Below are 288,358 nucleotides of genomic sequence, written 5' to 3'. Positions count from 1 at the left end.
CTATATACGGAGCATTCCTTGTTCGACATCCTTCAGCGAACAAAATCAACACTAACGACTCAACGAGCAACAGCGTATGAAGTAATAATATCAAGCCCCAACGTACACGTTGTGAGGTGCAAGACAGTAAACCCCGCAACATTTATTACAGAGCCATTCACGACAGAGGACATACAAGAACACGATTGTGCCAAGTATGAGGGGGAAGGTGACGATATCCCTAAAGCATGTGATAATGCCCTACAGGATGGAGAAATATACTTCATAGATGGGTCAGCATCAATAGACCCCGAGACAGGAGAAAAACACGTCGGAATGGCGGTAGTGCGCAAGGAGGAAGATGAATATGAGACAATTGTGCAAAAGCGCCTTCCATCCCATTATTTAGACCAGGCGACAGAATTAACTGCATTGATTGAAGCACTGCGCACTGCTAAAGGCTGTGCAGTGACAATATACTCAGACTCAGCCTATGCAACTACCACAGTGCACTCAGGACTGTCACGGTGGCGTAGAAGGGGATTCAGAAAGGCAGATGGTTCCCCAGTACAGCATGAAAAATTGTTAAATGAGCTGATAGATGCATTAGCAGTACCATCAGTAGTGGCAGTGGTGAAGTGCCAAGCCCATACCAGCAACACAGAGGCAATCTCATTGGGAAACGCGGCAGCTGACGCAACTGCGAAGGAGGCCTCGTATTTCAATATGACACCAACACTTGAGTGCATCATAAAAGCAACTACAGTAGACCCACGAGAAGAAGCATACACTAATACCCCAATAGTACAGATAATAGAGTTACATAAACGTGCACCCCAAGAGGAGCAAGAGCTGTGGAACAAACGGGGATGCACACAATTAGCCACAGATCTCATTTGGAGACAAGAGACGACAGGGAAGATTGTAATGCCCATAGAGTTACTGGAAATAGCATTCCAGCAGTTGCATTTCCCCGGCCATATAGCAAAACAACACATTGCTGCACATATCCAAGAACACTGGTTCATTCCCAATTTACAAGAGCACCTGTCAAAATTCATTGTAGAATGTATAACATGGCAAACATATAATTCTGGAATGACATTAAGAACACTGCGTGGCACTTTGCCCCGACCAACAGGACCATTTTGAGAGCTCCACATAGATTATGCTGATATGGGAGAGCGGTGTAACGGAGCGAGATATCTGATTGTGGTGGTGTGTCCCTTTTCAAGGTGGGTGGAAGCAGGCCCATGTCCCCACCCAGACGCGAAATGTGTGGCCAAATTCCTCGTGCGGGAGGTGTTTTCACGATGGGGGATATGCGACGTCATTAGATCAGATAATGGGACGCACTTTGTGAATGACCTCTTTAAGGAAGTGACATCACTTTTGGGGATGAAACACAAATTATGCCCTATTTATCACCCAATGGCGAATGGGGTGGTAGAATAGATCCAGGGGTTACTGAAGAGTAAGTTGTCTAAATTGTGTAACACATTGAAGAAGAACTGGGTTTATTGCTTGCCCCTAGCACTGTTCCAACTCAGGACGCAGCCGTGTAAAGACCACCACCTAAGCCCCTACGAAATTGTGACTGGGAGGCGAATACACACACCAGTATCCCCAATTAGAAGAGCTTTGGATGCACACAGGGCTGCCACAGTGCTGGGGGAAGAGTTCAAGGAATACCTTACTCAGTTAACACGTGCAGTACGTAGCATAGCTCGACAAATAGCACCGCCTTTTACTGAAAATGTGATGACTGATACTACTACACTGGCCGCAGACAGTTCAAGTGGGCCACTAATGCCGGGGGCACATGTGTATGTCCGCAGCTTTGTGAGAAGGTGGAATTCACCCAGGTTTCATGGCCCATACAAAGTCATTTATAATACCCCCACAGCAGTGAAAGTGATGGGATTGAAGTATTGGGTGCACTTATCCGATGTGAGGAGGGCACACAGTAGTACAATCCCCCCAGAGGAGCAAGACATCATCACTGGGACCACAAACAAGTTTGTAGGAAAATAACAAAGAGTCAGTAAAAGAACATGCAGAGATATAAATGATGAAATGTATTTTGTTCTGCACAAATTGCGTCCACCTTCCTTTTTTTTCCTGCCTCTTCCCCACACTCCTCTTCAATTGACCAAGTGTCCTATCTAACCTCACCTATCTCTCCCCCTCTATCTCCCACCTTCATTTATTTTTCTATATATGGCTGTCTCTACAGTAAAAGAACATGATCAAAAGAGTAACAGAACAAGCCTGACTGAAAATAATGATTAAATGTGAAGTTGAACAAGACTGTAAATAATTGTATATATTATGATGACTTAACAAATTTATATCGCCCCTCCAGGTGAACAATGGCCCAACGACCCACGATCGGAGAGAGCAAATTAATGTTAGATAGTGATAGGGCTGCCATTAGGGCTAAAAGTTTCAGTGATGTTGAATGCATTTTGAAGTTAGCTGCAATTTTTATGTCGGTAATGGTGTTTTTGCAGCATGGTATTACACCCTTTTATCTTTTGTTGATGACATGCAAAGGACGGGAGCGGGGCTAACTTGATAAGAGAAGGATCACAAATGATATGGACTGGGGTAAGGACAATATGGCAGGAGTCACATGGACTTAATGTTAACCAAACAGATGGAATGCACCCCTCAGAATACATAATTGTGGAATCAACAAGTGTGTCAATGTCACGTTTCAATGTAAATACGAGCGATGCTTATGGATATAACGAATATGATGGAGATTATTATTGGACAAATGATTTAATTAACACTAATATTAATGCACAAACAACTATACACTCTACCTCGCACAAAATTGCTGTTACTTATGATGATACATATGCGATATTGAATAATAATGATAGAACATGGGCTGGGATGTTTCCGATACATTACAAAAGGGTGAAAAACAATGATCAGGAAGGGAGGAGGAGGAGAAAAAGGGGGGCGGGAGGGAAAAGATTCAACATCTATCACGATTTGGGATTAGATGAAATAGAAGATCCCCACCACCCTGATCAATCGAATAAATGGTATTCTGACATGAGTGCCACGGCGAAGCAAGCAGCAAATGAGAGTTGCTACATCTGCTCACTCAACCCGCACGCATCAGGAACACCTAAAATGTTAGTACCACAGGAAGTGCCCTTGTTGGAGGCCCAATGTTTGATTCATCTGGTTCTATGCAGAATAAAGAGCACATTCCAGGCGCACGCTGTCACATTGGAAAAGCTGGAGAACGAGAAAACATGCACAAGCCGACGCCAACGAGTAGTTTGCCTCGAAGAACCATTTCTTGTCATCAAGGGGACACGATTTTCAGACAATAAATGGCTCGAAGAAACAATACAATGCAAAGCAGAAGCGCTCCGAGGCCTACCAAATGACACTTTCCAATGGATAAAAGGGGCATGTAACCACATCTGGTCACAACACGTCGCAAAGCTAACATGGGTCACAGCACTAGAAAAACCTATCAAAATACAAAAAGAAGTGCCACATGAACTGTGTTTCCGCGGGGAAGGAAAGGTAAACATGGGGGAAGCAAGGAAATGTAACAAGACGGTAATAATCCTGGACATGAAGAAAGGCACAGCTGCACTAATGGACATGTATTGGGTTTGCGGCAAACAAGCTTACCTGCACCTCCCCGCATCATGGAAAGGAACTTGTGCTTTAGCGACCCTCCACACAACCCTGATGGTAATACCGGAGAGCCACATCCAAGGGGCAGCAGAGCAATCGGCTGGCATATCGGCAGCAGAGCAATCGGCTGGCATATCGGCAGCAGGGCAATCGGCTGAACCATCGACAGTGCCCCAACTAACGCTAACAGAAGGTCCAGCATAGGAACTATTGTCAGAATATGAACTAAAGAAAAGATTGACACGAAGTAAAAGATTCTCCAATTACATCTCATCCGAATCATCGAAACTTCTTGCTGAGATCCCACAGAAGTACAAGCTCTTTTCATCAGCAGAGACATTCTTTGCCTCACTTCTCGCCCCTGGACTACAAGCAAAATGCCAAATGGTAACAGATCGTGCACTGGGAGCTCATTCAATTGGCTAACGACACTGAAGAGGGGTTCAACGTGATAAAGATAGAACTCTGGGCGCTGCGCCTAATGACAATGAAAAATTGATATGTCCTTGATCTCCTCACGGCAATGGACAGTGGTGTTTGCCGAAAAATTGGGGGGGCGTGTTGCACATTCATGCCAACTGAAGACGCTGATAACGGGACACTCTCCCATGTGATAAGTGCAGTACACAACCTAGGGGAGAGGATGAGAGTGGAAGGAGGAGCAGAGGAAAGTACATGGTTCGACAATTTGTTCAGCTGGATACCATCATGGGTAAATGTGGCAATGAATATACTGATCCCCATCATCATTTTTATGCTCTTGTTCTTTTGTGTGTGCCAACTGGGAATGCAGTGTTGTGAGAAAAGCATGCCAACCTCGGCTATGATGATGGTGACAATGGGCCGACCGACAACGATAACTACCATGATAGATGCACAAATGCAAACAGGGGAGTACACCACACCACAGTACAGGATGACAGCAATTTACAGGCAATATGGGGACATAGTGGATAATTTGCATTACACGACAATAAAGGAGCCAAGAGAGTTGCAATGGTACCAAGAAGTAAGGGTAGATCTAGATGGGGATGGAGGTATTTACTTAATGTGCACCCCAGATGAATATGCCAAAAGAGGGAACAGCCTAAGAAGCATCTGCAGAGCTTGGATGCCCATAAAAGGTACCCCTGCAGAGCTTGGATGCCCATAAAAGGTACCCCTGCGTGGGACGAGGCAGTGGCAGAGGTTGAGTACTACCGAAGGGAAAATGAAAAGAATAAAAAGTAGACAAATGTGTTACTTTAGATGTAACGAAAGGGTGGAATGTGTGGGAGCGAGGGGCCAATGGGCCCCTCTCTACCGTCACTTCTCAGTACCGAACTTGGTCCAAGTGCCTCTAAGTGGTGTGCACACCCCTTGCCCTTATGCGATGCTAACGTTTAGTTATATTCGCATAGATGGGACCACCGAGCAGGATACAGGGTATCCATTTTCTGTACCCCCTTTCGACTCTGTCTTGGTAACTAGGCCTCACTGCGACAGTACAAAACGCATCTCTCCCCTTTGCCGCCGCCACAGCCTGGAGCACATAGCCCCCACCCTCGTCCCCACACCAACTGGAAAACTCTGCGACTCCATTCTCACGCTGAGGCCGGAGCTGCTTGCAACAAATAATGAATGTAACATATCCCTTTTCCTGTGAGAGCACTGTCCTGCATGTGAACCAACATGAGCCAAGCAAAGAGCTCGTCCATCTCCACAAAAGTGTCCTTGCCCTCTTACCCTCGCCAATCGAAACCTATTACCATTCTAACCCTGTGTCCTTGCAAGGCATCCCTTTCATGTGCCAGACTGCCAACCTCCCTATGAAGCCCGCCCAACAGTCCCCCCAGCTAACATTAGACACCGGTGTAGTATATTGTGCCTAGTACTGACAAATGCCACATACCTGAGATTCTTATGAGACTAACCCTATAGTTCAATCACAGTATTGTAGTGGTCAAGGCTCTAAACCTGTGACCTGTGTAACCCAAATGTGTAGCTGGTGTAAGCCCTTGAGTGGTTTGTATAATGACATGATACACTACTGAGAGTCTTTTAATCAACTGTTATTTAGTGCATGCATTATTCAGAATGTATTTTCTTAGCTTAGATAGTGACCACCGTGTTTCACAGCGACCTGACCTTCACCCATCCGGAGCACAGTGTCTGGCATCAATCCTCCCGCCAACCCAGCAACCAACCCGGAGGAAGAGATGATGCCCACAGCTAAGTCACCACCACGGCTGACCAATCCTGGTCCAACGTAGCATCATATGTCAAAAATGCAGATGTACTATATAAATGTGTTGTAACTTTTATGTGGTCAGAGCGCTCTCAGAGATCTAGATAAACCTTCCTTGGAACTCTCGCAGCCTGCGCTTTTGTGCCTTATTCCCTGTCCAAGGAGTGTCTGTCTTATTTATTTTACACGTGTTAGGCCGGGTGGGCACTAACAGTCTCTAACGATGTCAGCAACATTGCTTCTTGGTGTTTAGTCCAGACTGTCAATGGAGGTGTCTTTGATCATGGCCTGTGGCTCTTCATCCACAGGGGGATAGATCTGTACCACACCTGGTCTGTATGGCTGGCTTAGGGGTTATCTTTCGACATACTTATCGATCATGGGTCCATTGGCAATCTGTCCGAAACAGAATGGGTGATTGCAGTGTTTTCTGGCCTTCTTCCTTGCCATGAATTTGGTAGGAGGGGCACGGGGTGGTAACATTCCCCATCCCTCTTCACTCCGAAAATATAATACAGATTCTTTCGGTGTAATCGAGCACCTTTTTCAAGTCTCCATAATTTGTCTGGAGGGGACCGCCTTACCTTTTAACTTATGGGAACACAGTTCCCCTCCATGCACATTTTGTCATTTGCACTGCAAATTACAAAAAGGAGGTGTAAACTGCAGGCAACATCTCCCTTAGCTCTCTCTTTTGCACTCCACAGTACAAGTTGAGTAAATGCCTCCTGACATGTATAACTGGCAGGCGCTGTTTATAATGGATTCCTTTGGAATCTGCCTGCTTTGTGCTGGTGTATAAAGCAGGTAGATTTCATAGGAATCCACAGCACTGATGGTGTACATGCTCTCTCATTTGTATGGCAAAGTGGAAGGGGGAGGCGGAAAAGGACCTCCAGTTCCACGCTCCTTATCCAACATACAAATGCATTAAAATTAGGAGTAAATTAACATTAATGAGCCATATATTTATGCCTGGAATTACACATTAAATTCCCATGAATCCAATTAAAAATGAGCTCCCATGTATCATTACGAAAGTGAACTCGCCTCTAGCCAATGGTGAGTGGTCTCACTCTTGGTGAGTAATAGGTTGTTTTTATTTGCGCATTTGGAGAATTGGCATGATGCCAGGGGGCAAGTGACTGTAATGCCTAGTACTAGCTTGAAACTTATTGTTTTTATCGCTGATGACATGATATGTCACAGCCCACAGTTGAATCCCACACAGCAATATTATTCCCTACAACAGAATGCAATAATTAATACACTATAATGTATCATTATATACTGCTGCTGGATGCTTTGACAAACAATGATAAAGCACAGAGACCAGAACATTATCACAGGGATGACACACGCAAGTGAAAAGGACATTGCCAGACAGGCCCTGTCAATCCAAGTTGATGCCCATGAAAATATTGGCTTAGTTGGGAGGCAGAGGCTCAATGAAAGGAACTCTACACAAGACAGTCGCCGGCTGTTATGACTCGGTGTTATATGCTGTAAGCACACTAACCGTGTCAGCCCTTGACAAATAAAAGGGCCCTTTAATTAAATAGCAATGTACCAGACAGTGTGGAAACAAAAGATTAATGTTGCTCTTAAAAGCAACAATTGAAAACTCTCTTTCAAACCTAGGTGCTTCAGTCGCTGCAATACAATGCCTTCCACTGCAACATCACGTTCACCAGGATGCACGTGTTCGGTTCCATGAACCTTTGCTGCAATTCTTTCACTGAATGCATTTTCGCTGAATGCGTTTTTGCCGCACATAACACTTTTTTTGCAGCAAAATGCAGGTGGAGACCCCGCGCAACCCCACCATCTATTACCACCCCGAGCACCATAAATACCTTACCCCAATTTACCATATGCATTTTGCTAGCAAATCCGGCGAAAATGCATTCAGCGAAAATGCATTCAGTGAAGGAATTGCAGCAAAGTTTCATAGAACCCAACAAGTGCATCCTGGTGAAAGTAATGTTATGGTGGTCTAGACCACTTGTACATTAATTACGGAGAAGCTGATTGACACGTGGCCCCATCTAATGTGTATATCAACGATCTCGGCTAGACAGGCTGAAGCTTTCTCTAGCAAGACCTAACAAGGAAGGGCCCAATCTGGCAGAGCTCATAGTGAACCTATACCGCATGTGGACAGTATTGGCTGAGAGAAACAAGGCCAGCCTTGTCTACTCGGAACATAAATGCCAAAGCTGAAAAAGAAAAAAAGGAGGAAAATAAGCACAGATGGAGGAAAGAATTAGTGAATACCAAAATGCATGAAACGTGGACTAGAGAAAGATAATGCAGAAATCTTTTATCACAATTCCCCAAAACCAAAATAAAAGCAATACAACTACGTCAGGTGTATAGAACATACATTCACACAATTCACAGGAGTCAGTCGAGGAATACAAAAGCACCTAAGAAATGGCATTATTGGAAACACGAACAAGTGCAAGAAGATTGGACCAAACATACAATGCAGTTTGAAGACAGTGGACAAGAAACAGCAGCAATACACATGGAACTGAAGAGGATCAAAAAAGAGCTTTAAAGAAAACCACACACAAAGAAGGCGAGAACAATATGCACAGAAACATATGAGACAAGAAAGGACCCAGAAGTGCTGGAAAAAGCAAGCACAAAGTGAGTGAACAAAGAGAATGCACTTCAACAACTGCGGCGGACACAACCATCAGAGATATCCACAAAGTGGATAACAGAGCACACAATGGTCATGCTATATTCCTTGAAATATATCCTCCACCACAACTGATACAAAGCAATCCACAATAAAAGAAATAATAAAGAAGACTCTTATGCAGGCATGGTCTGTAATAATAAAAATAATAATGTCACGTTTTAATAGCACAGATCCCTTCGACATTTAAACATTGCAGTAATAGACATTAATACCCATTCTTATAGTACGCTATGTAATGTTTGACTGGATAGCTTAGACCATGAGCTCCTTGTCTGCTTCTACATCAATACATTCGAAATTAATTGTTCAATGACATCCGAATGCTTGTAAACGTATGTATTAATGTTCAAAACAACAGTCGACACGTGTTTCGGCCTGTGCAAGGTATTCCTCAAGTCTGATTAAATGTTTCATCACAATCAAAATCCCCCATGAAGTACTGTAAATGCATAAATACACTATTTATAAGCGGGTGGAAAACCCCAAATATCCACGGCATATCCACAATGGAGATCATATGTGTATATGTGTGACAATATATCAAATCAGCATCACAATCACATATAAGATTCAACTGAATAAAACATACATTATGAGAGAAAGAAGGGGTACCAACATGGTAGAATAGCTGACATGTAGAGATGATGACATAAAGGCATTATTCTACCCTACAGGGAGTACCACTAATGCATTCAGGAGCATTGGTAATGCTACAGAAACATTAAGACAGAAATGTTTACACCTAGAAATACTTTTAAAGAAATAAATTAATACATTTGGGAATTAACGACAATGAAACAATATATTGAACAAAACAAAATAGCTAGGGGTTTAAGGATATTAATCTTCCTGGATTTTAACAATCCAGTAGATTTCGATCTTTCAGAAAAGTGGGAATCGAATTTAAATCAAGGCTCCAAGGTCAAGATGGAGTTATTCATTGAACACACCAATAGAGAGCATAACAGAGTGGGGTCATCTATAGAAACATAAAAAACAGAAATCGAACAGATGAAGGCTGCGCCGAACACAGTAGAAAAGAACTACAAAAAGATGTATGAAATTCTGTAATGTCATCAGGATGAAGTTGAAGAGGGAAAATCTGAGAGTCCCTGCCCTCTCGATGGGACCCCCATCCGGAAGAAGCACCACCGGCAAAATAATCATCGACCATACGAGATTGTCCCCGATCCCACCACTCCCAGCATAAGCACATATCACGAACGGTACCCAGCCACTTGACCATACAACCCCGCTATGGTACAACCTCTATCCAGCCTAAGCAATGACAAACAAGACCGAGCTGAAGATGATTACATGGATCGAATCGACTGACACTCTCACAAAACTATGTTGCAGGTCGTTAGAGACTCCAGGACGACATAGCTGCATTAGACAGGAAGAACACGTGCAACATGCAGTCGGGACACTCACACACAAATCCAATTGAAGAACATACGCGTACAGTTCTCTGAGCTAGAGGACAGTGACATGTACATACTGTCTGCACGTTTGTTATTTTGCCATGTAGGTTTGATACCGTACCGCAGAAACGCAAGAAGCCAGAAGAGCTTGTGTATATGCTTGCAGATGCTACATGCCACTCACCCTATGGCTGGACAGGAGCACTCAAGAGACCTGACCAACCATGACAAGCCCTAACCTATGGAAAAACATGTCAAATGAATAACGGGAACTGAAGTAGGCCTCAGAAAAAACCAGCACACGAGAATCATCTTGCAGAGGTCCCAAAGCTGCAAGCTGCTGAGCAAACAAAATAGCCCTGGCAGGGACTGCCACTGCCAAAGCCAGTGAATTGCAAGTGGCATTCCTCACTCACTGTGTCACTATGAGCCTAGCTGCAGGAGAGAGTACCCCAACCAACAATACAAATCAAATCGAAGTAATTTGGCCTCACCAGCGGTTTCCTCAAATGTGATCTGGCCAACCTGACATGATGCCAAGGCCTGGAAGCTGGGAAGCTGCAGCCGTTTCACGCCTGGTGACTTAGCTTGCAACACAATTGCAACAACCCATTGTAAAGTGACTTCAATGCAACACTCCAACTAAGTCAATGCCTAGTGTGGGATGCCCAAGGGAAGCCCTTATTTATATATTTTTATGACAAGTTCATAGATCTGGATGATAAACCCTTGTATAACGCCCCTCTCTTTGAATCCCCCTGACCTCACTGAGCCAAGAAGTAGATTTGTTTTGCAAATTAAAAGATTTATTTGAAAAATTAAATTATATATATATACCACACGTTTATGAATAAATTAATATTTGACAGCACACTTATGAATATAATGTTGATCAACAATGGGTAATGTTACATTTGCACACTCTTTTCAATCAGTGAGGAGTTAGTATAGAAAGGATAAGGTAGCAGAGAATGCTCTTATGGTTTCAAGGAAAAGCAATGATGGAAAGAATGCAGCACATAAATAAACTGATATGGTTTCAACAAGAGATAATATGATCACTTTTCCTTGTGACAATTCACTCCCCCCATGCAATATAATGAGATGGAAGAGGAGCACACAGTTTTCAGGAATCCAATCAAATGCAATACCAATTCCAGTTCCCCCGAGCAAGCTTAGAGCAACCGGTATGCTTTAAAACAGGCAGAAATACTTTTAAATGTGATTTGCAATGAAGTGAGAAATATGCTAAAAATGTTTTTAATTCCCTACAGGAGATTCAGGGCAGGTGACAGCTACTTTAAATTAGTTCAGGTCAACACTAGCAATTAATCAGGAATGATTATCAGATTGAAAACGAATTTCAGCAGTTTCAAGCAAAAGACAGCAATTTTTGACAGGTGGAGAAATTGAGTCAAATTGCAATTCTCTGGCACTTTTTCTGAGTGCGTCGATTGCGATTATGGAAAAACTATAAGGAGTAGTTTGTTGGAAAGCTGAGGTTCTCAGCTATAAAATGAAAAATTAAATCTCGCTCCTAGGACATGCGGTTCAAAAGATACGGATGATTTAGTGGAGGTAGATTCTCAGAAATAAAGTAAGATTCAAATGACAAATGACACTTTCACAGGTTAAAATCACAGAATGGACACACGATTTCTATGCAGTTCTAAAAAGGTGGAAATGGTTTGAATTAGATTATTTTAAACTAAGAGATTGGTTTTGCACAGCTCGAGCTGGATACTCACTCCTAATTTTGGAAGGAATGGGTCTCATCACCGATCTGTCAACAGGTTTCGCTGCGGTTCTCTCAGCTCTGCGGGTCTGGATCTCTGGTTCTGGCAAAAGTTCTTGGCACTCACAGCGGTCTGGTCTGTGGTTCTGGATACAGCACTGCTCTCTGGGTCTGGTTCTGGCAAAAGTTCTTGGCTAGAATCAAACAGCAAAGTCCGGCTGTTTTATTCTGATGTGCCCCTTGGAAGTCTAGGGTAAATCAGTTTGCAAAATTGTAAGGCCAGCTGAGAATACTTTTAGCTTGCAGTAGGCCTTCTGATTCAAAGTTCTGGAGTCTGGAGTCTAGTTTTCTAAGTTCTGGTCCCTGGATAGTGCCTGAATTTGGATGTCGTCCGTCAAAGTGCTTCGCAAGAAAGTGGAAAGTGAATGTCCCTACCTGGGTCTCAGTGGCTCTTTTTATGTCTTTTGAAAGTGGATGGGAAGGCTGACTTTCTATGCCCAACCCTCTGAGGATCCTGATAGGTTAAAGGATTTTCTGTGCTCTCACTGGAGAACAGAGTTGTGAGTCAGAGTGTTGCTACATTTTACAATCTATTGAAGAAACGCCCCTTTGCTTTTACTGAGAACCCAATTTTTCATAGTCAAACATGTTCCCAAGGTACACAAGTTTTTCATAATACATGTACACAAGATAGATGAATTAAGACAGGTCTCTGATCAACCCTGGTCGTTCTAAGAGCTTGGGTTCAGAAATGACAACATTTTGCGCTTTTTAGTGGGTTTCACCATATTGGTTTTTCATCAAATCTTCCCCGGAGGTACACCCCCCCTCTATGCATATTACAGTAAGTTTTCATTTTTCTAGCATAAACCTTGTGTCTGCAATATTGATAAATCCAGGGGTTTAGCCTCAGAACATCCCACAACGTTGAGCTTAGTCTCAAAATGTGGGTACATTTCTCATATTAAGAATCCCCAAATTGTACATTTCTGTCAGCTTAATACAATATTTTATAAGCAATTTAATAAAACATACATTTGCCTCTCCTTCAGTATACCCATTTGCTTGTCCCCGCCCCCGAGAACTTGGCTTGACTCAGAGATCAAATGTCTTTCCTTCCCCCAGAGCAACTGTTCACAATTACACCTCAAATCAGCATATCCTATTCAGTAGTAAGAGTCTATTGTGTTGACTGAGGTCAGCAGACCAGGTTGCCACTCTGCATCTGATTAACATGACCATGTGATCTCCTGTGCTGTTGCTGGTAAGGGCAGGTGTGAATGTTTCCCATGGACAGAGGCCTCTTGGACTTTTAATTAAATCAGGCTGCCTTCTAGTATAGGGCCCGGGAACAGTAGGTGTTAAGAATTCTCATTAACCAGCAAGGCTTTGAAGTTTCCAGTTAACTCTGGTTCCTTCTCAGCCCCTGAAATACCGGTCTCCTGTCAGAGTTTAGATTGCTAGCGCCGGTTAGTGTCAAGCGCCGATACTGCACCCATTTTTGGGAGCTGACTTGAATTAATACATTTCAAAAAGGGGATTTTACTTGCTAGCATATGATCCTTGCTAACATTGTATTAATGGAGATTCTGCAGTAGAGTAATGTAGAACACCCAACCAGAAGATTCTTTGTCTGGTGGTTCCGTGCCCATGATTTTAGCAATTTTTGACATTAATTAAAACAGATTTTGAACAGCACCATATTCCTTTGCACTGATTTCGCTTATGGTGCTTCTGGCCCATCACGCTCACACTGGTGGGTGGCAGGTCAGGCGACCATTTTGATGTGTGTTAAAACTGCACGGTTTTCCTGGATTCTGGTACAAATGTGGGCTTTTCGGCCAACATGGATTTTCTAAGCCCACAGCATTAAAATGTTGTAGCATAATAATTAAAACGTGGATCAAGACACCGGACAAGCCCCCCCGCCCGACTGCACTTTGATTTCGAGTCGAGCGGGAGTCGGGTGCAAATGATGTTTTGATCCACGCGCTAGGATGTCCACATCATCTTCTTCCGATTCCGCAGATGGCACAGTTCAGCATCTTTTCCTCCATCCTCGATCGGTTCGCCTCACCGGTCCTGATGGGAGTTTCGGGCGGTACCTCAGGCCCCTCGGATCTTTGCTCCCGGTCCCCGGGTCGTCCTCCTTGGTCAGGCTCCATGGTTTCATCTCTCCTAGGATGACAAAGCAAAAGCGGCAGAAACACATTCGTAGACTTTTCCCCAACACTATTAATGGTGGGCCGAACATATACATTTTATACATCACGAGACATTTGCATTCATTTTTATAGGCTATATGTGGAATATTTTAGCTTTGGACTTGTATTAATCTGGAGCGGCCCCCTCTGTGATTGTAGAGGACTCCTCCAGTTGCTGCAGAGTGTGCCTCGGATGGCAACACTTTAGCTTATTTATATGGACCCAATTGTCTTCCCTTTCCGCCAAACTGCCTTTGGGGATGCAGATCTTGTAGGCGACTGGGGAGATCTTGTCTACAATTTCAAAAGGTCCCTTCCATGTAGGCAGAAATTTCCGCTGTTTGGCCTGGTTCCTTTGGAAATTGTATAGATAGACCCGGTTTCCCACATTGTATTTTTTCCTAGTAGTCTTCAAATCATAATGAGTCTTCATGCTGAACTTTCTAGGTTTCGCTGAGCATAGGCAAAAGCATGTTGGAGGTAAATTTTCAACATACTCATGAGTTGTGGAGGCATTGATCAATGTTTGCTCTTGGGTCCTGTAAAGCAAATGCTGGGGAAGCGCCATTGTGCGTCCAGTCATCAGCTCAAACAGTGACATTTTAGTTTAAGATGAAGGTGTAGATCTGATGGCCATTAGGACCAGAGGTAATCAGATATCCCAAATTGGCCTAGAATCTGCCACAAACCTTTTTAATATGCTCACAATGGTTCAGTTGTAACGTTCTACTGCACCAGAAGAGGACGGCCGGTAAGCAATATTTAGCTTCCTTTTAACCCCCAGTATCTCCCACATCTTTGTCATTACTTTGCTGGTGAAATGGCTACCTCTGTCTGACTCAATCCTTTGGGGTAGACCAGAATGGGAAAAGATGTGGTTGATCATCAGGGCAGCTGCTGTTTCTGCCTTGCAGTTTGGGGCCGGGAGACATTCCAGCCATTTAGTAAGCATGTCACTGTCAACATGTACTTATTCCCCCTAGAGGAGTGAATCACGGGCCCTATGTAGTCGACTTGCAAATCGGACCATGGGAGTGTCATCCCGCTCTTTTGGAGAGGCGAACGGTGTGTGAGGGATGTTGGCTGAAATAGTGCACACACAAGACACCCCTTCAAGTATTGGTCGAGGTCCTGCCCCATGTATGGCCAGTATGCAACCTCTCTTAAGATTTCAAGTGTTGTATGAAACCCCCTATGACCGGCCGTGGCCGCATCATGCGCGTGACTTAACATCAGGCTTCGGAATGAGGTAGGAACCACCCACTATTGATCATGGCCAGCTTGGGATTTCTTTATCAACAAACCGTCTTGGATCCGGAACATTTTTGGACATTTCATCAACACTCTATGGTCCTCTTTCCCAATGTAATCGGTATCCGTCAGGGGAAAGTTCTCAGGGTCCTCAATGTGTTGGTAAAACTTACCAATTATTGGATCCCCCTTTTGAGCCATGATCAAATCAGCATCTGGGGTCTCCTTACTCCATTGTGCAGTTGAAAAATCATTGTGAGCATTTGTCTGGGACCTAGTGATAGCAGTGATCAGGATTTCCCCCAACAGGGACTCAATCTCTATTAGATCCCCTTGGATGGCCCCGGTTTTGGCCAGCTGATCAGCTAAGTCATTTCCAGTTTTGTCTGGTCCCTCTACTTTGGAATGACCATTGATCTTCCTCCAGTAGATGGTCATCCCATTCACGGTGACCAGATCATCAGTATTTTGGATTAACTTCCCATGTTTCAAGGGTTTGTTATTAGCACATAACATGCCTCTGGTTTTCCAATTAACCAGGTGCTCCATGAACCCGTTCCGTACATAATCTGAATCTGTGATTATGACCAGTTCGTGGAGTTGATGTTGGACAGCAGTGAGGATGGCCTGATGCACAGCCATCAACTCTGCCACCTGACTACTTCTGGGACCAATCTTGTATCCAGCGGAGGGTTCTGGGGACTCATTCACCCATGCATTCCCTACGCCGGACAGCAGTTCTTTCTCCCCGTTGTTGTCAACATGGTAAGAGCATCCATCCACATAGACAGTGGGCATTCCCTCACACTTGTTTTCTTCAAAGACTTTGTGTGGGGAATTAAGGTATGCCTCCATGATATCCTTGATTTTTAGACTTTCGTCCTCGAGAAAGTTTTCTCTGGCACAATCATGCAAGTCAGGCAGACCTTACGCGAGGGGACTCTTCTTGTTTGGGCCATATCTGACCTCCACAGGAAAGCCTTGCATTGACAGAATCCAGGAAGTCATTTGAGAATTACTCACATTTCCGGCCCGGATTCTGTCACTTTGGAGATATTGCAGAGGCTGGTGTGGAGTCTCCACTATGATGTGTTCCCCCTGGATAAACGGGCAGTAATTCTTCAATCCCCACACCATTGACAGGAGTGCCTTCTCACAATCATTGAATTTTTCCTCCACAGAGGATAAAGTTTTGCTCGCATAGGAGATTACTTAATTGACCTTGTCATGCTTTGATATAATACTGCAGTCAAGCATGTATTAGAGAACCCTGTCTCCAAGAAAAACTCCTTGTTTCTGACAGGGTAAGCTAGGCAAGGCGCTTGTGAGAGGCTTCTTTTGAGCTGTCTTACTGCCTCGGATTGTTCTGGAACCCATTCCCACTTGACCCCCCTTTCAAGAGATGAATCAGGGGTCTGGTGATCTCTGCGTAGCCCTCAATGAACTTTCTGCTGTAATTAGGCAGTCCAAGGAGGCTCCTTAGTTCCCGCAGAGTTGTGGGGTCCTTCAGTTTCTGAAGTGCTTCCACTTTCTTTTCCTGGGGACAGAGACCCTGAGGAGTAATCTCATGCCCCAAGAAATTAACACTAGTTCTACACCACTGTGCTTTCTGAAAGGAAAGTTTTTCTCCGGCGGCCCTCAACTGTGTCAGAACATAACGGATATCCGCTATGTGTTCCTCCACAGATGAACTTTTGATGAGGACATCATCTACATAAGCCAGGTTACCCCTGGCACCCAGGTCGGGCATGGCCTTGTGTAGGAAAATGTTGAATTCATTGCCGGAGTTGAGGTATCCGAAGGGAGTCCAGGTCCATGTGTACTGCTGGCCCCAAAAGGTAAAAGCCAGCTTGTAATGGTCCTCCCTACTGACAGGCACAGTCCAGTATCCATTGGTCAGGTCTATTGCAGTGAATACCTGTGACCCCTGGATCTGGGCCAGCCCTTGGTCAATGTAGGGAAGAGGCCATCGGGAAGTATGGACCGGTTTGTTGAGCTTCCTAAGGTCGGTGCAGAGTCTCCACTGGCCGTTTGGCTTCAATATTCCCAACACCGGATTATTGAAGGTGCTGTGTACTAGACGGATTATTCCCCGGGACTCAAGGTTCTTAATTATTTCAGTAAGGGACTCCATGGATGCAAGAGGCAAGCGATATTGCTTCACAAACACTGGAGCCATGCCAGGGTCTGTGGGAATTGTTGTTGTGTGGATGTCGGTGCGACCACAGTCATATGAGTCCACCGCGAAGAGATCTTGGAAATCCAAGAAAACTTGTTTCAATTTTTGCTTCTGTTCCAGAGTCACACAGGCATCAGCTGGGTTGACTCTCTCTTCCACCATCTGCCTGAAGCCTAGAAAAACTTCTGGTTTTGCTATCTCAGCGGCCTCCTCCTGCTGGGTGGAGAAGTCCCGGGTCAGGGTGCTGATTTGGACTGGAGGCTTCTGGTGGGAAAGGCAGCCCTCATGGACCTGGAAAATCACCTCATCCCTTCTGAAGTCACAAGTCACATCTTCCTTACATAAGGGCAGGAAGTGTACACCAGGATGTTCCCCCCATACCGGGTAAAGATGCTGTCTGGTGTTGTATTGTCATCACTGTAAATGTCAAAACAGTCCTTGAGGATTGGTCCTAACAGTTCATTTCCTAAATCAATGGAAAAATGTCGGTCATCAACCGCCATTCCAATAATGGTGCCTGTGGCTAGAGTAATACACTTTAAGTCGCTGTTATCCACCTCTATTGGAATGGTGTCATGTTCTATGTTGACTAATGGTGTTGGGTTTACCCCCAACCCTTGCTGTTGGAGAGCAGCATTTAGATGAATATAAGCATCAGGGTTTTTCAATTGTGTCCTCTTTTAACTTTCACTTCCAGGGAGAATTGTCGGGTCCTTTCTGGGATGATGACTTCCTCTTTAATCTGAATTTCAACTGCATAAGGTAGCAATTGGGGGGGGCGTGGCTAACCGCCATGTAGGAAGGACGTGTTCGGCGCAGCTCCGCTCGATACGATTATGGATCCGCCACCAACTACCGCTTAAACTTGACTGCAGCCACTTGAAAACAGAATATAGGTCGTGTGAAGGAGTGTTCCGCCTGTTGACGAAGTTTGGGAGCCTCACGACCCTCTGAGGGCCCGCACCATCAAAAAGAAACGGAACGTCGTACGAGGACAGAAAATGGCGGCCATGACGATGCCCAGCCTGACGCTGTAGCGGAGCCCTGTGACCGACCGGGAGGAACCCGCAAGGGGCCAGCCTTTATGGAACTCGATCTGAAGTGGCAGAGATTGCCTAAGCTGAGACCTGTGCTCCTGTGTCCCGAAGAAGAGCAGCGAGGAGACGGAGGGGGGAGCGCCTGATGCGGCCTTAACTACACCCTCACCGGGCCCTGCTGAGCGGCCCACTGGCGCAGCCCGGCGGGCGGCCGACGCACAACCCCCCCCATGAAGCATCCCCAGCACGGCGCCATCGGACACAGACTGTGTAGTGCCTGCCGAGGCCTGACGGACCACGAAGATAGGACATGACCACTAAGGGCGCCCGAAGCAGACACCGCCAAACTACCATGGAGTCCTTCGCGGCCGCTGGAGCGATCGGACCCGCGGAGGCTTCTGCCCCTGTGGAGGTGCCGGGCGCCGCGAGACCCGAGCCAGCTAACTCCCAACTGCTAGAGGCCATCAAGACACTCCAGAAAACTATGGAGGACAAGATTGATGCGGTTGCGATCGACCTGAATTTACTGAGGCAGGATGTGCGCTCTATCACCGGCAGAACGGACGCTCTCGAGATCCAAGTCCGAGACAATACCGATGCCAAAACTCAACTTTTAAAGGATGTAGACATTTTGGCGCAGAAAGTGAAGAACCTAGAGGACAGGGCTGAGGAGGCCGAAGGAAGGGCCCGCAGAAACAATATCAGAATTATCGGCCTGCCCGAGGGCATCGAGGGCAACGACCCTACCAACTACGTCGAGAACCTGCTCATACAGGAAATTGGGGCCGGGAAACTGTCGCAGGGCTTCACTATTGAAAGAGCCCATCGCTCCTTAGCCAGGAGGCCCCCACCGGGGACCCCACCAAGACCCATAATAGCCAAAGTCCTCAACTATAGGGACAGGGAATCCATTTTGGCCTTCACCAGGATGGGCGGATCCATACAGAGGGACGTCGCAAAGATAGCAATCTACCCTGACTACACCCTGCAGGTTCAAAGGAGCAGGGCCCAGTTCCACCACACCAAGGCGAGACTCAAGGAAGCAGGCCTGCGCTATCTACTCCTCTACCCGGCTAGACTCAAGGTCCTGCGCAACAACAAGGCCCACTTGTTTGATAACCCAGCAGAGGCCTGCGAATGGATGGACAGAGAACAGATCCCGGACATCGAACGGAAGCAGCGCGGGCCCTAGCCGCCCGCAACATAGGAACTTCTCCACTCATTGACTGCAGTCGCCGATTGTACATTCATATGACAATAGTCGTGGCGACACTGATGGAACCGGAGCCGCGCCGGTCGTGGCGCACCTCCTGACAACACCTTCGGAGGCAGCCCCCTTCCTAACCCCAGGATACTTTGGGTGAGTTCACCCGCCCGTAGGGCACCGGAAGACCCTGGTCTGATGGGGCAGAAACGGGGATGTCAGAGCAAGGGCAACCTCGCTAGACGTGTTATGTTTGAAGTTGTGTTTTTTGTTAAGTTAGACGTTGTTGTTTGTGGGGGTTCGAACCCCAAGTTGGGATTGCAGTTTGAATTGGACACAAACCGGACCGGGACCAAGCGCAGCAGAATTGCAACCAGGACGACCAGGTTCGTCAAACCCCTCAACCTCACGCTTCCCACAGCCGCACGACCACACACAGACCATGGCTGAGAGGATCAGAGTCATGTCCTGGAACGTCAGGGGGCTAAACAGCTATATCAAACAGCGACGCATCCACGCCTACATGAAACGCCACAGGGTCGGAATCGCCCTCCTTCAGGAGACCCACTTATGTGGCCCTAAGCTTGCAGCGTTGGCCAAGGTCTGGCGGGGCACCCTAGTGGGCTCCCCCTACTCCACCTACGCCAGAGGCGTCTTGATATGGATCGCCCCCTCTGTCCCAGTCAAGCTGACCCACACCAAAACGGACAATGAAGGTAGGATGGCCCTGGTTCAGGGCACCATAGAGGGGAGGGACGTCCGCCTGATTTGCACCTATGCCCCGAATCATGATGCCACTGTTTTCTTTCGCTCGCTGTACGCTCGGCTGACCCCGAGTGATGAATGCATAACGATATGGGGAGGTGACAATAACTGTACCCTGAACCCTTGCATAGACAGGTCGGATGGTAAACACGGGGACCCCTCCCCACCCGCCAAGATATTGAACGCCCTCACGCAGCAATATGCCCTGAAAGACCTGTGGAGAGTGCAAAACCCCGAAACCAGAGGCTACTCCTTTTACTCCCCCCCACATAAGGTCCATACCAGGATAGACTGCCTGTTCATTAGCGAAGAGCATGTGGCGGGATTTGAGGACACGCAGTACCTAGCCAGGGTACTTTCAGACCATTCCCCTTTGATGACCTCGTGGGTGACCACGACGCCCAGGCCCCCCATCCCCACGTGGAAATTGAGAAGCGAGGCGCTGTTGGACAAAGCCTTCAGCGAACAAATCAGGGAGGGTTCCACACATTACTGGCAGACCAACATTGATAGCGTCAGATACTTAGGCACAGCCTGGGAAGCCTACAAGGTGGTAACTAGGGGGGAAATGATAGCCGCGGCTGGAGGGGCCCTAAAATCCGTCACGTCCCTGCTAGCGCACGCTGAGACTGAACTCCAAGATCTCGAAGCCACCCCGTCCCCTGATCCCGCCCACTTGCAAAAGATGATTGATCTTAAACAAACATGCCTAACACACTGGGAGACGCTGGGGAAGTTGAGCTATACTAAATTCACGGAGAGGAATCATGCCCTGGGCGATAAACCCGGGAAGCTTCTTGCATGGCTTTATAAACGAGAAACCCCCAGATACCCCATTTGCTCCATTCGTAATACAGACGGCCTGACCCTCCACACGCAAGTGGGTATCAATGCAGCGTTCAAACAATATTACCAAACCCTTTACTCCGATCCAGCCCCGCCCCCTGACCACGCGATCGAGGACGCCCTAGACGCCATCTGGCTCCCATGCCTGGAGGACCACTTGGCAGATCCCCTCGGAGCCCCCGTCACCCCCGACGAGGTCACAGCCACCATTAGGTCATTGCCCTCGGGTAAAACGCCGGGACCGGACGGTCTCCCGAGCGAATTTTATAAGGCCTATGAGGATATACTGGCCCCCCTGTTGTCCAAAGTATATAACGAGGCGTATGACATAGGCCACCTCCCCGACACCATGATTGAAGCCACCATCATCCCCCTACTTAAGCCCGACAAGGACAGCTCTGACTGCGGCTCATACCGCCCACTATCCATGTTGAATGTAGACAACAAAATCCTCACCGCATTACTGGCCAGAAGGCTTCGTGCAGCCGTCCCATACCTCATACACCAGGATCAGACGGGCTACATGCAGGGTCGCTCTATGTCCGAGAACCTGCGAAGGCTGCACCACGTGATACACAGCACAAACGGCATGCCCGGTAAATATGCAGTTGTGTCCCTCGACGCCTCTAAAGCCTTTGATTCGGTCCGATGGACATGGCTTTATGCCACCTTAGCAAAGATGGGGATCGGAACGGCTTTTTTGAACTGGGTAAAACTCATTTACACCAACCCCACCGCCAGAGTGCGTACCAACAACACTTTTTCTGAAAAATGGAGCCTGGCCAGGGGCACTCGACAAGGGTGCCCCCTATCCCCTCTACTTTACATCTTAGCGATTGAACCAGTGGCAGCATACCTTAGGCAGGAATACGGTGACGGGGGAATAACGATAAATGGTGTGAACCACCTTGTCTCCATGTATGCGGATGACATGCTCCTCTACCTGAGGGATCCCGAACACCTTCTCCCCTACATCCTGGAAACCCTAGACGGGTTCCACAGATGTACAGGGGTCCAGATTAACCACAGCAAGTCTTGCTTATTCCCCCTGGCTGCACTTAGTGGAACCAAGGAAGAACACCTCCCCCCTTTGGCCCTTAAATGGGAACCCACTACGTTCAAATATCTGGGCGTCGTGATCCACCGGGACCCTGAGACCGAACATGTTCTGAACACGGGCAGGGCTAAGGAGGGACTGGCTAAATCAATCGACCTATGGTGCAAACTGCCCCTTTCGATGGCTGGTAGGGCGGGACTCCTTAAAATGGTAGCACTCCCCCGTCTCCTACACTTCTTCACCAACGTCCCCTACAACATCCCCCAGCGTTTTTTCAAAGACCTGGCCATGCTATGTAGGAAACTCTTATGGCGGGAGGGGAGGCACAGAGTTGCCCTAGACATTACTCAAAGACCGTACGAGAGGGGAGGCCTGAACACACCTAACTTTGAGCTCTACTACATAGCGGCCCAGCTTAAGCACGTGATCCAGTGGATGGCTGATGATGCCATGACGGACACACGCCTATTGCAGCCCCCAGACGCACCATGGCTGCTCAGGGACCTCCTCTGGATCGGACCAATGCCCAAAACGCTGGACGCGCACCTCATCCGCCTAGGCACTCAAATTTGGAGTCGGGCCTGCAAGTTGGTCAAGCTGTCCGACCCTTACTCCCCACAGATCCCTATAGCCGCCATCATGTTCACTAGGCCGGAAGACCGGAGGGCGATCCGGAATATATGGGAGCCCTCTGGCGTCGCCACTCTGGGCGATCTGGTGGATGACCAGGGCATCCACACATTTCCCGAGCTGCACGAATTGACTGGGGTCCCACTGGGTCAGTTCCTTCTATACGGGGCGGTGCTGGACAGACTTAGGAGGCGATGGCCGGATGCAGAATCCCAATGCGCCGGACACGAGGCCATAGAGAACCTGATAGGTGTGGCAGAAGGGGGACACGAAACCTCTAGGCTTTATGAGATCCTAATTGACAACACCACACATAGCGAACTCACATGCAAGAGCAAATGGGAGGCCGAGCTGAACACACTATTTGGCGACACGGAGTGGGAAACAATAACACACTATCACAAAAAGGTCTCTAGGAATGCCCGATTTCAACTTATCCAATTTTACATCATCCATAGGGCCTACCTTACCCCAGCTGTCATCTCGAGATTCAATGGCGCTGGTGTGGTGCGGTGCCCCAAGTGCCAAGAACCTGCGGCCTCCCTGACCCACATGTTTTGGGCCTGCCCGAACATACGAACCTTCTGGTCGCAAATTCAGACCAAGGTAGCAGAGGAGGACATAACGCTAGACGTGCAATCCCCCAAGGCATGTCTATTGGGCTCGTACCCACGAGGGAAAAAAAACAAATCTCTCAACAGGCTCAAAGATTTGATGTACATCCTCGCTAAAAGGCGCATCGCAATGGCCTGGAAGTGTCCCAGAGCCCCTAAACTTGTAACATGGTGGGAGGACCTTCGCAGATGGACTGTGGCTGAAACCGGGGCCTGGGAGCTGGCGCAAAGACAGCAAAAAATAAATGACTCGGAGGACCTCCTGCAGTGGATTGCCCTCACGACGGCCCTGTTCAGTCCTAAGGAAGCCGGCACCTCAGGTGAGGACCCGGACAGCCCGGGCTCACCCTAATGCCAGCAGCAGACTGCGTAACCCCGGTCCGGGTTCACTTGGGGAGGGAGGGAATGGGAATTATTGCGGATATTTAATTGATTGTCGTGTTGATGATACTGGTTGTATGTTTCTTGAAAAAAACAATAAAAATATATTTAAAAAAAAAAAAGGTAGCAATTGAGCTGACCTAAATGCTTTTTCTGGATCATCAAAGCCAATGGGATTATCCAGTAATTGGGACCATGCTTTGAAGTTTATTGAGTCCAAACTAATGGCAAAGCGATTGAGAATGTGACTGCCTAAGTAAAAGCGGCAGTGACGTCTCGCACGACCCAACAATTATGGACTATGCTCTTGTTGCCAATGGAGATTTTGAGCATACACCTGCTTGGCAGGAGATGTTTGGAATTGGGTGTTTCCAGATCAATTTCCCATTTGTCTATCAGTTTGAATGTGGGAATGGCTGAATCTTTTGGGAGTTGGCGGAACATGGCTTTGCTGATGAAGCTTTTACCGTTGTTCACACACACTCGGGCGAGAACAGAGTCCTTCCCATCATTTAACTGAACAGGGATGAACAACTGCTCTCCAATTTGCTGAATATCAGCCAGGCTCTGAGCTGATTTCACATCTTTCTGGACTATTGGAGTGGGAATGTCTGATTGTGGATTAGTAAAGTATTTCAGAGTGTTTCCTTCCAGTGTGGAATACCATCTTAAACTGGAAGGAAGGTTGATTTTTAGAAATAGAGAGGACCCCCCATCACCAGTCTGTTGTCCTACTGCTATTACTGTCACGTCTGGAATTTGGTTGTTCTGGAAGTGAAATTCTACTTGGTCAGATTTTTGTTCAACCATGTGGCATGTGCCGTTTAAACTAACATGGTTGACACTCTGTTTTAATTTTATTGGTCGGCTAGTCTGGGTCCAGAGGACATTGTTTCCGCAATCTATTAGGGGTGACAACCTTCTCAGGAGGTCATTCCCTAGTAAACAAGGGGTGCCCTCTGGTGTCACTACTATGACCGGGTGTTTCACCTTGTGTTGCACAATTATGATGTCCAAATCTGCAGTCCCCTCGACGGGAATTTCCTTCCCATCAAAGTTCTGAAGTTGTCCAGGAAGAGAGGTGAGAGAAATTCGGTAATTCTCCCCCCTTCCTGCATTTAGTTCATCAAAAGCCCTTTTGGACAGAAGGGTAGCTTGGGATCCAGGGTCCACCAGTGCCAAAATTGTACCCTGCCCCTGCACTTGAACAGGGGCATAGTATCTTCCCTCCTTCTCCTCAAGGGGGCACAGATAATGCACATTTTTGGACAACTGGTGGGCTAATTTTTTACTTTTAGACATTGCGAGCGAAGAGATCTGGGCGGAATTCTGTGGAGAGTCATGGGAATCTGCAAGAAAAAGTTGGCAACTGGAAATCAGAGCTGTTGTGGGTTCCCCTGGTTCTGGGCTGCCCACCCCCACTTTTTGGAGGCAGTCACCAGAATGGGTTTGAACCAGGGGATTTTCATGCTGTTGGTTCTGGGATGAGATGATTGGCAGTGCTAGCTCAGTCCCCACATCTACCCAGTCTGGATTTGGATCCCTTGGTACCAATTTTTCTTTGGGAGGAGTTCCCCCATCTCTGAAGGAGAAGATCCTTTTCCCAGGATCCTCTGAGGATCCCTCTCCCTCAAATTGGAAGATCTGTACCTCCTCCACAAAATGGGTCTGTTTGGGTCCTTTGTTTCTCCTACATCCTCTCTGCTCCTTGTGTGGCAGACTTTCAGGGGTAGGAGATTTTGTTTCCGGTTCCTGGGTTTCCAGGGGCTGTTTATAAGTGGGGAAGGACGCTTCCTCCAAGGCTTTACCCCCCCCCTTCACCTTGTGCCTCCTCCCTGGGAACTGGTGGGTTATCGGGGTGCTGCCCCCGTCATTGTTCTGGAGCACCAGGCCCAGAGGTTGGGGCATTCTGCGCCGGCATGCTCATCTGAGGGTTCTGTTGAGCCCTCAGCATGTGACCCAGATCCCGTGCCATATTTTGGACCTGGTGCTCTAACTGTGAAACCCGCTCAGGCTGATACGGGTTCTGTTTTCTCCCCTGGGCTGATCCCGGGAAGGGTAGCTATCCCTTCTCTGGTAGTACCCCGGGTTGGGAAGATTTGGGTACCCCTCCGCCCTTGGCCTCCCCTCTCCCGGATTAAGTGGTCTGGGCTCAGGGAATTGGAGAAAGAAGGATAGATGATTTTGGGGTTGGAAATTGGGTGGATACCTGGGAAAAAAGTTCTGCCCAGTATTTGGGGAATTTCTGACCTCCTGTGGGAAGTTTGGCTGGATCCCCCCTTGGGCTGGCAGAGTCCACACATAACCCAGGATGGGTCGGTTTCCCTTGTAACGGGGACTTACATAATCAGGGGAATGAGGGATCCCATTTGTGGTACTACCTCCTTGACTCCCTGTTTGTGACTGGCCCGAGGGCCTTCTGGGCTTAGAGTTATTCTGCACAGGCAAGTTTTTAGGCCCCCCCATCTCCAAATCTAAAATGGGGGCAACCTTTACCTCTGCCACCTTAGCAGCAGCAGGGGTGCCTGTTGATTTGGGGCTTTTCTGGACGTTATTTTTATTTTCTATGGGCTTCTGCACCTCATACATCCGGGTCGCCTGTTCAATGACCCAGTCTAGTGACCTTTTCTCATGAAAATCTCTCACTAGCTGGGTCATGATGTATTTGGGCAAGGCATGGAAAAAAGTGTTAACAAATTCTTTGCTGTCCGTGCGCACGCTTCTGGTAGTTTGCTCAAAGGCACACTTCAATTCCTGCACAAATTCTTGTGGGGCCTGATCCTCCCCACATTGCAAATTGTAGGCTGCCTTGCGAGCCCCTTGGGGATTCCGGTGAACAGAAAAATGTTTCAAGATGGCCGCCCTGTAGGTGGACCATCTTGCATGATTTTGGCCCTCCAGCCCCGCAAAGAAACTGGAGTATTCTGGGGAGAATGTGCATTTTACATACTGAATGCAGCTACGGCTGTCTTTCAAATGGAAAGTCTCCATCTGTTGCTCGTAAAAGCTCCAAGTGTTCCCAAACAGAATACTTGGCGTTCTTGTGATAAGGTGTGATGACACTCCTTATTGCCTTAATCTGTTTTAAGGGATCCTTAAGCAAGGCCCTTTTTGCCTTATTGGCCTTTTTAGTTCAGGTAACCCTGGTCCATTCATCTTCTGACTCAGAAGCACTGCTCCCAGAGGTGCCCGTCTGATCTTCCAGGTTTTCCTGGATTCTGCGAGCCTGGGAATGGCTGGCAGAATGTGGGGACCTGGTCTCCTGTGTCCTGTGACATTCAGAGGAGTCTTCAGATTCCTCCTTGCTGCCAGGATTTGATGGGTACCCCCCCACTGACCTAGCTGGGCAGAGGTTTTCAGGATGCCCTTAGTGGGCCTACTCTCCTGGGGTTCCCCACTAAATTGCACTGTACTTAGGTGCCCATACCCGGATGCCCGCCCTTCCATTGATGGGTGGTACTGGCCTATGAGCCCCATACTTTTGGTTGGATAGTAATCTGCCCTCCCTGTGGCCCTGTGCTCATGTGCGCCAGAGGACATGGGGGTGGCAGAGTCCAGGGACTGGGATAGATGAAGGCCTCTGGTACTAGGGCTCCTGAGGTTATGCTTAGGTGTTTCCCTTTCCCAGCGAACCTCATCTCTATCAGCCCCTGCTCCCTGTTGCCATGCAAGAGCCTGTGCTTTCAGTTCCTCAGTTAAGGCCTTACTAGACTCTATCAGTCTCTCCTGCATGGCTACCTGTTGCTGGAGCCTATCATTGTGCTGACAGAGAGCATCATTTTCTCTCTGTGCCTCCTGGTTGGTCCTGGAGTACTGGGCCAGTCTTTGCTGCAGGAGGGTTACCTCCTGAGTTCCATCCCTACTGGCCTGTTCCTTTCTTGCCAGAGCATCTTCCACCCTCCTGGTGTGCTCTAACAAGTTCTTATGCTCTTTTTTGAGGTCACCCAGTCCCTGGAGGGCCAAGTGACTTTCTTCAATTTTTCCTTTTGATTGGCAGACCTCCTGGCCTAAGGTGTCCCTTTCCTGACTAATAGCCTGCATCTGTGCCGCCAGGTCATCCATCTGCCTTTTAAGAGCACCAGTTTTCTGGCGCTCTTCCTCAAATTCTGTCTGGGTATCCAGGTCTTTCAGAATCAGTTTTTTGCTCCCTGCCTTCTCCATATCTAGGTGGCTTTGCAGGATGACTACCTGCTCTGCACATGCCCTATTGAAGTCCAGTTGTTGCTCCAGCTTTTTCTGGCTCTGCAGTAGGGAGTCCAAACCTTCTTGGTACTCCTTCTGTAAGGCCATAAATCTGGTATCCTGGTCAGACGTTTCCTGTTGCAGGATACCCATGTCCTCTTTAATTTTAATGATATACAGCCTACTATCATTTTCTGACTCCTGGCTCCTCTGCAACCTCTGCTCGGAAGAGACCAGGTCCGATTGGGCCTTCTCTAATGCCATCTGTTGCCTATTTGCCAGATCTTGGCCTTCAGCACATTTGTCCTGTATGGCTCCCATATATAAATATAAATATGCCGCTAACCTGGCAATCTTGTTGTGCTCATCCTTGGCCTTAGGGGCCATATATAGTTCACTCAGGGCCACATGTAAGGGACCCTGATCTCTCCATATATCTGACCCAGTTACAGTGACCTGTTGCGCGATTGCCTGTAACCACACCGTCTGGTCCTGTTCCGTCCACTCGCCTCTCACAAATAGCTTATGTAAGAGCTGCTCTCTGGCTATCGTGATGTCTTCCAGTGTCGTCATTCTGGAAATTGATTTCCTTCCTGACTTACAGAAGTTTGTATTTAATTTTGCAAAACAAACCGTCTCCTTAGAGCGTCCTTCTTTTGAGGGGTGCTTTTACAGTGTAACACAGCGTGGTGATCCAACAGGATTTATGTATCCTGTCAGTTAGCACACTGTATTAAGTGGCACAAGTGGTAGACCTAATCCAGACGTCCCGGCTCGAGCCACTACTCTGTAAAGTGACTTCAATTCAGCACGCCAACTAAGTCAATGCCTAGTCTGGGATTCCCAAGGGAAGCCCTCATTTATATATTTTTATGACAAGTTCATAGATCTGGATGATAAACCCTTGTATAACGTCCCTCTCTTTGAATCCCCCTGACCTCACTGAGCCAAGAAGTAGGTTTGTTTTGCAAATTAAAAGATTTATTTGAAAAATTAAACACTATGGCCCTCATTGCGACCCAGGCGGTAAGTGAAAAACGATGCCGGTAAATGATTACCGGCATCGTTTTCCGCTAGGTCCGATCATGACCCGTGACCGTTAACTACGATGCCATTAGCAGCATCGTAGTTAACTCTCCCGCTAACTGCACCAAGCACGCGTGCACGCGACCTGCCACACCGTAAATACCGGCATGGCACAAAGCTACGCGAATGACGACCCAAGTGGACATGCACCTAACGCCATCACCCAGCCTTACCGCCATGGTGCTAGTTACGCCATCGCGAACCATCCGTAAAGGGCCTTGTGCAGTGAATCCAGCTGCCACAGGTGCACAGAATCAGCACAGGTGGAGGCAATACAGACTCAGGAAGTACAAAAAGAGCACACCCCACCCCTTCCCACACCCAGTCACACTCCACAATGATTCCAATAAGACTAGCAATGTTGGGGCTGGAGGACCTGATAGCAATGCAAGTGCTACAACTTCAACTACAACAACAACAACAACAGGCTGCACAGAGGAGACGCAGGAGGAGAAGGAGGGCAAGGCAGGGCCAGCAAGCCCCACCAGCACAGCCAGTGGCACCATGCAGGCAGCCCACAATCCCACGCATCAGAACCAGTCCATTCAACCTCACCGCTGAGCAGATCCACACCCTGTACCGTTTGGACCGGGACACCATCACCGCCATCGTAGACATGGCACACAATGACATCCTCAGCATGATAGAAACACCAACCGCCATCCCACCCCTACTGAAGGTAGTGTCTGTACTCCACTTACTGGCCACAGGCACCTACCAGCACACAGTGGGACACTTGCATGGCATTTCACAACCATTATTCTCACGTACACTGATCCAAGTGCTCGATGCCCTCCTCAAGCACACAGACGACTACATCTCATTACCACGGTCTGCTCAGGAGATTGCAAACACCAAGGTGGGTTTCCATGCACTAGCCGGCATACCTGGTTGCATTGATGCCATCGACTGCACCCATGTGGAATTGGTGGTCCCATATGCCATGGAGGTACCGTACCGCAACCGTAAACTATTTCACTCAATCAACGTGCAAATGGTCTGTGACTCCAACAGGATCATCACACATTGCTGTGCCGTATACCCCGGAGCAACCCATGATTCAATGGTCCTTCGGAACTCCACAATACCACGCTACATGGAGCGACATGCAGGGCCAAGATCCTGGCTACTCAGTGAGTCTCATGTCATGACCATGTAAATGTGAAGTGGGTAGGTGAACGGTGTACCAATGCATACTCCACCTGGCTGAAGGGGGGGGGAATGATGCATACTCCACCTGGCTGAAAGGGGGGGGGGGTGATGCATACTTCACCTGGCTGAAAGGGGGGGGAATGATGCATACTTCACCTGGCTGAAAGGGGGGGGAATGATGCATACTTCACCTGGATGAAATGGGGTGGGGAACGATGCATACTTCACCTGGCTGGAAGGGGGTGGAGGGAATGATGCATACTCCACCTGGCTGAAAGGGGGGGGGGGGGAATGATGCATACTTCACCTGGCTGGAAGGGGGGGGGGAATGATGCATACTTCACCTGGCTGTGAGTAGCAGAGACAACGGAGCCAGATCATACCCTAAACCAGCACAAACTTCAGCTGACACTACTAAACTTAATGCCCGATGTATGCAGCCCTACCACGTGAATTAAGGTGTGTCCCAACCATGACACAACCATCTGCAAGTGCATTGTACCAATTCACACCACATTGACTTCAACAAAATGCACCTACATGCACGTCACCAAACACCATCAACTGAAAGGCCTGTCCCCCATAACTGCGCACGAAGGAGGCACATGACGGACAGAAACATCAACACACCATCACACAGACAGCAAGGCCCACAAAATGTCCCTATCAACATCAGTATTGCTCACTGGGGTCATGATGAGGCTGACAGCAATGTTGCAATGATGTGAGCGTTGACATCACAGGACACGTGCCAGGCCACCAAAACAATCGGCATGAACGAACACAGTGGGCACTCACAAGGCACTTGACCCCCCTGCATACATTGGTTGATTGCATGCACAACAGTCCATAAGAGCCATGAGCATATACCGGTCGCATAGTGTGAATCAATTAGTGCATTTAAAAGAGGTCCAAAGTAACAGTTGGATGCAAGCCATGGTGGCACGTCATGTTTTGAAATAGACGTCATGACTGACACATACATTCTCGCCCACATACAGGTGATCCAGGCGATCCCCTGAAGAGGTGGCTCCTTACACCAGTCCGGAACCCACAGAACCAGCACGAGGAGGACTTCAACCGTGCACATACACGTACCCGTGTGGTGATTGAGCAGGCATTCGGCCTATTGAAGGCACGGTTTCACTGCCTCAGCAGGTCTGGTGGGGCACTCCTGTACCGCCATGAGAAGGTAGCAAAGATCGTCATGGCATGTGTCATGCTACACAATATATGCGTCAGACGAAATGTGCCCCTGCCCCCTGACGCAGAACTGCAACCACCTAACGATGAGGATGATGAGGGTGGGGATGGGGCAGCACCTCATGGAGGCGGCAATGCACAGGAGGGGCGTGAAATGCGTAGTACTCTGATCAACCAATTATTCTAGCACACGCGGATGGGGGTGTCACCTGGAGATGACGATTGTGGCACTGTGTGCGTCTGTTATATGGACACTGGGGACTGTTTACCAATAAATCACACATATGCAATGATCAATGTCCAAACATGTGATTTGTGCAAATAGGAAAAGTGTATTGTAAAAGTGATTTTGTTGAACACACCCACTCCCTCCTCCCACCTCCCCCCTGAACTCCCCAACACACCCACTCCCCCCTCCAACCTCCCCCTGAACTCCCCAACACACCCACTCCCCTCTCCCCCCTGAACTTCCCAACACACCCACTCCCCCCTCACCCCTCTCCCCTGAACTCCCAACATACCCACTCCCCCCTCACCCCTCCCCCCTGAACTCCCCAACATACCCACTCCCCCCTTACCCCTCCCCCTGGAATCCCTACAAAGGTGTGAGAAAGTCTGTGATGCAGTGTCTGATGTTGGATTTCTCCACTGTGCGGCCACTATTGGCAGCCCCTTCCCCCGGCCCCCGGGGCACCCCTGCCTGTGCTACGCAGGTTCCTGTCCGATCGGCGGATGGGGCTGCTTGGTGTCGAACTGGCACCCGAGGAGGTTCCTGCCTGCTCATTTGGACGCATGTCCCGAATTGTCTGAACTAGTTTAGAGATGACGTGCCGCACTGCGGTGAGTTCTGCGCAGATGTCCTTTGTGGAGGACTCTATTGCAGCCTTCACTGTCTCTGCGCATTTCTCCATTGCTGCCCTTGCCCCCCCACACTCGGAAACATGCTCAGTAAGGAGCGAGGAGAGTTGCTGCTGCTGGGTGACGATCTCCTCCAGCGTTTGTTGGTTTCTCTGGCCCATGGATAATGGCAGTGGTATTCCCATTAGGCTGCTCACCTCCTGCACCGAGCATGGAGAGCCTGGCCAATCCTCATCCTCTAACTGCCCCTGTGTGGCATCCGCATGCGGGCTGCTTTGGGACAGGTAGGGGGAATGAGGGTGGGCAGTGGGGCTTCCGACATCAATCTCCTCAATAATCCCTGCATCGCTGTCGGAGGAGGCTGAAATGGCAGCAGTTTCCCCAATAGTGCTGCTTGCAGCAGAGCCTGTCCCTTCTGTGGCCACCATATGGGTAATGTCTGCTGCTGCTGCTGCTACCATGCTGCCTTCTGGGGTGGCTGTCAGTGCCCTGTCCTGTTTCCTTGGCATGGATTTTGGCTGCTGTGGGGTTTTCCTCGGTACGGCAGAGGTGGAGGGTTGTGGTGATGGCACTGTTGTCCTGGCCCTCTTGGCAGGTGTGGAGGCAGTGGTGTCCTCATCCTCAAGGTCGGAATTTGTGCCTGTGGTGGAGCAAAGGACGGAAAGTGTTATTGATGGGTCTACGGACATTGGGCGGGCATTGTGATGACTGACATCTTATCAGTTAGTACATGCGGCACATTTGAGGCAGGGGCATCCAGGTTGTCTCCCTTTTGTGTGGAAGTAGCATGGAGGTATGTGGGTGCCTGCAGTTAGGGTGTGCATACTGCATGTGTACAGGGTGGAGATCGGATGTGTCTGTGGGCAGTCTCCTGCTGATGTGTTGCATTTACACTATAGGGCAACATTGTACTTCACATGAATGGACTTTGGTGACTTTTGCATGGCTTGATTTGAGCCACCTACCTGCATCGCCTGATGTCGGGGCTCCTCTCTCCATTCCTCCTACTCCTTCTATACTCTCCATGCCGATTGTGGAGGCACAGATTTCCTCCCAGGGCTGCAATTTAATTGGGGACTCCGATCCTCCCCCGGTTGCCATGCCCAGGTTCCTGTTTGCCGATAGGATGCTCCTGATGCGGAGCCGGAGATCGTCCCACCGCTTGCGGCACTGTCTCACGTTGCGGGGTACTGTTCCCACAGCACTGACCCACTCAGCTACTAGGGCCCATATGGCCTTCTTCTTTGCTATGGCCGGTCTGGTCATTTGGTTTGAGAATACCACTGCGGCGTTCTCCTGGAGGGGTCTCCACCAGCATGTTAAGCTCCTCCCTGGTGAAACAGTCTTGCCGCTGGCGGTCACAGGCTTTTTTAACAACTTTAGGAATTTTCTTGCAGGAAGAAGGTTGCTGATGGTATTTGCCGGGTCTCAGGCTCGGATGTCCACTGGTTGCGGAGGATGCCAATGGATTGTGTTTTTAAAGATGGCCGCCGTGCTCTTACCGGTTCCGCTGCGATGACGCTACTTCCGGTTCTGCTTATTTACGGTCACCGCTAATTGCGGTGATCGCTAATTCCGGTGACCGCTAACTACGGTCACCGCTATGAACGGTGGTCGGGGTGGCGGTAGTGCACCTAGCGCGGCATACGATGCCGGTAGGTGCCGCTTTGGAGGCATTAACGCCATGGCGCAGTTTACATTACCGGCATGGCGTAATGCTCGTGCACGATGGGTCGTAATGTCCCGCTTTTTACGGCTTTGACCCAGCACGTAAACGTTAGTTACGCCATGCCGGTAATGTCTTATACTTACCGCCTGGGTCGTAATGAGGGCCTATACATATACCACACTTCTATGAATAAATTAATATTTAATAGCACACTTATGAATATAATGTTGATCAACAATGGGTAATGTTACAATTGCAAACTCTTTTCAATCAGTGAGGAGTTAGTACAGAAAGGATAAGCTAGCAGAGAATACTCTTATGGTTTCAAGGAAAAACAATGATGGAAAGAATGCAGCACAGAAATAAACTGATATGGTTTCAACAAGAGATAATATGATCACTTTTCCTTGTGACAATTCACTCCCCCCTATGCAATATAATGAGATGGAAGGAGAGCACACAGTTTTCAGGAATACAATCAAATGCGATACCAATTCCAGTCCCCCCCGAGCAAGCTTAGAGCAACCGGTATGCTATAAAACAGGCAGAAATACTTTTAAATGTGATTTGCAATGAAGTGAAAAATATGCTAAAAATGATTTTAATTCCCTATAGGAGATTCAGTGTATGTGACAGCTGCTTTGAATTAGTTCAGGTCAACACTAGCAATTAATCAGGAATGATTATCAGATTGAAAACGAATTTGAGCAGTTGCAAGCAAAAGACAGCGATTTTTGACAGGTAGAGAAATTGAGGCAAATTGCTGTTCGCGGCACTTTTTCTGAGTGCGTCGATCGCGATTACGGAAAAACTGTTTTGGGCTTGTTGGAAAGCTTAGGTTCTTAGCTTTACAATGAAAGTTAGATCTCTCTCCTAGGACATGCGGTTCAAAAGATACAGACAATTTAGTGGAGGTAGATTCTCAGAAATAAAGTAAGATTCAAATGACAAATGACATTTTCACAGGTTTGAAATCACAGAATGGACACACGATTTCTATGCAGTTCTAAATAGGTGGAAATGGTTTGAATTAGATTATTTTAAACTAAGAGATTGGTTTTGCACAGCTCTGGCCGGATACTCACTCCTAATTTTGGAAGGAATGGGCCTCATCCCCGATCTGGTCAACTGGTTTAGCTGCGGTTCTCTCTGCTCTGCGGGTCTGGATCTCTGGTTCTGGCAAAAGTACTTGGCACTGCACAGCGGTCTGGTCTGCAGTTCTGGATACAGCACTGCTCTCTGGGTCTGGTTCTGGCAAAAGTTCTTGGCTTGAATCAAACAGCACAGTCCGGCTGTTTCATTCTGATGTGCCCCTTGGAAGTCTAGGGTAAATCAGTTTGCAAAATTGTAAGGCCAGCTGAGAATATTTTTAGCTTGCAGTAGGCCTTCTGTTTCAAAGTTCTGGAGTCTGGAGTCTGGTTTTCTAAGTTCTGGTCCCTGGATAGTGCCTGAATATGGATGTCGTCCGTCAAAGTGCTTCACAAGAAAGTGGAAAGTGAATGTCCCTACCTGGGTCTCAGTGGCTCTTTTTATGTCTTTTGAAAGTGGGTGGGAAGGCTGACTTTCTATGCCCAACCCTCTGAGGATCCTGATAGGTTAAAGGATGTTCTGTGCTCTCACTGGAGAACAGAGTTGTGAGTCAGAGTGTTGCTACATTTTACAATCTATTGAAGAAACGCCACTTTGCTTTTACTGAGAACCCAATTTTTCATAATCAAACATGTTTCCAAGATACACAAGTTGTTCATAATACATGTACACATGATAGATGAATTAAGACAGATCTCTGATCAACCCTGGTCTTTCTAAGAGCTTGGGTTCAGAAATGACAACATTTTGTGCTTTTTAGTGGGTTTCGCCATATTGGTTTTTCATCAAATCTTTCCCGGAGGTACACCCCCCCTCTACGCATATTACAGTAAGTTTTCATTGTTCTAGCATAAACCCTGTGTCTGCAATATTGATAAATCCCGGGGTTTAGCCTCAGAACATCCCACAACATTGAGCTTAGTCTCAAAATGTGGGTACATTTCTCATATTAAGAATCCCCAAATTGTACATTTCTGTCAGCTTAAAACAATATTTTATAAGCAATTTAAAACATACATTTGCCTCTCCTTCAGTACACCCAACTGCTTGTCCCCGCCCCCGGGAACTTGGCTTGACTCAGAGATCAAATGTCTTTCCTTCCCCCAGAGCAACTGTTGACAATTACACCTCAAATCAGCATATCCTATTCAGTAGAAAGAGTCTATTGTGTTGACTGAATGTTTCCCATGGACAGAGGCCTCTTGAACTTTTAATTAAATCAGACTGCCTTCTAGTATAGGGCCCGGGAACAGTAGGTGTTAAGAATTCTCATTAACCAGCAAGGCTTTGAAGTTTCCAGCTAACTCAGGTTCCTTCTTTCTCCTGAAATACCGGTCTCCTGTCAGAGCTAGCGCCGGTTAGTGTCAAGCGCCGGTACTGCACCCATTTTTGGGAGCTGTCTTGAATTAATACATTTCAAAAAGGGGATTTTACATGATAGCATATGATCCTTGCTAACATTGTATTAATGGAGATTCTGCAGTAGAGTAATGTTGAACACCCAACTAGAAGTTGGATTCTTTGTCTGGTGGTTCCGTGCCCATGATTTTAGCAATTTTTGACATTAATTAAAACAGATTTTGAACAGCACCATATTCCTTTGCACTGATTTCGCTCATGGCGCTTCTGGCCCATCACGTTCACACTGCTGGGTGGCAGGTCAGGCGACCATTTTGGTGTGCGCAAAAACTGCGTGGTTTTCCTGGATTCTGGTGCAAATGTGGCTTTTTGGCCATCTTGGATTTTCTAAGCCCACAGCACCAAATGTTATAGCATAATAATTCAAACGTGGGTCAAGACACCTGACACCATCTACAATATGCGCTGGGACTGGACCGCTCTCATGGCTTTAGTAAAACCTCCATTGTTACACACTGTCACATAGTCACACCTTGTTGATACACATTGTATGAAAGCAGGTGTCTTGTTGGCTTGGAACAACGGTAGGCTGAGTTTGGGGGCCCGTGGCCTAACCAATGAGGACACTGGGGGATAGGGGTTGGTGGCTGGAATCTCCAGCCAATCATCACAATTTCTAATGTAACATTTCTCAGGTAGCAATAATATTATGCTCTATATGTCCCTATACTGGACCTACCGCATGGGGGCCAACCCGGAGTGGTGTTAAGATCGGGGAGGATTTTTAATAAGTGACACTGATTGTGACGTCACGAGCACACAAAAGTGGCCTGCGAGCCCAGAATTGATGAGATGTGCCTGGACTGGATTTTTGCTCCATGCGTGTTATCCCTGCTCGTTTGTTATAATAAAACAGCAGTAACCTTTTGCTCCTTGTGTGGATCTCGACTTCTTTGGGACATTGGAAGGAGTTAGGGCCTTCCGTGAGCTGGAGGTCCATGGACCCCAGGTACGGCTCTGCCGACCCCAGAAATTACCCTAACAAGTTGACAGCACTGCTGAGATGCGCTCCTTAGACCCCAGTGAGACCGTTTGCCATGTCAGCTCGGCAAGGTGCGGCCCCCTCTGCCATTGGACCTCGAGGACTGCAGGACCCTTGCGGAATTGTGACACCACTGGACACCGCAACCGTAGATTGGCCGTCGTGAGCCGACTTCAAAAATCAACTGGCTGCCAAGCAGGGACGAACAGGCTTACAGACAGATGAGGAGAAAATGTTTTAACATCTAAATTTCCCAGGCTACCAACCATCTATTTTTTACCCACAATCCATATACAGTTTGAATGCTTACCTGAAGGAACACCCATAGTTAGTGGGATGGGTTGGGTTATAGAAAGGTGTTCAAGTTATATATACACCATTTTACAGAAAGAGCTTCTGTTGGTACCCTCTTCTTTACGCAACACCATGCACTTGTTAAAAATATTTGAATCATTTGAATGGAGCGACGAATTAAGATTTGTCACTTTGGATGTAAAGGCATGGTACACGTTGATTAGACCGTTCCATGTGTTAATATCCCTGCAAAAATATCGCCATACAAAAATATCATATTTTTGCGGCAATATTAAGGCATGGAACCTGCGGGGGACACCCCTGCAACCTCGTTATTATTATAAAAGGAGCATGGGGCACCCACGCAACCCCCGCTCCCAAAATAAACTAGTATTATCCCCACTAAAAATATTGCCTATGGCCGTCCCCGAAGACCATATATACAGCAATATTTTTGGTGGGGATAATATTACCTGACACTGATTAGACACGCATTGGCCTTAGAGACCATTGATTATGTATATTGGAAGATGTCTGCATCATATCTAATGCATATGATCATGGTAAAGGAAAAGTTAAACTTCACGATGACCAACAATATGTTTCTCTTCAACATCAACATATATAGACATACCAAAGGGGTGGCTATGGGTGCCAACTATGCCCCAAATCTTTATATCGGTTACTTTGTTAATAGACATGTTCAAATTGATAATGAGTACTCATTGTGCATCAAGCTATGAGAAAGATACATTGATGATGTGTTCATGGTCTGTCATGGTGATGAGGAAGTGTTACAAAAATGTGTAAAGAATTTGAATAACAACCAGTTTGGAATTTCTTTCACGTGTAATAACGATTGTAAGTATATTGACTTTTTGGATGTCTATTTGTGTGTAAGAGATCGGAGAATAATGACCAGAACTTTGAGGAAACTAACAAAAGCCAATTCCACTCTAGCTGCTACTAGTTGCCGCATTTTTACTTTTTTATTTTAATATTCTGCATCCGCCTGAGCAGCAGAAGCGAATAATTGCCCAAACAAAGCCAGGGAAATCCGCTGCCTGCTTACAGCCTTTTGGCTATCCTGTTTGAGAAATCGCCATTGAAGCACATGAGGCACTCCACAGCTTCAAAATGGCCGTCCGTTTCCTGCCATGGTCCTGCATTGCCTATTGAGGCTCGAGCAAGCCTCCTGATTGGCTGCTCCAGCCTACTTGTCCTCCTATTGGGCGCCGGCAGGCGAAGCCGGCCCACTTCACCCAAGGCCCACAGCTACCAAGGCCATCTCCTGTTCCATGCCTGTTACCTGCCTACCCTGCCGTCTGCCAGAACCCCTGCCTCTCCCACACCTGTACACCAAGGTAACTCTGTAATACAGTTTACTGCCCTAGTAAGCTATTGTGATGTCCCCTGTACTAACTCATCATCACATGACAGCCTGCCTAGCCGGTCAATCCTAGTTATAGCCTTTGTGTATACCAGCATGTTGTGCCTGTAGGGTCATTCTCTGACCATTCAAGTACCCTGTTGTGCCTTTAAGATCACTGTCAGACATTCAATAGTGTGTTGTGCCTTAAGGTCGCTTTCTGACCATTTGAATCATGTTGTGCATTTAAGGTCGCTTTCTGACCATTCACATTGTGTTGTGCATTTAAGGTCGCTTTCTGACCATTTGAATCATGTTGTGCATTTAAGGTCGCTTTCTGACCATTTACATTGTGTTGTGCCTTAAGGTCGCTTTCTGACCATTTGAATCATGTTGTGCATTTAAGGTCGCTTTCTGACCATTCACATTGTGTTGTGCCTTAAGGTCGCTTTCTGACCATTTGAATCATGTTGTGCATTTAAGGTCGCTTTCTGACCATTTACATTGTGTTGTGCCTTAAGGTCGCTTTCTGACCATTTGAATCATGTTGTGCATTTAAGGTCGCTTTCTGACCATTTACATTGTGTTGTGCCTTAAGGTCGCTTTCTGAACATTTGAATCATGTTGTGCATTTAAGATCGCTTTCTGACCATTTACATTGTGTTGTGCCTTAAGGTCGCTTTCTGACCATTTGAATCATGTTGTGCATTTAAGGTCGCTTTCTGACCATTTACATTGTGTTGTGCCTTAAGGTCGCTTTCTGACCATTTACATTGTGTTGTGCCTTAAGGTCGCTTTCTGACCATTTGAATCATGTTGTGCATTTAAGATCGCTTTCTGACCATTTACATTGTGTTGTGCCTTAAGGTCGCTTTCTGACCATTTGAATCATGTTGTGCATTTAAGGTCGCTTTCTGACCATTTACATTGTGCTCTGCCTAAGGTCCCTCTCACATACTCCTGCCACTCACCATTATGCCTCCCCTGCCTAGCAACTACCTTGCCAGCCTCATATTTCTCTTAATTACCTTTACACTATCCAACATGCCACCCCAACCCCCCACCACCATGTACACGACCTCAAGCAAGTTAATGCCCACAACAACCGAGATTCCTCTAGCAACTATGATCAATCTCCCGTGCCCCACTGTAGTTAGAAACATAAAACTGAGAGCTAGACTAGCCAAAATACACGAGCCTCTTGCCCGCTCCATGCCTACTAATAAAAGATCTAAATCCACCCTCACTAGCCTCGACAACTATAGACTCAAAGGATCTTTGAGCTATCCCACTAAAGACCTTAACTCGCCCATCATCCAGAAAAACAACAAACCCCCTCAGAAACTATCAGCCCCTACTGCACCTATAGTAAGCCCCCAAATTAAGGGAGCTCTAATTAACGCCAGATCACTAGTAGCCCACGCTACTGAAATCGCAGACCTACTGATCAATGAAGATCTGGACCTCCTCGCCATCACAGAGACTTGGCTCCACCCTGCAGCAGGACCTATGTTGATGCTAGCTATCCCAGAGAATTACACCATCTTGAGACAAGACCGACCTAATTCCAGAGGAGGCGGTGTTGCCATCATTCACAAATGCAGCCTTCCAATAAGATTAGCCACCCCCACCAATGCCCCATCCTGCGAACTACTCTCAGCCAAAATCCCCATCACAAACACTCAAACCCTCAATGTCCATTTGATCTATCGCCCCCCAGGTCCTCTAGGCACCTTCGATGAGGATCTTAACACTATCCTATCCACCAACTTAAAAAACACCACTCAAATGCTCACCCTCGGCGACTTCAACATGGGCTTTAATGACCCCGAAGACCAAGCCGCCATCACCACATTGAACACCCTCACCGAACTAGGATTTACCCAAAGAAGCCTAAAACCAACCCATGACAAAGGCAGAATATTAGATTGGATAGCTGACTATAATTGCCTAGCCAGCGTTACTGACATCTCACCTTTAGCCTGGACTGACCACCACCTGGTTTCATTTGTATTGTCAACTACTAGACCTCCACCCATACTACCGTGTAGGGCACCCCCTACTCTTACCAGAAACAAAAAGAGTATCACAGTGGAGAGACTCATCCCCAACCTACTCCCTACACTGAACTCACTGCATGACAACTTGGACCCTGAAACTTTGGTCGAGGAATATAACAAAATCATGTCTTCCTCCCTGGACTTAATTGCCCCTCTCAAACTCAGGCCAAGCAAGTCCAAAAGCCACCTTAACAATTGGTACACACCTCTCCTTAAAAACTTAAGACAACAAAAAAGACACTGTGAATCTATCTGGAAAAAAAACCCATCAGTAGCCAACAAACTTAAATTCACCAAACTAGCAGCCCTGTACAAAAAAGAAATCTTCCTTGCTAAACGTACCTCCTTTGACTCTCGCATCTCCCAAGCCAGCTCAAATACAAAGGAACTATTCTCGATTCTAAAAGAAATAGAAACCCCCATAGCACCCATTGACACTTGTATAAAAGACAAGAACTGGTGTACCGACATCCAACTTGCCCTAGCTAACAAAATCGCCACGCTACAAAAGAAAATATCATGTAAAAAAGCCTCCTTGAATAATCCCGTCCTGCCTAAGCTTGAGAAACGGTCCACAACTGAACATTTACAATTCAACTTCACTAAAGTGACCATTCTTGAAGTGGAAAAAATCATCTTGTCATTAAAGCCATCTAATTGCCAAGGAGACCTGTGCCCAGCACAGCTCATAAAAGATGCTGCCCGTGACCTCTCCCCTTTTATCACCAAATTAATCAATGCTTCCTTCTCCACCGGTTCCATCCCAACTAATTTAAAACAATCCTGGGTATTACCCCTACTAAAAAAAAACACCCTCGACCCAGCAATACCAACTAACTATAGGCCTATAACAACGGTACCATTCCTTCTGAAAATTTTGGATAAGGTTGCCTATGTACAAATACAGAAGCACCTGGAGGATCACCACTTGCTAGGAGCCAGACAATCAGGCTTCCGACCCCAACACGGGACCGAAACAGCTCTCATCGACCTTAAAACACAGATTGATCTGCTCAAAGACAATGGTCAAGCAGCTCTACTCCTCCTCCTTGACCTATCCGCTGCATTCGATCTGGTCGACCACGCTGTCCTCTGTACCCACCTCCACTCGGCTGCCCATTTTTCCCCCGAGGCTATTACTTGGATCAGATCCTTCCTTGATGGGAGAACTATGAGGGTCTTCTCGCCGACAGACGCGGCAGACCCTATACCCATCACCTGCGGTGTGCCTCAGGGTTCCTGTGTCTCCCCGACACTGTACAACATATTTACCAAGCCCCTTTTCGATGATCTGGATCATCTCGGTATCACCTACACTAACTATGCAGATGATACCCAGATCCTCCTTCCGCTTTCTGGAGATTATGCAAAGGATTTGGCCTTGGTGAATAGGGTCTACATCATCATCCAGGCATGGATGGCCACTCACGGTCTATGCCTGAATGATGATAAAACGGAACTCATCACACTGGGTACTAAAGCTAGCCTAAAGAACCTGAGCCCGGCATACTCATCATTTATAATTGATGGTAATACCATTAGGGTTGGACATGAAGTCAAAACACTGGGTTTTTACTTGGACTCTAACTTCAATCTTAGCAGGCAAGTGAACTCACTAGCCTCCTCTACGTCTTATACTTGTAAACTGATCCGGACAGCTAAACCTTTTTTATCCGAGGCCAGTTGTCTGACACTGGCCAGAGCCCTTATACTCTCCCGCTTGGACTACTGCAACGCCCTCTATCTTGGCTCATCCAAAGCAGTCACTGGCAAGCTACAAACTCTCCAGAACAACGCACTTAGAGCGGCCCTGGGCATCTCAAGAAGAGACCACATTACAACATATAGCAAACAACAAAACTGGATCCCCATCACAGATAAAATCTCCTTAAAAACTGCCTCACTCACCCATAAGGCCATTAACAATGCAGCCCCTACCTATCTGATCAACAGATTTCACAGACTAACATCCACGAGACCGACGAGGATAGCCTACAGAGACTGCTTATCCGTCCCTTCTTACAAACGTGCAACTATAGGTGGGAATAGCTTCCCAGTGAAAGCAGCCAAGCTATGGAACTCCCTACCACCCACTCTTAGAATGGACCTACCCTACCAAAACTTTCGCTTAAAGCTGAAATCTTGGCTGAAGACAGCTATCATCTAGGACCCCTGGCCCACATTCTGGATACACAACTGCTAACTGTACTTATGTTTATATTTCCGTTGATTGTTATTGTTATTATTACTGTGTTCATACCTGTACATATATTACTGTCTGTAACTAAGTCTTGCAAATTCTTGTATCTGCTGCGCCATGTTACCCTTGGGCTTTTCGGCGCATTATAAATAATAAACTAAACTAACTAAACTAAACTAAACTAAACTAAACTAAACTAAACTAAACTAAACTAAACAAGGTGAGTATTATTAAAAACATTCCAACAAGGGAATTTATTAGGGCTGGGAGAAATTGTAGCACAGCCATAGATTATCAGACATTATATACAGGAGGGCCTCAACTTTGTATATACTAGGGTACCTACATTGAAAAAAAGGCATAAAGTCCATTATATCTGAAACCAATGAGCATCCAAAGGACATGGTTGAACAAGGATTGAATTGCATTTTACAAGTGTGTCAGATGCAGTATGTGCCAGCACGCCAACAAAACCAAAATAATTACAATCCATGTGTCATTAAGGACTTCATTAATTGTAGATCGAAATATATTGTATATGGATTTATGAGTATCTAAGTACACACATATTGTTAGCACCCTTCGGGAGCTACGTACATGTATCAGAGAACATTACAGTGCCTTGGGACATGATGACCCCAGATTCCCATTCTCAGTACACTGGCAGAAAAGTCACCAGATGGGAGACAAGAAGGACATACAATGTCTGGGTCTGACACAAGTATGATGTGAAGCCAGGTTAGGTGACAGAGAAAAGATCCTACGGCAAATGGAAGCTGGAGTGATTTGCCAATACCGCACTATTCAAATCGGTCAGATTCTGATCATCATTTCTTTTAATGAAAATACTAGTCGGTGCTGTGGCACATGGTAATAAGAATTTAACATTGATTTGATGCTGACATTGCGTTGGTTGGACGGGCCTGGGAGAAGATTGTACATCCTACAATTATGTAACATTGATTACTGTGATGGTGTTTTTGAAATAGTGCCAAGTAAGCCCCACACTGTTCCTTGTTCTAAGTGTGAGCATGATCCATCAAGAACGGAGGTTCTTCTGCGTCAGCATTAACACTGAGTAACCCAATAGGGAATGATTTGCTTTGTAAATGAGCAGGGATTGCACTGGAATAGCTGGTGCCGACGTGAAGGTAAATAGTTAACACAAACTATGGATCAAGAGATAATACAAACTATAGATAAGATATACATTCAAGGTGATGTATTGTCATTTTTAGGGAGTTGACTAAAAGTATGAAGCATGTGGCAATACATTTTCCCCGTAGTGAGATAACCTGCAATGAGTTCTTAGTGGCATATAGGGAAGTAATTTGTAATATGAATCAGGTAGTTTGAGCATGAGACAACACCTTTTCGCCATTGAATACGACAACTATGTATGCAGGAGACTTAATGTATATATTCCTATGTGCTTTGTTTTGATTGCTTAGTTTCACATGCTAGACAAACAAGGATAGAATAGATTGAAGTGTGAGTGAAGTTATGGGTGGCACTTGCCATTCTGCATGATTAATGAGGAGTGGCCTCAAATATATATTCTCCTGGGGACAGAGCTCCTCTTTCTGGTTCATAACATCACAGATTCCCATTTGTGGTTAAGGGTTAAGAGTAATTTGTAGCATAACATTTGGTTGGGCTTTTTTAAACACCACACCAGTAAGGAACCACAACAGTGTTTTGATATGTTAATTAGCCTGACATCACACATACGACACAAGGTCATGCTTCTATTAATGGCACTTCTAAAATGGTGGCCATTGTGAACACGCCATGTGCAGCAAGGAGTCTCTCACAACAGGGCCCTGTGTGTTTTAAAACACACACAGCATATGTGAGCACATTATATTTGAAGTTATCACAAACTAGGAATGTACAATAAGAAGCAATTAGTCATTTGTGGGATGATTTTTTAGCACTGGAAAAGGAAGAACTTTGGGATAACATAACACTTGATCCGCAAGCATTTAAGTGCTGTGACATAAGGAGTAGTTGACCTTGTCAGGTATGCTTGATAAGCAAGATACAAAAAAAAATCTAATATGTTTGCAAAACCCAACAATTATTGTCCTTTGTTACATTTTGAATTGGTGACACGCAATTTTCCTTTTTAAGAATTATTACAGGAAACCTGAGTTCATAATATTTTGAAGTAATACCACCTGACTTGAGAGAGTCATGACACCAAGATCATACTATTGATGAGGGCATCCCTTATAAAGAATGACCACTTTAGGGTGTGAGATTGGTTTTGTGTCAGTTAGAGGACCCACCTAAGACACTATTTGCATGTTTTTATCAGCCTTGAGGCAGTTTGAGACTAAGTAAATTGTTACTAAGAAAGGGGTATAAGGAATGATAAGAATATATTTCCAAAAGTTTTTTTAGAGGTAACAACTCACATTGAAGTGAGCATTGAGAGTATTTAGGAAGATGTTGGACTTGATTGGCACTACGCCACTAACAATGGATTTAGTAGGAATATGTGATCATTTAACTGAACTTTTGAAGTTGTATTGACACGATTATTTTTCTTTCTCCTATCCCCTGTTTTTTTCGTATCACCTTGCCTGTTCTTTACTCCCTTCTTTCTCTCATGATGTATGTTTTTTTTTTTTCTGTTGAATCTTATATATGATTGTGATGCTGATTTGGCATATTATCACATGTATACGCATATTATCTCCATTGTGGATATATCGCAGATATTTGGATGTTTTCTATCCGCATTATATATGATTTATTCATGCATTTACAATACCTCATGTGGGATTCTGACTGTGTTGTATCATTTAATCAGTCTTGAGGAAGGCCTTGTGCAGGTCAAAACACGTGTCAGCTGTTGATTTGAACATTAAAACCTACATTTACAAGCATTTGGATGTCATTAGACAATTACTTTTGAATGTACCGATGTAGATGGAGACAAGGAATGCAAAGTCTTAGCTATAAAGACAAATAGTACCTTTGTGTGTCCTTTGACTTAGGCCGATTGCTCATTTCTAGACAGTGTTCGCATCCTTCCAGTGTGATCACTTAATTAACAAGTAGTTAGGTCAATCAGAGAGTAGCCCTTTTAACATACTCTATTGACCTCAGAATGATGAAGATCTGAGCTGACCCTGGTCGGAATTTAACCGGCAACTTGTTGACAGCTACTCAATTTAACTCGATGAGCTATCTTACCAGCAACTATTTTCCAGCAATTTTACGATTAACTATTTGCTTTCAGTGCTTTTGGCTACTGAAATATATCTGTCGTAGCAAAAACATGTCACAGTTAATTTCTGATCATCCTTCATTAATAGATAGAGGGATTTAATACATGAAAAATAGACTATAGTCTCATGATACCTAATGGTTGTCTCTTCAGCCCCCTGGAGGAAACACATACAATCTAGCTGTAAACGTATTTTTCCAAGCAATATATTCTCTATTTCCTCCCTCGAACAGTCGATAAACGTCTGTAGTGTGCCTCAAGTGTATTAAATATTTCTGGTATGCAAATGAGTTGCTTTACAATCAATATTTTCGAAACCAACAAACTCTGAAATCTTGTACCTTGAGGGAAATGAAAATAACAAACTAATTGACTGACAACCGCAGAGTGAGCATAGTTCCTGAAATATGGCATAGTATCTCAACCACCATAGGCTACAGAAATGGACACCAAGGGCCTCATTATGAGGCAGGCGCAAAGGGATACCGGGCCCCGATAAGTACACCGGGGCCGGTAATCCCTTTGCGCCCTATTCCGAGGTCCCTTTGCGGGTCCCGCTAAGGCTGGCTGGTTTTACCAGGCAGCTTTAGCAGGACCCGCAAATGGTACAGGCAGCAAATAATGGTAGCGCAAACTGCGGTACCGTTATTTGCACCTTCCCTATTCTCATTGAGCCCTATGGGGGCTCAAATGGGAATGGGGAATGGTATTTTCAATGGGGACTTAGTCCCGCAAAGGTCAGACTAGACTGGTAAATCCCCATTGAATGAGGGCGGGTTCGGTACCGTTATTGGAGGCAGCCATGGCGTTATTAGCGCCATGGCTGCCTCAATCTCGGAATGAGGCCCCAAGAAATATAGTTCTTCCCTCACCCCCAAATCCACAATCAAAAATAAATAAGGAAGTTGTGGACAAAAGTGATCTGGAAGGACAGTCGATTCAGGCAAGAAAAGGCCCAAGCCACACACTGTGTGAATCAAGACATATCAAGTTGTATTTTAACAAAAACATATATGTATAGATGCACATTATGGGAAGAGCGGGCAGTACACATTGTATTCTCGCCCGCACTTCCAGCCACCTGATTGGCTTAGTGACCTTCCCCGGGAGCGAATACCGTATAACTAAGAAACCTCTCAAACCATAAAATCTGAGAGCCTCTTTTTCCAAACTAAGAGAAATATTCTAAAATATGGAAACCCAAACAAAAACAGGTACAGAAACAGGCAATATCCTGATGCTGGGAAGCAAGCTCATCCAAGAGAACAATACTGTTGACCAAAATACCACCAACAGAAAATGAAATACCTAAATACCAAAGCAGTCACAGAAAGAAATAACAACACACATGCAAACCCTGGTACCTGTAAGTTGAAAAAGAAGAACACGAGGAGACTCATTGTATGACTTACCTGCAACTCTGGACGGAGCAGCAGTGTGATCGACTACACGATTGTAGACATGCAATAAAGTATCGACAAAGCAATCACCATTAGCGCACATACCCAGTACTCTCTTCACAACCACACAGTCTTATGCCTGGATAAATCTTCAGCACAAAAAGAAGGTGCAAAGTGCCAAAGAACTGACCCCACTACCTGTAAAGACTGGAGAGGGTGGCCTGTACTTCCACTTTCTATATGGTAGAGGAGAGGCACAGAGGACCCCTGCCAAGATTCTCTATGCGGTAACTATAGCCGAGCAATCAAGGCCTAGCTTCTCAGGAGGTGATGCAGGCTGGTTCTTAAGTACCGTGTAGTCCCCAATAACCCACAAAGGAATGTCCACACACTGTATCAGTTAAAACACAGTCTTTATATAATGAATATTCAAGGTCATATACACTATCACGATAACTCACTTTGTACTCCGAAAATCAACAATGGCAAATATGTACAGTTCTAAAGTGGTACCACTAACGTTATCAGATCTCATTAAAGTGCATACGGTCAGAATGACATACAGATCAAAATAAAGAGGAATCCAGAAGTAGAGAGAGGAAGGAAAGCAAGATGGTTGAACAATCGGCAGAATACTGGTCACTACCGTTAAACATAGCTCTGTGTGGAGATCCCCCCACCTGGGCAACCTGTAGAATAAAGATACAAGCCCAGTCCATATATTGTTCTCACTAGACTTCCCAATAGTTCTGCAACCCCAATGTACCTGGTGTTGTAGCGTTCCTCTTCGGGGAATCGACAGACCTTCTTGAGTGTCCTCCCTTTCAGGCAGGGGTTGTCGAACGTCCGACGGAGAACAGGTCGAGCTATGACGGTAAAGTGGCCGTGACGTTCCTAGTGGTGCTCATTGACGGGGAAGCGTAAACGTCCTGCAAGAAAGAGACGTGCGGGGCACCTTCTGTCGATAGAAGGGAGTCTCTGGGGTAGCCCCTCAGGTCTTCCATGTTAACAGGCTCAAGCCTTTCCACAGGCGAGCCGAAGTCTCATGTCTCCTGCTAGCTTCTGAGCAAGAAGAGCAAGAGAGTGAGCCCCTTCCTGATTTGCTGCATAGCAACCCTCAGGATGGCTGTGTGGAGGGAGTGCATCTCTCTCCCGATCTGATGACAGAGCAGCAGAGGGCCTGCAGGGCTTTGCTCTGGCAGTATGCCTCTCTGTTTTCACTGACGCCAGGCCTTACACCTTGGTGTAGGCACAAAATTGACACTGGTGACAGTGTGCATGTCAAAAGCAGGTGCTACCGTATGTCAGATACCGTTAAGAACCACATCCAGGCTGAGGTAGCCAAGATATTGGATCTGGGTGTTATTGAACCCTCAACCAGTCCCTAGTCCAGTCCAGTGGTCCTTGTCACCAAGGCAAGTTCCCAGGCAGGTAACAAGGATTGGAGGTTCTGTGTGGACTACTGAGGAGTCAATGGGCACCAGTCATTTCAGCATGGAGCTGCCACCAGCCCGTACCCTGCACTGTTGTTCACACACAGGTGCCCAAAAACATACACTAGGGGCACAGGGTCATACCCCCACCCATGGGTGCCATAAGGATATCCCATTGGTCTGTTCACCAAACCAAAACAGAGAGCTGCACTGCCAGGAGTCCCACACAAGCTCCTGCACGGGAAACACGACAGAACACACGATAAAAAGCAGTAAAGGACAAGGATACAGAAGCCCTGTCCCTCCGATGCATTTCCAGCATCACACTACCCATCCAAGTTCAAATGGAATCTCCTTTAAGTAACCAAAAGCGAGCAAAGCCTTAAGTGCTAAAAACATGTGTTTTATTTGATTACTATGTGTATGCATTGTGAAACAATGTATTTTTTGTATGAATTTGTGGAAGGTTTCATGTAAAACACACCATAATAAAGAAAGCAACCCTTCCACCTCAGAACATACAGCCAGATATCAGGTGAGATAAAAGTAAGCCTCCGGGATGCTGCAAACATATTGAAGAATGATGCTTAATTATCAGGAACCAAAGTACACCCACAAGAAACTACAAAGCTCAAGATTTGACTCTAATTGAAAAGCTCCTAATGCTGAATTGTATACATTGTGGTGCCAAAAACACAAGGAATCTCTCAAAGAGACCATAAGATCTGAATACCAAAGCACCCTAAAATATAAAGAAGAACCTATACCAAGACTCCCTCCACAAATCCCCAAATATTTCATACACTGACAACAATAAAGAAACTTCAGGCAACAACAACACTAGAGGATATTGGAACGTAATCTCTTGTTGAACACTTTCTGGAACAAATGGCAAAACATGCACCCACAAGACTAACAGCAGAACTAAACATCACAGCAAATGGAAGCAACTCATCAAAGCCAGGGAAGGGGATCAACTTCCAACAGATCAGATACATCCAGGATGCATAAATGGGAAAGAGAAATGAAAGACGTCATCATCCCTCTTAAACCCCTGATGACAATAACACAAGCGAATGAAACAGATGAATCCAGGTGGAGATCCAGGACCAGAAACAATACTAAACACGATCATCAAAAACAGCACATACCATCTACAATCAACAATGTTGAAGACTTTCTGATTCTCAGTTCAGGTCTGTTCTACAAAACATGCTTGAAGTGGATGATCGCCCCTTAACAGAAGCAAGGGGCATGCTCCCCCACACCCCTTAATTACAGAATGCTATCATGCAAACAGCTGCTTGGTAAATTGTTCTGTGCTATTCAAAACACTGTAATTCCAACATAAAACAATGTCAAAAAGATTGCACGTAGGAGTCAAATAGTGGTTCTCACCAAGCACAGGACAAGTCACAACATGTGTGCCCTACACACCTAAGAATACCATTTTAATTTACTTAAACCTCCTTCTGTGGTTTAAATATTTCATACAAGTAGATTCCAAGTTAAAACAAAATACACAAAGTAATAATACATTTCCAAAGTACTCTTAAGAAAAGAAGAAACAAAAATCTAATTTTGAGAAAATTTATCAAAGTAATAGTAATAATATCTATTACAATGAAACACATATTCGTATCATTATTATTATCTATTCAGACACATGGACTTATTTTAAATAGGTTATGTGTAAGGCTTTGCAAAGAGCCTCCTTGTTTCTAATTCTTATCAATTAAAGTACAAATTGTTAATCCCCAAAGCCTATGTGACTCAAAAACAAATGTCAATACTGAGTACATTATTCAAAGATACCTAATCATTCCGATTTCTCATTGTTAAAGTGCAAAAAGTACTTTTTATAGAAATTCTAACTGCATCTTATTCTGAAATACAATACATAACTTAAATTGGATAAATTAAATCCAACACCTCACCGATTATTACTCACATCCATGTTCCTGCAGGGCTTTCTCAAGTGCTATGCGAAGCTTACACAAGCTTTTGTCATATAAGAATGTAAAGATCAAGCCACAGCCTTATCTAGAACAAATAAAATGTAAAGGTGGGCGGGTCCCTATTGCAGAAAACCCCTGTATTTGAAAAGTGATATTAGGGTTTGAGTTCTCTCCCTATGGCATCGTGGCCAAAAGAGGAGAAAATATCGATCTATCTGTCTATCTATCTATGGGATATTTGCAAAGCGCAACTGTCACCAGCGGCATCCTGGCACTGAAACAGAGGATGCAAGAAGAGAAAAGAATAAGATCAGCGAAACAAATTTGTTTTAAGTTTAGCTTTGAAAAGATTGAAGTCTCGAACAGCCCTCAAGACAGAAGGGATCACATTCCGAAGCTTAGGACCAGCAATAGAAAAAGTCCGGCCTCCAGAGCATACCAGCCTGTAACAGGGAACTTTAAGGAGCTCCAGGTTGGAAGAACGCAGTGCTCGAGGAGGGCAATACAGAGAACTCTTTTCTTGAACGGAGAGACAACCTTGCTTGTAAAAAGCTTGACACATTAAGCACAATGTTGTAAACAGAACTTGTGCCACAACAGGAAACCAGGGAACCAGTGGAGTGTCCTCCTAGCTGAAATAATAGGGTGACTCTAAGGAATTCCTGTGGCCAGGTCAACTTGAGTATTTTGAAGGACTTCAAGCCGATTGAGATGATAAGATGGTTGAGTGAATAATGTAGTGTTACAAGAACCCAAACGACATTAAGAAGCATGGTAACTTCAGGGAATGTAGCAAAGCACCTTCTTAAGTTGTTTCAGCTTATCTTATCTCAATTACTGATACTCGCACTGATTCAGTGCCCATGAGACTGCGAAAACCCAACTGAAAAGGATCTAAAATGCCTGCCAACTCAAGAAAATCTCTGAGTTGGGGCTAACCATTGCCTCAAGAAGCTTCATCAGGAAAGGAAGGAGGGAAATAGGATGGAAATGTTGAGGGATGGAAGCATTGAGGGAGGGTTTTTTAAGGAGAGGAACAACCAGGGCATGTTTTAGAGATTCAGGGATTTGGCCTTTCAACAAAGCGTGATTGACAGCTTTAACGAAAACCTTGTCAAGGTAGGTCACCATCAATTTGGCAAGATGAAGAGGAATTGTGTCCAAAGGTGAAGCCAATTTAAGACTCAGGACAACCCGGATGACAGAAGCACAATCATTAAGCTGGAAGGGGTCAAGACTTAATAGATTAGTATTAAATGAGGGAGTTGAGGGGAAGGGGATAGTCACAATTTCAGAAAGAAATAGAGCAGGAAATGCCATCTCTGATGTTACCAATTTTCTCAAGAATAAAATCAGATAGCTTGTCAGAAAGGCTCTGAGTGGCAGATGCCGAAGGGAGAGTTTTAGAGGCTGTCAAGTCCCTAATAGTTTGAAAAAAGTGCTTGGAAGTATTCTCTGCAGCAGATAACTACTTCACGAAATAAGAGCACTTAGCAGTTCTATGGTATGCTGTAATACAGTAATCCAGTGGGGGAAAGGAGCTAGTGAAGGGGAGTGGGCTGAGGCACCATCTGAAAAACATTACTTTTGTGAGTTAGACAAAATATCAGACATCTGAAGGAGAGGCACAGGTGGTTGAGGGAACGTTGGCAGTTACTGTAGATTCTGCCTGTGTTCCTGTCCACCAAATTGGCCAGACCCTCTCCACAGGGGTAGGAGGGTAATTTTTATTATATGCATGAACATAACAACTCAGAGTAATCACCAGATTACTGCTATAAGGTACAAAGGTTACCTGCCTGCTCTGCGCAGACAACTTGATTCTCCTACCTTAACATAGAAAGCTCCACAAAAAAGACTCAGCATTCGCAAAAAATAAGGTAACCTATAGTGCCTAAAAATAAACAAAAGAACCAACATATCATGCTTCTAGAACGAATCTAGAAGAGCAACCAGCCAGTACCAATTCAAGATAAATTAGAGGCATATCAAACACACACAAAAATACTCAGAGAGGAAAAAGCATTTTGTGCCTCGGAAAGGAAACCTCTGTCCAGGCATGCTATACTGCAGAGAAAGGGCCATGCAAGCATTACATGCTCTAAAAACTAACTTTGAAGACATGAACCTGCCCCTCCCTGTAAACTCTCAATGCAGCTATTTGACTAACTCACAAAAGTAATGTTTTTCTAGGGCAGTGAGAAATGGGGCCATGTACATCATGCATATTGGATTACACGAAATGGGATACTAGCACTGGTTCTTCCGTGAACAAGAGTTGGTAGTGTAAGGGTGTACCTAATCATGCTCACACCAGAATCAATTCACCCCTATAAGGAAATAAGGCAAAAAGGCAATCTTGTAAGGAGAGAAATGTTAATCTTACAAATGAGGATGGTAGGAAACACTCTGCTGCCTGCACAGTCTCCTCCTGTCCCTCGTCCCGTTCCTTCCTGCCAAAGTGGTTTCAAGAAGGGGTTTATATATGTCCTGGCTTGCCATGGTGATGCCAATGGAGCTGGATCAGGACTTCAGCCAAATCTCTCCTTTGTCCATAATAGGGATGTTCCAAAGCCTTCTTTCATCACTGATAGCAGTTTTGTCAGGGCATGCTGCTCTACATTTTGCTAGCCATGCAAAAACTCACTGCAGCTCTGCAGCCTTGTACAAACCTTGAGGCCTAGCCCAAAGAAAACTAAACATTGTTATCTATGTAGAAACATTTTTCATTAATTCTATCCATATTTCATTCATCCTGCTCACGTTATCTGGGTCCTGTAGTTTCCTCAACAATTTAGACTTATCATATTTATCTCTAAATGCACTTTGCCGCACAAAACATGTGAGTCCTATTTTTAACAAGCATGGACCCTTGACAGACAGTGAACATCTGGTGAGTCAGTTCATACTGGCCATAGTGAAGAGCACTGCACACTTAAGCGCCTGTGGTCTAATTTGATCCCACAGGCCGCATTCCTTCTGGTGTGGAGGGGGAGTTTGACTCCTCTACAGCACTAACTAAGCTTTTAAAATGCCTGGGATCTGACATTACACATCTATTAACTAAGAGTTAATTGTGCCTTATACATAGAGAATAACTACCTTTTTCAGTGCTAGCCTATGTCTCTGTGTATTGGATTATGCTTGCATGAGAGAACCTTGCCCCACCTTCCCCCTAGTCCATGAAAGTGCCTTAAACAGATTTTGCCGAACTCTAAAGTGTTTGGGGGTTTGGGAGGACTCTGCTTCCTTCCCAATAGTAGACAGATTTGCTTTCAACATAGCATGCCAAGTACCCCATTGTCACCCAAGAAAGAAAAACAGAAGACAAACAGAAGACAACATTACAGAAAAAACAAAAATGCTTCTTTTTTATTGAAAGCATAACAAAACCACCTAAATGAGACACCAAACCACTGGTAGCTGAATATGGTGTCCATATAATAAGCAAATAGAAAACACACTTCCCAGACGAAGCAGGAAATGGACTGCCTATATCAGAAATTGAAGTAAAGATGCACTTCTCACAATGAAATCCAAACACAAGTACAAAAGAAAACAAAATGCCAACAACTGCTCAACAAGTGGTACACCGTCTAGCAAATACCTGTGTACAGTGACAAAGCCCAATGATAGATACTGTGTGGACCAAGTACGGAGCCGACCGTCACAAGCTCAAGTTTCAAAGAGGATGATACAACAGACCTAGAAAACAAACCAAGACTGGATCTACAATGTTATCCCATGTTATGCTACGTTCATGAAGCTTAGCACAACACAGCACACCATGGAGCTGATGGCTGCCACTGTGACTACAATGATGCTGTGCCTCAGGCAGGTTACCCTCAGAGAAGGTCCCTAGAGGAGATTGAGAGTGTGATGTTTTTGGTTCCTGATGTTCAGGATTTGAGACCTTCTTTGATGTTTGGGTGTAAGTTTCAAAAGGAATGTGTTTGCCTGTGGTTGATTTGTGTTTCTTCTCTTAGCACATGGTTGTCAGGCACTGAGACCGTCCACAACACATGGCTATCAAACCTAGTGTGAGTTTTTCCATCCATACAGTTGGTGAATGTTGTTCTTTGGCATAGTGTGATCAGGCTTTGAGGTTTTATGTGTTGTGTGTGTGTAAATTCATAAGTTGGTCTTGATTGAAGCATCTACGAATCCGGGTGAAAGCTTCTCATTTTGCTGCATCTCTTGGGTGGGCAGGTAGTGTGATCAGGCAGAAACGAAAATGTAAATTTGCTGTGAGGGAAAGTGATTATGAGGGTTCAAAACAAGGGATGGCTAACATAAGATGGTGATGCAGTGTGTGGTGAATATGTGTGAATGTGGGAGGAGAGAGAGGAGAGAGTGAGAGGATGAATGGTATGTAGGTGAAGATGGTTTGAAGAGGTGGGTAGGCCAAGATATGTTGTTGTCAGTCTGCAAAGAGATGTAGTGGTATAGGAAAGATGGCGGGTTAAATGTATGTGTGTTGTGTGTAAGTGTGAGTGTGTGCAAGAGGTAGGGGAGAAAGAGTTCAAGTAAAGAGTATGCCATTGTGAGGTGCAAAGGAGATAAAGGTGGCTTGTGGAATGAAATATGAGACAACGTATTGTTAGTGGCTATGTTGTGGCAGTGAGAGATGGGTAAAGATAAACCCAATTTTAAGGGGGGCATCTGTAAAGCTCATGAAAAAGTCCCCCTATTTGGACTCATTGTATACCACAAAAAAGGGAACAAGACATTCTATGTTATGTTATGTTGATTTATACTGCACACCGCTACCATTTGCATGGTCTCCAGGCACTCACATGGCTCTGTGGCTCTGTGACAGAGTGGTTGGGGTAGTATAGTGTGGGAAGAGAGATAGGATAGATGTTGTACTCATCTGTTTATGCTTGCAGAATCAGGAGAAACTGGTGTCTGGGTGTGTAGGCTTTCTGAGTGTGCTTTGATTGTGTGCACTGGGCTTGTTCGGTCCGTAGGAGTAACGTCCAGTGTGTGGGTTTTTTGGTGTTTGCAGCTGTTTGTTCTTGTGGTAGATGTGTGCCTTATGTGTTTGTGTGTAGTACGGCTGGTCCTTTTGGGTGTGTGTGGTACGTGGGAGGTATGCGGGAGTGGAGCAGGGGGTGATTAGTAGGTTGTGCACAGCAGGATTTAGAGCAGTGGCAAACTGCACAGAATAGTTAGATTCAACACAGTGGTGAACTGGGATGTGTATATAGGCCATATAATAACTCAGCTTCTTACGGCCTGCCAAGATTTGGCCTCTTTATACCTCCCCCCTCTGTCAGATTTATTCTGATATGGGGGGGGGGTGACATAAGCTTCATCAAAATGTTGTGTTGCAGTTTAGCTTTTCTAAACAAATTGATGGCCATGCATGAATTATTTTTATATTATTTATCATTACCAGCTTGTCTTGAGGATAATGCCTTCTTCATTTGTTGATGTGTGTTCTATACGTTCGATTCATGGAGTCATTAGTTGCATTTTACAGAACACAGTTGATGTACATTCTCAAACTTATGATGGTTGTTGCTTTTCCTTAAGAACAAATGTAATGTACACTGCTTATTGGTTATTGCAGTTTTTGATTTTGAATTGTATTTGGAGAAAATTAAATATCCCAAAATCATGTGGGACCTATAGGTCTACAAATAAAAAGAAATTTAAGTTATAATTGCAATACGGTTGTGCACCCTATGTAAGATTAATTTGATTGGTCTTAATTTAGTCCACTATAGCCACCCTTTTCATTGACTGTGCAGTTTACAAAATCATATTTTTAATTGGTTCATTTGGGGACTACCCCTTTTCTGTTTCCAGTATTCAAAGCAGTGGCAAACTTCACAGGGCAGCTAGACTCAACACAGTGGTGAACCTTGAAGGGCAGCAAGGTCCAAAACAGTGGAAACATTCAAAAGGAAGCAGGATTTAAAGAAGTGGTAAACTTCAGAGCTCAGCTAGAATCAACACAGTGGCAAACTTCAGTGCACAGCAGGATTTAAAGCAATGGCAGACTTCACAGGGCAGCTAGATTCAACACAGTGGCAAACTTCAGAGCACAGCTAGATTAAACTCAGTGACAAACCTCCATGTGCAGCAGGACATAAAGCAGTAGAAAACTTAACAGGGCAGCTAGATTCAACACAGTGGCAAGCTCAACAGGGCAACTCTATTCGACACAGTGGCAAACTTCACAGGGCAGCTAGATTTGACACCGTGACAAAAATCAAGTGGTAGTATTAATGTAGTGGCAAGATTTCAGAAGTGCCACACTGGCTGTCCTTTCACTTCTTACCACCAAACCTGATTGTTGTAATAGATGGCTTTGCAGGGCACTCAGGGTGAACAGGCAAACAGGTAATGGAGGCGCTTATGGGTGTGATCCTTGCCTTTTCCCCTTCACTGGCTGCCAAGGCAAGGCTTCCCTAGAGCTTACTGATTTGGCTTTCGGTGTATTTAAGGGTCGGGGGAAGGTTCTGGAGCAGGCGACATTTGGGACGCGTGTCTGACAGGTCGCCTGTGCCAGAGCCTTTCCCTGTGTGGGTTCTATAGTGAGTGGAGGTGAGGGAGGTTAGGGTAGGGTATTTAGGTGGGGGCGCTTGGTTTTAGTTTAAAAAAAATATATATATAGCCGGAGGTGCCGTAGATAAGGAACCTCCCGTTACCTTTGAGTATTGTTTCTTTTGCTCATGCATTGTCCCTTTGGGGTGGGCTGTCCTGGTTTAGGCGGGCGGCCTGCATTGCAGGCTTTTGCCCCTCCTTTTCTGTGTTTTAGTGCAGCCGTGGGGTGGGGTGGGGCTCAGGCCTGGGGGCGCTTCTCATTGAAGCAGCTTTTTTTTTGTATTGGGCTGTGTTTCGTTCTGTGTTGGCCGGCGCTCCATGTGTATTGCGGAGGCATTAGAGAGCCAGAGGTGGCGTCTCTTGACTGTCAAAGGAGCCGCATGCCTTTAATTAATAACAGTGCTTTATAGGAGACTAAGCACCTCATTCTGTGATTTTATATTTTCAATGTTTTAAATTTGTGACAGCCTTGTTTCTTGGGTTAATTTTATCTGGCTTATTAGTCCTTTGAGGCCCTTTCTGTCAGTTGCATTTATTTTGTGGCAAATAAAAAAAAAAAGTTATTTAAATTAGTGCCTGCTACTAGAAATTATTATATAGTTCAGGTTAGTTAGTTTGTTCCTTACAAGTTATTGTTTTCCTTTCCCTGAAGACCTGCCTGGTTAATTCCTTTACTAATTTATATCTCTGGTAGTACATACCACATTTAGGGGGTGTCATTGATTGGATTCTTTCCACAATTGTAAATATAAAAATGTTGGGCCTATCTGGAGGAAGCTATTGTCAGTATAGTTGGCACTGTGTTCCTCTCTTTTCTTTCATTGTAGGGGAAAGGCTCTGTATTAGCCAGGCAGTACAGCAGGGAAGTGCGCAAGTGCCCAGTTACACTGCTTAGGTAGGATGGTGGGTCAGGGTGCTAAGAAGAAGGGCCTGGTGGATGCCAAGGCCCCCAGGGTGGCTTTGGAGATCATTAGTAGGGCATCCAAAGCCCAGCTGGAGACGGCTGTGATTGAGGTTACAGGGGAAGGGGAAGAGAGAGGGGATAGGCCGAAGCGGAGGGCAGCAGCAGATGGGGCTCTCGCAGCAGTAGTGGCTTGTAGAAAAGAGCCACTACTTCGGCTGGTGGAAAAGAGGTGGGTGAATATAGGGGGAGGAAGATGAGTAGGGAGATTGACAGGGGGGCGGCCAGGGGGGGAAATGTACTTGGATGAAGGGCAAGATTTGAGTGGGGGAGAGAATGATCGGGAGGTTTCAGGGGAGGTTAGGAGTTCCCTGGAAGATGTAGGTAGGTCAGAGCATGAAGTTGGCGGGATAGGGGTGCAGAGAAGGGTGTCAGGACAGAGGGGCGGGGGCGGTAAGTACCTGCAGAAGAGTACAAGTGGGAGGAAGAGGGAACGGTCCCCAATAATTAGAGAGGTTAGGGCGGGGCGCAGAACGCCCCCCCAGCTAGGAGGAGTTCGGGTGGAGGGCACGGAGCAGCCCCCGCTCTTTCAGAGGAAGAATATGGAGAGAGTTTAAGAACAGCCCCTCCTCGAATGGCGCGAGAACAGTCTAGAGGGTGCAGCACGGCCCCTAGCGATGAAGACAGCAGGGTGGAGGAGAGTACACCTCGCCCAAGAGAAGAGGACCAGGAAGGGGTTTCTGCGGCCCCGCCGAGAAAACGTCAAAGGAGTGGTGGAGCGGACGCTCCGGGCTCGCAAGAAGAGGATCTACTCAACCCGAGCAGGTGCTCGCACCAGCAATGGTATTTCAGGGGTAATGATATGTGGAGCAGTGGGAGGATGAAGGACATAGGGAGGGAAGAAGGAGGGGGAGAGTGAGAAGGGTTGGTAGAGAGGTTTGTGAAAGACAGGAGCATGGGGGTTGGGGGTAAGTGGTCGGGGGAATATTTGCCTGGGTGAGACTGCTGACATGTTTTGTCCCCGCAGCATAAGCCCGGTAAGGAAGGTGATGAGGAGCATCGGAGTGGAGGTCAGGCCGCAGAGAGGCGATGGCAGGGCGGAAAGAGGTGAGCAGGAAAGGGACTGGTCAACTGCATGGCACACGGGGGACACGAGAATGGGGGCAGGAAATGAAGGGTCTGAATTGCAAGGGGTAAGGAGAGAGATTGGTGTACAGGCTATTAGAGCCTTGGTGGGAGAAATGAAAGGAATAATTGCTCGGTGGAGGTAAAAACGGACAAGGTGAATGAGCCATTGGCGCTCGAGGTTCAGGTTCCAAAAGGAAAACAGATTCAAGTGAAGTGCAAGGAGAAAAAGCTACCATACATGGGCATCACGAAACCTTTGGGAGCGCACTTGATGGCAGTGACGAAGGATAAGATTAAGGCAGGAGAATTTGTGGATGTGTTTAAGCTGCTTCATAGGGAATTGAGAGCAAAGGAGGGTTCTAAGGAGGAGGAGAGAGAACTGGCCTCGCGCCCAAGGGTACCAGTGACAATTGAAATTTGGACGTCAGCATTTATTATCTACGCGAGTGTCTATTGCGAGAAATTTCCGGAGCGATGTGTGGCTCTGCTAAAATACATAGATGTGATCAGAAAAGCATTTACAGGTTTTGGGGGCTTTGCGTGGGTGCGTTATGATGAGGAGTTTAGAGCAAGGTTGGCCGAGGACAGTCAAGCGGTTTTGGGGGAGATAGATATGGATCTCTGGTTTCTATGGATGGCGCCGACGAGGCCAGCTCCAACGGTACACACGGCAAGCGGCTTACCCGTGCCTTACCAGCCCTTTCTTGGTTGCCCTGGCCTGGAAGGGGTGGGGGTAGGAGGCAGGGGTCATCCCTCAACAGCATGTTGGGCTTTCAATAAAGAAGGCTGCACGAGGATGATGTGTAAATTTAAACACGAGTGCAGCAATTGTGTGGGTCGGCATCCGATTTCTTATTGTCTTCAGACAGGGGACAGTGGGACAGGGCAAGGAGCGCGGCAAGGGGGTCAGGTGGTAGGACCGCATTCCATTTAAAGTAGGGGGTTCCTGTAGGTCGGGCATTAGTTTATCGGAAAAGGAGGGTGGGCGCAGAGTTTCGGGAGATGTTTTGGGGGGCGATCCCAAGGGGGTAGGAGAGGCGTGAGGAGGAAGACGCTTAGGTAGGGCAGGGGAGATCAGGGGGGATGTAACTGTGGAAAATGGTAAGGTTTGGTGGCCGTCATTGGAGGGCGGGAAAGGTGGTTCCAAAGTCCTCACGCTTGCCGCACAACAAGGTGAGCAAGCTTTAGGGTAACGTGAGAGGGTTATTAGCGGCACAGAGTAAATACTGAGAGACTGACGGAGGTTAAGAGGATATTGCAACTTCGAGCGTACGGTAGTAGCCCTGGTTCGCAGTAGGGGCAGGAGACAGGGCACAGATTAGGGCAGGAATTTAGGATGCACAGCATGGGAGGAACATGGCTCATTTGAACTTTGGAGCAGCTGGGGGGAAGGAAGAGAGGTGACTGCATGGATGGGGGTGCGGGAGCACCCCTGGTGCGGCAGGGGGAAGTGATGAGAGGGGACTGGATGGACAGGGGTGCACTAGGGCCCCTGGTGCAGGTGGGAAAAATGGGGTAATGGATGCAAGGTGCTGGACGATTAAGTTATATGGATTGGACTGCATGGACGGGGGCGCAGGTTTGGCCCCTGGTGTAGTGGTGGAGAGGAGTAATGAAGAAAAGGGCCTGCACTAGGGCCCCTGGTGCAGGTGGGAAACTTGGGGTAAGGGACGCAAGAAGCTGGAAGAGTACGTTATATGAAGTGGTCTGCATGGACGGGGTGCAGTTTTGGCCCCTGGTGCAGTGGTGGAGGGGGGTAATGAGGAATAGGGGCCTCCATGGACGGGGTGCACGTGGGCCCCCGGTGCAGGGTGGGGAAACATGGGGCCATAGTAGGAAGATGAGGGAGGGTGGGGCAAGGGTGAGCAGGAGGGTATTAGGATAGAGGAAAAAGGGGGTCTAAGTGGGAGTAGGTGCATTGTTTAAAGGAGGGGCTTAAAGGTGCGAAGTACAGCGGGACAGGTAGGAGAGAACCGGGGGTGTGTCTGTAGAGGGGAATAAGGAGAGGGCCAGGTGAGGATGGGTTGCCTTAGGAAGGTGTTAGTAGCGGTGGGGGAAAGGTGGAGGAGTTTGGAACTCATTGAGGTAGGATGGGTAAGGCATCTGAAGGTAGCTGGCGGGCTTATCGGTTGATAAGGTGAAGACTTTAGGAGGGTGGAGGTCTGGGAAGTACAAAGGGTATATTAGGGCTGGAGTAAAGGGGCTGTTTGAAATATGGTCAGGGGTTTAGGGGAGGGTGGAATGTGGTAGGGTGGTTGTGATGGGAAAGTGACATTGTAATTTCTTTTTTAGATGCTCCGCTGAGGTCTGGGGAGATGCCGCAGAGTTGACTTGTGGGCCATTCTATTGTTAAATGGGTGAGGAAGGAAGCAGTGAAAAGGGCTTTTGGTGGGCAATTGTGTTGCAGCTATAAAGAGGCATTGGTAAGATGGTCTGGGTTAGGGGGGCTTCGCTGGGATCAGCTGCTGTCTATTTTGGTGGGGTTGAGGGAACGCTATAGGTCTCCAGAGGAAGTTATCATTCATGCAAGAAAAAAATTACCTGGTAAGAAATATAGGTGTGGCTCTTCTTAGAAAAATGAAAAGGGATTTGGTATGGGTCCGAGAATTTTGGCCTCAAGCATGTGTAGTTTGGACTAAGTTGTAGTTGAGAGTTTGGAGTGGAGCAAGAAGTGAGGGAGCGATAGAACGCACAAGGAAGGGGATAAACAGAGAGATGGAAAAATGTTGTGCCTCGGCGGCAGTAAAGGTTTTTGGATCAAAGAAATAGTTTATGAAGGATTCAACAAAGGTAGCAGGCGCCCCTCTCTCGGAAGAACAAGGCATGATAACCTGTTCAATGGTTGTTAACCACATTGACAGTTTGCAGCCATCTGCTTTTTGCTCACTGTACCTTTCACAGATGGGAAATATCCATTTGCATATCAGTCTTTGTCCCGCCCACATGGGCAGTCCAGCACTGAAATGCTGTGGCAATTCCTCTCTGAACAAGAGTACCAACAGCAACCCCATACACGTGTTTCACCCTTGTTGGGCATCATCAGTGAGGTGAAGATGAGCCTCTCTAAGCACAGTGAGCAGGGAGTCTACGTCTGGTTGCCCCCAGTCAAAGGATCGATTACAAAAGGCTTGAATGCAAAAGGTGAGAGTCAATAGGGTCGAAAACCAAAGGTTCGAATATTTTTTAAATTCATATATTTATTTTTGGGTTTCCGTGTAGGTAAAAAAAGTGGGTTTTACCATAAAAACAGGGGTTAGGGGGGGATCCCCCCCAAAAAAAAATATATATTAAAAAAAAAAAAAAATGTCGAACCTTTTGTTTTCTAGACTATCGAGACTATTGACTCGAACCATTTGTCATTCGACCCTTTGCAGTCGATCCTTTGACCTATAACCGTTAACAACCACTGAACAGGTTATCATGCCTTGTTCTTCCGATAGAGGGGCGCCTGCTACATTTGTTGAATAGTTTATGAAGAATTCGGAATATTGAGAGAGGATGGTCCACTTGTCAGTTTTCGTGAATAGTTATTATCTGACGGATTTGACCTTGCTGGTGGGAGATATCGTAAGGAGTTTTAAGTAGTGAGAGATGGTAGGGGTGGGGCAGAAAGAACACCTCGTGGAGGGTTTTTCTGTTGCCGGTGGCATGGCCCCTTTAGATGTAGGGGGAGGTAAGCACAATGGGGAAATGGTGTGGGAAAGGATGGGGGTGGTGCTGTTTGCACAAATGGGCTACCCCGGAGAACAGGTATTGAACCTGGAGGGGCATGACCCCACAGAGAAAGCGGGACGCCTTGTGAAGTTTAAGGAGACGGTAGGGAACAAGGAATAGTTAGGGAGGAAAGGGAACTATTTAATTATTTATTTGTTGAAGAAAATGTAAGTGTTGAGTTAATAATTGGTTGCCTAAATATTTTGTTAGTCTGTAAGGTCAGGGGAGCCAGGCAAGTGGTTATTTGTAAGCTTTGGCCTGTCACATTAAAACGACCTTTTCCACCATAAGAGAGTCTGGGTGTTTGTGAAATAAGCCAAAAAGGGGACTTGGGGGGAACGCAAAGCATTTCCCTGCAGGGTTATTTTGGCTCTGCACAGGCCAGCGAGCTGGCCTGTGCATAGAGCGCCCCCCCTCCGGTGTATTTAAGGGTCAGGGGAAGGTTCTGGAGCAGGCGACGGTTGGGACGGGTGTCTGACCCCGCCCTCCCACCCCTTTGTTATGGTATGTCAGGATTCCGGTTTGAATTTTTATTTGGGCGGGGTTCTTTTGGGGGGTTCCATTTGCTGGGCTGGTTTCCCGTTTTTCTCATGTGTGGGTTTAGTATCTGTTATGTTCTTATTTGTTTTGGGCAGTTTTTCTGTGACAGGTTAGGGCATTAGTTGGGGAATTTGTGATGTAAAAGTTCTGTTGCTGATGTGGCAGGTCAAACTGCCTGCTGGTCATAGGGAGAGGAGTTGGTGTAGAAGGGAGTTGTCAAGGGTTTGTAGTTGCTTAATTGCCAGGGGCATGGCCCCTTTAGATGTGGGGGGAGGGAAGCACAATGGGGGAATGGCACGGGAAAGGATGGGGTTGGTGCTGTTTGCACAAACGGGCTACCCCGGGAACAGGTATTGAACCTGGAGGGGCAAAGCGGGACACCTTGTGAAGTTTAAGGAGACGCTAGGGAACAAGGGATAGTTAGGGAGGAAGGGGAACTATTTAATTATTTATTTGTTGAAGAAAATGTAAGTGTTGAGTTAATAATTGGTTGCTTAAATATTGTGTTAGTCTGTAAGGCCAGGAGAGCCAGGTAAGCGGTTATTTGGAAGCTTTGACCTGTCACATTAAAGCAACCTTTTCCACTATAAGCGAGTCTGGGTGTTGGTGCAATAAGGCAAAATGTAGAAAGCGTAACACTTGTTATCTTCACAAGTGTCTTTGACAGCGGTGGCGAGCGAACACACATTCAACGTGCGTGCCGTGTTGCAATGAACATAGTGCAAGACGAAAACAGTCTTACAAAAAAGAGCTTCTCACAGAGTTAAGCAATCGTTACGCCACAGCTGTTAACGGGATTCAATGATCGCCACATTACTTGAAAACTGGAACTTACTTCAGAACTAAGGTTACATTGGAGCGTAAATCCTTTTATGTAAGCGCTCGATGTTGTAATGAATTTCTGGTGAGTGCGAACGTTCCACAAGGTTACTGATGAATTCTGCCAGGTTACTGATAACTTCTAGAGGCTTTTCAAGCAGGAGCTTTCGAGATCAGGGATTCTTTCTAACTGGAAACTAGTGCAGCAGTAAACTTCCTGACACGACTCTGAAACTTGTAACTAACTCTAAGCACAGGCTCTCGGCTGGGTGGCATTTATATAGGCCATCTCTGTGCAACACTGCACTGGTTATTAGTGTTTTTCTCCCGAGGACCAGATGAGAGCTACATTGGTGTCTCTTGCATTTAGGTAAGCAGGCAGTCATCTTGGAGTGGTGTCGGTGCATTAGTTTTGTCCATGTTATCAATGGTTTGGATGCTGAAATGCTGCCTGATGTTCCTGACATGATCTTTGATGATGGATTTCTGACAGCACTCCCCACAAGGCCCTCCTACAGTTATGCTGCTGGGATTTTGGCTTGTTTGGATATTCCTTATGAAACTGTTTCACCAGTCTTGCAGTGGGAACGTTAGTAGCGGGTTCCCAGATTCTATCAATAGCTCCATAGCCCTTCCAATCAATGAGATAGTACAGTTTGTTCTCTTATCCACTTGGAATCTAAAATGTGTTTTACTTCATATTCAGGCTCTACTTGATCAATCAAGATTGGAGGTGGGTTTGTCGTAGGACTACGGGTGCCTGGGTGTACAGGTTCCAACAAAGAAAACTGGGTGGATAGGCAGATTGTGAGGTAATTTCAGCTTGACAGCAACATGATTTATGATGGCTGTGATTGAATAGGGCCCATTATATCATGGATGGAACTTCCTGTGCCCTTTCTTGCAAATATGTTTCTGTGGCCAACCATACATGATCTCTGTCTTGATATGTCAGGACTGGCTCTCTATCCTTGTAGGCTTGGTGTTTGTACTATGCCTTAGCCTGCTGTAACTGTTATTTTGCTTGCTGTATTGTATGGTGAATGGTTTCAAGTAGGTGTTCACAGCTGTCATGTCGAAGTTTTCTGGTGGGTCATAAACAGATGTGCAAGGATGCAAACCGAGTAGTAGATAGTAAGGAGTATACCCAGTAGAGTCATGATTGGTATTATGTTAAGCGTATTCTACTACCCAAAGGAGGTCTACACAATTCTGCTCAGTGTAGGCAACAGACATCTGAGGTACTTTTCTAAGGTTTGGTTAGTTTGTTCAGTCTGTCCGTCGGTTTGGGGTGATGGCTCGTGGACAGACGAACACTGATATGGTCTAGTGTGCAACATTATTTCCAGAACCTTCATATAAACTGACTGACTCGACCTGATATTATTACGGATGGCAAACCATGTAACCAAACAATGTGTTGCAGGAATGTTTGAGCAAGTCCCTCGGTTGTTGGTGCACCCTTAAGTGTAATAAGAGGGTCTGTCTTTGATAATAGGTCTACCACTACTAGAACAGTATTGTAATCATGACTGGCTGGAAGATCTGTTATAAAGTTGAGAGAAAAGATATGCCAGGGTGGTGGTGGAGTTGGCATAGGCTGTAAAATACCTTGGGTTTTTCTTTGTGTAGTTTTCTGTTGAGCACATATGCCACAGGTTTTAATATGAGGGATAACATCTCAACACAGAGTCAGCCACCAATAGTACAGCTTGATCTTATTCGTAATTGCAAAGTGAGCTCCCAAACATAGCGTTGGGATAGCTTGTTAATACCTTGCTGTGAGCCATGGTAGTTGGCACTGACAAACGCCCTTGATAATACGGCAGACTTTGTCTTTCCTGTCTGTTGGTGGCGTCTTCTTCCACCCCAGGCTTGTAGTTCATTAGGCGGTAGCGACGTGCGGATGTCATCTTGCAATTGAATGATATCAGGGGTTGCATTTAGGATTCCTATGTTCTTTTGCAGAGGTATTATGGTCATTGGTCTGGAGCAGCATGGTGCAGCATATGCTCGGTCGATGTCTTCCTTTTCACTTCCCAGTCTAGATAATGCATCCGCTTTTCCATTCCGTGGTCAGGCCGGTAGGCTATTACAAAATTGTATTCTGCGAAAAAGAGTGCCCACCACAGTTGTCTGGTTAATGGGGTCCTTGCGGTGTTCAAATATTGAAGGTTCTGAATGGTCTGTATAAACCGTGATCTGATGTCTCATTGCTAAAAGATGATGCATCCATTCCTTGAACGCTGATTTTATGGCTAACAGTTCCTTTTCTGTTATAGCATCATTCTTTTCTGCAGGGGTAAACTTCTTTGTCCAGAAGGCTACTGGGTGTACATGACCTGTTTGTGGATCATTTTGTGATAAGATTGTGCCCATGGCTACACTAGAGACGTCTGTTTCAACAATAAATGGCAATTCCAGGTTTGGATGTTTCAATATGCAAGCGGCCACACATTTTTTCTTTAATACTTGGAAGGCTTGTTCTGCTTCAGGATTCTGTTTAAAGGTGTGGTTCTGTCATAACAATGAGGTGATAGGGTGTACCACTGTGGAAAAGTCTGGAATGAATCACCTATAAAAATTGGCAAAACCAATAACGTTTTGAACATCTTTACTGATGTTGGTGATGACCATTGGAGAAACGCTTCCACTTTCTTGTTATTCATACAACCTCCTTGAGGTATGAGGATAAATACCAAGAATTCCACTTCAGTCACATGGAACAAACACTTTTCTGCTTTCACAAATAAACAATGTTGTCTGAGTCATTCTAGAACCGCCTTGACATGGTTAATATATTCCGCTGGATCGGCTGAATATATCAAGATATCATTGATGTAAACAATGGCACACACATCCTCAATTCCTGCAATGCATCCTTCACAAAATACTTAAAAGCAGCAGGAGCATTACATAAGCTGAATGACATTACTTGATACTTGAAGAGTCCATATTTGGTGCGGAAAGCCGTCTTCCACTCGTCCCCTTCTTTGATGCGCACCAAGTGGTAGGCCCCCCTGAGATCTGTGAGAAACCTGAAGGTGTCTCACTCCCTAGTCCTCAGGGATCTGTTCCTGGGGATGGACCAGAGTGGGATGATCACCTGGATAAGGGGTCTTTGCGGAGTGGAAGTGGGACACCATTGGTTGCGACGTGGTCCCCTTCCTTGTAATACCTTTCCCCATCCTACCCTGTAGGATACTTAGAAGCTCTACACCCCTTATCCAACATCAACACTTTCTTACACCGTACCAGACAACATACTAACACAGGAGCCATTTACATGACATGTCCCAACACACACGTCTGGCAGAGTCAGGCAATTGACAATAACTATGCACATCGGATGGCCCTTTACATTTCCCACAGAGATAAAAAGGCGGAGCACGAAGCATACTACGAACATGGCCGAATGCACGAGGAAACAGCTACACTGAAAAGGCAGCTCAAAAGGAGTAGAAAGGCGGGACAATGAAGGGGGAAATGCCCTTGCCCTTGCCCTTTTCAACTCAGACCTGCAAAGCCTCCATAAAGGGAATTATAAGGACGGGGAGTACAACTGATGTGTCATGTGACCTATGTCAGTGGTGCACCGGGTCCTCCCGCATTGATAACACAGGCAAGGAGCCTTTCTGGCTACCTTGCTACCGTCTTTGACTCCAGAGGCAAGCCAAGCCAGTAGACTCAGTGCAATCAGTGAGTCGGAAGAAGCTAATAACAAATTGAACTGTGTTGAACCAGAGGTTGCAACCTAGCAACATTAGACAAATGCAAGAACCTGAGAACAAAGAATGTGTGTGTATTTGAACTTCTGAGAAAGCTTACAGAAGGGCCAGCTGCAGAGTGGTCAAGTGTGAAAGGAGTCCTCATTCGAAGGACTCCCGCTGACCCCTTTAGTGTTGAACCGAAAAGTACCAGAAGGCCCTGTGAAAAGGACGGCGTGAAGTTTCGGAATGGTCCAAAAAGGCTCACGTCAAATCCCTTGTACACTCAAAAGTCTCTGACCCATTGCGAAGGGAAAACGAAGACAAGTGAATCTCGCATCGTTATAAAGCAAAGTGAACTGTGATATTGGGAAATGTGAACCGTGTGGCAGGATGCCTGCGATTTGGGCTGAAGAGTAATACACCCGTGAATATTGAGTTGACAAGAGTGAACCCAGTCAAGGGTTGTCCACAGTGGGAAGTTGTTTGGAAGGACATTTAAGACTCTTGAATATTGCGAGCTGCATTGTGTGAAAGGCAGTAGTGAAACCGATGGAGGGAGGCCCAAGTTGCAAATAGGATCCAAGCCCAGCAGAGGGAGATCCAAGATGTGAAGAGCAATCGCCCAAGGTGCAAGATTACCGAAGGAACTTTTGTTTGTTTGTTGTTTTGCACCAGAAGGCCTTCAAAGTCAAGAGACTTTGTAGTAAAGAAACTTGCCCCCTGAAGGTCCTGGTATTGTTGAACTTGAATTGTGAACATCGTGCTAGTCCCGCCTAATCCCGTGCTAGAAACGTGGGGAAGGGAAAGCAGCCATACCATCCTGACTTACATTTTGTGAACACTTCTTTCTTTTCTGGTGAACATTACCCCACACTCTTTTTGTAAACCTAGTGGTAAGGATTGGCAATATTTAATTTTTTTAGTATGGGCCCTTTTTTATTTGACAAGACACCACTAGGACAGCCTCATTATTATTTTTATAGTTATAGCTTGCTCCCATCTTAGATTTAGGTTTAGATTAGGCGTTTATCTCACCCATTATGAAGTTCAATAAACACCCTTGAACTGTGACCACTTGTGTTTGTCTTTATTGTATTTTATTGTGTTTTATTTATATAGCACGCCACGCCCTGTGGCATCTGGGCACATTCCTTACAGTTACTGTTACCTCCATGAGTTCCTTACATATGGAATTGTGTATACATGTCAGCCCTCTAACAAGGTTCAGTAATACAGGTATTAATAGCAGAGGATATTGGTTCTTCATGGTGGCGTCATTTAATTTTCTGTAGTCAATACATGTATAAGATCTCCGTCCTTCTTGGGACCGAAGAAGGGATGAAGGAATCCATTTGCCAGGTATTGATCAAGATAACTACGCAGATGGTCATTTTCTTTCCCTGTGAGTGCATTGCTATGACTGCATGGCACCTGAGCCCCGGGTATTAAATCAATTTGACAGTCACACTGCTGATGAGGAGGTAGGGTTTCCACTTGTTCTTTCTTGAATACATCTGCAAATTCTCTGTAGATTCCCGGAATTTCCCCCACCAATGATAATACCTTCTTTACTAAGGGCATATTGGTTGCGGATACAGGACTTCTAAGGACATGTCAAGGGGCATAACAGGTCTGGTAACATTCTTCCGAAAATGACAACTCTCTTTCTGTCCAGTCAACTTGGGGGTCATCTTTTTCCCACCAGGATAAGCCCAATATCACTTGCATCTGTGTGGCATCAATGAGGTTGAAGGCGATTGATTCTCGATGTCCGTCCTGGCACATTAAGCTTCGGGCTTCTGTGGTTTCCAGCACAGGACTGGAAGACAGAGGAGAGCCGTCTACGGCCACCACATTTTCTCCTATCTCCGTTTGTTGGGTAAACACACCAATCTCTGTTGTTAAGGCCTGGTCCCTATAATTACTGATTGCTCCGCAATCCAGATACACATCCAAAGCGTGCATTTTCTGGTGCTCACATGAACTAATTAAGATAATAGGTATAGGAAGAAACAGCGGGTAATCAGGGATAAGAGGCAGCAAACAATCAAAATCTGACCTTCCCTCACAAAATAAGATTTTAAACCCTTTGGAAATGACACTTGGAAATTGACAAATGAATAATGAATGTGCGGTTAAATCTTTGAGACAGATGATTTCTCACGACAACAGGAATGCATACACACTAGCAATCACAAGGTAAAGTATCACCAAAGCACATAATTCACAAATCAGATTGAAATGGAAAACCCAGTGCAGCCAATTCACACATGGAAAAGTTGCATTTTTTTCTAGTTTGCAGTTTTAAATGTAAAAACGGTCTTTGCAAAAAAACAGGTGAAAAACAATGAATTGGAAGGTGGTCTTTGGGTAGGGTGATGGATGCACAGCACAGACAATATGGAAGTGAAAGGAGGACTATAGCTGGTGATTTGAGAGAGATTTGGAAGGTAGAGTGAGGTTCGTTTTTAGGAAAATGGAGCAGTGAAAAAGAGAAAATTGGTTTTAAAATGAAAGTCAACTTTTACATAAACTAGATTTTATGGCTAAGAAAAGAGGAACGCCACCCGTGAATATAAAAGTTATGCTGCAGTTGTAACCCTTCACGCAGTGTACCCCTGTTCTTTAGGGAAAATTAATTAATTTATTCAAAATATCACTAATGACTTATGATCTATGCCAGACAGAAATGATGAGAAAAGTGGCGTTAACGCTTGGAGATCAAGGACAAGATATACAGGGAATTCTGACAGTTAGACACGTTATCCGGATATGGATAGAGTTGCTTAGAGAAGGGAACAAAGACAAAAATCAAGATGGGGAGACTATGGGCCTCAATACGCAGTGGGCAGAATGGGTTTATCGGCACTGGTAATGGTGGCGGTAAACCCATTCCGCCCTATTATGAGGTCTCCTTTCGGGACCCGCTCAGAACATCTGGTCAGACCAGACGTCCTTTACGGCTCCCGCAAGGGGACCAGGGAGCTAATAACAGGCCCATTATTAACGGGCCTGTTATTAGCTTCATCCCCATTCCCACTGAGCCCTGTGGGGGCTCAAATGGGAATGGGCATGGGTTTTTTGAATGAGGAATTACGGGTCCTCCAAGGTTGGAATGACCCAGTAATTCCTCATTCAAGTAAACCAGACCCGAGTTTGGAGGCAGCCATGGTGCTGATAGCACCATGGCTGCCTTCAAACTTGTAATGAGGCCCTATGTGTTTCTCTGGGATGGGAAAATACTCACAGTCCACGCTTGAGTTTTGGGATTTTGGAACAGTCAGGGTTCTGGTCACAAAAGATTCTGGTCACCGGATAGCAGACTCTTCTGGCAAAAGACAGCTGGGCAAAGGTCTAGTCACCAGATGGCAAGTACAGCTGGATGCAGGTAGTGGACAAGCCGGTCTGGTCTCAGGATACTAAAGCTACCACAGCTTTTCCCCTGGTTAATGGGATTTTAGTGGGATTTCCGGATGAAGGCCTTTGCTGAGATGGTTCAGCTATGCTTTGGCCTAGCAGGAGTAGGATCAGCTCTACTTTTGGCCTTTCAGTGGGATCTGGAATCAGCTATGCTTTCGCTTTGGATCTGGAGTCTGGCAGGAGGAATGTGGAAGATCAGGAAAGCGGGTGCAGGAAATTCAGTAAAGAGTGTGTCTAGAGTCCTGTTAGCCATCCTTTATATAAAACATGGTGACATCATAGAACTATATGGTGGGGCAGGATTAGCTGAGCACACATCTAAACAACTGAATTGGTCAGGGGTAATGGTTGACGCCTTGCTCTCAGCTGGTTGGGTTTCAATGGCATGCTGTCAGATTTATGATGTGAGTTTTACAATGTCCAGAACTTCCCACAGTTACTTTAGCTAAAATACAGTTTTGCCATAAATGGCACATTTGTACAGTGGTAGCATTTTAACAAATTACATAAGCAGGTTACATATTTTATGCAGCCCATGCCAGTTCAACTCAGCAGTCTGTAAGACATTGTTTTGCCCTTCTAATATTTTTTTGTCATTTTTAGTGTGAAATTTCCGGCCTAAAATTCTATAACTTTATACATGTGTGTGGGTGATCATTAGGCATGTCAACAGTGAAATTCGAAGTGGCATCAGGTATGTCTTAAATTAAACCCCCCAAAATTACATTAAAACTGTTTTTTTTACATTCCTGCAAAGTCTGGTTACAAAGATAAAAGTCTGAACAGTTTCTTAATAAAATAGCTGTTTAAGCCAAATGGTCAGCATTGTCCTCCAGATAGGGTCATGCCTTTCCAGATCATCCGCTATGTCCAGGGTTGTCCTCGAGTTTTTCTTTGAAGCTTCATGTAGAAGTCACAGGGAGGTGTGACTTTCTTTTTCACATCCTCTTATCCCAGAATGTCTATTGTGAGAGGCCTCTGCCAAGCCTGGAGCACAGACGAATGTCTGACGAGCGTGTGACATTTCTTTGTCTTGGTCCATTAAAAGTTTTTCAAGCTAGCAATTATCACTTTTGTGTCCTGGAAGTTTATGGTGGTTCCTTTAGGGGCAAGCCTTAGCTTAGCCAGCAGGGAACAACCTGTTCTGGAGCTTGCAAAATTCAGACAACCCAGTTTAATTTCTTTTATTTTATTTTATTTTGCCCTGGATCAAAAGAAACCTGTTGGATAAAACATCCTCTATATGTTTCCCACCAACAAACCTCTTTACATTGATAGGCACAAACACGTTTTTTGTTCAACATGGTACTCTTAAAACAGTAATTTTATTTCTGGTTTGCAAAAGCCCATTTTTCCATGTGTAAAGCCAGTTGGCATTTTCCTTGCCAATTCGGTTTGTCTCTTCCAGCAGCACTTCCACAATATAGTTAGCTTCTTGTACACAACAGTATGTCCAAGGCCAAGGTCTCTTGAGATTGACATGTGCGCAGAGCTAGAATTTCTTTTAAAGCAGTGATTTTTGACACTTAGTAGCAAATGTCAAGCGTTTTTCCGTGTAACTGAAGTAAAGCTTTTGTTGATTTTTTCAGAACTGAACAACAGCCTGTCATTCAAAGATACTGCTCTTTTCTGCTGGAGCACAATGTGAATGTGAATGGGCATGGCAGAGGCTCCTTAATAAAATAGTGAGATGAGGAATCAGAGGAAAAAGCATCAGAGCGGCATAATTTTTAATTTTCACTGGGAACTGTGGGTTTGCAAGCAACAGAGCCACGCTGCTTTGATTTGCTTCTCTTGGGTGCACCCCAGAACACACTGGCACCTTTCCTTGGGTGTTCCCTGTTCCAACTCGCCCCTTTTATGTTTGGCAAAATGGTGCAGCCATCCTTTTGTCGCTGCTAGGCACAGTTTTGATGCAATGGTGCCCCAAGGAGCCAGCGCAGCCATTTTGCTGTTGACTGCTAAAGCGCAGTTTGGTTATGGAGAAGAATTCTGTTGACTGGGTCAATGTAGCCCACAATTGGTCAGAAATGAATGTGTGATCTATGGGTCTTCCTTTCTTGCAGACAATGATCTAACTGCACAACAGGTTCAATAAACTCTGAGCAAACGGTTGCCGGATTCATGACTTGTCCTTTAACTTTGCTTGCAGACCTCTATGAAACAACAAAGTTTGTTTCTTCTCTGGCCAATTGGTTTCTGCGATCAATCTGTTAAACATGGTAATATATTCCTAAAGATCTTGCTATCCTTGTTTTAGTGATAAAAACTTGTGTCCAATCTATGGGCTTGTAACTTCCTTGCAAATAATTTTTCGAGTTCTCTTTAAAACCCCTGGAAATTACTAAGCAAAGGATCATCTCGTTCCACTAAGGGTATGGACTAATTTGCAGCATGGCCTCCCAAATAGGACAAAATAAATGCCACCTTGGTCTGGTCATTGGGGAACAAACCTGTTCTGCAAATTAAATGTAATTTAAGCTGATTCATAAAGATTCCGTATTTTGAGGGGTCTGCAGTAAAATGTTCTGGAGGGGGCAGTGAAACAGGGGCTGTGGTGATGACTTGAACAGGACGTGTGTTGGTGGTAGCGGATCAGGGGCCCCATGTGCTGGTAGCGGAACCTGATCTGCTTGTGTTTGGGCTAATTTCCTGGCAAATTCTTAGGTTTTATCCAGATTAACTACCAACTCCCTTCACAAAGCATTTGTTTCATATCTGTACACATGAACTTCTGGGTATCAGACGGCAAGACAGTTTGGTGAGCAAAGCTGGGTGAACGGCTGCCAGCTTGCTGCAGAGCCTAGCAGGGCACACTGTATACTGGCTGGGTACCGGTTCTGGAGCGGCTAGAGGGTCCTCTGGATTCTGCATCTGCATCTCCTTCTGTTCCCCGGGATATGTTTATGGGAGGGATATTCCTTCCCTCTTTGGAGATACTGGCCTTCCTTCACTGATTTAAGATGTAAGGCAGACTGTACCTTCAGCCAAGGTACAATGACGAGTTCTTCTTGCCACTCCTTGCAAAGTCTTCAGATGATCTGCCAAAAGAGGGGCTCAGCCCTCTTTTAAAGACAAATGGGTCAGGGGGATTGGTGCAGGCTAAGCCTACCTTAATGAACCAGTCCTGTGATCCCCACCAACAATATCCTGTGTGCATGAGGTCATAACCAGAGTTCTTTGCAAAAGGAAAGATAAAGGGGGGAAAACATGTGATACTAAGTCCCACCCATCTTCATGACTGTTGTGGATCAAAGGGTCTCTCTGGTTAATGCATCTCTCTGTGGGTCCTGATCAAACCAGCAGGTCCCCCTTGAAGCTGTTGCGAGGCCAGACTCTCTGGCTCCTGCAAACCATATTCTCGTACCTTATGAATGGGGTTTCCTTGAGAATTGGGACACTCTAAAAACACAGTCCCAGACATGAAAGTACACTGTCATCAATACTGAGGGTGGGAACTGGCTTCAGTTTGACACAGTTGCATATGAAAGGTTGTTGGGGTTTCCTGTCTCATTTGTTAACCTCTGCAGCCTGGGCCTGTTTGAAGTTCACTTTATTTGTATGATAATCGCCGCCACCAGCTACAGGGCCCAACAAAAGAGCATGGGGGATCCATGGAGCCTTTTTTGGTTAATCAGCCTGGCCATGGTGGGGAGAAGGTTTGATCCTCCCCCTTCTGCAGATGCATCATGTACTCCTGCTGTCATATCCCCACTAAATATGATGGATGGACTGTACCTGTAGGCTGTGTCCACAGAAAGTACACGGGTCTATGCATTTGTCGTGCTGTGATCATACGAAAATGTGTGTGGATTAGCCTCACACATTTTCCTGAGCACGGTCTACCTTCATTCTGTTTAATTAAAAAAATCAAAAACTCCCAGTTGAGTGCACAGCCACCATGTGGATGGTAGAATTCCTCACAATGCAGATTTCTACCTTTACTCATGTCCCCCTTGTCTGCTCTGGTTCAATCGGCCAACATAACTAAGGCTGAGAAAATAGAGAGGTGCATGTTCCTGTTTGGAAGGCAACAAATCAGACTTTTTGTCTATCCTGGCAAACCTGCATGATGAATTGTGTGGGAATTTAATAATGATGCTCATTGTTCATCCATATTTCAGAATAGGGGTACCTCTGCTTTGTTACAGCATGCCTTTAGATCAAACATTTCATTTATTAGCGGGGTGAATACTGTTGTTGGTCAGTTGCCTATTCATGCAAAAAATAAATGTCTATATACTTATGCTCTTTATTGAATATGGCTATGTTTAGGAAGTTGATTGCTGTTGTGACCTGTTCAAAAAGGCATTTTGCAAACGGAAAAAGGTTGTTTTAACCTGAAGAAATTGCTAACCATGCAACATATGTAAAATAATAATTTCAGGATTGCTTACCTTTGCCTATTCAGTCCTCCTCTTGGTCAACCATAAAAACAGTGACATAGCCTGGTGCAAAGGGTGCTCCCATAGATGCTCCCAGGATTTACAGCTATTGTTGCTTGTGAGAATGAATTTAATAGGCTTCTGATTGTGTTTTCAAGATTTTAGAGACACAGAAACTGATGGATCACCTGACAAACCAGCAAGGCACCCTACCAGGCAATATGCACAGACTGCCTTTGGGGTTTGAGGCTCACTGCCTTTCATAGGAACATCTTGCAAAGCACAAATCTATGTATGGCAATCCGAGTTGGAACGTTGTAACCAAAATAGAGAACTGATACAGAAAAAATAGTACTGCTACTGGTAAAGGCTCATCCTGATTTAGTCATTTAATAAAGCAAGGCTATTTGTTATATCAAGGAACCTTTCTTAATTTTACTAATGGAATCTATCCTAAAGAGAATGGCCCATAGAAAATGACCAGAAGGAAAAACCACATACACACAAGGGGCTGTGGATATAAATAGCTTGTATTAAAGCAAACACTTACGTATATATACAAAACATTTTTTGAATTGTAAACAAAAAACAAATAGTAATATTTTAAACAAACCAATGAAATTTAAAAGTGAGTGCTTTGAAGGAAATTCAAAATAAAACATATAGCATAAATAAAACAAATAGATGTTTTGAATGTGCAGATAAAGTAACACATGTATACATTTATCAACAACTTATGTTCTTTGAAACTACCCAGATTCAAAGTGCCTGGTGCATACATCAGTCTACCTCGCACCCTTATTTATAAAATGTTTTTATGAGATACCTAGGTAGTTCCAGCAGTCTTATATCTGCCTGTTTTAGTGGGTTCTATCAAAGAAGAGTAGTCCCAATGGTTGGATGCCTGTTTTAGTAGGTTCTATAAGGAAAGAATGGTCCCAAATAGTTGAATACCAAAATAGAGAAGACATGCCTTAGTGCCCGAATGTGGGAGTGTCTCTGCTCTCCTCAGGAATCTCCCTTCAACCTACTGCATGCACTTAAGTGGGATTTGGTGACATCCGCTGAGCTACTGATCTAGCACTACTCATCAAAGGTCCCTTGAAAAGGTCCCTGCTGTCTTCCTTCGTTAATTCGTCATCAGCAATATGGAATTGCAAAAATGTGGAAATCAACAGAGCTCTATCAGGAAGAATGGGCCAGCTCAGCAGGAGGGTGATATCACATTTTAAAGGAAGGTCATGCCCACTTCCTTTGTAAAGGGTTAAAGTACATAGAATGTCATCAATAAGTTTCTGTATGCGGAATATGTTCAGAGTGCTCACCACAGTTTTGACCATGTTCAATTCCATAAACATGCTTTGCATGGGGCAAGAACAATGGTGATCAAATAGACTCCATTCTGGAAGATGTCAAAAATCAACCAACTTTGTTTTTGGATGAAATTCTCATGGGGGCCTGGCCAGCAGACCACAAAATGGACACCTGGACCATGACTCCCCTCACTAATGCCCCAATTGTATAAAGAAAGACCAGTCTGGTGACTTTAAACAATTCGAAAAGCGGAGCAAAGGGAAATGACACAGAAACACAGGTGACTGAAGAAGGCACATTCAAGGAGATTTTGAAGGACCGCAACTGAGGCAGCAGGGCAGACAGAACACACAAGCCCTTACAACAAATGTTGCCAGCACTTTAATTGGGCCTAATCGGGACCCATGTCGCACCTGAAGAAAAGGACGGGCACTTAAAATAATCAGGTATGGAGCATGGAGTTCCAGCACAGCACTGCCAGTGAAGAAAATAAAGCTACGCAGACCCACAAGAAGCAAAGAGATATAGAGCACAGCTGTCCTGCACTGATCTGCAGCACTATAGCATCAAAGCAGAGCTGTCACCAAATAGAAAGACGGGCGGTGGAGCCATAGTGGGTAATGACTGCCGTGTAGAGTAGTAGGAGGAGCTGTGATGGGGGAAGAGGCGCCACTGTTACAGCTGAGGAAAAAAGATAAGACTGCAGCTCATTGGTAACAGGAAAATAAAGCAACACATACACCCTGGATGACACTAATTTTCCATACAACGAAAGTAGGAGGGCATAACATGATTTAAGAGAACAAGTAAGGCCCCACGAGGCTTGAGAAAACGGGAGTTATGAAGAAAGGGTAAGGTTTGCCGGACCTCCTCTACTCGCACACACATTGCACAGACCAGACGAGACATAAGGAAGAGGCTCCCATTGAAAGGATCAGCAGATGAGAAACAGGAGTAAGAAGGACCATGAATAAAAAGCAAGTGATACTGACCTACGGCTTTGAAGTCCAGTAGGGAAGTGGAGAACGAATCTTAATGCTCTCGCGACTTCCTGAAGATTAAAGGAGGAGGGCACTCCAGGAAGGGAGCTCTGCAACCAGGATCCATTTGTTGAAGCAATCTAAAGATACTGCAGCAAGAAGTAAATCACACGCGCCCTTGCAACTCCGGGTGACACACATATTCGGGCTCAAACCACAGCAAGCAATTAAGCTGGGGCAAAAAGCTCACACAATGGATAATCAAAGCCCAGTGGAAAGCAACGGAAACCTTGAACTATTAAAATTAGAACTATTTCTTCAGCAATTCTCTAAACTGAGCGGTAATGTTTTTCGCATCGATCTACAAATGAAGGACACACACACAAACACACACGCACACAGATTTTTGCAGTATAGTGGGACATGAATACATTTACAGACAGGATGGCAGAGGTATTCGAAAGAGTTGGTCAAGTCATCTCATCTGCCCAGTAGTGCCTTCCATACCAGGAGTCATGGCTTTCCGATTCCCGCCACCCACTGATGGATCACCCACTGATGGATGCCGCAAGCAAGGTAAGCCCTGACTGGCCTCCGAACATCTATTCTGCAAGCCCTTTAAAAATGGCCGCTCAGGCGGTGACGTTCGCAGCAACATTTGTGTGCTGTGCCTTATGCCCGCCTCTGCAGGTGTTCGATTGGCTATGTGCTCCACATAAGCAGCCTACCGCAGGGAGCCGACAGGCGAAGCCGGCACCCTGTAAAGGCCATCTGTTAAGGCCGATGCCCTCATTCCCTGTCTGGCCCTGTCCGGCAATGGCCATTGAAATACTGGCCCGCCCTTTGCCCTTCTGGCCCAAGCCTCACTGTGATTTCAAGCATTACAGATCCTTCTTGCACAGTCTCTTTGTGTCTCATGCACATTGCGAGAATCCGGAAGGTAACGGTATGCCCCTCCACCCTCTTCTCTGTCGGCCAAAGCTTTCCTTTGATCATTCGTGTACTCAACCGCCACAATGAATCAATATAACTCTCCTGCTCCCCTTACGGCTGATGCAGCCCTCAGCCACCTGGCCACCTTACTCCTACCTATGCGCTACCTGTCTGGAACTTGTTACGCCTTGTAAACCTCACGGAATCTGCAGGACCTTGACTCTTAGCATCATGCTTTTCAGGCAATTTGTATGCAACTTGCTTGATCTGACTCTTAGCACTATGCCACATATGTAATTCTTATGTTAGCTGCCGGATTTGAGCCATAGCTCTGTTCTACACTTGAAACTTGCCTGCAACTCATGATCACACTTTGTCTGCAATTTACCTGATTCGACATGGCAGCCTTGCACTGAATCATTTGCCTAATGATGCCTTATTTGACCTGAATTGACAGGCAGCCCTACGCTGTACCATCTACATAGTTTGTACCACAGCTTGCATATAATTCGAGGATAACACTTATCTGCAACTTACCTGATTTGACATGGTAGCCTTGCACTGCACCATTTGCCTAATGATGCCTTATTTGACCTGAATTGACTTGCACTCTTGCCCTGCACCATCTGCCATATATCTATAACAGCTTGCCTGATTGACTTGACAGCCATGCGCTGTACCACTTTCCTAGGTGATGTATCGTAACCGTTCGTGATTCTATGTAACCGCATCCTTAAGTCTGAGAGTAACATGTATGCATTAGCGCCTTGATGCCTATGGGTATAAAGCGCTCTACAAATGTCAAAATAAATAAATAAATAAATAAATAAATAAATAAATAAATAAATGGCAGCATATAATGAATTGGAAGACCACAGCAGAAGATGCAGTGTTCGCTTCTTCGGCTTCCGTAGAAAATAGAAGGAAGTGACACAACAGATTTGTATGAGAAATGGATCCCAGCCACAATGAAGATCCATATTACAAGACCATGCTGGAAATTTAGAGTCCACCCAGTACGAAGAGGGAACAATCCCAGCTAGGAATCTGCCTGACCACTCAAAGACTTCTTCTGAAAATGTCAGGATGTCTGACAAATACTCTCAATCACCAAAAAGGAAAACGCATAACCCTGGGAAGGACATTAGATCTACATCTCAGCTGATTTCTGTAAGGAGACATTGGTGGTGAGGAAAAGATTCTTAACCATGAAGCCACAGCTAAAAAATAGGATATCTGCTACAGTCTCTTAGACCCTGTTACTATGTTGATCAGGAAGGAAAGAAATTAGATAATTTACAGACCGGGAAGAGCAGTGGGAATTCCTACAACACCAGGTAGTACAATGAATGGACACCACACAACAGAAGTAGGGAGGCAAAGATGGAAAAGGGGAATTTCAATACAGTCCAGGAGGAGGCTGGAAACGTAACAAGGCTACCGTTAGAGCTCAGACATGGCTATAAAAACAGATGGCTGATAAAAAGCCATGATGGAAGGGGCCAGTATGGATAAGCAGGGGCAGAAAGAAAGAAGATACCAAGAAAAAGCTGCCACTTACTGCATACCAGAAATTTATCCGGGTGATCGAGGAACAACCATCACCTTGAGCTAGATACAAGAACACGCAGAGCAGATGCTATTGGCAACTATTAAAGTCATTTAAAACAGCACTGATGAAGAGTATAATAAGATGAACTACATATATAGGAGCCGATAGAGGATAACATGGACAACAAATAGCCTAGCTTGGAGACGCCCACTAACGGATCATGGAGAGAAGGTGGCCGGGAGATTTCGGGCGCGGAAAGGCCAGAAGAAGGTCTTGCCACACTGCCTGAAGAAAGGCAGAAGGGGATTAGATGGGAGAACTTAATCCTTGCTCTGAGGCCTTCCAGCGATTAGTGGGATCAATTGAAACCCAATGAGGTGGGGATGGCTCTCGGGAAAAGGGTTTGTTCTAATTGTTTTTTATATATATGCTCTACCTGTACAAATGTTAGGTTATGAAGAGAGACAAGCATCTGATTGGCGCAATTTCATACTAGGGAGATGGAGTTGGTACTTAATGCATAAAACATGACTGCACATCGAAAGCCCCCCAAAGAAACAATATTCATATGGTGGCCAATGCTGACTAATGACCTGGGAATGATAGGGAAGGGAAGACTATTTGCAATCAAGACACATATACTTGAAGAGAAGATGATCGTACGTTCAATAAATGCACTCAGAGATGCTAAAGAAGCATTGTTCTCTTTCCTAAATAGCTCCCTGTCAGAAAGGCACAGATCCCCAATAATATTCTGGGGAGATTTGAACCTACGAACAGATTCATGCATAGACAAAACAGACAGGCATGCTAATGGGAATACGAAAGACAGAAAAATTCTAGAACAATTAGTAGAATATCAAGGGCTAATGGGCCTTTTACATTTACTTAGCCCAACAATCTGAAGCTCAAGCAGAGAGTGCAACTGAAGAAGCATTTATGGGTTAGGGAACTCTCCAAACCCTAAGATATAAGGATCATCAACTACTAGGAGGCCCAATTATAGGAGAAGAGGTTGTCGCATGATGGGCACAAAATAATCTCCAGGTGAACATGGACTACCTATCGAATTGTACAAAGAGACAGGACACAAAATAGACGAGATTTTGGTGACAATGTTTAAAGAAGCCGAAATGGAAGGCGCAATAGGAGGGATATTCAATAGGGCAGTACTTACCTTTATTCACAAGCCAGGAAGAGGCCCACTTCTGTGCAGTAGCTACCACCCGATTTCTCTAATAAATAATTATACACAAATACTGGCAAAAGACTTAGCCGCACGGCCTAAAAAGGTTAATAACTAAATTGGTATGCAAAACACAAGCCGGAATAATCCCAGGGCTCTCACAGAGAGACAAAGCTTATTGTTTTATGGGATCTGACAAGAGAAGCAGGGAAAGGACACACATATTTTGCACTTTCTTTGAATGTTCAGAAAATATTCGACTGCATGGAATGAGGTTACCTGTTTTTCATCCTAAATAAATTTGGTCTTGGAGACAGTTTTCTGAAGAAAGAAGAAGAGTGAATAATGAAGGCAACCTGTCAGAGCTATTTTCACAAATAAAGGGGAATGAGGCAAGGGTGCACCCTCTCCACTACTTTTCACCTTGGCGCATGAACCCCTTACCACGGCCATTAGACAGAAACCCAAAATAAAAGGAGTAGGGACAGCAACTGAATGCACTATTATATGATGACGACGTAAGGTTAACACTAGCTCACCTGGGCCTATCTGTCAAACAACTAACGGAAGCGATACAAACTTTCTCCTCTTTCCCAGGCTATAAAATTAACTGGGATAAATATGCCCTTAATTTGTAGTATGAGTAAGAACTGCATTACAGAAGTCAAGTTATGGTGGGTGGCAACACATCCAACGTATAACGATGATTTGGGGATGGTCTGGTCCAAGACACAATAGGTAATGAGCAAGTGGACGTAGCGTAATATACCCACCTGGGGTCACACTGAAATCTTCCAAATGGTAGTGGCCGTGCAACAAAATGATATATTCAATATGCTACCCCTAAAAATACCTTCCATCCTTATGAAAGGAATATTGCAGGGAATAAAAACATTCATGTGGGACAGGGTGCGCCCAAGACTCAAATTAGAGAAGCCAGTTGCACCCACATCTGTAGGGAGCCTCAGACTCCCTAATGTAGAGTTATACGACCGAGCCCAACAAATATCCTCAGACCAATGTGGGCCCACCTGGAGCAGAAATTAGGACAGAAATGTGTCAAAGCACTAATATTCAATGAAAATAATAGAGCCAAAGACCACCCCACACTCTGGATCAACAAAGAAACATGGAACCTGGCACACGCGTTACATAAAATAGACCGCCATTGGCATGCTGAGGCACCCATTTGAAACAATAGGTTTGAGAATAGGGACGTATTCTGGTCAAGATGTAATGCACTGTGAGTGACACAAATATAAGATATAATGGGCGAAGACTGGCGTTAGCTTTTGCACAGGGAAAGCTAAGTACAACTTGTTCAATACAATGCTTTGGGGTTCAGGCAATTATCACATCGTTAACAGGTAGTTCGAAGATATGACAACCACCACATAGGCAGCAGCATGGAAAGTTTACAGAAGCCTAGTAAAACTATTATATACCATGTCTGTATATTCATGAGATGCTGAACAAAGTGGGAAAGGGGTTATTGACAGATGTCAGAATCTATTAAGAGAACAATTAGCAGAAGAGTCAATTTATAGTATTCTACTGAAGGGAGCCAGGGAATCGAGGCTAAAGTTACCACACTTCAAACTACTGCGAGGATGGTACTGGACCCCTAAGGACATGCATGCAGCCGGGTTAGTACAGCACGGAACCTACTCGAGGTGCCAAAAATTAACCAGAGATATTGGCCACATCTTATTGTCTTGCCCAAATGTGCAAGGATACTGGTCAAGCATCCTAAAGCAGACCAAAAGCATGCCAGGGAAAATATTACCAAAAGACCCCAAACTTTGCATCCTGCATGACACGTCCAGTTTGTTAGATCTCACAATCCAAGAGGAAAGATGGTTAAGCACAGCCCTGTTGGTGGCCAAGCACATCAAACTGAGGTTGGGGATAACTATTACACCTGGCCACCCTCTGTCTTTTGGGCCCAGGTATCTGCTCATCCTGCCACCCTCCTGCACTGCCTCCGGGCCACCCCTTGCACTGGGGTCTGTATCTGTACCCATACACCCCCCTTTTTTCTTCCTGCACTTATCAGACTTACCCTGTCTGCTGCCGTAAACCTAGCACTCGCAAATTGCTGGCTGCATTACTACTGTTTGTTGCCTTTATTATTTATTTATTGTTATTTATCTGCTTCTCCTCTGCTTCGCACTTTCCACCTCTCCCCCCTTCCATGCACTTTTCCCCTCCCCCCTCTCCCATGCACTTGCGCGCTCTCAATGTCACTGGGCCTAGTAAGATCGCTGTTTTTGTTCTCCCCTGTTCCCCTCCCTTGCCTTGTCGCGCTCTGAAACACTTGTGTACGAGCGCAATAGAAATAAAATATCAATCAATCAAAGCCACAAGTAAATTCATGGGAGAAAGAGATGATAAAAACAGCAACCTATGAGACGTTGATTTACAGGGCACAAGATAAAGAATTGTACTTCATGATGTTCTGGGTTGGTTTTTAGAGGTTGCATCGTGACCACCTCAGATAAAGCTCGTCTTGATTTTGACCCAGGCAATGAACTCACCCCTAACGTGCACCTAGCATGATCCACCTACTGGAGCAGGGGTCTGCAACCTTTGTCTCTCCAGATGTGTGGGACTACTACTCCCATCAGCCCTACCCAGCATATTTAGTGGCGAGTCGTAGTCCAAAACATCTGGATATCCACAGGTTGCAGACCCCTGGACTAGAGAGAAGACTAGTACAAATAGGGAATACATGCCACTCTTTAGTTGTTTTCTTTTCTTTCTTTTGTTCTTCTTTTCTTCTCTTATATATTATGTTCTGTTAGGTTCATGTTTTTTTCTGAATTTTAAGTACAAGGGAACCGGTCAAGAAGGTCTAAATCTTTCTATAAAGGTACAAATGTCTTTCACACCGTCCAAGTTAAGTAAGTCACGGAAAACACAACAAATACCAGGGCAACATGTACAGAAGGACACTATGCAAGAGGAAACCATTTTTGTTTATCTCCCCTTTAAAGACACAGTATGAATCTATTTGAAGTTATTAAAGTCTTTATTTTATATGGGTAGTTTGAAATCTGCCTCTGAAGAATCGCCCTGTAACATTTAAGCTTGTTCACATATCATATATTAAGTGTACTGTTAAAATGAAATAAAAATCATAATGACAAGTACTCTAAACCATAATTTCAAAGTGAGTCCTGAAATATTTCCTGCAATGGTTTTCACTGCAGAAATCATTGGTTGTCCAATTTTCCTGCCGTATGCCTCTTCTCAAATGTTTATGGTTATTGGGTGGATTGTCAAAAACCAAACGCTAAGGTTTTGGATGTTGCAAAATTAGGTTCACCTAAGAACAGGTCGCTCAGTATCTGTATTTTTCTGAGCAGTATTTTGGCAATCTCTTTCGGTATGCTCTGTCGAGCAAATCTGTACATTGTTTTTGTTCAATCTCCCATTTAGATGATTTCCCCATTTAATAAAAATCCTCTTCGACTTTGATGAGCACATTTGTTTTCTCATACTTATACTTGTGTAAGAGGCAACATAACCATGCTGTCTGTTCAGCAACTCCCAAACAATACCATCAGTCACCCATCCCCAACCCATCCCACTAAGAGTAAGCAACAACATACCCCTTTCTGCAGGTCTGGCCTACGTCCATGCACTTATATAGTAGCCCACCGCCAGGTAGGGGATCCAAGCAAACGCTGTAAAGGTATGCATGTGCACAATTAGGCAATTTTACTTTGTGGATTGCATGACATTGGGCACTACATTTCCCGAAATGGCAAAATATTTTAGAAATTTCAAATGCATGTAATCCTATATTGTTACTTTTAAAAATCTACTAAATGTGGTTTTCCTGTGAAACATCACCTGCACCATCAGCCCAGAAACATTCACAACAATTAAGGAGATGCTATGATTGTGTGTGGTGGGGACATCCCTCAAGATATTAGAATGACACAATGTCACCTGTATTCTGCCTAGGGACCTGGCTATCCCTTAGGGTGCTGTGATATCCGTGCAGATGTTATACTGATATTGCTTGTGTCATGAAGATGTGTATTCAGTGAACAAGTAGCCAACCAACACGTATTCAGTTAAAAGGTTCTGGTGAAAATACCTCTGCAGTGAAAAAGTTGCCAAGCAAAAACCAGTCAATATATATATATATATGAAAAGTAGCCAGAAATGTACTGCTGCTAGCTAGGGTTAAGGTTAGGGTTAAGAAGGGTTTAGTGGGCTGGTGATTGCCTGGTCTAGGATTTGGATAGGGGATTGGGCAAGTATAGGAGTTAGATTAAATCATTTGGGTTTGGTTAGTCTTTGGGGTAGATTAAGTGTCAGGGTTAGTGTTAGGGTAGGGGTTATTGTAAGGCTAGGGATAATAGAGTAATTGTTTGGTTACGTGTTAAAGAAAGGGATAGGGAGGTTGGAGAGGGCGGTTGATCTTGGTGTAGGATAACATTTAAGCCTACTGGTTAGAGGAAAGTAAGCATATGGCGTAGGATAACATTTAAGCCTAGTGGTTAGAGGAAAGTAAGCATATGGCGTAGGATAACATTTAAGCCGAGTGGTTAGAGGAAAGTAAGCATATGGCGTAGGATACCATTTAAGCCTAGTGGTTAGAGGAAAGTAAGCATTAGTGTAAGTGTTGAAGTTGCAGATAGGGTAGCACAAGGGTTTGGATTAAGGCAGGGGCTATGTCATTTGTGGCGAACTGGTGATGGAGTTTGATATAGGTTGACTGTTCTTTTTCTATGGAATAACACTCAAAGAAAAATGCTTTGGCGTGCTGAAGGCTTAGAGTTCTGTAAGAGTTCAGGGTAGAATAAGGTTTGTAATTAGAGTTAGTGGAAGGTTTGGGGATGGAGTTAGGTTGCTTGTGGAGGTGTTGGTAGAGGTTTTGGGTCATATTTAAGGTTCGAGGCCTTGCACCTTTGTGTATTCAAAAATAGCTTTGTTGGTGTCCTTATTACTGGCAACATGTTCACACTTTGGATTGCTTGCATTGAATGACTACATTTTTCAGAACGACTTTTTGCTGACTACATTTTCACATGACTACATTTTCCTGGGGACATTGTCACATAAAACCTTATTCTCCACCTCGATCCTGTTTTTGTGTCATTTTACCCATTGCACTTATTGGTATGATGATGTAATTTTCTATATCCATCCTTCTTTAATACAACAAGGATGGAGTAGCTGAATGAATTGACAATCTAATATGAAAATGAAATGTATATTAGATTAATAGAACATTACACTTCATGTCATGTAGTTGATCATGTATCAGGACATGTGTAATCTTGCACCTTTTCTTGTTTGATTATGAGCCAATATTTCTTGATATATACTGTACCTTTCTGTTTGGTAATAGGTCTATATTGCTCTGAACACATTATTTGATTTGTGATCCTTCTAATTGGTTGTTTTTAAGTATGCCACCTTTAAATCTTCCTTACACACCTCCCAACCTTAATGCAATGCAAATATATTGAAACAAATGTTGTGCCTGTTAGTCAGATTTTCTGAAAAATGTATTTGCATAGCACAGGCACGCACACAAAGATTAATGTATGTGTCTTCTGTGCTGAAGATATATTAAGAAAAGATGACATTTTTAATCAAGGATAGAGCTCAGTTTCTGTGACCGCTCTGTATAATACAGGAGCATAGCTCTGTGACAGAAATCTAGTTAACAGAAGAGTGAGAGTGCTGAGTCTTTTCTTTTTTATGAAAATGAGATTTACTGTGAACAAAGGAAATGTTTTCATAGCTTAGATTTTCTCAAAAATATACATTCATTGTATTTTTTTTTCATTTCCTCTTTCACAAAATATGGTATTTAAAGGTTGGAAAATCATATTACTTTGAGTGAAGAAAATGTTGCAATTGGGGCATACTGGGTATGAGCCGCCTCATGTTCGTCAGGGCACAGGTACATTTTTTAAAATGAATTAAAAATAAGGTGTTCAACTCCACAATTTGTAAGCATGCTTAGGTATGATCTACTCGACAGCTATAGGAGCAGGGGGCACATTCAATTGTGGGCCACTAATGATGGTCTCTGGCCTTTTTGACACAGTCCTTCATTGGCCAGTTAGAAATCTCACCGGAATAAGCTTTGTCGCAGAGCATTTCTTTCATCTTGATGGTTTCGAATGCAAGGAGTGCTAACTCAGTATTTCCTCCATTCAAGTTGGGTATGTTGAGGGCCATTCATGTGTGTTACATTAAAAGATAGCTCAAGGACGCCATATAGTTTAAAGATATAATGATGATAAAATAATTGGAATATTTTTCTCTGCCATTTGTTGTTTACATTAGTACCCGGCGAGAGATAATCAGATTGATACATGCAATCTGATTGGCCCTCACTGGGCCTTTACCCAACCGAGAATCCCTCGAATCCTTCGTATCCCCGTGGGGGGTTGTGGCAGCCCCTCAGCCAATGAGGAGGCTCGGAATGGGGTAAACCCCGCTCCGAGCCACCACAGGGCTGTAGGCTGCCATCCTCCCCCGCCAGGGATTCAGGTAACTGTTTTCTCCCTCCCCCCATCCAAACCGTCCCCTCCCTACCCTCCCAACCCCACGTACCTTCTTTTTGGTCCTTTTTCGGTAGCAAATGCGCTGTGAACACTTCTGTCCCCAGCGCGTCCGGTCACGATCCCTGACAGGCCATCATGGAAAGGAAGAAGGGACTATGTGTTGTCCCTTCTTCCTTTCCATGGCAGCCATTTTTTTTGTTTACATTTTTAAAATTTGTGAATGTCCGCCATGGAAAGGGAAAACTGGCTCTGTTTTCCCTTCCCCGGCAGCCATTTTTTGACATTTTTTTTTCTAGTCTTAAGCAATGCCTTTAGTACACAGACTTGCGGGTTGGGGTACTAATAGCAATAAGCCCCTCGCCGCAGGGGTATTATCAAATCTGGTAAAGCCCAGGGGTCTTAACAATGGGCCCAGAGGCTTTACCGAACTTGGTAATGCCCTCAAGGCTCGGGGCGTATTGCTTAAATAATTTCAACATAACACATCTGCAAATCATATGTCCCTCAGATCAAAGTTTTAAGGAAACATGTCTGTTTAAATATATCAATGTTAAGAAATGTATCTAAAACTGCAATTTTCTACTCACAATGCCTTGCTGATGTGGCTCTGAACTGTGGTCCTATGTGATATTTTCAAATTTTAAAGGCCAAACACAAAAAGGCAAATGTATTTGTGTATGTATATATATATATATATATATATATATATATATATATATATATATATATATATATATATTACATGGCCATGTAGTTATGGTTAAGTTGGTGTTTCCCCATAGGAAGAGCACTTTTTGGGTGGCTTATAACTTCGCTCTCCCTGGACGAATCCTCACCAAACTATGGAAAAAAAGTATTTGCAAAGTTTAGTGAGGATTCGTCCGGGGGGGCAAAGTTATAGGGGGGGTCCCAAAACTTTTTTTTTCCCATAGACTGAATGGGAAAATTTTTTTGCTCGCATCTACAGCCCAAACCGCTGGACGGATTTTCAACAAATTTGGACCAGGAGCAGCGGCTTGGTCCCGAAAGCGTGCTTTTGCAAATTTGGTGAAAATCCATCCAGTAGTTTTTTTTAAAATAAATAAAAAAAATAATTAGTGATATCTGTGTTCGGTCCGTGGACACACTTCCCTGTTCGCTTCGCGGACAATGTCCTGATTGGCCAATCGGCTTGCGTGAGGTTTGCAGGACATGCAACGTGTTCGCTGATTGGACGGCGTGGAACGTGAAGCACATCAGATTTCCGGTAGCGCCCGCCATCTTGGATTCGCGGTCGTCTGCGGACAGCGCGTGAAACTTTGTTCAAAATTTGTATTTAGTAGAGTGTGTTGGTGGGTAGGAGTGTTTGGGGAGGGTGGGAGTGTATGAGATAGGATGAAAGTTGTGTTTTTTTATGTGTTAGATGTTATTTTTGTGTTCGATTTGTCTGCGGACAACACAGGTGTTCTGAAATGTTCTAAATAAACTGAATGGGGGGTGTTCTGAGGACTCAATATGTGTCCGTTTTGTTCGCAAGCAAACTGAAACTGTTCTAAGAACACTCGCAGTGTCCTGAAATGTCGCAAATAAACAAAATGGGGGTGTCCTGAGGACGCTGTCTGTATTGTTCGTTGTCAAGTTGAATATGTTCTAAGAACACTCACGGTGTCCTGAAATGTTCGCAAATACACAAAATGGGGGTGTTCTGAAGACGTTGTCGAACACTCGCTGTGTCCTGAAATGTTTGCAAATATGAATGGTGAATGGGGGTTGTGGCTTACAAGTTGAATGTGTTCTAAGAACACTCGCAGCGTCCTGAAATGTTCGCAAATAAACAAGATGGTGGTGTTCTGAAGACGCTTCTAAGAACACTCGCGGTGTCCGGAGAATGTTCGTAGGGGGTGTCCTGAGGACGCTGTCCGTATTGTTCTCTGTCAAGTTGAATGTTTTCTAAGAACACTCGCGGTGTCCTGAAATGTTCGCAAATAAACAAAATGGGGGTGTTCTGAAGACGTTTCTAAGAACACTCGCGGTGTCCTGGAATGTTCATAGGGTGTGTCCTGAAGGCGTAGCCTGTATTGTTCGCCGGCAAGTCGAATGTGTTCTAAGAACACCTGCAGTGTGCTGAAATGTTCGCAAATAAACAAAATGGGGGTGTCCTGAGGACGCTGTCCATATTGTTCTCTGTCAAGTTGAATGTGTTCTAAGAACTCTCGCGTTGTTCTGAAATGTTCGTAGGGGGTGTCCTGAAGATGCTGTTCGTATTGTTCTCTGTCAAGTTGAATGTGTTCTTAGAACACTCATGGTGTCCTGAAATGTTCACAAATAAACGAAATGGGGGTGTTCTGAGGACACTGTCAGCATTGTTCGCTGGCAAGTTGAAAGTGTTCTAAGAACACTCATAATGTCCGCGGACATTAAAAGTTTCCATAGACCATAGTTGAAATGTTTGACTCTATGGATGTGATATGCTGCAGTCGTTGTTGCCAGGGCATAGAGTCTTGGGTGCATGGCCATTTGGCCATGCACCCAAGACTCTATGCCCTGGCAACAACCGCCGTAGCATATCACATTCATATTTGCTTATAACTTTGGGTGAAAAACAAATGTATAAGGAACAAAGGTATTAGATACTATGGATGTGATATGCTGCTATGGTTCTCCTTATTATTGTATACTTACTGTTTGGTCTAGTAACTGGAGTACATGTATTTCTTGTGAATTTCTGTGATAATAGAAAATAGAATGTTAGTATTAGTATTTTGTAATGACTTATTACATTGTATAATCAACATACTTTTTTTTGGACCCTCATATTTAGTAGATTACAAATCAGAGTACTGTGCAATTTGCTCAATTGCTGTATTTGTTGCTAAAATCATTGGGTCTGTGGGAGAAAAAAAAATCCATGTTGGATTAAAAAAAAACTTTTTCTGTTATGCTACAGTTTATTTGTTTGTTTGTTTTCAGTGTTCACTTGTTGTTTCTGGCTAATGCTTTATTCTTTGGCTTGTTGCATTTTTTTGGAGCAGTAACATATTATTTATTTGTTTTGATATTATAAAATTTTGGAGCAGTTAGATACCAATTGGTGTATTCTAACTGTCTATTTTTTTGATATATTTTAATGGTATTGATTTATCTATTTGGATATTGTTACATTTTGGGACAGTTAGATACCAATTGGAGTATTCTAACTGTGTATTTTTTGGTCTAATTTAGTGGTATTCATTTATCTGATTAGTTGTTGTAGAATCTTTGAGCAGTTAGATAGCTTTTGGAGTATTCTAACAGTTTATATTTTATTAACACAAGTTTACTTAGGGTTTAAATACAGTTTAGTTATCAAATTTTGGTTTTAAGAACATCAAATAAGCGTTTGTAAGATTTCCTGGTAATCTCTGCTTTAGAGTAATGGTACTATCATTACATTCAAACCATCCACATTTCTTTTTTATATATGCAGTGTAGTGCCCTGAATTGGTTGTGGCTCCTGCGTGGTAGATTATCCCTATTGTTGTGAAAGTTTTCTTACCAAGTGATATTTGACCATGTGTGAATCCAGTCAGCTTGCAGTTGTTTTTGGTACCATCCACATTGTAACGTAGAAGCATTAGTATTATGTATTTACTATGTGTTTGTATTACTGACGTGGAGCGATTATCTGAATTGCAGGTAGATCATAATCTACCATGGTTTGCATTTTGTACAAGTCGCTGAATTGGAATGGATTCACAATTTGGTATTGACATATATAGGAAGCGTTCATTGGGGATTTCTTCTTGTGTCACATTGTTGCAGAGAGTGCATGTATGTTTCCACATGTATGAAATCTGAAGGATTTCATTTATAGGTATGTTTTTGTTTTCCAGTACTTGTAGTAAGTACATTAGAAATGCTTGTGGATCTTTCTGTGAGTTTATAGTGAATTTCACCATTCCAGCACAGTAGTCCAATTGTTGTCTTATTCCATAAACACTATACGTGTTGTCAGGATTGTTTGCTGCATTTCTGTGAAGTACTAACATTTGCAAACACAATGAGTCTGTACTGTGTAAGTAAATGTTGTCAACAATTGGGGGTAATTGAAATAGAATATTCATTGATACATTTGCGTAGCAACATACACCAACTATATTTGAGAATTTAAATGGTCCAGATAGTTCTGTATCTAACTGCTTTTTTTGGAGTTTGTCTTCCTTCTTTAAAGAAGTACCTGGTTTACTTTCCCGAATTGATTCTTTTTTGCTTGTGGTACTTGATGAAGTATTAGTTTCTTTTACTCTCTTTGGGGGATTTGCAGTAACATCCTGTTGCATTTCTGTTTGATTTATTTTTCTTTTATAACGTTTTACTTTTTGTGGAACAGAATATGTGTTTAGGTGGGGGGTGTATAGTGAGCGAAGTCTATTGTATTCTAAAATGCAAGGAATATCAGTGTTTGTTTTACTTGCATCAAAGTTGATTAGAAATAGACCGTCAAGGGTACGTAAGCGTGATAGTGCTACATAGCTCATGCCTTCTTTAAAGACTGTGTTATCAATATCTAACATTGCTTTGTCTAGGGTAAGACCTTGTGATTTATGAATCGTGACTGCGTATGCAAGAGTTAGAGAAAATTGTTCTCTGCATACATACATATCTTTGAAGAAAAGGAATCTAGCTGTTGAGCGTCCTATCCTTTTTACTTCTGAAAGTTTGTCAAAGAGTATATTGACAAACTAAATTTTGTTGTTGCGTGGGTATGTTTGAAAGCCAACTACTGTACCCAGTGCTCCATTAACTAGTCCTTGGTCGACGTCAAGGTTACGTTTAAGCATTACTCTGCAATTTAAGGATCATTTTAATATCTTTTCTAAGCCTGCTGTGTTTGAGATTGATTTTTCTAAACTATTTAGTCTTGTTGTGGCTTGGTCACACATGGGTAGTGTCATACCATGTACATCTAGTTTGTCTGTGGCGCTAATTTCCATGATTGGTTGCATTTCTTTACTTAGCATGATTTCATTAAATTTGAAACAGCTTGCAAGAGTTGGCATTAAGGCCATACAATTGACATTTTTGTGGGCTAATTGTTCCATAACATCTGTAGCACATGCATTATCGCCATAAAGTGCATTAATGTGCCGGGTTTTCAATATTGCTTCTGCTTCTTTAGAAAGTATACCAACTCTGATACTTTTAAAAATGTTGGCATAAGTGAGATCTGCAGATTGCCGCATGTTTTCTGTTAATTCTCGGTATTGGAAATGTTGCCAAGGGTTGACATTTCCAATGCTGCCAACAGTTTTACGGCAGAGTTTGTGTTCTAATGTTTTAAAAATAGGCTCACCTTTTACTGGTGTTAATTGAAGCAGATCTCAAAAACAATAATGTGTTTTCCTGCAAAGAGCTCTTCATAGTCTGTTTTGAGTACTTCTTGTAATCTGAGGTGAATCAAAGCTAACATCAGGTTGGAGACCATGCTCACTTCATCTATTAGTAGCATTTTCATTTGTTTCAATACTCTGCGTAATTCCATTGCAGTTTCTGCAGAAAGTTTGTAATAGTCTAATTTGTTCTGGTGTTCTACTGATAATAGTAGTAATCGGTGTAATGTAACACCACCTATGTTGTAGGCAGCTAAACCTGTGGGGGCAGTGACAACAGCTGACAGTTTGTTAGTAGTATAGGTTTATAATTATGGCAGGAACATTCTTTTTTTTCCTGTTTTACACCATGTGCAATTTGCTTTGTTACTTCTTGAAAAATGCTTCTTTGCTCATTGTTTAGTTTTGATTGTAGTATAGTTAAGTCTTCTTTATCTTCATACTGACACATGGTGTTTTCTACTTCTATCATAGCTAATTCTGCATCATTTATTATTAGTGGTTCTCCCAGTGGTTCTTGGCTTCCTGTTACAGAAGGTTGACTACTGTCAGGAGTGTCCTTATCTAGTTGGGCTTGGAGTTCTTCTTCGTGTTGCTGTTCATTGTGCAACATTGTTTTGTACTGTGTAAAGTTTACATCAGTTATAGTGCTTTCATTTGCTTTGAAAGCAGCCTCATATAAGTCATAGTTATCTAGTAATTGTTCTTCTTTTCTCCATGGTTTGAAGAGTTGTAGCAGGGACATGTAATATACTTCTTTATGTTGAGGAGTCTTTAATGACAATTTGATATGATTCATTAAATTTGGTTTAGTGAGTTTAACTAAGCTGCCTTCACAGTTTGTCACTCTATATTTACCTTTTTTTTATCAGGTTTCATATTATTTGTGTATGTGTAGTTTTGGGCTATGTGGTATACACACATGTTTTCCAAAGTATTACTTCTGTTTGGGCAGTATGTGTCCAATAAATTGTTTTTTTAAATGTCTTGGCTGTTGGGATCATGTTTGGCTATTCTTTCTATATCTTCATATGATTTTAGAACTCTTTTTCTAGATTTAGCTGGACCAAGACTTAGCCATACTATATTTTCAGATTTACCATACAATGCAGTACCAGGTAAACGATCAGCTGCTTCATATGATCCACATTCTCTATGGGTGAGCATTTTTATGCCCAAGCTGTATCATTTCTGAGATACTGTTTTATCTGATGACAGGTCATTCCAGAGGTCTTGGAGCTCTGTCTTTTCTGCTTTAGCTAATTATGCTGTGACATATCGTGCAACTGCAGTAGAATTGTCTGCAATGTACTGCACATCTATGTTTGCATTCCATAAGTGGGCAATTATTGCATTATAATCATTGATATATTTTTCTTCTTCTTTTCTTTTTATGTAATATGTATTTTTAGGTGACTTACCTTTAACACTATGTCTAACTGGAGACATGAGGTTGTTCACTTGACCTGTATTTGTAACTGGTCTAGGGAAACCAAATCGGCATTTGGTGTAGTATTTCCCTTTGTTTTTGTATTTGCGACGACAATGTTTTCCACATTTGTGTCTTTGAAATTGTAAGATTTGTGGCTTCTGATGGAATTTCACAAGTGACATATTTTTCAATAAACTGTAAAACAGTGGCATCACTGTCTTGACCAAATTTAGGAGCATCTTTAATCCATAAAAGCATGTGGATATGTGGTGCTCCTCTGGCTTGGTATTCTTTTCTCCAAAAGAAGTGTTACACTTCTCCAAGGGGAGGAACAGTTTTATTACAAATAAAACCTAACATAGCAATGAAGCGATGGTGAAAATATCTTGAAACATTAACAGGATCCAAAGAACAAAGTTCTCTAGGTGTTAGTATATCTATGTTAGTTTTGTTTTTATTTGATATGTGTAGGAAATCATGTAAATCTTCCCATGCATATTCTACACAACTTAATGTAACAAACCAAGTGGGTGGGCTAAGGTTTCTGATCATACAACGTACATCTCCATGACCTCGAAACCAGTACTCTTTAGTACCACGCATATTTGCTAATAGATTTGTAATATTTGATTTTAAAACCTCATCCTTTTGTTGCACTTTTTCCAATAATTGTGTAGCTGTCATATTTTGAAAGTTTGATCCTGATTTTAATATGTGTGCAACTCTGCAACATAAAGTTGCTAGTTCACTTTCAAAGAGTAGGTGGAATATGTATTCCACATTTTGTCTAAATCTGGGATCTTCAGAATACATCCTTAATGAGCGGTATTCTGAAGCTGATATTTGAATAGGTCTATCATCATACCTTCCTCCTTTGCCAGTAGGAAAGAGTAGAGGAAAAGCACATGCTTCTATACTTTTTTCCCATATGCTGATTGGCGATCCTTTTGTTTGACGCATTTGGTAAGTTTCCAGTACATCTTCTACTGTGTCATTACAGTGCAAAGGATGAATTGTATAATGGTCTAAAGTATTTGATATTGTAGAAGGATCTAGTAGCTCAAATTGACCAGCTTTTTGTGTTTCTTGAATTATTTCAGTTGTATCTTTCAAGTTTTCTTCAATATTAATTTCTTTGTAATATTCATTATTCTCTTTAAGATATTGGAAGGCTTGTCTAACTTAATATAAATCTACCAGCTGTTGCCATATTTTTTTGTCTTTTGTAGGTACTCCATTTACTAAGATAATTAAAGATTGCTACATTGGACGTTGCACTCCTAGAGTATGCACATTTTCTTTTAGATCTAATGGTAAATAAACTACTTTTCCACGAATGCCTTTTAGCAATTCAGAGGGAGGTAATTTTGCTGTTTTTAATTGAAGGCGTATTATTGCTTTAATTGGGTGTACTGTTTGAATTATGATGCTCTCATATAAATTAAGTTGTTGTAGGGGTTTTGGTACTGGGTATAATTCCAAATTATTTGTGATAGCACGTGAAGGAGTTTGGTTGTTGTCAAGTTTTGTAGTGCAGTAACTGCAAAGTATTAAGGGCTCAGTTATTTCGTATTTGTTTTCTGCTACAAGGTAGAGAGCTAATTCAAACCATTTAGAATCTTCATTGTCTTCTATTTTGTATGATAGGTCTACAGTTTTTGTGTTACTTTTATAAAAAGTTCTACGGCAACATACACATACATGGTTTGGTACTTCAGCTGATGTACTTTTAAATTTTAGTATTTCTTTTTTGTATGAATTTAGCAAAAGGTTGCCATGTGTAGAATTGTTGCTTAATTGGTTTAAAGCTATTTCATTCTGTAAATGGCTTTCACTTCCAAAATATTGTTTCTGGATATAGTGAATTTCCTCAAGTAGGTCTTTTGCTGTACCATGTAGAAGGATGTTATTTAACTTTGCTAGTGCTAAAGCAGGACTTTTAGCATAGTACAGTTTATAGACTAGATTTCTTATAGTTGAATGATGTGTTGATATCCTTTTGATATCATGGAAAGTTGTGCCAGAAGAGAGTTTCTCATATACTGTTTTTGCTGAGAGAACAACAGATAGCTATGTCTGTGTATTTTAGGAAAAAGATTGTATGGATTTTGGGAGATCCATGGATATATTGGTTAAAGGTGCATGCAGAAAGCTGTGGAGTAGCTGTAGATCTTGGATTCCCACATGTGGAAGTACACTGGCATGGAGTACATAGAATTAAGTGGTTGGACTTGCTACCTCTCTGTGCTACTTTGGAGCCAGAGCAACATCCAGACATAATTGTAATTCATTGTGGAGGGAACAGTTTAGGACATGTGACTGGAATTTTTTTGCAATTTGCTATGAAAGAAGGACTTGGGAAGGTTATGGACATGTTTCCTAATTCTCAAGTGATATTTTCACGGATTGCGCAGAGACAAATGTGGCTTTGTTCTTCTTCATTTGGTCCACAAATGGAAAAAGCAAGGCGCAATGTTAATAAAGCTGCTTGTGCCTTTCTAAAAGATTTTGGCATGTCCTCTTTTCACAATGAAAATATTATGTTTCATAGTACATACATTTTTCGCAGAGATGGAGTCCATCTTATTTATGCTGGCAATCAGATTTTTCTGAGAAATGTACAAAATGCATTGCGACCTTTTTTGGAATTACAACATCCATTTTGAAGTAGGTGTTAAGCATTTATAATTTTTGACTTACATACACCTCCCAAAGGCTCTTTTCAGAGCCACCACTTCCTCCCAGAGAAAATTGCAATGTTTGTGATGGGGTAGTAACCCAATTTTTTAAATGTTCTTCTAAAAAATACAAAGGGCCCTGCTTCATTTATTTTCACTTCTATTTTTTAACTGTGAAAGGCGGCTCTGAAAAGAGCCTTATTTTTTTTTGATTTTTGATATTTTGTATTTTTTGGGGTTTTTTATACACGACACACTAGGAGAGGAGGGGAAAGGAAGGTAAAGGGGGGACACCAACCAAAGGGATAAGAAAGGGCGAGCTGAGAGAGGAAGATGTAGAGTGGGTTTTATTTTGGTAGTGAGCAGATTTTCTCGTGCTCTGAGACGATAGTCTCAAAAGCACTACAAAGTCGCTCCCCCTGCAGAGTACTGCATCACAGTACATACATACAACTGTGACCCTCTAAAGGTAAGGGTCATCAGCATTCTGTATGGCCTGTGAGGCAGCTTGAGGAAGACGCTGTCCCACAGAGGTGGTCCTTGTGGTGACAGGATCAGAAACAGAGGATGAAGTAGAGGAAATCAACCTGCTACGTTCTTCGCAATGTACAACCCTGCGAATATCCCCAGAGTGAAATGACCTCAGGTGTCGCTTCATAGTAGTGGTCCCAAAGCTGTACTTACCGTGCTTCCCACAACTGAGTATCATTTTGCACTCATTGCAGGTAACACAGTTCGCACGAGCCTTAGGAACATTCCCATGAATGGTAAATAACCGCCAGACCCAAGACTCACGCCTAGTGCGGGTAGTAGGGTTTTCCTCTACCTCATTCTCATCATCCTCTTCTTCCTCCTCCGCATCCTCACTCCTGTTCCCCTCTTGAGGCCCTTGGGGAGGTGGTGGTGGTGGAGGGGGTGGGGGTAGTGCTGAAGCAGGTGCAGCACCAGGTGGAAGTTCAGCAGCCAGGGATGCCATCAAAGATGCGATGGAAATCTGCAGTTGGCAGCAGAATTCGCTGTGCTTTGTAGAAAAGCCAGAAACACAATAAGAATGAGCTCTAGGGCGTGGTCTTTTATAGGGGTGCTTGAGCGCAGTCCGCGGACATGCGCGCTGTCCGCAGACAGATCGAACACAAAAAAAAGTTTGAAAAGTTTCAAAAGGTATGTAGAAACTCAGGATTACTATGTGGGACTTGTGCCATGTTGAGATTTTATTGAAAAATATTATGGATTAATTGAAAATGTACTTTTCATTTGTTCGGGGACCCGAACAGTGTCCGCATTCAGAACACGCGATCAGCGTGGGCGCGGTCATATGATCCGTTCGCGAACAAGTCCGCGAAGGAAGCGCATGTCTGCAGGACACCAAATGCACAGAGATTGGCTAGCGCATGCGCGTTGAGGTTCTACGGACACTGTTCAGGTCCTGAACTAATTAAAATTGCGTTGCACGTGAAACAAACATTTCAGGACACTGCGTGTGTTCTTAGAACAGTTTAAACTTGCTAGCAAACAGTAAGGACAGATATAGTGCTCTTCAGGACACGTTCAATTTCGTTTATGTACGAACATTTCAGGACACCAATTGTGTTATTAGAACATTTTCAACTTGCTAGCGAACAGTACGGACAGGTATAGTGTTCTTTAAGACACCTCCATTTTCGTTTAATTACAAACAATTCAGGACACCGCGTGTGTTCTTAGAACAGTTTGAACTTGCTAGCGAACACTACAAACAGGTATAGTGTTCTTCAGGACACCTCCATTTTCGTTTACGTACGAACATTTCAGGACACCAATTGTGTTCTTAGAAGAGTTTAAACTTCATAGCGAACACTATGCACAGATATAGTGTTCTTTAGGACACTTTAATTTTTTTTTTTTACGAACATTTCAGGACACTGCATGTGTTCTTAGAATAGTTTCATCTTGCTAGCGAACAGTACGAACAGGTATAGTGTTCTTCAGGACACCTCCATTTTCGTTTATTTACAAACATTTCAGAACACCTGCACTGTACGCGGACACCTACATTGTTTAAAAAAAAACAAAAAAAAACTATTTACAACACAATATAAAAATTAAACTTTATTTAACATATATTAATAATTTATGACTTAGAAGATGAGGCAGAAACAGAAACAAAAACAGGAGAATTAGGGGTTTCAACATGATTGTTATTAGGTGAAGAAGGGATGGAAGTCTCATCAAAACGTTTTGGGTTATGGAGAGGGTTTGGGGATAATTGACTGGGATATGGTGTGGAGGGACAAGTACATGTGGGGCAATGGTACGAGGTTTTTGGTTTAAAATGATCTTCCACAAAAGTTTTCAAATTATTAAAATTAGTCAACAATAAATGCATTTTTTCTTCTATACTGTGAAAAGCGTTATCCATAACAGGTTTTTCTGAAGTATTTTCTATTTTGGTATGCTCTGTACAAAAAAATATATATATATGTTAAATGTATACAAAATAATAATAATTAAATGGTTTATATTATAAAGTGTTTATCATTAGTTTCACTATCTTGTGACATTTCTTCATGTGGGAAATGCTCCTCTAGCCATTCCAGAGTACTAGACATTTCTGTGAGAGGAAAAAAAAAGATAATATATCTTTTTATCTAATACAGAAAGTTTATAAATATATGAATAAAATTAAGTACACTTACTATTTCAGGTAAGATATGTCCTATGTACTCAGTGGGTCTGCTCTTGTTCTCAGTTCTGTTGTGTTTGTGAGGTAATTATGTTGGAAGCCAATTTATCTTCTTGTGGTATATTCCATTTTAAAACATAGTGCATTTAAATTAATGGTTAGTGTGTTGCATATATGGGTTACATTTCTTATGTATTAGTACATATAATGTGTTTGTGTGCTCCTTTTTGAATTTGTTAAATGTTCCTATGTTATGATATAACAATCAAACATACTCCCCAGAGTTATTAGGTAGTGGTACTGTTTTTCGAACATGTCCGCGAACATTAAATGGGTTCGCGGACATCAAATTCAGTAGAAGGGGTTCAGTATGTTCCCTGTTCCCTGTTACATGTACATAAAGTCAAAGTTATTATTGTTAAATTGCGCTACTAAAAACCGATGAAATTCAGTGATAAAGCGTTGTTAAAGGGACGTTATAGTTAAGTTGCGCTACTAAAAACCTATGAAATTCAGTGAAAAATCTTTGTTGAAGGGACATTATGGTTAAGTTGCGCTACTAAAAACCTACGAAATTCAGTGAAAAAACATTGTTAAAGGGACGTTATGGTTTCAAGTAAAACCGAAAAACCGTTGAAATTCACCAGTTATGGTAAGCTAAGCAACCATAACTTGCGCCACCAGCGTGCACTGCTAAGACTAACACCCACGACATCAAAGATGACATCACAAATGTCATTGGTGACATCACTGATGACATCACATGTCTGGCTCACTCTTTTTTCTTTTGCTGACATATCTAGGCCACATGGTTTTCTTCAATAACAGTCAGAAACAAAAAAATGTATTTTATTTGTAGATGTATCCTTCAAGTAGGTTCTTACAGTAATTCCCTTAGAGTCCAGTCACATCATATGAAACATATACATAGGGGAAGACACAAGCTTGAAAGACATCAATCCTTTTTGTGCATAAAGATAATCAATAGACTTATCAGCACTTTCTGATAGTTCTGTTGTTTTTTTTATGGCTGTACTTTCCCTGTATATGGTCATATTTGTATACATTGTACTCACACTACTTTCCTTAGGGTCCAATCACATCAAGTGATACATATACATAGGGTAAATAGCAGCTTAGAAACAGCAATCATTTATTTGCATGAAAATAATCAGTTAGGTTATGAATTGTTTCTGCTACTACTTGTGCTTTTTTGCTAACTTCACTTTCCCTGTATATACCCATATTGTGTTCTTGTCTCGTTGTGTTTTGTCTATAGTAATGCAATTAATTAATACATGGGTTTTATTAGCTACTTATTACATATTTCACAGTACACAAAAATCTATTAAGAAAACAATTATCATTTCATTATTCAACATATTAACATTACGAATATAATACCTTCATCTTATACGCTGCACACAATGCTATGCCTCTGCATGAGTAGCTTAGTATACTAGATAGAACCCCATAATAGAATGCTTTTTATATCAATGCATCGTTCAATGCACTAATTAGGGTATGATATTTATTGCAATGATCCTTGACACTTTTTTCGCAACATTATTATAAGAATCCCTTGTACACATATTTCATGAAAAGTACATACACATGTGATGTCATCAGTGATGTCATCAATGACATTTGGGATGTCATCTTTGATGTCGTGGGTGTTAGTCTTAGCAGTGCACGGTGGTGGCGCGAGTTATGGTTGCTTAGCTTACCATAACTGGTGAATTTCAAGGGTTTTTCGGTTTTACTTGCAACCATAACGTCCCTTTAACAAAGTTTTTTCACTGAATTTCATAGGTTTTTAGTAGCGCAACTTAACCATAATGTCCCTTTAACAAAGTTTTTTCACTGAATATATATATATGTATATATATATATATGTGTGGCCTTCATAATGCCCAAATATGACATTCTGTACTCCCCCTCAGAAAGCAAAGCCCACCCCCAACCCCACCCTCTCCCACGCTGGTGGGATATTTAAATTCTCCTTTAATTTCCTGCCACCCTTTTCCTAGCCCAACACATTACACCTCCTCTCCAACACAGACAGTCACGCAGACAGATCTTCATCTCTCACGCCTATCCCCTCCCTTCTCCACCACAAACCTTCCCCCATTGTGTATTTATGTTTATCTCATCCATTATATATTGTAGTCATGTGAATCCAAAGCTTTTCTTGCTGCGCAAAGCACATTATCAAAACATAGAATAGTCAAATACATTATTTTCTGATAGTTTATCAATCCAAGATGGGCATTCTGGTTCCCACCTTTTTAAAATACCTTGGCCCTCATTTCGAGGTTGGTGCTAGTCATGGCTCTATTAGCGCCATGACTAGCACCAATACCAGTACCGCCACCGACTTGGTGGTATGGAGACTTACCGGTCTATTCCAACCATTGCGGTACCGGTAACTCCCCATTTGAAAAGCCATTCCCTATTCCCATTCGAGCCCCTATAGGGCTCAATGGGAAGGGGGAAGGCAGCAATAACGGTACAGTAAATTACGGTACCGTTATTGACCCCGGTATCTCTTTGCGGGTCCCGTCCGTAACGCCTGCTAAAACCAGGCGTTAAGGAAGGACTCGCAAAGGGACCTCGGAATAGGGCGCAAAGGGATTACCGGCACCGGTGTCATTACCGGTGCCCGGTATCCCTTTGCACCCAGCTTGTAATGAGGGCCCTTTTTTCCTAAATAGTAAGGGGACAAACAGCACTAATGTGGATTTCTGGTTTCTTTGCATAAATAATTTATGTTTGACAAATATGTCTGTGATAAAATGTTTGTATGCTTAAATCACTAAGCACATAATGCACACTATGTTCATGCTCATTTGATTTTTCAAAACACTCACCCGAACTTTAAAGAGTTTGTAATCATGAACTATATATACTCATTTGGACAGCTTCAAGATGTGTATGTGTAGCTAAAATGGCTTTGAGCTTCCCCACATATTTTTAGAAGAGGGGTTCGACCTCCGGATAAGCATGTCTGTGCCTGTGCACATGCTCAGATCGAAATGCACAGACATCCATCCAGACATAGGTACACATAAATAAAATATAGATATTATAGTGCAGCGATCGCCGCACTGTAGTTAAGGTGCGTATCAAGTTCCTTAGGAAACCCACACATTAAATTGCTAATGACGTTTGACTTGCATGATGGATTTTGCTGATATTTTGCAAACAAAAAGTTTGTCAGGTACTGTCCCAGACTGGATATTTTGGGAATGATTTGTTAAAAGATGAATAAAGTCATTAACAACACAAATAAAATGCTTTTTTTCCCTGCTCCCATTCTATTCCCAATAGAGAAAAAATCCACATTTCTATGCATCACACAGCAAAAACTGCTGGGCGGAATGGGACCAGGTATGAAACAACTTGGGCATGAAGCGTTGACTCGATTTCCTGTAGGGATCCAGGGTTATTCCATCCAGTAGTTGTTAAAATGTATAGCTACAGCATCTCCCGAAATTATAGCTACATTTTTCCCATAGTGCTTTGCAGCTGTGACGTTTCAGAAATGAAAAGTCACCTTTTTTTTTGTTCAATGCGAGAGTAGCAGCGTTATAATGGATATAACCCTGTTTAGCCAAAAAACGACAAGTGCAAAAAATGTCATTTGGAGGAGGAAAAAGGATTAAATGGTATCAGGCTGAAGGTGGGGAATGGGGAAAGAGGGCACCATGTGAAATTGTGGAGTCTAGGATGCAGGAGATAATGAAATTGCCATGAAAAAAAGGAACAATTACTGCAACTTGGTACATCGGATTGGGAAATCTGTATCTGTAACAACTTGGGAAATGTGTACATGACATAGAATGGTTTGGAAAGTTGTCGTTTTGGTAGAGGTGTTTAAGTGGGAAGTCCATATCACACTGTTTAACTTATGGCAATTGGCGGAGAGTAGACCGGTGTCAGCCAAATAAAGAAAGTGGAAAAAAGGTAATTTGGAGGAGAAATAAAAGATGAAAAAACATCAGGCTAGAGGTTAAGAGACAAAGAGGACACCATGTGATATTTTGGAGTATAGGATGCAGTATAGAATGAGATTCCCATGCAGGAATTTATGATAACTGTAGAATATTCGCCTCTATGACTGTGGCTATAAAAGCATGGTTATAATGTTATATCCCTAAATATGTGAAATGGAAGTGTGTCATACAAAAGATCGAGTGTATGTGTACAGGATATAGAAGGAGTCCTGGCTACCTTGCAAGGGTATGTTCAGATAAATTGATTTCCATGGTGGTTATGGTGTGTATAGTGCCGATTTTTTATTTCTAGTGTGGATTTATAGTCCTAATGGTGGTCTGCCGACATGTGTTTCGACCTTGTAGGTCTTTATCAAGGCTAATATTAAAATTACACACATTTGCAGCAGTTGTTTGCTATGGGTGACATTTGTGAAATCAGTGTGCAGTGCATGGATCAGTGAATTGTGCAATTTGTGTACATACATTATGCATATATTGTTTCCATTTAAGATTTTTAGATGCACATTTTTTGTATACAGTACATGGTATAAACATTGACATGTTTGCCATGTATTTTGTATTTTTAGCCCCCCCAGCCCCTGTGTGCAGCCTCGTCTCTAAGCCTCATTTTTGCCATGCATTTTGTGTTTTAGGCCCCCCCAGCCCCTGTGTGCTGAATCGTCCCTGAGCCTCGTTTTGCCATGTATTTTGTGTGTTTAGCCCCCATGTGCAGCCTTGTCCCTGAGCCTCGTTTTTGCAATGTATTTTGTGTTTTTAGGCACCCCAGCCCCCATATGTAGCCTTGTCCCTGGGCCTCGTTTGCCATGTATTTTGTGTTTTATGCCCCCCCAAACCCATGTGCAGCCTTGTCCCTGAGCCTCGTTTTTGCCATGTATTTTGTGTTTTTAGGCCTTCCCAGCGCCCGTGTGCAGCCTCATCCCTGAGCCTCATTTTGCCATGTATTTTGTGGTTTTAGGCCCACCCCAGCCCCGGTGTCCAGCCTCGTCCCTGAGCCTCGTTTATTCCATGTATTTTGTGTGTTTAGGCCCTCACCAGCCCCCGTGTGCAGCCTTGTCCTGAGCCTCGTTTTTGCCATGTATTTTGTGTTTTTAGGCCCCCACCAGGCCCTGTGTGCAGCCTTGTCCCTGAGCCTCGTTTTTGCGCAGCCTCATCCCCTTGCTTCCCCCTGCTCCCTCTTCCTGCTTCCCGGCCCTCCCCCCACCCCTGATAGGGCAAATCCATCTTGATTGCCGGTGTAGTCTCTGGCAACTTTCATTTTTTCCTGGTTCCCCCTGAGCCCTCCTCCCAGCCCGCTCACTGTCCCTGATTGGCTAGACCACCAGCCTTAAGAAACCCTCCCTGGGCAGTGCTCTGCCTGGCAGCCCCTTCCTCTAAGGGCCCCAAGGCAAAGGGCTGCTCTTACAGAGGCGGATACAGAAAGTGTCAGCAGGTATCTGCAGGAGACGCCAGGAGAACCCAGTGGCCAGCCGTCAACCAGCACCAACCCAAAAGTAAGTGTGCCATGGGCAGGGAGTAGAGCAATTACTCTACTCCCAAAATCCACGCCACTCTTAGCTTACCTCAGAACTGTGAATGTTAGCAATGCCAATAGATTTGTTAAACACCTAGTTAGATTTGTGAACATTAGCCTGCGTCGCATCTAGAGGTTTGTGAATGTTAGCAATGACACACTAAGTTAGAACTGTGAATATTAACCTGCGTCAACTCTAGATAGGATTGTGAATGTTAGCAATGCCACACTTCATTAGAATTGTGAACATTAGCCTACACCAGATCCAGACAGGATTGTGAATGTTAACAATGCCACACTTCTTCACTTAGTTAGAATTGTGAACATTAGCCTGCCCCAGACCATAATAGACTCTGTATATTAGCAATACTGCACTTAGTTAGAATCATGAACATTAGCCTGCCCAGACCCTTACTAGATTGTGAATGTTAGCAATGTCACACCTAGTTAGATTTGTAAACAGTAGCCTGCATCAATTCTAGATAGGATTGTGAATGTTAGCAATGCCACACTTGGTAGACTTGTTAACATTAGCCTGCACCAGATCCAGACATGATTCTAAATGTTAACAATGCCACAATTCGCATTTTGTAAGAACCGTGAACATTAGCCTGCCCCATACCCATACTAGATTGTGAATGTTGGTCACACTTGGCTGGAATTGTGAACATTAGCCGACGCCGAACCAGGACAGGACTGTGAATGCTGGCAACGCTGCACTCGGTTAGAAGTGTGAACATTAGCCTGCGCCAGACCCTGACAGGATTGTGAACGTTAGCCTGAGTCGCTTCTTGATAGAAATGCAAATGTTGGCATATCCCACACTTGGGTAGAGCTGTGAACATTAGCCTGAATCACAACTGGATGGAAATGGGAATGTAAATGTTAACATGCCTCACACGTGAATAGCTGTGTACCCTTCTTTGCTGCTTCCCATGATGTTGCTATATATCCGTATCCCCCCTCCTGTCACTGTAAGCCCAGCCCCATGTCTCTATGTCTGTTTATCGCCCTGTTCCCTGCGATCCTGTTCATGTGCCTGGTCTCGGGCGATTTAAAGATAACCATCATTTCACATCACTATGCTTACACTCTACTTTACACCATCATTCAACTAGAACACAGCTTTACCCCTGACTAATTCGGCCTAGCTGTTCACATACGAATACGACCCCATGAACACCTCATCACCCTAATAAAACGCTGCTAGCCGAGCACATGCCAGCCTAGTTGCTCACATATGCGTCCTTCAGGCCTAACGCAGCCAGAGCCTAGTCTGGGTGTCCACCCACCAGACTGCACACATCCAACTGATATCTTCAGCACCGCACCTAACGCTAGGATGCAGCTACCATCTGGCAATGACATCAGCTGCACACATATCAGGTAGACACACGCACCCTACAACACCATCTCTCTTTACTGACCAGAACTACGGTTCCCGAGGGCATTCAACCTACCAGTGCTTTGAGGTCATACCAATGATATATAGAGCGCTATATAAATGCCAAGTAACATAACATATCATAACATAACATTGACACAGGACAGTGCCGATGGGAAAGAAAAAGGGGCTGAAGAGAAAGAGAGAACGGGTCCTGAGTTAGATTGGTCTGATGTGGTACATAATGTGGTTTTGTCTAGTTACATATGTGGTGTCTTACCTAAGGTGCAAATGGGTGTGTCTGGCCCCAGCTGTGGTCCCATTTGAGGATTGAGCTGGTTCTGTGTGTTCACAGTCTTGGTCCTTGGTGGGCCTATAGTTGAAGAGGTGACCAATGCTGATTAGAATTGATAAACACATCACTGTGGTCAATATTTTGGCAGTGCCTCTGATACATCTGTGCTTGTTGACTGTTGCTTGGTGTAACCGGGTGCTTTTTGGGTAGTGAACACGGTGTGGCTTCTATTGCCAATTTATTGCTCGAAGGCAGGTGATTCTTTAGGCCTATACCATGCTCTGGTGATCTCTGTTACGGTCAATTTGTGCCCTAACCTTATTGATGTGGCCGCAGCAGTTGTGGGTTCTAGTCATTCGGAGCCCAGGTATTTTCATCTATGTGGGGATGTGTGTGTGATTGGCGAGGATCCTTTTGTAATGCTCAGATCCGATTTAGCTTGGTGATTGGTACCAATATAGGGTGCAAGAGGGGTCATGTGTACTAGGATTGGAGAGGTGGTGCTACCATGCATCAAGTGGGCCAGCGTGAGGGATTTGTGACCTAGTGGTTGGCGGTCCACTTGTGTGCCCAGGAGTCCGTCAGAGTGAAAAGGGGCTATTGCCATTAGTGTGATCCAATGTGGGGCACTGGTATCAGTGTGTTGGAGTGTGAAAGATTCCCTCCACCTTGTGCGCCTATTTCCGGATGGACTGGAGAGTCCTTCCGTGGTCGAGTAATTCCTACCGGCATGGCAGGATTGCATTGTGCCTCGATAAGAGTCTGGCCTAACGTTAGCATCGTAATACATTTGAGTTTGTTGCTGCTTACTTATTGTTCAGAGTCCCGATCGAGCGAATGCTGCATCCGTGTATGCTAATCCGGGCTTTGTAGGGGTGCTCTCTTGATCTGCTACAGTTTGACGCATTGGCCGCATGCATATGATATGCGGTTGTGTTCCATGTTGTGCGCATGTGCAACAGGGGGGAGGTTACGCAGTGTCTGGTGTGGCACAACTGCACAGCTGCTGCAGTGGGCCAGTTAGTGTCTCTGTCTGATCTAAATGTTGGATCCTTATGTTGGAGTGGTCTGTATTCTGCTATTGAAATCGGCTTATTGCCGGTTACTGTCTCATAGTATGGTCAGTTAATGGCGGAGTAGGTTGTGGCTGGTACTGTGCGCATGCGTGAAGTTGCGTACTGCGCCCTGCTGTGTGAGCTAGTCATTGTGGGTATTGGTGTCCTCGTGTGGGAGATATGCAAACTCTTGAGTTGGTGGCTGTGTCCATTGTCATGGTGGGGTCATGGGTGGCCCTGTCAGTGTCGTGCTAGTGACGTTGTCGGAGTGCATACTCAGCCGAGTATGTGTCCTTGCAAGGGCTTGGATTATGCATGTGCTGTGGTGAGTATTGCATACAAGGTGAGAATTCTTGCTCCTTAGGTAACGGCTCTCTCCATATTATAGTGATGCGAGCAACTTGTCGGAGTTCTATCCAGCCGTATTGGTGTGTCCAGGCTTGGAATTGGCTGTACATATATTACAGTGACCACTTGGAGTCTCCTATTTTTCATGCAGTGAGTCTTAGGTCATGGCGGAGGGGTATATGTTCACTGTTAGTGGGTCTCGTCAGGTGATCCACTATACGAGAGGATAAGATGCCGGGGTCCTGTGGTTGATCGGGCAAGGAGAGTTTTGTCTAGTTGTTACAATTATTGTAGGGAGTAATCTGCTGGAAGTACTAGCTCTAAGGCTGGTATTTTGGGACGAGGTGGAGATATGTAATGTACAGTATTTTGGTACTCCAGGCTTCTCCAGGCAGAGTGAGGGTAGATCTCTATCCTCTGCAGGTTCCTCTCTCTGGAATGTCCTCCCTGCCCCTGTCAGACTTGAGCTGGACCACCTGAAGTTCCGGAAAGCAGCTCAAGACCTTCCATTTCTCCTCTGCTTTCTCTCTCTCTCTCCTCTGCTGACATATCTGACCTATCTGTGTGCTGTACCGACAGGTTGCTTCGCTACCCTCAGAGTCTCACTGAGTCCAGGCTCTTTCTTGATTAGTCACCCTTGCACTGGCTTCGGGCCTACCATACACTTAGGGGCTGTAACTGTAACCTCTACAGTACCCCGCCTCCTTGCACTTACCCAGAGCCGCGCTGCCCTGGCTGCAAGTACTCAGAGCAATGCTGCCCTGATTGCACTTCCCCCTCCCTCTCTCTGCCACTTCCCCCTCTCCTTTCCCACGTACACTTTGCGCTGTTGCGCTTGCACGATCTGAATGACACAAGGCTTAGTAAGATAGTTTGTCTTGTCCTCCCTCTGTCCTCCCTACCTTGTCTTGTTGCGCTTTGAAACACTTGAGTATAGGCGTGCTATAAAAGACATATCATATATCATATCATGTGTATCTCCCATACTGCACCGAATTATCCATCCGCCAAGTTCAACAAAACCGAAACTTCCTGACCCACTCGATCTACATACCTGAATCGCATCGCTACTCCCAGATACAAACGTCAAAGATCAGGGGGTCTCTGCTTCCCAGTGATTGCCGTCAAGAATTGAAATGCCCTCCCACTCTTGCTAAGGCCAGAACCCTCGTCGTGGGCCTTCTGAAAGAATTTCAAAAGCCGGCTTTTCTCACTGGACAGTAACTCTAAAGACATTACACAGTAAGGCACTCCCCAAACCTGCTGCTAGCGTTGGACTATAACTACCTTCTATGTATTTCCTCTTGTACCTACTATGATCTAAAGACCACCAAGAAAGAGTTGCCTATACAAATGTCAAAATAAATAAATAGGATCACTCTAATAACACAGGCCACGCATGTGTATCAGCTTTCCACGGTTCACTTGAAACTTGGTGGAACGGCAGTGATTTTGCACACTCCACTCTGATTGAGGAGGGCTGGGAGAATGTGGGTGCACCATTTCACGTTTTCTGACTGTTAAAACCAGTCATTGTGGCTGCCTTGTTGTTGGTTACCAGCAGGCGTGGGGGTGGCGTAGGGAGACGGGATTCCTCAGGTAAGCAAGGAGAGTCTGGATTTCCTGATGCACCTGCACTGTGAGAGAGAGTACTTTGCCCTGTGAGATAGTACACGTAGCTCCAAGCACGTGACCGTCCGCGAGCTGTCTTGTAATTGATGTTGGCCCGATGAACATGGATAACAACATCACCACTGATTTCAATTCTAGGCTTTCCTTGTGTATTACCAGAGAAAGCAATGTCCTGGTAATCAGGAGTTATTTGCAGATGCTGGGCATTGAACAATTCAGAACCCTGTGGAGGTTTAGAGCAGTGATGTCTCCTGCTTCGTGGACAGTGAGGCTCATGTCCCTCCTAGCAGTGAGAGATATGCAAATATCAGGGCATAGACACACATGTCACAACACTGGAATCAAGGTGCTGCTATCATGCGGTGTGATGCCACACTGGGTCTTCCAACAATCCTAGTATAGGGCAATACTGGTGATTCGTTTCCATACCGGAGTCTGATACAACATGTCTGAGACAATAAGTGTGCGTGAGCACTACAAATGTACACCAATGCAGGTTTCTATGAGAGGCCATGTCTATAGGGTACTGTGTATTACAAAAACAACATGTTTCAAGAGTTCTGGGGTATGCAGGCTTCTGGGAAGGTGCAGGGAAAACTTTAAATTGAGTTATTTTAGGCCACTTCTAGGACCTGTGAGTGCTTTCTCAAGGGTCCGGGTGCGGCACAATTCAATGGGCATTGAAAAAGAAGCCCTTAGGGTCTTGGTCCAGAATAGTGCTGGGTACTGTCTCCTCTTCAGATCCAATTCCCAAATGTTCCTGGTCCAAGCTCAGTGGAATGCTGGGCGCAAGCATTGACCAACAGATGCAGGACAACGTACAATAGCAGAACCGCTGTCGTGAGGCTCTTGGGGCAGGGTATGGAAGGGTCGTGAGACAGTTATCCTCTGGTGAGAAGTGCAGGGCAAGGCTGAGTACTGACACAAAGCAGATATTCTTGACATCTGGGTGCCAGAGTACGTTGTGCACCGATAACGCAGTCCTCTGGATCTGGGTGAGGAGCAGTGCTGAGTATTGGCAAAATCCAGCTGTAATCAGACTCCAGTTGCAAGGGTGTGCTATGTACTGATGGACCGCCTCTATAGCAAGTGCGATTGGGCATTTCTTCAAACTACTTGGACACGAGTATTGGGCCTATTTGTACTGCGGGTGGTTGTGAGATTGTTATGTTGTCCATGGCATCTGCTTGCTTTTCTAAGGCCGTTGTCGTGCGAGCCATGACGATGATGGATATTCATCCTTTGATTACATGAGATCGCAATGCTGCTGCGTTGGAGAACAATGTTTTAGTTTTGTGCCGAGTCTCATGACAAAGTAGTCTCTGGCGTCACCCTTATTTTGTCTCGTAGTGTGAAATACATATATTTCAAAATCAACATTCTTATGTGGAGCAAAGTATCCATTTAGACTGTTCTTGAGGTTATCGAACAAGTCATTAAGAGCCCTATGGCGTGTCTATCGTCTTATGCACCCATGGCATCCATGAAAACATCAAAGTCTTTCACCAGCAGATCCCCTGGGAGCTAGGTTACTGGAATCAGATATATCCTAGTTTGGAGGTGTCTGAAGCTGTAACGCGGCCGTGTCAGTGTGATTGTCCGTGCGAGAATGAGGGTCAGTTTCCTGGAAGTGGAGGATATTTCCTCCTCAGACATGTTGATTTCAGTATAAATCCTGCTCTATGAATATATTGTATTGTTCACTGTATATTTGCATAGAACAAGGTAGATGAGGCGAGTACTCACATAGTCACAGGGCGGTTATCTTTTTTCAAGTTTTTTTTAAATTTACTGACATTTATTCAAATACCTGAATTTTATCAAAGTTTTTGTTTCAGTTCAAACGTCCCGCTATCAAGTAACATAGAAAAGGCTTCCTACAGATCTGCCTACTCATCTGCGCTGGTCCGCGTTCGCCCGGTTTTCACTGGAATGCCGGATCCGTGGAGGGCTCTAGATGGTAAGTGAGTGGAGGATGCTTCATTGATCTGTCGGAAAGCCAGTTCGATAAGGTTTGCCATTGCCACCTTCCATCTGGTGGTTTCTCCGGATCTCAGTCTATTCCATAGATCATCTTCTTGGAGCATCCACGGATTCGAGATCAGAGGTAGAAGGTAGGTAGATCTGTTTTGTTTCGTATTGGGGCAGTATATAATCAGATGTTTTAGAGTTTCCACCACCTCCGTTTTTTTGCATAGCCCTGATTGCCTACAACGCCTCGGATTGTTAGAATTTCTCGAGTTAGGAGTACATTTAGTCTTGCTTTCATAAACAGTATTCTTTTCCTTTTATCTGGGAATTTGTCTGCGTAATTCAGTGGCCTTTTCACTTTGTTGAAGGTTGGAGGGAGGTGGTATAGAAGTTTGTTTTCTACTGCTTTCTGTATCGTGCTGATCCAGTCCATTTCTTCGATTTTCTGTTTGATTCAGTCCGGGTTTTCTTTTAGGTCTGATTCTGTGCATACTATTTCTGACAGTCTTTCTTTTCTAATATTGACCCACTTTTTGAGTGCTTTACATTTACCATTTTCCAGTTCTTCTTTGATAATGGCGTAAGCAGGTAACGAGTCTGCCAGGATTATTTTTCTGTAAAGTCTCATGGCACTTTGGTCGACTGTCGAGGCTAGAGAAACTAAACCCAGTTCTCTTCGAATCGCTGCCACTGAAGTCGACTTCGGTAGACCGAGGATGCTTTCCAGACCAGACCTTCCAAGTTGTTCCATACCGTATGGGGGATGAAAAGTGAAGCCTCCATTCCATACGCCAGTGCCGGTACTACTTTTGTCTTGTAGAAATTGATTGCAGGCCTTAGTGATAACTTTCCGAACTTCCTATTCACAGTTCTCATTTGTGATGTTAATCTTTTTGCTTTATCCCAGAGCAGGCCTTGCATTGCCATGTCCGTTCGTGAGTTGTCTATTTGAACGCCCAGGTATCTGATATTATTTACCTTTTCGATCTTAGTATTCTCTAGATGCCACGATTCCTGTTTCAAAATTTTCTTCGGGAATTTCTCAAATGTCATGATTTTTGTTTTATTTTTGTTTATTTCAAGATGATTTTCATTGATATATTTTGCCAGGTTCGTTATTTTGCGCTGGAGTCCTACTTTCGTCTGGTCAATCAGGATCACGTCGTCCGCGTACAGCAGTCGCGGGATGATGGTTTTCCCTATTTTGGGTGGAAAAATCCTGATGTTTATTTCCGTCTGTTGGAAATCTCCCAAGAATGCAATAAAGAGAGCAGGAGTCAGTGGCAAGCCCTTTTTGACCCCCCTTTTCACCTGGATTTCCTCTGATAGTGTTCCTTGTTGGTTTAGCTTCACTCTTATGGTGGTTTGCGAGTGGAGCGCTTTGAGAGGGTCAAAGACCGCTTGCGGGCAGTTCAAACATTCAAGTTTCACCCACAGCATGTTGTGGTCTTGTAAGAATTTCAATAACTAACCTGATGGTGCAGCAATCAACGAGGCACTTGGGGAGTCCCCTGAGGACCCTTACACCTCCCCTCTCCTAGAAAGGGAAGAAGGGGTTGTGTGAGGGATCCCAGGGAAACCCTCCTGGGGGAGAAAACCCTGCCGGAACGAAGATGTAGCAGGATGGATCCAGTCGTCCTCCGTATGTCGCTTTTCAACGCGGGAAGGATCCACAGATTCTTATTCGCGGGACCCTGACTGCTTCTGTACTCTAAATAAACAAACGGGATATGAGCTGAAGGATAGACATTCGGAAAAATCAAACAGAAGTGGAAAGGAGCAGTACCCAGCATATTGGGAGGAAGTGACTAACAAAGAGTCTTGAAGAGTCTCGGATGTCGGGAGTGGGGGGCTGGATAAGGACACAAGTCTGTAGGAAGGTAGAGAGAGAAGGTAAGCAAAGGCGAGGATGTAGGTAACATGCACCCTAGCTGCGAACTTACGGAGCGTCTGGGGAGAGAAGCGACGCGCTGAGCTGTGGATCCGCTGCACCATATCCGGGATCCCTGGAACAGCGTGGTGACGTCAGAGGATGCCTGACTGAACACAGAAACACTGCACCGCTACCCATAGTAACAGGAGCCATGCTGGTAGAGTGAAATAAAGACATAGTCCGCAACCTCCAGCGCCACCAAAGGGAACCGTGGCGCCAGCGAGTCATGACAGTATGCCCCCCTCTAAGGGCCCCCCCACCTGGTTTGTCGGGGTGAAACCTGTGGAAGCAGCGAACAAGCAAAGGTGCGTGGACAGTAGAGGCTGGTTCCCACGAACGGTCAGCTACAGTGTACCCCTTCCAGTGGATCAAATATTGAAGCCGACCATGATGATAACGAGAATCACAAACACCAGAGACTTCGAATTCGGGACCATCATCAGTTGACACAGGTGGAGGACAGGCCTTAGAATGGCCGAATCGATCTGGAACATGCAGCTTGAGTTGGGATACATGGAATACTGGCTGGATTCGGGACCAAGATGGTGGAAGCTGTAATTCAAAGGCTAGAGAACCCTTCGACCCCAATACTGTGAAAGGTCCAAAGAACTTTGGAGACAATTTAGACGGAATCAAGTGTCTGGGAAGGAATCTTGCCGAGAGCCAAACCAAATCCCCCGGAGAGATCTTGGGAGATGTTGATCGATGCAAATCCGCAAAGCGTTTGGAACTTTCCTGAGCTTCCAGCAAAGCAGTCCTGGCCAGAAGATGTCCCTGTTGGATGTCGCCCATAAGGGCGTCGGCATCTGGAAATGCCGAGGCTCTGAGAAGGGAAGAAGGAGAACAGGATGGATTGTACCCATAGGTACAATGGAATGGACTTGTCCTAATGTATGTATGAGGAGCGTTGTTGCAGGCAAACTCTGCCAAGGGTAACAGTTCCATCCAGTTATCCTGTGCCGCAGACACAAAGCAACGTAGGTATGTTTCCAGAGTCTGATTCAAGCGCTCGGTCTGCCTGTTAGTTTGAGGGTGATAACCCGAGCTTAAGGCTCTTTTAATTCCCAATGCGGAACAGACCTGCTTCCAATATCGGGAAATGTACTGTGAACCTCGATCGGACACTATACTGTCCGGTAGACCGTGCTGAGAAAAAATGGAATTGATGAAGTGTCTGGCCATTTGTGGGGCTGTCGGTATTGAGGGTAAAGCCAGAAAGTGGGCCAATTTGGTAAAATAGTCGACCGTTACCATAATGGTGGTATGACCTTTTGAAGCAGGTAAGTCGACAATGAAATCTGTGGAAATCAGTTGCCAGGGACGGGTAGGTATCTGGACCAGTGCCAACTTCCCTATTGGTTTTCTGCGAGGGGTTTTGGCTTGGAGGCAGACCACACACGGTGAAACATAGTCTTTCACATCCTTTTTCAGAGTTTCCCACCAAAAATGCCGTAATACAAGCTCCTGAGTGCTGGCTATACTGCGATGTCCGGCCATGACGGAATCATGACACATATGCATCACTTCGGTACGGAGCTGGAGAGTAGGGACGTAGATTCGATGGTCCTGATAAAAGCATCCGTCTTCAAAGGAGAGACCCCATTTTTCCGTTTGAAGACTGATAGAGTCCTTGACGATACAAGTTTGGGATGCAATTGAGTGAAGGAAGTCTTGGACTACAGCGATAAATGTAGCCCGAGGAAACAGTCTTTCGGTCTGAAGCCAAGTTTGCAAGTTGGATCTCTGCGAGATAATGCATCAGCTTGTAGATTGGTTTTACCAGGGATGATTGTGAATGTTATGTTGTAGGGGGAAAAGAAATGTGCCCATCTAGCTTTCCGACTGTTACGTGTTTCTGCGTATTGGAGGCTTTTAAGGTTTTGATGATCCGTGCGTACTTCGATAGGGTGTTGGGAACCCAAAAGGAGATGCCTCCATTCCTGAAATGCTTGCTTTATGGCCAACAGTTCCTTTTCTAAAACCGTGTAGTTGATTTCAGAGGGAGAGAAGGTTTTAGAAAGATAAGCCACAGGATGTTCTGGTCCATGTGCCTGAGCCTGTTTCAACACGGCTCCCAAGGCGAAGTGAGAGGCGTCTGTTTCAACAATAAGGGATAGGCTCTGGTCTGGAGTTCGCAAGAGTGGAGCTGACGTAAAAAGGGCTTTCAAAGTATCAAAGGCTGACTGGGCTTCTGTTGTCCATTCGAAAGTCTTCCCCTTCTTGAGCAGCCTTGTTAGTGGCAGAACAATGGAAGAAAACCCCGCTATAAACTACCTGTAAAAGTTTGAGAATCCCAGAAAGCTTTGGAGTTCTTTGATGGTACGGGGAGGAGACCATTCCAGAATAGCTGTTACTTTGCGTGGATCCATTGAAATCCCAGAGGAGGACAGGACGAACCCCAGATAAGTAACTGTCGTCTGATGGAATTTGCACTTCTCTGGTTTACAGAATAGGTGGTTGTTCCGTAATCGGTGTAAGACCTGACTCACATGTTGGTGATGTTCTTTAGGGTCCTTGGAATACACCAGGATGTCGTCAAGATAGACTACTGTTGTATGGAGAAGGAGATCAGAAAAAATGTGGTCGATAAATCTCTGGAAAACCGCAGGAGCATTTGATAATCCAAAGGGCATAACCCGGTACTCGAAATGCCCAAAGGGGGTACGAAAGGCAGTTTTACACTCATCCCCCTCCTTAATCCTGATGAGGTGATAAGCTCCTCTGAGATCCAGTTTTGTGTAGATTGTTGCCCCCTTTACTGCCTCCAAGATATCAGGGATGAGTGGCATCGGATAATGATCGGGAATGGTGATCTTGCTAAGGCCCCGATAATCGATGCAGGGCCTTAATTCGTCTGTGTCCTTCTTCGCTATGAAAAACAACGATGCTCCTGCCGGAGAGATTGATTCCCTTATCAGTCAGTTCCTAAGATTGGTATCGAGATACTGGGCCTCATTACAACTCAGGCGGTAAGGGGTTTACGGCGCCGTAAACAGCGCCGACCCTTACCGCCTGAGTACGAGGTCCCTTAGCGCCATGGCGGATTTAACACCTGCTTTTAGCAGGTGTTAAAATCCATGGCGCTAAGGGACCATGGAGTTAATTACGCCACCGTAATTTATGGTGGCGTAATTAACGCCTTCCCCACTCCCATTATGCCCTAAGGGGCAAAAATGGGAATGGGGAAGGGTAAATGGGGATTGGGGACTTACCGCCCCGCCAAACTCGGAATGGGGCGGTAAGTCCGCCAACCACCATGGCGTAAACGTAGTTTACGCCATGGTGGTAAAGTCACGGCCCAGGCGGTAACTTACCGCCTGGGTCGTAATGAGGCCCACTGTCTTAAGACCGATTTTTCCTTCTCCGAAAGGATGTACATTTTACCGAAGGGTATGGGGTGTGAAGGTCCAAGACGAATTTAACAATCGTCTCTTCGATGAGGCGGAAGCTCCGAGAACTGAGGAGAAGAAAAAATGTCCTGGAACTCTTCATATTCGGGAGGAAGGAGGCTGATCTGGTCCACGATCTTCTGGGATCTGTCAGGAGGCGAAGGAGGAGTAAAGAATCCTATGGAGCTGTCTGCAAGACAGTGTTGAACACAGTGTTCTGACCCCAGGAAGATGGAACCGGCTGACCAGTTTATGAAGGGGTTGTGTAACCTTAACCAGGGCAAGCCCAAAATGACGGGATAGTGAGCGGCCTTAATAATGTCAAATATGATATCTTCTCTGTGGGAACCGATGGACATTTTTAAAGCGAACTTTTGTTCCCGAATGGGTCCTGATACCAGAGGCGTACCATCCACCCCTTCCACAGGTATTGCGATGGCTTTGGGAGAGTGAGCTAAATTCTGTGATTTAGCCCATAAATCGTCTATGAACAGTCCCGCTGCACCGCAATCTACCAAGGCGGGTACAGTTACTACGGTTCTGTCTGGTAAGGAAAGAGTGACCCGTAAAACTACCATGTCTAATGACGGAGGAATCAGGGTTGGAGAGTGGGAACTAGCACCTGTTGCCCCGACCGTTCTTCCCTTTACGGCTGGGGTCTGGTGTTTCCCGAACGGGATTGGCCTCTAAGAGGAGCGATTGGGCATTCATGTATGGCATGAAAGGAACAGCCGCAATACATACATAGCCCTTGACTTTTCCTGCGAGCACGTTCCTCTGGAGTAAGAGGTCCCCGTGTGATTCCCACTTGCATGGGTTCATCTGGAGTTGTGGTTTTGGGGACGGATACAATGTCTGACCCAAAGCGGTAGCTTCTCCCTCTTTTCCTTTCAGCTTGCCGTTCCTGTAGCCGATAGTCCAACTGCATGGTTAGGGAGATCAATTCTGCAAGTGTATTGGGCCTAGAAACCCATGCGAGTTCGTCTTTTAAATCATCATGAAGCCCCCTTCTGAACAATGTTATCAGAGCATCACCAGCCCATAAGGTGCCTGACGCCATTTGTTTAAACCGAGTGATAAATTCTAGAATACCTAAAGATCCTTGCCTGAAATCTAAAAGTTTCTCTTGAGAGGAGACATGGTACTCCTTTCATGAGAACATAGCCTTCAGGCTGGCCGTGAAAGCAGGCACCGAATCAAGAATGGCATTATTAGAAGTGACTGTAGGCGTGGCCCAGGCTAGTGCGGGTCCTGTTAGATGGGAAATCATGTATCCCACACTGTCTCTATCTGAGGGGAAAAAGGACATTTTAAATGCGAATTGCACTGTGCAGGCGTCCAGAAATTCCCTCAGAGATTGAGGATTCCCATCGTATTTCCCACCTGGTAATGGGCCTGGAGGGATCTCAGAACTTGTTCGGGGCTTCACTGACATTTGCTGTTTCAGGTAAGCGTTTTCATGTTTCAAGGCTTGTACCTCATGGGACAAACCTTGTACAGCGGTTGTTAATTGCTGCACCTGGTCTAACGCTGCTTGCAGCGTTGTCATAATGAGATTTATTTTGGGGCATCACTTGCTTTAAGAATTTCAATAACTAACCTGATTGTGCAGCAATCAACGAGGCACTTGGGGAGTCCCCTGAGGACCCTGACACCTCCCCTCTCCTAGAAAGGGAAGAAGGGGTTGTGTGAGGGATCCCAGGGAAACCCTCCTGGGGGAGAAAACCCTGCCGGAACGAAGATGTAGCAGGATGGATCCAGTCGTCCTCGGTATGTCGCTTTTCAACGCGGGAAGGATCCACAGATTCTTATTCGCGGGACCCTGACTGCTTCTGTACTCTAAATAAACAAACGGGATATGAGCTAAAGGATAGACATTCGGAAAAATCAGACAGAAGTGGAAAGGAGCAGTACCCAGCGTATTGGGAGGAAGTGACTAACGAAGAGTCTTGAAGAGTCTCGGATGTCGGGAGTAGGGGGCTGGATAAGGACACAAGTCTGTAGGAAGGTAGAGAGAGAAGGTAAGCAAAGGCGAGGATGTAGGTAACATGCAACATAGCTGCGAACTTACGGAGTGTCTGGGGAGAGAAGCGACGCGCTGAGCTGTGGATCCGCTGTGCCATATCCAGGATCCCTGGAACAGCATGGTGATGTCAGAGGACGTCTGACTGAACACGGAAACACTGTACCGCTACCCATAGTAACAGGAGCCATGCTGGGAGAGGGAATTACAGACACAGGCCCTCATTACAACCTTGGCGGAGGACCATGGTGCTGTTAGCACCATGGTCCATGACGCTAAGGTTACGATTCCGCCATGGTGGATGACGGAATTACCGCCCCATTCCAAGGTGAGTGGGGCACTAATTCCCCATTCACCATTTGCCCATCCCCATTCCCATTTTTGCCCCCATAGGTCATAATGGGAATGGGGAAGGCGCTAATTACGGCACCGTAAATTACGGTAAATTAGCTCCAAAGTCCCTTTGCGGGTTGGATTTTTAACGCCTGCTAAAAGCAGGCGTTAAACACCTACCCGCAAAGGGACACTTGTAATCAGGCGTTAAGGGTTAACGGCGCTGACGGCGCCGTTAAACCCTTAACGCCTGAGTTGTAATGAGGGCCATAGTCCGCAACCTCCAGTGCCGCCAAAGGGAACCGCGGCGCCAGCGAGTCATGACAGGTCTATCTTATCGAAGGCTTTCGACAAATCAACGAAGTAGACCTTTGGTGCCCCTTCCTTTGCTTTTGCCTTCAAGATATTAATTATCAGGATGTTTATTGCCGTGGTCCCATTTTTTTGGAATATACAAAACCCAAGGTGGGGAACCTCAACATTCACTGGCACCTTGAGGTGAGAACATACAATGAGACAAAAGGTGATGCCAGGAGAGGAACACTATTCGGAGGAAGGAAGGCAAAAAGCTAGAGAAATCAAATCATTATTTCATTTTATTTTGACTTGAATATGTAAAAAATCATTTTAATCACTTACATTTATAAAAAACATCCTATATGTCACACATCCATACATTCATTCAATCTAAATAATTTCCTAAAACAATCCATGTTTTTAAAGATATTCAAAAAGAATATATAATTAATTTCCAATATACAATTAGTAATAGTTCATTCCAGACAACGTATTGACTATTGGTGCCCATAAGTGTAGATCTTCTTTGGAACACGGGCATTCCAGTTGGCAAATAGTTTCGACTTAGAAAATATATAAGTCTTCCTCAGGATGGGATGAACATTAACAATTTCTGCAAACCCTGCTTGGATTAATCTGGTGACTTGTACTCCAATGGCCAGGCAACTTGTACTCCTGTAGACCCTGAGGAACACTAGTGTAGCTCGATCTTCTTATCAAAGCTAGTCTTCATTCGGAAGTGTTTGTTCACCCGTGCGGAAAAAGATCCTCTCTCACAGGTTCTCATTTAGGTAAGTAAACCCGTGAAACCATTCATTACGGGCGGAAGAAAGGGATGGTGCACTAGTAGCGAGTCGTCGCATGCTTTCGTTCTGTCCTCAATCTTTGTTCTTGAATACAAACGATCAGTCGCGGCGGCGTCCATTCCCAAAGCGAAGCCTGTTTGCAGAATCTCGTTGCAAGGGCCGTTTTTTTCCCAAACTCTGAAATGGTCCAGTAGAAGAGTAGAGAAGATCTTCCCTATAACATCAAGAAGTGCGATCGGCCTGTAGTTTTCAGGGTCGCCCGGCAGCCCTTCTTATAAATCGGGATGATGACGGCTTTCTGCCACGTCTCGGGAATTTGATGTTTTCTTTCACATTCTCTGAAAATCTTTCCGATCACATCTGACCACTCTTGCGGGAATTGCTTGAGATTGATGTTACTCAAGCCATGTGGGCCAGGAGCTCTAGATGTTTTGAGATTCCTAATTTTTGTTTCAATGTCGTCTGAGTTTGAAATGTTCACCCAAGCTTGGTTCACGTTGCGTTCAGTCGCACCAACAGATTGCTTAGGCTCGTCGAACTCATTCGAAAAGTACTCTATCCATTTGGCTTCTGACACTGCATTACTCAACTCTGTACTCGGCGAGGGGTTGATGTTTTTTATCAGCGATCAAAATTTGCTAGATTTGTTGGTTGCCAATCTTTTCAACATTTCTTCCGCATCTTGTTGGTATTGTGCCGCTCTTTGTTGTTTCCGCCAACCAGCGTATCTTTTTTTTTCCCGTTGCCAAGCTGACCAGTCTTCGTTGGTTTTTGTTTTCTTTGCCCTTCTTTTTAACTGTCGCCCTATTTTTCTTTGCTCCACCAGATCTTTGTTATACGCATGGATTGGGTGGTCTTGTGTCATCCGTCTTCCTCCAGTTGGTTTCTGGTAGGGCAGTAGGAGCGGAAGGTAGTTGGGTCTCTCATTTGCCATACTTGAGTGGTTAAATAGAATTTTTTTATCCCAAGATGTTTTAATTTTCAAGATGTCCGCTTCTGTTAAGCGTAGCGGTTATCTGTCTCTTTATCAGCTCACAGTATTGTGACAGGATGTGCTGGGCTCATGACATTTGCATCACACTGTAGAGCGGCTTCTTAGGCATTGACATGTGTGTGCAGGATCGGTCATTTCATGCCGCGGCCATTGTGCGGCTGCATGATGGCAGGCCAGGCCGTAAATCAAATCCAGCGGTGGCGCGGCGTAGGTGGGCTGTCCACCTCAAATGGGCATGAGCGATCAGATTCACTCTGCATCATATAAACAGTACAACGCTCTGCGGCGGGCAGGAAGTGTCACGGTGGTAGTATGGCTTGTGTAAGCACACCAGAGCATCAAGCAAATAGAGAAATGGTAACTGATGGAAAATGGGAATCAGACAGGGCCTTCACCAACGATCAGTGGCCAGATTTCAGGACACCAGGAAACAGCGCGCAGCAGGGGTGTTGCTAGGTCTGGAAAAGACCTGGGGCTATGCTAATGTCAGGACTGTCGGGACTGGGTGTGGAATCAGAAAAAATACAATATTACGGCTGTTACACCAAGCAAAGGAAAATACACCGACACAGGCTTGTAAAGATTCCCAGAATCTTTATTACGAAACTGAACAGTATTGCACAAAGTACACAAATAGCTATTTGGCTGTCAATACATCACAGAGACCACCAGCAGGGTTCAATGTGAGCAGTGAGCAGAATTTGCTAGCTGGACATCGGCGCATTTATACAGTTTGTTATAATGATGTCCAGCCTCTTACAAGTTAATAATACATTGGGCTAGGGTCGCGCCAGGTTCACTTTCCTAATTTACATATCTCGTGCATGCAGTTTACTTTTGAATACATTTACTAACACACTCTATTATTGTTTAATTTAACATTACACTCTTTACGTATCGTTTTAATACAGATCAAACAAATGTTTCACATATCATATTTGGATAGCATTACTGTTCTTGTACACTTGTAGGTTAACATCGCCGATTCAAGTAATCCCCTGATCCCGAGGTCAACAAAGGACAAGGTCTACATGACCCTAACATGTAGCCTGAAGGCAGGTTGGACATTAACTCTCCTACAGAGGTTGAAGAGGTTAAAACAAGAACAAGAGCACACAAGGTGGCCATTTTAGACTACAGGGTGACTTTGTACAATAAACAAAAATGGCGGTTCTACCCTAAAATGGAGGCTTGATTCACTTGAGGTCATGACCTTGTAATACCGGTTTCCTCACAAAGCGACTGGGCACAGGCCAACATATACAATGAGGACAAAACAATATTATATCAGTTCTAACAAACCCTCTTTTTGGCCTATGCCAAGTTCTAAACTACCTTTCATTCACTTTGTGACTAACTCCACACTTCAACATCTATACATCCCGAATCATTGTCTGACATATCTATTGTCATTAGATCTGACACCAGAGTTTCTTTTAACACACACTCTTCGGAAACCTTCTCTGGGGCGTATATTTTATGCCCTAATACACTTGTTGCTTACGCGCAACATCCCCCTAATACTGAGCATATACCAGGGAGACACTATATAAAACTTCAAAGAAACAGAAAACTTCCCAAGATAATCAGCAGGGCCGAAAACAACTTCCATCCCCATGACCGTAAGAGGTCCCAAAACCATGCACCAAGTCCCCAGTTTCCCTCAGGAACATGTACCTCTGAACTAAGAACATGTAGATTTTGGATAGCCCTAAAGATCGTCGGAGAGGAGTCTGGTACGTAAAAGCAGCAAGCGGACCCCACTAATTTACATACTCCTCCACGCTCGGCCAGAATGACATCTAATGCCATCCAGTTCTGAAGAGCCACTAATCTTATCGCTTTCTGTTCTAACGTCATATTATAGAGTATGTCAGTGGTCCGATTGATGGTTCTCTCCAATACTCTCGCTAGTACCCTGATATCTTCTTAATTCGTAATTTGCCCAAAAAATGGCACAAAGGATTTCATAATGTCTCCTAGAGTTTGCGCTGGAGTATCCCCTTTCACACCTCGTTGTGGACGAGTTTTCGAAACATCTGCAGTACTAGCAATAAATACCCCAGGTAGTAAGGTAGTAAAATCCCTATATAGCAGTTTCCTTGCCAATCCCTGGGCAACCATGGAAATGCCACATTACCGCAAACAAAATAGACAGGTTCGCCTACATACAGAGGTCTGTTCTCACTAGTCAAATTCGCAACATTGGCGCACTTTCTAAAATTACCCATTGACCGTCTTCCATTCCTCTGTATGGAGAAGGATACTAAATCGGGGCTATGGTTAACAGAATAAGATGGAGGCATGGCATCCTTATTGCCTATAGGAGCCATTTTGAAAGAGATTAAAGACTGAAAAGGACAAGACAATCTATCAGAGGGCCTAACAGAAGCAACGTTTGGCTTACTTCGATTTGCAAAAAGCGAGCATCCCAGAGGCATCAAAACATGCTTTTCAAAGCTATTTAAATTTGTACCATCAAAATTCCCTGAGATGCTGTCATTCCATCGGCCAAAAAATAGTGCTCTAAGAGAAGCGTAACACGCAGTTGTCAAAGGTAAAGGATGAATATACCAACCTAGCCCCTTATCCCCATGTTGCGCTAGATGTGAACAGATCCAACAATTGGTCTTATTTAAAATTGCATGAGTGGCATTCATAATTAGCAAAAGGGTATTATTCTGATAGTTCTGTCTATGCAAAGAATCTCTAGGCGACAAAGTATGCAATTGCACGGAAGGAGTAGGGATAACAGATACATTTTCAATAGGTAAAAGGTCCTCTAATGGATATGCTTCCTCCAGATACCATAACCGAAAACCAACAGTTACTAAAAATCCAGTAATTATCACACAAAGGCAACAATACACTTTGGGGGTCCCTTTACATGCTTGATCATTGTCTCTGCTAGTCACATATTTATCTAAAAGTTCAGTACGAGCGGTAGCGGGTGCAGGCATTGTAGTATTCAACCGAAAAAACACCAATTGTTCGTTTGCTGGCGACTCCAGTCGCGCGTTTTCTTAATGTCTTTCCCACAACCCTTAGCCAACAGAATCTTCCCGTACAGTCGGGCCAAAAGGCAAGCCCTCAAATGATGTTCTCAATCGCACAGTCAAACCATGTTGTACGTTTACTTCCTTGGACGCAAATTATATTTTGCAGTTTCTGGTGAGGACAAAGTGTCTTCATCCTGGAAGTGGCGAATGAACGGAAATAGGATCAGAAAAGGATTAATCCGGAAGTTCCACTGTTGGGGAGTGCGGAGACAAGATGGCCGTTTTGTCTGGCCTTGCGGATTCTGGAGCGGTCTCCGATTCTCCCTTGTTGGTTGTTGCTGTTTCGGGCACGCTAGTTACAGCAGGGGGAAGGGATTCTGTATCTTCTGTATCGTATGGCACGGGCTGTGGGATCCGTTTGGTGTGTGTCACATGGATCCAGTTCTTACGACCCGCTACCCGCACAGCAGTCTGAGTGACTAGCAGGACTTGGTAGGGACCCCTCCACTGAGGTGCCAGGCAAGACGACCTCCCAAAAACCTTTGTGAGGTTCCAGTCCCCCGGTCGTAGACTGTGACATGGAACCTCGTAGCATACAGGTAATGCCTCTCGCACCTGGTGATAAATTGAAAACAGATTTTTAGTCAACTGGTTACAGTAATCTGAAAGAAGCACATTTCTATGTCCCGCAGTGAATGGCTTTTTGGCAAACCCCAAATATTAGCAGGTCTCCCCATTACCACCTCAAAGGGAGAGAGCCCAGTCTTAGTTTGAGGGGTTGTTCTCATCGTCCGGCCATTTTAGCTTGGTGCCAGCACACGCCTTAGAGAGCTTGTTCTTTATAATGCTATTATGCCTTTCCACTAATCCGCTACTTTGGGCATGTCTGGCCGAATTAAACCATTTGTCAATCTGAAATCCTTTGCAAATTTGTAGGATTACAGTAGCGATAAAGTGTGGCCCATTATCCGACCAGATGACTCTCGGCAGCCCAAACATAGGAAAAAACTCTTTCAACAGAGTTTTTGCCGTGGTTATGGCCGTTGCATCTCTAACCGGGAAGGCCTCAACCCACTTACTAAAGGCACCAATGACAACCAACACATATTTAAGATTGTTACAACGTTCCATTTCAATAAAATCAAAGTGAATAACCTCAAACGTAACAGAAGGTGGAGCGAAACTTCTTCTAGGAGTCGAGGTACCTTTTCCTACATTGTGCTGCAAGCAGACCATGCAGCTTTGGACAAAACGCTCCGCAGTTTTGAAAATCTTATCATTGGCCCATACACTGAGTAGCATTTTAGTCAATTTACGCGCACAAACATGTGTCAGACCATGAGCCATAATAACCATCGTTGTAATGTAGGCGTCAGGTAGTAACCATTTTCCTTCAATATTGTCCACCCAACATCCATCATCATCCAGTCTCCCTGCACCCTCGATCCATCTCTTAGTTTCCTCTATGGTAGCATCTGCTTGAATGTCTTTTACAGCATCGATACTTTCACCCAAAGTGCAAACGTTTACAGTTTCTCTTACATCATACATTTCTGAACTGAAATCAGTGGCAGTTTGTTTAGCTATCTGATCGGCGAAAGCATTCCCTTTTCCTACATCATCTGTAACCTTTTGATGTGCTGAACATTTTATGATAGCTAACTGAACAGGGAGTGCGAATGCTGAAAGTAATCGCACTATTAAAGTGCTGTGCTGGATTTTCGTTCCGTGCGAGGTCAAAGGTCAAAGGGAGGTCCAAAGTGTTGTGATGCTTTCTTTTAGGGCATGGTGACTTCCTGCCTGAAACGTATTGTAAGTATATCTTTGTCTACCGAAATTGTGGACCACCCAAAAAGCATGCTGACTATCGGTATATATATTTACTGTAAGCCCTTCAGAAAGTTCACAAGCTCGAGTTAACGCTATAATTTCTGCGTCCTGCGCAGAATTATGCATAATTCTTTTGGTTTCCACAATCATGTTTAAAGTAGTGACGGCATAAGCAGCCGTGGATGTACCGTCTGGAAGTTTAAAACAAGAGCCGTCACAAAGTAGCTCTCCTTGTGGGCTATTCAAAGACCTGTCTTTCAGATCGATTCTGCCTTTCGTCTCCTGTTCTGTCATATAAAGGCAATCGTGTGACGTATCGTCACCATCAACAGAACCTTGCGAGACAGGTAAGAGTTCAGCCGGATTTAATACACAACACCTCTGAATTTGAAAGTGGGGGGCAAACAAGATTAGTTCATATCTTGTCAATCATGCTGAAGTGAGGTGTTGCGTTTGAGTTCTATTTAATAAGATATCTACAGTGTGAGGTACCATTAGGGTTAACGCATGACCCAGGACCATTCCCTCACTCTGCTTTACAGACGCAGCAGCAGCAGCAACAGCGTGCAAACATCTTGGCAAAGCACATGCTACAGGATCAAGGGCAGAGGAATAGTAACCGCACGGCCTATTCTTCCCTCCATGCTCCTGCGTTAATACAGCCAAAGCACATCCATCACGTTCATATACAAACAATACAAAGGCCTTGTCATAATTCGGAGTTCCTAAAACCGGCGCTGAACACAGCGCGGATTTGAGGAAATCAAATGCTGTCTGGTGTTCCAAAGTCCATGGCAATGGCAAAGAAATGCCCTTCTTTGTCAAAGCCAGCATCGGTTTAATCGTTAACGAAAAGTTAGGGATCCACAATCTACAGTAAGAAGCCATACCTATCAGGGCTCTAACTTCCTTCTGCGTATTTGGGACAGACATGCCAGAAATAGTCTTTATTCGTTCAGGTGTCAACCGTCTTCCCTCCTTTGACAGGAGGTAGCCTAAATAGGCGACCTCCTGACAACAATATTGGAATTTTTTAAGTGAAGCTTTGTGGCCATGTTTCGCTAGATGACAAAGCAACAACACGGTGCCTTCTTACAGGCGCTCTCAGAATCTCCAGCCAAGAGGAGGTCATCTGCATACTGTAGTAATGTGCAAGTAGCAGGCAACTCAAGAGTATCGAGCTGCTCTTTCAATGCCCTACTATAAATACTTGGACTCTCAGTGTACCCTTGTGGTGCACGAGTGAATGTGAACGAGTGTCCACATAGGGTAAACGCGAACAAATACCTGCTATCCTTGTGTATGGGAATACTAAAAAACGCATTTTTAAGATCAACAATGCTAAAATGAGTGGAAGAAGCCGGAATCATGGTTAGTATCGTTGTAACATCAGGTACAATAGGAAATTGAGGGGCCACAATTTTGTTAATAGCACATAAATCAAGGGAATCGCATTATCACCTTTTTTGTATACTGGTAAAATGATGGGGCTGTTACATAGGCTATCTGTAATTTCCTCAATTACTCCACGATGTACAAAATCAGAAACTATACATTTCAAAGCCTGTTCGCCTTCAACTGAGATCTTATATTGCGGTATGCGGGGGAATTTTACTCCATGTTTCAAAATTATTTTAACAGGTTCAATTTGAAGAATGCCCACATCATTATCGTCAATCGCCCATAAGCATTCTGGAACATTACTGAATTCTGGCGGAAAAAGACGATTCAAAAACTGAGAGGCGAGTGATTGCTGAGGTGAAATTGTTAACCGAACTCCGTCCGGAGAACAATGTATTACTGCATGCAATGCCTTCAACACATTTAGCCCCAGCAAGTTCTCCCCACAGTTTGTGGTAAGTAGAAATGGACACTGTTCCGTGAAGGGACCCAGTGTTATCGGTACCGGCAAAGAGACCGGACAAACTACAGGTGTGCCTGAAAACCCCACGGAAACGTTGGACTGCCCTGACAGGGGAATATTTGGAACCCGTGAATGATGAATGGAACATTTCTGTGCTCCCGTATCTACTAAAAATAGATGCTTCCTATTTCCCACCGCCATCTCAACGTAGGGGCCTTTCTGATGAACGGGAATAGGCGTAGGTTCCAAATCCTGCTTCGGGCAATCCTAGCGAAACAGAATATTATCAAAAGGAAGCTCTTCAGAGAGGTACACGGCAGAAGGGTGATCAAAAATGTTTCTATTATCCACATTCGAAACTTGCTTATCTTGTGAAGGAAGTTGCTGTGATTCTGGTGCAAACTGACCTCTGCCAAGGCCCCCTGCACCTGGGCGACCTCTGGATCGTCTACCCATGTTCCCAAATGACCTTTGCTGCAAGGTCAGACATTGTGCGCGCCAGTGGCCTTCCTGCCGGCAATAGGCACACTGGTTAATGGTTACTGGAGCCAAGGGGGCACTTCCCTATGGAATGTACTGACCTCAAAATTGATTACCCCCTCTAGGGCTTCTAACAATCTGTTGTAATAAAATGTTTGTTTTCAGGCCACCCTTTTTTTTCTCGAGTTTTTCCTTTTCAGTATTTATACGATTTTCATAGTACTGAGCCATATGCAGTACTTCTGATTGAGACTTTGACTGTCAAGCTTTCAGAAGACATAATCTGTAACTGGATGTCAGGCAGCAATCCACATCCAAATTTGTCAACAAACAGCCTTTTCCCTGACTCTGTGCCTAAGTCTTGTCCACTGAAATCTGAGAATACCTGCTCGAACCGATTGAAGAAATCGGTAGCACCCTCAGACTTTCCTTGGACACAGGCCGTAAGCTTGTCCCAAATGATTCTTTTTTCAGGAAATATAGTTTTCAATTTTACAATAATTCTATCAGGCAAGGTTAATATCACTTGAGGCGGTCGTTCGCCAGCTGGTCTTTCTCTATCTAGCCTAACCATGTTATCCCATGTATCTCCCAACCCAGGTATGTCATCTATAGTCCTAATCTGTTTCCACAAATCGACTGGTAGGAGTACGGGAAATAATAGGTCAATATCACTTAAGGTGAATACCAACGACTGGAAGACCGACTCTATTTCTTTATAGAACCCGGTCGGATTCTTTCTTATATCGGGAATAGATTGCCTTATAGTGTTCACTTCCTGTCTTGAAAATGGGACGTGAACAAACTGTGATACGTAATGTGCAGGAATTTCTCCGGCGACTATTCCTCGGCCGCAATCTCAACTTTCGGGACAAATGTCGGAGGGACCTCTCTCATAGGCAACTGAGAAGTAGGCAGCTCCGAACGCTTACTAAGCAACAGAGCCAAATCAAGCGCTAGGGCAGTCAAAGAAGTATCAATCGAAAAAGTTCTCTTATAAACACTCAACAATTCTGCGGGACAACAAATCTTTCTCTCTACACACTCATTCTGCAGGTACTCTACCATCACCTGTATCACTTTCTTTTGCATTTCTAACGTATACTGACTATATGTGTCATATACTTCATCTGGAGTTATTGACATATTCGAAATCCATCTTATCGCATCCTTTATACAAATTTGCGCTTCCTCACCTTTTAATTCACGGCGAGGAGAAAACCGTTTCGGTAAGTACATAATACCTGAACTACCACCAACTCCTTCCTATACTCAAAAATCCTCTCAACATGCTCATATACCTTCTCCGCAGTATCTCTGGACAATGCTAAGGCATTCAAATCCCGTAACCCTTGTGGGAAATCTACATTATTTAATCTATTCCACATTATACACAAATGAGTCCCTAATCCTTCAATAAAAACATTTTTCTCAGGAATACTTTTTAAAATTTCGAGTGTGGAAAAACCATTGGCTTGTTCACCCTTCTCCATACAATGTTTAGCCCAAGCAATCAATTCACTCTTTTTGTCTGGGGACACAGTATTACGAGTCACAACCCTTGGTCTCGCTCCCTGGTCTACTACAAGCGATGCAGAATCACTTTAAAGAAGAAGAGTAGGGATGTTCCGAATATCAACAGGTGAAGGCAAGTGGGCAGGCAAGGGAGCGACGGCTGGAAGAACAACAGGAAGAACAGCAGGGAAGACTGGAGGAACTGTAGGAGGGGGAACAACAACGGTAAGGGGCAAAGTGCCAGGAGGAGGGACGTACGGAGGTGGCACAGAGGCATCGGACCTTTGTTCATGAAAAAGTTTATTAATCAATTCATCTGATGAATGAAAATCTTTTGAAGGGTAGATTTTCTGAATGCCTAATTGAAACGCCCTGTCCGTGTTCCTAACTGACTCCAATTGTTTATTTTGGTCATATAACCGTGCCTTTTCGACACTTGTCATATGCCTACGCATATGTTTTTCTCTACTCTTCTGTTGCTGCAAAGCTTCTGTTTTCCAACTATGTAACGCGTCAAATGCTGCAGGTCTAGCCTTTTTCTTTACTAATACAGACTCTAAATATTCTATACGAAGGATTTCAAAACTACCATTGGTTGGCCACCGAAGATTAGAATTATGTCTGGTCTGTCTGTGCCAAATGTCATTAAATGCTATACTACCAAAGCCTTTCTTACAGTACATAGTACATGCCCGCGACCCCTCCTGTGGTGCGGGACGGCTATCTTCCAAAGATTGTCTGTCGCTGTGGAATAATGCCCTAAAGCAGGCAGACAATTTCCCAGGCATATCAAAGTTCTGGTGTTACCTGGTTAAATAATTGTGCTCACGAGTACAATGCTCCAAATTCAAATTGTCAGGGTTAGATTAAGAATCGGGACACGATTCACCTGACCAAAGGACTGGGAGGCCCGATCGGATTACTAAGGACAATGCTAAGGACCCACGTGTCTGGTGATTTTCGGCAAATTTACCCACCTCGATACATGGACCCTCATCAAGACGTCGTCTCGGGCTACAGCTCACCGTTCAGGGATCAGATCGTGCAGTTTCATCGAGGAATTTGCTTCTCGTCTAGAGTGGCCGTTTCTGTTGGCACCGTCCGATCCCGGTCCGATAACCGAGCCAACTTTCAACGAGACGAAGTCAATCTTGAGGGTCTCTATTCGGGCGCCATCTGTGGAATAAGAAAAAATACAATATTGCGGCTGTTACACCAAGCAAGGAAAATACACTGACACAGGCTTGTAAAGATTTCCAGAATCTTTATTACGAAACTGAACAGTATTGCACAAAGTACACAAATAGCTATTTGGCTGTCAATACATCACAGAGACCACCAGCAGGGTTCAATGTGAGCAGTGAGCAGAATTTGCTAGCTGAACATCGGTGTATTTATACAGTTTGTTTTAATGATGTCCAGCCTCTTAGAAGTTAATAATACATTGGGCTAGGGTCGCGCCAGGTTCACTTTCCTAATTTACATATCTTGTGCATGCGGTTTACTTTTGAATACATTTACTAACACACTCTATTATTCTTTAATTTAACGTTACACTCTTTACGTATCGATTTAATACGGATCAAACAAATGTTTTGCATATCATATTTGGATAGCATTACTATTCTTGTATACTTGTAGGTTAACATCGCCGATTCAAGTAATCCCCTGATCCCGAGGTCAACAAAGGACAAAGTCTACATGACCCTAACATGTAGCCTGAAGGCAGGTTGGACATTAACTCTCCTACAGAAGTTGAAGAGGTTAAAGCAAGAACAAGAGCACAAGAGGCGGCCATTTCAGACTACAGGGTGACTTTGTACAATAAACTAAAATGGCGGTTCTAACCTAAAATGGAGGCTTGATTCACTTGAGGTCACGACCTTGTAATACGGGTTTCCTCACAAAGCGACTGGGCATAGGCCAACATATACAATGAGGACGAAACAATATTATATCAGTTCTAACATGGGGGCTAGATAGCCTTTTGGTTGTAGCTTCTGAGATTCTATCTGGGGCTACAACCAAAAGACCAGGGGCTCTAGCCCCCTTAGCGCCCCCCTAGCAACGCCGCTGGTGCGCAGTGTTGATGAGGAACTGTGCAGGTTTTCAGAGTACCTTTGTCGCCATTGTTATGTTTTGGCAATACATGCCCCAGCTCGTATTAAGAATGACAAAGAATCCACTATTATATTGAAGCGTCCTTATTCTTTCTCCTTTTTGTTATTGACTCCCCCCTTTCCCCTTTCCTCGCGTCACTTCCCATCCTCTTCTATTAACACCATAGAAAGAGGACGTGATAGACACGGGAAACATCCGAGCTCTGTTGTCTCCATTGGTTACTTAACACTTTTGGATGTTAGCTAATTCAGTTTGTGTTCAATTAAGCTCATGATACGTTCACACGTTTACCAGGCATAGAAAATACCCTTTAAAAGTGTCACAAAATGTTGGCACAATTCCATTTTTATTAAAGCAAAGCGAATACAGATGCCTGTGGAACTATGCAAAGCCAGGCCTGTTAGAGAGCTGTTGTTTCCATTAGAAGCCTCACTGGGAAACTTTAAACGTTATCGACTTGAAGCCTCCAATCACAGCTACATAAGGTGTGTTTCTGGGGACCGCGCGGTAATGAGGGCACAGGCCTCGCGCTGACCTGAATAGTTGAAGCAGCTGCCGGCGTCAAGATGGCGTCTCTACTGATTAGCGGGCGGTTCGCCCTTGATTAGCTCTGCCTCGATAGTGAAGTGTCTTCAGAGACCCCGGGGCATTATTTCAAGCTGCGCCCGAAGAGGATTCCTGGCACCAAGAAAGCATTTCATATTTCTCAGCATGAGCAAATCCGCTGCCGTTAATCAACTGAGAAGTACCCCGACGTTTCTGAACAGGAGTAACCTCACCAACTTCAGAGTTCAGAAACAAATCTCAGAGCCCAATTCTTGAACCCATTCATAAATTATTGGTCATAAATCAACTTTAAAAAAACATTTTTTGCTTCTCTCACAAACTATGTTTTGGAAGACCGTGGGCTTGTTTGTGAGTTAGTTTATGTGTTTGGCGGTATTACCTTTGTTAATAATACCACGAAACAAATGTACCGCTACTGCATGGGGTAATTAGAGGGTGCCCGGATAGGACCATTCCGTTATTCCACATTATTTGAGTCTAATACGACTCCATGGGGGATCATGTAATTACTGCATGCGAGGCCCCCAACAGTGGCAGGCATGTGCTATACAAGACCACTAGCCTTACATACCATTACATTACCGCATATAGCAGTGCTTTTGTGTAGGAGTAATTACCGCCACACAAAAGCAGGTGCAAAGGAGTATTTCGGAAATTAAATGAATTTGGCGGTGTGGTAAAACAGCTGGTAGTGACTGTTTGACCACTGTTCCTTAAATCCTCTTTAGTTCTGCCCAGTAGCAGATATCATCATGGCATTTGGTCCCACTTGCTAAAGAGGGTGAGCTTGCGTTCTAGAAACCACTAAAGACCTGGCTTTTCACCAGACCATAACCAAGCAGACGCCTTATGATAATCTTCAACGGCCTACACACCAACGATAGCGCTACTGCGAGTCACACCTCTGCGTATAACCGGACTAGTGCCCATTGTGTTTGCTTCTGGGTTGTGCAAATAATGAATGCTGATCTCCCACTTTGCTGCCAGGCCCCCAATGGAATGGGATCTGCTGCGATTTGTCTCCGCTTGACCACAGGATCGGACTGGGACAACAAATAGGCCCGGTCACCCAAAAAAAAGTGGCCCACCCCTCGCCGCACGGCCCTTGACCTCTGATGATATCATCAGAAGTGATGTCATTTGACCCCGCCCCGAAGAGACATCCCGGGAAGCGATGAAACATGACCTTTCACCCCTTGACAAAACAGGAAGTGGCATCAAATAGCATTGTCCCTAAGTACACTAAATTACTGTGAATCCAATTAGACGTCCAAGGCCAAATGATAATATGTTATTGTATAGCACTTACGCTTAAGCTTTTTTTATAGAACAAATATGCATACACTATCACCCAACCTGTGTTGATACTCATTTATCGACCTAAGAAGGATGAAAGGCTTTTTGGAGAAAAAAAAGAAAAAATATGTGAAATTCCTTTTTTTTCTTCCAAACCGGCCCAGGCATGGCCAGAAACCGGCCCCCACTTCCCAGGGACGATTTAGGCCTGGCCACAGGCCGAAAGGCCGAGGGGCCAATCCGATCCTGCTTGCCCATGCAGTTTGTGCCCATTGTTGACTTGCTCCTGTTGTCCTGAAGACTTTGCCCTCTCTTGAATTCCTATTCTGAACTCTCCTTGGGAATCATTCTCACCCATGGTTCACTTGGTGCCCACTGCTGCACAATATCTATGCCACCGCTGCCCCACCCTCCCCCCCAGTATTCTCGCTCTCTCGCTCTCTCTCACCGAATAGCAGACTGTCGACTGTCAGGCTCAGACTGCGGCACACATTTCACTCTGGCACAGTTGCGATTGTCAATTCGTTGCTTTGTGACAGACTGTTTGAGTAGTACCCAAGGGGAGTGTTTTTGGTTTTATGCCATTCTTCTTTTTAAAGCCTGAACACAAAAAAACGATTTGTTCCACCGTTTTTGTGTTGGTTTTAAAATGCGGAAATATTACATACTGCCCCCTCCTTTACCACCCGACCCGCTCTTGCCAATTAACTCATTCATCAGGGGAGTTTAACCCCCCCAATCCCCAATTTCGCCACCCACTAACCCTTCCCGATTCAACACATGCATCCTCCCCAGACATAGGCACACAGACACATATGCACACAAACATACAGACCAGAACTCACCTCTCGCTCCCCCGACGACTCCGCTGTGGCTCACACAGCCTGGAAGCGCCAGCGCGCACTCGTGAGCGGCAGGGCCGTGAATGATCGACTTAGAAAGACCACTCTGTGCAGTCACGGAGTGTTCTTTCTAATACAATCTTTTTTCTAATCGTTTTTTTTAAAGGTCTTTTGACCTAATACAGTTTTTTTAGGTACAAATGTGATGCAAATTGTGCATCATAAAGGATATGTGTTCAGCAACACTTGTTGAAACCACTAGCTGCACAGTGAAGTAACTTATCAAACTGTCCAATTCTGGTTAAAAAAAATCTGAGCCATTTCGACCGAATTTTTTTTCCCACACTAGCATTTTGGGCCTGCACTTCCGGCATTGCCCTATGGCACTATAGAACAGCCCAAGCCTGTTCACTGACCGAGAAGCCATCACACAACTAGGTGCCGCAGGACATCTCCTCACTAGTACCTTACCCGAAGTGCACCGCAACCAAGACTTCGCCCAAGAGGCATCCTGAACGAGACACATTGGATGGACACTATGGAACACCTTGAAGCAGACCCACACTCAGGGCACTTCCAGTCTCAAGGCATCAACTCAACAGTGACGCAATCATGCCTCTTTTCTCGCTCCGCGCTAACCTAACTCGCCCTCCATCTCGTTCAGATCCACCTAAGAGCCTAAAGACCCTGCAAATGACAGCCAAGTGTAGTATACATCCATGTAATGTAACATGTAAATCTATGACACCTACATTTGGCTGAATTTGGGCACCCATCAAACAACTATTTCAGCAGGAGATAAACTTTCATATGCAGCCAAAAAAACAGAATTAACTTTGCCCCAGGGTTGTCACACCAAAGTGCATCAGTTTACTTGCAATAAATCCTGTAGTAACAGAGTTTAATACATTAAATATCAGCATGGACCATGGCCTGCAAGGGAAGCATAAAGTACCCTTGATCGATATACTGATACTACTGTATAGCTCTCGACAGTCTCTCAATTAATGAGGGATGCGGGGCGTAAGGATATTATAGGCATGACCCTAGATGTGGGGCCTGGGATTCACCAAGAAAGGGCAGCCTTCAAGGGGCAAGGAGGGAGTAGAAGAGCATTCATAGGTCATCGTTCACAACCTGCTCTCAGGACAGTGCAAAAAGAGTAGGCACTTTACACTGTATCTTGAAGCACAGTCCTTTGAACAGGTTCTACAGTATCCTTCTGTATACTGCATCTTGTATCACACACTTTATAACAGGTGTCACAGCGGTAAACTGTAGGCCTCAGCCAATTCTCCACAACTATACAATCCATTATACAAATACAGCAAGTTTGACAAAAGTGTATGGGGGTCATTCCGAGGTTGGAGTAAAGGGAAAGGATTACGAGCATCGCTTACCGCTACGGGCCATTCCGATCGGTCAGACCCCTATTTACGGCACCGTAATCTACGATGCTGTAAATACCGTTCTTGGGTCGCGCGAGAAATTAGCAGCATGGCGTAAACCAGAGCTGATCACAAGTATGGAGCACACGTAAATAACGGCCTCATTAAGGCCGTAAAGTCACTTACCGGCATGGAGTACACACAGGCCTCTCAGAGAAGGAGTAAAGAACCCTGAGCAGTGGTCCACAGAGCCACAGGTGCACACAATCAGCACAGGTGGAGGCAATGGAGTGTGCCACAGCACAAAAGGACCACACCCACACACCACACCCCCTCCCACACCAAGAAAAGACCAATAGTGGTAGCAGCACATGAGGCAGGAGGCCCTGCCAGCAAGGTCACAACCACTAGAACTACACCGAAAACACCAGGCCTCCCAATTGAGGAGACACAGAGGGAGAAGGAGGGGGGGACAGCCCCAGCATGCAGCACCAGTGCAGCCTCCGCCACCACCCAGCAGCCCCCATTCCCACGCAACAGGTCCTGTACCTCAAGGAAACCCCTGAGCAGACACACACCCCCTACCCGCTAGAATGTGACAGCCTCACCACCATAATTTGGTGGCTAAATTACTAGCTAAGTGAGCAGCATACAAATACACACCACTCTCCCGGCACAATTGAAGGTGGTGCCTGTGCCCCACACCCATGCCACAGGCACCTATCAGCACACAGTTGGACCCATGCATGGCATGTCACAACCGTCCAGTACACGGATGCAGAACGAAGTGCTGGAGCACCTCCTCAGGCACACAAGGGGCTACAAATCCATAACTAGGACTACCCAGGAGATATACGACACAAAAGTTGGCCCCCATGCATTGGCAGGCATGCCAAATGACATGGGTGCCCCTGACAGCACCCACGTGGATTAGGTTGACCTGCATGACATGCATGTGGCTGATCACAACCGCAAGCAATACCATTCCCCCAAAGTGCAGACGGAAAGCAAGGCAAGCAAGAACAGTTCCCCTACATGACAGTCCAGACACTTTTCTAAATTGGCTACACATGCAGTTGTTGGAGGCTTCCCCTTGACACCATGGTACCGGACCCCTGTCTGAAACCCACAGACCAGGCCCAGGGAGCTCGATTATAATGGCCATACCTGTGCATGCGTGGAGATGAAGCAGCCACCTGGTTTGCATAAGGCACATATGAGTTGCCGAAGCTGGACTGGTGGGGGACCCATCTCCTGCAATGTGCTGACCCCCATGTCATGTGTACAGCTCAACAAATTGTGCATCCCTTGGAATATGGCTCTGTCCCCTGACATGGGACTGCTAGTACCAGATGAAGATTGAGTGAAGGAGGAGGAGGAAGGGGCAAGACAGCATCATGGAGGCGGTGCATGGGAGGGACATGTCGTGTGGCTTACAATGTTTGGACATAATAACCAAAACACAAGACAGCAGAGGCTGGCATTATATGGGCACACAGGGCCCTGGGTGTGTGTATACTTGTAGACCATGCACTGTCAGACGTCATGATACACATGCTGAATGATGAATGTCCACACAGGTTAAACTTTGCAACTCCAAAGGTGTATTTAAATTTTGAATGGATGAGTGTAAACAATCCCTCCACCCGCCCAACCACCTCCCCCAACTCCACAACAAACCCTCCCCCTGTCGCCCTCCCCCCAACTCCACAACAAACCCTCACCCCCTCCCCCCTCCCCCCCAACTCCACAACAAACCCTCCACCCCTCCCCCCTCCCCCCCAACTCCACAACAGTACTCCAATGTACTACATTAAGGCCACATGTGGCAGCAATGACGATTAATGCATGCTCCCGGGGCCCAGGGGAGGCATGTCCCGGCGCCGCATGGAACGCAGAGTGCGTCGCGGAGGAGTTGCCGGTGTGTCATGACTGGATATGGCCGTGTCCTCCTGCTGATGCTGCGGATTGGAATGTGCAGCCTCATGGGCATGAGCTATGCGTCCTAGGACGTCACAGGACCTGTTAGTGCTCTCAGTGACTGCCTGACGCATTTGCCGGAGTTCATTTAGCCATTCCACCCTGGCCTGGCGTTTGTCCTCCATTAACACAGTGATGAGGTCAGTCAGCTGAGTTGCACGACGTGCATCAGATGATGGGTGTTCATCACTGGAGTGACTTGGCCTTACGTGCTCTGGCATGGACTGGACTGGTGAACTTGGGCCACGATCATCGTATCCCTGTGTGTTTGTTGGAGCACTACGGCTAGGTGTTTCAGGATCCCCAGAGTCAATGCATGATGCCAGGGGGACATTGCTGGGCTCCGGGGTGTGGACTGTGGGGTAAAACTCCTCCTCGGATGCCCCACAGATGGATGAAGGGCTGTCCACATTCTCCTCTGGGCCTGTAGCTGCAACCTCCCCAGCAATACTGAACTCTGCCGACGTTGGGGTGGCCATTGTGGCAGGCGCAGATGCTGGGAGGGATTGGGGGGGTGCAGCCTCCACTGACCTTTCAGGAGCCGGGGTGGGTGTTTTTTTCAGTGCTGGAATGAGCCGGACCCTGCCACTGCCCATGGAGGTGGTTGGACGGCTTGTCTGTGGCTCACCGCTGTCATGATCAGTGCCTGTGGGGGTAGAAGAGAGGGCCAACATGAGTGATTGTATGATGTCCTAATAGCACACATGGCTGCATTCACATTTCAGTCATTTGGGGTTTGTGGCCTTTTGGGCGTAGCAACAGCAGTGGTACATGTGCATGAGTATGATATGTACGCAGGTTTCGGAGTGACTCATCCTGGCCTGGTAATGTGCTGTCTGGCTGGCACACTGCCGAACCTGCTGCACAGCGTGCATGATGGGATGTGCAAGTTAGTGCACTATGGTTGATGTGCGTTATGTACTTGCACTTGGCCCTTGATTGCATGGCAGTTGGCTCTGCATTAGCTGGATGGGGGGGAAGCAACATGACAAGGTGCCTTTGATGGCCCTTGGTGGAGTATACATCATGCAATTGCCATAGGCAGTGTTGACTTTGGACACTCACCTCCTTCGGCAGATGACGTTGCCCCACACTCCATCTCGCCGACGCCCTCAATCGATTCCATCCCGATCAATGCCGCACATGTCTCCTCTCATGGCTCAAGTCTCACTGGGGAACTTGGGCCCCCTCCAGTCTGCATTGCCTGACTCCGGTTGGCGGAGAGGAGGCCCTGCACCTGCAAATCATCCCACTGCTTGCGGCAGTCCTTGGGGGTGCGGGAGGTGGTGCCTACTGCGCTCACCCTCTGGGCGATTTGTGCCCAGATGTTTTTTTTACAGATTATGACTCTCTCTGCATGTCGGGGCTGAACACAATGTCAGCATGCTCTGCCAGGTAGTCCACCATGGCCTGCAGCTCTTCATGGCTGAATCTCTTCTTGCGGAGCTGGTCCGCAGACTTCTTTGGGGCTTTTGGCATAGTTCCTGGTTGTGTGGTCCTTTCCCCGACTTTGGATTGCTCCCAAGGGTGCTGCCTGACGAGGATGGCAATGGATTGTGTTTTTAAAGATGGCCGCCGCGCTCCTTCATGTTCCTGTGCGATGACGAAATTTCCAGTTCCGTTGTTTTGCGGTGACCGTAATTTACGGGATCCGTAAATTACGGTCACCGTTATTTACAGACGCTGCTGCTTCCAAGGAGGTGTTGTTATGTACGTGTTGCAGCATGCTGGTAGGGGTTTTTTGCGGGTCATTTAGCGGCATGCAGCTAGGTAATTTTCCGGCATGGCGGAAAGCACGTGTCTGCGAGGTCGGAATGGGCCGCAATTAGCCGGTCGGTGTCATACTTTCCGCCATGCCGGAAAGTACCTGTACTTACCTCCTAGCTCGGAATGAGGGCCATATGTGCCATGTCTACTTTTACATCATCAGAATCTCTAAATCCCACCATATCCGGGTAATTTCCATATACAATTACTTTCCTCACTGGAATTCTCTATAGAAACATAAATGCCATAGGCTTGTAGATGTTTCCTGCGCTGCATCATAAAACACTTACATTGGAGAAGAAAATGCCTAACACTTTCAGGATGTTTACTCTTACAAAATATACATACACTCAGTGGTCTATCAATCTTAGTCCAGGCACCGAGGTTTTCACCTGACATTGCTAAATTACATTCAGTCTCAAATAGTCTTGTCTAATCTTAGAGTTAGAGAAATTCACATTTACGGCAAGAGCTCTACTAGCTTAATCTATTTTCAGGATAATTTGCTTTTATATAGCGCTTTAATCTAAAGCACTTTACATAGGACATATTTACATTCATTACTATTATTACCCAACGGTACTCATTAATCCATCTCAAAAGGCTGTGTTGGCCTTGCTGGTATCCGAAACTGCAAACTGCAGATCAAACACAGATCATTGCGACAAATGTTTAACCCGCTAAGCCATCTTATCACCTGTGGGGGATAGTGTGCTCATTACGAGTATGCTGATAAAACGTCGAAAATAATGGTGGTCTGGTATTACCGTTACCGGTGGGGAGATCACTGGAATTACCGGTGTACTAAATATCTGGGGGCGCACGCATATACCCTGCCGGAAATAGTAATACCGGCATGCCAGTATTATCAGCAGCAACAGCATTTTGCCAGTATTCCTGGCAGATAAATTCCGGTAATACCAATACCACCGACCAAACTGTAGGCAATACCGCCAAATTGCTGCTGTCCCCACTGGAAGGGGAAGACCAGCAGCAGTCATTTTAAAAACACAATATACCCTGAATCTCACTGTTCCTGCTGCCAACTAGTCACAGAAGTGCTGCCCAAACATATCCCAGGAAAAATGGTCCCAGGGGCCACAGCAAGCCTACATTTTCAGAGGCAGAATGCATCGCATTGTCAGATGCTGTGGTACAGCATGCTGATAAGCCCTTTGTGAGTAAGGACGCGAACACCAGTGTCCAGTGTGAAAGCTGGCATTCTCCACATTTGCAATACAATAACCAAATAAGAGACACTAATGGACACATCCTAGTAGGGAATGACACCAGGACCAATTGCGAATGAAGTAAAAGACAAGTCTTTATATAAAGTTAAAATGGGGCACGCAGAGGACTCTGCTAATCAGAGAGCGCTCTTTCCAAACAACAGAAAATACACATTATATTACAAAAAGACATCATCTATGACATGTGCTGTAGGGGATACAGTACGTAGTGCTCATTGGGCAAAGGGTACTGGACATTACACTTTATGTAGGGGTGTTGCCCCAGGATTGGTCAGTGCTGGACTTGTAACTTCTTGAAGCACACGGGTCAGATGGGCTCATCTGGGAGAGGTGCAGGGTCAGGCGATGTCCATGTCGTTGTATTTCTTTCTCTCTAACTCTCTGCCCTTTTGGCCACCCACATTTTAGTACTATACATACATTTCAATACATAATATGTATCTTCTAAGCAGCTGTTGGATATATTGACCCACTCTGCTGTGCTTTACCACATAACTAGCTGCATTTGCCCAAGAAACAGCAAGATGGCTGTGCTGGCTCCTGTGTGTGCCAGTACCTCTAAACTGCGTTTTTGCAACAACCAAAAAGATGACTACATAATCGTACCACACATACTTCAGGTAGAAGGGAACAGGGGAAACACTGCAGGAGCGTGTTAGTGTGCCCTGAAACATATAAATGGAATTAAGTCAAGACTGGATATGGCCGTGTCATTGCTTTGCTGAAAACCCAATATTCCCCTTCAAAATTAAACCTTTTTAACCCTTCAAAAAAGCTGTTTGACGCCAATTCCATCCATTCATCTGAGACCACCGTGTTTGAAAAGGCCCTGCCGTGCCCAGGAGAATTCATTGTGCTTCAGAAAAACCGGGCATAATTCCTGGATGACAGGCCCTGTCAAGTTAGCTCTGAAAAAAATCAACAAGGATCTTTATTTTCACTCACACAGGAACGTGCGTTCATTTTCTTCACAATGTGGCAAACACCAGTAGTTCAAAGGAACTCCAACTATCTGAGCCTGGTCAGTGTAATTTATCAGTGTTCAGATCAAACTCATGCTTAAAGAAAAATGACTTTAGCTGCAAAGACATGGTGGAAATCTAATGAAGCTGCCAAAACCAAATTAAAGAAAGAAATGTCAGCTTGGCACCACGTGTGAAAATAGGCTTTTGCAAAATAAAGAAAAATGAATGCTTGTGTTTTAAAAGAGTACACTGGTAAATGAAAGCTTCACAGTATTTAGCAATATAAAGGAGTTTGTTACTGGTGAGGTTATATCACATATGTAATTTGGTGCAACAGGCTTGTTTAATTCTGGATTTAAGATAAGAAAATGAAGGATTTGAAAACCAGGGTGGCTGGAGTTGCAAAGTTTAAAGGCAGGTCAGCCAAAAGGGAGGGCTATCTCTCTCAGCAGATCCTGGCAACCGCCTGATAATTATAGGGGGAACAGACTTTCATCCCTGCTGGGACCCAGGAGAATGATGTTCCCAGGAAAGGAAGCTGGAGGTGTGAGAGCAGTAAAACTTCAATCAGGCTGAGGAACTCCCATCTTGCTTTGAAGGAACTGCCAGTTGGTGTCAGCAGAAAAGAAAAAAAAAATATTCAGTGACTCCCTTTTGTTTCTAAGGGCTATTTCATAAGGAAACTTTAAGAACTTGTATCTCGGCTGCAAAACTTTGTAGAAATGTAGACTTTTCGCAGTGTAAAAGTGAATTTGTGGTCTTTATTTTAAAAATTGGTAGATTGTGTGGACAGAAATGGTGATATATGTTGGAATATAAGAAGAGCATCCGCGTTGCAAATGTAACATTTTGTACATACATCCCTAATGACAATCCCCACCTATGTATAAAGTTGTAGAATTTTGAGTGATATAAATCCCAATGAAAAGCGTGAAAAACTTGTAGAGGAGGAAACCAGGCCTCACGGGGCTGGACGTTTGGATTGAAATGTGATGCACAAAATATGTAACCTGTGTATCTGATTTGCTAAGAATTTGTAACTGTGTAAACATATGTTTGTGGCAAAATTAGATTTTTCTTCCAGTAACTATGGAAGGTTTCTGGACACTGTAAAACTCACCCCATAAACCTGACATCATTTTTCTGAAATCCAACCAGCAAAAAAGCGAGGCAGAGACTATGACCCCTGCCCAATCCGGTTGACAGAGGCAGGTGTACTAAAGCCTGCCCCAGTCATATACTGTGATGATGTCTCCAGGCATTATAAATAAGAGTGGAGTGTGAGGGAGTGTTCCTGGTGTGGAGCTCTAAGGTGTTGCTGCTAAACTTGGAGTATCTCTTCTCTGTTTACTTGGACTGGGTGGAGCATTGCTACCACTGCTACCACTACATAATCCCAACCCAGACACGGAGCGTCGCAGAGTGTGAGGGAGTGTTCCTGGTGTTCGTGGTGGGCCGTGGCTGGCCGGCGGAAAATCTAATGCTGGCAGTCTGTTGCCCAATGGAACAGACTGCACCCAAGTCAGCCAATAGAGTTGAGCTGGAAGGAGGTGAGCCTGCGGTGCCCCAAATGGCTGTGGGAACTAGAGCTCAGATGCGGCGTGGTACTGCTGATTCTGCTGATTCTGCACAACAGATAACGGAAGAAGAAACAACGGAACCTCGCATCTTGACCAAAGTAAGTGAGGATGACCCAAAAAGAACTGAAAAGCCACAGCAGCTGTGTCACAGAAAAGAAACACGGGTCGCGGTGCCCCTAACCCAGACAAAAGTGACAAAAATGGCAAGGATGTTTATGCGATGGAGGGGAGGGGGGGTGATGGGGAGGTGTCCCACAGACATGGTCATGCTACAGTGGGGAATGTGGAAACGAGTGGAGAACCCCCCAACCCCTGTCCCTGTCCCTGCCTCCCTTCACGGTCTGTGCCACCTGGGTGAGCTTGGCTCCCTGCAAGTGCGGGAAGATAATGGCAGACGGAGTGTTACTGTCCTCTCGTGTGTGTATGCAGGGCATGCCCCGTGGGAGAGCAATTAGTGCAAATGGAGTAGATCCAAAAAAGGGAGTAACCCCAAGAAAACAACAGAGCTAACTTGATGAAGTCGCCAACCTTGCCCGCTCCATGCAGCCTTCTTCTCCTGCAGCGAGAGCCCGTCAGGCGTTCGTGGGATGGACGGTTCCCCCGTCCGCCTCACGAGCGCGGCGGGCTGAACACAGGAGGAGGGGCACCGGTGGGAGGAACAGAAGCAAGGGACGGAGAGAGAAGCATAAACAAAGAAAGAGGACTTGCGGAGCAAGTTCAATCTGAGCCTGCATTAAATAACATACCACACTTAAACAATCACGAGGAAAATCAATACCAATTGCCTGAAAGTGGCAGGACAAATGAAGAGAGATGTGTTGAATAAGAGGATGAAAGAGACAAAGTTTTTCTCCCCATAGAAATGGATCTGACAGCGGCATGTAAAAATGTGAGTGATCTCCAGACAAACATTCCTGGTGAATTGGAAGAAATAAATAAGGCAGAAAGCCGCAGAGACTCCATAGCAGTCACTGACCAAGTTATAAAGGATCTCATCGCCTTAAACGGGAAATTTAGCAACCACAAGCAAACACCAGAAGTAGCGGTCAGCATTCGAAGTCCTATAGGAGGAGAGCAAGTATCAAAAAAGCCAGGAATTGAAAGTTGCGACAATCCTAACTCAAATGACAACAGAGAGAGATTGAACAGCTTCTCAGAAAGAGAAAAACACCAAAAAAGAAGGAGACTGGACCAAAGTCCCAATCTAATTGTGGTATGCTCACAGAAAAGAGCAACTCAGAAAGATAGCGATAGAACGGGCCAGAATGGAATCCGGTCGCCTCCAGATAATAACTCATCTGCCTCTAACGCCATGGAAGAATCCTCTGAGGAAATGACCTCTGATTCCGATTCCTCCTTTATTCAAAGGGAATTCCCGAAGGTGAGAAGGCTAAGACAGGAGAAGAAAAAGAAAACTACCAAACAGCAAAATGAGGAACTGAACAACCTTGGAACGAGATTGGAGCAAAGCCTGGCGGAAAGGGTCGCTAATGACATAAAACCTCAGATCATGTCGGCCATTGGAATTTCTCTAGCTCCCCTAATGAAACTATACGAGCAATTCCATGAAACCTATAAGGATCAGAATACCATGTTGGCGCTCATGATCTCAAAATTATCAAAGCTGGAAGTGGATATGATAGTTAGGGAGCAAGAGAGAAAAAATGAGAGAGAAAAAAACGAGGAGGCAAATAAAACAATTAGAGAACAATTGAAAAACAATCCTGAGGAAAAGAGACTCTTCGCAGAGCTGGCAAGAGAAACAATGATAATACTGAAACAAACCAAACACGTGGAAAATACACAAAATAGAGAAAGAAAACAACAGAACTTAACCGCTGAGAAAGGAAACAAAAGCGGGCCAGTGGAAACTGATGTCAAAGGAGCGGTAGAGCCTTGAGGGTTGCAAATGGACAAATCTAGTAGAACAGCAATGAATCCAGTTATAAAGATATCTGGCCTGAATTTGGGCCACTCCTCTACAACATCCGAAATAGGTGTGGTCGATCTAACGTCAGACCAGGACAAACAGATTAGCTCCACAGATCAAATAGCCCCAAACTTCGAAGAGGTGGAAGAGAGCTCGGATAGCTCCAATCAAGAACTCAATGTAAATTAGTCAGCTAATAAGGAGCATGTAGCAACCACCTCTGAAAATACCGATGGAGGGGTGGAGGACGGGATTCAAAAGGCCTTGTAAAACGATTTAGACTTAAGAAAAATTAGCGAATTATATGAGATTTTTGAAAAAGGAAATAAAAATGAGACAAATGCAAACCCAAAGGAGGAACCAAATAAAGAAAGAGGCAAAATAAAACAAAGAATATGGTGCAAAATAAAAACAAAACGAATAAAGGATCATGTAAGTTCCTGGGGAACCTGAAGGCACTAAACGTAACGATACATACTTAGGAATCTGGTAATAGGGACAGGGCCAAACAGGATCAAAAAATTGGCCCAGGTATTTTTGCAAAACCAATCTTGATCGAAGAAGATCTCGGTGGCACAGAAGAAAATGAAGTGGAAGAACAAAACACTGATGACCTGCTGAATTTATCCACCTATGATTCAGAAGTAGGAGAAGACCCTGAGCAAAGTGCTCAAAAACTTGATGTAAGATCTGCGAGGCTTGTAGAATCTGAATCGGAGCAAAATATGAGGCCAGAAATGGGTGAGGGAAAAAACGGTCTAAGAGGCTCACAGAAAAGAGTCTGTACTTTTGTATCACCCCCAAAGAGAGTCTCAAAAATTCCATCTGGGAAGTGAACGGATTGGAAGCTGATGAAATATTCCTCACACTAGAAGAAAGAAGGGAGAAGAAAAAAAAAACTTAAACCACGCTGAGATTAAGGAACAACAGGGTCAAAAGAAAACAAGGAAGGAAACTTGTCCCAATACACAAAAGAGAGTTAAAGGTCGAGAATCAACAATTTGCCAACGAGAAGATGAAATGTAGCAAGGAAAGAAGAGGAAGTGGAAAAAGACGATTGATCGCCCGAACCTGGGAGAAATAAGTGTATTGCTGGAACGTTGTAGCCCCAAGGATGATGGGTTGGTACTAAACAGGTATAATGTGATGCAACTGCTACATCACATTCCTCACCTAAGAACAATCTCTTCAAAGGACGTGAAGATAGCCGAATTTGTGGATGAGGATTTACTAGACACAGTCCGAATCCATCTTCATTCTAAAATAATTAAGGAAATCCTAATGGAAAGCAAAAGCGAGCTGAATACTTTAGGATTCGACATAAGAGAGGATAATGGACTTACATACGCGAACGTGAAGAGGCGAAAAGACCTATCAATAAAAAAGAGTGTGAGATTAGAGAAAACATAAGAGAGAAGAAAGGCTGGAGGAGAGTAAATAAGTGAAGATTGGAGAAGAGAGGAGATAGAGAAACAACCGTTCAGGCGAAAAGTGATGCCGAAAATGAAGAGTTGAGCCCCCAAAAAAGTATCAGGATAACTTTTGCTGTGAATAGTCAAGACCCGGGTCAGCAAAGGGTGGTAGAAGAAGGACGGAGGAAGAAAATTGGTCTTGGATACCAAGAGCCCTATCTCTACCACGACAAAGCTAACGCCAGGATTTGGACAGACAGACGATTAAGTGTGCAACAGGGAACACAAGGGGTCACAGGCACCTTTTCTCTAAAAGATTAGAGTTTCTTAAAAGCTTGGACATTATATGCCTTCAGGAGATGTGGTTGGTAAATCCCCCCTGTGTGGAAGAGTTTGAGGTAGCTTTCAATCCAGCATCCACTAACAAAAAGGGCCATCCGATCTCAGGCCTAATGACCTTGGTAAAAAGAAAAAGTGGATGGCGGATAAAAAAAGCACTAAACCTCAATGCTTATAGCCAACTGACTTCGATCTACATGGAAGGATGTGGAAGAGCAAAGCCTTGTCTCCACATTTTTAATTTATACTGGCATCACCTACAAGTGGGTGGATCAAAATTTGTAGATAAAATTTGCGATATCTTTGATGAACAAAGGATAGCTAACCCAGAAGATGAAATAATAATTTGTGATGACTTAAATACTGACCTGATAGCAAAAGGCGAAGAAAAACTAACCAAGAATCCTCAAATGAATATAAAATTTGAAGTAGGCAAAACATGGATGGAAGAAATGGAGGTGTGACACATGAGTATGCTGAACGGAAATTTAAAAGGTGACATAGCCCAAAAAGCTTCATGGGAAAGAGGGTCTCAAAACTCTATAATAGATGACTTCTTTGCCTGTGAATCCATTTCCAATAAGACGCTAAGAATGGAAGTGAAAAATACACATGAAAGCGATCACAACTTAGTCATAATAACTTGGCAAATAAATGATTAAGGGAAGTCTGAAATGTAGAACCATGCCATTGAGGTCGAACCAGGCCAAAACAGAATAAGGATGAGTAAAGGAAACATCAAGGAAGTCAGTGATATATTAAGGGCACAGGATCGGGTCAGCGAACAATCGTCCTATGATGCCCTCCTCTTGAAATACTCAATAACTAGGAGCAGTGGCAGAACGAATGGTGCTAAACGCCAGGTATTCGATTTTGTGATAGTGTGTAAAAAGAGAGAGCTGAGACAACAAATAAGAGCCCTCAGTGCACAGGACTCAAAAGAAGCAGTGGATAAGAAAAAGAAATGAAAATCTTGCTACGATTATTGGTTAAGGAGTCATAAGCATATTATGCAACAACAAGACACTGAGAAAATGATGACGACATTAGAAAACAACGACTTGAGAGAGTCTGGACCCTTATTAACAATGTAGGTCTGCCACAAGGCGCACTAATAACTAACATGGTATACGAACAACAATGGATAGAGCACTATTCTAAGATCTTCCAAAAACAAAACGGAAAGACGAAGGAAGTGGGGATTCCTCCTATTAAATGGGACATTGAAATATCCAAAGAAGATATCCTACAAATAATAAAAAACAACAGCTCGTCGAGAGCCCCTGGTCCCGATGGCATTACGAACTTAATGTTAAAAGAACATCCAAATGAATGGGCTGACCTGTGTGTGACACTACTCAAAAAAATTATGAGGGATACAACTGTCCCAGCGTCTTGGAAATCTGCAATTATTGTCCCCATTTTTAAGAAAGGCGAAAGATCAGACCCAAAAAACTATCGACCTATAACCTTGCTCGATGTGTTAGAAAAGGTGTTTGCTTCTCAAATACTGCAGCGTCTGACAACATGGATCAGTCAAGCTGGAGCCTTTGACCGGAGACAGACTGGCTTCGTAAGAGGAGTGGGATGTGGGCTAAACCTACCAATTATAAATCTATTTAACATGGAAGCTTTAAGAAAGGGAATAAAAATCTATGCTGCTTTCGTGGACTTAGCCCACGCCTTTGACAGAGTTGAAAGAAATCTACTGTGGGAGAAGATGGCAAAGTTAAAATGTCCCCCGAGTCTGCTGCATGCCATAAAGGAATTACACTCGGAAACAACCATTAGAATCCTTCTGGATCAACAAGGAACCCTAACGCAGCGGATAAAAACAATGAGAGGTGTAAAGCAAGGGTGCCCGTTGGGATCTACTCTGTTTAAACTACTGATTGCAGATGTGGGTGAGGTGCTGGAGGTAATTCCGGCTTTTGCTCCGAAAATTAACGGGAACAGTATAAGCTGGCTGATATACGCAGACGACATTGTCTTGCTAGACCTAACCCCAATAGGTCTCCATAGAAAACTAACTGCACTTGAAAGTTACATACAGAAAAATGGGCTTGAAATTAATGCAAAAAAACAGAGATCTTACAGCAATCTGACCTGAAGGGTCAAAGAAGATCAAAGAAAGCCCACAAGAAATGGATCGTAGGAAATGAGATAATTAGGGCCACGTCCCAAGTGACATATTTGGGAGTTCAAATTAGTGCAAGCATTACAGACAAACTAATGATAAGAAAAATTAAAATAAGATGTAAAGAACTAGCAGTGCAAGGAGATGTATTGCACAAAAAAATGGGAAATTTTCTTTTAAGCCCATTGTAAACTTTTATAAGGCCAAAGTCATTCCGGCACTGATACATGGTTCAGAGGCAATGCACGGATGCCCATTTAGCCTATAGTCTCAATGCGAAAACGTGTTCTGGAAGAGGATCCTCCAAGTGCCCCAAAGTATCCCAAATGGCTGCGTAAAGTACGAACTGGGACTCTTATCAATTAATGCAAGAGTACAATGGAATACGTTATCCTTGTACAGAAAGATTATTGAAACAAAAGGCCCACGGCAATATGAAATATTGAAAGCAGAGGGATCTACTAACGCGAAGGAAGTCTTTGAGATCTGGAAAAAAAACTGTGATAAAGTCCTGGAGCAATTGTCTACAACAATTGAAACACTAAGGAAAAATCCAAATGCAGTAAAGAAAAAATTATGGGAAATGGACTGGATCGAAACCATTGAACAGCAGGCTAACTATTCATGCATGAAAGACTATACATCAGGATATAAGGCCTTAAATGTGATCCCGAAATATCTGAAACACTTCCCATGCCCGCGGAGAAGGCATATTTTCCTAAAATTTAGGCTGAAATTATTTCATACGATGGAGATTAAAAACAGGAGGAAAACGAAGGGAGAGATTTTGGATTCCAACTGCCGACTGTGTAACAGCGAGATAGAGATGCTAAAGCATTTAATGACAGTATGCCCGAAACTGAGGGATTTAAGAACTAAACTGCTAGGAATGGAGCTTAACAAATTCTCAACATACGGGGTGGAAGAACTTTGGAATAAAATGCAAGAAGGAAAAGACAGGAAACTTACCTTTGCACTAACCTTCTTCTTGGAGGAAGTGGACCTTTTATTAAAAGAGACAGAGAAGTGAGTAGAAGGAGGTGTGAATAGGATTGTGGGTTTTTTTTTTTAAGTTTGTAACAAACTGTAATAAAAATAAAAAAATAAGAGCCCCTGACAACACACAAAGGACACTGATTCCTGATTTCCTATGCCGGCATCCTGTTCCTGTCTGTTCCTGTCTTCATCTTGCATTTATCCATCTAAACTCCAGATTCCAACCACAAGGCCAAGCATTGCTGATCCTACTTCAGTTAGGCCTCAATTCTAAAATAATCCCAATAACCAAGGGAAACGCTGTGGTGCTTTGGGAAGCATCCTGAATTAACCTGGATTGCTCCTCACTAATGCTTGCCTGCTGCATAACTGCCATCCTGTTGATCTGTAGTGTCCAGTCCAGTGCCAGTCTAGTGCCAGGCCATTGCCATCCGGTGACCAGTCCATGCGCAGCTGATCCTGTCCCACTGATTTTGTCCGGCTGTCCTTTCTTAGACCAGATCTGTGTGGTGACCAGAACGCTGACTGTCCAAAATCCTAACTAAAGTGGACTGTGAGTATCAATAGGAACCATAGAAAATCATAGTATACCTTGCCTTGTCCTTAGTACACCTCTCTAAGTCATCCCATCCTTACCCTGATAACTTGTAATACTGTCAGAATCATTCCTGCAACCCTGTTTTTGATTCCTAGTGTCAGCACTGATTTATCTCTTCATTTCTGGTTTGCTAGAACATAAGCCAAAAGCAATTTTGATTAAATAAATTAATTTTCCATAAACGAAACGGGGTACACCACGTGAAGGGTTACAACGGCCACGTAACTGTGGAGATTCACTGGTGACATTCCCTTTTCCTTAGTCATTAAATCCAGTTTAAGTCAAGTTTGCAATCTATTTTAAAGCTGCTTTTTCTGTTTTTCACTATCTGTTTTTTCAAAAACGTACCTCATTCTATCTATCATGCCTATCTCCCTCAGTTTAATAACTAGAGACTTAATTTCACTTCCAGATTGTACCTAAGATCTATAGCTACACCCCAACTAAAAACCGCACTCCAAATCAGTGAATTTCACCTGTGTTTATCAAAAACTGTTTGGTTAATTCCAGGCGGGAATCAAAATATTTGCAAAAGTTCCCACATGTCATTTTGATTATAAACTGTTTTAAATCTTCCATTCAATTTCGAATTGTATGCTTTTGCTCACTCCATTGCTTGTGATTGCTAGTATCTTTCCAGTGTTGCTCCAGTAAAGAATTGTTTTTGTTTCAAGATTTTTATTCACATTCATTGTTTTATTCAGCCATTCCCGAGTGTCATTTTAACATTGCAAGGGTTTCAAAACCGTTTTTCACTCTCATTTGAGGAGGGAAAGATAGATTTGAATTCCGTTTCCCGATTTGTATTCCTAACTTTGTGCTGATTCCTTATATCCATTCATAAGTGATTATTTGTGGGTTGAGGTAACATTGCAGGAGGGAATCCTAACGTGTGTATATTTCCAAAAATCCAAAAGTGTTTCTATTCCCTGGTGTTTTCTATCTGTGTTACTAAAGGGTTGAATTAAGTGCATTGCCTACATTCCTATTGTTATTATCATCACATTGGAGATTGCTTCTCCATTTATTAAAATGTGTATGATTTCTTTTGAATTTTTAAATAAACAAATAAATATTAGCTTTACCCACCAGCCTGGTTCCTGGTCCATCGTGACCCGAGGTATTTGAAAAGGTGGCGTATCTCTCAAATATTTAATCTATATATAAATAAATAAGCACTTCAGTCGTGCGCTGCATACTAGGCTGAGACCAGGGTGTGTCACCTGACTGAAATCCTTAACAAATTTGATCTGAACCACCATGAGTGTGGGTCCATTGGTGTCTTATCTAACAGAGTATTTCAAAAACACATTAATCGAGTATCTCCTTGGATCTCACGTGGGTGTTTTACTCTTTGTTAGTAGAAAAAGAATATATGGCAGCAGGTGATTAGTGATATGGGGGTGAACTAGAGTGGTACATTGGCAAGGGGCTTGCAACTTTTACATCAAAGAGGTGTGGGGTTAGGGTGCTTGTTGTCTATATTTCTTTAGAAGGGGTCTGCTAGCACAGAGGTCGGTTTGTGGATATGGATGTTTTTTTCCAGGACCATGCTCCGGCCAGGTCACACACAGGGCAATGATGTCAAAGGAAGGGAAGAGATACAGGCTTTAGCTCGCTAAACTTCGCGCCCAAGCTTCTGTGAGGACAGGACAGCCGCAGAGATGGTATAGGGGAGCATGTGGGGGGTTGGAATTCTGGCAGTGTGCAGATAATGAAGGGGAGAGGTGCAGGCTTGCAGGCAGCATTTACATGTGGCCTAGTAGAAAATGGAGTCAGTAGTTAACACAAAATGGAGTCTCAGGGCTCATAGGCTATGCACAGTTATGGGTCATTCAATGGCCACCTCACACCTTGGCCAGAGGCGTGCTGTCAACCGAGGAATGAGCATATTGTGTGTGTCATTAGGAATGCAGGGGGGCCTGGGAGACGCTTCCTCCTTTACAAGTGGAAGAGTGCCATATGGGCATGGCAAGGTTGAAGGCTGTGGGAACTGTCCATGCAGTGCCAGGGATTGCCGTAAAAGGTGCGATGACCTGGAGGCAAGGGTCGGTAGCGTCATTTCCAAGTACAGAAGTGAGTGCGCTTTCACCAGAGGAAGCACAGTGGAACGCCTCCGCCTCATGCCCTGGGAGGACATGGCCAATAGCGTCCTGCACATGGAGGGCATTGAGGGTATATGGAGTGCAGAGGCTGTAGCAGAGACCTCAGGTGATGGTAGTAAGTACAACTGCATGTATATGTGGATGTAGCCCTCAATTGCATGCATCCACCAGCATAGATGCACAGAATGGACATGGCAAATGGTTCGGCACATGGCAGGCACAGCAAATGGCCAGGGAGCCCACACACATGTGACAGGGGATGCAGGTAAACATACCAATGCACATGCCATGGAGCTTAAACATGCATGAATGCACATGGACAGATGAAAAGCACCCATGTGTGCCAAGATTATCCATGTTAGAAAGTGATGCCCCACCACACCATTAACAAAAGAACACCTTAGCAGGCCAACAGGCAATGTGCACATGCATGCACTGTGTACACATTTAGCAGGCACCACCACCACCACACAGATGCAGGAGCACCCATCAGAGCATATTGCATGAGTGTAATGCAAGTCCACAAGTCCACAGACATGTTTTCTAGATGACTTACAGCATAGCATTACATTTCCAACAGGAACACAGTACACAGACAGAGAAGAGGCCGGACCCTCGATCGCAGCCACATCAACTGCCCCCACCACTGAACAGGCCAAACCAACCACTCACCAGCAGGAGCAAGCAGCAGGGCAGAGATGGCGGGCCACCAGCACCAATTTCACCGCCACCTCCACCTCCACCAGCACCAACCACTGCCATGGAAATTCCATCAAGCCCTGAGAGGAACACAGAACCCACGCCTGCAGTCAGTGCCCCTCACCACCAGGCAGGCAAGTGACACAGCTGTCACTACACCTCACAGTGCCCCGCCATAGCCACCGGCTGTAGTGGCACACACTGTGACCATCAAAGCGGTGCTACACAGACCCCAGGGAGCCATCATCCCCATCACGTGGAGTCCAGCCTCTGGCACATCGCAGCAGGGTCCATGCCCCTACCACTGAAGAGGAAGAGGAGGAGGAGGAGTGCAAGGGTAATACTACACCATGCTTCATCCTGGTCCACAAAGCCCACACAGCCCACCACCACAGCCTGAGACCAACATGCGCACAATACGTTCAAGGCTGGATGGCATTGAGAGGCAGCAGGCAGACATCCACTCACTTGCAGGCCAGCAGCAACAAGAAATGCAGGCAATTCGGGACTGACTGCAGGAGTGCACAAGCAAGATTGCATGCCATGCTCACTGGGCCATGCTACCGCCTCCATGTTAACACTGGGGCAAAGAGTGCATGAACACACAGATTCTTCCTGGTCCTCTGCAGAGCTGCAGAACCAGGCCATTCAGCTAACCCTACAGCACATCCGGATCCAGAGGGTCTGAGCCATTCACATCTGTTACCCCCACAGATGGCTCTCTACCAAGCAGCCAAATGCACTGTTCACTGTGTCACCTCACCTCCAAGGGGGCCAGGAAATGACTTTTGGACACAGCAGGGGTTTCCTGGGGTAAGTGGCGTCGCTAGGGGGGTTTATGGGGGGCCCTGCCCCCCCTATGAAACCATGTGCCCCCCCATGTGCCTCCCTACCTAAGATGAGCAGTGACCATGTTCTCCCGTACTTTTGTCTGTGCCCCCCTACTTTTGTCTTTGGCCCCCCTCTGTGCCCCTCCTAAATTTGATTTCTGGCCACGCCACTGCCTGGGGGTTGGTGTCTTGGGGAGGGTGTGTTTGAGAGTGGGTGTTTTGGGGAGGGTGTGTTTGGGGGTGGCTGTTTTGGGGAGGGTGTGTTTGAGGGTGGATGTTTTGGGCAGGGGCGGTACTGTAGTGAGGATCTAAGTTGCACGTTGCACATTGCAAGATTTAAAAACAATCACTTGTAGCAATGAAGGGAAATTCCTTATTGAGTGTAAGTGTTTAATGTGCCCAGTTAACTTGCACTTTACAAAGGTGCAAGGGGAGTATAATTTGGTGGCCTCATCCGAAGAAGTTGTCAATGAGTTCCTTTGAAATATAACATAGGGTGTCCTGCCCTATAAGTTTACAGCATGCATCATTCTTGCAAGTTTTTTAGTCAAGTGTTTCTGTGGTACTTGAATTCCAGTTACCTATATAGAACAGTTTAGTACAAAGGATTGAACAACACTTAGTGATCCTTCATCTCGTCTTTTCTAGCAATTTCATTTCTTTTTGATTTTTTCGTCTTACTGTTTGTTTTAGTTTTGGATAAAGTTATTGTGCATCTCTATAGATGATGCTTCTGGTACTCTCTCATACAAAATACAATTGATCTGAAAAAAATATCAACATATAATAGAAAACATGTGTGAAATGCATGTGTGAAATGCATTTGCAAAACAACGGTGTAAAATGACTAACAGTGTAATTCATAGAAATTCGCACAAAAGTGGCGCACGCGGCTGGCGCACAGCGTGCCCGTGCGAATGTCTGCGCCAGCCGCGTGCGCTAAAATCGATTTCTGCGCACAGCGTATTCATGGATTTTCGCATCCAAAACCAGCCGTGGCGCAGCGTGGCGCAGCGACCCTGCAGCAGAGCCAGTTACGCCCCCAAGAACGCCCTCGCGCAAGGAAAAGCCTTCAAAATCCCCAAATAATCGCAAAGGGCTGCGCTAACCCTGGACCAGTTCACAGGGCTGGCAAACAGCAAACGCCAAGCGGGGAACGTGTATTTCAGTGGTTAACGGGATGTACGTGTGCATCAGGGGTGCGTGGGAAGTAACACACGCAAAAGCAGCAGGGTACGTCTATTTCAGGGGTGCGCTGGAAGTATCACATGCAATTCCATCAGGGTATGTGTATTCCAGGGGTGCGCGGGAAGTATCACACGCAAAAACAGCAGGGTACGTGTATTTCAGGGGTGCGCGGGAAGTATCACACGCAAAAGCAGCAGGGTACGTGTATTTCAGGGGTGCGCGGGAAGTATCACACGCAAAAGCAGCAGGGTACGTCTATTTCAGGGGTGCGCTGGAAGTATCACACGCAATTCCATCAGGGTATGTGTATTCCAGGGGTGCGCGGGAAGTATCACACGCAAAAACAGCAGGGTACGTGTATTTCAGGGGTGCGCTGGAAGTATCACACGCAAAAGCAGCAGGGTACGTGTATCTCAGGGGTGCGCGGGAAGTATCACATGCAATTCCATCAGGGTACGTGTATTCCAGGGGTGCGCGGGAAGTATCACACGCAAAAACAGCAGGATTCGTGTATTCCAGGGGTGCACGGGAAGTATCACACGCAAAAGCAGGAGGGTACGTGTATTTCAGGGGTGCGTGGGAAGGATCACACACGATTCCATCAGGGTACGTGTATTACAGGGGTGCGCGGGGAGCACCACACGTGAATTGCACGTGTGGGTCCTCCCAGGTGTTCCCTCTACACCCTCCATGGCCCCTGCAGGTGGCCCACACCACAGGGGCCTACCCTGCAAATGTCCTGCAGGCACACCATCCACCATGGCCATGCCCCCCAGCCAACCCACATGTCACCTTGCACTACTGCCCACCAACGCATGTCCCCCTGCACCCCCAGCCACCAGGGGCAGCCTCCACCAGGCCCCCACCCATGTCTCCCATCACCCCCACCCCCCAGCCACCAGGGGCAGCCTCCACCATGCCCCACTCATGTTTCCCATCACTCCCACCCCCCAGCCACCAGGGGCAGCCTCCACCAGGCCCCCACCCATGTCTACCACCACCCCCACCCCCCAGCAGTGCAGGGGCAGCCTCCACCAGGCTCCCACTCATGTCTCCCACCACTCCCACCCCCCAGCCACCAGGGGCAGCCTCCACCAGGCCCCCACTCATGTCTACCACCACCCCCACCCCCCAGCAGTGCAGGGGCAGCCTCCACCAGGCCCCCACTCATGTCCCCTATCACCCCCACCCCCAGCCACCAGGGGCAGCCTCCACCAGGCCCCCACTCATGTCTACCACCACCCCCACCCCCCAGCAGTGCAGGGGCAGTCTCCACTAGGCCCCCACTCATGTCCCCTATCACCCCCGCCCCCCAGCAGTGCAGGGGCAGGCTCCACCAGGCCCCCACTCATGTCCCCTATCACCCCTACCCCCCAACCACCAGGGGCAGCCTCCACCAGGCCCCCACCCATGTCTCCCACCACCCCCACCCCCCCAGGAGTGCAGGGGCAGCCTCCACCAGGCCCCCACTCATGTATACCACCACCCCCACCCCCCAGCAGTGCAGGGGCAGCCTCCACCAGGCCCCCACTCATGTCCCCTATCACCCCCACCCCCCAGCAGTGCTGGGGCATCCTCCACCAGGCCCCCACTCATGCTCCCTATCCCCCCCCAGCAGTGCAGGGGCAGCCTCCACCAGGCCCCCCACTCATGTCCCCTATCACCCCCACCCCCCAGCCACCAGGGGCAGCCTCCACCAGGCCCCCACTTATGTCCCCTATCACCCCCACCCCCCAGCCACCAGGGGCAGCCTCCACCAGGCCCCCACTCATGTCTACCACCACCCCCACCCCCCAGCAGTGCAGGGGCAGCCTCCACCAGGCCCCCACCCATGTCTACCACCACCCCCACCCCCCAGCAGTGCAGGGGCTGCCTCCACCAGGCCCCCACTCATGTCTCCCTGCATCCCCACCCCCCAGCCACCAGGGGCACCCTCCACCAGGCCCCCACTCATGTCCAACTCATGTCTCCCTGCACCCCCACCCCTCAGCCACCAGGGGCAGCCTCCACCAGGTCCCCACTCATGTCTCCCACCACCCCCACCCCCCAGCCACCAGGGGCAGCCTCCACCAGGCCCCCACTCATGTCTCCCACCACCCTCACCCCCCAGCCACCAGGAGCAGCCTCCACCAGGCCCCCACTCATGTCTACCACCACCCCCACCCCCCAGCAGTGCAGGGGCAGCCTCCACCAGGCCCCCACTCATGTCTCCCACCACCCCCACCCCCACCCCCCAGCAGTGCAGGGGCAGCCTCCACCAGGCCCCCACTCATGTCTACCACCACCCCCACCCCCCAGCAGTGCAGAGGCAGCCTCCACCAGGCCCCCACTCATGTCCCCTATCACCCCCACCCCCAGCCACCAGGGGCAGCCTCCACCAAGCCCCCACTCATGTCTACCACCACCCCCACCCCCCAGCCACCAAGGGCAGCCTCCACCAGGCCCCCACTCATGTCTCCCTGCACCCCCACCCCCAAGCCACCAGGGCACCCTCCACCAGGCCCCCACTCATATCCAACTCATGTCTCTCTGCACCCCCACCCCCCAGCCACCAGGGGCAGCCTCCACCAGGCCCCCACTCATGTCTCCCACCACCCCCACCCCCCAGCCACCAGGGGCAGCCTCCACCAGGCCCCCACCCATGTTTCCCAGCCAACATGTCACCACAATGTAGATCCCTGGCCCTTATGGTCAGCCTCCAAATGGCAAACACCCACCCGAGTATTGCATCCACCCACTTAGAAATGGCAAAAACATGATAGAAGCCCAATTGCAAGTTCGGAAATGAACACATGTCCCTCACATACACCCAATGGGTGTCAGTGAATGTCAAAACCCATATCATGATATGCATGAAACCAATGAGATGATACTACACATTGAACTTTGAAGAAAAAATATGTATTAAACGCAACATAAATTGAATAAAAAATAAAGAAACAATAATGGAAATTAAAAAAAAAAAAACAGCAGGTATGTGAAAAAATGCAAAATCACAAATCATAATGCAAACGAAAGGTGTCTAAAGTCACAGTCCACAAAAGTTAATCCAATGGAAAATTAAAATCGAAAACCATTGCTCCATGGGGAAATCATAAAAAAATGAAAATCCAAAAGTCAACTATGTACAGATGAACAATCCAGGGTCCATGATCCCAACCGAATAAATGAAACCTATCTAATAACACTACCTAAAAAAATAAACTATATACAAAAATGTCGGTCATTGTCCAAAAGGTCCAAAAAAAATGCTAAACCAAAGGAAACCTAACACTAACTACAGAACTATTTACAAGGGCAGCGGGCTAGTCCGACGGCTCACTTCGGAATGTTCCGGGCCAGGGCATCATCGAACGCCTGCTCAATGTCCCGGAGGCACTCCTCCTCCATGGCCCCGAGGGTCCGCAGGGCCGTCCACATGTTCCCCCCAAACTCCCTGCGGATTGCCTCGAGGCACTCGGCACGCCTCAGGGCCCTCCGCATGGAGTTCTCCGCCCTGACCATCGTGAGCCGTGCCTCTTCCGCCCGCTGCCGCTCCGCATCTATGGAGTGGCCCAACCTCTGCCACACGGAAGACACTTCCCGTCCTGGGTCCTCCTGCCCTCCGGCGATGCCTGCCCCTCCGATGTGGAAGGCCCCGAGCCATCATGGCTCCCACCACGTTGCTGCTGCTGCGCCTCTGCCCGTGCACTGCCTCCTACTGCCTGCACATCCTCCGCTGGCTGGGGTGCAGTCGTTGATGTGGCCACTTCTGCTGGACGTCCGACTCCCGACTGTGGCAGGGATGCCTCCTCCACCAACCTGGCCGCACTGTCAGAGGCAGCTCCACAGGGCACCCAGGTGACTGATGGGTGGGAAGATGGCACGGAGGGCGACTGGCGCATAGGGGGTTCAGTTGAGGAGGGGGTCGTAGTAAGCCCCATCAAACGGAGGAATCCGGCCTGGGTGACCTGTCCCAGTAGGCCGACGCGGTCAACGAGCCATTCGAGATGACGTGCAGTCTCCTCATGAAAAGACTGCAGGTTACCTCGCATGGCCCATTGACGCAACGCCACACCAGTCAGGACAGGCTCAACCCGGACCCGGATAGCCACGTCCACAGGCAGAGGAAGGCCAGTTGTCGTGAGCTCATCCCCTGCCTGAAAACGGGTCTGGATGTAGGCATCCCTGCTGGTGCAAGATGATGCAGTGACAGGATCAGGGACAGGATTGCACACAGGCACCTCCGCGGCGACCTGTGCTGCCTCCTGTCCCTGGTCCTGCACTGCACCACTAGCACCAGTGGAATCCCCACCTCCAGACCCCGTCTCTGTTGCTTGCACGGCCTCCTCCTCCACCAAACCCCCCACCAACCTGGATGACTCCGTGCCATCTTCCCCCGTTGGGCCCTGTGGGGTCCCAGCTTCCCCTTCTGCTGCCGAGGAGTCCAACTCCGACCTCCGCCTCTTGGACCTCCCCCCGGCAGCTGCGGCCTGGGACGCGACACCGGACTCCTCACTCCCCGACGAGATCACACCTGGGAGGGGAGCCGGGCCTTGCGTCTCCGGCTGCCGGTGCGATCCCCGCCGCTGTGCTCCACAGCACTTTCTCCGCCCTCTTCATCAGTTGACGCTGCAGACAGGGAGAAATAAAACACAGGCATCAGGGCACTGTACAATAGACACATACACACATGACAGTTGCACATGAGTGGCATTGGCAAACCTCAGACATGGCATCACAATCGGCAACACACATGTCATTTCAACTTGCACACATGAGCCATACCACAGCCACATTGCAACTGCCAGCACCATCCATACACATACAACAGCATGAGCAGGCAAAGGTGAGCCAGACATCACATGCAACACAGGAAGTGCACTACACATGCACGCACACCACCACACTTGCATTCATGTGTACACCTTAGCCAACTGTCGCAGTGTTCCGATGGGCATCCATGTCACATCTGCCAATCAGGCTTCCACATCCCGCTGTCACATGCATCCATGTTGCATCACTGTTGCACCCTTGTCAAATACACACACATGCACATGTACACAGTGCTGATACATGCAGCTGAAAACAACATACATGCGTGACATCACAAACATGCCCACTTACATACACATTCATCCAAACATGTGTGGCCACGCAACTGCATTTGGCATGCAAGCCGACACACACACGCACCATCCATGTCTCACACATGACAGCCCTCACATGTGTTAGCCTCATGGTCCTGTACACCCCCACCCATACTCGGCCCCATACAAACAGATGTGCAACCGGCACACTACTGGCACATCACCACACGCACAGCTTACAATCATGATGCATGTACACTTACCGCTCGACTACAGACGGGTCTGCCTCTCAAGGACCTGGACGTGGAGCGCTGGGGATATGCGTTCTAGGACCATCATCTGATCTTCCGACAAGTGGCCCCGGTGCCCCTTAGCATCCGCTGCCTTCAAGAGGCGCCGGGCCTTGCTCAGGGTCCTGGACCTGAAGTCCTCCCAGCACTTCTTGACATGTTGGAAGTCGCAGACTGCCACCCCCTCCGCGTTGATGGCAGTCACGATGTCGGTCCAGATCCGAGTCCGTCCTTCCTTCTCGGGGCGCACCCTTCCGTAGAGGGCATCATACTGCCCCAGGACTTGCTCCACCAGGACACCAACTTCCCTGGCACTGAAGCTGGTGCCCCTCTGCCTCTCTGGCCCGGGGTTGTCAATGGTACCAGATGTTGCAGTGCCCGACATGACAACCCCAGAGGCAGGAGTGGGTGGGCAACTGGGTCGTGGGGCTGGGCTGTGGAGTGATGGAATCGCAGTCGGGAGTCTTCGGTTCCAGCAGGGGTGATCACAGCAACAGCACCCCTGGCTGATGTGCAGGCAGCAAATGGCAGGGCACGTGGGCAGCAGGCAGTCAGGCAGCAGCATATGGCAGATGGGAGCGTGCTCGGGGCTCTGGGGAGCACGTGAAAATCCTGCACGTCTGCGTGTAAATTGAGGAAAGGCCCTTAGCGCGTATGCACGTCAGCACGCATATGCGATTTCATTGGACCAAAGGCCCTTAGCGCGTGGGTGTTTCCCTCATAACACGTGATGACAGAGCACACGTGGATTTCCAACAATCGCTTGTGAAACTTCCCGCGCACCCCGAAACACACGTACCCAGGCTAATCGCGTGTGGGACTTCCCGCGCACCCCGAAGTACACGTACCCCGGCCAATCGCGTGTTGGACTTCCCGCGCACCCAGGTACACACGCACATGCTATTTTTCACACAGCGGGTGTCCGTGTTTGTCGGTACCCCTTTGCACCTCATTTGTCCTAGAGGGCCACCGTATGGACCATTCATAATGGCTGTATACGGGTGCTTTTTGTTATCGCACATTTTGGCGCACATTTTTTTCAGGCGCAGGGACGCTTCCGCCTGCTTTCTTGTGGCGTACTTGTTTGGCCCTGTGCGCGTCTTTGACTATGCGCTGGTTTGCCCTATTCGATTCCATGAATACGGGTTGTAGGTGAGCGTGTGGGCGTTCCGCGCACTTGCCTCCTGTACTTCCCCCGTGGCGCCCATATTTTCACGCGTTGTTCCCCATTCCGTGTGTTACGCCCCATGTTCCGCCTACTTTTGTGATGTGCGCCACGCTATGTGTGATTTCGCAGTGGCCGTGGCGCACGCTGTTGGATGACCTGTGCGCCGGCGTGCGCGGCGCACATTTTTAGCGCACATCCAATGTTTTTCTCGCGCACAGACTTCCATGAATCGCTGTGCGCTGGTTTCCCTGCGATTTTCACACTTGCACTGCGAAAACACCAAGAAGCAGGAAACGTAGCGCCCCTTCTTCTTGTAAGAGCCGAGCAGCTGACAAGGGAGGAACGACCGGGTCAGGGACCACAAGAGGACATTTAGGAATCCCTCTTACCCCACCCAACCTTTCTGGAACCCGGACCTCTGGTCATAGAAATGCCTTTTACAATAATGTGTACACTAGATATTAGAGCCTGTGGGTGACACACATGTACTTATGCTCCCCCAAAAACATAGCTCATCAATCCAAAGGCCCAGTTGAAGGAACTCACATTACCAGCTGTGAGAAACCTAGGGGTATTCTCTCATTTGGACCCCTAGAATCCTCTATTCAGGTGGCCAGGGCATGGCCATCGCCTATGTATCCAGACCACGGGGGTGGATCAGTGCGGGAGGATCACTCGGGTAGGGGAGTCCGGAGTAATTCTCATGGCAATATCCTAGGCGACACACAATATTCCAGTTCTTCCAATGCACCTCTACCCGATATCCCAGTAGTCTTTATGGGATGCTGTCACCAAAATCCCCCTAGCCCCCAGCACTTTCCCTTATGGAAAAGGCAGAGAGAACAACAGGGGAAATCTAAATTACCTCTAAAACCCAAAACAAATTTTACCTCTCCACAATACTACAACTCCCATAATTCCATTCCCCCTTGGAAATCCACGAGGAATGGAACGAGGAAGAGGCAGATGGGAGTCATGAGGAGAACCCATAGGAATCCATGTCTAATAGATTCCCATGAGCGGTCTCCATGTTGTCCCCATATGAGGTCAGGCTGACAATTAGTACTGGACAATTAGTACTGCTTTCTCTGTGATCATTTTCTCTGTTTTATTGGTGATATGTTGTACTCCATTTAATCAAATCTGTATAACTGATATATATTTTTATACTAATTATTGAACAGAAATATAGTTACTGGCCCCAATGAATTACGGATGACATAAGAATCTGAGGCTACTATTGATGCACTTTAGCATTTATTTTTATAAGGCTATGTTCAAAGTTCCATGTGTTCATTTATGGAATATATATTGCTGCTTTAGGCAGGATTAAAATTCAGATATTTTTAAGAACTTTCATATTTCGGTATACAATGTATGCGCAATTGTGTTTATGATATTAATAAAATATGATTATATAAACTTTACTGACCAAGCTTATCCCCTCTTTCCATACATTTGAGTCAATTGAATTAGTCAAAAAACAATTCATTCTCGTATGACCATCTTTTCTGGTTTTTGATCATAAATGTTCTCCAGGTCCACGATGAAGGGGTTACCCATCCATTTCTTGCAATAATGGATTCCTATGAGTAGTCTCCATGTTGTCCCGATAATGAGATCAGGCAGAGTCAGGCAGGGAGGGACAACTATTCACACCTGACTCCAAATAACTTTAGCTGGGAGTATAAAAGCAGCAGCCAGGAACAGCATTGTGTGTGAGTCGGGGATGCTGCAAGGCACTGGAGAGAGCCCTTGTGAGACGGAGAGACCTGGAGGAGAAGGAGAAAATTGCCCTACACTGGCCCTTCTACGAGAGAGGAGATTGCAATGTGGTGGAGGAAACCATCCCTCCAGAAGGCAAGACCAGGGGCAGCCTGGGTTGCCTGGAGGTGCCAACAGTTAAACTCCTCCCCTGGGCCAGGCAGGTGAACCCAGGTCTCTGAGGGGCACAGGGAGAGACCGTGACCTCCTACAAACATCCCCTTTTTTAGCTTCTGCAGGTCCAAATGACAAAGTGCCATTTCGGAGAACAAAGAAAGTGGGAGCAAAATCAGCCAAGTGCACTCTGAGACCAGTAGTCCCACAACCTTTTTACTGTTAAAATTGTGACTTTTGCAAGCAGGGTCTGTCCTGGAAGAGGGAGACCAGTGTTAACCTGGTAAGAGGTCCAAGCCCAACTGAGGAGGAACCTTGAGGAGTTTCAAGAAGGTTCCGAGCCTAACAGGGAGATCCAGAGGTGAAACTATGAGACACAAATCCAACATTTTAAGACCATCTGAAGAGCGTTGTGGCACTGCGTGGGTGCTTGTGTGAAAGACTCTGGCTGATCCCCCTTTGTTTTGCATTTGAAACTACAGATGGCTGTAGGAGGGCCAGCGAAATAGGTCAAAGTGGTCAAGCAAAATCCCTGTACAATCGAAAGGTTTGATCTACACAGCAGTGAGAAAGAAAGGAAGGTGAATCCTGCAAGCAATTGTGAATGTGAAGTTGCAAGAGTGAACCTGAACAAGGGATGTCTGAAAGTCAAGAGGGGTCCGAGCCCGACCGATGGAGATCCACAGGGGAAGCCATCACCCTACATAAAACTGTTGTAAACAATTGGGAAGGGTCAGCGCCCAGAAGAGGGGGACCCAGGGGTGAATCATTTTCACCCTAATGAACTTTCATTTGGTTAAAGTAACTTTTGTTTTTGATATTTGAACACGTCAGACCCCAATGGCAAGAGACTTTCAAAGGAAATGAGTCTTGGCCGTCACTGGTCCTGAGAACTGCCATTGGAACTGTCGTCTCGTGCTGGAGAAGCCCGAGACTGTACTGTGCTCCAAACTCCTATCTTACCCCGTGCACAAAACATGGGGAAGGGAGACCCAGGCTACCGCATCCTACCATATTATTTGAGAACACTTCTTTTTTTTTCTTGAGAACTATCTCTCATTCCCTTTTTTGCATAAGTTGTGAGGTTTGGCAATAGGTTTCTTAGTATAGGCCCTTTTATTTTGACGCAACGCCACTAGGACTGCCTAATTCTTCATTTGATGGTTGATGCTTGCTCCCATCTTAGATTTAGGTTTAGATTATGCGTTTTCCAACCTGCGTACAGCATTTTCATTGTTCAATAAACACCCTTGAACTGTGACCATTTGTGTCTGTCTACCCTGTTGCCACCATGAGTTTCTCACACAGCCGAAATGGCTATGGTCAAGGACCAACTAGAACTCCTCACCATCCAATTGAGTTCCATACTATCCATAGTGACGTAGACCAACGATTGGTCAAGACATACTCTTGACAAAAAACATACAATGAATGATTAAAATGTTGAATTACATTAACACTTGCTTTGATTCCAAGATTTGTTTATTTTTCACCATTGTTTTACAAATGCATGTCATGTATGTTTTCTCTTAAATGTTGATATTTAACTTCTGTCTGATCAATAGTATTTTGTATGAGAAAGAACCAAAAGCATCATCTATAGAAATGCACGATAACTTTATCAAAAAATAAAACAAAGTGTAAGAAAAGAAAAAAGCAAAAAGAACTAAAATTGCTAGAAAAGACGAGATGAAGGATCACTAAGTCTTGTTCAACCCTTTGTGTTAAACTATTCTACGCTGGTAACTGGAATTCAAGTACCACAGAAACACTTGACTAAAAACCTTGCAAGAATGATGCATGCTGTAAACCTATAGGGCAGGACACCCTCTGTTATATTTCAATTGAACAACCCATAGTCCATGCCACTTCAGGCCTACCCTTAAATTCTACACCTAAGTCAAGGAGTTCCTGACCAGCCAGTCGCCGGAGCCTAGTGCATGCATATGTGGCACACTCAGCCACCCCGTCATCCTCCTCAGGGGGTGGCATGTCCACATCTGGTGGCAGGGGATAGTTGTGCCGGATGCACATGCTGTCCAACATAGCACATGCTAGCATTTTCTGGTCCACCTTGCCTGTCCTGTACATGAGCGCACCCTCAATCCGGTGTAGACATTGACGCAGACCTCCACAGGCCAAATGTGCACTCAATTGCCCGGTTGGATGCCACCTCCTATGCCGTCAGGGGTGAAGCTGTGGTTGCCCAGAGTCACCTGTAAGGGGGATAGACATAGGTATTGTCATGGTAATCTGTGGAAGCATTGCCTGTAACAGCTGACAGCGAGCAGTGGCAGCATGGTGGTATATGGAAGTGTGTTTAGGGAAGGTGAGGCCCTTAAGTACTCTTTCTATGGGGTATTGGGTGCACCTGGGTGCATTGGGTGCCACTCTGCCAAATTTCCCACACCTGTATGCTTTTACTGCCTGCTTTCATGTGTAGGTATCGCCTTCGTGGTTTTGCAAATCCAAGCTCGTGATATGCTGGTGATACCATTGAGCCGATATTATAAGTGCAGGTTTAAGGCCCATCCGGTATTTTTGTTGCCAGTATTACCGGCGTCGGTAACACTGGATTAGTTGATACCGGCATTGGTAATTCCAACAACTGTGTTCCGGCACATTCGTAATTCACCAGTCTGGTAAAGTGCCGGTAAACAGTATTACCAGCACTTTTACTGGATAACGGCCAACTCCCAATGAGCCCCAGTGTGCCACCCAGGTCCTTCTTTAGAAATCCAATCCAAAACGGACACTCAGATCATGGAACCCCTTAGTGATATAATGTAAATGTAATAGAGAAATTTGAGTGGCTTGCTCAAGTTTCCTGGATAAATGTAGTCTATGCATGATGTTATAATGCCCATTTCTGCACGAAGATATTCCACTGGAAGACTACTGGGTAGTCCAGTTAGAATTGCTAGGCCATAACCGTTTGCCATGCACAAACCAAAAGTGAAATGACAGTAGTGTGAACACGTTCAGGGTGAACTGTGCTGCAACGTTTGAGAGCTCCCAGGTGCGTACCTACTGACAAGCGTATAATTGCCTATGGAAGAGGTGAACTTGAATGCCTATACACTTGAAAGCACTTTTACCCACTTCAACCCTCTACCCGCTTCGATGGCACATACTTCGACGGTAAAATGACTGTTTACTGAATGCGTTTCCTGGAGTACCTGCATATCTCCTATTTGGTTGAAGGAGTTCAACATATCCACAAAGGGTTTTAGACATGTTTAAGCTGTTCAGTCACCCACAAAAGGCAGGGAATAAATACATACAGCAGCTTCAAAGGTGTCTACATCTTAAACACTTCCTCCTCACAGTGCGGCTGTAACCAGGGCAAGTGCATTCCAGTGCAGATTCTTCGACCCCTGCTGAAAGACAAGGAACCAGGAAAAAGAGCATCTCGGAAAGCAGGATCCAGAGTCTATTGGAGAAACATGTTGGCCAAATTGTGCCCAGATTTGCTGATGAGATGGCAAATTTGGGTGACAGAAATGCGTCATATGTACAAATGTTGCTTTCAAGTACTGTAGTAATCCACACTTTAAAAAAAGAAATTCAGACTGGTGTTTTAAATTTTTATAGGTTTTCTTTTCAAATGAATTTTAATTGAGTTGTGTGGAAAGATTGTTGGAATCGCTAAGGTTTAAAATGCCTGTGGGTGTTTGCATTTTATTTTTTGCATGTTCTATTATTGATGTGTGTGGATTATTGTGTGAATAAATGTGGGATTTTACAACATACAGTGGATGGTTTGGGCCTTTGGTGATGTATTCACATAGTATTCATCTATGTTTTAACCAAACAAGCTATTTGAAGTATTATAGTTTGATTAATGATTTGTTTATGGTGGTATGAGGGGGTAACATTTTCTAGAAGTATGCAGCCCCACCAGGGTGTGCGTTAATAATATGCCATTGCAAGTAAATTTCATTTGACAGATTACTTCATGAAAACACGTCATCATGGGGATGTGGAATTTAGAGAACCTGGTTAATGTCTTCCTTAAGTGTATGGTCTTACTTTACTGCTATGGAATTATGTATCATCACTTGTTATTAAGGTGTGTAGGTTAAACTTGTTTGTGATTTTGTAATGGCTTTTACTTTATATTTTAGGGTTGGAAGACTTTTTGAAGGGCGCACTGGAGTGACTAATAATGAAACATGGATTTTGGGCAGGTGAGCAGTGGTAGGTCGATCTACTGACACTTATGAAGGATTACATTTTGACAAACCGGGCTGTTCTATTTCATGAGTAATGTGAGGAACTAGTTTCCTCTGTTGCATTATGTTTACTTGGAATCCTGTCTCTTGTTTTGTTTGGTTGGTATTTTCTAGCTGGTCATTGTAGCTCCACTTTTGCAGAATTCTTACGGGCACTTTGCATTTTTGACAGAGTATTTATTGATAGAAGAGTTATGTACATGGGATTTTCTGTTATGCCATTAGTGTTGCTCAGCATGACCTGTTTTCCTGTTAGCTTGGGGAAGTGTTTTACCCTATTATGTATTCCTATGGGATGGGATGGTTTTAACCTTTATTATGGCTGCTTTTTTCAGCAGGCGCCTTATGAAGTGCCCATTTAAGCATGTGTTTACTTTTTTCATTTATTTGGGGGTTCATGACAACATTGTAAAACTGATTGCAGCATCTGGTTTCTGGGTGTGAAGCATTCTTCGTACCAATGGAACATGAATCGACAGTTTCAACTCAATTATGGTGAGAGACTTTTATTTGTAATGTGTCACATGTGTTTAATGTAAGTTTGTTGATGTTGCTGTGCTTGGTTGTTGATTTTTGACTTGCGGTGTATTTCACTTTTATGTCGACTCCATACATCTTTGTTATCACCTGTTTTAATAGACATGCATGGGTGTCCATTGGTATATGTATTAAATAATGATCCATGTGCGGCAAGAATAGTATTTTAAGTAAAGCCAGTTGTACTATCAAGTATATTTCACAGTATAATTTTTTTTTAAGTGTGTGATTTTTGTTAGAAATATATTTTAGGTGTTGTTTTCCTGTGAAAATTCATTTAATACCATGTATATTCAAAACTTTCTGATACATCTTCCTGGCCTAGTGGCTTTGGAGCAGCAAATGCAATGGGCCTCATTACAACCCTGCCAGTGTGGTAAAAATGTGCCAGTAATTCCTTTTACCAGCACTTTACCCCACAGGCAACGTACAAGTTTGCCATTCGGGTACCTGAGATTCTTCCAGCCAAGAGCCAGAGGTAACTCAGGTACCCCACCAGCAAAAAAAACAACTGGTATTCCCAGCACCAGTACTATCAGGGCCGGTAATACCAGCAATCCCCCTCCCCATGGAGTCCCATGGGACTCCATGGAATGGGTGTTTTACCATTATTGCCGCCACTTGTAATCAAGTGGTGGGGACGGTAATTCTGTTTGGTGGTATCCCACAGGCGTTACCAAAACAGAGAGCGAGAGAGAGACACAGAGAGAGACAGCAATGACAAGGATGATCTTGCAGGAACTGGCGTAGTGGGAGCCCCAGCAGCCCCTGCGGTGCGGGCGCCCCACCATGCTATGTCCTGCAGGAGGGTCCAGCCTCTAAAAGCTACTGAAAGAAATCGTTTCTTCCAGAAGTCAGAACTCGCCTTCTGAAAGAAATGATTTAATTCAAAGAAATGTTCCAGTTGCATGAGCGGGCCTTGACGTTTTAAAAGGACGGTCCTTTCTCCAGCGTGCGTGTATCTGCGTCCTTCCCTTGGAGTTTGCGTAGAGAAAGGTGACGCACGGGTTACATGGGCCATCAGTCAATGTTCACAGCCAGGCTGCGAGGAACACTGGGATTGTGGGTGACGGCGGCCCATTAGCCATGACGGTACCATTTTATTTTACATTCACTATGGCAGCTGCGGATTGTATTGCTTGCCGGTATCTAGGGTGTCATATTGATGGACCACGGCGGTAAATGTCATCACATTCAGAGTTGTATGAATTTCGGCACCGTCTGCATTGATGGATAATTAACCTTATAAGCTCTGGAGGAAAATGAAATGCTGCATGTGTCTGAGCCCCCTGTGTGCATCACCTCAGCTGTGCAAATCTAAATATATGTGGCTGGCTACCTGGGTGCAGCTAAGCAAACATATTTTAATTCAATGGAAAAATGCGTTCATGGCCTGGTTTATGTCTGTTGTGCAGTGGTCGAAGTGTACCAAAAGAAGTAGTGGAACTATGCTCCCTGCTGGCCTGAGGCTATCCCCGCTCCCCAAAAACCCCCTTGCGACGCCCCCCTCCCATCTGGCATATATGTCGGGCAACGGCATTATGGAAATTCTTCTGTGCACTGTTGGTGAATTTCTTCTGTTGGATTTTTGGATTAAAACCAATTGCAAACTGTCTTTTTTTAACCAGTTTTTCCCAAACAAATGTGCGATATATCGCACCAATTTAACCAGCATTCAAAAATATTTCTCAGGGATTGAATGACCCTTCCCCACACTGAACCACTTTTGCTTGGTTCGTACTCCCTCGCTATGCTCGCATGCGCTGGCATATTTGTGAGTAATGTTTACACCCCTCCTAACAACTTGCTCACTAGCTGCCAATGGGTGAATGGTTGGTGGGCCAATTGGTATGGATGTGTGCATGCAAGAATGGGGACCAGGCAAGGGGCATTGAATCATGGATGTTTTCATACATGGTTTACTGGTATGTTTGAGTAAAGCCAACTTGATCAATGTTATTACATGAAGGGGTGGTAGGGGTTTATAACACAATGGTGCATACAGACTGGACCTTTTATTTCTTTGCCATGGCATTTATTGCTCACATAAGTGGCAATGCCAGTATGTGTGTTCTTACATGTGGACTTCGGGGGCACTTGTGCAGTCAGCAAGTACATGTTTTCCTATTGTGGCACTGAATGTTTTACTAGTGATAAAAGCAAAGTCAACATGATGAGTGTTCGTACATATCAGGTGGAGGCATGTGTGCAGCCAAATAAGGAAATGGTTCCTTACTGTAGCAGGGAATGTTTTACTGGCATTGAGGGGTTCCTTACTGAAGCAGTGCATGTTTTACTGGCATTGAGGGGTTCCTTACTGTAGCAGTGCATGTTTTACTGGCATTGAGGGGTTCCTTACTGAAGCAGTGCATGTTTTACTGGCATTGAGGGGTTCCTTACTGTAGCAGGGAATGTTTTACTGGCATTGAGGGGTTCCTTACTGAAGCAGTGCATGTTTTACTGGCATTGAGGGGTTCCTTACTGTAGCAGGGAATGTTTTACTGGCATTGAGGGGTTCCTTACTGAAGCAGTGCATGTTTTACTGGCATTGAGGGGTTCCTTACTGTAGCAGGGAATGTTTTACTGGCATTGAGGGGTTTCTTACTGAAGCAGTGCATGTTTTACTGGCATTGAGGGGTTCCTTACTGTAGCAGTGCATGTTTTACTGGCTTTGAGGGGTTCCTTACTGAAGCAGTGCATGTTTTAATGGTTTTGAGGGGTTCCTTACTGAAGCAGTGCATGTTTTACTGGCATTGAGGGGTTCCTTACTGAAGCAGTGCATGTTTTACTGGCATTGAGGGGTTCCTTACTGTAGCAGTGCATGTTTTACTGGCTTTGAGGGGTTCCTTACTGAAGCAGTGCATGTTTTAATGGTTTTGAGGGGTTCCTTACTGTAGCAGTGCATGTTTTACTGGCATTGAGGGGTTCCTTACTGAAGCAGTGCATGTTTTACTGGCATTGAGGGGTTCCTTACTGTAGCAGTGCATGTTTTACTGGCATTGAGGGGTTCCTTACTGTAGCAGTGCATGTTTTACTGGCATTGAGGGGTTCCTTACTGAAGCAGTGCATGTTTTACTGGCATTGAGGGGTTCCTTACTGTAGCAGTGCATGTTTTACTGGCATTGAGGGGTTCCTTACTGAAGCAGTGCATGTTTTACTGGCATTGAGGGGTTCCTTACTGTAGCAGTGCATGTTTTACTGGCATTGAGGGGTTCCTTACTGTAGCAGTGCATGTTTTACTGGATTTGAGGGGTTCTGTAAGAGGATTCAATTCAGCACTACAGCCAAGTTAACGCCTAGTCTATGATACTGAATGAAAACCCTTATTGATATATCTTTAGGTCCAGTTCATGCGTTCTGGATGACTACCCTTGTATAACACCCCTCTCTTGGAATCCCCCTGACCCCACTGAGCCAAGAAGTAGTTCTGTTTTGCAAGTTTAAAAGGTTTATTTGATAAATTAAAATATAGATATCACACTTTATAATAAATTAATAATTGAATATCACACTTTATCTGATATGGGAAATATTAACAACGGAGAATCTGGCACTAGCACACTTCTTTATAATGACTAATGAGTGGACATGAAATGAATAAGGTAGCACACTGGTAAATGGTACAACAGAAAAAGGTGGTAAAGAATGCTTTATGTAGTTCAAATGGATATAATGTTGAATAAAAATGCAATACAGAAAATACTCAATATGATTTCAACAGACAATGTAATCACTTTTCTCTGGCAAGCCCTTCCCCCCCTTTTTATGCAATGCAAGGAATGGAAGGAAGCACACAGTTCTCAGAAATGCAATCAACTGTAATTCAGTTCACCCCAGCAAGCTTAAACAACAGAAAACAGATAGGAGTTTTGAAATCACAGGCCCAAACTGCTTTGATATGTGCTGGCAATGAATGAGAAATATGCTAAATTTGCTTTTAATTCCCCTTTAGAGGTTCAGGATGAGTGGTATCTAGTTAATATTAGTCCAGGCTCACACTAGCAATGATGCCGGAATGATTATCAGGTCAAACGAATTTCTAGCAAATGGAAATCAGCATCAGCAGTTTTTTTACATGTGAAGAGATTGCAAATCGCGGCAAAATTCGCGGGTGCGTGTTCCGCGATTGCGGTAAAACTATAAGGGGTAGGGATGTGGTTCTAGGTTCCTAGGAAAGCCTGGGATCTCAGCTTCCAAATAAAAGTTATTGCAAGTCTCTAACCCAAACGGTTGCGGAGATATGAGCAATTTAGTAAAGGTCGTTTTTGGTTTTGTAAATTTTAAACGCACACTTTTTCAAAATGACGAGTGACAAATTTTTTTGCAGCTAGAATGACAGGTGACAGCTAGGAGGCAGTTCTACTTGGGTTAAATAAATTGAATTAGATGAATTCAACTAAGAGATGTGTTCTGAGTTTGCTAAGTACTCACAAGAGATTTTGAACAGGAAAGCGACTTGTCACGATCTGGTCAACAGTCTGGTCAGGTCTTTCCGGGTTCTGCTCACAGCGCCTGGTCTGGTCTCTCTGCTAGGCACAGCACTGCTTTCTCTCTGGGTTCTGCTCACAGCTAGGCACAGCACTGCTTTCCCTCTGGTCTGGGTTTTGAAGTCTCTAGTTTGGCTTTCAGGAGGTTGATGAATTTGAAGTCTGGATCTCGGGATGTTGTCTGGTCCAGCAAAGTGCGCTGCAGCAAATGGAATTTTAGGTCCCTACCTAAGTTTCAGTGGTCCATTTATATGTTCTCCAAGTGGGTGTGTGTGTCGCATCACTAGCCTTGCCCCTCTCCACTTTCCATTGGTCCAGCTTTCATCCCTTACTTGATTGGGGGAATGAAATGAAGTGTCATCATGATGAGGTCTGTTTATGATACAGAGAACCCACCCCTGTCAACTTTATACACAATCTATATCTGACCTAAAAACATATTTGCACAGGTACACATTTGATTAAAATCACATATACATGGTGTGGCTGAATTTAGCCATGTCTCTGTCCAAATGTGTTCATCCTCGGAGCTTGCATTCAAAAACGGCCACTTCTAGCACTTATTCATGTGCTGCACAACATTGGATCTTCATTAAATTTTACACAACTGTTCCTCACATATCTACCCACATACCAATGCATTTTCGTTTGTCTAGCTGAAACAGGGAGTCTGTAATATTAATAAACAATGGGGTTTTGCCCCAGAACATCACTCAAATTCGAGTTTGGCCTTGAATGAAAGGTACATTTTCTTAATTAAAGCTCTCAAAGTTATACATTTCTGTCATTTGATTACAAAGAGTTATCAGTGTTTTTGTAAAATATATATTTTCTTTTCAATTCAATCCTCAGAGTGTTGAGGTCCGCCTCCAAGACTTGGGTGGGTCAGTCCTCTGGGCAGGCAGGGCTTTGTTGACATTAAACAGTTCAGAATTAACATATTCCTTTCAGAGGAAAGGGTCCTTTGTGTGGTCTCTGGGAAGCTCCCAGCCAGTCTGCCTTCTATCAATCAAGAGGTCATGTGAGATTCTAACTCCTGGTGTGAAGCTTCTGGAGGTGAGAGGGTTTCCCAGGCTTCAGGCCTCTGGGAACAGCATGTGGCTAATTTTTTAATTAAAATGCAGCCTTTGAAGTCAGCTGAGTCAAATCCCTTTGTACAGCAACTGCACTCAGTTCTCCAGTCAGAGTTTAGACCGCTAGTGCCGCCTAGAGGATTTTGTTGGCACTGCATGCAACTTTGGGATTTTCTTGGATTAATGCATTCTAAACACACACAAAAAGGGTTGAATCTTTAAAGTGGTCCAATGAGTCACGATTTCAGCAACTTTTTGACATCAGTAAAAGTGGATTTTGTCAACAAAGACCTTTCTTTACACTGGTGGGTGGCAAGTTAGGTAACCATTTTGGTGTGCGCACAACTGCGCAGCTGTCCTGGATTCTGGGATGAAATGATGGGCGGCGACAGCGCATCCCCATCTTTACCCACTCCAATTATTTATTTTTGTTCTGGGGCAAAATGATGGGCAGCGACAGCTTAATCCCCATATTTACCCCGTCTAATGATTCCACATGGGTCAAAACAATGGTTTCAGACTACTGTGCGGGTAGTCCAATGGTGGTTTTAGGCAGCGTCCTTCTGTGCCCATAACATCGGCAAAAATGGGTGGCAGCCTATTCTTCCTGCATTTCCCGGTGCATTTTCTGGGAAGCTCTGGTCATCATGATGTTTTCATGTCAGTACTGCACAGTTTTGAGGTAGGGCTAGGATGCATGGGTAAATACATCCCACAAGCCCCCCTCTTGCGATGGCCATCCTATTTCACGAATGGGACTCGCAAGATCTGGGATGTTTCCTCATCTTCTTCCAATAGATGGCATAGTTCAGCATCTTTTCCTCCATCCGGTACTGATCGATCGGTTCTCCTCGCCGGTCCTGATGGGAATATTGGGCGGTACCCCGAGCCCGTTGCGTCTCAGCTCCCGGTCTCCGGATCGTCCTCCTTGGCCCGTCTCAAGGTTTTCTTTCTCCTAGGACGACAAAGGAAGAGCGGCAATACCTACTCATAGACGTTTTTCCACCACTGTTGAGATGGTGGGACAGCATATGCATTTCATCATGACAAAACATTACATTCTTATTTTGATAAAGAAAACAGTATAACTAAGAGACAGTTTCATGCAAATCACAATATTTTAGAGACTAGATGTGGTATGTTTTATGATTGGAACTGAATTAGTCTGATACAGTACCCGCTAGGATTCCAGAGGATTCCTCCAGTTGTTGCAGAGTGTGCCTGGGATGGCAACACTTCAACTGGTTTATGTGGACCCACTTGTCTTCCCCCTCTGCCGAACCACCTTTGGGGATGCGGATCTTGTAGGCCACCGGAGAGATCTTATCGACGATCTCAAAGGGTCCCTTCCATGTAGGCAAAAATTTGCGCTGCTTGGCCTGGTTCCTTTGGAAGTTGTATAGATAGACCCGGTCTCCCACCTGATATTCCTTCCTGGAAGTTTTCAGGTCATAATGGGTCTTCATGCTATCAGTCGATCTTTCTAGATTCCGCTGAGCATAAGCAAAAGCATGTTGGAGGTGTTTCCTTAAATTCTCCACATACTCATGAGTAGTGGAGGCATTTATCAGGGTCTGCTCTTGGGTCCTGTAGAGCAAATGCTGCGGAAGCACCATCTTGCGCCCAGTCATCAACTCAAATGGTGACATTTTGGTTGCAGATGAAGGGGTAGATCTGATGGCCATTAGGACCAGAGGTAATCGGATATCCCAACTTGGCCCAGAATCTGCCACAAACTTCTTTAATATGCTCACAATTGTCCGGTTATATCTCTCTACTGCCCCAGAAGAAGCTGGTCTGTAAGCAATATGCAGCTTTCTCTTGACCCCCAGTATCTCCCACATCTTTGTCATTACTTCACTGGTGAAGTGGCTACCTCTGTCTGACTCAATCCTTTGAGGTAGACCAAAACGGGAAAAGATGTGGTTAATCATCAAGGCAGCTGCAGTTTCTGCCTTGCAATTTGGGGCTGGGAGACATTCCACCCACTTGGTAAACAAGCATGTCACGGTCAACATGTACTTATTCCCCCTAGCCGAGCGAATCACAGGGCCTACAAAGTCGATTTGTAAATCTGACCATGGCAGTGTCATTCCCCTCTTTTGTAAAGGCGCCCGGTGTGTGAGGGATGATGGCTGAAATTGTGCACACACAAGGCAACCCTTCAGGTACTGGTCGAGGTCCTGCCCCATGTGTGGCCAGTATGCAACCTCTCTTAAGATTTCCAATGTTGTGTGAAACCCCCTATGACCGGCGGTGGCCGCATCATGGGCGTGACTTAACATCAGGCTTCGGAATGAGGTAGGAACCACCCACTGATCATGGCCAGCTTTGGATTTCCTTACCAACAAACCGTCTTGGATCCGGAACATTTTTGGACATTTCATCAACACTCTTAGGTCCTCTTTCCCAATGTAATCGGTATCCGTCAGGGGAAAGTTCTCAGGGTCCTCAAGGTGCTGGTAAAATTTACCAATTATTGGATCCCCCTTCTGAGCAGTAATCAAATCAGCATCAGGGGTCTCCTTACTCCATTGTGCAATTGAGAGGTCGTTGTGAGCATTTGTCTGGGACCTAGTGATAGCAGTGACCTGGATTTCCCCCAACAGGGACTCAATCTCAATTAGATCCCCTTGGATGGCCCCGGTTTTGGCCAGCTGATCAGCTAAGTCATTTCCAGTTTTGTCTGGTCCCTCTACTTTGGAATGACCCTTGATCTTTTTCCAATAGATGGTCATCTCATTCGAGGTGACCAGATCATCAATGTTTTGGATCAACTTCCCATGTTTCAAGGGTTTGTTGTTAGCACATAACATGCCTCTGGTTTTCCAATTAACCAGGTGCTCCACGAACCCGTTCCGTACATAATCCGAATCTGTGATTATGACCAGTTCGTGGAGTTGATGCTGGACAGCAGTGAGGATGGCCTGATGCACAGCCATCAATTCTGCCACCTGACTACTTCGGGGACCAATTTTGTATCCAGCGGAGGGTCCTGGGGACTCATTCACCCATGCATTCCCTACGCCAGCCACCAGTTCTTTCTCCCCGTTGTTGTCAACATGGTAAGAGCATCCATCCACATACACAGTGGGCATTCCCTCACACTTGTCTTCTTCAAAGACTTTGTGGGGGGAATTAAGGTATGCCTCCATGTTGTCCTTTATTTTTAGACTTTCGTCCTCGAGACAGTTTTCTCTGGCACAATCATGCAAGTCAGCCAGACCTTGCGCGAGTGGACTCTTCTTGTTTTGGCCATATCTGACCTCCACAGGAAAGCCTTGCATTGACAGAATCCAGGAAGTAATTCGGGAATTACTCACATTTCCGGCCCGGATTCTGTCACTTTGGAGATATTGCAGAGGCTGGTGTGGAGTCTCCACTATGATGTGTTCCCCCTGGATAAACGGGCGGTAATTCTTCAATGCCCACACCGTTGCCAGGAGTGCCTTCTCACAATCGTTGAATTTTTCCTCCACAGAGGATAAAGTTTTGCTCGCATAGGAGATAACTTTATTGACCTTGTCATGCTTTTGATATAATACTGCCGTCAAGCACGTATTAGAGAACCCCGTCTCCAGGAAGAACTCCTTGTTTCTGACAGGGTAAGCTAGGCAAGGCGCTTGTGAGAGGCTTCTTTTGAGTTGTTTTACCGCCTCGGCTTGTTCTGGACCCCATTCCCACTTGACCCCCCCCTTCAGGAGATGAATCAGGGGTCTGGTGATCTCTGCGTAGCCCTCAATGAACTTTCTGCTGTAATTAGTCAGTCCAAGGAGGCTCCTTAGTTCCCGCAGAGTTGTGGGGTCTTTCAGTTTCTGAAGTGCTTCCACTTTCTTTTCCTGGGGACAGAGACCCTGAGGAGTAATCTCATGCCCCAAGAAATTAACACGGGTTCTACACCACTGTGCTTTCTGAAAGGAAAGTTTTGCTCCGGCGGCCCTCAACTGTGTCAGAACATAACGGATCTCTGCTATGTGTTCCTCCACAGATGAACTTTTGATGAGGACATCATCTACATAAGCCAGGTTACCCCTCGTACCCAGGTCGGGCATGGCCTTATGTAGGAAAATATTGAACTCATTACCGGAGTTAAGGTATCCGAAGGGAGTCCGGGTCCATGTGTACTGCTGGCCCCCAAAGGTAAAAGCCAGCTTGTATTGGTCCTCCCTACTGACAGGCACGGTCCAGTATCCATTGGTCAGGTCTATTGCAGTGAATACCTGTGACCCCTGGATCTGGGCCAGCCCTTGGTCAATGTAGGGCAGAGGCCATCGGGAAGTATGGACCCGTTTGTTGAGCTCCCTGAGGTCGGCGCAGAGTCTCCACTGGCCGTTTGGCTTCAATATTCCCAGCACCGGATTATTGAAGGTGCTGTGGACTGGACGGATTATTCCCCGGGACTCAAGGTTCTTAATTATTTCAGTAAGGGACTCCATTGATGCGAGAGGCAAGCGATATTGCTTCACAAACACAGGAGTCATGCCAGGGTCCGTGGGGATTGTTGTGGTGTGGATGTCGGTGCGACCACAGTCATATGAGTCTACCGCAAAGAGATCTTGGAAATCCAAGAAAACTTGTTTCAACTTTTGCTTTTGTTCCAGAGTCACACAGGCATCAGCTAGGTTGACTCTCTCTTCCACCATCTGCCTGAAGCCTGGAAAGACTTCTGGTTTGGCTATCTCCGCGGCCTCCTCCAGCTGGGTGGAGAAGTCCCTGGTCAGAGTGCTGATTTGGACCGGAGGCTTCAGGTGGGAAAGGCAGCCCTCATGGACTTGGAAAATCACCTCATCCCTCCTGAAGTCACACGTCACATCTTCCTTACCATAGGGGCAGGAAGTGTACACCAGGAAGTTCCCCCCATGCCGGGTGAAAATCCTGTCTGGTGTTGTATTGTCCTCACTGTCACTGTCAACACAGTCCTTGGGGATTGGTCCTAACAGTTCATTTACAAGATCAATGGAGAAATGTCGGTCATCAACCGCCATTCCAATAATGGTGCCTGCGGCTAGAGTAATACTCTTTAAGTCGCTGTTATCCACCTCTATTAGAATGGTGTCATGTTCTATGTTGACTAATGGAGTCGGGTTTACCCCCAACCCTTGCTGTTGGAGAGAAGCATTTAGATGTATGTAAGCATCAGGGTTTTTCAACTCTTGTCCCCTTTTAACTTTCACTTCCAGGGAGAATTGTCGGGTCCTTTCTGGGATGGTGACTTCCTCTTTAACCTGAATTTCAACCGCATAAGGTAGCAATTGAGCTGACCTAAATGCTTTTTCTGGATCATCAAAGCCCATGGGATTATCCGCTAATCGGGACCAAGCTTTGAAGTTTATTAGGTCCAAACTAATGGCAAAGCGATTGAGAATGTCACTGCCTAAGTAAAAGGCGGCAGTGACGTCTCGCACGACCCAACAATTATGGACTATGCTCTTGTTGCCAATGGAGATTTTGAGCATACACCTGCTTGGCAGGAGATGTTTGGAGTCAGGTGCTTCCAGGTCCATTTCCCATTTGTCTATCAGTTTGAAGGTGGGAATGGCTGGATCTTTTGGGAGTTGGCGGAACATGGCTTCGCTGATGAAGCTCTTACCGTTGTTCACACACACTCGAGCGAGAACAGAGTCCTTCCCATCATTTAACTGAACAGGGATGAACAACTGCTCTCCAATTTGCTGAATATCAGCCAGGCTTTGAGCTGATTTCACATCTTTCTGGACTATAGGAGTGGGGGTTTCTGATTGTGGATTAGTATAGAATTTCAGAGTGTTTCCTTCCAGCGTGGAATACCACTTTAGACTGGAAGGAAGGTTGATTTTCAGAAATAGAGAGGACCCCCCATCACCAGTCTGTTGTCCTACTGCTATTACTGTCACGTCTGGAATTTGGCTATTCTGGAAGTGAAATTCTACTTGGTCAGATTTTTGTTCAACCATGTGGCAGGTGCCGTTTAAACTAACATGGTTGACACTCTGTTTTAATTTAATGGGTCGGCTAGTCTGAGTCCAGAGGACCTTGTTTACGCAATCTATTAGGGGTGACAACCTTCTCAGGAGGTCATTCCCTAGTAAACAAGGGGTGCCCTCTGGGGTCACAACTATGACCGGGTGTTTCAACTTATGTCGCCCGATCTTAATGTCCAAGTCTGCCGTCCCCTCGACGGGAATTTCCTTCCCGTCAAAGTTCTGCAGTTGTCCAGGAAGAGAGGTGAGAGGAATTTGGTAATTCTCTCCCCTTCCTGCATTCAGTTCGTCAAAGGCCCTTCTGGACAGAAGGGTAGCTTGAGATCCAGTGTCCACCAGTGCTGAGATTGTACCCTGCCCCTGTACTTGTACCGGGGCATAATATCTTCCCTCCTTCTCCTCAAGGGGGCACAGATAATGTACATTTTTGGACAACTGGTGGGCTAATTTTCTGGTTTTGGACATCGCTAGCGGAGAGATTTGGGCAGAATCTTGTGGAGAGCCTTGGGAATCTGGAAGAAAAATTTTGCAACTGGAGATCAGAGCCATTGTGGGTTCCCCTGGCTCCATTTCTGGGCCGCCCCCCCCTTTTTGGAGGCAATCCCCAGGATGGGTTTGAACCAGGGGATTTTCTTGCTGTTGGTTCTGGGATGAGATGGTGGGCGGCGGTAGCTCACTCTCCACATCTCCCCAGTCATGATTTGCATCCCTAGGGACCCATTTTTCTTTGGGAGGAGTTCCCCCCTCTCTGAAGGAGAAAATCCTTTTCCCAGGATCCTCTGAGGATCCCTCTCCCTCAAATTGGAAGATCTGTACCTCCTCCTCAAACTGAGTCTGTTTGGGTCTTTTGTTTCTCCTACCCCCCCTCTGCTCCTTAGGAGGCAGACTTTCAGGGGCAAGAGATTTTGTTTCCGGTTCCTGGGTTTCCAGGGGCTGTTTACAAGTGAGGAAGGAAGCTTCCTCCAAGGCTTTACACCCCCCTTCCCTTTGTGCCTCCTCCCTGGGAACCGGTGATTTATCGGGGTGCTGCCCCCGTCATTGTTCTGGAGCACCAGGTCCAGAGTTGGGTGCGTTCTGCGCTGGCACGCCGATCTGAGGGTTCTGCTGCGCCCTCAGTATATGACCCATATCCCGCGCCATGTTTTGAACCTGGCGCTCTAACTGGGAAACCCGCTCAGGCTGATACGGGGCCCTGTTTTCTCCCCTGGGCTGATCCCGGGAAGGGTAGCTATCCCTCCTTTGGTAATACCCCGGGTTGGGAAGATTTTGGTACCCCTCCACCCTTGGCCTCCCCTCTCCCGGATTCAGTGGTCTGGGCTCAGGGAATTGAGGAAAGAAGGATGGATGATTTTGGGGTTGGAAGTCGGGTGGATATCTGGGGAAAAAGTTCTGCCCAGGGTTTGGTACATTTCTGCCCTCCTGTGGGAAGTTTGGAGGGAAGTTCCCTGGGTTTGGTGCTTGGCTGGATCCCCCCCCTTGGGCTGGAGGAGTCCACACATAACCCAGGATGGGTCTGTTACCTTTGTAGCGAGGACTTACATAGTCAGGAGAGCGAGGGACCCCATTTGTGGGGCTGCCTCCCTGGCTCCCTGTCTGTGACTGGCCCGAGGACCTTCTGGGCCTAGCATTATTCGGTGCAGGTAGGTTTTTAGGCCCCCCCATCTCCAAATCCAAAACGGGGGTGACCTTTACCTCTGCCACCTTGGCAGCAGCAGGGGTGCTGTTGGCTTTGGGGTTTTTCTGGGCATTGCTTTTATTTTCTATGGGCTTCTGCACCTCATAGATGCGGGTAGCCTGTTCAATGACCCAGTCTAAAGATCTTTTCTCGTGAAAATCCCTCACGAGCTGGGTCATGATATATTTGGGCAAGGCATGGAAAAACGTGTTGATAAAATCACGGCTATCCGTGCGCACCCTTCTTGTGGTCTGTGCAAAAGCCCGCTTTAACTCCTGCACAAATTCTTGTGGGGCCTGATCCTCCCCACATTGCAAATTGTAGGCTGCCTTGCGAGCCTCTTGAGGATTTCTGTGAACAGAAAAATGTTTCAGGATGGCCGCCTTATAGGTGGACCATCTTAAATGATTTTGGTCCTCCAGCCCCGCAAAGAAACTGGAGTATTCCGGGGAGAAGGTCCACTTTACGTATTGAATGCAGCTTTGGCTGTCCTTCAAATGGAAAGTCTCCATCATTTGTTCAAACAACTCTAAGTGCTCCCAAACAGAATACTTAGAGTTCTTATGGTAAGGCGTGATGACGCTCCTGATCGCCTTAATCTGCTTTAAGGGGTCCTTAAGCAAGGCCCTTTTTGCCTTATTGGCCTTTTTGGTTCGGGTAACCCTTGTCCATTCTTCGTCGGACTCAGAGGCACTGCTCCCAGAGGTTCCCGTCTGTTCTTCCAGGTTTTCCCGGATTCTGCGAGCCTGGGAATGGCTGGCAGAATGTGGGGACCTGGTCTCCTGTGTCCTGCGCAGTTCAGAGGAGTCTTCAGATTCCTCCTTGCTGCCAGGATTGGATGGGTACCCCCTCCACTGACCTAACTGGGCAGAGGTTTTCAGGATGCCCTTAATGGGCCTACTCTCCTGGGGTTCCCCACTGAACTGTATTGTACTTGGGTGCCCATACCCGGATGCCCACCCCTCCATTCCTGAGTGGTCCTGGCCTATGAGCCCCATGCTTCTGGCTGGATAGTAATCTGCCATCCCTGTGGCCCTGTGCTCATGTGCGCCAGGGGACATGGGGGTGGCAGAGTTCAGGGACTGGGGAAGATGAAGGCCCCTGGTGTTAGGGCTCCTGCGGTTATGGTCAGGAGTCTCTCTTTCCCAGCGGACCTCATCTCTATCCGCCCCTGCTCCCTGTTGCAATGCAAGAGCCTGCATTTGTGCTTTCAGTTCCTCTGTTAAGGCCTTACTCGACTCTATCAGTTTCTCCTGCATCGCTACCTGCTGTTGGAGCCTATCATTGTGTTGGCAGAGGGCCTCATTTTCCCTCTGTGCTTCCTGGTTGGTCCTGGAGAACTGGGCCAGTCTTTGCTGCAGGAGGGTTACCTCCTGGGCAATGTCCCTATTGGCCTGCTCCTTTCTTGCTAGAGCATCCTCCACCCTTCTGGTGTGCTCTACCAAGTTCTGGTTTTCTTTTTGGAGGTCACCCAGTCCCTGGTGGGCCAGGTGATTTTCTTCCATTTTTCTTTTTAAATGGCAGACTTCCTGGCCTATGGCGTCTCTTTCCTGACTAAGAGCCTGCATTTGTGCCGCCAGGTCGTCCCTTTGCCGTTGAAAGGCACCAGCTTTCTGGCGCTCCTCATCAAACTCTGCCTGGGTATCCAGGTCTTTCAGAATTAGTTTGTTGCTCTCTGCCTTCACTCTATCTAGGTGGCCTTGCAGGGTGACTACCTGCTCAGCACATACCCTGTTGAAGTCTAGCTGTTGCTCCAGCTTTTTCTGGCTTTGCAGTAGGGAGTCCAAACCTTCTTGGTGTTCCTTCTGCAAGGCCAGAAATCTGGTATCCTGTTCTGACTTTTCCTTTTGCAGTACATCCATATCCTCCTTTATTTTAGTAATGTACAGTCTGCTGTCATTTTCTGACTCCTGGCTCCTCTGCAGCCTCTGCTCAGAAGAGTCCAGATCAGATTGGACCTTCTGTAATTCCATCTGTTGCCTATTTGCCAGATTTTGGCTTTCAGCACATCTATCCTGCATGTCTCCCATATATAGGTACAGGTATGCTGCTATCCTGGCAATCTTATTGTGTTCCTCTTTGGCTTTAGGAGCCATATATAGTTCACTCAGGGCCTCATGTAATGGACCCTGATCTCTCCATAGGTCTGACCCTGTTTCCGTGACCTGTTGCATGATGGCCTGCAACCAGACTGTTTGGTCCTGGTGAGTCCACTCACCTCTCACAAATAACTTATGTAAGAAGTGCTCTCTGGCTATTTTCATGTCTACTAAGGCCGTCATTCTAGAGATTGGTCTCTGTCCTGACTTACAGAAGTTAGTATTTTATTTTTGCAGAACAGAACTTTTCTTGGAGTGTCCCTTTTGAGGAATGCTTCACAGCGTAATGCAGCGTGGTGATCCGACCGGATGTATGTATCCCGTCAGTTAGCACACTGTATTAAGCTGCACAACTGGTAAATCTAACCCAACGTCTCGGCTCGAGCCCCCAATTTGTAAGAGGATTCAATTCAGCACTACAGCTAAGTTAACGCCTAGTCTATGATACTGAATGAAAACCCTTATTGATATATCTTTAGGTCCAGTTCATGCGTTCTGGATGACTACCCTTGTATAACACCCCTCTCTTGGAATCCCCCTGACCCCACTGAGCCAAGAAGTAGTTCTGTTTTGCAAGTTTAAAAGGTTTATTTGATAAATTAAAATATAGATATCACACTTTATAATAAATTAATAATTGAATATCACACTTTATCTGATATGGGAAATATTAACAACGGAGAATCTGGCACTAGCACACTTCTTTATAATGACTAATGAGTGGACATGAAATGAATAAGGTAGCACACTGGTAAATGGTACAACAGAAAAAGGTGGTAAAGAATGCTTTATGTAGTTCAAATGGATATAATGTTGAATAAAAATGCAATACAGAAAATACTCAATATGATTTCAACAGACAATGTAATCACTTTTCTCTGGCAAGCCCTTCCCCCCCTTTTTATGCAATGCAAGGAATGGAAGGAAGCACACAGTTCTCAGAAATGCAATCAACTGTAATTCAGTTCACCCCAGCAAGCTTAAACAACAGAAAACAGATAGGAGTTTTGAAATCACAGGCCCAAACTGCTTTGATATGTGCTGGCAATGAATGAGAAATATGCTAAATTTGCTTTTAATTCCCCTTTAGAGGTTCAGGATGAGTGGTATCTAGTTAATATTAGTCCAGGCTCACACTAGCAATGATGCCGGAATGATTATCAGGTCAAACGAATTTCTAGCAAATGGAAATCAGCATCAGCAGTTTTTTTACATGTGAAGAGATTGCAAATCGCGGCAAAATTCGCGGGTGCGTGTTCCGCGATTGCGGTAAAACTATAAGGGGTAGGGATGTGGTTCTAGGTTCCTAGGAAAGCCTGGGATCTCAGCTTCCAAATAAAAGTTATTGCAAGTCTCTAACCCAAACGGTTGCGGAGATATGAGCAATTTAGTAAAGGTCGTTTTTGGTTTTGTAAATTTTAAACGCACACTTTTTCAAAATGACGAGTGACAAATTTTTTTGCAGCTAGAATGACAGGTGACAGCTAGGAGGCAGTTCTACTTGGGTTAAATAAATTGAATTAGATGAATTCAACTAAGAGATGTGTTCTGAGTTTGCTAAGTACTCACAAGAGATTTTGAACAGGAAAGCGACTTGTCACGATCTGGTCAACAGTCTGGTCAGGTCTTTCCGGGTTCTGCTCACAGCGCCTGGTCTGGTCTCTCTGCTAGGCACAGCACTGCTTTCTCTCTGGGTTCTGCTCACAGCTAGGCACAGCACTGCTTTCCCTCTGGTCTGGGTTTTGAAGTCTCTAGTTTGGCTTTCAGGAGGTTGATGAATTTGAAGTCTGGATCTCGGGATGTTGTCTGGTCCAGCAAAGTGCGCTGCAGCAAATGGAATTTTAGGTCCCTACCTAAGTTTCAGTGGTCCATTTATATGTTCTCCAAGTGGGTGTGTGTGTCGCATCACTAGCCTTGCCCCTCTCCACTTTCCATTGGTCCAGCTTTCATCCCTTACTTGATTGGGGGAATGAAATGAAGTGTCATCATGATGAGGTCTGTTTATGATACAGAGAACCCACCCCTGTCAACTTTATACACAATCTATATCTGACCTAAAAACATATTTGCACAGGTACACATTTGATTAAAATCACATATACATGGTGTGGCTGAATTTAGCCATGTCTCTGTCCAAATGTGTTCATCCTCGGAGCTTGCATTCAAAAACGGCCACTTCTAGCACTTATTCATGTGCTGCACAACATTGGATCTTCATTAAATTTTACACAACTGTTCCTCACATATCTACCCACATACCAATGCATTTTCGTTTGTCTAGCTGAAACAGGGAGTCTGTAATATTAATAAACAATGGGGTTTTGCCCCAGAACATCACTCAAATTCGAGTTTGGCCTTGAATGAAAGGTACATTTTCTTAATTAAAGCTCTCAAAGTTATACATTTCTGTCATTTGATTACAAAGAGTTATCAGTGTTTTTGTAAAATATATATTTTCTTTTCAATTCAATCCTCAGAGTGTTGAGGTCCGCCTCCAAGACTTGGGTGGGTCAGTCCTCTGGGCAGGCAGGGCTTTGTTGACATTAAACAGTTCAGAATTAACATATTCCTTTCAGAGGAAAGGGTCCTTTGTGTGGTCTCTGGGAAGCTCCCAGCCAGTCTGCCTTCTATCAATCAAGAGGTCATGTGAGATTCTAACTCCTGGTGTGAAGCTTCTGGAGGTGAGAGGGTTTCCCAGGCTTCAGGCCTCTGGGAACAGCATGTGGCTAATTTTTTAATTAAAATGCAGCCTTTGAAGTCAGCTGAGTCAAATCCCTTTGTACAGCAACTGCACTCAGTTCTCCAGTCAGAGTTTAGACCGCTAGTGCCGCCTAGAGGATTTTGTTGGCACTGCATGCAACTTTGGGATTTTCTTGGATTAATGCATTCTAAACACACACAAAAAGGGTTGAATCTTTAAAGTGGTCCAATGAGTCACGATTTCAGCAACTTTTTGACATCAGTAAAAGTGGATTTTGTCAACAAAGACCTTTCTTTACACTGGTGGGTGGCAAGTTAGGTAACCATTTTGGTGTGCGCACAACTGCGCAGCTGTCCTGGATTCTGGGATGAAATGATGGGCGGCGACAGCGCATCCCCATCTTTACCCACTCCAATTATTTATTTTTGTTCTGGGGCAAAATGATGGGCAGCGACAGCTTAATCCCCATATTTACCCCGTCTAATGATTCCACATGGGTCAAAACAATGGTTTCAGACTACTGTGCGGGTAGTCCAATGGTGGTTTTAGGCAGCGTCCTTCTGTGCCCATAACATCGGCAAAAATGGGTGGCAGCCTATTCTTCCTGCATTTCCCGGTGCATTTTCTGGGAAGCTCTGGTCATCATGATGTTTTCATGTCAGTACTGCACAGTTTTGAGGTAGGGCTAGGATGCATGGGTAAATACATCCCACAGTTCCTTACTGAAGCAGTGCATGTTTTACTGGCATTGTGTGCAACGTCAACTTGAGTATTCTTACATGGTGGTGCAGAGTTTGGGCAAGCAATTTGTGCAGCAGCAGCAACATCTTTTCTTCTTCTGGCAGTAGAGCTTTACTGGCGTTAAGGGCAAAGCCAACAAGAGACTGCTCATGCATGGGCATGCTGGCAGAGCCAGCATGAACATGTTTTCTTATGGTATCATAACTGTACATAATATGACTGGCCACACACATAGTTGGCTGGTATATTTGGGTGTCAAGGCTCAGAAGTCAGGTGCAGCCCCCTTGTTTCTAATCTGAGTAAAAGATTTAGGATTTGATTAAAACACATACTTCCATCGCCTACTGCAGCGTGTGGCATTTCCATGCACCACCATGAACATCAATCATGCACATTACACAGACGCCACATTTTGTGTTACACCACTGCTTGAAGGATGAACGTGTGCTGGGCAGTCTCTGGGCAGTGGTTTATTTCTCTGCTTTACTAGAGCTCTTGTTCTGCTGAGACGGTGAAAAGGGTGTTTCTGTAAATGGATCTATATCACTTAATAAAGTTGTGTTATAACTCATCTTGTTAGTTATTATTTGTTGATGGCTATATGAAGGGGCAATGCTGTATTGTTTTTTTGGTCTATCATAATGCTGTGACTTATACCTGTTTGTGTCTTTTAGGTACTGTTTTGGGCAGTGGTCTGCAAACTTTGGCTCTCCAGATGTTTTGGACAACGACTCCCATCATTACTATGCAGCATAGTCAATAGGCAGATATCCTGGGAATTGTAGTCCGAAACACCTGGAGAGCCACAGGTTGCAGAACCCTGGTTTAGAGTATACCCTTTCCCTTAATGTGTAACCTTATGATTTGTTTTTAAGAATGCATTTGTGGTGTGATGAAAATGTACTGTGATGTGCTGGATCATTTGTTGGTTTAGTGGGACCCTGTGACATACCCGTGCTTTTGGGAGTTTAGTGTATTGCTCAGGGTATAACAGCTAACAGCTAATGTAACCCAAGAAAAATGGATAACGCACTTTACCACCATTTACGCACCACGAGAAACAGCTCAACAGAATACACAGACTACAACAGACCCAACATGGAAAGTACACGCAGAATTTGAAGATTTCATCTTCCTGATTAACAAACTCAATACTTCTAGAGCACCAGGCCCAGATGGACTATCTAATGCCATAATCAAAGAAGATCCAAACGCTTGGGCAAGCCTCCTATGCCACATCACAAACCTGATCAATAAACTGCATAGAATACCTAACTCCTGGAGAACAGCAGTAATCGTACCAATCCATAAACAAGGCCCCAGAGAAGACCCTCAAAACTTCCGTCCGATTGCCCTGCTCGATCCGCTAGGAAAACTATTCGCAACAGTACTTCTAAACCAACTCACTGCGTGGGCCATAAAAAACAACACATTCTCGACCAGACAAACAGGATTTACGGCCAATGTTGGAACAAAGCTCAACATGATATTACTACAAGTAATTAAACATGAAGCTATCAACTCCAACTCGACAATTTACGCAGCATTCATTGACCTAAAAATGGCTTTTGACGCAATCTCGCGCGAAAAACTATGGTCGAAACTTAGAACATGGAACTGTCCATCTGACATCCTAGAACCGATTATTCTACTATATTCAAAAACCACGATAAAAGTTAGATTGTCGAGACAAGGAACTACAACACCTGCCATACCAACAGAAAATGGACTCAAACAAGGATGTCCACTCGCAGCGACACTCTACAACTTGTACACTGCTGATATTGAAGACCATCTAAAATCACACAAAACCAATCCCCCTAAAATCAACTCGATCCCAGTCCCAGTCATGGCATACGCCGATGACATCGTGTTACTAGACAAAACACTGACTGGGTTACAAACAACACTGGCAGACCTAAGCCAGTACATGAAAAAAAATGAATTAACGATCAATACGGAAAAAACAAAGACAATGACTCTCACCAAACCACTAAAAAAAAGAACAAACCAGCGTATCTTTACGATCGACAATGTTGAAATAGAAAATGTTACTTCGTTTAAATACCTTGGGATCACAATAAACCAGTCTAAATCAGAAGAGCAGTGGCTAGACAAAATCGAACAAACATCCCAAACACTATCAAGACAAGGCTGCCTCCTTCACAGAAAATACGGCAAATTCTCCTTCAAGCCAATTATCTCCTACTACAGACACAAGTACATTCCGATTCTCACCTATGGTACTGAAGCAATGCTGAACGCTCAGAGAGTCAACTGGACAAAATATGAAGCGGCTTTCTGGCGCAAAGTCCTTCGCCTCCCGCAAACATTTCCAATGCCAAGAATACGCTACGAATTGGCAACTCAATCAATTGAATCAGTCGTACAATGGAAAAGACTAGACATTTTTCGCAAAATATTGACAGACGGGAAAACTCCAGCAATTCAAATTCTGCGACATAAAGAAAACACCTTCAACACGACAATATTGCAAAAATGGAAAGACACAATGAGAAAAGAAATGGTTAGTGAAAATATCACAGAAGAACTACTCATACTTCGTCCACAACACGCAAAAACAAAACTGCTGCACAATGACTGGATAAAGACCATTCAACAAAAAAATACCTAGAAACAGAATCTACACTGCACAAAAGACAACAGGAGAATCCACGAACCACCAGCCTACCTGCAAACCTTTCCAGACCAAACCATTCGAACAACATTTTTAAAAATTCGACTAAACATTCTTCCAACAAAAGCATACCTAGCTACAAAAAGACAGATCTAGCAGGAAGACAACTATTGCAGGTTCTGCAAAGACCAAAAAATCGAGGAAACCATATTCCACCTCGTCATGGAATGTAACGAACTCGCGTCACAACGCAAAGAATTTGGTGCCTTTTACCAACTCTCTTCGATACAAATGTGTACGCAAGAAAGATGGACCGCTCTCCTCAGCGGCCACAACAACAAGTACACTTACACAATTGCTCTCTTTCTATCTTCTATACTCGAACTAGACAAACAAAATAAAAAAAAATAAATAAATAAAAAAAAAGCCAATCCAACTTAACCAAATGATGAAAAAGTTTTCAAATAAACTACAGCATCAAAAAAAAAAAATAAATAAAAAAAAATTGCTCAGGGTATTCGAGTGACTACTTGCACCTACAGCAAATCAAACTTAGCTACGCAGTATTGATTTTCGATGGGTTCTGAGTGCTGTCGGAGATGCTCCACGGATTCCAAGGGACTCAATACAAGTCTGGCGGTCCGGAAATAAGGGTACTGGTAGCAACGAGGCCCATTTGACAGGTACTGTAATGTTTCATGTATGTATCGTGCAAGTTGTCTTTCATGTACAGCTTTTTTTTGCAGGGGGAATTTGTGATATCGGAGGCTTGTATGTTTGTGACGGTGTGCATATTTGGGTTTGTTTGTTTGTTTAATTATTTGGTGATGCGCACTGAACCCTTAGGTAGCTGGGCGCAAACGGGACAAGTATACTTAAAGCTTAGTTACAGCAAATACAGTGGTGGGTGCTGTGGGTGTGATATTTCTAAGTGATGTGTTTAGGATGTGGTGCCTGCATGCTGTTTTGGCAATGGAGTTGTAGTTGGGTTGTGCCTGCCTGCATGCATGCTGCCTGGGGGCCATTCCCACATTCTGAGCCCGGTTATACGCCTATGCTTAAATCTTTTGCTTTATTATTGGTGATGGAATATAGGAGCAGACTCCATATAGTAGACATCCTGTGAACTCGAAGGCGAAAACAGGTGGACGTTTGTGTACATAAAGGTGCTCGGTTGGCATGATTGGAAAACGTACATTTGGTGTTCCCTCCAAAGACTGAGAAGGTGGCAATTTGAGGTGATTTGGTGAAGGAAGAATAATCCACCGCTCTCATTTGGTCAGCTGACATGCCCACCCCCCCAACTACCAATTTCAATGGATCGCTCACCCTTCAGACATTGCCCGCCATACCTAATCTTTGATAGACATATTTGAAGAACATGTGAAGAGCCACAGCCATTGAAATCCACTTACCTTTACTCTCGAAGCCTGTCACCTTTGGCGGCAATTGTTTGCACTGTGCAGTAGGATAAATATAAATCGAACTGGATTATTGATCCATCCAGTAGCAAAATCAAGTTGGATTTGTTCAGTTATGACCAAAAAATATGCAAACAATATCCACTAAAAATGCAACATATGTAAATGTCCTCATTCCTACCCAGTGTGGCTAGTATATAGAAACCTGGCTGGATAACACTACTTTGCGATTGGATGATCACAGCTCTAAAGTAGCATAACATTACCATTTGTCAGGACGTTGAGTCATCCACATACACTGAACAATGGTAACAAAGAGACGCAGTAAACTCCTTCCCTGTTTCTCGTAAGAATGGTGCTGTGGCATAAGTGCTGCTCGGCAGTACTTACTTATCTGGAAGTGATTTATCCGAGAGGCAAATGGTGTGTAACCGCACTTCAATTTTCGGCGGCGACAAAAGGGATAAGGATAGGCTTTCAACCTTCCGCAGAAGCGGCGGCAGGTGAGGATTCGTGATCCTCTCCCGTCCTACCTATTTTCTCACTTCTCTAATTAAAAGTGCAGCTTCCTCCCAATGGATCCATCTCCTCTGTGGAAGCAGGGGGATGGAGGGGGCTATAATTGTTTGCATTGTTGGAACGGGAAGCGGCGGCTATTTCAGAGATTCTGCGTCGTCGAGGTGTATAATCACCGAGGCGGGCGTGCGGCAGCGGGAGCGGGTTATCTTGCACGAATAATACGTTTTTTGTAATCTAAAAAAAAAGGTAAGCTCTATGACTGTGTAAAAAAATATTGATTCAGAGAAATCTCTCTTTTGTGGGGTTTTGCAGAGTGAGCCCGCGTTTAGCGTTATTTCTATGAATGTTTGTGGTCTCAGCACTCTCTCAAAGTGTTAAAAGAGAGGATGAAAGATGGGAGGGCAGATCAGTCCCGAGCTAGATCAGGGCATTATAATTAATATTATTATTATTATCATTATAATTATGGTATTTATTGAGCGCGGACTTAGCTTCGAGAAGCAACCAAGCGCTTTACAGAGGTATACACCAATACAGATACATAACAGAGCGCTTTTCAGAGGGAACAGAACAGATATATTGCGGGGTAGGATACAGAGGGGAACAAATGAGGGGTGCAGCTGTACCGGGGCAAGGAGGAGAGGATGACCTACATCTAGTGAGTCAGGTGGCACAGGGGGGCGGGGTGACGTGATGGCCTAGGTGTTGAGGAGAGACTCCTTGAAGAGGTGGGTCTTAGTTATTTTCTGAATTGTAGGAGCGTGGGGGCGTGTCTGATGCTGAGGGGGAGGAGGTTCCATAGTCTTGGGGTGTAGGAAGGTGTAGAGTGGTACACAATATATTCTCCACCCAGTAGATACAATGGCAAAGTGGCCTCCGCATCGCCATCCCAAAGTGCGCTCAGGGGTGTGGCCGCATAACGCCCCCCCCCCGCCCCCCCCCGACGCAGCAAATTAAGGGCCCCTAGCCTCCAGTTCAGTGTCATGTAAACTTAAGTATCTGTCCGGCCCAACATCTATGAAAGAATCACGCCGGCGCAGCCCTTAAGCACACTTTAAATGAACAACAGGGGGCTCTGTTCTGTTGTCCATCTGATACTTGTTCTTGATCAAGAGCAAGTATCAGCCGAACAATAGAAATGGGCCCCTTGCTGTTCTGTATTTGTGGTGGTAGCACCATTAGTGACGGACCCAGGACTCCTCGCCAAAGGGTTCCTGATGCGTGACTAAAAAAAGCAGTGAAAAGCATCAGCAATGGCGGAGGTGGGCGCTTTGAGTGGCACAGGAGTCTCAGGCAGGGTTCACCATCATCCAGGTCTCCAGCAAGTTGGCCACGCACAGTAGGCGAGGTAGCATGCAGCACCCAGCTTGCACTGCTTGTTTTATAATCACCTTGGCATTGCAGCATGATTATAACTAAGAAGCTTGTGCTTCGCTGCATTGCCAGCCTCCCCTCCTAATCTGTGTGTGACAGGTCACGCATGGGGCTACCTGTCCTCACCAGTGCTGTCAGAATGTTGGGAAGAGTGGGGCGGGGTGGCACACTGAAAAATCTCGCAAAGGGCACTGGCCGACCTGGGGCCAGTACTGGGCATGTGTCGCAATTTGTTTGGTTGCCCTCCACCCTGACTTTGAATTGAAAACCTACGTGGTCTCACCACTTGGTAATGTATGCTAGCGGCTGTGGGCGATATAAAGCAGGGGATTGCACCCGTTGGAATTTAAGATGTTTTGGACTGCAACTCCCACTAGCCCCAGCAAGCACAGAGAGTTGTGAGGGATTACATCTCAAGAGCTGCAACTTGCAGGCACCTGATGTAAGGTATCCCGTCACCACTACCAAACTGCATTGGTTATCCCGCCCAATTTCATGTGTTGTGACTTCGCTGTGAAATGTATTCTTTCCATGAGATGCACAAGGACATGAAGGCATTTCACAGCTAAGTGTCAAAAATTAAGATTGCATTTCCATCCGGTCCTTGCATTTTAGCAAGAAGCATTTTGCATGTTGATATTTGTAATTAGACCTGTTCAATTATAGTATGTCCCTAACACTGCCAATAGACACGGACTGTTGTCTATTGGGCCTTCATCTAACAGTGTCAAATCAATTAGATGGAGGCAACCATAAAAACATCAACGTTGCATTTCGCTTTACAAAAAGATGTAGATGCAGAGAAGTAGTGTGGGAGGCCCAGGAGAAGACAAGCGAAATAATCAGGGCCATGTGAGTACAATGCTTGAGATGAGAGCATTAGTTGAGTGATAGTCAGAAAAGGGCAGATTGTGCTAATGTTCTGTAGGTTAAAAGCCTTGCTTCAGACACACTGGTGGTAATACATTTCCCCAGAGAAGCTCAAGGTTGTGGGCCTTGAAGAATGGTGTAAGAAGGTCAGCAGGGATTGGCATGAAAGAGAGCAAGTGGGGTGGAGTCACACATAAAATAACGTTGTGCCATCCATTGGTGGATTGGCGAGTGGTTGGGAAAAGAGAACAAGTCTGTATTGTTATGGAATATGTGGTAGGTTAACCCAAAGAGCAATGGAGGAGATGAGCTTACCAAGAGAGGAGATGTAAAGTTTTAAAAGTAGGAGCCTGAGCGAGGAAGGTTGGGGGCACCCACTGAGCGATGACCGGGATCAGAGATGTTGGTGTGCCAGGAGATGGAATATGAACAGTCGGACATTTAGGAAGCAATCCAGCAAAGAGAAGTGCCTTGGCGAGACAGAACGCTCGCAGTGTCGAAGGGGATGAGATGTCATGAAGGGTGAGGAGGGAGAAGAGTTGGAAATGTGTGTCAATGTGCTTATGTGGAGTGACAGCTGCAGGACCCAGATTGGAGGGGGCTACAGGTTTACTAATGATCTGGTAAAGGTCCTGTTAAAGACCACCCGGGCAAGGACTTCAGAATAGTGGGGGAGAAGGGAGTTATCAGGGGAGTTAGGGTCATGCTTGTTTCAAGAGAAGGATTAACAATGGAGGAAAACTAGATTGCATTCACATCAGGGGGTCAGAGTAACGCAGTGGTGCCAACAAGGACAGGTGGTTCCTGCTGGCTGGTACACCAATACCATTTACTTTAGGACACCAGAGTAGTGCAATCCCCAAAGGGTACACTCATCCCTAGTGCCACGGCGGTCAGCCCACCTACCTCTAAAGAGTATACTCAAGTCACTCTCTTCTCCCCCACTTCCCTGTCTTTCTAGCACTACTGCAGGAAACAGTCATCCTTTGGAATAAAACTGCAACATAGCTGCCACTTAGGGGGTTGCCCAACTGTGCCCGTTCTCGCTGCTCACACTATATAACACGGAATGGAGCAGAATTGGTTCTTGTCCAAAGGCATCCAGCAGCCGAAGGCACACATGCAAGGCAATGGCCAACGTTCAGCTCATTGCATGCCCCACAGCGGTGGAGCTAAAACATGTCCGTTTGATTTCCTGAACTAGTCTTGGCCAACAAGACAGTGGGACCAGGTCTTGGTGCATTCTGGGAATCCAGGGCCCTCTAGCGAGTACATGTGCTAGAGACATCTTGTAATGTGAACTCAAGGGATGCATATTAAGTAAAGCTTAAGTAACGCAGCATACATACCTTCAGGTGCATAGTTAAGCTGGAGGAAGGCGCAGAGTGCATGTTTGGGATTTAAATTGAGCACAAGCGAGCTATTACACAACGGGCCATATCACAGTGGCTAGAGTATTACATCTCTTTCCACTGCAGAGTTCAGACAAGACCAGAGAAACAAAGAGTATGAAGGCCAATGATAAGGGGATCACGCAGGCCAACTAATGCCAGATGTTCCTGTACATGCTAACCCTCATGCAGGAGAGTAAATGCATGGAAACACGAGCTAAAAACAACTAATGTCTAACATGACGCTTCATAAGGTGATGATCATGTGCGTGGGAGAGAGCAGGTGCTGGCCAATGATGTCAGCAGTATGGGTCATATCCACCTGGCCGTAAAAGGGGCCGAAGAGAACATGCCTCTATACAAACCCTAACCACCCATTCTTCTCTCCCTACCCCTCAGTACTTCAACACCTTATACCTTTCCAACCATTGGGACGCTAACCCCTCTTCCCCACGGGGAGCACCGCACTCTGTGTCAGTTCTACTACAGACCCAAAGACTGGCTGTGTGCTTGAGTTTGGGCAGTAGAAAGGGTCCATGAGATTTTAGATCCCCTTGCCACCTGTTGGCTGCACTACTTGTTTGTGATCTGATGTCCGGCACTTGCCCATCCACCCGTTTGCCTCCCCGCTCTCCCCTCCCCTGCACTTGTGCGATCTCAATGTCACCTGGCCTAGTAAGATTATTGTCTCTGTCTTGCCTCCGCCCCACCCCCCCCTTTGCCTCGTCGCGCCTTGAAACACTTGTGTCTAGGCGCGTTATAGATGCCATATCATCATATCATACCATCATATCCGAACTCTTATTCTTAGTGTTTTTGGAAAGTAATGGTGGGTGTAGAGCAATGCAGTCACTGTAGCACTTTAATTCATTGGTGTCATAATCTGATTAAAAAATGTGTAGCTATTTCCATGAATTGGGTTTTGTGAAATGTCTTTAAATAATATTTTTTTTATGAATTTAAGAGAGAAGTTTGGTTGTGAATCTCCTTTCCAAGTTATATGGTGAGAGTCTTTTGACTATACTTTATTCTGCAAAGGGCAAGAGAAATGAGGCCCACCCTTTGTTTTTCTAACTGAGTTTGTGCTGTGCCTGAGAACAATTTGCTGAGGGCATCCGTAGATTTTAAGAGAATGGGTCAAGGGGGCCACCGGGTGTGTTGACCATCCAGATAATGGCTGCTAGTTCAGAGGCTGAAGTGGGGGAGAAGAGGAGTGTGCAGTCTTTGTGGGAGGGAGAGCAGAGAACAAGGTTGGAGTGGGAAAGAGAGGCGGAGCCAGAGGGGATGAGGGGCAGGGGTACTGTTGCCCCCTCCTGGATTAACCCGTGTGTCTGGTTGCTCCCCCCCCCCCCCAGGCTCCAGCTGAGCAGAGCGAGGGCATGGCCACGAGGTGGCAGCCTGCTGATTATTCAATAACATGTGATTGTGATGTGAATACGTGAACACATGAACACTATGGTAGAAATGTGCGGACCGGCACGCTCATACAGACAGTGACTGGCTGCTTAGTTCCATATTGTTTGTGAAGTTAGTTTAATTACGAAGATGGCATTGTGTGTCTGCGGTGAGGGGTTTAGGGGGGTCTGTAACCAGTGGTGCACACCAGCAGTGACTGCTATTGAACACTGCAACAAACAAACACTGAGCACACAGTAGCAGCGCCAGCGGGCTGTGGGGGCCAGTGGCCTGGCTGTTTGAAGTTCCAACTTGCACAAGCCATTCCACCTGACCCACCCCCTTCCTATGCCAGGCTAGCCTGGGGATGGCGATCTCGTCCCTTTGCAAATGCAAAACGGATGCGATCATTTTCATGCCTGCTAGAGACACACAGAGAGTTTTTTCCGTTTGAGGTATGGGCGGTGGGGAAGCGGCAGCGCCGGCCTGGAAGGACGGGTACGTGCTGATGCATTGCCTGCAGCCAGCCTGATGATGCTCATGCATCGCAATGCATGCAATGAATATGACACACTGCAGCCTGAGCAGTTCCATTTCCCCATCCCTGTGGTGCTTGCCCCTTTAAGGGCACACACACGCTGCAGAGCGATGTAACTCTGCCGCATGTGTCTGGAATAAATGGGGTGATTCCACGGCCGCATTAGAGCGATCGTGGAGCCCGGACAGCAAGCACATCTCTGCGTGTGCTCTGTAGCTCGGGGGGATCTCACAGGGGCCAGAGGGGCAATCCAGTCACATACAACAGTGGCAACGAGGATGGGATTGCCACTGTTACCCTCAATGCCAGCTTCTTCAAGAAGGTGGGGGAGACCCGGCCAGAGGCGATCCTGAGAAGAGTCTGTGGTGAAGTACCGGACGAGGGCGCTGGCCTGGCCCATCCACAAAGACCCCCGTCGGGGGGACGCAGGTGAGGAGGGCCAGATCCGGGGGGCGGGCAGGTGGTATCCCCAAAGGGGTCTAAGGGGGAAGCCTGCCCATCTCAATGACTATTTGATGCACCCCTGAACTGGTGGGCCCAGCCCATGGGCTGAAGAGTGACTTTTGGGACTGGGAGGAACGTGATTATTTTGGGTGCAGTGTAATGTTTTGAGGTCAAAATTTGGGGGTAAGGGATGGTGATGCGCTCAGCACCAATGATAAAGTAATTGGAGTCACTACGAAGTGAGAAGTAAGTGATAACTTTAATTCAGTTGCGAACAGCCGACACGTGTTTCGACAAGCTGGTCGTTTTCAAAGTGGAGAATTATATTGAAGTTTCCACTAAGTGGTCCTGAAAATCAATGAAGTGTGAATAGAGATCGCCGCACATTAAAGGTGTATGTAGTACAGCTCGCTGATTGCTAAGTAAGCCACATTGGCAAGTTACGACATATTGCTCGGTCACTCGAGTGGCGAGCAAAATCTCTGGGACAATCTGCTTCTGGGATGAGCATCACCATCCCTTACCCCCAATTTTTGCATACATTCATGCCAACCTGGGTGGATTGGTTGGTGGGATTTGAGTGATTGCTGCCAGCACACATTCAACTACTTCAATCAACCTGTGATAGAATTTGAAGGTGATCATTAGCGCACAGATATTTACTTTCAAATCCACCAGTTATCCTAATAATGTTTTGAGGTGCTTGTAGTTACATTCCTTTGTTGTTTGTTATGAAAATGGAGGAGTGTGGTGCCGGCCCGTTTATTGGCACACACACACGCGGTGGAGTGACGTAACTCTGCCGTGTGTCTGAAATAAACAGGGCATTTCCACGGCCGCATCAGAGCGATCATGGAGCCCGGACAGCAAGCACATCTCAGAGTGTGCTCTGTGTCTGGGGGGGTCTCACAGAGGCCTGAGGATCAATCTGGCAACATACAACAATCCCCGGCGTGCCGACACAGGCTTGTCTGCAGGGTCTGGCCAGAGAGCCGCCAGATGATCTGGAGCCATGACCGACGTCCAACCCAGGCACATTTGCAATAAATGTAGCAAATCCCAGCCCAGTGGGGTGCTGCTGACTTGCTGCTAGCCTGCCTGCCACCTGCCCTACTGCTGCACCGCTGTCCAGGATTGTCCTAGACTCCTGGCTGGACTGGGCCATTGGACCGGTCCGACCCGGCCGTCCCCGTGCTGACTCACTCGTGAGTGACAGTGACTGACTGACTCTTATGCCCGGTGCCCACCCCGCTGCCTGGCTGCCTCCTGCTGCACCAGCCCTGCCCATGCCCAGCCCCACCAGGGCTAGCAGTAGCATCTGAAATTCAGAAAGGGACTGAGGACGGAGTTATAGACTCAGAATGTCAGCAGCTAGACTAGAAGTAAGTGTGGTGCTGCTGCGCCGCAGCCTCTTACACCGGGCCATTCTACATTGCAATTTGCAAAGTGCAAACGTGTTTACATTCATGTTGCTGGAAAGTGGAATCCCGACACTGACTCTCACTCATTCTACATGCAGTAACTGCATTGCCATTGTTTTGAAGCTGCTGGCCGACGTCCTGCAAGTGTGGGGGTGGAACAAATGTCACTACTCGCGCAGTCGTTAACACATTGGTGTTTGACAAAGGATTCAGTTAACTACTCTATCTCAATGCACGTGTGTGTGTGTGTGCAGTGCAATGGGTAATTGGATGGATGAGGATCCTTGTAGATAAGCTATAGAGGGATAGATTGACAGACTCTGGTCTATGTAGAGAGTATGTATCTGTATCTATCTATCTATCTATCTATCTATCTATCTATCTATCTATCTATCTATCTATCTATCTATCAATCTCTCTATCTATCTATCTATAGTCTGTCTGTCTATCTGTATCTATCACTATCTCTAGTCTGCATTATGTTCTGATCCACTGTGCTGTGGAGACCTGCATTATGTTCTGATCCACTGTGCTGTGGAGACCTGCATTATGTCCTGCTGCACTGTGATGTGGAGACCTGCATTATGTTCTGCTGCACTGTGCTGTGGAGACCTGCATTATGTTCTGATCCACTGTGCTGTGGAGACCTGCATTATGTCCTGCTGCACTGTGATGTGGAGACCTGCATTATGTTCTGCTGCACTGTGCTGTGGAGACCTGCATTATGTCCTGTTCCACTGTGCTGTGGAGACCTGCATTATGTCCTGCTGCACTGTGCTCTGGAGACCTGCATTATGTCCTGTTCCACTGTGCTATGGAGACCTGCATTATGTTCTGATCCACTGTGCTGTGGAAACCTGCATTATGTCCTGCTGCACTGTGCTGTGGAGACCTGCATTATGTTCTGCTGCACTGTGCTGTGGAGACCTGCATTATGTCCTGTTCCACTGTTCTGTGGAGACCTGCATTATGTTCTGCAAAACCTTCCCTTATATTGGCTTATATTGTCTTTAGAGAACGAGCCGCCAGGTGATCATTATATGTAAATATGTTCAATGTACAGACAGTGCTTTGGCGAAAGCGCTATATGCATAACAAATGTTAAATATACTAGGCCCATCATGCAAGCAGAGCTGAGTGAGAGCTCCTGGGATGGCTTATAACAGAGGCGAGTACTAGCCGGACCGGACTAGTTCTTTTTCTCGCATTCTGATACTCGTAAATTGCAATTACACTGTGCAGATTCGAACAAAACAAGTACCAGAATGCAAAGAAAACAAATAGGTGTGGCTTCCCTCCATCCAGTTAAAGGCACAAAACCAATGCAATCTGAATGTGTGGCTGTACCCAAGGAGGAGGGTGTGTGGAGAGTGTACTGGTAAAATGAACACAGAGTAGTTTTATAGGACTTTGGGACTTTTAACATATTTGTTCCTGTTGGTAAAATTGTGTTTTTCCCTTTTTCCTCACATATCCTACCATATGTGATAGGTGTTGTGACGAATCAAATTCCGGGGTACCAGTTCTCCAGGGATGAATATTGGTTTCTAAACCAAACCATCAATTAGCCCCACGCCTCTAATGCACCAGAATGAATCAGATCAGTTTGGAATAAACAAGCAGACATTAATTTAAATTATAGACCTCCTTGTCCAATTTTGGTAACGTGGTTGGAACAGCAGGCTTATCTCCTCTAAAGGTCGCGGATCGTTGGTTAGTTGCAACACAGAGAAAATACTATTATTATCTAATTATAAAAGGAGTGTCCAGTCAAGGTTGTATAGAAAATATACTTTATTATTATCACGACAGAGTGTCTAATAACACTACGAAATACAAACCCCCTATAAAGGAACACAGAGGACAGTTTCAAAGAAGGGACAGGGATGCACTCTGGATACTGACAGGAGGGTAGTCGGTATGGTTAATAACCACAACAATTTGTTAAGGTTTCTTGGCTTTAGAACAAGGTGGAAAGGGTTCTTCAAATGTCTCCACAGGTCTTCTGAGAAGGAGCAGGGGGACAGGACCACAATGTACCTTTTGCTGTTGGTGTTCTTTTAGCTCAACTGGGTCGAGTTGGCTTTAGGGCGCAATGCAGGCTGCTGCGACAGAGTTCGAGATGGGAGTCAGAGGTGGGTATCAGGCGACAAGACAGAGCTTGTTGAACAGCTGCAGACTGGCCTACACAAACCTCAGGGTCAGGCATCGCAGGCTCAGCGCTAATCAATGGTTCTGAAGCCATGGTCGAGATTTCTCTGATGTCTTTAAGCAACTGCGGTTTGACAACGGTCATCGTTGCAGTCGGTTGCGGATCGATGACCTCAACTGGCGTAAAATTGTCCTTTAAGGTGGACGGCGGTAGATGCTCATCGAGGCACTCCTCCCAGCTTCTTCAATGGACTTGTGTCGTCCTTTAAGACAGATGGCCCACAGTTGTGGAGTGTATTGCAGACAGCTGCCTTGTCCTGGGTTGTAGGTTCAGAGACGTTCTGGCACTTCCTGTCCAGGGACCTTGCTGCAGAGCCTAGCAGGGTATGCTATGTGCCGGCAGGGTACCAGTTCTGGAGGGGCTGGAGGGTTCTCTGAGTTCTGTTTCTCGCTCTGTTCCCTGGGAGAAGTTTAGGGGAGGGGTCTTGCTTCCCTCTTATGATGTTCCTGGGCTTCCTTAACTGGAGGAAGATGCAAGGCAGACTGTACCTACAGCCAGAGTCCAAGGTTGAGTTCTACTTTCTTTCTGCTTGTGAAGTCTTCAGATGATCTGCCAAAAGATGGGCTCAGCCATCTTTTAAAGCCAAGTGGGCCACAGTGATTGGTGTAGGGTAAGCCTGCCTTAGTAAACCAATCCTGGGGTCCCTGCCAACAATCGTCATGAGGTCATAACCAGAGTGCTTTGCAACAGGAAAAGTAAAGAGGTGAAAACAGGAACAAGGTGTGCCCCAGAACTAATATGGCAGAACTTTTCTCTCAACAGAAATATCTCTGGGCTCACTCTCTTATGCTACCAGATCCCACCCATCTTCCTGTCTGTTGTGTTCAAAAAGTCTCTCTGGTTAATGGTCCTCCTGGTGTGGTTCCTGTTTAAGTGGAAGGTCTCCCTTGAATCTGCTGAAAGATCAGACTCTCTGGCTCCTGCAAACAACATTCCCGTACCGTATGAATGGGGTCCCCCTAGCGGGGTGAACTACTGTAAACAGACCCAGACATGACACGTCACTGCCATCAATACTGAGAGACGGGAGCTGGCTTCAGGCTGACACAGTTACACATGAAAGATGGTTGGGTTTCTTTTCTCCTTTGTTACCTCCCGTTGGCATGCCTCCAGCTGCAGGGCCTAAAAAAGAGCAGGGTGTTTACATGGAGCCTTTGTTGACCATGGCACGGTGTAGAGTGGTCCTCCCCCTTCCTCGGATGACATTGTGCCCTCCTTGACTTGACTGTCATGACTACCAGCAAGAACCCTCAGTACATCAGCAAGATCACTCACCTGGCCTCTCACACTGCCACGGGGAAGGAAGGCTGGACCACGTTGTTGCACTCCTGGCGCTTACATCAGCCAGTATTATAGAGCTTCCATCAGTTGTTATGATAGGAGCGCTACTTCCAACATGGCTGCCCTGTTGATCGTTCTCATCATATCCAACATGGCCAACAGAAAGCCCATAAGCTGCCTGCCTGGACTGCAGTCTAGCTCACATGGGCGTGACCACTATAAAAGGCCACGCCAGTGCCTCAACCTTTGCTTTGCGTTACTCTGCATTCTGCAGCATATCGCTACCCACCGGCTCTGCATCCAGTTAACATTGTCCTGTGCACCTTATCCCCGGACCGCTGCAAGAAAAACAAAGGCGAGTCAGCACGCGCACAAGCCCATGGCTCAGACAACCGTTGCTGCATCCTTACCCATCAAGCCCTGTCATCAGGACCCGCTCCGCCTCACGGCCAGCTTGTCATCTAAAAGAAGAGAGAGAGAAGTAAGCAAACTGGTATACAAGCGACTAGCACCGAATTAAACACGCAAACAAGACCGAACCTGGTTTCCTAAAGGGGCAGAAGAAAGAAGAACCTAATGTGAACACAGAACGGGGTAAAAAAGCATAACAAAGACTTTTAAAGAGGAAGGAGAAAAGAAATCACAAAGACATTTAAAGAGGAAGGAGAAAAGTAAGCACAAAGACTTTTAAAGATGAAGGAGAGAAGAAGGAGAGAGACTTGCGAGCAGCAAATCGCAATGAAACAAAAGCATCTCAAGACTTAAGGAGGAGAATTGAAAGAGACAAAGACTTGCAACCCTAGGATGCCACTGCATCCAGCTAGCCACAACCGATCTGGGCAGCACTAGTGAAGCAACTAGTACAGATGCAATCTACTCACCCCAGAGCCGTACAACAGGTGAATTTATCCTTCCAGGGGAGGGGGTGTTTGACATGGGGCTATTACAGTTTACAAATGACACATATGTTTAGGCCCTAGGTGTTCCATATCCCGCATGACGCTGGTCATCCCTGGGTGCCAGCATCCTACACCCATTCCCATTCCTTCCTCCTCACATCCGGGGGAGTTCTTTTTGGCACTACACGGGCATGGGAGTTGATAGTGAGGAACAATAATCGGAGATTCCAGAGGCTCTTGCAGAGACCAAGGTAAGCATTACACTATCACATTCCAATCAAATATGGCAGGAGTGGACTGTGCATGTAGGCGGTGTCCAGCCCAGAATACATGGTTCTATGCTTTTGTCATGGTGTGAGCATAAGGACATTTGTGTGGATTAGCCCCACATATTTAAGTGAGGCTGGCCTACCATCATTCCATTTAATAAAAAATGTCAGAAATACCAGGGCAAGAGGATCCCCAGCATGTGTATGGTTGAATTCCTCACATTGCCCTCAGCCTCAACATCTGAAACAACACCCTACTGAGGGTCTGGTTCATCATCTAGGTGAAAGTACCAGCTGAGGCCATCTGCATTTCGATGTAGGTATATGGCCCAGAGCAAAAGCTTAAGGTTCTCCCCTTGCATGGCCATTAATCATCTACAGGGCTTGCAAAATCTACTAACCAACTTGCATTGGCGAGGAGATTTTTTGAAGGGTGAGTCCCCTTCACAGGGTATTCAACCTTGCTGGGGATGTTTGAAAGTTTTTGGGACATTTACTGAAAACAAACTTTGTTTGCAGTAAATGGCAAATAAAGATTTCCTTGGCTTGTGCATGGCTAGCCTTTGGGTGGCAGCATTGCATCGAATATGAAGTGTGTTTTTGGTTACAAGCAACAGTTCATAGAAACCAGAGGTAAAAGTTTTGTGACCCAATACAATGGGGCGAGTGATGTCGAGTATGCAAATAAAGGAAATCGCTCTGCAGGTCTAGTGGGATTTTTAAGAATTTGTGGGGCCTTATCTAAGAGGCCGATGTGTTTGGATGGTGAAATGTGACCCAAAGATGTATGGTTTCAGTATCTTCACTGTCCACACGACTGTGTAAGCTTCTTTTTCAACAATGGCCCAGTTACTTTCCATTTTTATTAATCGCCTGCTAATGTAGGTGATAGGTTACTCTACCACTTGAGAGTTCAGCTGCGCTAACACTACTCCATTTCCAAAATCCCAGGCACCTGTCTAGGTAAAGAATTCCTGACCATAGTCTTGCACCTTCAGAACTGGGTCCCTGCACAATCCATCCTTCAAATCCTGAAAGGAGGTTTGACATGCGGGGATCCAAGTTACCGTCTTTGGAATTTTCTTCAAAGGTAACTCATTCAGGGGCATGGTAATGGTTCCATAACCCTTGATGAATGGCTGGTACTGCCCGGTGAGACCTAAAAAGGCTCATTCCTGTGTCTGTGTGCTGGGGATGCCCCAATCCTTCACAGCTTGTCCGTTCGATTCAAGAGATTGTTTCTTACCTCCACAGACCAGGTGGCCTAGGTAAGTCACTGTGCCCTGTGCTAACCTGACACTTTGTGGCCTTGATAGTCAGACCTGCGTTTTGCAGTGCCTGAAGCACTTGTTTCAGGTGGGATAAGGGATCCTTCCAGGTGTGGCTGAACAGAACAGTGTCGTCCAAATAGGTGACACTGAGGTTTTCCAGTCCAGACAATACCGGGTTAACCACCATGTGAAAAATAGCTGGCACATTCTTCAATCCGAAGGCCATCACAGTGAACTGATAATGTCCTTCTGGGGTTTCACATCAATGAGATAATTTACCTGACTGACTTTTTCCAGCACACTGTAAGGCCCAGTTCACTCGTCCTGAAGGACAATGGGTTAGGCAGGTTCCATAATCCACACCCACTGGCCTGGAGAATAAACTGTCACTGTTGCCTTCTAGTCATGCCAATGCTTCATCAGCTCTTGACTGGCCTTTAGATTCTTTGTCGTCTATTCCATGTACTTTGCCTTTCTAGACAGAAAGTTAAATACATAGTCCACCACATCTCTAGTGGAGAATGAGGGGTTGCCCTCCCATCCCTCTCTCACTAGACTCAGGGGACCTCTTACAGGGTGTCAGACAGAATCTTAAAGGAGCTAAACCCTACTCCGTTCTTTGGCATCATCCTATAGGGGAACAGTAGGCATGGCAGGAGAATATTCAATTTTCTCCTCAAGTGCTCTTCCAAGCCACCTTTCATGCCTTTCAGGGTCTTGTTGAACCACTCAACAAGGCAGTTTGTTTGTGGATGGAAGATAGTGGAGAAGTGGTAGGTGACTCCACATTCTTCCCACATAGCCTTCACATATGCTGATATGAAGTTTGTTTCACTGTCAGAAACAACTTCCTTTGGGAAACCAGCACAGGAAAATATCCCAACCAGAGCCTTCAAAACCATGGGGACTTTGATGCCCCTTTAGAGGGACAGCCTCAGGTCACCTAGTGGCGTGGTCTACCACCACCAAGATGTATCTGTTTGCTGAGCTGGTTTAGGGATCCAATGGACACACAACGTTCCTGCCTATTCTCTCAAAAGGCTGTCCAATGATGGGTAGTGGATTTAATGGGGCCTTCGTGGCACCACCTGACTTGCCAAAAGCTTGACAAATGGGGCAGAACTAGGCACATTCCTCAACTGTAATGCCAAACAGAGGCCCGTAAAAGTGCTCAAACTCCCAGTCCGATGTCTTAGTCACTCCCAAGTGACCCGCTAAAGGAATCTGGTGAGCCAAATCCAATAGGAACTTTCTGTGGCATTGGGGAATCACCAACCTACTGGTGCCCTCACCCCCAGAATTTTGCATCACTATACCAGAGTCCTCCCTCCCAGTACACTTTGAACAGTCCATGGGCCTCAGCCTTAGTCTGTTCCTCTGCCTGCTTCTGCAGGCCCGCCAGAGTGGGACATTTTCTGGGCTTTAAAGAAGTAAGTTTTATTTGGCCTCCGAGCTGATGCAAACTCATACAGCTTGGGCAGGCCCTTTGGGTCTGAACCTGCCTGGTCCTACACCTCAGGTTCCTGTCCTGCACCAGGCAACTCTGAAGTCACTGAGTCCCCTAGTACCAAATTAGTGTTCTCAGTGGCTACTGGCCCCTCTCCCACAAGAGCAGATGACTTAATAATCTGTGGAACTACACCAGGGGTTAATAGCCACACCGGTCCCTCACACAAGCCCTCTGCAAGCATTCCAGGCCCTACGGCTCTGAGATGCTTCAATATGGCGGCCTCTGTGGCCTTTGATCTGGTGACTGCCACAACTATCTCGGGTTGAGGAAGATCATTACCCAACAGACATGGGACAGGGAGTGAATATTTTACTACACGGCGCTGAGTAGTTTCACCCCACCAATTGAACTCTACTCTCGCCAAGGGGCACTTACTCTACTGGAATTCCAGTACTATTCCCATTCAGCCACTCCTTGGCCTAGTGGAAAGATCTCCTCTAGGAGGCCCACACAAATGATGGCCTCCTCCATGAGCCCAACACAATATTCACTATGGCTTGCTTGGGTAAGCCCTTGCAAGTAGGATACCCTTTCCTATGGCCCAGCTACTTACACATTAAACAACCTTTGGGTTGTGAGAACGCAGGTGTATCAGTGCTAGGGGTGCCTTCACTCTTCTTTTCTGGGTGCACAGCTGAACTAAAGTTGTGGGATTTACCTTCATGCTTTTGAAGGGCCTGACTTAGTAGAGGAGTGCGTTGGACCTTTGTCCTTCCCATCCCTGTTAACTTTTTTGTCAGAGGATTTCTCTTCTGGTTTGGGTTTGCTCGTCTGAGCCTTTTTCTGAACTCGAGTACTGACTAACTGCCAGCAGCCTTGGCAAGCTCCCTAGGGTCTGTAACAGTCTTGTCCACATGATGCTGGTGTATGTCGACCTCCCAATTCTTCAAAACATGCTCACATGCAATCAAAGTGTACATCCCTTTAAATTTGGCAACTTTATTACCAGACACCCACCCGCTCAGATATTTCAAACACAATTGTGTGAACGTTTGAAATGTCTGCCCACTTTTCTTGCTGAGCTCTCTGAAGCTCTTGAGATACTGTTCTGAGGTTTTACAAAAATTCCGCAGGAGGGCCGCCTTCATGCTCTAATAAATTAGCTTTTCCTCAGACGTTAACTGAAGAATTGCATTAGTCCCGTGTCAGTAAGCGACTCATGTCAGTGGCTGCACCCCACAGTACCTCCTCTGCCTCCTGTAGCTTAAAAGCCAGCTCAAGAAATGTCCTTCCCCACTTCATAAGCCGGTACTAAATCTTTGGGTATTGTTTGAGCCACTACTGCCTCCCTCGCTAGGGGTCAAACTGTCAGCCTCCTTCTTCTTTTCGAGTGCCAGCTTCCGCAGCTCTATGGTAACATTGTCCCGCTCTATGGTGACATTGTCCCACTGTTTTTGTTCCTCCAGCGCTAGTGTCCTCTCCTCCAACAGGATCTTTCTAGCAGCTACATCATTTACAGATGGAACTGTAATGGGACACTTATAGGCTGTGTCCTGGCCTAGGACCTGTGCAATGCCGCACTAGCCCCATACCTGGCTGACACTCTGGAGTGTTGAGAGACCAAGCATGCCTCCATTAAGGGTAGTTGCTGAAAAATACTACTAATGCTATTTCCTGACTATCTTCCACCCCCAACCCCTTCTGCAAAGTCTTCTTCATTTGGGTACACAGGGCCTGGCACATCCCTTGGGGTCTTTTCCCCAGCCGAGCCACCCTAGCTTCTACCTAAACATGTAGACTGATCAGGAGCACAGGTTTATTAATCCTGGTACTGTAGGGAAGTCCACTCAATTGACATAAGATGTGCAGAGCATCTTTGCTCATGCCTTTCACAGACTCTATATCAAGATCCATGATTATCAACAAATATCTGGCAGTGCTCTAAACATTGACTGCAGCAGTATCTTTAACAATGGGTGACTAAGCTGTGCACAAGACTCCAACTAGATCCGACAGCCTGCCACCAATGCGATGAATGAAATTGCGAGGTAAAAGTGGTCCAGAAGTGAATATTGTTTTTTGAACCATCAATCAGCTCCACTCCTCTAATACAGCAGAATGGATCTGAATAGATTTGATTAAACAAGCATATAAATACAATTATACATCTAATTGTCCAAATTTGGCAACATGGATGGAACCACAGGTTTATCTCCTCTAAAGGTTGTGGATCGTTGGTTATTAGCAACCCAGCAAAAATACAAGTATTACCCAATGATAAAAGGAGTGTCCAGACAAGGTTGTATACAAATATTGACTTTATTATTATCATGACAGACAGTCTAATAAAACTACTAAATACAACCTAACCTGTTGAGGAATGCAGAGAACAGACCGTTTCTAAGAAGGAAAAAGGATGCACTCTGGACACTGACAGGAGTGTTGTTGGTATCGTTAATAAATACAATAGTTTTTCAAAGGCTTTTTGGTTTCAGCAAAATTGGAGACAGGGTCTTAAAATGTCTATAGGGGGCATCTGGGAGGACCAGGGGGACAGAATCAGAATGTAATTTTTGCTGCAGTTGTTCTTGGTGCATGGGAGGCTTCTGCAACACAGTTCGAGAGTGAAGCTTGACAAACAGCTACAGACTGGCCTATACGGCAACTCAGGGGCAGGAATCGTTGTCTCAGTTCTGATCGGCAGTTCATAAGCACTGGTCGAGATGTCCCGGGTACTTTCAGTGACTGCAGCTTTGCAGCCGTCAGCATTGCAGGCGGTTGTGGATCGAGGAACTGGACTGGCGCTGGAATGTCCTCTAAGGCAGACAACGGTAGATGCTTGTTGGTGCACTTCTCCCAGCTTCTTCACTAGACTCGTGTCATCCTTAATGGTGGACGGCGAAAGCTGTGGAGTGTGTTGCAGGCAGCTGCCTTGTATTTGATTTCGAGTTCAGAGACCTTCTGGCACTCCCTATCCAGTAAGCTTGCTGCAGAGCCCAGCAGAGCACACTGTGTGCTGGCTAGGTACCGGTTCAGTAGCTGCTGGATTGACATCAGAGTTCTTTTCTCAGCCTGCTCCCTGGGAGAAGTTAAGGGCTGGAATTTTGCTTTTTTCTGGATGTGCTGGCCTTCTTTCACTGGTGGAAGCTGTAAAGCAGTCATGGTCCAAGGATGAGTTATTATTTCTGCTTCTTATGAAGCCTTCAGATGATCTTCTTGAAAGAGGGGCTTCATCCCTCACTTAAAGCCATGTGAGCCACAGGTGGGCCTCAGTGATTGGTGTAGGCCGAGCCTACCTTTGTCAACCAACCCTGGGGTCCTTACAAACAACTTTCTTTATGTGTGAGGTCATAACCAGAGTGCTTTGCAACAGGAAAATGTAAGGAGGTCCTAAAGGACCAAGGGGTGTCACAGAACCAATATGACAGAATCCTCCTCTCAATATAAAGGGCTCTGGGCTCACTCCTTTGGGCTACTAGGTCCCACCCATCTTCCTGTCTGCTGCGATCAAAGAGTCTCTCTGGTTAATGGATCTCCTTGTGGTCCTTGATTAAAGCGAAAGGTCTCACTTGATGAAGCAGAGAGACTGGACTCTCTGGCTTCCGCAAACCACATTCAGGTGTCTTATGAATCGGGTCCCCCTTGTGGGTATGACTCACTGCAACAAAAGTCCCTGACATGTCGGTTCACTGTCATTAATGCTGAGGGTGGGAAATGGCTTCAGGTTGACACAGTTTCATAGATTGTTTGTTGTGTTTCTTGTCTCCTTTGTTATCCTCTTCAGTCAGGCCCCCTCGGGGCCTGTTTGAAGTACCCTCTGTTGGTATGTTAATTGTTGCCACCAGCTGCAGGGCCTAACAAAAAATCTGGGTGTTTCCATGGAGACCTTGTCAGTAAATCAGACTGACCATGGCAGGGGAAAGTTTGTCCCCCCTCCTCCAGGGATGACATTGTGCACTCCTCAGCTGTCACATTCCAGCTAAGTATAACAGGGCAAATTGTGCCCGTTGGCAGTGTCCATGCCAGACTAGACAGGTCTATGCATGTGTTGTGGTGTGAGCATAGGAAAATGTGTGTGGATTAGCCCCACACATTTTCCTGAAGTCGGTCTACCATCATTCCATTTATGTAAAAATGTCAAAATATACCAGGTGAGCCCACGCCAACCATGCGGATGGTAGCAGTCCTCACAAAATTGTTTTCAGCATATTAATGTGTTGTACTTTCTAGAGATAAGTGTGTGGACTGCCACAGCTATCTTAGAGGTAATCTTATTGTTCTGACCATGTTACCTTACCTTAAGAGAGGTTTGACTTTCCTTTCTTGTCTGGGGTATTAAGTCCCTCTTTAAGGCCAGTGATTGCAGTGTCCTCAACAGAGATTAGTGCAAAAACTGGTTTAACAGCAATGCCAACAGTTTTGGATTGTGTACAAGTATTAACACAGGGATCCCTCAATGGTGTTAGCAGCCTTTATGGGGTTTATGCAGAGTCACCCACAAACTGACCACCCTGACTGCCTTCAGGAGGAGCAATGGCAGCACTTCTGCCATAACATCTCCCTGCAAAGCTTCTCTCAAAAGACATGCACTTTCTGTCAGGGCTTGCACTTATTAACGGTTCTCCCGACTTCATCATTTCTAAGGGGGACTTGCACCCCCAGAAGAGGGGCCTAGGTAAGGCACGAGTCAGCATCAAGCTGGTTCAAAGTGCAGCAGTACAGAGACGTCTTTATGGGAGGGCAAAAGGAACACTTGCCCGGGGCCCACACCTTGGAGGAGCCACCACAAATCTGCTTGATCTAAAGAAGTCAGTTCTCATTGTTCAACAAACTTAAATAGAAAACACCAGGATATTTAATAATGTGCTTCTGAGACTCTAAAGATTTGCCTTTCTGTTGTTGACAAGTACATTATTCTCTGATCAATTCGTCTTGTAATGCTTTCTGCTGTGCTCACTTTGGAATGCATGGTTTGTTCATTCACTACGGCACAAGTTGTACAGCATTCTCAACTTTCCATGGGAATTCTGTTGATCATGTACAACAGCTAAAGTTGAAATGCATATTAATAAATCTGAGTGAAGCAATGGTTCAGAAGATTGCTCAGTGTGTTAAGCACTCTTTGCAGAGATCTGTGTTCATATGCAAGATTACAAATTCCAGCTGCATTTATATGTACATTGTTTCGTACTTGTTTTGTAGCACACCAGCTGCTATTATCAGCAACATACTAGCACCAGATAGCATTTGCTATATAAAGTAACATAACATCAGCACAGAGAAGATCTAGAAATTGGTTTGTAAAACCTAGGAAGCCACCTCCAATGATGAGCCTAAAGTATTAGTCTGAGCGGTGATTAGTTATCCAAATTCAAGACTGTGGGCCTCATTACGACCCAGGCGGTAAGTTACCGCCTGGGCCGTGACTTTACCACCATGGCGTAAACTATGTTTACGCCATGGTGGTTGGCGGACTTACCGCCCCATTCCGACCTAGGCGGGGCGGTAAGTCCCCAATCCCCATTTACCCTTCCCCATTCCCATTTTTGCCCCATAGGGCATAATGGGAGTGGGGAAGGCGTTAATTACGCCACCGTAAATTACGGTGGCGTAATTAACTCCATGGTCCCTTAGCGCCATGGATTTTAACACCTGCTAAAAGCAGGTGTTAATAGCACCATGACGCTAGGGGACCTCGTAATCAGGCGGTAAGGGTCGGCGCTGTTAACGCTGCCGTTAACCCCTTACCGCCTGAGTTGTAATGAGGCCCTGTGGATCCAAAGCATTCATGCTTGTATCATGGCTTTACCAGCAGACAACACAGTGATCCTGGACTAATCATTCATTTTATGGCGCTAACACTACTGTGCTGTCTTCTGTGAAAAGGGTTGCCATTTCACATGCTAATGGCATTGTTTAGCCCATTACCTGGTCTTTTTGTTTATGTAGGCCATTTGAGTGGAAGGGGTTCTAGACAGAAGAGAACGGTCCAGGTATTGCCAGCCTCTGGCAAGCATATTTAAAGTCTGCTTATTTGACAAAATAAATGGTTTGCTCTTTTGTACAATTGAAAGAATTGTATGCACATTTGTGAGTGACAATTTCACAAGCCTGTATTTTATGTTTTTTAAAGCTTGAAAATACAAAAGAGAAACCAAGATGGAATATTTTAAGATGGCATCAATCAGCATGGTGCTACTTATATATTTTCCTTGATGATGGAGACAATAAAGATAGAATAATTCCCATTTAGCATAATAAGCTTTTATAACATTTTATATTTTTTTAAATTGTCATGTTGGTTTATTTGATTTGTGTACTTTCCAAGACAGTTCTATAAAATGGGAATATTTTAGTTCACGCTAAGAACAGGAAATGAAAGTGGTGAAGTGTTACAATTGCACAGTGGGTCCATATCCTAACTTCACTTCTTTACCAATATGTGATCCTGGGCATCAGAGTGATTTTTTTCTTAGCGTATGATTGTCAGAAAGCCTCACTCATGGCTTCACTGGCTATAGTGTTGCTTACTCTATAATAATAGTGAGCATTGATACATTGTGCACCACCGCCACTTGTTCCTTTGCTCTCTAATGGCAACACTACTTGGAAACCATGTCCCTCTTCTAATCTCAGTTATTCTGGATGCGGATACCTTCTTGGCAGCTTCTAATTTTCAAAAACAAAGAGGTGATGGCTGGAAGGTTTAGAATGAATCTTAACCACTGGCGTTGCTCTGGGCAACCCTCCAGACCACCGTTCTTCGCCTGCCAAGCCATTACAGAAGGGAAAGTCCATATGCAAATCAGGCTTGGCCCCACCCCAAAAGGGGCAGTCCAGCCCGAACTGCTAGGCCACATCCCTTCTGCACGAGACCACAAGCATCCCCAAACATGTTTCGCCCTTGTTGGGGCTCATCAGTGAGGAGTAGCTTGAGTCTCTAGGCCCAGCAGGCACGGGACCCACGTCTGGGCATACCCGTCCCACTCGGGGTGACAAAGCAAAAACAAAGAGGTGATGGCTGGAAGGTTTAGAATGAATCTTAACCACTGGCATTGCTCTGGGCAACCCTCCAGACCACCGTTCTTCGCCTGCCAAGCCATTACAGAAGGGAAAGTCCATATGCAAATCAGGCTTGGCCCCATCCCAAAAGGGGCAGTCCAGCCCGAACTGCTAGGCCACATCCCTTCTGCACGAGACCACAAGCATCCCCAAACATGTTTCGCCCTTGTTGGGGCTCATCAGTGAGGAGTAGCTTGAGTCTCTAGGCCCAGCAGGCACGGGACCCACGTCTGGGCATACCCGTCCCACTCGGGGTGACAAAGCAAAAACAAAGAGGTGATGGCTGGAAGGTTTAGAATGAATCTTAACCACTGGGTTGCCCAGAGCAATGCCAGAGGTCAAGATTTATTCTAAACCTTCCAGCCATCAACTTTTTTGTTTTGCTATTGTCACCCCGAGTGGGAAGGGTATGCCCAGACGTGGGTCCCTTGCCTGCTGGGCCTAGAGACCCAAGCTACTCCTCACTGATGACGCCCAACAAGGCTGAAACATGTCTGGGGATGCTTGTGGTCTCGTGCAAAAGGGATGTGACCTAGCAGTTCGGGCTGGACTACCCCTTTGGGGGTGGGACCAGGCCTGATTTGCATATGGTTTTTCTCCTTTTGTAATGGCTTGGCAGGCGAAGAACGATGGTCTGGAGGGTTGCCCAGAGCAATGCCAGAGGTCAAGATTTATTCTAAACCTTCCAGCCATCAACTTTTTTGTTTTGCTATTGTCACCCCGAGTGGGAAGGGTATGCCCAGACGTGGGTCCCTTGCCTGCTGGGCCTAGAGACCCAAGCTACTCCTCACTGATGACGCCCAACAAGGCTGAAACATGTCTGGGGATGCTTGTGGTCTCGTGCAAAAGGGATGTGACCTAGCAGTTCGGGCTGGACTACCCCTTTGGGGGTGGGTCCAGGCCTGATTTGCATATGGTTTTTCCCCTTTTGTAATGGCTTGGCAGGCGAAGAACGATGGTCTGGAGGGTTGCCCAGAGCAATGCCAGAGGTCAAGATTTATTCTAAACCTTCCAGCCATCAACTTTTTTGTTTTGCTATTGTCACCCCGAGTGGGAAGGGTATGCCCAGACGTGGGTCCCTTGCCTGCTGGGCCTAGAGACCCAAGCTACTCCTCACTGATGACGCCCAACAAGGCTGAAACATGTCTGGGGATGCTTGTGGTCTCGTGCAAAAGGGATGTGACCTAGCAGTTCGGGCTGGACTACCCCTTTGGGGGTGGGACCAGGCCTGATTTGCATATGGTTTTTCCCCTTTTGTAATGGCTTGGCAGGCGAAGAACGATGGTCTGGAGGGTTGCCCAGAGCAATGCCAGAGGTCAAGATTTATTCTAAACCTTCCAGCCATCAACTTTTTTGTTTTGCTATTGTCACCCCGAGTGGGAAGGGTATGCCCAGACGTGGGTCCCTTGCCTGCTGGGCCTAGAGACCCAAGCTACTCCTCACTGATGACGCCCAACAAGGCTGAAACATGTCTGGGGATGCTTGTGGTCTCGTGCAAAAGGGATGTGACCTAGCAGTTCGGGCTGGACTACCCCTTTGGGGGTGGGACCAGGCCTGATTTGCACATGGTTTTTCCCCTTTTGTAATGGCTTGGCAGGCGAAGAACGATGGTCTGGAGGGTTGCCCAGAGCAATGCCAGAGGTCAAGATTTATTCTAAACCTTCCAGCCATCAACATTTTTGTTTTGCTATTGTCACCCCGAGTGGGAAGGGTATGCCCAGACGTGGGTCCCTTGCCTGCTGGGCCTAGAGACCCAAGCTACTCCTCACTGATGACGCCCAACAAGGCTGAAACATGTCTGGGGATGCTTGTGGTCTCGTGCAAAAGGGATGTTACCTAGCAGTTCGGGCTGGACTACCCCTTTGGGGGTGGGACCAGGCCTGATTTGCATATGGTTTTTCCCCTTTTGTAATGGCTTGGCAGGCGAAGAACGATGGTCTGGAGGGTTGCCCAGAGCAATGCCAGAGGTCAAGATTTATTCTAAACCTTCCAGCCATCAACTTTTTTGTTTTGCTATTGTCACCCCGAGTGGGAAGGGTATGCCCAGACGTGGGTCCCTTGCCTGCTGGGCCTAGAGACCCAAGCTACTCCTCACTGATGACGCCCAACAAGGCTGAAACATGTCTGGGGATGCTTGTGGTCTCGTGCAAAAGGGATGTGACCTAGCAGTTCGGGCTGGACTACCCCTTTGGGGGTGGGACCAGGCCTGATTTGCATATGGTTTTTCCCCTTTTGTAATGGCTTGGCAGGCGAAGAACGATGGTCTGGAGGGTTGCCCAGAGCAATGCCAGAGGTCAAGATTTATTCTAAACCTTCCAGCCATCAACTTTTTTGTTTTGCTATTGTCACCCCGAGTGGGAAGGGTATGCCCAGACGTAGGTCCCTTGCCTGCTGGGCCTAGAGACCCAAGCTACTCCTCACTGATGACGCCCAACAAGGCTGAAACATGTCTGGGGATGCTTGTGGTCTCGTGCAAAAGGGATGTGACCTAGCAGTTCGGGCTGGACTACCCCTTTGGGGGTGGGACCAGGCCTGATTTGCATATGGTTTTTCCCCTTTTGTAATGGCTTGGCAGGCGAAGAACGATGGTCTGGAGGGTTGCCCAGAGCAATGCCAGAGGTCAAGATTTATTCTAAACCTTCCAGCCATCAACTTTTTTGTTTTGTTATTGTCACCCCGAGTGGGAAGGGTATGCCCAGACGTGGGTCCCTTGCCTGCTGGGCCTAGAGACCCAAGCTACTCCTCACTGATGACGCCCAACAAGGCTGAAACATGTCTGGGGATGCTTGTGGTCTCGTGCAAAAGGGATGTGACCTAGCAGTTCGGGCTGGACTACCCCTTTGGGGGTGGGACCAGGCCTGATTTGCACATGGTTTTTCCCCTTTTGTAATGGCTTGGCAGGCGAAGAACGATGGTCTGGAGGGTTGCCCAGAGCAATGCTAGAGGTCAAGATTTATTCTAAACCTTCCAGCCATCAACTTTTTTGTTTTGCTATTGTCACCCCGAGTGGGAAGGGTATGCCCAGACGTGGGTCCCTTGCCTGCTGGGCCTAGAGACCCAAGCTACTCCTCACTGATGACGCCCAACAAGGCTGAAACATGTCTGGGGATGCTTGTGGTCTCGTGCAAAAGGGATGTGACCTAGCAGTTCGGGCTGGACTACCCCTTTGGGGGTGGGACCAGGCCTGATTTGCATATGGTTTTTCCCCTTTTGTAATGGCTTGGCAGGCGAAGAACGATGGTCTGGAGGGTTGCCCAGAGCAATGCCAGAGGTCAAGATTTATTCTAAACCTTCCAGCCATCAACTTTTTTGTTTTGCTATTGTCACCCCGAGTGGGAAGGGTATGCCCAGACGTGGGTCCCTTGCCTGCTGGGCCTAGAGACCCAAGCTACTCCTCACTGATGACGCCCAACAAGGCTGAAACATGTCTGGGGATGCTTGTGGTCTCGTGCAAAAGGGATGTGACCTAGCAGTTCGGGCTGGACTACCCCTTTGGGGGTGGGACCAGGCCTGATTTGCATATGGTTTTTCCCCTTTTGTAATGGCTTGGCAGGCGAAGAACGATGGTCTGGAGGGTTGCCCAGAGCAATGCCAGAGGTCAAGATTTATTCTAAACCTTCCAGCCATCAACTTTTTTGTTTTGCTATTGTCACCCCGAGTGGGAAGGGTATGCCCAGACGTAGGTCCCTTGCCTGCTGGGCCTAGAGACCCAAGCTACTCCTCACTGATGATGCCCAACAAGGCTGAAACATGTCTGGGGATGCTTGTGGTCTCGTGCAAAAGGGATGTGACCTAGCAGTTCGGGCTGGACTACCCCTTTGGGGGTGGGACCAGGCCTGATTTGCATATGGTTTTTCCCCTTTTGTAATGGCTTGGCAGGCGAAGAACGATGGTCTGGAGGGTTGCCCAGAGCAATGCCAGAGGTCAAGATTTATTCTAAACCTTCCAGCCATCAACTTTTTTGTTTAGCTTCTAATTTTCATCCACTATCTATGCTATGGTATGTAAGTCTCCTTGCTTCCTATTTGGTCTCCTGTATCCATGCTTGAGCACTTTTGTATTCCGTGAGGCTGCTAATCTGAATCCTCTGTCTATTCTGGATTATGCAAACCTTTTTAAACGATCTGTGTCTCAGATTTATAATTTGGCCACTATACCTTCATCGTTGCTGCTATTGTAGAACATTGTCCTGCAGCTGTGCTAGAACATAAGAACCCGTCTCATTGACTGCGAATGTTTTCCTTGAAATGTAACTGGTTTATCATTCTAATTAAAACGAGAATGGTAAGGGGACTAAAAAGGAGTACCCATGCTTATTTTGATCACTGTGAGGGAGCATATCAAGCTATGGGCTGTGATCGCGATGAGGGGGGTGTCCCTAGATTTTCTGGATCACTTAATTCCTTTGGTTCGGTGGAGGGGGCCCCAAAGGTGTCTGTGCCCCAGACCCCAAAAGTGCTTAAGATGGCCCTGCAGCAGTAGCTCGCATTGGTGGAGGGGTCCAAAAGCCACTGCAGATGCCTTCCTTATCGTTCAAGGTGGGGTGAACACAGAGTGACCGGTTTGGTGCATTTGAACGGGGGCTTTGGCTGGTCTAGCCCTCTGGCTGCTGTGAGACACACACAAGGGGAACTCAAGGACAGGAGGATTCTGTTCAGGGTCTACACTCCCAACTCTACGAGATTTCAGTGCAGGGTGGTAGGTCCTGGTCCACAGCAAAAGGTCACTCCTGATGTGCCCTGGCCTTGTGAAGGGGACAGATCTATCTCCCTTCTGCCTTGTACGGCTCCTTCTTTACCTCATATTGAGGTCCTTGAAAAGTACAACCTCCCCATAGGAAGACAAGTGAGTTCTTTCAGAGCGTATCTGCAGGTTTGAGAGGATCCAGGAGGATCAAGTCTCTTGAGAGAATCTGCTGGAGTGGTGGGAGACCCCTTCTTGTGATTGGTCTAAAGCTAGACTGCCTTAGTGGTCCAATCCCTTCTCCTGTAGGGAGTGAACTTTGCCCTTCTGATGTCACATCCAAGTTCTTTACTTCAGAGGAAGTGTAGAAAACAGGAAGGAGAAAGAGGGACAGAGAGAAGCAAAATGGTGGAAGTCTCCTTCTAGTGACCAGACCCCGCCTGCCTATCCCAATCTGGCTGACTTCCCTTCTTGCAAACAACAAAGGCCTTTGGAGATGTAGCAACCTGGTGTGAGGCTTCTCCTTTTCAATCCGTGTGCTCCTTTGATGCATGAGCCCAGGAAAGCTGCCTGCTGTGTATCTCTGGAGGAGGGTGTTAACAGCCCTCACAAAGGGATCTGGGTTTCAGATCTGCCATTTGGCAGTATCAACCCGTCTGACCCGAATACACATCAACTTCCACAGCAGAGCCGACTCACGGGAGCTGGCACCTGTGTGATATTGATTGGGATGTGGCAGCCATGATCATAAGTAGCATCATGCAGTATGCCTACACTCAGGCTTAGCTTTATTTAGAGTTTACCCAGCCACCAGCCTGGGTTACTTATGATCATCATAATTTTGGTACAGGTGAGCATATCTTAAAATGCTGCAGAGTCTTGGCTGTCGCTGCGGCTGTCAAGTGGGCATCGTCTGGCCGCGATGAGTAGCTTTGATGCTAAAGATCAGGCTACTGATGCATCAGGCCACACGTACACTATGCTTTTGGAATGGAGTTGGGGAAGAAGGGGAGTCTGGTTAGCAGATTACCCTTTTGAAGATGGAATTACCCGCATCATTTTATGTATTAATAAAAATAAAAAAAAGCCTAGGCTTTAAACCCCTGACAGATGGCAATTCCTCACATATAGCCCTGGAATGCCTGCTTTGTTGATTAGGTTGAAGGACCACCTTCTGTTATGGGGCCCATAGTGTACAATAGAGTATTCATGTTTGGGGAATGGAAATTTAAACAAAGCCAAAACATTGAATGCGCTCCTCCATGAAAGGGGCAATTTGTCGTTTTAAGAACACAGCAAGCGGGGGTGCTCCGTGAGACCTTGATGCAATCTCTTCTGCATTTTCTTTCACTATCAATGTTCCCATGATTCATCTTGTCCAGCTGCATAAGGTGCAAAATCACCTCGTAAAGTAGCCTTTATGCGCTTCCCAAGCTGATCTCTTGGCAATAAGCGGTAATAAATTGCCAGCCGCGGCCCTTTAGAGTTGGTTATATTTTGTTGCTCTGTCGCTTTGTCTCACTCCACAGCGGGACCATATAATTGTATTCAGAAAACAAGCATCATATTTTATACCCTTAATAATAACATGTCACTGCGGCAATTCAATCACCGTGGCCAGGCACAAATACGCTAAGCCGCGATGCGAGCGGCACAGCTCGGGTTTTTGAAATAAACAGCGTCAACCTGAACCAGACCTGACACAATTTGGTAGGAAAATATTGTCTATTTTGAAATAAAAGAATGTGATTAAACAGTGAATGATTTGAAATAGGGATTCAACTTTTTACATCCTTCAAAGCAGGTAGGTATTCATAAGTTCTAAACCACTCACCAATGTCTGGGAATGACAGCATGGCTGAACCATTCACGCCACCTGCTACCCACTCTATCACAGGGGCCCTACAAGGTCTGAAGATGTGCCTTTACTCTCTGCTACTGGCTCCCTGTGTCTATCTCAGGTTTTCTTTAAAATGATCTATTCTTTTGGTCTCCAGCACTTTTACTACTCAGATTAGTTTCTGTGAAAATATATCTCTTAATATTCTGGTCTTCTCTTGGATACTGATGTATAAGGTCCAAACACAGATTCTGGTGTGCATTCATAAGACCCTTTATGAGTTAGTCAGATTAGGTTCTCGATGTGGGCAGATCAGCACTCCTTTGCTCCCTGGCTGACCGGTTGGTAGCGCAGGCAGAGCAATGAAAGGCCTAGCTCTCAGAAAGTGAATAGATGGGATGCAGGGTAACACAAATCTCACGTTGAATATGTGGAATGTGCATACAGAGATCAAGATAAATATTAATACTACCATCTGTTGTCATAGCTCTTCGTGCAATATCCGTCCTACTTCAAAGCGCTGTTATAATATATGTATTCATGGCACTCATTTTCTCAGCTCAGAATAATGAACAGCTGCCTTGCCCATTCCAGGATTTCAGCCTGTGACTGCAGGTTGCACACCCATGTCTGAGGGAGCTCTTAACTCTTTGAGCTATCTATACATCTGATATATCCTGTACATCATGTGTTGTGGGAAAATAAATCCTTCTGGAGGGCGCAAGGGTCAAGACTAGTGTGAAGGCTGTCTCTACCGAGAAATAGCAAGCGAGCACCTTCCATGCCTCACCTTGCTGGAAGCACCCCGTCCCACAAGGGAGTTAGAGCACACATCGGGAAAAATGGGACAACCAGCAGAGACAAGAGTAAACTAATTCAAGGCAGAGGCGTCGGCGCTGCAGCATAGAGCGTTTCCTTTTACACTAAGCAGGGTGGCACGTAGCATCTGCGTCTTTTGCATTGTGTACTTGGTAAATCATTAACCCCATCCTATGCATGGAAGACTTACTGCCACGCCAACGCCTTGGATAGGAATAATTCCCTGGCCAGACAGCCCCTCAATCAGTGGTAGAAGTATATCAAAAAGAGTAGTGAAACTGTGGTCTCGGCAGGGCAGAGAGTAGGCGGACGCAGAGTGCAACATGTGACAAGGTGTTGCAGCTGGGGCATTGCAATGGTCTAAGTGACTAGTGACTAAGGCTCCTATTAAAACTTTACACTTGCACAGGGACATGAATGGACTCACCCTCTATAGAGTATGGTGAATGTGGTCGTAAAAAGTAGAGGAATGGCAAAGAGAAAAAAATAAAAGTAGTGGAACACCATTCCCGACCGTTCCCACTCACTTCGATCACTGCTTTCAATGGACTTATGAAGTGAATTCCTAACCTTAAATGCGAAGTCACGGTATCCATGCCTCTTCCCCTAATTTAAGTGCCTGAGTATTTCAGAATAGACAGAAATCGGTGGCTCGTGAACGATGACGTGTTGCAATGTATTTACCAGAGACCTTCCACAGCTGGGTGAAGCTGCATAAAACTAGCAGCAGCTAGGATGGGGCAAACTGTAAGGGATTTCATTTTAGCATACTGGTGGGTCATTGAGAAGCCAGTGCCTGCCTTTTCACACGCCCTTCTTATGACCTGTTTTATTATGTCATGTCATGGCAGGTCATGTCAGGTCAGGTTATGTGTGGTTAGGTCAGGTTATGTGGGGTAGGGTTTGGTTAGAAATTTTGGAGCTACTACTTAATTGGACCAAACACAAACAGGGGCAGAATTTGTCACTATGTCAGTGCAAATTGTAATCCAGAGATGTTTTTTTTTTTTTTTTTTTGCTGCTTTCTAACTACAAAGTGATCAGGACAGCTTTAAGAGTCAGGAGACTATACAGCACAGCCCGGTGGCCCGAGGGGCAAAACGAATGCTGCCCATTCTAGTGTTCTTAAAATTTACTGGCTGGAGTAGCAGTGCTGATTGTAAGGGAAACACTGAAAGGAAGATGAGGACTGGTGGAATCAGAGTGCGTAATGCCGAAATGGTGCCGTGTTGTGTTTTTATATGGTGTACTTTGTGTGAAACCATGAACAGAACGTGTAGCACGTCACTGCATTATACTTGACTTTACCCTGCTACATAAACAAGAAATGTTGATCCTGGGAAATGAAGAGCGACAATATATAGATAGCATCAGTCTTTGCAAATATTTTGGAACACAATGCGAGAAAACAAAATACCTGGTTCCTGTTTCTACACACCTGAAAAAAAGCTGCGGATTGTCTAAAGATAGCCTACATGTAACACTGAAATGTCTAATTTAAAAACCACCTCAGTCAATGTATTCACCTGTAATTTCATAAACCAACATGCCATGTGTTTTCAAATGGACGCACAGCATATTGACAATGTGGGTTTTTATTCTGCTATGTAGTTCATTCAAAGCCTGTGGAAAAATGTTGAATGTAAACATTATGCAACTACGAATGGAGAAAAGCATATTTTAAATGTATCAAATCGTGTCATTACATTTTAGATTGTTAGAATTTATAGAGGGAATGCATTACTGTTTATTCTTCAGGGCCAGATAGAATGTCTAAGGTTGGTTTTGCCAGTCTGTGCTTTTCCTGGTTCTTCAGTGAGTCTGATACAAGCTAAATGTCTCTTTAACCTACATGAGAAAACAATTCTAATGGGGGGATGTTTATGACCACAGGGGATTAGCCCGGCCATTTCAAGAAAAACGGACCTATTTAACTTTCATCATATACATAGCATGGGTCCAGCACTTCAAAGGAATACCATGCTCAAGGCTTCTGATTAATGCACTGTACCACACACAAAGCCTCATTTGAATTGAAATATTCCCAGAAAGACCTCTTTTCAAGAAGTGGTCTACTGAACTGATGAGATCTGGATTGGCCACATGATGAACAGGCCTGATTTCCAATCCTGAGGCTTCAAAGGAAAACATCTACAGTTAAAAAACAACTCCGAACTCTGCTTCAGTATTGGAGTTAATGAAAGACATCAAAAAGAGACCTGTCGAGGGGGCGTGGCCAGCGAGCACCCGATGAAGACGTGATCCCTTAGTGCTCACGGGACCGCCAGTTATTTCCTGAAATATCCTGGGAAATCGAGCCAATATACCCATGAAAATGTTCCTCAAAGGTGGCGGAAACCTAGCAGAACGATTCGCTGAATTCAAGATATAAGCTGAAGCACGGAACCAAAGATAATTGCGGCAAAAAAGAAAGGCGGCCGGCGCCAAAATTTGAAACAAGATGGCCGACAGCAATGCGCGATGAACAACGCGGGCGCTGCCGCCACTGTCGGCGACGGAAGTAACAGGCTGCAAGAAGCTGGGAGAGACTCGGAGTAAAGGAGACAGCAGCCTATAGACCCAGTAGAAGCGGCGTGACCCCCACTTAGAAACGCAGAGGCAAATCGATACTGGCACTCTTTGAGCGTTTAGAGATAATCGCGGAAAGATACGCATTGCCTCTGCCTCCATCGATGTGCTATCCCACAGACGGCACGATCTCCCTGCTGACCCCCTGATGAGCACAACAACAGCACATCTGAGAGGGCTCGTCCCCACCCCAGCGAGACCACACACCCCGGCGCACGGCGGGCTGGAGGATCGCGGGTGCTCCGTGTAACATGGAGCGCCTGATGGCCTACTGCAACAGCAGGCCGCGCTGGGGGCGAGAGCCTAAGAAACAGTGCCCACAGAGAGCGGTGAGGAGAGGGGGAGGCGGGTAGTGAGTAACAAGGCTTGTCAGGTATATTAGACTGCATTCCAGAGAGGACTCCTGCCCGCCTGCCCACCCCCGCCTCCCATCTCCCAGATTCCAACCGGCTCACAGTGGGGAAACAAACCAGCGAACCTTGCTCAGCGCAGCGTATGTAAGCACCCATACGCTATTAACAAATACGCTCTTGGAACAGGTGGGAGAACCGAACAAATCGCCCAGACAGCGAGGGAAGAAGGTGCAGGGGCCCTCTGCCAACAGATCTGGCACATTGATTGGGCACCCAAACCTGCAAAGACAAGTGGGGAATGCTGCACATCGTAATTAATTTAATTTAATTTAATGTATTAATAATGTGTTACAGTTTATTTTAAACTTTACACATAATGATACATTTTATAAACGTAGTAAAAAAAAAAAAAAAAGCTAAAGATAGAATTTAAACATAACTAAGCTAAAACAAAAACTAAAAACTAGCCTAAAAACAATCTCATAATACATATATTGCTTATCTAATCAAAAAGAAATAACAGTTAAGCACAACTCCGGCATGTTATACTTATTGTTCTAATCATTAATCGTTAATAAAATTGCTCCTACGAAAATATATAATTGCTCCTACGAAAATATTAAGATCACCAAACCTCTAATAGAGTCAGTATCATAGTATCAGACAAGTTCATATATATATATATTCAGAGTTCTTTCAATTACCAACCAAACTCTAAAGGTAGCAATCTGCAGCTGCCGACTTTGCGTATTCATAAGGCGAAGCCAAAATGCAGATTCCCCAATGGATGCCGTATCATGGACAGAATTGCTATAACTTACTTTGTAAGTATCCATCATATTTACACATTTAGTTAGTACATGATTAGCAGTTTCTTTGCATCTGTTATCCTTACATAGTCGGCAATACCTCTCTGTGGAAGATAAACCATTATATTTACTTTTGTTAGACACCAGCGGTAAATTATCAACCCTCAATAGAAGTAAAAATCGCCTGAGTTTACTAGATGTACAGAGGGTTAGATACGGCTGCATTTGCTTAAAGGAATAGAGCATGTAGTGGATGAATTTGTATTTTGGAAGCTTATCCAGATGGGCGTAGTTTTCCAACCAATCCCAAAGGGAAATTTTTTTGGACAGTGCATTTTTTTGGTGATCATCAAACTTCTCTCCACTCTTAGTCCAGTTTATTACCCTCAGGAAGGCTTCCGTCTCCTTTTTAAGATGGCATTTGGTAGCTTCCTTTGTAGCTTCAATGGCAAATTCTTTCAATGACCGATTCTCTGGTTGATTAGAAATCCTAAGATAAAGTTCGGCTCTCCTTTTCAGGACGATGGAACCTAAAGAGGAAACCCCCACTTCCAATCTTAACAATGCCATTGGAATAGATTGGGGGAGCCCTAGGATTCTTCTCCAAAACTTCCCCTCTATGACTTGCAGCCAGCTTAAGTCCATTTGCAGCAAGGCTTCCAGCCCATAAACAACCATAGGGGTTAACACCTGGGTATATAATTGACGGATTCCGTACAGTGTAAATCCACAGTTCTGTCTTGCAAATTGGCTGATCAGCGACGTTACTTGGGCTGCCCGATGTTGTCTCATTTGAATACAGGAGTTATAGCCCGGCTTGACATCCATTTCGACCCCAAGATATTTATATTGCTGGGTGTACTTAATTTCGATTTCACGCAGTAGAAGCCTAGGGCGTGCAATCTTCTTACTTGCAAAGATCATCACCTGAGTTTTCTCCTGGTTAATGATTAGATCATTATTTGCAGCATACTCCCATAGCTTCAATGCAGATCTCCGTAGACCACTGAACTAATTATCAGACCGTCAGCATACGCTAGCACTGCACAGTGGATTGTACCGACAACAGGAGGACAATTATGCACACTTAAGATGGCATCTGGTAAATCATATGTATAAAGATTGTACAAAAACGGGGCCGTCACGCAGCCCTGCTTGACTCCATGATTCTGGGGGATCTCTACAGTCATATCCCCCTGATTATTGAGTCTGCAAGCCACTGTGTTGTCCTCATGCAATAATTTTAAATAATACAGAAGTATCTCAGGGCAGCCTAATAGCTCGAGTTTAGCCCACAGTTTTTCTCTGCGGACCGAGTCAAAAGCTGCCTTAAAATCGACGAACATGGCATATAGTGGCGGATTTCCTTTCCTCATGGCCTTTGAGCGTAAAGTGTCCAGGATAATTATATTATGAATCGTTGAGTAGCCTTTCCTGAAGCCGCACTGAAAAGTGTTGAGTATATCAGATTTAGCCACCCATTCCTCTAATTTATCAAGTAACAGTGAAGCAAAAAGTTTCCCTGTACAGTCAAGCATAGATAGTAACCTGAAGTTACAGGGATCTTTCCTATCACCTTTCTTAAAGATTGGATTAAATAGGCATGCTGCCATGATTTAGGGATTTTTCCAACCGTAAGTACTTTCCCAAATAATATTCTTAAAAATTTAGCCCAGAATTCCGGTTGGCTTCTCAACACAGCATTTGAAAGTCCGCTAGGCCCAGGAGCCCTAGATGATTTGAGCCTTCTAATTTTCCAAAGTAAATGTTCAGTTGTTATATTGAGAGGGATGGACCTTGGGGCCACTTTTTCTACCGACTTTCCCATCTCCTTTGTAGGGATGTTGCGACCCTTAAGGAAGTCCGTCCATTGACTAGAACTTATAGGGTTAATCAGATCCTTTCTACCACTGCCTCTGGCTTGGCCAAGAAGAGACCATATGCTTCTTGAATTTTTGGAACATATGGTTTGAACCATATTTTGCCATCGCCTAAGTTTTAGCTCGAAGCTTTTAGCTTTGACATACGCTCTGTACTTATTTTTTAGAGCTCTGCAAATACCATGATAGGCCCAATGACATGCACTAGTACGTTTGGCTTGTCTAATTTCTGCTCTTAGCCTACGTTTGGCATCTCTAATGCTTTTGTCATATGTAACTGATGTTTTACCATCAATCGCTATCCGGTTAACTGCAGATGTCGCATGTGTAGCGGAGAATGATGTAACCCAATGTTCCATTTCATTTATGGACATATTATGGAACTTGTACAGTGTGTCATCATCTATGCCCTGCACCATGGTTACAGCTGCATTGATGTTTTTATCAGACCAGCATAGACGGGTGCCCGAATGGTTAGTTGTCATGTCCCCCAGGGGCTTAGTACATATGGCCGGCATACCAATGTTGCACTTCAGCACAAGCATTGAGTGGTCGCTCCAGTCGTTTGCAGAGATCTTCAGGTCGCTTACATTCATGGCCATCTGTGGACTCACAAATATATAGTCCAGGGCTCTTTTTGCGGTCCCGCTGTGCCATGTATAATTTCCTGGATTATCGCTTGAAGTTCTGCCGTTAATCATCTCCATTTCCCAGCCGTTGAAGAAGCTCAGCCAAGAGATGCCAAGTGGGTCTTCGAGATTATGTACCATATTGTTTGTTGAATTCAAAAGAGGATTAATAGATGTGCCGACTGTGCTTAGCATATGGCAATTAAAGTCCCCAACGATAATTACCAATGTGTTAGACAGATCCATCACCCAGGCGGCCAACAACTCGTGAATTGCTTCTTGAAGGGATTCAACCTCGTTACCACCCGGTGGACTATACAGATTAATAATGAGCATATTTTCTCTGCATCCCTCGCATATGCTCTCCAGTTCTACTGCAATCACTTTATCACTGGGTAATGTCTCCAGCTGTCTTGATGTAACTGTATTCCTGATACCTGTGATCAGGCCACCATAAGGTCTCCCTCTCTTTCCCTTCATCGCCAGAGACTGGTAGATTGTATAACCGTTGAGTATTATAGGAGATCTCAACCATGTCTCTTGTAGGCATATGCATACATTTTCTGTTAGGAGCTGGAGAGGACCCACTGAGGAGAACAAATGCTTGAACCCTCTACAATTCCATGATACTAGTGAGGGGATTCAATTTGAGTTCACCACCTTCGGTAGCGCTGATGCTAACCAGGTTAGAACATTCTGGATGTCGGCCATTGCGACCCGGTCCTTTTTCAGATTTGGTGGAACTTCTGTTGTTTCTTTTACTGCTGAGGGAGCTTTACGTGGCCATTTAGGATCCTCCTGATCGGGATCGGGATCCACTTCAATGTCAACGACTCAGAGACTGTCTTTATAGTTACGTATCAATTGGGCAGAGGAGATAAACTTGCAATGAATGGCTGAGACGTTGGCGTTAGTAACTTGTAGAGGCTCAATAAATTCAAAATCGTCCGATCTTAGTACACGTAGTTGAGGAACAGCGTGGAATCTGATCATTAGCTCAGTTCTGGTGAGCCAACTGCTCTCACTTTGCTGGTATAGATTTTTAATGAGGCATATCCTGTTCTCTTTCTGAGGAGCCTCATTATCCTTAAGATTGTTCACCGGTTCCATTCTGCTTAACTCTCTATCAGCTACTGGGTTATCTTTGCCACCAGTTACATGATTCTCCTCAAACTGCTCTAAGACAGGTATGTTAACGGATGCAGATGCAATTCCATCTTCTATTTCATCGTCCCCATCATCATCTGACAGTACCCAGCTTGTTAAGTAACCTACTTGCTTGTCCTTACGTCTGCACCCGCCTGCCGTTGGATTCCTTGGTTTTTTATTATTCTTCCCAGAAGGCTCAGTATCCGATATTGGCGGCGCCACCTCACAAGCCTACTTCGTCATTGCCGCTCTTTTGGCTAGTCGCCGCTGTTTACGGGAGAGAAATACTTCAGGTGTATTGGCTGCGTTGGGGGACGTTACCAAATTCTCCACACTCTCAGTTGCTTCTGGATTAGACGCCGTATTCTCCCTTGGGGCTCTCGCAATAGTTGTCACTGCGGCAGGATTTTGCGGAAGAAAATTTAGTGTAGTTTCCAATATGCGTCCACACATTTTAAGGAGGATCTTAAGGGCAAACTGTACAGAGGCAACCGATGATTGTAGTTCAGCCAAATCCGTAGGGCTGGAAGATGCTTTATTGCTGACCTCCGCCTCTCTTGATTCCAGCTCGGAAACATTATGAATGTTCAGGTTAGGTGTGGTTGACAATCTCACAGAGCCCATTCTCGGAGATTTAGTAACTTCCTCCATTCGATTGCTCGATGCCAGTTGCCCTACTTTAGCCACCGCAGGTGTCATAGATCTTTGCATGGAAAGACAGAGCTCCAGTAGAGAGTTATTATCTATATCTCCATAGCTCTCGTGGTCCTGCGTGTCAATATTGATCGCCTCCCCCTCATCCATGGTGGTAGAATTATTTTCCGGGTGCGGGTTCACTGGGAAAAAATCCGTTATTGCTCTTTTAGTGGCTGGTGCTGGCTTTGTTTGTTTATCTTTGCCCATCGCACACTCTTCGCCCACTAGACTACTCCTTATTTTCCGCTGTCGCAATTTGTAGCGTGCTTGGGACTTCTTACGAGAAGGCATGTAGTTATTTTGCTCTAAAATGTTAGCAATATAAAAAAAGAAGGCATAAAAAATATCAGCTGCTTCATAGTAAGTTGTGTTTGCCTTCAGAAGCTTGCTTTATCGGAGTTCAGGTCCAGATTTAATCCATGTGCCCAAAAAATACCTCACTATATGGGCACAGAAAAATCTCATTTTGTTTGGCTCAACTAGCTGTCATGCACTGGAAGAGCTCCAACTAGTGGTAATCACAGCCCCACTTACTCAAATAGGAGCCCCCGCTCTGCAGGCAATACCACTGTATCTGCTCACACCTTTAACCATGGAGTGGCACTGCAGCGGCTCCTCACAGCCAGCCCCCACAAGAGCCAAAAACGACCCACCGCACTGTCGCCTCTGGGCCAAAGGACCCCGGGACACCTGGCCCCCAGCCTACCGTGCCGCACAGTGAGGTGCCACCTCGGGGCTAACCAAAAAGCAAGCGAATTGGGACCACAAACCGGTACCTGCGTGCCTGATGACGGGGTCCAGGTCGCACGCCCCACCCGGCGCCCGATTCCAGGGGCGCTCCCTCGGTCGCTCACCCCAGGTGAGATCTCCTCAAGTAAGGGTGACAACTCCGGGCTCCGCTCCGCACACCAAACGTCGCTCGATCACCAGCGGTCAGCGGCGGCACAAGCGGCACAAGCGATGCAGGCGTCATGAGGGCTGAGCCGCGCCACATCAGCCGCATCGCACACATCGCACACGTTCTAGACGTCAGGCCGTCAAGCCGCACCTCCTCCGCACCTCCTCCAGTGCACCAACGCACCAACGCTAACGCCGGATCACGCAGAGGCTGCTTCCGACAGCTTCCGTACCCTGCCTTAATTCAGGAATTACATCGTAATTAAGGCTCCCACGAGACTTGATTGAGGCCCCCAATGCAAATGATTACGATAAACCATGGCAAAAAGGGAAGAAGAGAACCCCACAGAATGGCCTAAAAGTTAACATAACTAGCTTGAAACACAGAGTGCTCTACCTGCGAGAAAGGAACAAAGGATAGAAGAAACCACTATCAAGCCCTACATAACTGCCGGATCAATCCATGCATCAAATGTGCAAATCTAAGGGCAACACGACATACAACGCCACACCACCGGCAATCAGTAGTGTGCCCACACTAACTATATTGAGTAAAGCATAGAGCCGTTTGCCTCCAATTATAACACATAGGACTCAAGAGAACCCGCTTAAGCACGGCCATGTAGAGAGAGATATACACACAGACAAGCACGACACGAAAATAAGTACCACCAATGAACAACGGCTACCACAGCAACCCCCTATAAAAGACCTCATCCCCTGGGACCCACAAACTACAACCATGTACCTGAAGACTAGAATCGGAAAACCCCACATAGAGATGGGTAAATCTACAAGGGAAAACTGTAACGCGTTGCATTATAACCTACCAAATCGAAACCTTCCCTCCAAGAACCATCAGACTCGACTAAACCACGCCTACAACACCACGGATTTGAACCAATATAGCTCCCCAGAACAACACAGAGGAGTTAGCGGCTAAAATCTGTGGCTCTGTCGACCGTGGTACTGAGCAATCATATCGAACTGTTGACCGTGGTAGGGATTTCCCCCCCAAGTGCTATACTCGACACAGAGGTGGATATGGGCAAAGATAAATGCAAAAGAGCTACAACGCAAAGCAAAATGGAGCAATACACAATACCCACACCGTCCGCTGAGTCGGAGCAGGAGAACATCATTGCTGCTGACGATGAGGAGAGCAACCTCTCTCTTAAAGACGTAATGAAGGCCATAGCCAACTCCAGGTCCTCTATGGAGAAAAAAACGGACGGCATTAGCACAGAGGTATCCCTTCTACGTCACGATCTGCAAAAACTCACTTCTCGCATGGGAGAAGCTGAAACCCGCATATCCGAAACAGAGGACAGCCTGCAAACCATAGGGCAACAGATGACCAGAGTACTGCAACCCATGAAGACGCTGGAGGAATGAGTAGGGAGAAGGTCGCTCACAGCAAAACAATGTTCGAATCTTAGGGCTGCCCGAGAAAAGAGAAGGCCCCTCTATGGAACTATTCCTTGAGCAGTGGTTATCTGACCTGTATGCCCCAAAGACATTCTCAAAGTTCTTTTCCATCGAACGTGCCCACTCGGTGCCAATGGGCAAACCGACTCCTGGAGCACCACCACACACAGTAATCGCTAAGATTCATAACTACAGGGACCGCGACACAGTGCAAGAACTAAAGGGTTTATAACTTACAACGGCTCTAAAATTGCTTTTTTTCCGGACTTCACCAGAGAAGTACAAAAAGCACGACAATCCTTCAATCAGCTCAAAAAACGATTACAGATGCAAAACATCAAATATGGCCTCCTGTTCCCAGCGCAACTAAAAATCTATCACAATGGCACGACTGCATTTCACTGAGCCTAAAGAAGCATGGAACTGGGTGGAGCGCAACCTGGAAGGTGATTGGAGTCCGCTGAGCAGAAGGGAACGTGAACGAATCAGACCACGACCTGACAGATTGCCAAATGCACAGCCAATGCAACAACGAGAAGAGCTACCCGAAAGAGAGGCTGATTTATGTAAGCAACTGCACTCCAACAACAACAAGGCTGCCTACAACGAAACACAAGGAAAGGAACCTACCTGCAACACATCACTAGTTTCCCTGCGCAACAACAAACTGGTAGCCCAAAGCAGGGCCCCCCCCTCTGGAGAACGGCACTAGATAAAATTGTAAGAAATACAAACTAGAGATTCACAAGTGCTCCCGCAGCATCCCTGATGCTGTACTGATGAGAGACATTAAACGTTTGGCTAGTTGTTAGAAAGTTTGGTTAAATAGGCGACAGATGCTTCAGTTGGGGATGGAGTATATAGGGAGGGGGAGTTTGGATTTTTACTTGTTGTTCTTTGTTCATAAAACATGCACGGCTCAATTGCTCATAGCAAACACAAAATGCATAGAGGTACTCCAGATCAAAATAATAAATATGGAAACTGTGGCCTCCTAAACACAGAACCCCACAAGAAACACAATGACTCAAACAAGGCCCAGCACTTGAAAACTTTGTCTCTTAACATGGAATGTGAACGGCCTAGGTAACAGCATCAAAAGAAGACTGGTAACACAATACCTACATCGTCATAACCCAGATATAGTCCTCCTTACAGAAATCCACCTAGCAGGCACAACATGCCAACTCTTCAAGAGAACCAAATACTGCACGGCAATACATGCAGGATTCCCCATGGGCTCGAGAGGAGTATTAATACTGATCAACAAGAAAATCCCTATTGAGATATCCAACATAATCCAAGATACAGGAGGGAGGTTTGTATTCATACAGGGCACACTGTGGAACCAGACCTTCGCCATACTAACGGTCTACTCACCCCCGGCGCTCATGACTGCCTTATTGGTAGATATCACACCAATAATAGCAAATAACACAGCAGATACCCTAATAATAGGCAGAGACTTCAACGAAGAAATGAATGCCAACGTGGACTGCACACAAGGGGAGGAAATCCAGCAATACCAACCAAACTAGCCACCTTTGCAACAGCACTAGGGCTGAGAGACGCATGGAGGGATCTTCAACCGACGGAGCGGCAATACTCGTTCCCCTCGGGCACACATGCGTCACTATCCAGGCTGAACTACTTCTTTCTTCCCGCCCAAAACATACATAAGGAAACAGAAGCAACCCTGCTCCCCCAAGGGATATCGGACCGTTCTCCCCTGATGATACTGTTGAAACTGAAAAGCCCTAGCCCCCACCAGCCTGGCAGCTAAATGCTTACTACTTATGCTTTCCAGATTAGTGGAGGTAATCCGAGAGGCAACATCCTCATACTTCGAGTTAAATCAGAACTCAATAAATGACAACAGGATATTATGGGAAGCATATAAAGCAAATTTGAGGGGTGTGATCCTGAGCTGGACAGCAGCACACAAAAAAACGCATAGGAAAGATGTCGAGGATGCAGAGATCGAGGTGCAGAGAGCTGAAGCACAATAGACAAACACAGGAGCAATTGAATATAATAGAGCCCTACTCCTAGCGCAAAAAAACTGCACAATATAACACTGACCTGTGCAAAACAAGCGCAAAGAACAATGCGGGCTAGGCTATATGAGACTGGGGACAAAGCCAGCAAGATGTTGGCATGGTTGGAGAAGTGAGATGAAGGACATCATCAGGTTAGAAACATAAACACTGAGAGTGCAGAACGGACCTCAATCGACTCAGACATTGCAGAGTGCTTTGCAACCTATTATGAAGCACTATACGCTGCCCCAACAATCCCGATAGACCCCATCATACTGGATGAAATTGCTCTTCCGTCCCTAGATGACACACAAAGAATGAAACTAGAAGCAGAGATCACAGAAGAAGAGCTGGTAGCAGCCCTAGCCCTATCCCAACTCCAAAACAGGAAAACTCCCGGACCCAATGGCTTCCCAGCGGAAACATGGAAAAAAATTGGTAGTAGTGAAGTGGCACCACACATGCTCAACATGTTTCGGCACTCAAAAGAAAAAGGAATTCTTCCCCCAGACCTGAGAAAGGCTAGCATAGTGGTGATACACAAAGAAGGTAAGCCACCAGACACGTGTAGCTCCTACCGGCCGATCTCGCTTATAAACACTGAGGCCAAAATCCTGGTGAAGATACTCGCAAATATACTGCAGAAAGTAATAACGTCTCTCATTCACCCAGACCAATGTGGCTTCATGCCACAGAGATCCACACGGCTGAACATTCATAGGCTCCACGCTGCCATTGAAAAAGCACCAGCACTACATGAAACACATGCATTTCTCACCATTGACTTTGAGAAAGCATTTGATTCTGTCCATTGGGGGGCCCTGTGGACCATAATGGGCAGAATGGGATTCGGCGACCAATTCATGGGCTGGGTAAAGCTCCTATATAACACCCCGACAGCTGTGGTCAGGGTAAATGGGTGGTCCTCACGCAGCATCAATTTAGGAAAGGGAACAAGGCAGGGATACCCCCTATCTGCAATGTTATTCGCACTGGCGATTGAACCCCTTACAATGATGCTGAGAGACACGCATTCGTGGAGGGGATTCCACTGGACCCATGGCTGGGAGGACAGAGTGTCCCTGTATGCCGACGATTTGCTTATTTATTTAAGCGACACGTCAGAATCATGTCCCATTGTCACACACATACTAAATAGATATGGGAGATTTAGCGGACTGAAGGTAAACTACAACAAGTCCATACTATTCCCGATCAAAGGAATCAATAACGTAATCCTAAATAACTGCCCATATTGAGTAGAAACTGAACAATTCCGATATCTTGGTGTGCAGATCACGGCTGACCTTGCAGAATATGTGCCCAGGAATCTATATCCAATCCATGACAGATTCACCAATGATGTGAGGCACTTGCTGACTCTTCCACTAACTATACTGGGGACAGAGCTTTGTTTAAGATGCTAGCCCTCCCGCGATTCCCATACATCCTGCAAAACGCACCACTACTCATACATAAAACAGAGTTCCGCTAAATAGATGGAATACTTACAAAATTGTTGTGGGGAGGTGAACACCCCCAAATTGCCCTAAGCACGTTACAATGCTCTATATGGGAGGGAGGGATCGGACTCCCCCATCTCCAAACATATTACTGGGCTTCCAAGATGGCAATAGTAAACAATATCCTACACAACAACCCTGAACTACCACACATTCGAGCAGACACGCAAACAGGACAGGGACCCTACCCCACTAAAGAACCTATATAAAAATATAACACGTCCAATACAATTAAATCTCACAGAGCACAGATATAGAAAAACGCACATAAACGCCTAGGCTGGGAGGGCAAGATCACACCGGTGCAGCCCCTGTGGAGGAACAGGCATCTCCCAGAACTCAATAAGCTCCCGAAGTGGGCAAGCTGGGAAACAGCTGGGATATCAAGGGCGTAATACAAGATGGTAAAATACTGTCCTTTCAGACCCTAAGGGATAGATTTAGCCTACCTCTGACAGAACACTTCCACTATAGGCAGATGCTACACACACTTACAACATATGTGTTAGACTTATCCGATATGCTTGAATGCACACCAATAGAGAGAAACATCATACTTGAGTGAATAGATAACAAGGTAACCTCCACAATGTACAATGCAATGTACTAATTTGCAACACCAGCTCTGTGGTCTAAAAGCTAAATGGGAAAAAGATATGGGACCAATACAGTTGGAAGAGTGGACCACAGCTATCATGTATCCCAGAGAAACAGCTATATCTGCCAGAATCAGACTGATTCAACTTAAAATACTACGCAGGATATATTATCCAAGAGAGGCCCTATACCAATGGGGTAGAGCAACAAATCCCAACGGTCTAAGATGTCGGCAAGGGAGAGGAACCTTCTTCCACATCTTATGGGAATGCCCACAAATCCAAACCTTCTGGCAGAGATGCTGCGACAGACTCTTAACAGTCACCGGCCAGGTGATACCGATGGACCCCAAATTGTTACTATTGGGAATAGATGAAGACATTGAGATGTCCCGCTTCGAAAAGCTTCTATTCTCAGCCACAGGCCTTGCAAAAAGGAATTTGGCACAACTATGGGGCTCAAGCTCCTCTCCACAATATGAGCAATGGATAACAGATGTGGACACGTGTATAATAATGGAAACAAGGGTATACCCCACCAGAGGCTGCCCCGGAAAAGCATGTAAGATCTGGCAAAGATAGGAGGACAATTAAAGACGTTAACTGGTAGCGCATAAGGCCTAATGAACAGCTGCGATGTACCTGAACTATATGTATTACACAAGACCACAGGCCGAAAACAAAATGTAGAAGTACCCACACAATGCTTAAACGTACGAACTGTGCCTTGGGAATGTTTGTAAGTTTGTATGTTTAGATTGTATTGATTAAGTGCTGTTTTCAAAAATCAATAAAATATGTTTTAAAAAAAAGAGACCTGTCAACCAGTGCTGTTTTCAAAAATCAATAAAATATGTTTTAAAAAAAGAGACCTGTCAACCACTCATATTAATCATTAGCTTCACAAAGCACCTCTGACAGCTGCTCACAAGATTCATTATGCTGACTCTTAATGCCATGTTTGTTTGTTTGTCTGTTTAATGCGCTCCAGACCCAGGGGTATCACGGCGCAACAGTTACAAGAATATACGAGGCTTATCCACAGAGGTTACAAGATATAAGCAATAATGGTACAGATACAGGAGATGGATATATCAATGAATACAACAAGGCGAATATGTGCACTTTAATATGAAATATAAGCAAGAATAGTACAGATACAAGAGGATGGATACATCAATGAGTACAACAAGGAGAATATTTACAAACTATATACAAGGTCTAGTTCCAGTAGCTGCGGTAAGGGATAGTTACTCATGCATAACATGTCTTACTGATCTGTAGACTTTAGCCAGTTAATGTAGTTGTGGCTGAAATTCAGGTAGTGTTTCTCTGATGTGCACAGTTCAACAGAAATAAAGTTGTCAATTTAAACTAGCATTATATTGATCATTAAAACCAAATTTAGCTCTCGCTTGTCAATGTTGAGTTTTAGGCCACAAAACGTCAAGTGTTCTGGAACAGTGAACATCTCCCCTACAAAATAAGAATAAATGATATGTTCCTTGATAACTGTACATTATATAAATATTGATAATTCAGTCAATTTATTTCACATGAATTCATGCCACAAATCTATGAATCTGAAATTCCTTCAAGGGCAAACATTCCTACCAGAAGATATGAAAGAAAATATAATTATGAGTTAAAATTGTCCAGCTGCATCAAAACTATGATGCACCTTTGAATGGAAAGGTTTCATTCTCTGGGAGTATGAACCTTTTAAGCAAGCCAGTGGAAAGATTTCACCAATCAGAAATTGTGAGGTAAATATGGCACAGTGTGGGAAAATGAAAGCCTATTAAAGTTGAAGCCCACATGAAGTGAGGAGAGAACTCTATGAGATTGAAGGCTGCAGAAAAGGGAACATCTGACTAACTGGTTGAATGCAGAGCTGGTATAATATCTGCACATGCTGGCTCTGTACTTTAAAAGAATAATTCAATGCAAGTATAACAAAGTCCTCTAGAATCATTTTGCGGCTAAGTCACTGGAGTGGGTGGTGCTGGAGAGGTTTCCACTATAGGAAAATGATTCCAAATGGAATGCTTTAGCATTGCTTGCTTACAACTTGCTTTCTTATTATATTGAAACCCAAGTGAGATCTGATTTTTTTTAGAACAAGGAGCATTTTCCTGCACATAGCGCTCAGTGTCCGATAAACTGTTACCAATTGAATGTGAATATAATGTTGTAGCATGTTAATGTGGAATGTATTCTGCTCTATGACCATATTCAAAGGCAAGAAAAGATTAATTTAAACCGGAATCATATAGAATTTCTGCTCAAGGCACACAATCCCCTACAAGAGAGATTGGGATGAAAGAGAGCAGATCTTAACCATTTCCGTTCCCTTAGAGAATGATCCAATTTCAAATCAACAGTTAAATCTCACAAATGTCATTGTGTTGGAGAGAGAGAACCCTAAAGTAGATTTACCCAAATCAATCAAGGGAATTTGGAGGATAGCTGACCTTTCACAGAAAACCATAAATTATGGTTGTGCCCAGTGTAGAGAAATCTGTATTCTTTGTGCCTGAAACTGATTTCACAGATTTTCCAAACTCAAGCTTGTACATGTTGACACAACCTATCATTGCCTGTTATCATTTAAATGCATGGGCCAGAAACCAACCTCCCCACATTATATGTAGTCAGATCTCAAGAGTGGGAATCTACTGGATGTGGATTGGGTTGGCTTTGGTATGAAGATGATCGACTTGACACGTTTATCTCCATTAATGACCTTCATGGTGCATTCATTCATTTGATCCTAAAAACAGTACGTTCCCTAGGAAGGGGATTTTCAATAAGGCAGATTTCTAAATGTTCTAGGTTCCACAGTCCCTTAGGTGGGGGTGTCTTCTGCCTACATTTTCAACAATATAGACCAGGGTTTTTGCTCTGAGTAGGAGGTGTGAAATATCCTACCTCAAATGTCATGATGTGTAGCTGTCATATACATTAACCTCAGAGGTGGCTACTAGACAAACTAATTCTAGTTGTCCCCTTAAAAGTGGCTGGGAAGCATTGGTGGCATGAATGCTTGTTCTGAGAGCATGTTATGAGCCCACAGAAAGGGCAGTGGCTATCATTTCATCCACTGAATCGTTCAGGGACAGGTCTTCAGCAGCAACAGATGGTTTCACCACTTAGTTAGACAGATGAATGTCCAGTTTGGCTGTGTCAAGCAGTGAAGAGGCAGCTTCCTCAAGGCCATAGGTTCTAGTCATGAAGCATAGGATGTTCAGTCTTTCCAATTACTCCTTCTCTTTTGCAGATAACATCTTTAATCGGATCAGCTGGAGGTGGCAACTTGAGGGAAGTTGGGTGCCTAAACTGCTGATAGACCTGCGGTCCTGACACTGATAGAATATGCAAGTGCCATTTTCATCTCCACTCTGTCAAAAGACTGTTCAAGGGAATTCCAAGATGGCCACGCTGGATTAAGCTGCATGTCCCCCGTGCTCCCGTACTAACACACAGATTAATGGCTCTATAAACAGCACTCCCCAGCTACTGCTGCCCAGATCCTGTATCACAACAACAGAGGGTGGCCAGGGGAGCGGCTCTGGCCCCGGAACATCGAATACCCCACTCACCACCATCGCCGAGCGCAGCAGCCTTGTGGCCAGCCGTAGACTCCCCCCAGTGGGAAGACGACAACAAGAGACACCAACCCATCCTGCATGGCCCGTGCAACATGGGTGGTGGGCAGAGCAGATCCCAGCCACAAAGGCTGACACCTAACAGTGACACCACGGGCAAGCAGTGAATCATCCAGCGAGTACCCCAGGTGGGGGATCGGAGGTGCCTTATGTCAACGCCGGGCCCTCTACCCCCGACGCGCCTGCAGGGGGAAGCACTCAACTCCACGGGGCGCTGTCGTGGCGGATGGTCTGGAGCGGGTTGGAAAACTCTTTGCCCTTTGACCTCTTGCTGCCGGCTCCAGCCGTCGGAGAGATCTGAAGTGGAGCACCACTCCACACAACCCCTGCTCAGCACGGACCAGACTACTGGCCCGTCACATCGGGAGAAGGCCGGCTACCCAGCGGAAGCATCTTCCTGGTCTCCTCTATCAAACAGCAACACCACTGCGGACCCCGCGTTAGGAGGTCTGCGCTGAAGAGTCCTTCTCACACATTCCGACACTACTTAAGCAGCGGGGAAGAAGAGGGGACTCCTCCAAGAGGCCACAACAACCACGGTGCCGCCCCGCACCCAACTCTGAACGGACCAACCTGCCAGCTGCGTCATCGGGTGCCCTCTTACAAGTCCAGGAAAATCTCACCCAGCGGCTATTGCGCCCACCAAGTAAGTCGGGTGGAGGGAGGCAGAGGACTAGAGGGAGGCCGGGCACTACCTACTCGGCTGGAACTGCTCTGATCTACAGTAGCCGATGCCCCTAACCCACATTCGCAAGCATGCTATCCTCCCGGCTGTGCACCAGGACCAGGGGCACCACACTGTTGCCCACTCCCTCCCCCTGAACCCTCGGAGCCTCGGACGGAGACCGAGACCAGCTCCTCTTGGGAGCCACTTTGGCAGTCAGTGGTGCCTGCCCTAGGGCCCAGTTACTTGGCGCTCGGTCTCCCGCCGGTAAGGCCATGGGACTGTGAGTTCACAAACCATCCCGCACTACTGCCAGTGAACCTACACACAGCCCCATCCACCACCGGAGACACCCACAGGGGATTTCCCCTTCATTGTGCAACCAAAAGGGATCAGCTCCCCTTTCTATCCATCAACCTCCCTCTCATTGGCCCAAGGCGACTGTGGGCACATCCATGACCCTGGACCAATGACCTCGAACATAGCATGACCCACTGAGGGGGACAGCGCAGGGGGTTTGTGCCCAAATGAATCGTGAGCCCCTATGCAGACCCCGAGATGCAATGCCGGGAACAGGGGCTCCATCAGCCATCATTTCTGATGCGGCAGACCAGCCCTGGTTCTCATCAGTAGCAGATATACTACCGTGGGACACCCCCCTGTGCAGAGTCTGCCTATCAAGATGTCCAGGAACAGAAACAGGGATACTTCCATCTGCCCCAAAATCGCGAAAAAAAACAAGGAAGCGACCCTGGCGCAGATCTGGGCCAAGGATACAGACAATGGGGGAGCCCAAAACACAGCCACCTGGGGAGTGGAAGCCAGTGTGGAAACCAGAGAGGACGACCAGGAGAGGGCGGTGACCTGCTCCTCCCTCAAAGGCTTACTGGGGGAAATAGTCAAAAAAATTACTAATGCAGGACAAAAGCAGATGCACACCATAAGAGAAGACCTGGTGGAGGGGATCCAAGAAAACAAAAGAGACATCAACAAGATCGCAGAACGAGTGGACACCAATGAGAGGGCCATACAGGGGCTAACGATAGATGCACGTAAAGCAGACACCCTGTTAGAAACCCTGGTGTTAGCTACCCATAACCTCGAACTAAGGGCTGAAGATCTTGAAAACAGGTTTAGGTGTTCCAACATATGGGGCAAATGTCTACCAGAGAACATCCCAGACCAGGAATTGTCTCAAGTCATGAGATTCATCTTCACTGCCCTGTTGGACTCAGACCAGAGCGAGTGGGACCGAAACACCAGGAGCCAGGGACGAGACCAAGGGACGTACCGATTGCATTCCATAACTATACCCTGAAAGAACAAATCTTAGGAAAGGCCAGGAAGTCAAACCAAATCACTTACAATGGCACAGAGCTTCATCTGTACCATGACCTATCGCAGGCCACACTAAACAGGAGACGTCCTATGGCCCCAGTCTAGATGTATTTGCAGGTCAAACAAGTCCGGTACAGGTGGCAACACCCGTTCGCATTGAGCTTCAGATGGCAAGGAAAACAACATAAAGTATCAACATGCAAGGAGGGTGCAGCTATGCTGGGGATTGAGGAAGACTCTCAACCATAGCGCACCCCACCACCCACCCGACCAGGCACCTGGAAAACTTGGGAATGGACGACGATAGAGCCCAAGAGAAACAAGGGAGGGCGAGAACAACGCCGGGGGTCCCCGCCCCGAGGGCACACTCCCCCAACTCGGGCCAAACAGGGCCACAGAATGAGTGACCCAGACCTGGAAGAGTTGGCCCCAAAACTTCGACATCCCTGGAGAGGGCATGTTACAACTTCAAATGCCAAATGGAGCCACACTGACGACATGTGAATCCACATGTGCGGGGGGGCAGGAGGGAGGGAAGGACACATTGGAATGGGAATTCCTGCGTGGGGTCAGGCTGGGGGACTATTAAGGTCTGGCTCTCGTGACCACATGAGGGGGGCTGAGTGTCAGCTAGACCTACCCAGTGAAGGAACGGTGGGTAAGGGGGGGGGAAGGAGCAGTCGGGTCTACACATAGATGATGGGAAACCATGGCAAGGCAGCCGGGGACAAGGGGACAAGGTGGGAGCCCCGGCCCACTCCAGCAGAAACCAATCATTCAGTTCACCAACAATGGCACAATCTAACCGTCTAAGGATTCTATCGCTAAACATTAACGGCCTGAATTCTCCGCTCAAGAGGAAAAAAGTGGAAAGGTACCTCAGGAGAGAAAACCTGCACATAATAACATTGCAAGATACACATATACAAACGCGGGAGACGCATAGGGTTAAAGTTTGGGGGTACGGAAGGCTTGTTCAGGGCACTCAACCTCACAAAAAGGGGGGGTGCTCATAGCATTGAGAGATGGGCTGGATCTGGCGGAAACACATACAAAAAAAGACAAACAAGGCAAATATCTTGCAGTAGCACTAGAAGGAAGATGGGAGGCTTACACCCTGGTGACACTTTATGCACCAAACACGGGCCAAGACCCATACAGAGAGCATTCTAACGCCTAGAACAGTTGGCCAAATCTCCCATCATCCTCACTGAAGACTTAAATTTGGCTTGGAACCCCATCACAGCACCCAGACCCATTGCCCGCTGGGGCTGCCTTCCGGGGATCTCAAACTTAAAATGCAGCAACTAGGCCTTGTAGACACATGGACGACGATGCATGGGGACAAAGAGGGCTACAGTTTCTATTCTCAAGCCCGTAGGTCACACTCCAGGATCGATTATATCTGGTTGTACAGCTCCTTGGTGGGTAAAACAACTGACCTAGCATTGGGGGCAATTACTCTTTACGACCATGTGCCTATGACGCTAGAGTTGGGAAGGAATAGGGGACCACCGGGGCTCTGGAAATGGAGCTATCCGGTCCACCTCTTCAAAGACGTAACTTTGGCATGAGAGGTGTCGGAGGAGATCGAAAGATATTCTGAAACAAATAGGGTGGGAGATACCACCTGGCACACCTGGTGGGATGCACTTAAGGTGACACTTAGAGCCAAAATTATAGCTATTAGAGCAAGGCGCGCATGCAAACTGTGACTAGAAGAAGCTAACTTAGAAGCCAAACTGAAAGATCTAAGGACCAGAATGGGTCTGATACAGTCCTCGGCTATTAAAAGAGAATATAGGGGGATCTGGGGTCAGCTAGACACCATCCAGACCAGGGCTGTGGAGCGCAAACGGCTCCGCCTTAAACAGAGGTTATATGTGAAAGCCAACAAGTCAGACTGTCTGCTGGCTAGAATTCTGAGGAAAGAAGAGAGGGATAAAACAATTCTGAAAATCAAGCAACAGGGGGGACAGACAAGCTCCAATACCGAAGACATAGTAAGGGGATTCGTGAAATTCTACTCTAAATTGTACAGCTCAGAATCCCCTTCTCTGGAAAGCCAAGATTCTTACCTCAGACATACCCTTCTACAACGACTAAGCAGAGTGGAGAAGGGCATCTTGGATGGTGAGATTACAAGTGACGAAGTTAGAGCAGCCATAAAATCCCTCCCACCCAACAAATCACTGGGCCGCGATGGGAACGTGGCAGAGTTCTACAAGCTTTAAAAGAAGATCTAATCCCACACCTTACCAACTTGTATAACCACATAGAGCAGTCCGAGTCCTTACCGAGAACTATGGAGGAGACCAAAGTAATATTGATCCCAAAAAAGGGGAAAGACCCGACCGAGTGTGGGTCATACCGTGTTATTGCGTTAATAAACGTTGACGCCAAAATCCACACCAAAATCCTGGCTAACCGACTGGAGGAGGTCCTCCCTAGACTAGTTCATGCTGACCAAACAGGCTTCGTGAGGGGCAGACACACAAGCGACAACATACATAGGATAACTCACCTGATCGAGGAATCATAGAAGAAGAGCATCCCCACTCTCCTCCTAGCTGTGGACGCTGAGAAAGCTTTCGAGTGGAGTGGGGATTCCTCTTCGCAACTATGAGAAAGATGGGCTTCAGGCCGAGCTTTCTGCAGAGAGTCAAAGCCAACTACCAGTGCCCCCTCCAGCGGCTGACCATAAATGAGCATATATCTGATCCGATCCAAGTAGAAAGGGGCATGAAGCAGGGCTGCCCACTGTCTCCCATCTTATACGCTCTGCATCTAGAGTCCTTCCTGGCTTCCGGAAGGGAAAATAAGAACATAACAGGGATCACATTTGAGGGGGCCCAACACAAAATAACCTGGCCAAATATCTCCCTTGGGGCGTTGCAAAGTGAACTAGACTGGTTTGGGGTGGTAGGGGGGCTGAAGGTCAACATAAGCAAGTCTGAAATCCTGAATCTCACTTTAGCTCTGCAGGAGGTGCAGAAGCTTAAACACACTTACCAATATAGTTGGGTAAACAAATCTATCAGGTACCTAGGGGTAACGCTGACCAGCACAGTGAGTGGCATGTATCAAGCTAACCTTCTGCCACTCCTGGAGAAACTTAAATCAAAGCTGATTGACTGGGGGCCACTTGCCATATACTGGTTGGGGCACATCAATGTGGTGGAAAGGGTAGTCCTGCCGCAAATCCTCTACCACTTCACATCCCTCCGATCCACACACCGCCCTGCTTGTTCAAAAACCTGCACAAGGTAGTGGATAACTTCATCTGGAACAAAAAAACCCTGAGAGTGGCTGCAAAGGTGATGAGAGCTCCAGTGGCGAATGGGAGCTGGGAGTGCCAGACTCCAAAGCATACTACATTACAGCCCAAATAAGGGTCATCAGGGACTGGCAAAGGGACATTAGGGGGCCTATGGACAGGGCCTTGGTGGGAGCTGCACTGGAAGATGTGTTGTGGAAGCCAGGGGCTGACAGAACGGCACAAATATATGCAAGCCTGATTACTGAAACAGTGGGCAGAGCATGGGACTCTGCTGTAAAGAAAGCCCACATCACCTCCTTTCCATCCTCCTACACGCCACTGTTCGGAAACCCCCAATTTGCCCCTGGCCTCGGAGCTTCTGCATTCCAAGTGTGGCAGCAAGGAGGATGCCACAGAGCAAGGGACTTGGTTGCTGGTGCCCAGATCAAAACCTTTGAGCAATGTACAGCAGACTTCGACCTGGGGGAAAACCAACGTCTCCCCTACGCCCAACTGAGGTACTGGCTGTCCCATCCAGTAATGATAACCGCAGCGACCCTCAAGCTAACCCCATTCGAGAAATATCTAAACATGAACTCAGGAGAGAAAAAAGTAGTAGCAAACATCTACAGACTCATTAAGGAGGGGGAAGCTCCACCATGTCAGGTCGTACACTGGCAAATGGGAAGCCGACACAGGAACTGCAATCGCTGTAGCGGAATGGGTGAAACTATGGAGCCAAATAACTAAACTTACACTATCGATTCAAATCCGAGAAATCTGGATGAAGCTGTTCACACAGTGGCACCTTACCCCGACCAGGTTTAGCAAGATCTACCCAGGGGCCTCACAGGAGTGCTGGAGGAAATGTGGCCAGGCCGGCACCTGGAGCCATATAGGGTTGTCCTGCTCAAAAACAGCACACTACTTGGAAACGATTTATGCAGCAATCAAACAGGTATTGGGAATTAACAACATGGGGAACTGGGGTGTGGCCATGATAGGGTTAAGTGGGGTCCTGGAACAAACCAAGTCCAAACCTGCTGGAAACTTTACGTCATCATGATGATGGCAGTGGCCTTGGTCCAAGCGTGCAAATGGAAATCAGCGCATCCTCCAGAGGCCCATGAATGAATAATGAAGAATAGTCCCACGCAGTTTCCAGTGAGATAAAATAGTGAGATAAAATAACCTTTATTACAGGTCATGAAGTACAGACCCCCAGCTCAACCTTACACCTGACAGGCTAGTGCAAACAGCAATACAAGCAACATCAAGAGTAAACATTCTCTGGCCACAGGCAGGCTATGACACCCTGCTCAGAACTATACTACACTGTGACATTCCACATCGAACTATATTACGCCATACACAATGAACACCCAGCTCTCTATGAATAGCAAGCATGGCCATAATTATTTACATACAGTGACACAACTTCATAACAGATAGCAAAACTTTGGTCTCTTCTCGCGATGGAATGGTTAACATACTCACTACAAGAAGACCACCAAAAGTTCAACACAGAGTGGTCAGCCTTAATCCTCTACCTCAAAGACGGAGCTCGCCGAGCATGGTGTCCGAGGGCCATGTCCCTCCTGGGGATAATTCCCAATCAGGAAGACGACGAACTGTAACGTCCCTTGGCCCCATGGCCCTACTGACCTGTCCGAAGGAAGAGCGCCCACAAGAGGCTGGCTTGCCCCGTCACTATTGACTCCTGTGAACTACTCTTGACCGTGGTGTGGGGGGGGGGTTTAAAGGTAGAGCGTTGGGGCATTTGTCAAGGTTGTTTACTTATAAAATGTTAAGAAAAACATATTGGAAAAAAAGTCTGTTTAAGACCTTCTCTTCTTATTCACTTCCCCATGTATTTCTGATTGGTCTCATCTTTTATCATGCTGGCCCTCCTGCAGGTGTGCCGCATCACCCCCTTCATACTCAAAGGAACAAATGAGACCCCACTCTCTCATGGATCTAGTAGCCGCTGGTTCATTAGGGCCTGTAAATCTTGATCAAGCGGATTCTGTAAGGGAGACTACTCTTTCCCCCATCAGACTCAGGGAAAGGAGCTGTTGTATTTTATCAGAGCATCCATGTAATCATTCTGCTTGTGGGGACTTTTTTTTAACAGACATAGAGCAGAGCTCAGAGGAAGGAAAACCACTTACCTTAATTGCTGTTGTCAGTGGTTAAATGTGTGTCATTTTGTGGGTTCTGTGGCTCTGCCATTATGCCTGGTTTATCCAGAAGCTGGGAATCTCACTTCCAGTGTGTGACCCTGGAGCATAGATTCTCTGACACAGCATGCAGCACACTAGCAGTCAGCACAGGACTACATTTCAAGCTCCGTAGGAACTGCATAGTGAGAGCCGGTGAGGGATGTATAGATGAGAAAGAAACATGTGTCTGCATGTCCCCAGCTCTGCAGGGCCCAAAACCCTGAAGTGTATCTGCACACAAAAAAAAGATTTGCCAGACAGTGGACGTCCATGAAATGCACCTGAAACAAGATATGACTCTATACAAACAAAGCCGGTTGGTGAACGGTTAACCCCCATTTATGGACCCGAAAAGGGAGGCAGGACAAAGAATTTCATTTTGCATGCCAGTATAGATGCCTCGCACAGGGTGTGGACACACCTCAGTGTGTGAAAACCGTCACAATAAAGAAACAAGGAGGGGCCCAATCTTTAAGGTAAAAGTGAATCCTACCCAAAGTTGAACCTGTCACCCCAGCATGCTTAAGTCCATCGAGAAGAATACTGTGATCTATGGTAGAGTGCATCACCGTAAAATCTAATAAAATGACAGTGTAGTGGGCAATTATTGACTAGAGAGCATGATCAGGCTCTGCCCCGCCTCCTTCAGAAGAAATGAAATTATAAGATAAGACTGCACTTTAAATTCTACTGGAAATTCAACTTGCACAAAGAATAGTTAGTCTCACTACACAAGTAGGGGACAGATAAGGCATTAGCTTGTACAATAAGTATGTTTTAAAATAGAATAGATTAGTTGACAGGAAGGCGTGTACCCAAGATAGTGGTTCACTACACAAGTAGGGCAGAATAACTGTAGGCAGATAAGATTGCTGCTACCCATAAGTAGCGATATCATGTGCCATGCATGCACCAGTGACTCGGTAGATAGCTAGCAAATGTGTCCAGCAACGGAAAATAACATGACAAGTAGCTGCCATTTTACATTGCACCAGCACAGCAGATAATTGAGCTCTGCAGCTTTCGGAATAGGCCCTGTTAAGCACACTTGAACAAATACATTTAATTCAGGGAAATGCTGTGGTAGCCGAACATAGCTGATTCCAAGGAGTGAGAAAACCAAAGGCTTTGTAGGGGAGGTTTACATGGCGGAACAAGATACCATGGTGTGCATTCAGCTGTCAGGGCTAACAGGTACAATAACATGGCAGACCATTTCAAGTCTATGGGATGGACTGAACATTTCAGGAAGTTCAAAAGTAGTTGGCAGATTAATGTCTCTGCGATCGGCTAGGCGTGACAGAGAAACGCGATGCGACTAAAAAGACAATGAATTACCGCGCAGGTGTTGAAAGCAGAATGATTCATCATAATAGTTATTCATAAATGTGTCAAGTTGTGAGAACAGGTCCTTGAGACTCGAGACATCATGGCTTATGGTGGGGACAATACGGGCTGTTTCATTTAATAAAAGAACACAGGTGATACACTTGTCTTCTCTTCCCATCTACATATAACATGTCATCATACAGCCAGTTTATGTAGAGTGTGCCCACATGCTAACCAATGAGCACATGTCTTTTTTCACTGCAGAAGTAATTTAGAGCCTACTAATAATATTTAAGCATGATGAGGCAGCACATTTTATGGGATGGTTTATGGGTGGGATCTTAGATAAGAATTGTCCAATCATTAGTTGTAGATAAAACAAATTATTTATGTAGATTAGTAGAGAGAGCCAATGACCAGGAGTGATAGGTTTTCATAACTGTGACATCAAAATGCCTATAAAACCTGCTGTTTCCTGTTAAACTGTGGAGAAATACTTGAGTGAGAGCTTGGCTGTTAATCTTGCTTTTTCCCCCCAGTTTATGTTGCAATTAAAACTGGGTCATCCTTCATTGGCATACAACTCTGTGTTGTCTCTTTTTTGGCAAATACCAGTTAGAGGGCTATTTGGCTTTTGACCTCTGGTTACCATCTTTTTTGGTTGTGCACAACTAAACAGGAAAGACAACAGAGGCAGGCTTTGGAGTGGAACCTTGCCTGGTCTTCCACTGGCTCCTGGAAGCAACAGGAGGAGCAGGCAAATTAAGGGTACCCCAGGACCCACAACCCTCAAAGGTCCACGGAAAAGTGAGTATGCCATGTGCATGGTAGCAATTGGGGGGTGGGACATTTATTGTATGATATTTAATAAAAGTTGATTAAGGATAGCCCTAGACAAGGTCTTTGAAGACTGAACAATAGGGCCCCTGAGGGCCCAACCTTCTTTTGAGGGTAGAGTTAAAGAGACAGAGAGATAAGGATACCCCTGGGCAAAAGAAAGATACCAGAAGACAGCTGTATTTAATTGTGTTTTTATTGATTAAATTGTTGATTGCTGGCATTGTGTTGTATTGTGAGGCAGGTCATGTAGAAGTGGGTTTATCTTTGGTATGTTGTGAGAGTAGCTGATAGTATTATTTAATAGAGGTTGATGGGGTAAATATGAACATTTAGATTGTGAGCGGATTTTGTTTTTGTGACCCAGAATTGGATTTGGATGTTGGGGCGTGGCCCTAGACAATAAAAACTGATTAGGTGCATAGGTGAATAGGTGGTGCATATTTGAAGCAGGGAGGAGGTGTGAGTAAGGGAACAGTGTGAGAGAATTTCAAAGAATATTTCTGTTTGAATTATTGGTAAGCTGACCACTATTTTGTGTAAGTGCCAAGCTGTGCGCTGCTTAAAAGTTGTCACCATGTCAGATACCCAAATAAATCACCTATGCAAAACATTCCCTAGATATAGTGCCAAAATCATTAAGTATCATGCTGAATGGGTGAAAGGGACTGCTGAGAACATGTACCTTTCAAGGCCTAAAGAAGGCACTCACTGTAAAAATGTACTCCAACACATGCACATACTTACACGCCAGACACAAGGACAGGAAGCTCAATAACAGGCTGGGTGTATTAGAATTCTGGAAGGCCTTTAAGGAAGAAACAGAGGGGCCTAAGAAGGAATGGATGCTTAATATGAGTCAGGGAGCATGAGCAGCCCACAGCACTGCCGCCTCCTCTCTCTGAGGAAAGCGCTTACACACAGCCAACAGCACCGCCATCACCAGCTGAGGCAGGCATCCACACACAATTCACAGTACCACCTCCGTATGAGGAGAGCACACCAGTCTCGACCATCCCAGAAATATACCCAGTTAAAGCAGCAGCTGTAGAGTTTAGTAATCCCAGGTATGAATCCCCTGATGAGGAAAGTGATGGTGTAGGAGGAGGGTGAAATTGGTAAAAGGAAAGACGCCATTAGTGCCAATGGAGAATGAAGCATGGCACAGCTCAGAGACACAGTTAAGGGATGAGGAAGAGTATAGAGGGCTACATAGCTTAGAAAAGCAGCTAATAGCACCTAAGGAAGAGCTCTGGTGTGAGAGTGAGAGGCATGCAGATAGATGGTCACAGGGCAAGAAGCGTACCCAGAGGTAATGGAGATAGTGGAGAGACTATGATGGAACCAGAGAAATTGGTAGAAGGAAAAATATTGTTGAAAGTTTTAAGGAAGCGAAGCTCCTCTTTAGAAATAGAATAGAGAAGCGTTTTTCTAACCCATTTTTGTTTAATAAAAATGTCTTTCTTCAGAACTTAAATCCCTTGTGTCCATCTCTTATTTTCGACCCATCACAATATACAGTGGCAAGCCGATTGGGTTTTAGATATTCCTCTGCTGATTAAGCAGTTAACAAAGAAAGAAAAAAAGTGGGATTGGCAAAATAATGGACTTAGGGACTAATCAGAGGTTGGGCGGACCAGTAGAAATGTTGTGGTAACGTTAATGCATTACCGCTACACCTATTCCTGAGTTTGGGTGGAAAGCGGGAGGCTTACCTCCAGCTTTTTGCTAAAGGTAACAACCTCCCCTTTCTGCCCATTTTAGGTGGTATTAGTGCTGCTCTAAAAGCGCTGTTACTGTCCCATAGAGTCCTATGGACTCTACAGAAAATGGAGAGTAACAGCCTTACTGCAACTATTAGCGCCAGACCGGGTTGCAGTAACACTATTTGCGTTGGCGGCATCCCAGCGCAATTACCGCCGGGATAGCGCCAAGGCTGCAATGAAACCCTAATTAGTCTTCAAAAGAAATTCTTGCAAAGGAATATATTGATGTTTTCGGAATTGTTTTGCAGCCATTACTACATCTCATTTAGTTCATATTCGAGACAAAAAGGTAACATGAATATATATATTTGATCATATATTGTGATTCACTTGCTTCTCTACGTAATTAATGTTTGGGGAGGTTTGTGCATAGTGTCTATATGCTTAAAGCTGAACAGTTTTGGGTGTGCCATCTATATGGTCAACAAATTGTACCCATACTAGCACTTTTAATGTTTTGGACATTGATATAGAAACTTCTTGATGTATAGGTTTGTATAGTATCTTGAGATTACATATTATAAGAACTAATAATGTTTTGAGATGAAATATTTTTAAATGAGTTTGTCAAGGAGTTCCCCCCTCCTCACCTGGGTCCGTTCTTTGCTGGAGTCCTTGGTCGCTGCCTTCTTGCGGACGGACCTTGTTTTGAACAAGGCTGCCCGAGTCTCTTCTAACTCCAGAGTTTGTTCAGTTTCTGGGACGCGGGTCTAGGAATCCGGGGAACTAGGAAAGGTGCAACTAGCACACGAGTCCAGGAAATAGGAGGAAAGGAAGGGGCAAGGAATGGGTAGATAGACAGGTACAAGGAAACAATACCGCGAGCTACGGAACACACGTCGGATCGCTACTTTGCAATAGCATTGAGACGCGCGGAGCCGCGGAAGGCGTGGTCTATTAATAGAATACGTTACGTCCAGCGCGTGGAGCGAGAAAGGGGTTTCACGCTGGACGACCATGTTGGGAGTATTATGGAGTGCACGCCCCGTTGTGACGAGGACCAAGAAGTCCAAAAAGGACGTGTTCTGTAGTTCATGGCAGAGTTAACAATCTCCAGTGAAGTGTATTGTATGAAATTTGTTTTATTTATAGTGTGATAAGTCGAGGTAAAGTAAACCACACTGAAATATATATATATATATATATATATATATATATATATATATATATATATATATATATATATATATATATATATATATATATGTAGAAAAAAAGGACTGGAAACCAATCCGGATTACATCGGCACTCCGGCTGTGATCGAAGTGAAATGCTGGATGTCTTCAATAAATCCACACGCAGACTTGTATTCCGTGCAGTCAAAGTGTCCTTTATTGTTTAAGATACATGGACAAAGGAGGCAGCAACGGTCCTAGGTGCAAGAAGGAACGACGCGTTTCACCCTACTCGGGCTTCGTCAGGTAAGTGACATAGAGAGAGGCCTCTGGTATTATATAGACAAGTATATGAGTCCTTTTTCAATGTTTTGCACTAAGATAAGGTAACAAGTAGTAGGCAAAAATGCAGCCATGTTGGAACCTACATAACAACACAGTTCAGTGCATTTAAAAGAGACACGGCATTTTCATAGACAGTGTAGCGGTTTGAAACATGTTTGTTTAATCACACCAAATGTCCCAAGTGGGTAAGGGATGGACAGAAAGCCTGAGATTGCTGATATTGAATCACTGATATTAAATCATGTGGTTTCATCTAGGTATTTACCAATGTCAATAAAATTGGGTAAGACAATCGTACACCGTTTTCTATTGTGCTGGGTATGTTGAATTCGGCCCAAGTGGGCTGACACATTGTCTCAACATGGATTGAAGTGTGCTCTCAAAAGATTGTATTCCAACATATATGTTGCAGATATCAAAATTGAGATATGCAGGTGTTGTATAGCTAATAAAGTGCTGCATGCTTTGTAAACATTGAAAAACGGTTGTTTGATAAAGTGCTGAGTGCTATCAATAAAGTGCATAGTATAAAGTGCATATTGCAAAATCGCAAGTGATAGGGAATTAAATCTAGAGGCGGTACTTAACCCTTGCGGGTGCCTCTAATATGTATTCTATCCTACTCTGATCTCTGTATATCATAAGTTTCAAAAAATGTTGATATTAATGGGCGGTGTGTTACCCTCGCGGGCGCCCAGATGCTGTGACATGAGGCTGTGTATAACCCTTGCGGGTGCCTCACATATTGGTCGAATCACTATGCATAACTATACATTGGAAGAGACATACAATCCATGGTATATATTATGAATGTTCTTAATGAAACATATAGGTGGTCTAATATGTACATATAGGCAGTGTGTTACCCTTGCGGGCGTCTATATGTTGTGACTATACCAACCTGTCTATTTAGCAAGGTAGTAAAAAGTAATTAATGCAAATGCAAGAATAAATATTACCTTCTAAAATTGTTGTACGAACATATTATGAAAAGAGTTTTGAAACATTTTTTTAAAAAAAGAGTTAAGTTGCTTGATGTTATATGTTAAAATTACTCCTTATAATTCAAGTGCAAACGATTTAAGGTGCATAGTGTTGGATGTCACATTCATGTGTTGGTGTTTTATGCTAGAAAGTTTTTTTAGTGGATGTGGGGCATGAGGCATAATATTTTTAACATTTGAATTATTGCCTTCTCCCATACTTCAAATCCATCAATTACATTTAAAACAATTCTGTGATTAATGCACATTGTTTTGAGGGAACTTGCAATACATTTGACAACTAAATGATAAATGCACTTTACATATTGATAAAAACAGCACTAGATAGAACTAAAGATAAAACATCCTCTCCCTGAACTAAGTTGCTAATTTAAAATGATTGGTGATATGAAACAACACAAAATCAAAGTGAAAAACTGCTTGCATGAAAGACCGTGTAGGGATGCATAGGCGTCCAAATTAAACTCAATTTTCTAAGAACCTTTTTTCATTGTACATATCCACCAAATAGACAAGATATACAGAAAATGCAAATAATATATATCGAATTTTCAGAAATGCAGAAACGTGGGAAAAATTGGAAAAATTAGAAAAATTAGAAAAATTACAAAAATTGGAAAAATTGAAAAAATTCGGAAGGGCTTAGGTCTATAAGTGATCGAGATTTGAAGTCTTTAAATGTTTAGGATCCCAAAAATACATATAATTCCTCATCACGATTGTGACCTCCCGGATACTTGGTGTTAAAATCTACTATATATCTGGATTCCATTTGTCTAAGTGTTCGTAGTCTGTCCCCTCCTCTTGGGTGGCTTGTGGCTGAGTCAATAACGAAATACTTGAAAGAACTGGTGTCATTTTGATGTACTTCTTTAAAATGTTTAGCAAGTGGATAAGACATATCGTGATTTTTGATTGCACGTAGATGTTGCAATATTCTTAGCCTGGCTTCTAGTTTGGTGCTACCTACATACCATAAATTGCAGGAACAAATAATCACATAGATGGCAAATTGTGTAAAACATCTCAGATCTTGTTTGATTTTAACTTCTTTTTTGGTCCGAGGATGTAGGAATATTTTCATATTTATCCCATGACGACATGCTTTACATTTAGCACAAGTAAAAAAAACCAAAATTTCGGTGGGTAGCCAGGTGTTGGTACTTTGTTTGGGCGATCGGAACATACTCGGTGATAGTTTACTTTGTATCGAAGGTGGTTTTCTGTATGTCATGGTGGCATGTGTTGGCAAGTATGGAGTAATGTCCTGGTCTCTTTTCAAGAGATGCCAGTGTTTCTTTAAAATTTGTTTGATTTCTTTTGCTATATATATATATTTTATAGATAAGGGCTGTTTAGCACTTGGGCTAGTGGCGACCTGTGGTCATAGAGGAGAATGAGAGAAAGTGCATATCCTTGGGCGACATTTCTGGAAACGTTCATAGCCTCTGGTTCATAGCCATATGCTTTGATTTGGTGCACATGTCCTAGGAGGAGAGATGTATGCCACAGCAAGGTGCTCCAATTGGTGAAGAATAATGGTATGGCAGACAGTGCTGAAAGCATCGTAGAGGTCCAGGAGGGTATATGTGCCTACGTGAAACTGGTTCCTTGAGATGGGGTTCCCTCTCATACATTAAGGAGAATGTAGACCTATCTTGGGTGAGGTTGTGTCTAAGGTGAGTTGAAAGTTGAGCAGTCACTGTGGTTTCCTACATTTTCGACAAGGGGTTTCAGAGATCAGACAATCGTTAACATGGGCTGTTCAATACGTATGTAGTGGGACGGTCTAATGATTGCATGTTTAATTTACCATGTAATTGGCAAAGAGGGAAGTGTTGATGGATTTTGTAAAAAGAAGTGTAATATATCCACCCTGCCAGTTGAAGTGGAAGAGCGACCCAAGACTTTGGCACATGCTATGGTACAGCTGACACAATAGCCTAGTGGGAAGACCAGTGGGACAGCATTAAACCCAAGCGAGTGGGACGAGGCTGAGGACATGTCTGGGTATGATTCCATACTTTCAGAGACCCTCGGATGGAGCTTGAGGCAAAGAGGAAAGGTTGAAAGCAAAAAGTGTCAGATATGAGGAGGAGAACCCCACAGGGGGTGGTCAATGAGCGGAATAGAATGTTCTTGTGGTTGCTCTTCATTTCTTGAGTCTAAGGATATGGCACAGGGTCAGTGGGTGAAGATGAACAGGATAAGATGGGCCTGAGCTGTGTTACATTGGTAGAGGTTTGTTTCAGTCTTCCACTGACCTCCAGAGTTTTTCTTTATTGTCATTTTAATGTAGGGTACCACTGAGGTTGTTTATAGCAGTATAAATAGGAATTTAGTTTGTCATCAAGACTGGGTTGCCAAACTCAGTCCACTTAGACTCAACATTTGGAGAATGGTCACAGGTAATGCAGGCTAGTCAGATGCAGCTCTTAACCTAAGGTTGGTGCTGAGAGCACACAGCTCTTAGCTTCAGGGAACCACTAAATGGGATTGTCTTGTCTCTCCTCCAGGCGGTTGCAGCTATCAAATGGGTGCAAGTGCTCATACACTTAGGTACCCAGATCAGGTGGGCATCACATCAGTTCAGAGACTCCACTAGTCCTTGGGTGTGCCCAAACAGTCCCACAATGCCAGGGTACACAACTATACACATGTGCATGTCTGATCGTTCCATGTTCTGACCAGGCCTGACACATCTGCACCCAAATATTCCCACAATGCCAGGGCAGGCAACTGTACACACGTGCATGCCTGAGACTGCCATGCTCAGACCAAGACTGGCACACCTGCATCCAAGTAGTCCCCCAATACCAGGCATATGACGAAACAAAAAACATCATGCTGAGAAGAGGCAAGCAACTGTTGGGAACTGAATTCCTACAACCTTGTGCAAATCACCACAGTGCAAGCTCGACATCTATACACCAGAAAGCAAAGGACACACCATTGCACACGTTCATCTTCGATCCTGCTGCACTCAGACCAGACCTGCCACACCTTCACTCCATAGTCCCACAATGCTGGGAGAAATTACTTCACAACCAAACAAATCCCTGCTAGGAACTAAATGCTTGAAGTGCCTTCAAACTGACATACTGAACTCATGGACCCAAGCAGTAGGCCCCACACTGAAGCCTAGAGAATAGGCACACAAGTATGTGTTTTCAATTCTCATTGCACAACTCACTATTCCAATCCAAAAAGCACACTCAGGGTGTAAAAGATCGCCTTTCCAGGAACTGGGGCAGCTGCAAATCGGTTATATGTGATTTTACCGACCACAATTATAGAGTGGTAAATTTCATTGCGGTCAAAAAAACAAACCCCTCTATTTTCCATCCTTATAACTCTACCCCAACCCCATCACGACACATTTTAACCCCTTACCCCACTACTCTTTCCATATTTGTTTAATCTTGTTATGTTATGTTATGTTACTTTGCATTTATATAGCGCCTTATGTACCATTGGTATGGTCTGAAGGCGCTGGTAGGTTGAACGCCCTTGGGAACCGAAGTTCAAGTCAGTGGAGAGAGTAGAGAGAGTCAAAGGTGCTTGTGAGCACCGGATATGTGTGCAGCTGGTGTGGCATTCGTATAATAGCTGCTTCTTAGCGGTAGGTGTGGTGGATGAGAGGTCAAGAGTATGTGTTCGTTCTGGCAGGATTTATCCAGACCGATTGTGGCTGTGTTAGGCCTGAGGAGAACGCCTGGCTGGGGGGGGGTGTAACCAGCAATGTTTAGGTAGAGTGATGGGGAGTATGAGGCAGATGTTGGTATGAGAACAGCTGTACCGAATGTTGTCATAGTATCGCTGTGTTCTATTTGAGTGGTGGTGTGAAGAAGAGAGTAAGCGTGGAGATGTGAATATGGTGGTTGACTTTAGGTGCTTGAGATCGCGCCCACTCCAATAGTTCCATGAACTTCATCCGTTCCATGTACTCCGACTGTTCCGTGCATTACGACCGTTTCAAGTACTCAGACCGTTCCTTTCAATGCTCTTTCAGACGTTCCATGCCCTCCAAACCATTCCATGTACGTCACGCCATTCCATCCACGAACGTCATCTTCACACGTTCCATTCACTTAACTAATTCCACCCATTTCACTCGTTCCATCCACTTCACTAGTTCCGCCCACTTCGCCGGTTCCAAGCACATCACCCGTTCATTCACCTACTTCATCCGTTCTACCATTTCACCCGTTCCACCCACTTCACCCATTGTACATCAGTTCATCCGTTCCATCCACATACTCAGCGCTTTTCAGTGTTATTGTCCGCTCTGTTATGTACCACTCTGTTTTGTTTGCGATAAAATGACTGGATCACCTGCAAATCAAATTCAACCACACCACAAACCCACTATACAAAGGTTTAGACAAAAAGCATGCTGCCATGCTCTCTGTAACCATATGGAGCGCTGTTCACCTTGTCTCTGTCCTTCGTCTTTGAGCATCTCTGACTCCTTTAATCCTGGAGCCACTCTGGCCCGCTTGATCTCCACTGCGCTGCCTCACATGAGGGCACAGCCTGTTTAAGCCATCTAACACCCCCTCATATTTCTTGGGGCCATCTCTGCAGCATACAATTACTGATCCCCCCCGCCCCCCGTCCCCACATTATCCGGTAAGCTCTGCTCATGAAGTGCTGCTTGATGAACTAATCAGGTGTTCTGCTTCTGCCAACTGGCAGTAAAGTCCATTTACGGGGCTTCCCTCTGTACCTGCGTGGCTATTGGGCTGTGCAGCTCACTTTGTGGACCACCGGTGGCCTCTGGGTGTCTCCTCTGGTTTTATTTTTTCAAACTAACTTCACTTTACAGCACACCTCTGTGTTCTGTAAGCACTCATCACCAAAATATGGATGTGTGCAGAGTGAATGTTAGCTCAGCGAATGTTAAGTGGGTGGGTCTGAATGAATATTCTATGTGTGAGTCATTTGGGGATAAGCTGGATGGAGAGAGGTGCGTCGATAAAGCCCAAATTGTTGTCCGCGGAAGCTTGAGTGAACTTTACATAAATCCTGCGCTTAGATGCAACACACTTTCCCTGAATTCTATGAGATGCCAGTCATCAAAGACCATATGTCAGAGGTGGCTTGGGCTAACTTGCCCTTACTTCAGGATATCTAAGGTTTTGTGTGCTGATAATAGGCCAATAAGAGGGTAACTCGGCGCCCTTTGCATGCAGCACGTTAGAAATTACTAATATATAAATAGACCTATGTGTATTAGGTTTCCCTGTCTGATTATTTACAGGCCTCTGGATTCATTTAGACCTCTGGGAGATTTTTAAATCTTTCATCACTCGGCCCTTTAGTTAATTAAATTGAATAATTATGTACATATATTACCTACTTGATATTCTTTTTGATGCTCTTTCGTATAGTCAATTTCATAAAGATATGTAATTTCAGACCATATTTCACAGTCACCTGGAACCTTAATGAAACACCATGTATTGTTGAGTGGCCTCTGGCTGATTCCATTCTTTTTTCCGATCGCTAATAGGTTTGTAGGGAAAATACTTACACCTCCCTACTCTCTCCACAGTGTGGCGCCTGAATCGACCAAGATACGAGAGGCATTCTGAACCACCTCTCCACTCTCTCCACAGTGTGGCGCCTGAATCGACCAAGATACGAGAGGCGTTCTGCGCCACCTCTCCACTCTCTCCACAGAGTGGCGCCTGAATCGACCAAGATACGAGAGGCATTCTGAACCACCTCTCCACTCTCTCCACAGAGTGGCGCCTGAATCGACCAAGATACGCTACACGTTCTGTACCACCTCTCCACTCTCTCCACAGTGTGGCGCCTGAATCAAGCAAGATACGAGAGGCATTCTGTACCACCTCTCTACTCTCTCCAGAGTGTGGCGCCTGAATCGACCAAGATACGAGAGGCATTCTGTACCACCTCTCTACTCTCTCCAGAGTGTGGCGCCTGAATCGACCAAGATACGCTACACGTTCTGTACCACCTCTCCACTCTCTCCACAGTGTGGCGCCTGAATCGACCAAGATACGAGAGGCATTCTGAACCACCTCTCCACTCTCTCCACAGTGTGGCGCCTGAATCGACCAAGATACGCTACACGTTCTGTACCACCTCTCCACTCTCTCCACAGTGTGGCGCCTGAATCGACCAAGATACGAGAGGCATTCTGTACCACCTCTCTACTCTCTCCAGAGTGTGGCGCCTGAATCGACCAAGATACGAGAGGCATTCTGTACCACCTCTCTACTCTCTCCAGAGTGTGGCGCCTGAATCGACCAAGATACGCTACACGTTCTGTACCACCCCTCCACTCTCTCCACAGTGTGGCGCCTGAATCGACCAAGATACGAGAGGCATTCTGAACCACCTCTCCACTCTCTCCACAGTGTGGCGCCTGAATCGACCAAGATACGAGAGGCATTCTGTACCACCTCTCTACTCTCTCCACAGTGTGGCGCCTGAATCGACCAAGATACGAGAGGCATTCTGAACCACCTCTCCACTCTCTCCAGAGTGTGGCGCCTGAATCGACCAAGATACGAGAGGCATTCTGAACCACCTCTCCACTCTCTCCACAGTGTGGCGCCTGAATCGACCAAGATACGAAAGGCATTCTGAACCACCTCTCCACTCTCTCCACAGTGTGGCGCCTGAATCGACCAAGATACGCTACACGTTCTGTACCACCTCTCCACTCTCTCCACAGTGTGGTGCCTGAATCGACCAAGATCCGAAAGGCATTCTGTGCCACCTCTCCATTCTCTCCACAGTGTGGCGCCTGAATCGACCAAGATACGAAAGGCATTCTGAACCACCTCTCCACTCTCTCCACAGTGTGGCGCCTGAATCGACCAAGATACGAGAGGCATTCTGAACCACCTCTCCACTCTCTCCACAGTGTGGCGCCTGAATCGACCAAGATACGAGAGGCATTCTGTACCACCTCTCTACTCTCTCCACAGTGTGCCGCCTGAATCGACCAAGATACGAGAGGCATTCTGTATCACCTCTCTACTCTCTCCAGAGTGTGGCGCCTGAATCGACCAAGATACGAAAGGCATTCTGAACCACCTCTCCATTCTCTCCACAGTGTGGTGCCTGAATCGACCAAGATACGCTACACGTTCTGTACCACCTCTCCACTCTCTCCACAGTGTGGCGCCTGAATCGACCAAGATCCGAAAGGCGTTCTGTGCCACCTCTCCGTTCTCTCCACAGTGTGGCGCCTGAATCGACCAAGATACGAAAGGCATTCTGAACCACCTCTCCACCCTCTCCACAGTGTGGCGCCAGAATCGACCAAGTAACACTAGGCGTTCTGTGCTACCTCTCCATTCTCTCCACAGTGTGGCGCCTGAATCGACCAAGATACGCCAAGCGCTCTGTACCCGCTAGGGTTACAGACAGAATGGCGTGCTTTGAACAGCTGTCCTCCAACAAGGATACACTTTTGCATCCATGGCAGGAGATGCATGTGTCTTGCTGAACAGGTGTTCTGTGGTACACAAACTATACAATAGGATATTGGTCACAGCTCTTTCTCTCCATTCAGTGTACAGTACAGCACAGGATATAGTTTATACCTCTTTTCATTTTTATATTTTAACAATCGCCGACTATGAATTAAACTTCAGTACAAAGGGTATTGTTCAAGGTCAAGATGGACATGGATTCTCAACCGAAATTACAAATCTCAATAACACCAACTTTAAGCAGGTGAGTGGCTTATTTATGTATTTATTTTATTTTTTGAATATTTGTAAGGCAAAAAGTGTTTCCAAGTGCCACAAGACAAGAGAGGGAGGGGGGGCAGAGGATAAATCAATAATCACGGTCCTACCAGGCCTTGTGGCATTCAGATTGTGCAAGTGCAGTAAACAAGAAGTGCAGACGGAAGAGGAAGATCAGGGGAAGGTAGGGTAGATATAGGGAGAGAGGGTGAAGGGCTGGAGGGAGGTGGGTGAGGGGGGCTCGGCAAGTGCTAAGGGGAGCCCAGGAGGTCAAGTGCCAGGGGAAACATGAGTGGGAGTAGTGTGAGGACAGGGGTAGACCGGACTCAGTAGGCTAGACAGGGAATGGTGCCCGAGGGCAAGTGCTGGTAAAGGGGTGGAGGGGAACACAGGTCAAAGGAGGGCCTGTCTGCAGTAAAACTCATAAGGGACACAGGAACCAGTCACAGCACCTGGGGCCCTGGGCCAAAATACCCTCAACTCTGTCTTCCTAAATATCTTCCTTCTCGAGCTCTTCGCTCATCCGCCTCCAACTCCCTCAGGGTCAGCCGCTTCTCCAAGCAACGAGTTGGGGGCAGATCTCTCTCCGCTGCAGGGGCCTCCCTCTGGAACAGCCTTCCTGCCTCCCTGAAACTCGAGGAGAACCATCTCCGGTTCCGGAAGCACCTCAAAACCTTCCTCTTTGCCTCTGCCTTCTCTCCCCCTCTCCCCTGCTAAACTTACTGAAACTGCACTGAATCTGCAACTGGGCCACTCACCGCTCTCGGTTCTTGGCCCAGCCACTCTCCCCTGCACTTTCTCCCTGGCAACCCCCTGCACCACGGGACTGTGTCTGTATCCCTACAGCCCCCTTCCCAGCACTTTTCTGCACTTATGTCGCACTTGCCACTAGCTGGCCCTTGTTATTTATCATGTATGCTCTTAACCCTGTATTGCACTCTCCCCTCTCCACCTCCCTTTTGCACTTTCCCTTCCCCTCTACCCTTGCACTTGCGCGATCTGAATGACACCTGGCCTAGTAGGATCGTTGTCTCTCTCCCCTTCTTCCCCCCGCCTCGTCGCGCCTTGAAACACTTGTGTATAGGCGCGTTACAAATGCCATATCATATCATATATCACCCAGTGGAGTTAGAAGGGGTGTGGGAGAGGGAAGGAGGAGGAGAAGAGAAAGGTTGTGAGAAGCCTCTGCAATTTAAGGATATCCGGCTCAAGATGGAGAGGGGTAGGGAAGCCATTCCAGAGGGAGGCTCCTGTCGAGGACAGAGATCTACCCCACATTCTCTACTTGGAGAAAGGTCTGACCGGCATAGAGTTGAAACTAGAGGATCGAAGGACTCTAGCAGGGAGGTATTTAGGGAGAGAAAGTTGGATGTAGCGAGGTCCCAGGCCCCAGAAAGCCTTGTGGATGATGCAGAGGGTCTGGAATTTAATCCTTGAAACCACCGGGACCCAGTGGAAAGATTTTAGGGCTGGAGAGATGCAGTCCTTGGGCTTGAGGCCAAGGATACGTCTAGCAGTCCTTATCTGGATTAGTTGAAGAGAGTGGAGAGAGGAAAGCGGCAGATGGAGGAAGTGGCTGTTGCAATAATCCAGCCTGGAGATAAACAGAGCTCTGGAGACATTATTGAGTTGTGAGCAAAGGGAGAATGTCTGTGAGGAGGTAAAGCTGTTTATAGGCCTTTATGGCAAGGTCAGCAATATGAGATGAGATGGAGAGAGAGAGTCAAAGATGACACCCAGGTTTTTAGACTCAGAAGAGGGTGAAAGCAGGGGACCCAAGGAGGGTGGCCAGAGACTAAGAGGGAAGGAGGGGCAGGAGTCCCTATGAGAAGGATCTCATTCTTACTGGCATTAAGGCAGAGGTCATTAGCAGCACACTCTGCCTGAATAGCAGTCAGATAGTCTGGAATGAGAGAGGAAAGCGAGGAGGTAGAGGAGGGAAGCTTAAAGGAGAGCTGTGTGTCATCAGCATAACACTGGAAATGGGGAGAAAAGGTGGAGATCAGGTGGGCAAGAGGGGAGAGGTAAATGTTGAAAAGACACAGCAAAAGGATAGAACCCAGAGGGACACCTCAGGTAGAGAATGCGATAGAGGAGGGAAAAGTGCCCAGTTGTACTTGAAAGGGCCGATTCAAAGCAGGTTCCGTGCCTTTGGAAGCCCTGAAGCCAGACTGGTGGTCGTGGAGACAGCCAATAGATTAAGTGCGATGGATTAGTTGGGAGATGACCAACTTCTCCAAGTGTTTACCCAAGAAGGGGGTAGTGGAGCCAGGTACGAAGGGTCTGCATATGTTTTTTTTTAGGAGGGGTGCTCAAGGGAGTGCTTGAGCGGTGATGGGGTGATGGGAAGGAGCCAGTGGGAAAAAAGTGGTTACAGAACTTAGCCAAGGAGGGAGGGAGAGAGGTAATGGTATCCTTGTATTTGTATTGTATTTATTTATTTGTATAGCGCAAACCAGGCCCGGAGGCTACCGGGCGCATATCTTAAAAGCAATGGTTACATAAATTAAATACAGTGATTATATATCAATCATTAGATATAGCATAGAAATAGGAGGCATAGGTAAGTAGTACAACGATACATGGGTTGTCAAATAGTACATCCATAAATGGGTTGTCGCATCACGTTTTCAGAGTGTAGCTTGGGCATTGGAGGTGACTAGCCAACATTTGGCTCTGTGTTTGAATAGGTTGAGGGAGGGGAGGTTTCTGATAGTCAGGGGGAAAGCGTTCCACAATTTGGCTGCCAGGACTGGGAAGCTGGATCCACCAGCTGTTTGGAGCTTGTATCTAGGTATCAGTAGGCTCTGGTTCAGGGTAGATCTAAGTGAGCGAACTGGGGTGTACAGTGTGAATCGTGAGGAGAGATAAGTGGGGGCCAGGTTATTCATGCATTTGTAGGTTAGGGCAAGCGATTTTAGTGAGATCCTTTGGGGGACTGACAAACAATGAAGGTTCTTCCAGGTATCCGAAATGTGTGCCGATCTGGGGATGTTGAGGGCTGCCCTGATGGCGTTATTTTGTATGATCTGGAGCTTGTCTAGGTTACCCTGATTAGTGCCCTGGTATAATGCATTGCAGTAGTCAAGTTTGTGATCAGCTTGCAGGTATAGGCGGCGGCGGCCGCAACTGCATTTGTTTGTCTGTGACGGGAGAGGGTGGAATCGAGGTAGATTCCAAGCGTTTTGGTATCTTTGGAGACTTTTATTAGATTTCCATCGATGTTAAAGGAGCTGAACATAGGGTTCAACTTGTTTAGTCTTTGCTGTGTACCTAGGATGAGGAGCTCTGTCTTGTCGTCATTGAGACAGAGCTCATGTTGGGCCATCCATTTTTGAATGACATGGTAAACGTAATTTAAGGCTTTCAAATCTACTGTGTAATCACCTGAGATGGGGATGAGTATCTGGGTGTCATCCGCATAATTCGTGTAGGTGACACCCAGATAGTCAAGCACATCAAATAAGGGTTTAGTAAATACATTGTAAAGGGTAGGGGATACACACGATCCTTGGGGGACCCCGCAAGGGACTGGTGCAGGGTCAGCAGAGGAGGTGGGCGAGAATACCCTCATCTGTCTGTTATCCAGGAAGGATTGAATCCAGTTTGTGGCCATGTCGGAGAAATGAGCTGCCGTTTACAGGTGGTGACAGAGGATTTGGTGATTAACCAGATCAAAGGCAGCAGATAAGTCTAATAGTACTAACAGGGCTAGTTTACCTTTGTCTTTGAGATCCTCAATTTGGGTTTTGAGATCGAGGAGGGCTGTCTCCGTACCGTGCTTAGGTCTGAAGCCGGATTGTCTCGTGCCTAATAGGTTGTTTGATTCCAGGTAGTTCTGTATCTGAAGATAGGCTGCTCTATCTAGGATGTTTAGCAGAAATCGGACCGTTGTGATGGGCCTGTAGTTGGTTGGAGCCTCCGGGTCTAAGGTGGGTTTTTTTAGGAGAGGGATAACCCATGAATCCTTCAGGTTATTGGGGACCACTCCCGATTGAAAGGAGGCGTTGATAAAAGTGGTGATATAAGGAGCGAGGTCATGAGCCGAGTCCTTAATGATCGGGGCTGCACAAGCGTCCCCTTGGCAGTTCGAAGGTTTTAAGTTACGGATGATTTTTTCAACCTCCAGAACGGTGAGCGGTGTGAAGCTGAACGGCACCCGGAAGTCAGGGGTAGTTATTTTAGGTGGCCTGGTATTGCTAAATATAGGGGTGTGGAGGGTATTTTGTTTGGCGTTGATTTTGGATTGCAAGGTGGATATTTTGCTAAGAAGGGCATTTTGTATATTGTTGCACCAGGTGCTGTCCTTGGTGCATGTGTCCGGGGCAGGTGAGGGAGATTCTAACTCTTTGAGGATTTTGAATAATTCTCTAGTGTTCGATTCGGCCTGGAATATGCATGAATTGTATGTCGCCTTTTTGGCTTGAAGTATGGCCTCCTTATAATTAAGAGAGGTGATCAGAAAGGAGGCTTTATTGGCTGCGCTGGGGTGACTTTTCCAAAGGACTTCGGCCTTGCGCTTTTCTTTGCGCAGAGCGTTGAGCTGCGGGATGAACCAAGAGTTCAGGTGGGACTGTTGTTTGGCTTTGCGGATCTTTAGTGGAGCTATGCTCTCAATGGCATTGGTCATTAGGCTGTTAAAAGCGTCTACTAAGACAGTGGGGTCATTGTCCTTGTGCTGTGAAGCAAGAGTGTTCAAGCAAGGGAGGATAAGAGGAAGCAGTTTCTCCCTGGTGATATCTTTTTTATTTCTGGTAGGTATAGCGGGAGCTATGGTAGGTGTGGGCTGGGGGTTGGTGGCTGGCAGGAGGAAGGTAATAACATGATGGTCGGACCAGGCGCAGGCATCGTTAGAGATGACATTGGTGTTACAGTTAAGGTCAGCTAGCCAGTCAAGCGTTCTACCCTTGCTGTGTGTAGGATCACGAATGCGCTGCTGGAAGCCTAGGTTGGATAGGGTGGTGTCTACTTCAGCGGCCATGTGGTCCTTGGGATCTGAGAGGCCTAGGTTGAGGTCGCCTAGTAGCAGTATCTGAGAGTTGGGCTTGGTGTTAGTCGACAGGGTTGAGGCAACATCATCAATGAATGAGCCCAGTGGGCCTGGCGGTCTGTATATAAGGTGGAGTGTTGCTGTGTTGGTAGGAGAGAGCGATAGTTTCACTGAGAGAGATTCTGCAGAACTAAGTTGTGTGTGGGGAGCAGCTCTCGTAACGATTTTGTCGCTATGTATAAAAGCGACTCCTCCTCCTTCCGACAAGTTGGATTCGCGGTCGTTTCTAATAATGTATAACCCTTGGGTAGGGATAAAGCGAGGAGAGGGCCAGAGGCATCATGTAACCAGGTTTCGGTGATAGCTAGGAAGTCAAGGTTCTGGACAGTGATGAGGTCTGCGATGTCAAGGGCATGAGCCGTGAGGGATCTTGCATTGATAAGGGCTCCCTTTAGTGCTGAGATGGGTGAGGTGGAGAGTGGAGGACTAGGCGTTGCGGTTGAGTTGGGCATTGGAAGGGCAGAGTAGTTGCGCAGAGTACAAGGTGGTCTGGGCAGTCTAGTTCTAAGTCTGCTATTCCTTTGTTGTGGAGTACATGGAATGTTTGGAGTAGGTTTGGTAGCAAAGTGCTTGAGCCAAAGGGCTGGGTCATTGAGGTAGGGGTTCGATGGAGGGGCAGGATGGTGGAGCATGGTTGAAGGGAGAATGGGTTGGCTGTTATGGAAGGTCTTAGTGGTGCTTGCACGGTAACTGGCAGCAGTGAAGGTTAACAGTCCTAAAAAAGACTGTGAGTATAAGGTCAATGCTGGCAAAGGTTCTTAGCTGCATGTCGCAGCTTGTATTTCTCAAGGGACTGAGGATGTAATTATACGGGCTCAAGACAAAGGGTATAAGGAGTTGAGGTGGCGCGATTAGGCAACCAACAGCAGTGCAAATCAGGTCAATAGGCACAGTACAAGGGCAACTAGGTTCGAAATGGCACAATTAGACAACCAACAGCAGTGCAATACAGTTCACTGGGCACAATACATGGCATCTAGATTCGAAATAGCGCAAATTAGGCAACTAGCAGCAGTGCAAAACAGTTCACTAGGCACAATACAAGGCATCTGGATTCGAAATAGCGCAAATTAGCCAACTAGCAGCAGTGCAGAACAGTTCACTGGGCACAATACAAGGCATCTAGATTCGAAATGGCATTGGACAGGATTTCAGAATATACTGGTAAATCATGGGGGATGTAATGAGAAGCCTGAAGGAGAAGGGCATGTAAGAGATGCACAGCGTGCAGCAGTAGGTATAGAACATGTGGTCCATAATAGTTATAGCTGCGAGTGAGTGGCAAGGACGACCATCGAGGGCGAGTCAGGTGGTGAGATATGAGGTATCCGAGTGACACGGCACGTTAGGGGCATGGACAGCACACGTGTGTACAGACGTGCGGGATGGTGGCGTTAATTAGGCAGGAGCTGTGAAAACAAAGAAATTGATATGAGGCTGGGAAGCCCAAAGGAAACACACCAACACAGGTTACAAAGGACATACAAAGTGCTTTAATTAAAAGCTACAGCAGTTACCAAAAAGTCAATTGACAAACGGATAGCTATTCGGCTCTCAGAGTAACGTAACGAACTTCAACGAAGGTTCGATGCATTAGTAGAGAGACCGTACATTGGAATACTTGTGCTTTTATACTCTTTATCCAGCTATGGCCAACCCCCTCGCGGGTTAACCATTCTTAAGACCAGGCCTAGGCTTCCTTGCCAGGTCAATCCCATAATGCATGCATTTTGATCAGTTCCGCTGATACAGTTGTTCATTTACACATGGGTCAGGGATAGGACAAGGTCTCAGTTCGCGACCCTGACAAGTGGCCTGCAGGCATATTACTTATTCATGTGTGCGGAGGTCACAACGGCCAGAATCTCACTCGGAATGTCATTCGGCCTCCATTTTGATGTTCAGGGTGACTTCCACTTTACAAGAGAACCTAAGATGGTGGCTAAATCCAAGATGGCGACTTATACAGTTTTCGTTAAGGTCAAGACCTTGCCGCGGAATCTATTTACACGATTTTTTAGACAACTTGGCGTAGGCCAACACACATTCAAATACTGCGATAGGAGGCATAATATTATTTCAATTCCAACAGACCCTCCTTTTGGCCTATGCCAAGTGCTAACATCATTTCTAATACTTTTGAAAATAACTCCATGTGTTGTCATCCATAGATCCCGAATCATTGTCTGTAATATCTATAGCCATTAGGTCGTTCATCAAAACCTCTTGTAACACGAATTCTTTAGATGCTGCATCTGGGGCATATATTTTATGCCCTATTGTGCTCACTGCTTGGGCACAACATCCCCCTAGCATTCCACATATACTCGGAAGACATTGAAAACAGCAACAAAGGAATAGCAGGATCCCCAAAATAACCAGAATAACAGAAAGCACCTTCCAACCCCAAGATCGTAAAGAATCCCAGAACCAAGTGCTAAGATTCCAATCTCCAACAGGGATATGTACTTCAGAGCTAAGAGTATGCAAGTTCTGTATTGCTTTAAAAATTGTTGGCGAGGAATCTGGTACGAAAACACAGCAAGCGCACCCCACTAATTTGCATTCTCCACCTCGTTCTGCCAAAATGACATCTAATGCCATCCGATTTTGGAGTGCTACCAATCTTATTGCTTTTTGCTCTAAGGTCATATTGTAGAGTATGTCCGTGGTCCGGTTGATCGTTCTCTCCAGTACCCTTGCTAATCCCCTAATGCTCTCAGAGTTTGTTATTTGTCCCCTAAAGGGGTACAACTGATTTTGCTATATCTCCCAATACTTGCCCAGGGGTATCTCTGTTCTTGTCCCGCCTTGGGCGAGCCTTAGAAACCTCCAATGTACTAGCTACAAATACCCCAGGTAATAATATTCCTAAATAACAGGTTCCCTGCCAATCCTTGGGCAACCAGGGAAATGCTAAACTACCACAAACAAAATAAACGGGCCCCCCTATATACAGAGGCCTGTTTTCTCCAGTCAAATTTACAATGTTCTTACAACCTTCAAAATCTCCCATTGGCCGAGTGCCATTTCTTTGTACACAAAAGGGAACCGAGTCAGGGCTATGATTTATAGAATAAGAAGGAGGTACGGCATCCTTATTGCCTATCGGAGCCATTTTAAAAGAAATTAGAGTTTGAAAAGGAAGAGATAGTTTATCTGAAGGCCTAATAGAAGCGACATTAGGTTTACTTCTATTTGCAAAAAGCGAGCATCCCAGGGCAGTCAATTCACGTTTCTCGAAATCATTCAGATTAGTTCCATCAAAGTTGCCTGAGATGCTATCATTCCATCGGCCAAAGAATAGTGCTCTAAGAGAGGCATAGCAAGCAGTCGTTAAAGGTAAAGGATGTATATACCATCCCAGTCCCTTGTTCCCATGTTGCAGTAAATGAGTACAAATCCAACAATTACTCTTATTAAAAATGGCATGAGTTGCATTCATTACTATCATTAGATTGTTATTATGATACTTTTGTCTATGTTGGGAGTCTCTAGGGGACAGAGTGTGAAGGTGTACAGAGGGAGTCAAAACAGTTGGTACAGTCTCGGTCAGTAGTAAAGGTTTCAGAGGATAGATTTCTTCAAAATACCAAAGTCCTACAGCAGCAGTTGCAAAAATAACAATTATCATTATCAAAACACAGCAGTACGTTTTCGGGGCCCAGGCACATTGTTCATTGTCCGAGTTGGTCACCCCCTTATTCACAAGTCCAGTGAGGGGAGCAGCAGCGGAGGTGGCAGGCATTGTAGTTCCTCAATCGACGACCCCAATGTTGGTTGCTGGCGACGCTACGGTCGCGCTATTTCTTAGTCCTTCCCAACCCTAGCCAGCAGAATCCCGTTTGTTCAACAGAACTTTCTTATAAAAAGGAAAACTTCCAATCACTTCCTTTTCCCAGATGCACGGAAAAACCCGTGCCGTAGTTCTATTTCCTTTGTCGAAGGTTGTACCTGGTGGTACCCAAAATTGTCTGATCCGGGAATAAGGTGTCGTCACTTCCTGAGGGAAGCGACGTATCGGAGGCGACGGAAGTCGCAGAGCTTGAAACAGTGTTTTCCGGACGTGATTTTTCAAGAGAGTGCGGAGACGAAATGGACTGTTCCCCAAGCTCCTCGGGCTCAGAGAAATTCTCTGACTCACTCACATCACTGTTTGCTACTCCAAGATCAGAGACTGTAGCATCAGCGAGGGGTTCTGTTTCTTCTGTAACGTGTGGCGTCGGGTGAGGGAGTTTCTTGACATGCGTCGCGTGGATCCAGTGCTTCTTTCCAGCCACCCGCACTGCTTTCCTGGTGACCAGTAACACCTGGTAGGGTCCCCGCCAGCGAGGCGCGAGACAGGAAGACCTCTCGTAGGCCTTCACTAGGACCCAACTTCCAGGCTGTATATCGTGTCCTGGGCCCGTGAACCGTACAGGTAAAGCTGAGTGCACCTGGTGATAAATGAAATATAGGTTTTTAGTTAACTGGTTACAGTAGTCTACAAGCAATACATTTTCCACCTCTCTCAGGGCTTTAGGTTTTGGGAGACCCCAAATGTTAGCAGGTCTCCCTATCACTACCTCAAATGGAGAAAGCCCAGTCTTAGTCTGAGGTGTGATACGCATAGCTAATAATACAATAGGTAAGGCATCTGGCCATTTCAGTTTGGTATCAGCACATGTTTTTGCAAGCTTATTCTTTAAGATACCATTGGGTCTTTCCATCAACCCAGCACTTTGAGGATGTCTAGCTGAGTGAAATCGTTTTTCAATACATAAAGCTGTGCATATCTGCAAAATTACTGCTGCAATAAAGTGGGGACCATTATCCGACCAAATTACCCTTGGGAGCCCAAATCGAGGAAAAAATTCTTTTACCATAATCTTTGCAGTGGTCATGGTGGTAGCATCTTTAACGGGGAAAGCCTCGACCCATTTACTGAAGGCACAAATAATTACAAGAACATATTTCAGATTATTACACCGTTCCATCTCAATAAAATCAAAGTGAATGACCTCGAAGGGAACAGAAGGGGGCCCAAAGCTTCCCCTTGGAGTTACTGTCCCCTTACCCACATTGTGCTGTAAGCAGATCATACAGTTCTGGACATGCCTCTTCACAGTCTCCAGAATCTTGTTATTCACCCAAACTTGTTCTAACATTTTCGTGATTTGCTGGGCACACACATGTGTAGGACCGTGTGCCATCGTAACCATTGCCAATACATATGAATCAGGGAGCAACCATTTTCCTTCGGATGTATCCACCCAACACCCTTCATCATCCAATTTCCCCATTCCTTCAGCCCACCTTTTAGATTCTTCTATTGTGGCATCAGTTTGAATATCTCGCACAGACCCAATACCTTCATCCATTATGTAAGCATCTCTCATTTCCCTCAAGGCATACATGTCCGTGCTAAGGTCTGTGGCCGTTTGTCTGGCTATCAGGTCCGCAAAAGTGTTCCCTTTGCCCACATCATCTATGACCTTACGATGTGCTGCACATTTCATGATCGCTAACTGTTTAGGGAGTGAGAGTGCCGAGAGTAATTGCACTATCAAGGGGCCATGCTGGATCTTGGTCCCATGTGAGGTCAGGAACCCTCTTTCCGACCAGAGCCTTCCAAAGTTGTGAGCCATCAGTACTGGCTATCAGTATATATATTTACTATACGCCTTTGGGAGAGTTCACAGGCTCGGGTCAACGCTATAATCTCTGCGGCCTGCACGGAGTTATGCGAAATTCTTTTAGTTTCAACAACTTTGCTCAATGTAGTAACTGCATAAGCAGCTGTAGATGTACCATCCGAAAGTTTGAAGCAGGAGCCATCGCAAAACAGCTCCCCTTCTGCATTATCCAAAGGAGTATCTATGAGATCTATCCTGCCCTTCGTTTCTTGTTCAGTGGTATACAGGCAGTCATGTAATTCTTCGTCACCGCAAACAGTGTTTTGCGGGAAAGGTAAGAGTTCAGCCGGGTTAAGAACACAACACCTCTTAATTTGGATGTGAGGGGCAAACAGAATTAATTCATACCTTGTTAACTGCGCAGAGGTGAGGTGTTGCGTTTGGGTTTTGTTCAATAGAATATCAACAGAGTGAGGTACCATCAAAATCAAATCATGGCCTAGGACCATTCCCTCACTCTGTTTTACAGACGCGGCAGCAGCAGCAACAGCGCGCAAACATCTTGGCAAAGCGCATGCGACAGGATCAAGGGCGGAGGAGTAGTAGCCGCACGGCCTATTCTTCCCTCCGTGTTCCTGTGTTAACACAGCCAAAGCACATCCATCACATTCATGCACAAACAACACAAAGGCCTTGTCATAATTTGGAGTACCCAGAACCGGTGCAGAGCATAACGCGGTTTTGAGAAGCTCAAATGATCGTTGATGTTCCGATTTCCATGTCAGTGGCAGAGAAATGCCCTTCTTCGTCAAAGCCAACATCGGTTTTATCACTAGCGAAAAGCTCGGGATCCACAACCTACAGTAAGAAGCCATACCTATTAAGGCTCTGACTTCCTTCTGTGTACTTGGAACAGACATGCCAGAAATGTGTTTTATTCTTTCAGGTGTCAATCTTCTCCCCTCCTTTGACAGGAGGTAGCCTAAATAGGCGACCTCCTGACAACAATATTGACATTTTTTAAGCGAAGCTTTATGACCATTTTTAGCTAAATGAACAAGCAACAGTACAGTGCCTTCTTTACAAGCACTCTCAGAGTCTGCAGCCAAAAGCAAATCATCAACATATTGAAGCAGCGTACAAGTAGGTGGCAATTCAAGGGTGTCGAGCTGCTCTTTCAAAGCTCTACTATAAATGCTAGGACTTTCAGTATACCCTTGAGGTGCCCTGGTAAATGTAAATGAGCGTCCCCCCAAGGTGAACGCAAACAGATATCTACTTTCCTCATGTATAGGAATGCTAAAGAAAGCGTTTTTTAAATCCACAACGCTGAAGGGCGTAGCCGTAGCAGGGATCATTGTTAATATCGTCGTCACATCGGGCACAATTGGAAATTGTGGGGCGACCACTCTGTTAATAGCACTAAGATCAATTATGAACCGGTATGGAATTGCATTGTCGCCTTTCTTATATACAGGCAAGATCGGACTATTACACAAACTACCTGTAATCTCCTCGATCATCCCACGATGCACAAAATCGGAGACAATGCATTTCAAAGCACGCTCGCCCTCAACTGATATTTTATACTGCGGAATGCGTGGTAGTTTCACTCCATATTTCAGAACTATTTTAACGGGCTCAATCTGCAATACCCCGACATCATTGTCGTCTACCGCCCATAAACATTCCGGGACAATGCTAAACTCAGGAGGTAAAGGTCGAATCAAGAACTGAGAATTAGGAAGTTGCTGTGGTGAAACCGTCAGCCGTACTCCATCAGAAGAACAATGAATTACTGCGTTCAATTTCTTTAACAAATTCAACCCCAGCAAATTCTCTCCACAGTTTGAAGTGAGAAGAAAAGGGCAATGGTCCGTAAAGGGACCCAAAGAAACAGACACCGGTGCAGAAACCGGACAGACAGTTGGTATACCAGAAAACCCTACAGAAACATTTGTTTGCCCTGACAGTGGAATGTTTGGAACCCGAGAATGATCAATGGAGCACTTCTGCGCTCCAGTGTCTATCAAAAACTGGTGTTTCCTATTCCCTACTAATAATTCAACGTAGGGGCCTTTCTGATTAACGGGAATAGGTGAAGGTTCCAAACCCTGCTTCGGGCAATCCTAATAAATAGAGTATCATCGGAAGGAAGCTCTTCAGAAAGATAGGCAGCAGAAGGGTGATCAAATATGTTCATCGAGTCTACACTCGAGGTCTGATTTTCCCGTGAAAAAGGTTGCTGAGAATCTTGTAAAAACTGACCTCTATCAGGGCCCCCTGCTCCAGGGCGGCCCCTAGCTCCTCTACCCATACCCCCAAACGCACTGTTTGACCTTTGGCGAAGGACGTGGCACTGTGCTCGCCAATGACCTTCCTGGCGGCAATAAGCACATTGATTAATATTCACAGCACCCAAAGGAGCATTTCCTTTTGGGACATACTGACCTCTAGTCTGTGTCGTGCCTCCTCTGGGGTTTCTAACAATTTGCTGTAATAATACTTTGGTTTTCAAATCTCCTTTCCTCTTTTCAATTTTATCCTTGTCATTGTTAACACGGTTCTCATAATACTGAGCCATGTGCAAAACCTCAGATTGAGATTTTGCCTGCCAAGTGCTCTCAGAGGACATAATCTGTGACTGGATGTCAGGCAACAGTCCACGTACAAATTTGTCCACGAACAACCTTTTCCCAGACTCTAAATCTGTCCACTGAAGTCAGAAAATACCTGCTCGAATCTATTAAAAAATTTGGTGGCGCCTTCAGTTTTTCCTTGGACACAGGCCGTAAGCTTGTCCCAAATAATTCTTTTCTCTGGAATTATAGTTTTTAATTTTGCGACAATTCTATCAGGCAAAGTAAGTATTACCTGTGGTGGTTTCTCACCAGCTGGCCTTTCCCCATCAATCCTAATCATATTAGCCCACGTATCTCCCAACCCTGGCACATCGTCTACTGTCCGAACCTGTTTCCATACATCTACGGGTAGGAGTACAGGAAATAGCAAGTCAATATCACTCAAGGTGAACACAGAAGACTGCAAGACGGACTCTATTTCTTTGTAAAACCCTGTCGGGTTTTTCCTGATATCGGGAACTGATTGTTTAATAGTGTTCACTTCCTGTCGTGAAAACGGGACGTGAACGAATTGTGATACATAATGTGCAGGGATATCCACAGCGGGGGCACCAGTCCCAGCGTTGGCGGGGATCTCAACTTTTGGGACAAAGGTCGGAGGAACCTCTCTCATAGGCAACTGAGATGTAGGTACCTCCAGCCGCTTACTAAGCAACAGAGCCAGGTCGAGCGCTAAGGCAGCTGAAGAAGTAAAAGCCCTTTTACAAATCCCCAATAATTCTATGGGCCAACTAACCTTCTTTCTTACACATTCTGCTTGCAGGTACTGTATCATTACCTGAATTACCTTTCTTTTCATTTCTACTGTATACTGACTATACGTGTCATATACTTCATCTGGCGGAATCGATGAATCCGAGATCCATCGAACCGCATCTTTAGTACAAATTCGTATTTCCTCAGGTGCCGATCTACGGTACGGAAGGAACCGTTTCTGTACATATATTCTATCGTCTTCATCGTCCTCATCTCGTGACTTTTCAAAGTCTTTCCTAAACTGAAACAATTTTTCAACATGCCCGTATAATTTCTGCTCTGTGTCCCTCGAACGTGCCAAAGCATTCAGATCTCTCACTCCTTGTGGAAGATCCGAATTTTGTAATCTACCCCACATCACACATAAATGAGTCCCCAAACCTTCAATAAAAACATTTTTCTCGGGAAAACTATTCAAATTAGATAATGTGGAAAAAACATTAACTTGATTGCCTTTCTCCATACAATGCTTAGCCCATGCAAACAATTCCTGTTTCTTATCTGCAGAAACAGTATTACGAGTGACGATCTTCGATCCTGCACCTGGATCAACTTCAGTCAATACGGGGCCACTCGGAAGCGGAGGTGTAGGTAAATTTAATAAAGGTGCAACTATCGGTGCAGAAGGAAGGAGCGGTGCGATAAGTGGAGGAACAACAACTATGGGACTAGGAACAATAGGTTGTACAGGGGGAACAGGGATAATGGCAGGAACGACAGCAGGAATGGGCAGAGTGCTCAAAATAGGAACATACGGAGGTGGCGCTGAGGCATCAGGCCTGCGTTCGTTTAACAATTTCTCAATAAATTCTTCAGAAACATGGAAATCTCTAGAGGGGTAAATTTTCTGGATTCCAAGTGAAAAGGCCCTATCCATATTTTTAACTGATTCTGAATGTTTTTCTTTATCATATAACAACGCCTTTTCGGCGTTTGTCTTATGATGGCGTGCATGTTTGTCCCTACTTTTAAGCTGCTGTAACGCTTTTTTTTTCCGATTCTGTAAAACATCAAAGGCTGCAAGTCTAGCCTTCTTTTTTAGCAAGATTGATTCTAAGTATTCAATACGGGGGATCTCAAAACTACCGTTGATTGGCCACTGAAATTCGGAGGCATGTCTGGTCTGTCTGTGCCAAATATCATTAAATACTATACTACCAATGCCATACTTACAGTACATAGTACATGCCGGCGACCCCTCCTGTGGTGCCGGGCGGCTAAATTCCAAGGATTGTCGATCGCTGCGGAACAGAGCCCTAAAGCAGCTAGACAATTTCTCAGGCATTTCACAAAGAATTGGTGTTACCTGGTCAATAATTGTGTCTGCAGATACAATACGCCAAATTCAAATTGTCAGGGTTAAATTAAGAGCCGGGTCACGACTGCACCTGACCAAACCTAAGGAGGACCGTACGGTTTATCAAAGAACTTACCTAACGAATTTTACCTTGTGTTTGGTGGTTTCGACAAATCTGCCCGCCTCAAAAATGGACCCTCGTCAAGATGCCGTGTCAGACCACACTACTATCTTCCAAGGATCGGATCGTGCAGCGCTGCTGAGGTATCGCGTCTCGATCGGTCGGGCCCGCAGAATCACACCGTCCGATCCCGGTTCGATAGTCTGCGTCAACCTTCAATGATCCGGCATCAATCTTGAGGGTCCCTGTTCGGGCGCCAACTGTGAAAACAAAGAAATTGATATGAGGCTGGGAAGCCCAAAGGAAACACACCAACACAGGTTACAAAGGACATACAAAGTGCTTTATTTAAAAGCTACAGCAGTTACCAAAAAGTCAATTGACAAACAGATAGCTATTCGGCTCTCAGAGTAACGTAACAAACTTCAACGAAGGTTCGATGCATTAGTAGAGAGACCGTACATTGGAATACTTGTGCTTTTATACTCTTTATCCAGCTCTGGCCAACCCCCTTGCGGGTTAACCATTCTTAAGACCAGGCCTAGGGTTCCTTGCCAGGTCAATCCCATAATGTATGCATTTTGATCAGTTCCGCTGATACAGTTGTTCATTTACACATAGGTCAGGGATAGGACAAGGTCTCAGTTCGCGACCCTGACAAGTGGCCTGCAGGCATATTACTAATTCATGTGTGCGGAGGTCACAACGGCCAGAATCTCACTCGGAATGTCATTCGGCCTCCATTTTGATGTTCAGGGTGACTTCCACTTTACAAGAGAACCTAAGATGGCAGCTAAATCCAAGATGGCGACTTACACAGTTTTCGTTAAGGTCAAGACCTTGCCGCGGAATCTATTTACACGATTTTTTAGACAACTTGGCGTAGGCCAACACACATTCAAATACTGCGATAGGAGGCATAATATTATTTCAATTCCAACAGAGCGAATGAGATGCGATATGAGTTAGGCGGTTCTAGTCAGCAAATGGGGATATGCTTGTGGCAACACCAGCTTACCTGGAGCAGAGCGGGCAGAGTTCCTGGCCCCTGGCTCCGGACAGGCTCAAGACAGGTGTAGCCTTTGTGCTACAGCCTTTGTGTGAGGCCGGCTCTCGCCTGCCGGCTCTCATTGGCCGATAAGACTGGGGCTTGGGCCAATCAGTGGCCGGGATGGTGCAGCAAGGAAAATCAGGAAGCTGCTGGTCCAACGTAGTTAGGGACGGCCATCTTAGATGGGGGTTCGCCTCGTGGAGATGAATGGCGGTCGGCTGGCTGTTGCCTGGAAGGATGCAGCATGTGGGCTGTTGGGGTGATGCAGCATCAGGCAATGCGGTGCGCGTTAGAAGCGCGGCTGATCCGCAAATAAAACGATGAAAAATGCAATTACCCATAAGCGGCAAAAAGCGGCGTGCGTAGGTGCCATCAGGCTTACCTAGCTGCTGGTGGGTGTGTGGGCTCTTTGCAGCACTGCTCCTGCAGTACTATGCGTGTGAGCTCCTGCTTCAACAGCTCCTGCTCCTCTAGAACTTGATAGTTCTAGAGGAGCAGGGAAGCACCTGTTTGGAAGAGACTTTAATAGAGTTTTGGGTGCATTTATTTATTTATTTGTTAATTTGTTTCATTTATTTAACTGCCACATTTTTGCAGGATGAAGGGCTGGGGCAGGAAATGTCAAATTTGACTGCTTTCGTCCCTGCAAAATGAAATGTGAGCTGCCCATTGTGTTCTTGGAAGCATTTGAAGTAGGAGTTTTTTTTTTTTAACTACCCATTGGAGTGTATTTTGGCGAGGACAAGCCTTTGTCATGGGTAGCTCAGAGTTGTCTAAACCACAGTGCCGTTCAGACATGATCAACTCTAGGGACACTGCCCTTGGCTTATTCAGTGTGATGTGAATAAGTGTCAAGAGCTTATTCAAGCAGATTAAAATAAATAGGATATTTTGGGTTCACCCTATGGGAGAATGCTAAATAATTATTTGAGGCTGCTTCAGAACTAGGAGACAGGATTACTTGCTAATGTGGTGTTTAATGATGGTGCCACATGAACATGTCTCATTTGTATATGGTGTATGAGCAAGCAATGATCCAGCCAATTCATTCTCATGGACTTCGTTGCTCATCCTCTGTAGCATGCAAGCCCTTTTTAAGGCCACCTTGTTAGTACGACCATACAGTTAACATTGTGAATATCATTGGCATTGCAGTTTAATTACATCTATTACTGCTAGTACTGCTCTCTTTGTAATGGTTAGGCCCATCTCTCCAGTGATGAGTGTGAAGCTCAGGCAGGACTTTCGGCAGATACAACAATGCCTACTAACTCTCAGCATTTCTTTAATGTTGTCTGCCATCTGCTACCACACTGGTTAAAAAGCCCACCCAGAAAAGAGAATTATCACACATTTGGACAATAAAGTATTGTGCAATGGGGAGAGCTGCCGATCTTTATAAAGTATATTGTGCTGACATTGATTGGGCCTCATTACACGGTAGGCGGTAAGGGTTTACCGGTCCGGTAAGGGCACCGGTACCGGTAAACCCTTACCGCCTTACTACGAGGTCCCTTTGCGGGACCCGACCTTAACGGCTGGTTTTACCAGCCGTTAAGGAACGGGCCCGCAAAGGGACCTTGGTGCTAATTACGGTACCGCAATTTGCGGTACCGTAATTAGCACCTTCCCCAGTTCCATTGAGCCCTATGGGGGCAAAAATGGGAATGGGGAAGTGCCTTGGTGAATGGGCAATTATCGCCCCCGCTCACCTTGGAGTAGGGCGGTAATTCCGCCATCCACCAAGGCGGACACAGTAAAATACCGGCGGCAACCATGGCGCTAATAGTGCCATGGTTACCGCCTACTGTGTAATGAGGCCCATTGTCTTTTCTCTCCTACCCTTAAGACATCTATGTACCCCTACAGATTTGTGCTATGAAACACTTATGTATAACCTCCATAATAAATAAACAACCAATCAATCCCTGTATCCATGAAGAGGATGAAAAGACAGTTTGGCAGTATGGTATGAAGCTAACCAGGGGAGTAATCTACCACACATCAAGAAAGGTAAATAGACCCTTTCTTCTTCCACACCATGTTGTGTATTGTTGCACCTTGCAACCATCACTATGAACTTCTATCCAAGAGTAAGTAAAAACCAACCCTCCGGAGATAGGGGAGTACAATATGGACATCGCATGTTCTTTACCATATGTGCAAGGCCGGGTATACTTACCGGAATTTTCCAATCGTTGCAAGGACGTGCAATGGTGGTGTCATGATTCCCTGATTGCTGTGCATCCAGGTATAATAAAAGCCATGGATCTCCTACAACACTGGTGTTGGTGGCCTTCTATGAAGAAAGATGTTGCTGAGTACATTGCCTCTTGTTCCATCTGTGCTCAATGTAAGAGTGTTCATTCCAAGCTAGTTGGACTCTTGCAACCTCTTCCCATTTCTGACCATCCTTGGTCGATGATTTCTATGGACTTTGTTGTTGAACTACCTCCAGTAAGAGGGTTCGATACCATTTTGATAGTTATCGATGAACGCATGAAGATGTCCCTGTTTGTGCCTTGTCAAGGTCTACCCACAGCTCCTGTTTTGGCAGATCTATTCCTGAAAAACGTTTTCCGGTTCTTTGGGCTTCCCTCAATTATTATAACAGTTTGTGGATTTCAGTTCACATCTCATTTGTGGAGGCCTCTCACTGCATCTTTTGGCATAGACAAAAGATATTTGAGTGCCTATCATTCGCAAACGGATGGCCAAATGGAGCGGTTGAACGCCACCTTAGAGCAATATTTACGATATGTAACGTTACATCATCAGGACTCCTGGCTTTCTGTCTTAATCATGGCCAAATCTGCGTAAAATAATTACCCAAAGTATGTCTACTTGCTCATCTCTGTTTTTTGGTCTTTTTGGTCATCATCCTTGTTCACTTCCTTTATCCTCTACAGTGCAGTCTAACAACCCTGCGGCCCGATCCTCCATTAACAACCTGGCAGAACTACATGGGGACATCAGGCGTCATCTATTGGATGCACAGGAAAGTACTAAGCATTATGCTGATGCTCATCACTCTCCGGCCCCTACCTATCTAGTAGGGATGAAAGTGTGGTTATCCACGAGAATCTTCATATGCCTGGTCATAAGTTACTCTTGCCTCGTTATGTTTGTCCCTACGACATAAAAGACATCATAAATGCTGTCACTGTACGACTTGATCTCCCTGCAATCTGGAAAGTGCACCCAGTCTTTCATTTGTCACTCTTAAAACCCTGTCATCCGACTACAAGAGTGCAGTCTAGCCCCCCTCCTGTCCAGGAGCAAGGAGAGGACGAGTATGAGGTGAATAGGATCCTTGATACTAAGGTTTCAAGAAGGGTGCTCTTATATTATGTAGACTGGAAAAGTTATGGCCCAGAAGAGAGAACCTGAGAGCCTGTAACTAACAAATCTCCCTTCCTGGGCATGCTCCTGGAGAAACTGGCCATCTGCCAGCTTAATCTCCACTCTGAATCTTTTGGTTGTATTCATGACCATTAGTCTGCCTTCAGAGCAGCCAGAAGCATGGTAACTGCTCTCCTGAACATCCGTGAAGACCTGATCTCCAACCTTGATGCTAACACCCCCTGCGTCCTCATCCTGCTCGATCTCTCTTCTGACTTTGACACTGTCAACTATGCCATCCTGCTCAACCGTCTCTGTGATAACCTGGGTATGACTGGTCTGGCTCTGACGTGGCTGACGTCTTTCCTCTCTGATCGACCCTCCCAGTTCTAACTTGGGTCCTTACTCTTCGCTAACTTTTTCTCTCTTGTGGTGTCCTCCAGGGGTCTAACCTCTCTCCCTGGCTGTTCAACCAATACCTGGCACTCCTTGCCCACCGCATTGCCGCTATCTGCCCCAACTTTCAGTTCTATGCGGATGACACCCAGCTCATTTTCAGGCTACCCTCAGCCTCCTCCTCTCCTTCCCTCATCTCTGACTGTCTGTCTGCTATCAAGGAGTGGTGTGCTGCCTAATAACCTCTGCCTTAATGCCAGTAAGACTGATATTCTCCTCATCGGCACACCCGCTCCCTCCTTTCCTGTAGCACTCTGGCCGGCCTCTCTTGGCCTTCTTCCTGCTCCCACCTGAAAGGCTAAAAAGCTTGGGGTCATCTTCGACTCCGCACTCTTCTTCTCCCCTCACATCTCTGAAGTCTCTAAGAAGTCACACTACCGGCTGCACCTCGTCAGAGGTATTCTTCCTTTCCTCTCCTTCCCGCAGAAGCTCACTGTCTCCAGAGCTCTGGTCTGGACTACTGCAACAGCCTCTTTCTAAATTTGCCTGCTTCTACTCTTCGCCCTATGAAACATAGCCAGAACAGGACTGTGAGGCTTGTCCTTGGACCCAAGCCCAGGGATCGTATCTCTCCAGGACTGAAATCTCTGCACTGGGTCCCAGTGGCTGTGAGGATTAAGTTCAAAACCCTCTGCATCGTCCACAAGGCCTTCTGGGGCCTGGGGCCTCAATACCTTCAACTCTCCCTAAATATCTTCCTTCTCGAGCTCACCGCTCATCCGCCTCCAACTCCCTCCGAGTCAGTCGCTTCTCTAAGCAACGAGTTGGTAGTAGATCTCTTTCTTTGGCTGAGGCCTCCCTCTGGAATAGCCTCCCCGCCTCCCTTAAACTTGAGGAGAACCATCTCCGGTTCCAGAAGCACCTCAAAACCTTTCTCTTTGCTTCTGATTTTTCTCCTCCTATGCTCTGCTGACCTCCTGGGTGTTTCCCGAACTGCACCGGCTACCTGGACACCCTCTGATCTCAGGCCCTGGTCCCTCCCCCGCCAGCGTCACACACCTGCACTGCCCACCTGGCAACCCCTGCACTTGGGGACTGTTTTTGTATCCCTACAGTCCCCCTACCAGCCCTTAACACCTAATGTCTGCACTTACCCATGCACTGTCACATGATGGCCGTTACTTTACTTATTGTTTTACCTATTCCTATGTACTGCCCCTGCCCCCTCCCACACACTTGCGCGATCTGAATGGCACCTGGCCTCGTAGTATCGTTGTCTGTCCTCCCTTTGTTTCCCTCCCTTGCCGCATCGTGCCTTGAAACACTTGTGTATAGGTGCATTATAAATGACATATCATATCATTAATCACCAAGTTCTTGACTTCCCGTTGGGTGAGGGTTCCTTTGAGGGAGTATACTGTCAGGATCCAAGGTACGAACCGTTTCATATCACAATCAAGAACGAAAGGTGGGATAAAAGGATTTACGACTCAATCGGTTCCTTGCCGATCCAAATCACACATGTCTGATTTTCTTCCTGGTGATAACTCATGTTCCAACAAGAGTAACAAAAGAAAGAGCGACTAAAAGTACTGCTTCATGGTTGCTAGAAAATACCATTGAAAAGGTGCCACCCATTGCACCTGATCAGCGCAACGCTTCTGCAAAGGAAACAAAGAAATTCGTCACGTGATTTGGCATTTAAAAAACCCTGCCTGTTCTAAGCTCGCTGCTTCTGAATTTCGTTAAGTGAGCGATTTTGCACTTCCTACATTTCAAGTTGCCAACCTTGTTCTGTTTCTTACGACCAGCTTATCAATTCCTTGTCGGCTTTGTTGAAACTTCTCTTGACCTGGCTTTGTTTCACGTACCTGTCTTGTTTCTGATTCTGCAATCTTGTTGCCTGTACTCCTGCTAACCCGGACCTCCTCTCGGATTGCATTGCCTATCCCTTTGTGTCTGTCCTTGCTCGATTTCCTACTGACCCATACCGCCTCTTGAATTGCTTAGTCTACTCCTCTGTGTCTGTCATCGCTCAATCATCTACTGACCCGGACCATCCCCAGGATTGTATTCATTCCCATCGAGCCCCTGTTTACTCTGTCTCTGTCGGACTCGGGCCTGCCTCTTCTGACTAACTAATCCTCACTGCAAGATATCGCCAGTGACTCCGGAACAACCCCTGGCTGCAACCCGAACAAGAGTGATCTGCGCCGATCGGCTGCTGCACAACTACGCTTCTACAAATGGACTTTGTTAATAGTTCAAGAACGCACGGACTAGAGTCTACCTTGTGTGCTATTAAACTTAGGCATCCCTGTGCCGTCGGATTTAGGGTTTTAGTGGAGAACAAAGTAGGCGTCCGCATTGGTCGGATGAGGGATAAGGGTACAACTGTCTGACATTAAAGCCTCATTGACTTAAGAATATCAAGGATTCATTACCGTAAGCCTTGTCACTCCTCCTATCTTTCTCTCATTCTCAACCTTCTATAGGTAATCCTCTTTTATGTAATTACAGTTTACCATCAGATATCGATTATTCCTGTGCCTGCATTAGAACTCTGGTTCATCAGTCACACTCCTTGGTTTCGCACAGGTCAGTCGAACTTCTTGGAGTCTGTATTATTATCCGGTCCGATTGCCACTAAGTAACCTTGTACATTGTATTCCTTTGCAGCCATTGGTGTCTCGTTTGTATCCACTCTTTCAATTAATAGATCCCTCTGCATGTTAGTTTATGCATCCAGAGTGGTACTTTAGTGGGAGGAACTCCACTTCTAAAATACGGGGTCAACAGCCTGAAGGAGAGTTCTTAAAACAGAACAGTATGCTAGAGTGGGCTGTCTCTGGTTCAGGGTGCACACAAAGAGTGTTGCTACTGCCAAATATGCGCCTTGAGTGAGCTTTATGCTCATAATGGAATCGTCATCATCATTTGTATAGCACCTTTCACCATTGTTTTGTATAGCGCCTTTCACCATTGGTATGGTCCGACCGTGTGGTAGGTTGAACGCCCTTGAGAAACCTGAATCCAGTTATAGGAAAATGTGTCAGACGAGTTTAAAATGCGCTTGGGAATTGTCGCCAAAGCGGAGTTTTGAAGGAGCAGTCGGGTCCCTAATAGCTACCTATGTCAAGCAGGCATGTGGATAGGTGTTTTGAAAATGATGAGAGCGTGTGCGAGAGCAGCAGAAGTGCATTATGTGTCTAGCTAGACCGAATATTTGTCATGGGGGATAGCTGCATTCTAATGGCAGAGGTGTACAATATGTCATTGGGAAAGGCCTATGGTTGCAGATGTGTGCAGGTGGGTAGCCTTGCTCTTGGCTAACTTCCATCCTCTTGGCTGACTTCCATAAGTATGGAGTGAGATATGTACCTGTCTGCTATTGCTGGCTTCTTGTATTCGTATCTATGGTGTGGACTCCCTCCTGTGTTCTACTGGATATTGTTTAACAGGTTGATTCTTAAATCTTACCGTCTTGCAGAGATTGTGTGGGAGTTCATTCCTACGTGCTGGGATGTGTAATCTCTGCCAGATGTGCACCCACGGTGAGTTTTATGCTATTAACGCGCTGCATGCAGGGATGTCTGGTCTATCCTAGATATGCACATAAAGTGCATTTTGTGCAAGGTGATGGTTCCTGTTAATGCAAAACACAGTATGCATGGGGGGCGTTCTCTGGTTCAGGGCAGACGCAGAGAAAGTTTAGTCTCTGCAATGTATGCACATATAGACGTTTTTGTGCGCTTAACACAATGCATGCTGGGGCATGTAATCTCTGCCAGATATTTTCCCAGTTAGTTTTCACATTGCATGCTGGGGTGTATATTCTCTCGCAGGTATGCACCTGCAGTGACTTTTTGTGCTTTTAATGCAGTACATTTGGGGATATTTAGTCTCTGACAGATATGCAGTTACAGTGAGTGTTGTACAAGATGAGGGTTTCCGTTAATATAGAGTGCATTATGCATTAGTTGGACATCTCTGGATTGTACTGTGTTGGATTGTGTTGGACTGTAGTCTCTACCAGCTATGCATCTACACAGCAGATGGGGCTCTTAATGCAGTGCATAATGGGATGCATAGACTCTGCCAGTGTATCCACAGTGAGTGTTGTGCTATTAACTCAGTGCATGCTGATACTTGTATTCTCTGCTATATATGTACTTGCAGAGAGTTTTGAGCAAGGTGAGGGTTCCTATTAATATAGAGCACAATATGCAAGAGTGGGACATCTCTGGTTTTGGGCACAGATAGAGGGATTGCAGTCTCTGCCAGACATATGCCTGCACTGAGTTTTGTTGTCTTAATGCCGTGCATGGTGCGATGTGTGGTATTTGCCACATATGCTTTTGCATTGCATTTTGTGCAAGACAAGTATTCCTGTTAATGTAGCATACAGTACACAGAGATAGAGTGCATTCTCTGCCAGATATGCACCTACAGTGAGGTCCTTGCTTGTAACACAGTGCACGCTAGGAGCTGTAATCTCTTTCAGACATGCGCCCACATTGGGTTTTGAGATCTTTCT

The sequence above is a fragment of the Ambystoma mexicanum genome, chromosome 2q, assembly GCF_040938575.1.
Source record: "Ambystoma mexicanum isolate Mex_15411 chromosome 2q, UKY_AmexF1_1, whole genome shotgun sequence".
NCBI classification, from domain to species: Eukaryota; Metazoa; Chordata; class Amphibia; order Caudata; family Ambystomatidae; genus Ambystoma; species Ambystoma mexicanum.
This window is presented reverse-complemented; position numbering follows the sequence as displayed.